The following is a 288,358-nucleotide window of genomic DNA, read 5'->3' as shown; positions in this document are numbered from 1 at the left end:
ACTGTCCAATCACAGTCTACCTAATACAGCTCAATGAGATGTCTTTGTATGTCAGGTTCTCTGGGCAATTGCTGCCTCTTGAGATCAACTGGATTGAGTTAATGAAAGCAGGAAGTAACATTACCTATTGTCTGCTTGAAAGCCAATGGGGAGTAACCAGGTTAATATTTTTTTTTTTTCAAGTTATCTTTCTGTTGAAAATAGGACACCATCTTTAAACATAAAATTTTTCATAAAGCTTAAGTTGTTTAGGGGTATGGAGTGTCCCTTTAACTGTAAGGTGACCTTAGGCAGCGGCCTAGGGCCCGGGGATTAGACAGGAGCTTTGAGACATGAATTAGCTTGGCCCCATTCACCATTTCGATGTGAAGAATGGAGGGGAGCCCCAAACCAGTAAACTGCCTAGAGCCTTGATCCTTTTCTGCCAGTCAATGTTGCTGTATATTAACCTGACACTGCAGTGGTTAATTTATATCCAATGCCAATCTGGTATCCACGGCATGGCTTGTAGATTAAATTAAATGACTCTTTTTAAAGTAAGTGAAATACTTTTAGTTATTCAATTGTCCAAAAGTGAAAGTTTTGTTTTGCCATAACTTAAATATTTAAAATATTTTACTTAACAAGCTAACAAAATGAAAGTAAAATAGACAATGAAGAGGAATGGCATGCGGTGATTGCCATGTCAAAGTTACATAAAGATAAATAGTTTATAGCATTCTGGTTTGGCAAGTTTCGTATGAATGATACGAACTATGTGCAGAGTTTATAACATAATATATATTTTTATTTGTTTTCTTTGCTTTTGTTACCACACTTGGAAACTACCAAGAATCCAAATGACCCAGCACATGGTTAAAATTTTATTAGCAATCAGACCTCACCTAGCTAGCTTATTTTGTCACTTACCCATTCTAATTAATTAATGATTTTCATGTCTGTCGTTTTTACACGTGAACCTCCAGCCTTGTTTCTCAGGCAGATGTGTATACTCTAGCATTCAATATACTGCAGTAGTCTCCTGCAAAGGACACCTAACCCACACACATACTAAACTACTGCGCATTTACTCTCCGCTAATGTTAAATGTTTTAATGAGCTTGTTAATACTTAAAAAAAAACTGTGCACACACTCATGCCATTGTTAAACCTGTATGACTATATAAGTACGCTGTTGTGGCGTTTGTGAATGACATGTACCTACCTGCACAACAAAAATAAAGAATTTAAAAAAAAAAAAAAAAATTATTAGCAAAGACAAGAATTGTGAAAAGCTGAACTTAAATAATAGCTTGATGCGACGGACCGCCTGGCACCCCGACTGGGTGCCTCCGCCAATCACTGCTTAGAAGTATAGTATACTTTCTCTGAATACTTCCAAGCACTCCACCAGAGACACCATCAACACCGTAGTCCCACTTCCGGCATTACAGGTTGGCTGGGGTCTCGCTGTCCTCCACCCACCCTGGACCCAAGACCAGGATCCAGCTTCCAGTGGGGGAACCTCTCCTACTCCAGAGAGTGTAGCAGGCTGCTCTTACAAAAGCAAGTGATCCCTGTTTTATCCTGGGGGCGGGGGCGTCGCGGAGGGGGTGGGGGGCGGGGGCGTGGGGGGGACAGAGGTGGGCGTGCACTGCAGCAGACCGAGTGGAACGGACTATGGCAGTTAAAATAACTTCCCTGAACGTTAAGGGGCTTAACTCCCCAACCAAACGGAGACTATTATTTAGAGAAATTAAGAGAATGAGGACAGACATAGCTTTTATTCAAGAAACGCATCTCCCCCGACAGGCTAAATTTAAACTTAAAGACCACACATATAGCTCGACCCATGAAGCCAGGGCTTTATGCAAACGCAATGGAGTGGCGATCCTGATACGGAATAGCTGCCCCCTCAAGGTAGTAGCCACTGAATCCGACACGGAGGGTCGGTATGTGATAGTCTCAGGCACCTTGCTTTCCCATCAGGTCCATTTAGTTAATGTATACGCTCCAAACCGCCCAGAGGCAGCCTTCTGGGAGTCAATACAGTCCAAATTACAGACACTACCTCGTGGGATGATCATTGTAGGGGGGGACATGAACGCGACACCTTGTCCAGCAGTGGACAGGAAGACAGACGGTGGCATGCATAGGTCACAGGGCAGGGGGAGCCAGGACAAACTGTTACAAACTTTCATTGCGGGCTCGGGGTTGGTAGACGCGTGGAGAGCGCATCATCCAAGCACAAAAGATTACACCTTCTTTTCGGCCCCGCATGGATCCTACTCCAGGATCGATATGTTCCTGGTCAATACCGGGTGCCTACCGAGGATACTCGGCACGGACATTGGGACTATCTCCTGGTCGGATCATGCCGACATCTCACTAACCCTGGGGAGGCTATGCGAAGCGACCCCGTGGACGTGGCGTCTCAACACTTCTTTGCTGAAAGACCCGGATATAGCAAGCCAGATTAGGGCAGAGCTCGAACAATTTTTCGAGACCAACACAACCCCAGATGTGACACTAGCCACCGTGTGGGCGGCCCATAAAACGGTGATAAGAGGCACACTCATCAAAGTAGCGACAGCTAGAAAGAAATTGAAATTTCAGAAGCTGGAGGGCCTCCTGATAGACCTTAAGAGGGCGGAACAACAAAACCAGGGTAACCCGACGGAGCGCACCGCAGAGCGCTTGCGAGAGGTAAGGTTGGCAATACGCCAGCTGCTCCTTGACGACACGGCTAGATCCCTTACGTGGTCCAGGAGGAACTTCTACGAACATGCGAACAAAATGGATACCCTATTAGCCAGGGTCCTGAAACCTAGGCACCGCGGGGGACACATTACGTCCATAAAACACAAAGATGGCTCGACTAAAACTTGTCCACGGGATATCGCAGAGGTCTTCACGGACTATTATAAATCTCTGTACAATCACTCCCCGGGTTCCGAGATGCGGGAGGCTGGGGACGAGGCTCGGACGCGGCGATTCCTGGCAGACTTAGGACTGCCCAAACTAGATCAGGCAGGGGCAGACGTACTAGCGGCAGAAATCACAAATGAGGAGGTAGCGCAAGCTATAGCCGCCCTAAAGGGGAAGAAAGCTCCGGGACCTGACGGGTTCGACGGAAGCTACTATAAGGAATTCCGTGAGGAGCTGACCCCTCGCTTAACGGCTCTTTTCAACGAATTTAGATCGGGAGGCGATCCAGATATGTCACTAGCGACCATTGTCCTAATACCGAAGCCGGACAAGGACCCGGGCCTCCCGAGTAGCTATAGGCCGATTTCCCTTATTAACCACGACATGAAGATTTTAGCAAAAATTCAAGCGACGAGACTAAACCCCTATTTGACCACTTTGGTGGACGCGGATCAAGTGGGATTTGTGCAAAACAGACAATTGTTCGAGAACACCCGCAGGAACATTGACATCATTTGGAAGCAGAAAGTTACACGCACTAAGACTATGCTAGTATCTTTGGACGCTGAAAAAGCGTTTGACAGGGTCACATGGACGTACCTATTCACACTACTATCTCATATTGGTTTCCCTGATCATGCGATGACCCTGATCAAAGCCATGTATAGCAATGCGCGAGCGCAAGTAAAAATCTCTGGAGCCCCGCTGACCCCTTTCAGGCTATATAATGGCACCAGACAGGGCTGCCCCTTGTCCCCGCTCCTATTTGTACTCTCCTTGGAGCCGTTGCTCCAGGCCCTCAGGAAACACCCGGACATTCAGGGGGTTCGAGTGGGGGGCAGGGAATTCATAGTATCGGCATATGCGGATGATGTGCTCTTGACGCTCACTGACCCCATCCACTCGCTGCGGGCCTTGCAAGGGGTCCTAAAGGACTTCGGAGCTGTGTCAGGCTACAAAGCCAACATGTCCAAGTCTAGCGCCCTTCCTATTGCGATCTCAGAAGTAGAGTTGGCTGCTCTTCAGAGGGAACACCACATACACATAGAGCGACAGACGATTAAATATCTAGGCATTAAATTGACAGCAGACCCGGACCATCTACTGCAACAAAACTACACACCACTCATAAAACAACTCATTAGGGAACTGGAGGCATGGAATGAAAAGCCTATATCTTGGATAGGGAGAATACATGCAGTCAAAATGAATATACTACCTAGGATTCTATTCCTTTTTCAATCTCTGCCCATACATCTCTCCAAGTCGCACCTTGCGCCCCTGCAGCAGGCGATAGGGAATTTCGTGTGGCAAAATAAACGTCACAGAATCTCGAGACTCACCCTATATAGGCCAAAGAATAGAGGAGGCCTGGGTCTACCTAACTTATATGGATACTACTTGGCGACACAATTGTCGCAGATAGTTTTATGGCACTCTCCGCCTGGAGAAAGGAAATGGGTAGACCTGGAGTCGCTGATGGTGGGGGCAGATATACCGCAGCTACTAATTTGGGTTCCCAAAGATAAAAGACCAATTGTTAGGGCCACATGCCCAGCTATATTGAATTCTATGCACATATGGGATAGGACCCAGCTGAGGTATGGCCTAGCGTCTGCCCCGTCTCCGTTGATGCCTTATTTGCGAAATAGGGCATTCCCCCCGGGTATGTCGGCAAGGAACTTTAGGAATCTAGAACGCATAGGCCTGCAGCGCATTCACCAATTAGTGCAGGGCTCAGAAGTGATATCATTTAGCGACCTACAACAAAGGGGTCACCTCACACCTGCAGATTTCTTCAGATACCTTCAAGTAAGGGATTTCGTAAGACTCCCATGGGTCCGAGCTGCGGCCCAAACACCCATGACTTTTTTTGAAAGAATCTGCCTTCGAGACCATATGCCTACGGGTCTGATAACCCAGTTGTACGCTCACCTCTGCTCTGTGTCCACTGTAGAGGGCGACATGGCCTATATCGACCAGTGGGAGAGGGACTTAGGGGAGCACCTAGAGGGGGTGGAATGGCAGGAGATCTGGGAAGCCAATCATAGATCTTCTGTGTGCGTAACGATGCAGGAGCAAGCAGTTAAGACGCTGTTTCGTTGGTATACAACCCCGGTTAAGCTATGCCACATGAGGAAGTGTCCTACAGACTTCTGCTGGAGGGGTTGCGGGATGAAAGGGACCTATATCCACATGTGGTGGGAATGCCCCCTGATGGTACGCTTTTGGCAACAGGTTAGAGATATGATGGCCCAGGTATTTTCCAGACCCCCTCCCTGGGACCCGTGGCTATACCTGCTCAGTCGAACGGTAGAAGGGTGGACGAGACGTGAACAAAAACTCATTCATAAATTTACACTGGCAGCTAGGAGAGCAGTGGCGGCTGATTGGCTTAAACAGACCACGCCGGCCATAGCGGGGGTACTTAACAGAATGAGAGAGGTGTACGTGATGGATGACCTGACGGCACGGGTTAGAGGAACGCAGACACAATTCCAAAAAATTTGGGCGCCCTGGGAAAATAGCCCCTGGTGCTAGGACCGGCAGAGGTATCGACAACTGCGATTACTTAGACTGACGACAGTGGGCCCCTAATGGCTCCCGCCCCACCCCGCCCCACGCCCTACCCTTCTACCCTTCTATCTTTGACCTCTCTCTTTCCCCCTTTTCTTTGCTTTTATTTTTATGGTTAGCATATATTTGCCAGAGGCTGCTGGGTGGGATCTACCCGGGAGACGTAGTCACTACTGCTGTGCATGGGCTAGGCCCTATCGGGAGCCCCACTCACCACAGGGGCCTCCTTGCTAGGGGAGGGCACGCGTTACTGCTGCTCTTAGGCCCGTATGCACTAAAGCTGCATGATATGCCCCCAGGGCCGGCCTTAGGCATTTAGACGCCCTGTGCGAAAAATCTTCACAGCGCCCCCCCCCCCCCCCCGTCATCCATGTATGCTGTTATGTTTGTGTTGTCTGTGTATGTAATGGTACGTGTGATGACTGTGTGTGATATGTATGCTATGTGTGATATTTGTAATGGGTATATTAACAGTGTGTGATATGCGTGTATTGGTTGTATGTGACACACACACACACACACAGAGTCAGACGGCCATACACACACAGGAAGACATCCACACACACACAAGCAGACAGTCATACACACACACACAGGCAGACAGTCATACACACATACACACAGACACACAAAGGCAGACAGTCATACACACAGACACACACAGGCAGACAGTCAGTCATACACACAGACACAGACAGTAATACACACAGAGGCAGACAGTAATACACACAGACACACACACACAGTCATACACACAGAGGCAGACAGTCATACACACACACACACACGCAGACAGTCATACACACAGACACACACAGGCAGACAGTCATACACACAGACACACAGAGGCAGACAGTCATACACACAGAGGCAGACAGTCATACACACAGAGGCAGTCATACACAGTCACACACACAGAGGCAGACAGTAATACACACAGACAAACACACAGAGGCAGACAGTAATACACACAGACACACAGTGGCAGACAGTCATATACACACACACACACACGCAGACAGTCATACACACACACACGCAGACAGTCATACACACACACACACACACACAAACACACAGGCAGATAGTCACACACACAGAGGCAGACAGTAATACACACAGACAAACACACAGAGGCAGACAGTAATACACACAGACACACAGTGGCAGACAGTCATATACACACACACACACACACACACACAGACAGTCATACACACACACACACACACACACAGATAGTCATACACACAGAGGCAGACAGTCATACACACAGACACACACACAGAGGCAGACAGTCATACACACAGACACACACAGAGGCAGACAGTCATACACACAGACACACACAGAGGCAGACAGTCATACACACACACAGACACACACAGGCAGACAGTCATACACACACACACACACAGACAGTAACACACACACACACACACACACACACACACATAGGCAGACAGTCATACACACAGGCAGAGAGTCACACTCACCTGACAATCCCACAGTTACCTGTGGAGTTCATTGTGGAGGCAGTGCAGCTCCTGGTGACTGTTTGGTGGGGAAGCAGGGACTCCTTCCTGCTTCCCCTGCAGCAGTTTTCCGGCGCTTTTAGCTCCGCCCCCGCCGCACGGTAAGCTCCGCCCCCGCTGCAAATTTAAAAAAAAAAATAATAATTTTTTTTTTTTTTTTTTTTTTAAATCGGCTGTGCGGCCGCACGGCGCCCCCTGCTCCATGGCGCCCTGTGCGGCCGCACAGCTCGCACACCCCTAAGGCCGGCCCTGTATGCCCCAGACTACATGTAGCGTACTGATTATCTCTGCGAAGTGACAAATGGCTGCTGGCATAACCATCCAGATCTCGGGGGATCACTACGACAGCCTCTGATACGAGAGTGGGTTGTCATTGACCACCTGTATAGCTCATGTTTACAGATGCAGTTAGGTTAAGGCTACCTGTGTATGCTAGGGGAGTCGCCCTTGGCCTGCCGACAAGAATCACTGAACGCATAAATAAATAAAGGGGCTGGTCGGCCAGGAAAGCTCAACTACAGAGGGTCATACACACCCGCTGTCTATGTTTTTTCTTTTCTTAAAATATAAAATTGTGCAATATGTTTTTCTATGCTATGTATATATTGTTTTGATGTTTGCCGCCTACGTCAGCTGTCGTGGCTACGTAAGCCCGTTGTTATGTCATGCACAACTATAAATAAAGAATTTAAAAAAAAAAAACAAAAGCAAGTGATTATAACCCAGAGGAGTATAGTGATATTGTGGTGGAATCTCGGTAAAAATAAATTTAGTAGGCCGAGATTACCACGTGGCATGTGTACGTGCATATGCTGACGTATCGATCAGTTGGTTGCACGAGGCAAGATACGATCAGTAGTGTACGGAGCATGTGCAAGAATACAGGATGTAGTATTCCCCTCCTCCATTGTGCTGGACAAGCCATGCGGTCAAGCAGGAAGTTAATTCTTATTTGTATTGATTGGTTAAGAGAATGTGCGGGTGGAGCTTAATATGGGAGGAGTTATATGCCTATATAAGGAGCCTGCACTATTGTCCGGGGCTCAGAACTTGTGGTATTTTGGTGACGCTAGTCCCTCTGAGTCCCGATCGGTGATCCAATAAAGAATCTCTTCCTTCCTGAAGAAACCTGTGTCCATCTCTCTGTGCTTGGCTTCCGTCAGTTTCTCTGGTATCATTTGGTGCATTGGCCGGGAAGCTCATCGTTCAACGGTAGCTGAGAGGCAGAGGCGTGAGACGGTCTATCTTTGCCCACGTTCTCTACGGCTGCACCCCTGAACTTCTGCGTGGACCTCCCTTCGTCTCGGCGCCACTGGTCTGTTGTCCAGGAGATCATCGGCCTCTACGTGAGAAGTGCTGGGGTGTCCCCGTCGATGAGTGTGAACTCAGGTTTAGGAACGAGGAGGTAAGACAACTGCTGTTTTAGACGGCAGACCCACTAGGGGTATACCGATTGTGCGGTAGGCCCATAAGGGGTTTGAATTGTGTATGGAATCTGCCTCCTCTGTCGGAGGGAAGGAGCGAAGGCGCACCGCTCAATCGAACGCTCTTTAGTAAGACCGTTTGATTTGGTTAGTCAGGCGGGGTTCTGGTGTAAATAGCCCTAGCCGGACACCGGTGTCTTGTCTAGACTAGCGTTCTAGGGTGTATATTTTGTTCGCTAGGTCGGAGGGACCGGGAGACTAAGCGGCGTCTGTGTAAATTCGGTTCGCTAGCTCTCAACCTATCTTGGCTAAGTGGGAAGGCGTGTAAATTTGGAACCCACTAGATTTTTGATAGTAATCGACTAAGAGGCGTCTGTGTAAATTCGGTCCTCTAGCTCGCTATATGTGGTGCTTGGGCAGTGTGGCTAACCAAAACGGATGTAGATAGTTTTAGGTAGTCCATTCAAGGTACTGGCCAATAGTTTAGTTGGGAATTGTAAATGTGTTAAAGATTGTTAGTAAAGTGTATATCTTGTTAGATAGCGCGAGCTCAGCCGTCTAGCGAGAGTGTTAATAGTGTGTTGCTGTATCATAGTGCACGGTACCATAACCCTGTATATTTACTGACACTGTATATAAGTACTAATCACTGTCGTCCATTGCATGTTTAACACCATAACCACTAATAATTGTATTGTGACCTTAAATTGTGCTTTGACCTATGCTTACCGTACTGTAACCGCTATTTGTAAAAGACGATGTTACTGGGGTGTGTTATAGACGGGTAATTCATATATAGAGAATTATAGCGTGGGTGACTGTATAGTTTCGCCAAAGGGCATAATATTGATTATCTAGTGACTGGTGTAACAGCTGTGTGTGTACGGGAATTCCCTGAGTGTTTATTGTGTTATTGTGTACGTTTCACTTGGTAACCGTACCACGTGGTGCTGTTGCCAGAGGAAACGGGTGTGACTGTTGAATAGTACGCGTGCATAGTATTCGTTGTCAACGACGTTCCATTGATAAGTATGGGCGCGTCGGAGTCAACGATTCCGGATCCCTTAGGTTGTATGGTAAAGAATTTTAAAAAGGGATTCAAAACATGTGATTTTGGGGTTACGTTTGGTTACTTTGTGCACTAGGGAGTGGCCTACTTTGGTTGCGGCATGGCCGCCACGTGGTAGTTTGGATCCAACCCTGATACAGCGTGTACACGTGGCTGTGTCAGGTAGGCCTGAACTTTACGGACAGTTTCCATATATTGATTGTTGGAGACAGGCTGTAAACGACTCGCCAAAATGGATTCAGATATGCCACGAGGAGCAATGTCGCCTCATGGTGGCCAGGACTTGTTTGTCCACTAGGACTGTGGTTAGGCCCATTTTGGACACGCCCCCTGAGTCCGAGATCCCTTTGCCGCCCCCTTACTTCCCTACAGGAAGAGGTAACGCGAATGCAGGAAGTTCTATACCCCTCCCCTCATTGCCCTCATCCACTTCCGCTTCCTCCTCTAGTACAGAATCCACCCCCCCTCGTATTGAACCTCCCCTTCCGGAAGCAGAACCAACCCCCGTTAGATCTAAATATCCTGATTTGGCGCCATTTCAAACTTCCGGTCAAGCTTCTTCTAGCTCGGCTGGGAGTATTCTATTTACTAACTTTTCCCAAAATCAAGCTCCCACATCCTCATGCCCTATTTCTCCCCGACTGGAACCCATAACTGACGCCCCTCCACGTAGCCCCATACTAACCCGACAACTGACCGGTACCCAACAATTAAAACATTATCAGATGCCTCTTCGTCTGAATCCCGGGTCAGCCTATATCGATGCCGCAGGTCAAATGGCACATGCTGACCCAGTCTTCGTATATGCCCCGTTCACGACTACCGATCTCTTGAATTGGAAGACCCACAATTCCTCGTACACTGAGAAACCACAAGCTATGACTGATCTGTTCACCTCGATAGTTCAGACACATAACCCGACATGGGCTGATTGCCAGCACTTATTAATGACTTTGTTTAATAATGAGGAAAGGACAAGGATTAATCAAGCGGCCATTAAAGCGCTAGAGGATAGAGCCCGTGCTTTGAATCAAGCCAATCCGGCAGCATGGGCCGCAACACATTACCCTAATACCGATCCCGACTGGAATGTAAATGGCGCAGATATGGTTCAACTCAGAGCCTATAGAGACGCTATAATTGCTGGCATGAAAGCCGGAGGGAAGAAAGCTATTAACATGTCGAAGACAGTTGAGGTGATTCAGAAAAGTGATGAAGCGCCCAGTGTCTTTTATGACCGATTATTGGAGGCATACCGCTTGTATACCCCCTTTAATCCGGAAGACGCAGATAATTCCCGAATGGTGAACTCCGCCTTTGTCAGCCAAGCTTACGGAGATATTAAGCGCAAGCTACAGAAGTTAGAAGGGTTTGCAGGTATGTCTATCACCCAACTAATGGAGGTAGCGAATAAAGTATATATGAACAGGGAAACAGAGACAAAGAAAGAGGAAGAGCGCAAGATGCGTAGAAAGGCAGATATGCTAGCGGTAGCGATCGCAGGCGTAGATAGACGGGGCCCAGATAGAGGCGATAGTAAGTGGAATGAGGAACCTCTGAGTAGACATCAGTGCGCATACTGTAGAGAAGAAGGGCATTGGAGAAGTGAGTGTCCGCGAAGAGAACAGTATGAGAGAGACAGACCTAGGACAGGTTACGGAAACTTTAGAGGCAGAGCGAGAGGTAGAGGAGGCCCCGGAGGGAGCAATGGTAATAGAGGGAGTAATGGGAACAGAGGAAGTGTAAGGGAAGATAGGTACTATCCAGCAGCGCAAAGGTCCCGCGATAGAGAAGGTAGGGACTTTGTAGGATTGGCTGACACGGTCATGGAGGACTATTGATACCGACCGGGCTCCATCCCCCTTGGTCGAGCGGAGCCTATGGTCGATGTATCAATAGGGGGAAAAAGGAGTGCGTTCATGATCGACACTGGTGCTGAACATTCGGTGGTGACTGACCTAGTTGCTCCTCCATCTGGAAGAACTATTACTGTAATAGGAGCAACTGGAAGAAGTGCTGCAAAACCGGTTCTTAAAAGTCGACTCTGTACATTGGGAGGCCACGTAGTAAAACATCAATTCCTTTATATGCCTGAATGTCCAGTCCAATTGCTGGGACGTGATATGCTATCTAAGTTACAAGCGCAGATTACGTTCCTACCAAATGGAACAACATCCTTAAAGTTTAATGGACCTTCAGGTATTATGACATTATCCGTACCAAAGGAAGAAGAGTGGCGACTTTATACAGCGTTGACTAGCCAAAACCCTAGGAGTAATGAGTCATTATTCAACATACCAGGAGTTTGGGCAGAGAACAACCCACCAGGACTGGCCCGCAATATTCCACCTATTAAAATCGAACTAAAACTTGGGGTTTATCCAGTGAGCCTAAGACAATATCACATCCCGCAGAAGGCTAAGAAGAACATCCAATCTTATCTGGATAAGTTCATACGGTATGGTATCCTAAAATTCTGTACTTCCCCCTGGAACACCCCATTGCTGCCTGTTCAAAAGCCCGGTACAGATGAGTATCGACCTGTGCAGGACTTGAGAGCAGTCAATGATGCGGTTGTTAGTATTGTGCCCAATCCGTATAACCTGCTTGCTTTAATTCCGGGCGGGGCTACCCAAGGGTTTAAAAATTCACCTACCCTATTTGGTTCAGCTCTAAGTCAAGATTTATTGGATTTCGAGTCCATCCCAGGAGAGTGTGTATTGTTACAATATGTAGATGACTTGTTGATAGCAGCAGTTACAAAGGAAATATGTCAGCAAGCGACGCACGATCTACTACACATTCTCTGGAAGGCAGGATACAAGGTGTCTAGAAAGAAGACTCAGTTGTGTTTGCCAACTGTCAAATATCTGGGATTCCATATCTCTGAAGGTCAAAGAATTATGGGGCCAGAGAGAAAAGAAGCTGTGTGCCAAATACCGATACCCAAGAATAGAAGACAAGTGCGAGAATTCTTGGGGGCAGCAGGCTTCTGTAGGATATGGATTCCCAGCTACGCGATACTGGCAAAACCTCTGTATGCAGCTATCAAAGGTACAGAGCACGACCCCTTCTTATGGACTCAAGAACAGCAAACGGCATTTGAAGATGTGAAGAAGGCTTTGATGAGTGCCCCAGCATTAGGTCTACCTGATCACACACGACCATTCTACCTGTATGTACATGAGCAAAGAAGAATGGCTGTGGGAGTATTGACACAGTACTTGGGATCATGGCAAAGACCTGTCGCCTACATGTCTAAGCAACTGGACGCAGTGGCCAGCGGACTTCCACCTTGTCTAAGAGCCGTAGCTGCAGCCGCCCTGCTAGTAGCTGAAGCCGATAAACTCACTCTGGGTCAAGAACTTTATGTACGAGTCCCACATGCAGTACAGACGTTGTTGGATTACAAAGGAAATCATTGGTTTAGTAACAGCCGTATGACCAAGTATCAAGCAATGTTGTGTGAAAACCCAAGAGTGCATTTAGAGACTGTAAACACCTTAAATCCAGCTACCCTTTTGCCACAACCTACTGAAAGTCAACATGATTGTTTGGAAGTAATGGATGAAGTATTTTCAAGTAGACCCGATCTTCGTGATTTTCCCATCCAGAACCCCGATGTTCAATATTACACCGACGGCAGTAGTTATGTGAAAGAAGGGATCCGCTATGCAGGATATGCAGTAACAACAATAGACAAGGTGATAGAAGCTCGGCCACTGGCAAAAGGAACATCAGCACAAAAGGCAGAATTGATAGCACTGACACGAGCGTTACAACATCTACACGGACTCCAAGTATGCGTTTTTAACCACTCATGCCCACGGAGCTTTGTATAAAGAAAGAGGACTATTGAATTCAGAAGGCAAAGAAATCAAGTATGCAGCTGAAATCCTACAACTATTGGAAGCAGTGTGGGAGCCGAGAGAAGTCGGTATTATACATTGTCGAGCGCATCTGAGAGGAGATGGTGATGTAACCAAAGGAAATCGGATGGCAGACAGTACAGCTAAGCGTGCCGCTGAATCGGGAAGACAGGAGTATGTGGGGCATATAGCTGCTCTTATACCAACTCCACTGTCTCAATGGACTCCAGTTTATACAGCTCAAGAAGAGGAGTGGTTAAAGACTGAACCTGGAAAGTATTTGGAGAACAAATGGTATCAGTTAGAAGATGGAAGAATAGTCATTCCAGCATCACTAGCGGTAGAAATTGTCCAAAACTATCACAACGGGACACATTCTGGGAGAGACAGCACAGAAGAATCTCTCAGAAAACATTTCTACATACCAAGATTGTCCAACTTGACTCAGGCCATTGTACGAAGATGTGTAACGTGTGCTAAAATAATAATGCAAGGCAAGGACCAGTAAAGCCACCAGGAGTCCAGTTTATGGGGGGACTCCCCATGTCCGATTTACAAATTGACTATACAGTGATGCCTAAATCGGGTGGACATCGCTACCTGCTGGTGGTTGTGTGTACCTATTCAGGCTGGGTAGAAGCATGTCCTACTCGTACAGAGAAAGCAGGAGAAGTTGTGAGATTCCTGCTACGAGAAATAATACCCCGATATGGAGTACCCTGCTCTATAGGATCGGACAATGGTCCAGCTTTTGTTCATCAGTGCCTACAACAACTGACTCATATGCTTGGTATAAAGTGCAGGCTTCATACGACATATAGACCCCAGAGTTCTGGTAAGGTAGAGAGAATGAATAGAACTATTAAAAATCAGTTGGCTAAAATGTGTCAGGAAACCCAACTTAAGTGGAACGTTCTCTTGCCCATAGCTCTATTGCGAATCCGCAGTACACCTACCAGAAGGATGGGCCTCTCTCCTTTTGAAATCATGTATGGGCGACCACCTCCCGTACTTGGTAACTTAAGGGGGGACTTGAGTCAGTTGGGAGAAGGAATTACCCGGCAGCAGGTTGTAGAGTTGGGTAAGACTATGGAGGAGGTACAGAAATGGGTACAAGATAGATTACCTGTGAATATTTATCCCCCAGTTCATAGTTACCACCCAGGAGACCAAGTGTGGATTAAAGAGTGGAATAATGTACCGTTAGGGCCCAAGTGGAGAGGTCCTTATGTTGTTCTTTTGTCTACCCCGACAGCGATAAAAGTAGCCGAAGTGACTCCGTGGATACATCACTCCAGGGTTAAACCAGCAGCAGTCGATTCTTGGCAAGTTACAGCAGATCCAGAGAATCCCTGCAAGATCCGGTTAAAGCGCACGACTCAGTCGGAGTGACGAGGAACCTTGTGGATTACAAATTTTATTGTTTCAGAGATTTGGTAAGTGAGTGAGAAGGCCATAATAAAGCCTGTCCGCTCACCGACGTATAGTATATAAGCCAGGAAAAGTCTCGAAGGGACCCCTGTGAAGACGAGCAGAACTCCATTCCCTGCAGCCCTTACATCCTGGAAGCTGAGGTGCCTTCGCACGGACGAAGACTGAGGATGACGACGAAAGATGTGTTCTTTTTTTTTTTTTTTTTTTTATTTCTAAACTCAGGACAAAATTTAAATTCTTTTTTTTAATGGTGCATGGTAAGATTACTTGCATTACAATGACTACGATGTTGTTACATACAGAAAGGAAAACGGGTTAGTGGTTCGTCATTTGAGTCTGCACACATTTTTAACTTTTTCAAACAGGTTACGTTACTGGTGTGGTCCCTAGTGTAGGGTTGTGCACCCATGTTGTTTGCCTAGCTGCGTGTAGGTTCAGTTATGTTACGTGCCCTAGCTCATCTCTTGGTTATTCTGGCCTAATGCATGTTCGTGATGAGCGGGGTAGGTGCTGTAGTCTAGTCTGGATCTTGTCTGGTTACCACGGGTTGCTATGTGATGTGTGTTGTGGTGTTGTGGTACGCGTTGGTAGACACCCTTAACCAAGGGGGCGGCGGGGGAGGGGAAGGGTGAGTGTTGTATTCTGCGTGTCCCTGCTGAGGCTAAGTGTGGGCTGGTGGGCCCGGTAGCCTTCTAAGAGGTATAAACCGACATAAACAAGTGTATGAACGGGAAAACAAAACAAATACGAAGAAAAAATGAAAAATTGCACACAATACAGTCGCATAAAACAGTTGCAAATCAAGAGTCCGTTAAGACCTATCGGACCATGTCCGTGGTGTAGGCGGCTGAGTTCCCATTAATCCGGCTATGGGGTACAGGTTTTCGTCAGGGAGTTGTGTGTGAACTCCCCGAGGGTCGAGGTGTAAAGGAGGACGCCGTGGCAGGATCCCCCATCTGAGACGTGCCTCCCGTATTCCTGTGTGTCTCTGTGAGTCCTAGCGTAGCTAGTATGGCAGGTATGTCCGTCTCCGACGTGACCTTGTAGGTGTTGTCATGGTGCGTGAATGTCAGGACCCTGGGTGCCCCCCAGCGATACTGTACTCCTGCTGTCCTCAGGCGGCTGGTTAGTGTGTGCATTGTTCTCCTCCATTGTAGGGTTGCCCTTGTCAGGTCCTGGAAAAAAAGTAATTGGGCATTTTCAAAGTTCAAGGGTGTCTTGCCTTTTACTGCCGTTAGTATGGCTATTTTATCTTGCGTCGTGGTGCAGCAGATGATGACGTCTCTTGCTCCCGTGGGAGGCGAGTTGGGCCCAGGTGGTAGGCGGTAAGTGCTCTGTAGGGTGAGTTTTCGGGCAGCTTGGGGTGGCAATATCGTGTTCAGGAGCCTCCTGATGTAGTGAGGTATTTCGGCTTGGGGGATTGTAGCGGGTACCCCTCGGAGTTTGATATGGGTGCGGCGTAGGTGGTCCCCCTGGGCGGATATCTGCGCTGCCAGCGCTTGTTGGGTCATTTGTAGGTCATGTAAGGATTTTTGTAGGTGGGACATGTCACCCGTGATTTGTGCTACGTTCTCCTCCAGTGAAGTTACCCTGGTTGTATTTTGCCGTACCTCTGTTTTTATGGTGCTTATGTCCGCGGTGATGAAATCCTGGAGTGCCTGCATCCATATTTGGAGGTCCTGTTTCGTGGCCAGGGTGTGTTCCCCAGATTCCGTGGCGGATTCCTGAAGGGTTGGGAGTGTGACCCGTTGTGTCCCTTCTGTTGTGGCCGCCTGTGATAGGGGTGGAGGTACAGGCTGCATCTTAGGTGTTGGTGCTGCCTGTGGCTGGTCAGTGGGTTGAGGCTGCGTCGCTGGATCAGAGGTAGTCCGTGGTGAGGATGACAGCGTGGGCCGTGTTAGTGCAGTGGAGGGCTCTTCCGCCGCCATTTTAGGTGGAGCCTTGCGTTGCAGCAGTTCTCCGATGCCGGGTTGTTCTGCTGGGGAGTTCTGCCGGCCTTTCTGAGAGCGGCGTGACATTGTTGTGGAAGTGTCCGCGGGTATCGCAGGGTTCTCCCTTTCCCCTCTTGGCTCGTTATATCCCCAGATGCCGTCTAGGTAAGTCTCCAGGGTGTGGAGTGTGGGCTGGCGGTAGGCCTGAGTTTTGCGTTTGGCCTTACCGGTTCTCGAGGGCTGGAAGAAGGGCATCAGCTTGTTCCGCTCGGTGCCCTGGATCAATCGGTGTTGTTTTCAGGTTGTTTTTTCAGCGTGTTTTCGCCTTTTTTGCCGGTTAGAGTGAGTTTTCAGCGGGAGCTAGCAGAATGTGCGTCTTGTCGGGATCAGTCCCTGGCTCTGCCCCCCGAAAGATGTGTTCTTAATAATGTTTTTATATGTGTATTTTTATATTCAGGAAGGTAGAGGTACCGACACTCCTAGCTGTGAGGTATGCATTAAGACTACAAGAACAGGTAACCATATTTCCCAAACTCTAATTTGGCATTCACAATACGAGTGTAAAGGAGATGTATCAAGATGTAGATACCTAAATATAGAATATAGTGTGTGCCATTTAGGAGTAGGAGAACCTAAGTGCTTCAGTCCGGAGTATCAACCTCGTACAATTTGGTTGACTCTCAGGAATGGAGATCCTCAGGGGACCCTAATTAATAAGACGGTATTAGAATCCGTACATTCTTCGGGTGTTCTGCTATTTGATGCGTGTAAGGCGATATCAAGTGGTAGAAAGCCGTGGAATGTATGTGGGGATCTTAGATGGGAGAGGACGTATGGGTCTAACGATAAATATATTTGTCCCAGTAGTAAAAATAAATATGTGAGTCCTAGATGCCCAAATAGAGATTATAACTTTTGCCCATATTGGTCTTGTGTGGGGTGGGCAACTTGGGGACAGACAGTAGACAAGGACATGATTGTGACTAAGTTGCCTACCAGCCCATATTGTAAGTCTATGGAATGCAATCCAGTCCATATACTTATAAATAACCCCGACAAGTTCTTAGATAAATATGGTAATTTATTTGGGTTTCAAATATATGGGACGGGTTTAGATCCTGGGACAGTATTGTTTATAGGGATAGAGACTGATACGGTATCCTCCCAGACTCATCAAGTATACCATTCCTTTTATGAAGAGATGAGCATAGATAATAAGATCCCCCATAATGCTAAAAACCTGTTTATTGATTTAGCCGAGATTATTGCCGGTAGTCTTAATGTTACCAACTGCTATGTGTGTGGAGGTACTAACATGGGAGACCAATGGCCTTGGGAAGCAAAGGAGGTAATGTCCGGTTCTGAGGCAGTTGACCAATTAATATCTACACAAGCCGATTATCATATGAGTGTTAGAGGTAAATCTGAGTGGAGATTAAAGACCTCCATCATAGGTTATGTTTGCATAGCAAGGAAAGGAATGATGTATAATACTTCTGTAGGAGAATTAACTTGTCTAGGGCAAAAAGCTTATGATGATGATACAAAGAATACAACTTGGTGGTCGGCTTCAAATGTCTCAGAACCATCTAACCCGTTTGCTAGATACGCCAATTTAAAGGATGTGTGGTTTGACCTATCCATCACATCTACCTGGAGAGCCCCAGCAAATTTGTACTGGATCTGTGGTAAGAAAGCCTATTCGGAGTTGCCACAGGACTGGGAAGGGGCATGTGTGTTGGGTATGCTCAAACCATCCTTCTTCTTGTTACCTATTGAAACAGGTGAGACTTTAGGTGTTAGAGTGTATGATGTGAATCATAGGAAGAAAAGGGGACCCATAGAGATAGGCGCCTGGGAAGATAATGAATGGCCTCCCCAGCGTATTATAGATTATTATGGGCCAGCCACGTGGGCAGAGGACGGTACATTTGGTTATAGAACCCCTATTTATATGCTCAACCGTATTATAAGATTACAGGCGGTGGTTGAGATCATTACTAACGAGACATCACAAGCGCTCAATCTTCTAGCGAAGCATAATACCAGGATGAGGACAGCAGTATACCAAAATAGATTAGCCTTGGATTACCTTTTGGCAGTAGAGGGAGGTGTATGTGGGAAGTTTAACCTGAGTAACTGCTGTCTTCAAATAGATGACGAAGGGCAAGCAATAGCTGAGCTTACTAGCCATATGGTTAAACTAGCGCATGTGCCTACTCAGGTATGGAAAGGGTATAATCCAAGCAGTTGGTTTGGTAGCTGGTATGAGTGGTTTGGAGGGCTTAAGGCAGTGGTAGGTGGAGTCCTACTGATTTTAATGTTGTGTCTACTCCTGCCGTGTCTTATACCCTTAGTAGTTAGGTCTGTGCAAAGCCTGATAGAAAATATAGCAGAGAGGAAGGCTGCTGCACAGATAATGGCAATTTATAAATATAAGGCTCTAGATCAGGGAGAACCAATGCAGGAAAATGAGTGTTGAAGATTCACATCATAAGATAAGTCTGGTCTGGTCCAAGGTAACTTGCGGTGTATGCAAACTAAGGTTAAGTGATGCCTCAAGTAATTGTGAAATATCAAGAGGCATCAAAGGGGGGAATGTGGTGGAATCTCGGTAAAAATAAATTTAGTAGGCCGAGATTACCACGTGGCATGTGTACGTGCATATGCTGACGTATCGATCAGTTGGTTGCACGAGGCAAGATACGATCAGTAGTGTACGGAGCATGTGCAAGAATACAGGATATAGTATTCCCCTCCTCCATTGTGCTGGACAAGCCATGCGGTCAAACAGGAAGTTAATTCTTATTTGTGTTGATTGGTTAAGAGAATGTGCGGGTGGAGCTTAATATGGGAGGAGTTATATGCCTATATAAGGAGCCTGCACTATTGTCCGGGGCTCAGAACTTGTGGTATTTTGGTGACGCTAGTCCCTCTGAGTCCCGATCGGTGATCCAATAAAGAATCTCTTCCTTCCTGAAGAAACCTGTGTCCATCTCTCTGTGCTTGGCTTCCGTCAGTTTCTCCGGTATCAATATAGCAATCCCAATCCCATATAAAGCCAGTTGTGGCTGCCAATAAATGGACCTGAGAGTAGACTACAGGGCCAGGGGGTAGTTGTTTTTACTGTAGTCTACTCTCAGGTCCAGGAGGTCAATTTATTGGCAGTTGTGGCTGCCAATAAATGGACCCTGTGTACCTGAGAGTAGACTACAGTAAAAACAACCATACAATGGCATTGGCTCTTAGGTCCAGGACACTCCCATATACAAATACGATAATCCCTCCTCTGTGCCTGGGAGATAATTGAATCAGGAACTGTACTAATCTAATCCAATTATCTGCAAGCGCAGAAAAACATACTCTTTAACAGAACCCTGAAAGTACCCCCGAAACCCGTGGAAACCCCACAAAAGTTACATCCCCTGATAGCCCCGATCTGGGTGACCAACATATCCAAAAATCACCCAGATCGGTTCAGGAATTTCCTGGAAGTCATAGTTTTAACCAACCACACGCATGATCCGATGCCCAAAACAGTTCCATGAAATCAGTGTGCAACTTCGGTAGTCTTTTACAGGTTTCCCTGCAGGGCCCATAGTCTGTGGGCAGGAGCTGGCAAGCAAGCTCCTCCAGGAGCTCGTGGCAAACTCATGTGGGAAGGGGAGTTTGTCACACTTGACTTTCCTATTTGACAAATTTAGGTCTAAAATATTTAATTCCTATGCCAATTCTCCATAATGTCAGAATCAGTAAGAAACCTAAATTAATTTAGTCGGAACTGAATCGTGAACCATGTGTTGACTCATATTTCGCTCTAAACATTTGTAGTTTAGAATTTAAGGGGCAGACCCCTATGTTTTTTGGACTTGTTATTGCTGCTTAATGTTTCACAGAATCTATGGAATTCCATGACCATCATTTTCCCCTTCCCAATAGATTTTTTTTTTTTTTATTAGAAAAAAAAAAAGAATTCTGCAATCTTAACATATTAACATTATATCCAGGAGGATTCCATGACCTGTAACATGTTTTCATATGATAGTTTGAGATATCCTAGGGTATTTGACACTTTTGGAAATAATATCAAAGGCACATTTATTACATGCAATATGAATTAAGGGGAAAGGTGAACTCACAATTATGATCAACAGATATCTCTCTATGTGAATGAAAAAAAAGTACTAAAATAAAAACCATGATCACAGAGCAGCTGGTAGTACATGCTTGTGTTATCCAAAGTGAATCTTTTCTTAAGAACAATAGTCTCTTCCTGGGGCTTCCCATTCACACCCACTATTATAGAAAGCATCATTCTTCTCTCCGAGAGTTGGAAAACTCATGGTGACTGGGTAAGTGATGTAATCAGAATAATAATCCACAATGAGAAGTATCCCTTGACATGCAACCTTTTGGTTTGCGTGCCTGAATATCCATGACGTTTACCTTAGTTCATCCTATACACCTGTATTGCATTGTTAGACATGTACACCTGACAGCAGATTAATATCAGGTAACATATTTAAAAAAACAATGAAAGAAGCCTCTCAATGTCATTTGGATCTCACTACCCATTCCACTTTTTTTGCTTTTTTATTGGATAGCAATTTAGATGCAATAGTAATTGTCCTATTTTTTTACATTAAACTTCGTACGTCATATGTTTTTCGACTGGCAAGGTTTGGATCATGCATACAAAAGTATAAAATAGAAAACAGAGAAGACTGTGTGATTAAAAGGAACATTTTGGAGTAATAGTAACTTGTATAAAGAGTTTGCCTACAGACACCGAGAATGATCCAGTTCATACACTCAGATAGAAGACTGGGATATATGCAGGGCCGGACTGCGAGATTACCATTGTAAAGCGCTGCGGAATTTGACGGCGCTCTATAAATCATTTAATAATAATAATAATTACCCGGTAGGCCGCCTGCCCAGGGGGCCGCTGTGTGCTGCGATCAGCCTGCGCTCCTGCGGGCCAATCGCATGCTTTTGCGACCAGCCACGGCCGCAAGAGCATAGATGAGCTGTAGTACAGTGTATTAAATTGTGGGGAGGGGGTCAGTGTTTTGAATAGGGAGGAGGAAGGGCAGCGAATTAAATTGTGGGGAGGGGGGCAGTGTACTTAATAGGGAGTAGGGGGACAGTGTATTAAATTGTGGGGAGGGAGGACAGTGTATTGAATAGGGAGGAGGAAGGGCAGTGTATTAAATTGTGGGGAGGGGGGCAGTGTACTTAATAGGGAGTAGGGGGACAGTGTATTAAATTGTGGGGAGGGAGGACAGTGTATTGAATAGGGAGGAGGGAGGGCAGTGTATTAAATTGTGGGGAGGGGGGCAGTGTACTTAATAGGGAGTAGGGGGACAGTGTATTAAATTGTGGGGAGGGAGGACAGTGTATTGAATAGGGAGGAGGGAGGGTAGTGTATTAAATTGTGGGGATGGGCAGTGTATTGAATAGGGAGGTTAGTGTATTGAATTGTGAGGATGGGAGGGCAGTGTATTAAATCGTGGGGGGACAGTGTATTGAATTGTAAGGAGGGGGGCAGTGTGTTAAATTGTGAGGAGGGGGGCAGTGTGTTAAATTGTAAGGAGGGGGCAGTGTGTTAAATTGTGAGGAGGGGGGCAGTGTACTTAATAGGGAGTAGGGGGACAGTGTATTAAATTGTGGGGAGGGAGGACAGTGTATTGAATAGGGAGGAGGAAGGGCAGTGTATTAAATTGTGGGGAGGGGGGCAGTGTACTTAATAGGGAGTAGGGGGACAGTGTATTAAATTGTGGGGAGGGAGGACAGTGTATTGAATAGGGAGGAGGGAGGGCAGTGTATTAAATTGTGGGGAGGGGGGCAGTGTACTTAATAGGGAGTAGGGGGACAGTGTATTAAATTGTGGGGAGGGAGGACAGTGTATTGAATAGGGAGGAGGGAGGGTAGTGTATTAAATTGTGGGGATGGGCAGTGTATTGAATAGGGAGGTTAGTGTATTGAATTGTGAGGATGGGAGGGCAGTGTATTAAATCGTGGGGGGACAGTGTATTGAATTGTAAGGAGGGGGGCAGTGTGTTAAATTGTGAGGAGGGGGGCAGTGTGTTAAATTGTAAGGAGGGGGCAGTGTGTTAAATTGTGAGGAGGGGGGCAGTGTACTTAATAGGGAGTAGGGGGACAGTGTATTAAATTGTGGGGAGGGAGGACAGTGTATTGAATAGGGAGGAGGAAGGGCAGTGTATTAAATTGTGGGGAGGGGGGCAGTGTACTTAATAGGGAGTAGGGGGACAGTGTATTAAATTGTGGGGAGGGAGGACAGTGTATTGAATAGGGAGGAGGGAGGGCAGTGTATTAAATTGTGGGGAGGGGGGCAGTGTACTTAATAGGGAGTAGGGGGACAGTGTATTAAATTGTGGGGAGGGAGGACAGTGTATTGAATAGGGAGGAGGGAGGGTAGTGTATTAAATTGTGGGGATGGGCAGTGTATTGAATAGGGAGGTTAGTGTATTGAATTGTGAGGATGGGAGGGCAGTGTATTAAATCGTGGGGGGACAGTGTATTGAATTGTAAGGAGGGGGGCAGTGTGTTAAATTGTGAGGAGGGGGGCAGTGTGTTAAATTGTAAGGAGGGGGCAGTGTGTTAAATTGTAAGGAGGGGGCAGTGTGTTAAATTGTGAGGAGGGGGGCAGTGTATTGAATTGTGAGGAGGGGGGCAGTGTATTGAATTGTGAGGAGGGGGGCAGTGTATTGAATTGTGAGGAGGGGGGCAGTGTGTTAAATTGTAAGGAGGGGGGCAGTGTGTTAAATTGTGAGGAGGGGGGCAGTGTATTAAATCGTGGGGGGGCAGTGTATTGAATTGTAAGGAGGGGGGCAGTGTGTTAAATTGTGAGGAGGGGGGCAGTGTATTGAATTGTGAGGAGGGGGCAGTGTGTTAAATTGTGAGGAGGGGGGCAGTGTATTAAATTGTGAGGAGGGGGGCAGTGTATTGAATTGTGAGGAGGGGGGCAGTGTGTTAAATTGTGAGGAGGGGGGCAGTGTATTACATTGTGAGGAGGGGGCAGTGTATTGAATTGTGAGGAGGGGGGCAGTGTGTTAAATTGTAAGGAGGGGGCAGTGTGTTAAATTGTGAGGAGGGGGGCAGTGTATTGAATTGTGAGGAGGGGGGCAGTGTGTTAAATTGTAAGGAGGGGGGCAGTGTGTTAAATTGTGAGGAGGGGGGCAGTGTATTAAATCGTGGGGGGGGCAGTGTATTGAATTGTGAGGAGGGGGGCAGTGTATTAAATCGTGGGGGGACAGTGTATTAAATTGGGGGAGGGGAACAGTATTAAATTGTATGCTGTCGGGCTGGTATGCAGTTATTTCCAGGGCTAGCAAGATAAATAGGAAAATAAATAATATAGTTCACACCTTCCGTTCCTTTTGTCTCCTACTATCAATGTTTGCTAATAAATAAAGAATACGGAAGATTACGAAAGTATAAGAGACCTAAGGGAAAGGAGGAGAAGGAGATATTTATGATGACAAGAGTACCAATGCCCTAACTATATAAGCAACAGCTAAAATTGCACATGGCAGGTACACGTCTGAAATATAGAAAGAAAAAAACATAATAATTCCTGCCAGTCAATTCGTTTCAGAGATGCCCTTATCCTATTAAAGCATGATATTCTCATGCTTTGTGCTGCCTGTGGATTAGGTTCCCCTTATTGGCTGATGTTAGAGGAGGAGAAGCCAGACCTTCACGCTAGAATCAGGTAAATTATTGGTTATTTAACCCTTCATGGCTGGTGGGGGAGAGGGTTTGGCGGGGGCAGCAATATAGTGTTAGGAATTGCATAGTTGAAAGCCCATATAACGTTGTTGTTTTTTTTGAGAAAATGTCAAATGATACCATGGTCACTATTTCCTTAGTGCTGCCTAATTCGAATGTTTGAAAATAAGTTACATGCTAGTTGGCACTTCTACTGATTGAGACATGAAAAAACTGTTTCTTTTAACGGTACTACTCGTCCTTCTGCCCCAATCAACTTCTGGATAATTAAAATCTCCAATTATTTACAAATTACCCAGTTGTGCAGCCTTATAAAGTTAAAGGAACACTATAGGGTCAGGAACACAAACATGCATTCCTGACCCTATAGCGTTAAAACTACCATTTAGGTGGATTGCTTCCCCCCCCCCTTAGCCCCCTTAGAAGGAGTTAAAACTCACCTTATTTCAAGTGGCGCGTGTCTGCAGGAACCCCAAACCCTCCTTCCTACACCAAGACACATTGACTTCCCTAATCTCCTGCTGCAGCCTAGGTAATATCTCAGAAAATACCATTTTGAATGTCCTCTTCTTAAACTAAATATGTCAGGAATACAAACATGTATTTCTGACACTAAAGTGCTAGATACATGCTTTATCTCCCCAGCCTCCCTCTCTGTGGAGATATAAGGTATTACACTTACCTTTTCTCCACCGCTGCACTGATCTCACAGTGGCTGACCCTGCCTCCATGGTTGAGATCATGAATCTTGATAACCTCAGCCAATTTAATGCTTTCCCATTGTAAAGCATTGGCAGGCTATTGCGCATGCGCGGCAAAACACAGCGCTGCGCCAATCAGCATATCCTGAATCTCTTGAATCACTGCATTTCTATGTGGAACATTCAGAGCCTCCATGCAGCAACTCTTTTCTCTAAAACTCAGTGTTTACAATGCTAAGACTGCAGGGAAATGCAAAAGACACCAGAACCACTACATTAAACTCAGTGGCGGAACTACTATGGTCTCCAGGGGGCCCGCCCGCCCTGCGGTCCCCTGCAACCGCGATGTCCGCTGGCCTGGCTATGTAACGCAGTATAATCGCCGGGCCGCATTGAAGGGGCCCATCAGGTGGCCCATGCTGTCAGGGTCTCCAGGTGGCAATGAATTCCCAGGGGGCCTGGTTGCGCTGTTAAAGCGCCGCAGCTCTGACCGGGCCCCCTGGGAATTCATTGCCATGTGATGATGTCAGAAGCTGGGAGGAAATGACTGCCCTGAGAGGAGGAAGGAGAAGAGGGCTTCAGAGTAGGAACTCTGACTCCCATCAGGCTGAGCCACTGGATCCCAGGGAAAGTCACCCTCCTGCACCTAAACGCTAGGAAACAGGATGGTGACTAAAACATTTTGTATGTGTGTCTGTTTGTATGTGTGTGTTTGTATGTATGTGTGTGTGTTTGTGAATGTTTGTATGTATGAAAGTTTTTCTGTATGTGTGTGTATGTATGCCTGTATGTCTGTCTGTGTCTGTATGTATGTGTGTGTGTATGTCTGTCTTTCTGTGTGTCTGTATGTATGTGTCTGTGTGTGTGTATGTGTATGTATGTCTGTGTGTGTATTTGTGTGTGTATGTTTGTATGTGTCTGCATGTATGTGTGTATGTCTGTATATATGTGTGCCTGTATGTGTGTGTCTGTGTGTATGTGTGTGACTCTGTATACGTGTATCAATGTGTGTGTCTGCATGCGTATCTGTTTGTTTGGATGTGTGAGAGGGAATGTATGGGGGGTGGCGGGGTTAGAAGTATGGGGGGCCCCAGGGCAATTGTCGCATTGGGGCCCCATGGTTTCTAGTTACGCCTCTGCTTAAGCTGTAGTTGTTCTGGTTACTATAGTGTCCCTTTAAGTTTGCTCAGCACAAACTACAACTCAAAGAGGTAAATCCTGAATCCTCATTGGACATCTACTCTATCCATAAGCTTTTAATATATTGTCACAAATCTGGAGCCATACCAATTCATACCAGCAATGAGTAGCTGTGATAGTCAGACAGCCGTCAGCTGACACTCTCACCCAATCACTGGCACCCATCACCGTTAAGGTTGATTAAGAAGTATTAGGCTGAGCAGCAGAGGTTCCAGGTTCATAGTTTAATACTGAATGGAGGGATGGCATCAGGGGCCTCCATGCACTATAACCAGGTCAATGAGATAAACTGTCGCTTTAAACATTTATCTAAAGCCGATAAAAAAAAATAAAAAAAATATTCACCTCCACCCACTTTATATTTACCTGGATTACTGTGTAACTACAGACCCAGAGTGACCTTTTGCCTAATTTATATGAATTCAAATCAAAAATCTATTGGATGTGGTAATTTCCCCTTTAACAACAGATACAACGCATGTAGACCTGTGTTGATTTCACAATAACTTTGCATTAATATTTATTACGGATTTTATCATTAATATTTTGTATTTTAATACGCAAAACACAACAGTTCTATAAACGTAACTCAATCCAGGTCCATTATCACAGCTGTAAAGGGATTTTGTATCCCTGATCATTGACGTAGCTTTCCTTCCTCTGATTTACCTGGTGCAAATGTCTAATGTGTTCATGGGCCAGGGAAACTTACCGGTATCTCTACATAAGAAAGGCTGTAACAATGTGTGCTACTTTCTTAACAGTTTTCTAACTTTCGGTAGACCAGTTGTAACATGTACCAACATCGCCACCTACTGTCTATTGTAAGTAATGCTTTGTGATGTATTGTGCATTGCAACCCTCCTATAGTTTCGGGGTCTTTTTGCAGTGTCTCACTGCTGGTTAAACTGGGCATTAAGGCACTATGCCCGATTCTAAAAATATGAGTCCAAATCAATATCGCTATAATATACACCTAGCGTAAAGTATAAAAGTATACAATGCTTACTGATGCTCCAAAGGTAATGCAATAGCATTTAGTAATGTCTGAATTTAGCTTTTCTGATAATGAATTCTGAATGCAATGATTCCCCAGATTTCACCATGGATTCTGTCTGCCAATAGCTGTATACAGCACTGTTCACCAAACACTAAGGATTGACTTCCAATATTGTCAGTAAATATGTGTCATAACATGTTATTATTAAGGGCTAATAAATATTTGGGACTACAAAATACAGACGGCTTTCCAACCTTTTCATTTTACGGCCTACTACTTCTAACATTCACTTTTACAATTTGCATATTAGCAATACGTGTATAATGATCTGAATTGCACTCTTTTTAAGTTGTCACCATAGCAACCACAACAGGGCAGTAAAAAAGGCTCACTCTGTGCTTGTACAATTCATCTTTGATTGGCCTTAGCAGGATAGACAGGGGTTAGTAGCAGTGTAAACTGTCTATATTTAGCTGAGATTTTGTGCATATCTGGTGATGGCCCCGTCGGTTCAATTTGAAGCATTTATTTTTTAAATTAATTTGTTTTCTGTGAACACACTTGCTTGTTACTGATATTGATACCGGAGAAACTGACGGAAGCCAAGCACAGAGAGATGGACACAGGTTTCTTCAGGAAGGAAGAGATTCTTTATTGGATCACCGATCGGGACTCAGAGGGACTAGCGTCACCAAAATACAGCAAAGTCTGAGTACTGAATACATAGAGTACATTCCTTATATAGCACTGTAGCTCCTCCCACAATTAACTACACCCACACATACCCTTAACCTATTTAATAAATAGAGTCTAAACTCATCCATCCGGTCTAACCACGTGGCTCATCTGATACAAAGGAGAGGGACGCGTAATTCCAGTTCTTACATTCCTGCACCTGGTCAGTACAGTGATAACAGTATCTTAGCTACGTGTAATTAACTAACTGATACTACAAACACATATACATACATATGCCTTGTGGCAATCTTAGCCTGCTAAACTTGTATTTTACTGGAATTACATCACATTCCCCCCTTTGATGCCTCTGATATTTCACAATTACTTGAGGCATCACTTAACCTTGGTTTGCATATACCTCAGGTTACCATGAACCAGACCAGACTTATCTTATGATGTGAATCTTTTAACACTCATCTTCCTGCATTGGTTCTCCTTGATCTAGAGCCTTATACTTATATATCGCCATTATCTGTGCAGCAGCCTTCCTCTCTGCTATACTTCCTATCAGGCTTTGCACAGACCTAACTACTAAGGGTATAAGACACGGTAGGAGTAGACACAACAGTAAAATCAGTAGGACTCCACCTACCACTGCCTTAAGCCCTCCAAACCACTCATACCAGCTACCAAACCAACTACTTGGATTGTACCCTTTCCATACCTGAGTAGGCACATGCACTAGTTTAACCATATGGCTAGTAAGCTCAGCTATTGCTTGCCCTTCGTCATCTATTTGAAGACAGCAATTGCTCAGGTTAAACTTCCCACATACACCTCCCTCTACTGCCAAAAGGTAATCCAAGGCTAATCTATTTTGGTACACTGCTGTCCTCATCCTGGTATTATGCTTCGCTAGAAGATTGAGTGCTTGTGAGGTCTCATTAGTAATAATCTCAACCACCGCCTGTAATCTTATAATACGGTTGAGCATATAAATTGGGGTTCTATAACCAAAGGTACCATCTTCTGCCCACGTGGCTGGCCCATAATAATCTATGATACGCTGGGGAGGCCATTCATTATCTTCCCAGGTGCCTATCTCTAAGGGTCCCCTTTTCTTCCTATGATTCACATCATACACTTTAACACCTAAAGTCTCACCTGTTTCAATCGGTAACAAGAAGAAGGATGGTTTGAGCATACCCAACACACATGCCCCTTCCCAGTCCTGTGGCAACTCCGAATAGGCTTTCTTACCACAGATCCAGTACAAATTTGCTGGGGCTCTCCAGGTAGATGTGATGGATAAATCAAACCACACATCCTTTAAACTGGCATATCTAGCAAACGGGTTAGATGGTTCTGAGACATTTGAAGCCGACCACCAAGTTGTATTTTTAGTATCATCATCATAAGCTTTTTGCCCTAGACAAGTTAATTCTCCTACAGAAGTATTATACATTATTCCTTTCCTTGCTATGCAAACATAACCTATGATGGAGGTCTTTAATCTCCACTCAGATTTACCTCTAACACTCAAATGATAATCGGCTTGTGTAGATATTAGTTGGTCAACTGCCTCAGAACCGGACATTACCTCCTTTGCTTCCCAAGGCCATTGGTCTCCCATGTTAGTACCTCCACACACATAGCAGTTGGTAACATTAAGACTACCGGCAATACTTTCAGCTAGGTCAATGAACAAGTTTTTTAGCGTTATGGGGGATCTTATTATCTATACTCATCTCTTCATAAAAGGAATGGTATACTTGATGAGTCTGGGAGGATACCGTATCAGTCTCTATTCCTATAAACAATAATGTCCCAGGATCTAAACCCGTCCCGTATATCTGAAACCCAAATAAATTTCCATACTTATCTAGGAACTTGTCGGGGTTATTAATAAGTATATGGACTGGGTTGCATTCCATAGACTTACAATAAGGGCTAGTCGGCAACTTAGTCACTATCATGTCTTTATCTACTGTCTGTCCCCAAGTCGCCCACCCCACACAAGACCAATATGGACAAAAGTTATAGTCTTTATTTGGGCATCTAGGACTCACATATTTATTTTTACTACTGGGACAAATATATTTATCATTAGACCCATACGTCCTCTCCCATCTAAGATCCCCACATACATTCCACGGTTTTCTACCACTTGATATCGCCTTACATGCATCAAATAGCAGAACACCCGAAGAATATACGGATTCTAACACCGTCTTATTAATTAGGGTCCCCTGAGGATCTCCATTCCTGAGAGTCAACCAAATTGTACGAGGTTGATACTCTGGACTGAAGCACTTAGGTTCTCCTACTCCTAAATGGCACACACTATAGTCTATATTTAGGTATCTACATCTTGATACCTCTCCTTTACATTCGTATTGTGAATGCCAAATTAGGGTTTGGGAAATATGGTTACCTGTTCTCATAGTCTTAATGCATACCTCACAGCTAGGAGTGTCGGTACCTCTACCTTCCTGAATATAAAAACACATATAAATAAACACAATCAAAAGCACATCTTTCGCCGTCATCCTCAGTCTTCGTCCGTGCGATGGAACCTCAGCTTCCAGGATGTGAGGGCTGCAGGGAATGGAGTTCTGCTCGTCTTCACAGGTGTCCCTTCGAGACTTTCCTGGCTTATACACTATGTGTTGGTAAGCGGACAGGCTTTATTATGGCCTTCTCACTCACACCTGTAACAATAAAATTTGTAATCCACAATAATTCCTCGTTACTCCGACTGAGTAGTGCGTTTCAACCGGATCTTGCAGGGATTCTCTGGATCTGCTGTAATTTGACAAGAATCGACTGCTGCTGGTTTAACCCTGGAGTGATGTATCCACGGAGTTACTTCGGCTACTTTTATCGCTGTAGGGGTAGACAAAAGAACAACATAAGGACCTCTCCACTTGGGCCCTAACGGTACATTATTCCACTCTTTAATCCACACTTGGTCTCCTGGATGATAACTATGAACAGGGGGATAAATATTCACAGGTAATCTATCTTGTACCCATTTCTGTACCTCCTCCATAGTCTTACCCAACTCTACAACCTGCTGCCGGGTAATTCCTTCTCCCAACTGACTCAAATCCCCCCTTAAGTTACCAAGTACGGGAGGTGGTCGCCCATACATGATTTCAAAAGGAGAGAGGCCCATCCTTCTGGTAGGGGTACTGCGGATTCACAATAAAGCTATGGGTAAGAGAACGTTCCACTTAAGTTGGGTTTCCTGACACATTTTAGCCAACTGGTTCTTTATAGTTCTATTCATTCTCTCTACCTTACCAGAACTCTGGGGTCTATATGCAGTATGAAGCCTCCACTTTATACCAAGCATATGAGTCAGTTGTTGTAGGCACTGATGAACAAAAGCTGGACCATTGTCCGATCCTATAGAACAGGGTAGTCCATATCGGGGTATTATTTCTCGTAGCAGGAATCTTACAACTTCTCCTGCTTTCTCTGTACGAGTAGGACATGCTTCTACCCAGCCTGAATAGGTGCACACAATTACCAACAGGTAACGATGTCCACCCGATTTAGGCATTACTGTAAAGTCTATTTGTAGATCGGACATGGGGAGTCCCCCCATAAACTGGACTCCTGGTGGCTTTACTGGTCCTTGTCTTGCATTATTCTTAGCACACGTTACACATCTGCGTACAATGGCCTGAGTCAAGTTGGACAATCTTGGTATGTAGAAATGTTTCCTGAGAGATTCTTCAGTACTGTCTCTCCCAGAATGTGTCCCGTTGTGATAATTTTGGACAATTTCTACCGCTAGTGATGCTGGTATGACTATTCTTCCATCTTCTAGCTGATACCACTTGTTCTCCAAATACTTTCCCGGTTCAGTCTTTAACCACTCCTCTTCTTGAGCTGTATAAACTGGAGTCCATTGGGACAGTGGAGTTGGTATAAGAGCAGCTATATGCCCCACATACTCCTGTCTTCCTGATTCAGCAGCACGCTTAGCTGCACTATCTGCCATCCGATTTCCCTTGGTTACATCACCATCTCCTCTCAGATGCGCTCGACAATGTATGATACCGACTTCTTTCGGCTCCCACACTGCTTCCAATAGTTGTAGGATTTCAGCTGCGTACTTGATTTCTTTGCCTTCTGAATTCAGTAGTCCTCTTTCTTTATACAAAGCTCCGTGGGCATGAGTGGTTAAAAACGCATACTTAGAGTCCGTATAGATATTTACTCTTAAACCTTCAGCCAATTGTAACGCTCGTGTTAGTGCTATTAATTCTGCCTTTTGTGCTGATGTTCCTTTCGCCAGTGGCCGAGCTTCTATCACCTTGTCTATTGTTGTCACTGCATATCCTGCATAGCGGATCCCTTCTTTCACATAACTACTGCCGTCGGTGTAATATTGAACATCGGGGTTCTGGATGGGAAAATCACGAAGATCTGGTCTACTTGAAAATACTTCATCCATTACTTCCAAACAATCATGTTGACTTTCAGTAGGTTGCGGCAAAAGGGTAGCTGGATTTAAGGTGTTTACAGTCTCTAAATGCACTCTTGGGTTTTCACACAACATTGCTTGATACTTGGTCATACGGCTGTTACTAAACCAATGATTTCCTTTGTAATCCAACAACGTCTGTACTGCATGTGGGACTCGTACATAAAGTTCTTGACCCAGAGTGAGTTTATCGGCTTCAGCTACTAGCAGGGCGGCTGCAGCTACGGCTCTTAGACAAGGTGGAAGTCCGCTGGCCACTGCATCCAGTTGCTTAGACATGTAGGCAACAGGTCTTTGCCATGATCCCAAGTACTGTGTCAATACTCCCACAGCCATTCTTCTTTGCTCGTGTACATATAAGTAGAATGGTCGTGTGTGATCAGGTAGACCTAATGCTGGGGCACTCATCAAAGCCTTCTTCACATCTTCAAATGCCGTTTGCTGTTCTTGGGTCCATAAGAAGGGGTCGTGCTCTGTACCTTTGATGGCTGCGTACAGAGGTTTTGCCAGTATCGCATAGCTGGGAATCCATATCCTACAGAAGCCTGCTGCCCCCAAGAATTCTCGCACTTGTCTTCTATTCTTGGGTATTGGTATTTGGCAGACAGCTTCTTTTCTCTCTGGCCCCATAATCCTTTGACCTTCAGAGATATGGAATCCCAGATACTTGACAGTTGGCAAACACAACTGAGCCTTCTTCCTGGACACCTTGTATCCTGCCTTCCAGAGAATATGTAGTAGATCGTGCGTTGCTTGCTGACATTTTTCTTTTGTAACTGCTGCTATCAACAAGTCATCTACATATTGTAACAATACACATTCTCCTGGGATAGACTCGAAATCCAGTAGATCTTGACTTAGAGCTGAACCAAATAGGGTAGGTGAATTTTTAAACCCTTGGGGCAGTCTTGTCCAAGTCATTTGGCGTTTTGAGCCCGTTACAGCGTTCTCCCATTGGAAAGCGAAAATACATTGGCTTTCTGCGGCAATTCGGAGGCAAAAGAAGGCATCTTTGAGATCTAAGACTGTGAAGTAAGTAGCCCCGCCCGGAATTAAAGCAAGCAGGTTATATGGATTGGGTACAACTGGATGTATGCTAACAACCGCATCATTGACTGCTCTTAAGTCCTGTACAGGTCGATACTCATCTGTACCGGGCTTTTGAACAGGCAGCAATGGGGTGTTCCAGGGGGAAGTACAGAATTTTAGGATACCATACCGTATGAACTTATCCAGATAGGATTGGATGTTCTTCTTAGCCTTCTGCGGAATGTGATATTGTCTTAGGCTCACTGGATAAACCCCATGTTTCAGTTCAATTTTTATTGGTGGAATATTGCGGGCCAGTCCTGGTGGGTTGTTCTCTGCCCAAACTCCTGGTATGTTAAACAATGTCTCATCACTCCTAGGGTTTTGGCTAGTCAACACTGTATAAAGTCGCCACTCTTCTTCCTTTGGTACGGATAAAGTCATAATACCTGAAGGTCCATTAAACTTTAAGGATGTTGTTCCATTTGGTAGGAACGTAATCTGCGCTTGTAATTTTGATAGCATATCACGTCCCAGCAATTGGACTGGACATTCAGGCATATAAAGGAATTGGTGTTTTACTACGTGGCCTCCCAATGTACAGAGTCGACTTTTAAGAACCGGTTTTTCAGCACTTCTTCCAGTTGCTCCTATCACAGTAATAGTCCTTCCAGATGGAGGAGCAACTAGATTAGTCACCACTGAATGTTCAGCACCAGTGTCGATCATGAACGCACTCCTTTTCCCCCCTATTGATACATCGACCATAGGCTCCGCTCGACCAAGGGGGAAGGAGCCCGGTCGGTATCAATAGTCCTCCATGACAGTGTCAGCCAATCCTACAAAGTCCCTACCTTCTCTATCGCGGGACCTTTGCGCTGCTGGAATATACCTGTCTTCCCTAACACTTCCTCTGTTCCCATTACTCCCTCTATAACCATTACTCCCTCCGGGGCCTCCTCTACCTCTCGCTCTACCTCTAAAGTTTCCGTAGCCTGCCCTGGGTTGGTCTCTCTCGTACTGCTCTCTTTGCGGACATTCGTTCCTCCAATGCCCTTCTTCCTTGCAATACGCGCATTGATCCCTACTCAAAGGCTCCCTACTCCATCTATTATTGCCTCTATCTGGGCCCCGTTTATCTACGCCTGCGATCGCTACCGCTAGCATATCAGCCTTTTTACGCATCTTGCGCTCTTCCTCTTTCTTACTTTCTGTATCCCTGTTCATATAGACCTTATTTGCTACCTCCATTAGTTGGGTGATGGACATACCTGCAAACCCTTCTAACTTTTGTAGCTTGCGCTTAATATCTCCGTATGCTTGGCTGACAAAGGCGGAGTTAACCATTCGGGAATTGTCTGCGTCTTCCGGATTAAAGGGGGTATACAAGCGGTATGCCTCCAATAATCGGTCATAAAAGACACTGGGCGCTTTATCGCTTTTCTGGATCACCTCAACTGTCTTCGACATGTTAATGGCTTTCTTTCCTCCGGCTTTCATGCCAGCAATTATAGCGTCTCTATAGGCTCTGAGTTGAACCATATCAGCACCATTTACGTTCCAATCGGGATCGGTGTTGGGATAGTGTGTCGCGGCCCATGCTGCTGGATTGGCTTGGTTCAAAGCACGGGCTCTATCCTCTAATGCTTTAATGGCTGCTTGATTTATTCTTGTCCTTTCCTCATTGTTAAATAAAGTCATTAGTAACTGCTGGCAATCAGCCCATGTCGGATTATGCGTCTGTACTATTGAGGTGAACAGATCAGTCATAGCTTGTGGTTTCTCAGTATACGAGGAATTATGGGTCTTCCAGTTTAAAAGATCGGTTGTGGTAAATGGGACATATACGAAGACTGGGTCAGCGTGTGCCATTTGACCTGCGGCATCGATATAAGCTGACCCGGGATTCAGACGAAGAGGCATCTGATAGTGCTTTAATTGTTGGGCACCAGTCAACTGTCGGGTTTGGATGGGGCTACGTAGAGAGGCGTCAGTCATGGGTTCCGGTCGGGGAGAGATAGGGTATGGGGATGTGGGAGGTCGGTTTTGGGAAAAGGTCGTAAATAAAACACTTCGAGCCGAGCTAGATGAAGCTTGACCGGAAGTCTGAAGTGGCGCCAAATCAGGATATTCGTTTCTAATGGGGGTGGATTCTGGTTCCGGAAGGGGAGATTTAGTACGAGGGGGGGTGGATCCTGTACTGGAGGAGGAAGCGGAAGTGGATGAGGGTAATGAGGGGAGGGGTGCAGGACTTCCTGCGTTTGCGTCACTTCTTCTTAACGGAAAGTAAGGGGGCGGCAAAGGGATCTCGGACTCAGGGGGCGTGTCCAAAATGGGCCTAACACCAGTCCTAGTGGACGAGCAAGTCCTAGCTACCATGAGGCGACACTGCTCCTCGTGGCATGTCTGGAGCCATTTTGGCGAGTCATTTACGGCCTGTCTCCAACAGTCAATATAAGGAAACTGGCCGTAAAGTTCAGGCCTACCCGATACAGCCACGTGTAAGCGCTGTACCAGAGTTGGATCCAAACTGCCACGTGGCGGCCATGCCGCAACCAAAGTAGGCCACTCCCTAGTACACAAAGTGACCAAACGTACAGGAGACATCTTTACCCCAAAATCACAAACTTTGAATCCCTTTTTAAAATTCTTAACCATACATCCTAAGGGATCCGGAATCGTTGACTGCGACGCACCCATACTTAACAATGGAACGTCGTCGACAACGAATACTATACACGCGTACTATTCAACAGTCACACCCGTTTCCTCTGGCAACAGCACCACGTGGTACGGTTACCAAGTGAAACGTACACAATAACAATAAACACTCAGGGAATTCCCGTACACACACAGCTGTTACACCAGTCACTATATAATCAATATTATGCCCTTTGGCGTAACTATACAGTCACCCACGCTATAATTCTCTATATACGAATTACCCGTCTATAACACACCCCAGTAACATCGTCTTTTACAAATAGCGGTTACAGTACGGTTAGCATAGGTCAAAGCACAAGTTAAGGTCACAATACAATTATTAGTGGTTATGGTGTTAAACATGCAATGGACGACAATGATTAGTACTTATTATATAATGTCAGTAAATATACAGGGTTATGGTACCGTGCACTATAATACAGCAACACACTATTAACACTCTCGCTAGATGGCTGAGCTCGCGCTATCTAACAAGATATACACTTTACTAAAACAATCGTTAACACATTTACAATTCCCAACTAAACTATTGGCCAGTACCTTGAATGGACTACCTAAAACTATATACACCCGTTTTGGTTAGCCACACTGCCCAATCACCACATATATAGCGAGCTAGAGAACCGAATTTACACAGGCGCCTCTTAGTCGCACTATCAAAAGTCTAGTGGGTTCCAAATTTACACGCCTTCCCACTTAGCCCAGATAGGATGAGAACTAGCGAACCGAATTTACACAGGCGCCGCTTAGTCTCCCGGTCCCTCCGACCTAGCGAACGTAATATACACCCTAGAACGCTAGTCTAGACAAGACACCGGTGTCCGGCTAGGGCTATTTACACCAGGACCCCGCCTGACTAACCAAATCAAACGGTCTGACTAAAGAGCGTTCGATCGAGCGGTGCGCCTTCGCTCCTTCCCTCCGACAGAGGGGGCAGATACACAGATTCAAAACCCCTTTGGGCCTACCGCACAATCGGTATACCCCTAGTGGGTCCTGCCGTCTAAAACAGCAGTTGTCTTACCTCCTCGTTCCTGAACCTGAGTTCACACTCATCGACGGGGACACCCCAGCACTTCTCACGTAGAGGCCGATGATCTCCTGGACAACAGACCAGTGGCGCCGAGACGAAGGGAGGTCCACGCAGAAGTTCAGGGGTGCAGCCGTAGAGAACGTGGGCAAAGATAGACCGTCTCACGCCTCTGCCTCTCAGCTACCGTTGAACGATGAGCTTCCCGGCCAATGCACCAAATGATACCGGAGAAACTGACGGAAGCCAAGCACAGAGAGATGGACACAGGTTTCTTCAGGAAGGAAGAGATTCTTTATTGGATCACCGATCGGGACTCAGAGGGACTAGCGTCACCAAAATACAGCAAAGTCTGAGTACTGAATACATAGAGTACATTCCTTATATAGCACTGTAGCTCCTCCCACAATTAACTACACCCACACATACCCTTAACCTATTTAATAAATAGAGTCTAAACTCATCCATCCGGTCTAACCACGTGGCTCATCTGATACAAAGGAGAGGGACGCGTAATTCCAGTTCTTACATTCCTGCACCTGGTCAGTACAGTGATAACAGTATCTTAGCTACGTGTAATTAACTAACTGATACTACAAACACATATACATACATATGCCTTGTGGCAATCTTAGCCTGCTAAACTTGTATTTTACTGGAATTACATCACAATATCAATAATAATTAGGGATTATTCTACCCCTAGTGACTGAATAATCTAAATTTTATTAACGACAGGAGGCGAATACTTGCTTATCTTTCTTTACTGAACCTCCCAGCAGCAAAGAAATAGTTAACAATAGTGTAAAAACAATTCAACCAATCAGAGTGTATAGCAGTATTATATGATGTTATCAAACTCCTCCCAAGTCCTCTTTCTTGCTGTAGCCGACGATATCCAAGTATCAACCATGTAAACTATAACTATGAACCGTGACCAATCCAAGGTCCTGATTGTAGTCAATGGTGTCGGGAGCAAGGATTTGGCTTTATTGCTCATGGTAGCTCTGTTTGGAATGGAAATAAACTGGACAAAAAAGATGGTTTGCATCTTTCTCAAAAGGGAACAAATGTTCTCAGTGAGCAGTTCAGAGGTTTTGCTAAGATGTATTTAAACTAGGATGGGGGGGCAAAAGGGTGATAAAACATCAATCCAATTGTCCCCCAAAACAAGGACAGAAGGTGCCTGTAGCAAGTGTGTTAAAAAATGATAAGCTTAGAGTCATGTCTACAAATGCTCGCAGTTTAGGGAATAAGATCCATGAACTTGTGGCAATAATGGCAACTGATAGTGTAGATTTAGTCGCTGTTACTGAGACATGGTATAATGAAAAAAATGACTGGGACATAGCAATACCAGGGTACTCTTTATATAGAAAAGACAGGGAAGGCAAGAAAGGGGGAGGGGTGGCCCTGTATGTGAAGGATAGCATAAAATCTAGCCTAATAAAGGTTAGTGAGACGAACATAGAGTCCATTTGGGTTACGTTAGAATTTGGTAATCACACAGTAGTTCGTGTAGGTGTGATTTATAGGCCCCCAGGACAAATTGAAGAGTTAGATAATCTACTAGTTGAAGAAATAGCTAAAATGACAATGAAGGGGGAAGTTATCATCATGGGTGACTTTAATCTTCCTGGCGTGAATTGGAAAACAAAAATAGCTACTTGTCCCAGGAGCACACATATTCTAAACTCCCTACTGGGATTGTCTCTAAAACAAGTCGTTGAGGAGCCAACTCGTAAAGAGGCCATACTAGATTTAGTGTTAACAAATGGAGATTTGGTATCAGATATTACTGTAGGTGAAAGTTTAGGATCCAGTGATCATCAGTCAGTGTGGTTTAATATAAGAACAGTGACTGAGTCACACCACACAAAAACAAAAGTTTTAGACTTTAGAAAAACAGACTTTTCTAAAATTAGAATATGTGTAAAGGAGTCATTATCAGACTGGAGCAATTTAAATGGAGTCCAAAATAAATGGGATTATTTAAAAGCTGCACTATTGAAGGCAACAGAAAATTGCATTAGGCTTGTCAGTAAAAGCAAAAAATTCAAGAAACCACTGTGGTACTCCGCAAATGTGGCCAAAATAGTAAAAAACAAAAAGTTGGAGGGGCGTGGCTTGACTACTGAAGCGACTGGTCGCATGGCTGAAAAGCTCCAGGCCACTACAACTAAAAACGGCGTTTTTAACCCTTATTATCGGGTTAACCTACCCCCGTGGGGACCCCATAGCATACCGGCACCTAAATGGGGCGAAAAACAAAAAAACTTAAACCGGACAAACCCAGACTGGACTTACAGATCGACGAAATCTGGCGGAAGGCCCAGGGCGCAACTAGCTCCGGAATGGCGTCCATGCATGGAGGATGCTCGGATTTCTACGAGGAAACTTCCGATGAAGCGGAGGAGATGACCCCTCCGGCCCGGCCACATCAGACACCAGATCGGAGACAGCCCCAGCCAACCGCGGTAAAACCTACACCGGTAAGCATGGAGGCAATCAGAGACCTGATGGCGGAACACCATCAAAAAATCTCGGCCGATGTGGCATCGCTCAAGGAGGCCTTGCAGGGCATAGACGGCAGGCTAAGGGTGGTGGACACAACCTTAGAATCCCACGGAGGCCTAATCAAGGATCTGCAGCAGGCTGTTGCAGAGCTTAAACAGCAAAACGAAAAAACTGAGTTGAAACTCGCCACGTTGGAAAATAACCGCCGCCTGAAACATTTGAAGATCAGAGGCGTCAAAGATGATATACCTGATGCTGAACTGCCCCACTTCGCACGCAGGCTCCTCTCAGCACTGCTGACCCCGAAGTCTGCTAAGGCAGTGACGCTGGAAGGCCTATTCCGCATCCCAAAGCCTGCAACAGCCCCGGCCACAGCTACTAAAGATGTGATCCTTCAATTCCAAACCCAGAGGGACAGGACCGCAGTCCAGACAGCTGCCAGAGAACACCCAACTTACCTGTTTGAGGACATGAACCTTGAGTTCTATGCGGATCTCTCTGGGGCCACCCTGGCTTGGAGGAGAGCCCTACGACCATTTACTGCTCACTTGCGCACACACCATGTGAAGTACCGCTGGGGCCCTGCGCACACCCTGCAGGTTAACAAAGGCGAATCCACGCACACCATTAGGTCCCTGCAGGAAGCAAAGTCGGCCCTGAGGCATCTAGGCTTACCCCTGGACATACCTAACTTGTCTAAGCCTCCGACGAGTCTCCAACACCCTTCACGCTGGGCAACTGCTACCGCTCCGGAATTTGTCCCCAGGCGGCCATCGGACCTACCGGCAGACGCGGCCACAACCTGCACTTCAAAGAAGTCTGAAGGTGCCATAACCCAGGGCTCTGGCCCGTACACACGGGAACTCTAACCCGAACAACTACCTGCATTTCCGAGACTCTTATGTTCCCGGTCCTGAAGGTCCAAGTGACTACCTATGGACGACCACTACCAGGGCAATTACCGCCCTATCATATACTTAGCCCCTCAGGACAGTCGGCTATTGGCACCCGATGCTCCCAAACACGACACCCATCACGCTGAGCCACGGATGACATCAGGAATCGGCTTGCAACTCCTTTTATTTTTATTTTTATTTTTACTCTTATTTTTATTATTATACCAGCGCCCGTCCGGGTGAGAGAGCGGGACTTATTAAGTGCATATGTTGTTGTTTTTTTTTTTTTTTTTTTTTTTTTTTTTTTTATATACGCTATATAACTTGCGATGGATATGCTCCCTTATCTTAGTCCTGGCTGTAGAACAGCCTGCCATCACACATCTCACACTACCCCCTGGCTTGGAAAGCCAGAGGTACCGCATGCACTTAGCACTGCAGGCCCAACCCTTACACGCCACAACCTGGCTATTGCTTAGCCCGCCCTATGCTAACGCCTCTCACGGGCTTACTGTAAATATCTCTCACTGCATTACTAGCGTAGCTGACCGATCCCCGGACGTCACAGCCTAGTTAACGTCAGCTTGCTTATGTCATATAAACACACAAAGCCTCTCATGCAGTTGCTCCACTGCCAAAGACCATCCGGCAACACTCACACCTGCCTTACTAACGTGCTTGACATGCCATCTACCCTCTTCCTCACTCTCCCAGACAGGGCACAGCAACACTAGCGTTAACAGCACAACTCACTACCCGGGTTCAGACGCTCCCACCCACCCACACTGTATTTAAGCATTGTGATAGCTGCCCTTAATACTATTATTCTACTATTATTTTACTAATTTTCTCACCCATTACGAGTTGTATATATGCTTTTCTTTAACTTCAGTTTATAACCATTCAACGTTTATGTATTGACTGTTTCCCTCTCAATCTACAAAAAAAAAAACAAAACAAATGCTAGTATTCAATTGCCCTAAGTCTACTTGCTGGTCCTAAACCATAGTACTCAGTTGTGGGCCAATGTTACCGCTCTATGCGACACACTAGGCTTTAGACCACTGGCTCATGCAAGCTTTCCGCCTACTCGCTCTATATCACAGATATGTAAACGGAGCCAATGCAATTTTACTTTTGATTGTATTTTTATTATCTTCATTTTCTGCAACTTAATTGAACAACAGCACTATGCAACTGACTACACAAATTCTTTTACGCAATTGTTCAACACAACTCATATGTGTACCCATAAACGTTGTAAACTCCTCCTTACACTTAAATGTAACCTGTATTCACACACTAACCCTTGACGCAGCATTAGACTTTTATGTATAGATAGCAAAGCGGTGTTATGTAGGGGGGTGAAAATGTTTAACTCTTACCTGTCGTTATGTTTTGCATTGATTCGTTAACAATTTACACTGCTGAGAACAATGCCTAGACACGTCTGCCTAGCCTGATCATCACGCATTTAATAACGTGCTGTTAACGTCATACCATATTTGTGTCAAAATGTGATGTACCTGAATTTTTATATGGCGACGTGACACTGTCGAATGTTTTATAAATCTTTAGCACACTGCTGAAACGGCGGACCCTATTAGACTCTCTCATAAAACTAAAATGTGCGGTATAATTACATGCCACGTTATGTTTCCTCTGTTTGATGTATTACTGCTTGTGACCGCTGTTGTGGCTGAACAAGCTTTTTGTTATACCACGCACAACCAAAATAAAGAATTTAAAAAAAAAAAAAAAAAAAAAAAAAAAAAAAAACAAAAAGTTAGCATTTAGTAATTCTAAAAAAAACCAGAGTGAGGAAGACAGAATGACCTATAAGATTAGGCAGAAAGAGGCTAAGCAAGTTATAAGAGCTTCCAAATCACACACAGAAGAGAAAATATCACAGTCAGTAAAAAAGGGGGACAAAACTTTTTTTAGATACATAAATGAGAAAAGAAAAGTAAAACAAGGATTAGTTAGATTAAAAACAAAAGAAGGAAGGTATGTAGATGAGGATAAAGGTCTAGCTGACTGCCTCAATGAATATTTTTGTTCGGTATTTACAGCTGAAAATGAAGGAAAGGGACCTCTGTTAAAAAAAAGGATAAATGAGTCATTTATTACACGTGAGTTTACAGAGGAAGAGGTTCTATTTCAACTGTCAAAAGTAAAGACAAATAAGTCAATGGGACCTGATGGAATACACCCAAAGCTATTAAAAGAGCTTAGTGGTGTACTAGCAAAACCATTAACAGATTTATTTAACCAATCATTGTTAACAGGAGTAGTCCCAGAAGATTGGAAGTTAGCGAATGTTGTGCCCATTCACAAGCAAGGTAATAGGGAGGAGTCGGGCAACTATAGGCCAGTAAGCCTTACTTCAGTAGTGGGGAAAGTGATGGAAACCATGTTAAAGGATAGGATTGTTGAACATCTAAAAACACATGGATTTCAAGATCAGAGACCACATGGGTTTACTTCAGGGAGATCATGCCAAACTAATCTTATTGATTTTTTTGATTGGGTAACTAAAATTATAGATCAGGGTGGTGCAGTAGACATTGCTTACCTAGATTTCAGTAAGGCTTTTGACACTGTTGCACATAGAAGGCTTATCAATAAACTGCAATCTTTGAGTTTGGATTCCAATATTGTTGAATGGGTAAGGCAGTGGCTGAGTGACAGGCAACAGAGGGTTGTAGTCAATGGAGTATATTCGAAGCTTGGGCTTGTCACCAGTGGGGTACCTCAGGGATCTGTACTTGGACCCATTCTCTTTAATATTTTTATTAGTGATATTGCAGAAGGTCTTGATGGTGTGTCTTTTTGCGGATGATACTAAGATATGTAACAGGGTTGATGTTCCAGGAGGGATAAGCCAAATGGCAAATGATTTAGGTAAACTAGAAAAATGGTCAGAGTTGTGGCAACTGACATTTAATGTGGATAAGTGCAAGATAATGCATCTTGGACGTAAAAACCCAAGGGCAGAGTACAGAATATTTGATAGAGTCCTAACCTCAACATCTGAGGAAAGGGATTTAGGGGTGATTATTTCTGAGGACTTAAAGGTAGGCAGACAATGTAATAGAGCAGCAGGAAATGCTAGCAGAATGCTTGGTTGTATAGGGAGAGGTATTAGCAGTAGAAAGAGGGAAGTGCTCATGCCATTGTACAGAACACTGGTGAGACCTCACTTGGAGTACTGTACACAGTACTGGAGACCATATCTTCAGAAGGATATTGATACCTTAGAGAGAGTTCAAAGAAGGGCTACTAAACTGGTTCATGGATTGCAGGATAAAACTTACCAGGAAAGGTTAAAGGATCTTAACATGTATAGCTTGGTGGAAAGACGAGACAGGGGGGATATGATAGAAACATTTAAATACATAAAGGGAATCAACACAGTAAAGGAGGAGACTATATTTAAAAGAAGAAAAACTACCACAACCAGAGGACATAGTCTAAAATTAGAAGGACAAAGGTTTAAAAATAATATCAGGAAGTATTACTTTACTGAGAGGGTAGTGGATGCATGGAATAGCCTTCCAGCTGAAGTGGTAGAGGTTAACACAGTAAAGGAGTTTAAGCATGCGTGGGATAGGCATAAGGCTATCCTAACTATAAGATAATGCCAGGGACTAATGAAAGTATTTAGAAAACTGGGCAGACTAGATGGGCCGAATGGTTCTTATCTGCCGTCACATTCTATGTTTCTATGTTTCTATGTTTCTATGTTTCTAACCATGTAAACTTTCAACGGGATTGATGAATCCAAATATCACAAGTGTTGGGATTCTTCACACTAAAGGGAAGTAGAGAAAAAAACCATGAGAGTATAGGTTCTCATACTAGTTGAATGCAAGTTTATGGCATGCATACTAGGGACAGCAATTTCAATAGATTTCATCTAAAATGATGTTGAGTATATCAAACTCTTGGTTAGAGTGTTGTGGTGTAAACCTGTGACAGATGATGTGTGAATGTGTCAACTAAAACATTTTTTTTAGTAACTTACCTTAGGGCGGGTATAAATGATAATGAAAAACAAAGAAGGGAGGGAAAATATTCGCCTCCTGTCGTTAATAAAATTTAGATTATTCAGTCACTAGGGTTCGAATAATCCCTAATTTTATGGCAAGACAGGGGGCTTCATATTTGCTGTTTTAACGCTCTTATATGATAGAAGATGCAGCATGTGGCATAGGTTTGGGCTAGTATCCATCTGATCCACCACACAACGGTGGGAGCGGACACCGGTTTGTTGGGTCTGACATAGGAAACGAGAAGGGGTCCTGTAGGGGAACGCAGAGTGGTTGTGGCATCTATATAGTGCCTTTCACAGAGCGCCACGCAAAGCGACTGTCTATTCGGAAAGTAAGGGTAGAATACAGAGAAGGAATTAGTCTTAGTTCGCCTGGTGATGTGAAATTTAACGCCCTCAGGCGAAAAAACTACAGCGTGGAAATCAAATGCTCGAATATCGGAGACCCTACGGAAGGATACCAGACATACCAGACAGGAGTAAGGCCAGTTTGGCAGAGAGTTGACGTTACGTCAAATTCTCATTAGAGGGCCAGGAGTCTAAAAGGGAAAAAACCTGAGTGACGTCCCAGAAATTGGAATATCTTGGAAGAGGGGGTCTGGCTAGCCTGATCCCTCATAAAAGTCTACAAACTGAAGGGTGTTTTCCTACTGATGCATTGTCAATAGGGTTGTGGGCCGCAGAAATAGCGGATCTAAAAACATTAATTGATCTATAGGATTACCACTATATATAATAATTGTTTGTGCCTGCTAAAAACAAGTTAATTTTTATATGCTATTTCATTAGACATATGGCTACCTACTGCTATCAAGCATTCCAATATGCACACTAACTCTTTCTCTAATATCTTATATGTTGGTGCGTTCTATTTAAAACCCATTTCGGGTTTTTAACTACATCCCCCAAGTTCCTCAGCGCTGATCACAGGAGTCCGTTGTCACACTGTTCATATGTGACGCGGACCACGTGACGCGCACAAGCACCGCCCTCCCAGGATGCTTATTGGATATTGAAGAGTGCGATCACCTGGCCCGCGAACTACATCCCCCATAACCCCACGCGGGTCACGTGACACGCTATTACAATATAATAATATAAGATTTCTAAAGCTATAAAGCTTCGTTTTTAATTTTTCTTTTGCCTATTATGTCTGGTACATACCAGACCTCACTCCACTTAAAATTATACTTATTCCTACCAGTATTACAAGTTTTATCTCTCATATGTTTTATGCCTAATTGTGATTGGCTTATGTTAATTGCTGTTATGTTTGGCGCCGTTTTTAAAGTAACAGTGCACCTATATATATTTTATTCTTGCCAGGTTTTAATGTTATTCCATTTTGAAAAAACCTCAGTGGTGAAACGCGTTAATGGATTTTATTATATACTTTTAACAATAAATTACGTTTGGCTTTACATTTGTGCCATTCATATTTTTATTACTACTATTTTATATTCTCCTTTCCTGGCTATTTTATATATCCTAAGGTGGGGATTATACCACCCACGCCATATCTCAAGTGCAGTGTCATCTGCACTTTACACTGTGAGTATATTTACTATTGTTTTGCATCTATACCACATTTTATCTTCGGAGAGCACTATCTGTTGTCTATATATTTCTCTCCCTTCTCCTGAGAATTGGACAGCACCAGACCCAAAGTGGACCAGAATTCCGTGATATCCTACTAGCAGGGATTATACTGCAGAACGTCTATTCCCCTTGAGCTGGTTATAGCTCATGCAAATGTGAGTTCTTTACATTTTATTTTTTACCTACTACGTACCCCACAACCTGCACAATTGGTCCTTTTCCCTTTTATATTTTACATATCACGGGAGGATCCAAAGCATCATAAGAAGAGAGAACACTTTACCAGTGTATCCAGTACAACAAACATTGACATTTATCCTTCGTTTTACTTTTTCACTTTTATTGGGACTTATTTTACTGTATTTTTAGGTCATTTTTGGCGCAGCCTTTTTCTCCTTTTACCTGTACATCCTTCTCCCAGAGGGTTAGAGGGTGACCCTCTGTAAGGTTGCTGCCTTTTATATATTATTAGCGCTAACCTACTCCCCACTTTTTTCATCTATAGGACTTGCCTTGATCAAAGAGAGTAGACAGAAAATTTAGGATGATCATCAGAGGGGCTGAAAAGGGATCGGTATTCCTTTACAAACACCAGCTGACCCATGTCCGCCATGCAGCGAGGTAAGCTCGTCTAGTGCCTGGGGCCCAGGAGTCCCATAGGCAGGGCCGGACTGGCCCACCGGGATACCGGGAAATTTCCCGGTGGGCCGCGGCATCTGGGGGCTGCGCTGGTATGTGCCACCGGGTGGCCGATCCGGTGGCACACTCAGAGGGGGGCACTCCTAATTCTGAGGGCTGAAGGGGGAGGGAGCATATCTCTACCATGCTCCCTCGCGGTTCCCACAATCCCCAGCAGCATCCGTGCTGGGGATTGTGGGAACCGCGAGGGAGCATGGTAGAGATATGCTCCCACCCCCTTCAGCCCATAGCATTAACAGTGCCGCCGGACCGGCGAGGCTGCCATCCGGCCCGGCGGCTCCAGCCTGGAACGCGGCCGGCCCCCTGACTCCTCTCAGGTGGGTGGGGGGGAAGGAGCTCATGCAACTGCTGAGAATCTAATTGCTGCTCTAAACAGTGCCTGCTTAACGGAACTTGCTGAAAATCTCACAAATGTTGCTGAAAATGGTACATAAAAACCTGAATAGAGAGAGAGACGGGGGGGTGAAAAGAGAGAGAGACAGGGGGGTGAATAGAGAGAGAGAGACAGAGGGGGGGTGAATAGAGAGAGAGAGACAGAGGGGGGGTAAATAGAGAGAGAGACAGAGGGGGGTGAATAGAGACAGAGAGACAGAGGGGGGGTGAATAGAGACAGAGAGACATAGGGGGGTGAATAGAGACAGAGGGGGGGTGAATAGAGAGAGAGACAGAGGGGGGGTGAATAGAGAGAGAGACACAGAGGGGGGGTAAATAGAGAGAGAGAGACAGGGGGGGTGAATAGAGACAGACGGGGGGCTGAATAGAGAGAGACAGGGGGGGTGAATAGAGAGAGACAGGGGGCTGAATAGAGAGAGACAGGGGGGTGAATAGAGAGAGACGGGGGGTGAATAGAGAGAGACGGGGGGTGAATAGAGAGAGACGGGGGGTGAATAGAGAGAGACAGGGGGGGTGAATAGAGAGAGACAGGGGGAGGGAGAGTGCCACAGGGAAAGGAGGGAGGGAGAGTGCCACAGGGAAAGGAGGGAGAAAGAGACAGAGGGGGGAGAGTGAGACACAAGGGGAGAAAGAGGGCTGCATAGAGAGAGACAGTGCCACAGGGAAAGGGGGGAGAAAGAGACAGAGGGGGGAGAGTGAGACACAGGGGGATAAAGAGGGGTGAATAGAGAGAGACAGAGGGGGAGGGAGAGTGCCACAGGGAAACTCTAGCCCTGGAGCTACGGGCTAGAGTTCACTCTCACCACTGCGACCACCAGGGATTCCTGGTGGTCCAAGTGGTGAGAGTGAACTCTAGCCCCATACAAACACTTCCCACACACACCATACACATTCACACACTGCCCCCCATACACACACACAGACCCCCATACACACATTGCCCTACACACACAGCCACCCATACACACATTGCCCCACGCACCCTACACACTGAACCTTTCACACACATTGCACCCCTCACACATTGCACCACTGCTCCTATACCCTACTACAGCCCCATATCCCAGCAGACCCCAGGTAAGTTGTCAAACTGTAGTTAAACGGTTTGAATACTTACTCTGGGAGCGGGTCCCGGCACTCCCGGCACCATACCCACTACACAGAGCAGTAGTGGTTATTGTGCATGGATTATTTCTTTAAATAATCTATAGGTGCCCCTCCTGAGATCAGGCTCTGGATCCGCCACTGATTTTATATATATATATATATATATATATATTTATGTCTATTATATTTACACATATATTAATGTACATTTATATATGCATAATACACTAAGAAATGTCATTGATATGTACAATATGTAATAAGCAGATATTGGCCCAGTCTTGTTGCTAGGTACATACTCCAGCACAATAACATATTTAAAGTGAAGAGTGCACCCACAGGACCTCAAAATAAACAAGATAACGTCATTTTTTACAGTTGTGCCCTACATACATTCACCATTTCAGTCCCATTACCAAGCTTTTCTAACTCTGTATCTGCACACTATGCTGGCGCGACCAGGGCCATCTATAATATGATTAGGACCCTGGGCAATGCATTTTCTTGGGCCCCCTGGGCCCTGCCCCTCCTATCCCTCCCCCCAATTACGCCCAATGCGCAATCACACTAACAGACGTACTGGCACATACAGACACAGACAGACATTAAAACATTCACAGATACACACTGACACACAAATATATACTGACAGACATACTGACACACACACACAGACATACATACACACACAGACACATACACTGGCAGACATACTGTCACATATACTGACACATACACTGACAGACGTATTGACACACACACAGGCATACTGACACACACACAGGCATACTGACATACACATAGACAGACGTACTTGCACATACACACAGACAGACATTAAAACATTCACAGATACATACTGACACACACATACACTGGCACACAAATATATACTGGCAGACATACTGACACACACACAGACATACATACACACACAGGCACATACACTGACAGATATACTGACACACACACACAGACATACATACACACACACAGACATACATACACACACACACAGACACATACACTGACAGATGTATTGACACACACACAGACAGACAGACATACACACACAGACACATACACTGACAGATATACTGACACACAGACACATACAGACAGACATACACACACAGACACATACACTGACAGATATACTGACACACACACAGACACATACACTGACAGAAGTATTGACACACACACACAGGCATACTGACATACACATAGACAGACATACTGACACACACAGGCCTACTGACATACACACACACATACATACATACACAGACAGACATACTGAGACACACAGACATACTTACACACAAGCATACATTTAGCCACCCTCCAGGTTCTTACCTTTTCCTGGAGGGTGGTTTCCCTGGGGTCCAGTGGCAGGCTGAGGCAGATGGGAGTTCTCATCTGGAACTCCCCTCCGTGCCATTCTCCTCCCGCGCGCCTGTGCTCTCCGTCGGGAGGAAGTGACGTCACTTCCTCCCAGCCGGTACAGGAAGGGGCCCGGTCGCGCTGTTCAAGCGTCACAGCGCCAGACCGGGCCCCTGCTCACACATGCTCTCCGGGTGGCCCTTAGTGCATGAGCCACCCGGGGAGCCTCCTCAGCGTGTGCAGCCGCACCGCCGGGTCCAAGGGGGGCTGCGCAAATTGCGGGGCCCACGGGGCAGCTGCTCTGGGCCCCCCAGGAGCAACTGGGCCCGGGGCAGCTGCCCCGTTTGCCCCGCGTTAAAGACGGCCCTGGGCGCGATGCATTATGGGGCTGGTAAATAATTTTTTTCCAGGGCTGCTTTTAATTCCCAGTCCGGCCCTGCCCATAGGAGGGCCTGAGCTGTCTCCGAAAGTCCCGAGACCTTCCAGGATCCCCTCAAACGGTCCAAGCTACAAGCTGGAGCCGCCCTTGAAGGGCGAGTGGGTAACAGTGCCCTGCTGGATTCTTGAGGATGTCAGGGGAATCGAGGTAGTAGAATTGGACAATTCACAGACAGTTCTAGCAGGGTTGGAAACCAAGTCTGGGCTCTCCATAGCGGAGTGACAATAACTATCTTCACTACTAGGGCTTTGACCCGGTAAAGGGGGCGCTGGATCATGGAGAGAGACAGGGGGCTGAATAGAGAGAGACAGGGGGGTGAATAGAGAGAGACGGGGGGGTGAATAGAGAGAGACGGGGGGTGAATAGAGAGAGACGGGGGGTGAATAGAGAGAGACAGGGGGGGTGAATAGAGAGAGACAGGGGGGGTGAATAGAGAGAGACAGGGGGAGGGAGAGTGCCACAGGGAAAGGAGGGAGGGAGAGTGCCACAGGGAAAGGAGGGAGAAAGAGACAGAGGGGGGAGAGTGAGACACAAGGGGAGAAAGAGGGCTGCATAGAGAGAGACAGTGCCACAGGGAAAGGGGGGAGAAAGAGACAGAGGGGGGAGAGTGAGACACAGGGGGATAAAGAGGGGTGAATAGAGAGAGACAGAGGGGGAGGGAGAGTGCCACAGGGAAACTCTAGCCCTGGAGCTACGGGCTAGAGTTCACTCTCACCACTGCGACCACCAGGGATTCCTGGTGGTCCAAGTGGTGAGAGTGAACTCTAGCCCCATACAAACACTTCCCACACACACCATACACATTCACACACTGCCCCCCATACACACACACAGACCCCCATACACACATTGCCCTACACACACAGCCACCCATACACACATTGCCCCACGCACCCTACACACTGAACCTTTCACACACATTGCACCCCTCACACATTGCACCACTGCTCCTATACCCTACTACAGCCCCATATCCCAGCAGACCCCAGGTAAGTTGTCAAACTGTAGTTAAACGGTTTGAATACTTACTCTGGGAGCGGGTCCCGGCACTCCCGGCACCATACCCACTACACAGAGCAGTAGTGGTTATTGTGCATGGATTATTTCTTTAAATAATCTATAGGTGCCCCTCCTGAGATCAGGCTCTGGATCCGCCACTGATTTTATATATATATATATATATAATTATGTCTATTATATTTACACATATATTAATGTACATTTATATATGCATAATACACTAAGAAATGTCATTGATATGTACAATATGTAATAAGCAGATATTGGCCCAGTCTTGTTGCTAGGTACATACTCCAGCACAATAACATATTTAAAGTGAAGAGTGCACCCACAGGACCTCAAAATAAACAAGATAACGTCATTTTTTACAGTTGTGCCCTACATACATTCACCATTTCAGTCCCATTACCAAGCTTTTCTAACTCTGTATCTGCACACTATGCTGGCGCGACCAGGGCCGTCTATAATATGATTAGGACCCTGGGCAATGCATTTTCTTGGGCCCCCTGGGCCCTGCCCCTCCTATCCCTCCCCCCAATTACGCCCAATGCGCAATCACACTAACAGACGTACTGGCACATACAGACACAGACAGACATTAAAACATTCACAGATACACACTGACACACAAATATATACTGACAGACATACTGACACACACACACAGACATACATACACACACAGACACATACACTGGCAGACATACTGTCACATATACTGGCACATACACTGACAGACGTATTGACACACACACAGGCATACTGACACACACACAGGCATACTGACACACACACAGGCATACTGACATACACATAGACAGACGTACTTGCACATACACACAGACAGACATTAAAACATTCACAGATACATACTGACACACACATACACTGGCACACAAATATATACTGGCAGACATACTGACACACACACAGACATACATACACACACAGGCACATACACTGACAGATATACTGACACACACACACAGACATACATACACACACACAGACATACATACACACACACACAGACACATACACTGACAGATGTATTGACACACACACAGACAGACAGACATACACACACAGACACATACACTGACAGATATACTGACACACAGACACATACAGACAGACATACACACACAGACACATACACTGACAGATATACTGACACACACACAGACACATACACTGACAGAAGTATTGACACACACACACAGGCATACTGACATACACATAGACAGACATACTGACACACACAGGCCTACTGACATACACACACACATACATACATACACAGACAGACATACTGAGACACACAGACATACTTACACACAAGCATACATTTAGCCACCCTCCAGGTTCTTACCTTTTCCTGGAGGGTGGTTTCCCTGGGGTCCAGTGGCAGGCTGAGGCAGATGGGAGTTCTCATCTGGAACTCCCCTCCGTGCCATTCTCCTCCCGCGCGCCTGTGCTCTCCGTCGGGAGGAAGTGACGTCACTTCCTCCCAGCCGGTACAGGAAGGGGCCCGGTCGCGCTGTTCAAGCGTCACAGCGCCAGACCGGGCCCCTGCTCACACATGCTCTCCGGGTGGCCCTTAGTACATGAGCCACCCGGGGAGCCTCCTCAGCGTGTGCAGCCGCACCGCCGGGTCCAAGGGGGGCTGCGCAAATTGCGGGGCCCACGGGGCAGCTGCTCTGGGCCCCCCAGGAGCAACTGGGCCCGGGGCAGCTGCCCCGTTTGCCCCGCGTTAAAGACGGCCCTGGGCGCGATGCATTATGGGGCTGGTAAATAATTTTTTTCCAGGGCTGCTTTTAATTCCCAGTCCGGCCCTGCCCATAGGAGGGCCTGAGCTGTCTCCGAAAGTCCCGAGACCTTCCAGGATCCCCTCAAACGGTCCAAGCTACAAGCTGGAGCCGCCCTTGAAGGGCGAGTGGGTAACAGTGCCCTGCTGGATTCTTGAGGATGTCAGGGGAATCGAGGTAGTAGAATTGGACAATTCACAGACAGTTCTAGCAGGGTTGGAAACCAAGTCTGGGCTCTCCATAGCGGAGTGACAATAACTATCTTCACTACTAGGGCTTTGACCCGGTAAAGGGGGCGCTGGATCATGGAGAAAGGCGGGAACGCATAAGCTCCTGTTTTCGGCCAAGGGTGTAGGAAGGCATCGACTGCCCAGGACTGGGGACCAGCTGAAAAAGGCCTCTGTCTGGCGATTCAGCCGAGACGCAAACAGGTCCAGTGTGAGGGGCCCGCGAAGACAATGAATTTGATAGAACCAGCGGGGATCCAATGGCCAGTAGCTTACGTCCCTCCAATGACGAGAGAACCAATCTGCAACTAGGTTGTCCGTGCCCAGAAGATATTCCGCTCTGATGGATAAATTCCGCTCTAGGCAGAATTGTTAGAGTTCCTTGGATCGGGAACCTCCTAACCGATTCACATAACGCACTGAAGAGACGTTGTCCATGCGCAGTACTAGTGAACAATTGAAACAATCTTTTGTGAAACTGTGAATTGCAAAAGATCCTGTAATCAATTCTAGGCAATTGATGTGCAGTGCTTGTTCGGAGGGGGGCCATAGTCCCCCGGTGGACCTTTCGGCGCCCCACCCCAAGAGACTGGCATCGGATTCCAGAATGAAGTCTGGTTGTGAGCCGAAAATGGCTTTGCCATTCCAGGCTTCCATGTTGTGAAGCCACCAGTGAAGTTCTATACGGACTTAGTCTGTTAGGTAGATCAGTTGGTCGTAGGAGGTGGACCGGTTTAGATAGTAAGTCTTGAGCTGTTGCATGGCTCTGTAATGTTGGGGTCCCGGATAAATGGCTTGGATAGAGGCAGACAGTAGGCCTATGGTATGAGCCAGATCGCATAGGCGAATCTGGTGGGCTGATAGCAATTTGTGAATGTCTTTCTTTATAGCCTTGACCTTTGTAGAAGGTAGCTGTAAAATCGCCTGTACGGAGTCTATTAGGAATCCAGGTTCGATTTCTGAAAGTTGATTACAAAACCTAGGTTTTGTAATAAGGCCGTCGTCATGTCAGTGTGTTGACGTAAAAGGTCTGGATCTTGAGCCATTATAAGGATGTTGTCCAAATATACAATGGAACGAATTCCCTGTGATCGTAGTAGCACCATCACTGGTTTCATCAGCTTTGTGAAACACCATGGTGCGGAACAAAGACCAAACGGGAGGCATGAGAACTGCCAAATTTCCTCTTGTCAGAAGAATTGAAGAATAGCCCGATGGTTGCGTGCGACAGGGACAGTGACAGGGCTCGAGTCCTGCAGGAACGCGTGGGAACGGCGTTCCTACACTTTTTTCACAGGAGGAACGCCGTTCCCCCTGCAGGCACTCAGGGGGTGGCAAAAAATGACTCCCCCAAATGCCCTGTGTTCCCTCTGTCATGGGGGGGCCACCTGATGGACCCCCCGGCGGACGGCTCTCTCCCTGTCACACGCGGCGAAGGAGCTGTGTCCTCTCTGCTCCCTCTCGCCGCGTGCCGTTTTCTGATGCAGGGAGCCGGAATATGACGTCATATTCCGGCTCCATGCATCAGCAGACAACCCACGCGGCGAGAGGGAGCAGAGAGGACACAGCTCCATCGCCGCGTGTGACAGGGAGAGAGCCGCCCGCCGGGGGGGTGGGGGGGGCCTCTCTCCCTGAGCACCAACACCACTTTAGTCCACTATAATGGTTATCATGCCAAAAGTGTCCTAACACCTTCCAAGGGTAACTTGTCAGCAGTTTGAGAACTCGCCCCCCCATGACAGATTTCCTCAAAGGTAGGGAGGCTGGGTGGGCAATGTTAATTTTAATAATATTAATAATTTGTATATATGTATGTCTGTGTGTGTCTGTTAGTGTATGTGTTTATGTCTGTTAGTGTGTGTGTGTGTGTATGTCTGTTAGTGTGTGTGTATGTCTGTTAGTGTGTGTGTGTGTGTATGTATGTATGTGTATGTCTGTTAGTGTATGTGTGTGTATGTCTGTTAGTGTGTATGTGTGTGTATGTCTGTTAGTGTGTATGTCTGTTAGTGTGTATGTGTGTGTCTGTTAGTGTATGTGTGTGTGTGTGTGTATGTCTGTTAGTCTATGTATGTGTGTGTATTTCTGTTAGTTTATGTCTGTTAGTGTATGTGTGTGGTTGTGTCAGTGTGTGTGTATGAGTGTACTTACGTCTGTTAACGTATGTACGTGTGTGTATGTGCTTCTGTTAGTGTATGCATGTATGAGTGTATGTGCTTCTGTTAGTGTATGCACGTGTGTGTGTGCTTCTGTTAGTGTATGTTTGCGTGTATGTACTTTTCTTAGTGTATGTTTGTAAGTGTCTGTCAAATCAGTGAGAGTCTGTCATTTAGTGTGTGTGTGACTATTAGTGTGTGTCTGTCAGTGTGTTTGTGTGTGTCTCTCTGTCAATGAATGAGCGTGTGTCAGTGAATGTGTGCGTGTCAAATCAGTGACGTCTGTGTGTTTGTCATTAAGTGTGTGTGTTACTGTCAGTGTGTATCTGCCAGTGTGGGTGTCTGTCAGAGAGTGTGCTTAAAGGGACACTATAGGCACCCAGACAACTTCAGCTCATTGAAGTGGTCTGGGTGCTGTGTCCCAGTCCCCTTAAACCTGCAAGTGTAATTATTGCTGTTTCTCAGAAACTGCAATAATTACCTTGAGGGGTAACTCCACCTCTACTGGCTGTCTACCAGACAGCCACTAGAGGGACTTTCGGGTGGTTAGGTGACCAAAAGTCGCCTAACTGATGCTGGACGTCCCCACCCTGTGCATGAGGACATCCAGCATCTGCTAATTACCCATAGGATTTTAACCCCTTCAGTGTTGAGTGGGGGAGGGGGGCACTATAGGGAATTATAGTGCCAGGAAAACAGCTTTGTTTTCCTGGCACTATAGTATTTCTTTAAAAGGAGCAGGAAAAGGTGGAGTCTAAAGAGGATGGGGTGGGTTCTTAATCAGGAAGCGGTGCGCCCTTGACAGGAAGGGGTGGTAAATTTAGGTTAGGGGGGTGCTCAGGTATAGTCATGCCTAGGGCAGCACAAAATTAAAATACACCACTGTGTGAGTGTCTGAGTATGTGTGTGCGTCTGTGAGTGTATGTGTGTGCACGCGTTTATATATGCATACAAGTGTTTTTTTTGGGGGGTTTTTTGCGGGGGGGTCGAAAATAGTTTGGGCGGGGCGAGTGACAGTTAATTTTTGGGACTTGGCAGGAGCCTTGCCCGCAGACACACTATTCCCTTTCCAAGGGCGCTTACGTGTGACTTCCTGATCTGAGGGCTGAGAGTCCTCTAAGTCAGAGAGTAAATGTGCGGTGGGATTTACTTCACCAGGAGTCTTTTCATGGAAGGCTGCTAACGCCTTGGGGATGGATTTGGTAATGGTTAAAACCAGCCAAGCTTTAAGTTCCTGAGAGATTGCGGGCTCAGTATTGTCAGACATTTTAGTTAGGACTGTATTAGTAATTCTGATAAATAGTCGTAAGACAAGAATGTTAAATGGGGTTCACCCAATTGTGCTTAGTAAAATTTCTAAGTGGGGGGTCACCCAAATAAGCATAGTTTAATATATAAGGGCGGCACACAATATATAATGGGGTAGACCACTAAATTATATAAGTGTATTGTACCACTGTAACAATAAGAAGTGGGGTTCACCACTCAGTTTTTTTTGTTTTTGTTTTTTTAGTCAGACTTTTATGAGTATGTCTGTAAAATATGTAATAAAGTGTGGGGTCACTTTAAATAATTTATTAATATATTGTATTATTTGCAAAGGTGAGGATCACTCACTTGTAGTAATGGTGTTGAGACACATGTCATAAATTGATTAGAAAGTGAATAAAAGGTGGGGGTCACCTACAACAACATTCAATGAATCAAGTGACAAAGAAAAAGCTGGGGGTCACCCACAAGGCCCTCCTTTATTTAATAATGATAAGATACAGCAGGTATTTTCCTGTCAAGAAAAACAAATAGGTACAATGAATAATTTGGAAAAATGTGGTAGCACTTTAAGGGTGCTATGAGCAACAAGTAAATAAGATACTTAACGGATCCGATGTGAGGTGAAGCGATCACCCATAAATAACAAGGTAAACCGCGATTTAAGATGGCCGCCAGCAAAAGGGCGGGAGGAAGCGCATCAGGTAGTTGCAGACGCGAGAAGGCGGGAACCGAGAAAGGGCGGGAAATCGAGCCGCGGACTCCTGGAAATTGGAGTCCGTGGCACCGATATGAAAAACTGAAGGGTGAGCCGCGGTCTCTCAGAATCGAGAGGAAACCGCGGCCACAAATGTAATAAAATAGCGGAGGCAAACCCCGACGATTTTTAAAGGGGAGCAATGGAGATAAAGTTGAAAAACTGTTCAGAGACATAAATAAACCAACATGTTAGGTATAATTATATGTAGTAAGGGTATTGTGTACTGATAATAAATTGTGTAAGAAACTAGTGAGAATGAATGTTTGATAAACAAAACATTACCACAGAAAATTATTTAAAAATGTTAATAGAGATATGGGTGCTATAAAATTTAACAAATTAATGAGAATTTTTTTTCAAATAATGCATTAAAGGCAAAAACCATAAGGCGATATAATTGGAGCAGTCTCACCTGGGAGGCAAGCAGCAAAGAAAAGAGGACTTAGGAGGAGTTTGATGACATCATATAATACTGTTATACAATCTGATTGGTTGAATTGTTTTTACACTATTGTTAACTATTTATTTGCTGCTGGGAGGTTCAGTAAAGAAAGATAAGCAAATATGAAGCCTCCTGTCTTGCCATAAATTTTTTATTAACTTAATGTAGTAGTTTTGGTGCATAGACCATGTCCCTTTACTCAGACAATGCGGTTTCTGAAAAATGGCAATATTTACATTTGTCCAAGAACATACACAGTAATGGTGTGTTAGTGAATGCGTGTATATGTACCAGTGATTGTGTCTGAGTTTGTGTTTGTGGGACATTTAATCCAGGCATGCACTACCGCAGCCAATATCTGTCACCAGGGCCATCCTTTGCGGTGTGTGAGCTGTGCGGCCGTACTGGGCGCCATGGTAACAGGGTCGCCTTGGAAGTCGACACAGCTTGCAGTAGCAGAGTGGGGATGCTATCACTGCCCTGTCTCCGTGACGTCACTCTATGTATAGCACTGCTTCTGGTATTTTAACACTCCCCCAAGCTGCAGAGGAAAGAGAGGGGCAGGAAAGCCTACACCACTGCTTCTGCAGCAACAAGCAAGTCCCGGTGAGGTGCGTATGGTCAAATACAACTTTATTAATATCCATTGCACTTTCTTAAAAGTGCTGGGCTGGTCACGGCTTTACTTTTCCTGCCTCTGAAACAGTGAGACAGTGAGACATATATATGAATATATATATATGATATAAGTACTTTTATATACACATACACACATCATTAATAAAAGTGGATTTTAATATTAAAATACACTTAGAATGATGTTAATTATATATATACAGTCAGGTCCATAAATATTGGGACATCGACACAATTCTAATCTTTTTGGCTCTATACACCACCACCACAATGGATTTGAAATGAAATGATGTGCTTTAACTGCAGACTTTCAGCTTTAATTTGAGGGTATTTACATCCAAATCAGGTGAACGGTGTAGGAATTACAACAGTTTGTATATGTGCCTCCCACTTTTCAAGGGACCAAAAGTAATGGGACAATTGGCTGCTCAGCTGTTCCATGGCCAGGTGTGTGTTATTCCCTCATTATCCCATTTACAAGGAGCAGATAAAAGGTCCAGAGTTCATTTCAAGTGTGCTATTTGCATTTGGAATCTGTTGCTGTCAACTCTCAATATGAGATCCAAAGAGCTGTCACTATCAGCATTATAGCCATCATTAGGCTGAAAAAACAAAACAAACCCATCAGAGAGATAGCAAAAACATTAGGTGTGGCCAAATCAACTGTTTGGAACATCCTTAAAAAGAAAGAACGCACCGGTGAGCTCAGCAACACCAAAAGACCCAGAAGACTACGGAAAACAACTGTGGTGGATGACCGAAGAATTCTTTCCCTGGTGAAGAACACACCCTTCACAACAATTGGCCAGATCAAGAACACTCTCCAGGAGGTAAGTGTATGAGTGTCAAAGTCAACAATCAAGAGAAGACTTCACCAGAGTGAATACAGAGGGTTCACCACAAGATGTAAACCATTGGTGAGCCTTAAAAACAGAAGGCCAGATTAGAGTTTGCCAAACAACATCTAAAAAGAGTATGGAGAAGGAAAGGAACTGCTCATGATCCAAAGCATACCACCTCATCCGTGAAGCATGGTGGTGGTAGTGTCATGGCGTGGGCATGTATGGCTGCCAATGGAACTGGTTCTCTTGTATTTATTGATGATGTGACTGCTGACAAAAGCAGCAGGATGAATTCTGAAGTGTTTCAGGCAATATTACCTGCTCATATTCAGCCAAATGCTTCAGAACTCATTGACGGCGCTTCACAGTGCAGATGGACAATGACCCGAAGCATACTGCAAAAGCAACCAAAGAGTTTTTTAAGGGAAAGAAGTGGAATGTTATGCAATGGCCAAGTCAATCACATGACCTGAATCCGATTGAGCATGCATTTCACTTGATGAAGACAAAACCTCAAGGGAAAATGACCCAAGAACAAGCAGGAACTGAAGACAGTTGCAGTAGAGGCCTGGCAGAGCATCACCAGGGATGAAACCCAGCGTCTGGTGATGTCTATGCGTTCCAGACTTCAGGCTGTAATTAACTGCAAAGGATTTGCAGCCAAGTATTAAAAAGTGAAAGTTTGATTTATTAATGTTAATCTGTCCCATTACTTTTGGTCCCTCAAAAAGTGGGAGGCACATATACAAACTGTTGTAATTCCTAAACCGTTCACCTGATTTTAATGTAAATACACTCAAATTAAAGCTGAAAGTCTGCAGTTAAAGCACATCTTTTGCTCCATTTCAAACCCATTGTGTTGGTGTATAGAGCCAAAAAGATTAGAATTGTGTTGATGTCCCAATATTTATTGACCTGACTGTATATACATTTTTAAAATCATAATTATATATATATATATAAAATAAAAATAAACATTAAATAAAATGAAAGAAAATGTAAAACATTAAAAAAATGTTATATACCAGTTTTATTTTGTTCTTACTGTATTTTTTATTATTAATATGCATATATATTAAATTCAAAATACAGTTAGAATGACTTTATCAATACATATATGTATCTATATATAGCTATATATAAAAAATAATTAACAAATATATATACATATATATACACACACACACACAAACATATATATATACATATATATTTAAATTCTACAAATACATTTATATAATATTTTTACATAATTAAGTCATTTTATTAATTACAATTACAATCTGAGGGACCAGCCCGACAACCCAGGCAGAAAGTCCAGAGAATTTGGCTCGCAAGCCCTATATTTAACCCTGTAACTTTCCAAGACATCATAAAACCTGTACATGTTTTCGCTAAACACAAATATTAGCGTTTAAAAAAAGTAAAACATATCACAACGATGATATCGTCAGTAAAAATGCATTTTTTTGCATTTTTCACACAGAAACTGTACTTCCACTGACGATATAATTGTCATGCTCCGTTTTACTATTTTTAAACACTAATATTTGTGTTCGGCGAAGTCTCCCGAGTAGCTTTTACTGGCTGTCTCAGAGACCCTGACATCTCAAACTATTACTGGGACCCCTGACATCTCAAGCTATTACTGGCTGTCTCAGAGACCCCTGACATCTAAAGCTATTACTGGCTGTCTCAGAGACCCCTGACATCTCAAACTATTACTGGCTGTGTCTGAGATCCCTGACATCTCAAGCTATTACTGGCTGTCTCAGAGACCCCTGACATCTCAAACTATTACTGGCTGTCTCAGAGACCCCTGACATCTCAAGCTATTACTGGAAGTCTCAGTGGCATGTACCTTAAAACCTCGAGGTCTCTGTGATATGAGAAAATATTATAGTGTGCTTGCAAACCAATGGTGCAGGTATAAGGGTCATCCTCAGAGACCTCACAATAAATACTTAGAAAATCAATACAATACCGCACTGCACATATTGTATTTGCAGATAAAAAATGAATCAATAATTTTGTTTATTGATATAATATTGCCACAAAGGTCAGGTCAGAAGGTGTAGAAACAAAAACATATGAGCATGAAAAACTGACCATCAAAAGACAAGGTGTCAAAAATCCAAAGTGCCTAATGCTCAACATACCACTGTGTGTGTAAGTACATAAAGTACATTTAGAAGGTACAACAAACAAAAAGAATCACCCTAATATAATACACACAAAGATTTATAACCCGATACATCTCCTAAAATGGACAAACTAGAGTTTCATAAGTTATAGTGGAAAAACTCTATACTGTAATAGGACGTACACAGTATGGGAATGCAAAAACGGTTCAATTCATAGTTGTAATTGATGTATTCCAAGAATATTTTATAAAAAAATATATATTTTTTTTTTTAAATGAAAAGATTTATGTAAATTAAGAAAAAAATTTAACATTTTTTAAAAATGAAAAAAAAATTGAAAAGAAAAAATCATAAGTAGAAAAAAGTGTATATATGCACAAAAAAATGAGGAACAATTGATGTAAGTCACTGGTAGATCTTAGGAAAAATCTCAACAAATCTCTGGTAGTAAGAATGAGACGCTTGTCCAATTATATAACCCTTCGCTAGTATAGACTTCTGTATGAAGGTCCAAGATCAACTCTCATCGGGTTGTAGCACCTCTGGCAGGCAGACTTCATGTACTAATGTCCCTTCTAGCGGTCAGGAGGTCCGTCCAAGTAGCAAGGAGGTATCAGGTGAATCCAGGGCTGCGAGAGACGACTACAACGGACCACTGCCACCTCAACAATTGTGTAATAACATCACCAGGTTTTTTGCATATACTTCATTTTAAACAAAACTATTTCCTTTCAATACTTGATGAAAGAGTTGTTTTATTAAAAAAAATAGTTTTGAGTTGCCGTTAACAGTCCTCCTTTAAGCTAGTTACGAGATTCTCTTTGTGGTCACTCTAAAGAGCCCAATACAGCACAAATCCAGAGTGAAAGGGAATAGTGACAGACATTCCTGCTCATTATTTCAGATGACATTACTGAAAGAGCTGTATTCTTAAAGGGACACTGTAGTCACCAGAACAACTATAGCCTATTGCATTTGTTCTGGTGAGTAGAATTATTCCCTTCAGTCTTTTTGCTGTAAACACAGTCTTTTTATTACAGCTTAGTGATAACTCCACTGGCTACTCCTCAGATGGCTGCTAGAGGTGCTTCCTGGGGCAGTGCTGCACAGTGTGACTGACATTTACTGTCTCCATCTTCTGCATGGAGACGCTTAACTTTCCTCATAGAGAGGAATTGATTCAATTAATATCTATGAGGAGTTGTTGATTGGCCAGATTGTGATTGGCTTGTGCTGGCTCTGCCCCTGATCTGCCTCCTTGACAGTCTCAGCCAATCCTATTGGAAATAAATGTGATTAGTTCAGAGAATCACTTCTGGTATAGTGTTCCTTTAATTCTTATATGTGCATATGCAATAGCAGGACTATTGTCAAAAATGCAAAGTGAATTTCACATTTTAGGCCAAAGTAGTCAAATTGGTAAAATTCTTAAATGTCAAATGTTTTCAATATGGCTACTTTGGTCAAAACAAAAAACATATTTTTCTTATGCACCATAAAATAAATTTTCTATAGTTTAAGTGGCAGCACTGACCAACAAGCAGTCATCCAGAGTTGGACAAGAGGCCTAAAATCAAATAAAAAGTGGATGCCACCTTTGTAGCTCCTATTACGCGCCCTTATAAAGAGGGGGTAACATAACAATTTATTTTTTTCTTAACAAAAGCAGAGCAGCACCTCTAACCAGTGGGATGTAGCAGGTCAGACCGGAGCATTTGGGAGCGAACTAGACATGTGCAATTCGTTTCGGTCCAAATGTGAATTTGGACGAATATCGTGCAATTCGGACATTTGGATTGCCAAATTGCCAAAGTCCCAAATTTCGGAAGTGCCAAACCGAACCGAATTGGTAAAGTCCCTAATTGCCAAAGTCCCGAAGTGCTGAACCAAACCGAATGGCTGAAGTGCCGAATTTTGGAAGTGCCCAAGTGGTTCGGATTTCTGAAACGGTAATAAGAGGACAAGAAAAAATTGTGAATTTTATGATATAAACACTTCGAATTTCTTAGCTGCATTGATATTAAACCAGTATTGTTTATTACATAATACCACCATAATAATACAGTAATAAATCTGTATATTGGGGGGAAAACCTGTGTGCTTATAATAATGGCATGTAGACGTAGAACAAATGGAGGTTTGCTGTTTGATGCAATTTCCAATGATGACCACTAGATGTCAATCTCCACTAGGAAAGAGAATTTTGATGGAAGAAAGGGCAATTGAATGGTTTGGAAAGGTGGTTGATGGTGGTTTGAAATGAAATTAAAGATTAGTCTAAGCACCATAACCCCTACAGTATAAACTTCCACTTCCGCCAAGGGATGCTGTAGTGATACCGGAGAAACTGACGGAAGCCAAGCACAGAGAGATGGACACAGGTTTCTTCAGGAAGGAAGAGATTCTTTATTGGATCACCGATCGGGACTCAGAGGGACTAGCGTCACCAAAATACCACAAGTTCTGAGCCCCGGACAATAGTGCAGGCTCCTTATATAGGCATATAACTCCTCCCATATTAAGCTCCACCCGCACATTCTCTTAACCAATCAACACAAATAAGAATTAACTTCCTGTTTGACCGCATGGCTTGTCCAGCACAATGGAGGAGGGGAATACTATATCCTGTATTCTTGCACATGCTCCGTACACTACTGATCGTATCTTGCCTCGTGCAACCAACTGATCGATACGTCAGCATATGCACGTACACATGCCACGTGGTAATCTCGGCCTACTAAATTTATTTTTACCGAGATTCCACCACATTCCCCCCTTTGATGCCTCTTGATATTTTACAATTACTTGAGGCATCACTTAACCTTAGTTTTGCTTACACCGCAAGTTACCTTGAACCAGACCAGACTTATCTTATGATGTGAATCTTCAACATTCATCTTCCTGCATTGGTTCTCCTTGATCTAGAGCCTTATACCTATATATCGCCATTATCTGTGCAGCAGCCTTCCTCTCTGCTATATTTTCTACCAGGCTTTGCACAGACCTAACTACTAAGGGTATAAGACACGGCAGGAGTAGACACAACATTAAAATCAGTAGGACTCCACCTACTACTGCCGTAAGCCCTCCAAACCACTCATACCAGCTACCAAACCAACTACTTGGATTATACCCTTTCCATACCTGAGTAGGCACATGCGCTAGTTTAACCATATGGCTAGTAAGCTCAGCTATTGCTTGCCCTTCGTCATCTATTTGAAGACAGCAATTGCTCAGGTTAAACTTCCCACATACACCTCCCTCTACTGCCAAAAGGTAATCCAAGGCTAATCTATTTTGGTAGACTGCTGTCCTCATCCTGGTGTTATGCTTCGCTAGAAGATTGAGCGCTTGTGATGTTTCGTTAGTGATAATCTCAACCACCGCCTGTAATCTTATAATGCGGTTGAGCATATAAATAGGGGTTCTATAACCAAAGGTACCATCTTCTGCCCACGTGGCTGGCCCATAATAATCTATGATACGCTGGGGAGGCCATTCATTATCTTCCCAGGTGCCTATCTCTAAGGGTCCCCTTTTCTTCCTATGATTCACATCATACACTTTAACACCTAAAGTCTCACCTGTTTCAATAGGTAACAAGAAGAAGGATGGTTTGAGCATACCCAACACACATGCCCCTTCCCAGTCCTGTGGCAACTCCGAATAGGCTTTCTTACCACAGATCCAGTACAAATTTGCTGGCGCTCTCCAGGTAGATGTGATAGATAGATCAAACCACACATCCTTTAAATTGGCGTATCTAGCAAACGGGTTAGATGGTTCTGAGACATTTGAAGCCGACCACCAAGTTGTATTTTTAGTATCATCATCATAAGCTTTTTGCCCTAGACAAGTTAATTCTCCTACAGAAGTATTATACATTATTCCTTTCCTTGCTATGCAAACATAACCTATGATGGAGGTCTTTAATCTCCACTCAGATTTACCTCTAACACTCAAATGATAATCGGCTTGTGTAGATATTAGTTGGTCAACTGCCTCAGAACCGGACATTACCTCCTTTGCTTCCCAAGGCCATTGGTCTCCCATGTTAGTACCTCCACACACATAGCAGTTGGTAACATTAAGACTACCGGCAATACTTTCGGCTAAATCTATGAACAGGTTTTTAGCGTTATGGGGGATCTTATTATCTATACTCATCTCTTCATAAAAGGAATGGTATACTTGATGAGTTTGGGAGGATACCGTATCAGTCTCTATCCCTATAAACAATAATGTCCCAGGATCTAAACCCGTCCCGTATATCTGAAACCCAAATAAATTGCCATATTTGTCTAAGAACTTATCGGGGTTATTTATAAGTATATGGATGGGATTACATTCCATAGACTTACAATATGGGCTAGTCGGCAACTTAGTCACTATCATGTCTTTATCTACTGTCTGTCCCCAAGTCGCCCACCCCACACAAGACCAATATGGGCAAAAGTTATAGTCTTTATTTGGGCATCTAGGACTCACATATTTATTTTTACTACTGGGACAAATATATTTATCGTTAGATCCATACGTCCTCTCCCATCTAAGATCCCCACATACATTCCACGGCTTTCTACCACTTGATATCGCCTTACATGCATCAAATAGCAGAACACCCGAAGAATATACGGATTCTAACACCGTCTTATTAATTAGGGTCCCCTGAGGATCTCCATTCCTGAGAGTCAACCAAATTGTACGAGGTTGATACTCTGGACTGAAGCACTTAGGTTCTCCTACTCCTAAATGGCACACACTATAGTCTATATTTAGGTATCTACATCTTGATACCTCTCCTTTACATTCGTACTGTGAATGCCAAATTAGGGTTTGGGAAATATGGTTACCTGTTCTCGTAGTCTTAATGCATACCTCACAGCTAGGAGTGTCGGTACCTCTACCTTCCTGAATATAAAAACACATGTAAATAAACACAATCAAAAGCACATCTTTCGCCGTCATCCTCAGTCTTCGTCCGTGCGATGGAACCTCAGCTTCCAGGATGTGAGGGCTGCAGGGAATGGAGTTCTGCTCGTCTTCACAGGTGTCCCTTCGAGACTTTCCTGGCTTATACACTATGTGTTGGTAAGCGGACAGGCTTTATTATGGCCTTCTCACTCACACCTGTAACAATAAAATTTGTAATCCACACGATTCCTCGTTACTCCGACTGAGTAGTGCGTTTCAACCGGATCTTGCAGGGATTCTCTGGATCTGCTGTAACTTGCCAAGAATCGACTGCTGCTGGTTTAACCCTGGAGTGATGTATCCACGGAGTCACTTCGGCCACTTTAATCGCTGTAGGGGTAGACAAAAGAACAACATAAGGACCTCTCCACTTGGGCCCTAACGGTACATTATTCCACTCTTTAATCCACACTTGGTCTCCTGGATGATAACTATGAACAGGGGGATATATATTCACAGGTAATCTATCTTGTACCCATTTCTGTACCTCCTCCATAGTCTTACCCAACTCTACAACCTGCTGCCGGGTAATTCCTTCTCCCAACTGACTCAAATCCCCCCTTAAGTTACCAAGTACGGGAGGTGGTCGCCCATACATAATCTCAAAAGGAGAGAGGCCCATCCTTCTGGTAGGGGTACTGCGGATTCGCAATAAAGCTATGGGTAAGAGAACGTTCCACTTAAGTTGGGTTTCCTGACACATTTTAGCCAACTGGTTCTTAATAGTTCTATTCATTCTCTCTACCTTACCAGAACTCTGGGGTCTATATGCAGTATGAAGCCTCCACTTTATACCAAGCATATGAGTCAGTTGTTGTAGGCACTGGTGAACAAAAGCTGGACCATTGTCCGATCCTATAGAACAGGGTAGTCCATATCGGGGTATTATTTCTCGTAGCAGGAATCTCACAACTTCTCCTGCTTTCTCTGTACGAGTAGGACATGCTTCTACCCAGCCTGAATAGGTGCACACAATTACCAACAGGTAACAATGTCCACCCGATTTAGGCATCACTGTAAAGTCTATTTGTAGATCGGACATGGGGAGTCCCCCCATAAACTGGACTCCTGGTGGCTTTACTGGTCCTTGTCTTGCATTATTCTTAGCACACGTTACACATCTGCGTACAATGGCCTGAGTCAAGTTGGACAATCTTGGTATGTAGAAATGTTTCCTGAGAGATTCTTCTGTACTGTCTCTCCCAGAATGTGTCCCGTTATGATAGTTCTGGACAATTTCTACTGCTAGTGATGTTGGTATGACTATTCTTCCATCTTCTAGCTGATACCACTTGTTCTCCAAATACTTTCCCGGTTCAGTCTTTAACCACTCCTCTTCTTGAGCTGTATAAACTGGAGTCCATTGGGACAGTGGGGTTGGTATTAGAGCAGCTATATGCCCCACATACTCCTGTCTTCCTGATTCAGCAGCACGCTTAGCTGCACTATCTGCCATCCGATTTCCTTTGGTTACATCACCATCTCCTCTCAGATGCGCTCGACAATGTATAATACCGACTTCTTTCGGCTCCCACACTGCTTCCAATAGTTGTAGGATTTCAGCTGCGTACTTGATTTCTTTGCCTTCTGAATTCAGTAGTCCTCTTTCTTTATACAAAGCTCCGTGGGCATGAGTGGTTAAAAACGCATACTTAGAGTCCGTATAGATATTTACTCTTAAACCTTCAGCCAATTGTAACGCTCGTGTTAGTGCTATCAATTCTGCCTTTTGTGCTGATGTTCCTTTCGCCAGTGGCCGAGCTTCTATCACCTTGTCTATTGTTGTTACTGCATATCCTGCATAGCGGATCCCTTCTTTCACATAACTACTGCCGTCGGTGTAATATTGAACATCGGGGTTCTGGATGGGAAAATCACGAAGATCTGGTCTACTTGAAAATACTTCATCCATTACTTCCAAACAATCATGTTGACTTTCAGTAGGTTGTGGCAAAAGGGTAGCTGGATTTAAGGTGTTTACAGTCTCTAAATGCACTCTTGGGTTTTCACACAACATGCTTGATACTTGGTCATACGGCTGTTACTAAACCAATGATTTCCTTTGTAATCCAACAACGTCTGTACTGCATGTGGGACTCGTACATAAAGTTCTTGACCCAGAGTGAGTTTATCGGCTTCAGCTACTAGCAGGGCGGCTGCAGCTACGGCTCTTAGACAAGGTGGAAGTCCGCTGGCCACTGCATCCAATTGTTTAGACATGTAGGCAACAGGTCTTTGCCATGATCCCAAGTACTGTGTCAATACTCCCACAGCCATTCTTCTTTGCTCGTGTACATATAAGTAGAATGGTCGTGTGTGATCAGGTAGACCTAATGCTGGGGCACTCATCAAAGCCTTCTTCACATCTTCAAATGCCGTTTGCTGTTCTTGGGTCCATAAGAAGGGGTCGTGCTCTGTACCTTTGATAGCTGCGTACAGAGGTTTTGCTAGTATCGCATAGCTGGGAATCCATATCCTACAGAAGCCTGCTGCCCCCAAGAATTCTCGCACTTGTCTTCTATTCTTGGGTATTGGTATTTGGCAGACAGCCTCTTTTCTCTCTGGCCCCATAATTCTTTGACCTTCAGAGATATGGAATCCCAGATACTTGACAGTTGGCAAACACAACTGAGCCTTCTTTCTAGACACCTTGTATCCTGCCTTCCAGAGAATGTGTAGTAGATCGTGCGTTGCTTGCTGACATTTTTCTTTTGTAACTGCTGCTATCAACAAGTCATCTACATACTGTAACAATACACACTCTCCTGGGATGGACTCGAAATCCAGTAGATCTTGACTTAGAGCTGAACCAAATAGGGTAGGTGAATTTTTAAACCCTTGGGGCAGTCTTGTCCAAGTCATTTGGCGTTTTGAGCCCGTTACAGCGTTCTCCCATTGGAAAGCGAAAATACATTGACTTTCTGCGGCAATTCGGAGGCAAAAGAAGGCATCTTTGAGGTCTAAGACTGTGAAGTAAGTAGCCCCGCCCGGAATTAAAGCAAGCAGGTTATATGGATTGGGTACAACTGGATGTATACTAACAACCGCATCATTGACTGCTCTCAAGTCCTGCACAGGTCGATACTCATCTGTACCGGGCTTTTGAACAGGCAGCAATGGGGTGTTCCAGGGGGAAGTACAGAATTTTAGGATACCATACCGTATGAACTTATCCAGATAGGATTGAATGTTCTTCTTAGCCTTCTGCGGGATGTGGTATTGTCTTAGGCTTACTGGATAAACCCCAAGTTTTAGTTCAATTTTTATAGGTGGAATATTGCGGGCCAGTCCTGGTGGGTTGTTCTCTGCCCAAACTCCTGGTATGTTGAATAATGTCTCATCACTCCTAGGGTTTTGGCTAGTCAACACTGTATAAAGTCGCCACTCTTCTTCCTTTGGTACGGATAAAGTCATAATACCTGAAGGTCCATTAAACTTTAAAGATGTTGTTCCATTTGGTAGGAACGTAATCTGCGCTTGTAATTTTGACAGCATATCACGTCCCAGCAATTGGACTGGACATTCAGGCATATAAAGGAATTGGTGTTTTACTACGTGGCCTCCCAATGTACAGAGTCGACTTTTAAGAACCGGTTTTTCAGCACTTCTTCCAGTTGCTCCTATCACAGTAATAGTCCTTCCAGATGGAGGAGCAACTAGATTAGTCACCACTGAATGTTCAGCACCAGTGTCGATCATGAACGCACTCCTTTTTCCCCCTATTGATACATCGACCATAGGCTCCGCTCGACCAAGGGGGATGGAGCCCGGTCGGTATCAATAGTCCTCCATGACCGTGTCAGCCAATCCTACGAAGTCCCTGCCTTCTCTATCGCGGGACCTTTGCGCTGCTGGAATATACCTGTGTGGCGAAACCAACCTCGCCACTGGGCCCTGGAGAAGCCTGTTTGCTAGCCTCCTACCTACTGACTATGGCCCCTGGGTTATTTGGGGCATATTGTACTGTATATTGCTGCTACTGGCCCTTTTAACAGCATCTATGGACATATTGGGACTTTTGGGACTACTGTCCCTTTAAGACTGTGAAGCATATTCGAGTGTACTGCCTGTAATATTATATATGTATTTATAGATGTGTTAAGTGTATCCTGGGTGATTTGTATGCAACATTCATCTGATTGTTCGGTAGAATCACTACATTCAGTATATTGAGTGAAACTACCGAACAACCAGACCACCCAGGAATGAGTGTGCCTCCAATTACCGTTTGCAACAATGTTGCAAACAGGTAATTGGCAATCAGTGCAGTGTGGTCTTTGTCCTCTGGGTGGCCGCCATTCGGGAAACAAACACGTGGCGGCGGCCATCTTAAACTACCGAACAGCGGTGTTTTGCCATCGAGTGTCTGGAACTAAAATCGGACACTTGACTAGGCAAACACCGCTGAGACCTCCATACTTCCAGAAATTCGTATGGAAACTACCGAATGACCCGCCGTTCGGTAGAAAGAGCCCCATAAACAAGGGAATTCATTCAAACCCTCTCCAGGCTCTATAACACAGGCAATTCGCCTGTTTTCATTCCCTTGTTTGTGACCGACCGCAGGGCCAAAATGCATGGAACTGTTTTCGGATACTTTACCCATGCGGTCGGTCAAATCTTTGGAACCCCATATCTCACGAACCATTCATCCGAATTACTTGAATTTTGGATATGTTGTCCCCCTGAATAAGGGCTATCCAGCGATGCTGGATTTAAAGGTGTACCCCCGGGTTTTGGGGTACATCCAGAACTTGGCTGAAAAAGTGTACCGGATAATTGAGTTTAATGTTATCTGAGGGGAGGGGATGTGTGGGCTGAACCATGTATGTGATTGGTTATTTTATGCCTCCCCCTGGGTGTGGCCTGTATGTGGATTAGTGTAATAAAAGCCAGGCTGGATGAGCCAGTCCAGAGTTCCTGTTTTACCCTCAAAGTGATGTGTCGTCTCATTATTGGGGGGAAGGATTAATGGCATGCTGTTCCAGTTGACTGCTAGGAGTACAAGCCTATTCGTATGGTTCCTATTCAATGGTCTACAGCATTCATATGCTTGGGAGAATTTAAAGGATTCTCGGATTCGGTGACTGTGGTGTCTGCCAGAGTGCTTGGAGTCCTCAGGAAGCGCTAGGGGCATCCATTAACGGAGGTACCAAGTCGGGGTGCCAGGTGATCCGTTACATTGGTGGCAAGCGGTGGGATGGCGTCCTAGTGCGAGGTAAAGCAGCTCGGAGACACAGTACGTTTGGATTTACAAATTGAGGGCAACGCTAGCAGTCGTGCAGCGCCCCTGGGAGCAGACTAGTATGGAAGGTTCTGGCTCTGGAGATGATTGGCTGGCCGAGGTGAGGCAGCGAGTGGCCGAGTATGGGGATGATATACCCATGGAGACACGCCGGGTGATCTGGAACCAGGTCATGGCTGAGCGAAACACAAGGCTGGACCGAGAATTCCAGTTGGCGAAAGAGAGGAAGTATGCTCAGCAGCAGGAGCGTTACAGCAGCCGAGTAGAGGCTGCATCCGAGGAGGTTAGCCGTCTTTCCCTGAGGCGGCGGGAGGAACCCGAAGTGGGGGTCCTCATAGACTGGCCCTGTGAGGAACCACAACAGGCAGGTAGAGATGGGACCAAGGTCTCTCCACCGGGCCCACCGGGATGCTGGGCAGCCGGCCCAGATCCCCAGCAGCAGCCAGAGTTGCCAGGTGGGGAAGCAGGTGGCCCTTACTCACAAATGTTGAGGGGCCTCACGGATTGGTCCTGGGAAGACCCACAGATGGCAGGTGGAGATGGGACTGCGGTCTCTCTACCGGCCCTACAGGGATGCTGGGCAGTCGGCCCAGATCCCCAGCGGCAGTGTGCGTTACAGGGAGCTGAAAGTGCCGTTCTTGCTCCCCAGCGGCAGTCTACGGTGCAGGGAGAGGAGCCTGTTATCCCCTCTCCCCAGCGGTTGAAGGTGTGTAAGGGAGAGGAGTTTGTTACCCCCTCTCCCCACCGACAACCTAACCCACCAAGGGGAGACAGTAAACCCCTCACCAGCGCAGATGGGACCGTGGTCTCTGTGCCCAAGTTACAGGGAGCTGAAGGGGCCATCCTTGCTCCCCAGCGGCAGGTTACAGTTCAGAGAGAGGAGCTTGTTACACCCTCTCTCCAGCGGCAGCCTAACCCACCAAGGGGAGACCGTAAGCCCCACACCAGCGCAGATGGGACCGTGGTCTCTGCGCCCAAGTTACAGGGAGCTGAAGGGGCCGTCCTCCCTCCCCAGCGGCAGTGTGATTTGTTGGGAATTGGGAGCCCAGTCTCCATTCCCCAGCGGCAGTGTGAATTGCAGGGAATTGGGAGCCCAGTCTCCATTCCCCAGCGGCAGGCTGAGTTACAGGGGGCAGAGGTAGTTGGTCCTATCCCCCAGCAGCAGAGTGATATGCCGGGAATGCAGTGTGAAGTGCAGGGAGAGGAGAGCAGCGTCCTCCCTCCCCAGCGGAAGGCTGAGTTACAGGGGGCAGAGGTAGTTGGTCCTACCCCCCAGCAGCAGCGTGATTTTTTGGGAATAGAGAGCCCAGTCTCTATTCCCCAGCAGCAGGACACTGAATTGGGAGGAGAGACAGTCGGTCTCCCTCCACAAAGACTGAAAGTAGGCATGGGAGAGGAGATTGTTACCACCTCTCCCCAGCGGCGGATCATCAATGGGCAGAGTGTTCTAATGGGAGAGGAGCTGGTTACCACCTCTCCCCAGCGGCAGCTTAATGTACCAGGGGGAGACTGTAAGCCCCACACCTGTGCAGATGGGACCGTGGTCTCTGCACTTCCAGCACAGGGGGTAGGGACGGTCGGTCCTGCCCCCCCACAACAGGGCTGTTTGGCCAAAGGGGAGACAGTCTGTCTCCAGCAGCAGAGCTGTGTAACTAAAGGGGAGACAGTCGGTCTCCAGCAGCAGAGCTGCGCAGCTAAAGGGGAGACAGTCGGTCTCCAGCAACCAGGCTCCAACCAGACTACTCCTGTAGTAGTGCTGGCACCAGGGCAGAGTACCGCTGGTCTCTGCCCACTCAGCAACCCACCAAAACAGCCTACCAGTCCCCCACACAGCCGGGGTGAGGCACCTGGACCTGGACAAGTTTTTCCATTACTCAGGTGTAGTAACCATTTATTGTGGGTGGGCTGTACTGCTGTTTCTGTTTTGTGGGTGGGCTGCTGGACTAACAAGGGCACTGACCGGCAAGAGGTCAGGTACCCTGTTAGTCTGTTTGGAAAAGGGGAGAAATGTGGCGAAACCAACCTCGCCACTGGGCCCTGGAGAAGCCTGTTTGCTAGCCTCCTACCTACTGACTATGGCCCCTGGGTTATTTGGGGCATATTGTACTGTATATTGCTGCTACTGGCCCTTTTAACAGCATCTATGGACATATTGGGACTTTTGGGACTACTGTCCCTTTAAGACTGTGAAGCATATTCGAGTGTACTGCCTGTAATATTATATATGTATTTATAGATGTGTTAAGTGTATCCTGGGTGATTTGTATGCAACATTCATCTGATTGTTCGGTAGAATCACTACATTCAGTATATTGAGTGAAACTACCGAACAACCAGACCACCCAGGAATGAGTGTGCCTCCAATTACCGTTTGCAACAATGTTGCAAACAGGTAATTGGCAATCAGTGCAGTGTGGTCTTTGTCCTCTGGGTGGCCGCCATTCGGGAAACAAACACGTGGCGGCGGCCATCTTAAACTACCGAACAGCGGTGTTTTGCCATCGAGTGTCTGGAACTAAAATCGGACACTTGACTAGGCAAACACCGCTGAGACCTCCATACTTCCAGAAATTCGTATGGAAACTACCGAATGACCCGCCGTTCGGTAGAAAGAGCCCCATAAACAAGGGAATTCATTCAAACCCTCTCCAGGCTCTATAACACAGGCAATTCGCCTGTTTTCATTCCCTTGTTTGTGACCGACCGCAGGGCCAAAATGCATGGAACTGTTTTCGGATACTTTACCCATGCGGTCGGTCAAATCTTTGGAACCCCATATCTCACGAACCATTCATCCGAATTACTTGAATTTTGGATATGTTGTCCCCCTGAATAAGGGCTATCCAGCGATGCTGGATTTAAAGGTGTACCCCCGGGTTTTGGGGTACATCCAGAACTTGGCTGAAAAAGTGTACCGGATAATTGAGTTTAATGTTATCTGAGGGGAGGGGATGTGTGGGCTGAACCATGTATGTGATTGGTTATTTTATGCCTCCCCCTGGGTGTGGCCTGTATGTGGATTAGTGTAATAAAAGCCAGGCTGGATGAGCCAGTCCAGAGTTCCTGTTTTACCCTCAAAGTGATGTGTCGTCTCATTATTGGGGGGAAGGATTAATGGCATGCTGTTCCAGTTGACTGCTAGGAGTACAAGCCTATTCGTATGGTTCCTATTCAATGGTCTACAGCATTCATATGCTTGGGAGAATTTAAAGGATTCTCGGATTCGGTGACTGTGGTGTCTGCCAGAGTGCTTGGAGTCCTCAGGAAGCGCTAGGAGCATCCATTAACGGAGGTACCAAGTCGGGGTGCCAGGTGATCCGTTACAACCTGTCTTCCCTAACACTTCCTCTGTTCCCATTACTCCCTCTATAACCATTACTCCCTCCGGGGCCTCCTCTACCTCTCGCTCTGCCTCTAAAGTTTCCGTAGCCTGCCCTGGGTTGGTCTCTCTCGTACTGCTCTCTTTGCGGACATTCGTTCCTCCAATGCCCTTCTTCCTTGCAATACGCGCACTGATCCCTACTCAAAGGCTCCCTACTCCATCTATTATTGCCTCTATCTGGGCCCCGTTTATCTACGCCTGCGATCGCTACCGCTAGCATATCAGCCTTTTTACGCATCTTGCGCTCTTCCTCTTTCTTACTTTCTGTATCCCTGTTCATATAGACCTTATTTGCTACCTCCATTAGTTGGGTGATGGACATACCTGCAAACCCTTCTAACTTTTGTAGCTTGCGCTTAATATCTCCGTATGCTTGGCTGACAAAGGCGGAGTTAACCATTCGGGAATTATCTGCGTCTTCCGGATTAAAGGGGGTATACAAGCGGTATGCCTCCAATAATCGGTCATAAAAGACACTGGGCGCTTCATCGCTTTTCTGGATCACCTCAACTGTCTTCGACATGTTAATGGCTTTCTTTCCTCCTGCTTTCATGCCAGCAATTATAGCGTCTCTATAGGCTCTGAGTTGAACCATGTCAGCACCATTTACGTTCCAATCGGGATCAGTGTTGGGATAATGTGTTGCGGCCCATGCTGCTGGATTGGCTTGGTTTAAAGTACGGGCTTTATCTTCTAATGCTTTAATGGCTGCTTGATTTATTCTTGTCCTTTCCTCATTGTTAAATAAAGTCATTAGTAACTGCTGGCAATCAGCCCATGTCGGATTATGCGTCTGTACTATTGAGGTGAACAGATCAGTCATAGCTTGTGGTTTCTCAGTATACGAGGAATTATGGGTCTTCCAGTTTAAAAGGTCGGTTGTGGTAAATGGGACATATACGAAGACTGGGTCAGCGTGTGCCATTTGACCTGCGGCATCGATATAAGCTGACCCAGGATTCAGACGAAGAGGCATCTGATAGTGCTTTAATTGTTGGGCACCAGTCAACTGTCGGGTTTGGATGGGGCTACGTAGAGAGGCGTCAGTCATGGGTTCCGGTCGGGGAGAGATAGGGTATGGGGATGTGGGAGGTTGGTTTTGGGAAAAGGTTGTAAATAAAACACTTCGGGTCGAGCTAGATGAAGCTTGACCGGAAGTCTGAAGTGGCGCCAAATCAGGATATTCGTTTCTAATGGGGGTGGGTTCTGGTTCCGGAAGGGGAGATTTAGTACGAGGGGGGGTGGATCCTGTACTGGAGGAGGAAGCGGAAGTGGATGAGGGTAATGAGGGGAGGGGTGCAGGACTTCCTGCGTTTGCGTCACTTCCTCTTAACGGAAAGTAAGGGGGCGGCAAAGGGATCTCGGACTCAGGGGGCGTGTCCAAAATGGGCCTAACACCAGTCCTAGTGGACGAACAAGTCCTAGCTACCATGAGGCGACACTGCTCCTCGTGGCATGTCTGGAGCCATTTTGGCGAGTCATTTACGGCCTGTCTCCAACAGTCAATATAAGGAAACTGGCCGTAAAGTTCAGGCCTACCTGATACAGCCACGTGTAAGCGCTGTACCAGAGTTGGATCCAAACTGCCACGTGGCGGCCATGCCGCAACCAAAGTAGGCCACTCCCTAGTGCACAAAGTAACTAAACGTACAGGAGACATCTTAACCCCAAAATCACAAGTTTTAAATCCCTTTTTAAAATTCTTCACCATACAACCTAAGGGATCCGGAATCGTTGACTGCGACGCACCCATACTTAACAATGGAACGTCGTCGACAACGAATACTATACACGCGTACTTATTCAACAGTCACACCCGTTTCCTCTGGCAACAGCACCACGTGGTACAGTTACCAAGTGAAACGTACACAATAACAATAAACACTCAGGGAATTCCCGTACACACACAGCTGTTACACCAGTCACTATATAATCAATATTATGCCCTTTGGCGTAACTATACAGTCACCCACGCTATAATTCTCTATATACGAATTACCCGTCTATAACACACCCCAGTAACATCGTCTTTTACAAATAGCGGTTACAGTACGGTTAGCATAGGTCAAAGCACAAGTTAAGGTCACAATACAATTATTAGTGGTTATGGTGTTAAAACATGCAATTGACGACAATGATTAGTACTTATATACAGTGTCAGTAAATATACAGGGTTATGGTACCGTGCACTATAATACAGCAACACACTATTAACACTCTCGCTAGACGGCTGAGCTCGCGCTATCTAACAAGATATACACTTTACTAAACAATCGTTAACACATTTACAATTCCCAACTAAACTATTGGCCAGTACCTTGAATGGACTACCTAAAACTATATACACCCGTTTTGGTTAGCCACACTGCCCAATCACCACATATATAGCGAGCTAGAGGACCGAATTTACACAGACGCCTCTTAGTCGCACTATCAAAAGTCTAGTGGGTTCCAAATTTACACGCCTTCCCACTTAGCCCAGATAGGATGAGAACTAGCGAACCGAATTTACACAGGCGCCGCTTAGTCTCCCGGTCTCTCCGACCTAGCGAACAAAATGTACACCCTAGAACGCTAGTCTAGACAAGACACCGGTGTCCGGCTAGGGCTATTTACACCAGAGCCCCGCCTGACTAACAGAATCAAACGGTCTGACTAAAGAGCGTTCGATCGAGCGGTGCGCCTTCGCTCCTTCCCTCCGACAGAGGGGGCAGATACACAGATTCAAAACCCCTTTGGGCCTACCGCACAATCGGTATACCCCTAGTGGGTCCTGCCGTCTAAAACAGCAGTTGTCTTACCTCCTCGTTCCTGAACCTGAGTTCACACTCATCGACGGGGACACCCCAGCACTTCTCACGTAGAGGCCGATGATCTCCTGGACAACGGCCCAGTGGCGCCGAGACGAAGGGAGGTCCACGCAGAAGTTCAGGGGTGCAGCCGTAGAGAACGTGGGCAAAGATAGACCGTCTCACGCCTCTGCCTCTCAGCTACCGTTGAACGATGAGCTTCCCGGCCAATGCACCAAATGATACCGGAGAAACTGACGGAAGCCAAGCACAGAGAGATGGACACAGGTTTCTTCAGGAAGGAAGAGATTCTTTATTGGATCACCGATCGGGACTCAGAGGGACTAGTGTCACCAAAATACCACAAGTTCTGAGCCCCGGACAATAGTGCAGGCTCCTTATATAGGCATATAACTCCTCCCATATTAAGCTCCACCCGCACATTCTCTTAACCAATCAACACAAATAAGAATTAACTTCCTGTTTGACCGCATGGCTTGTCCAGCACAATGGAGGAGGGGAATACTATATCCTGTATTCTTGCACATGCTCCGTACACTACTGATCGTATCTTGCCTCGTGCAACCAACTGATCGATACGTCAGCATATGCACGTACACATGCCACGTGGTAATCTCGGCCTACTAAATTTATTTTTACCGAGATTCCACCACAGTAGTGCTTATGGTGCTTAGAGCATCTCACAAAATGTGCAAAGGGATTGGATATCCAAAAAAAATGTATACATTAAAAAAAACCTGTAAAAATCCTGTGCTTTGTATAAGGCACAGTGTGTAAACATCTCTCCTGTGATGTGTATACGGTACAGCATGTGATCATCTCTCCTGTGCTGTGTATAAGGCACAGCGTGTAAACATCTCTCCTGTGCTGTGTATAAGGCACAGCGTGTAAACATCTCTCCTGTGCTGTGTATAAGGCACAGTGTGTAAACATCTCTCCTGTGCTGTGTATAAGGCACAGTGTGTAAACATCTCTCCTGTGTTGTGTATAAGGTACAGTGTGTAAACATCTCTCCTGTGCTGTGTATAAGGCACAGTGTGTAAACATCTCTCCTGTGCTGTGTATAAGGCACAGTGTGTAAACATCTCTCCTGTGCTGTGTATAAGGCACAGTGTGTAAACATCTCTCCTGTGTTGTGTATAAGGTACAGTGTGTAAACATCTCTCCTGTGTTGTGTATATGGTACAGCGTGTAAACATCTCTCCTGTGCTGTGTATAAGGTACAATGTGTCAAAATCTCTCCTGTGTTGTGTATAAGGTACAGCGTGTGAATGTCTCTCCCGTGCTGTGTATAAGGTACAGTGTGTAAACATCTCTCCCGTAATGTGTATAAGGTACAGTGTGTGAACATCTCTCCCGTGCTGTGTATAAGGCACAGTGTGTAAACATCTCTCCTGTGCTGTGTATAAGGCACAGTGTGTAAACATATCTTGTGCTGTGTATAAGGTACAGTGTGTAAACATCTCTCCTGTGTTGTGTATAAGGCACAGTGTGTAAGCATCTCTCCTGTACTGTGTATAAGGTACAGTATGTAAACATATTTGTGTGAATATCTCCTGTGTTGTGTATAAGGTACAGTATGTAAACATGTCTCCTGTGTTGTGTATAAGATACAGCGTGTAAACATCTCTCCTGTGCTGTGTGTAAGGGACAGCGTGTAAACAGCTCTCCTGTGTTGTGTATAAGGTACAGTAAGTAAACATATCTCCTGTGCTGTGTATAAGGTACAGTGTGTGAACATCTCTCCTGTGCTGTGTATAAGGTACAGCTTGTAAACATCTCTCCTTTTCTATGTATAAGGCTCACTGTGCAAACATCTCTCCTGTGCTGTGTATAAGGCACAATGTGTAAACATCTCTCCTATGCTGTGTGTAAGGCACAGTGTGTAAATATCTCTACTCAGCTGTGTATAAGGTACAGTGTGTGAATATCTCTCCTGTGCTGTGTATAAGGTACAGTATGTAAACATCTCTCATGTGCTGTGTATAAGGTACAGAGTTAAAGGAGACCCATAGGGTCAGGAACAGAAACATGTATTCCTGACTTTACAGTGTAAAAACCACCAACTAGCCCCCCTCTTGCCTAACTAAATATAGTAAAATCTTACTTGTATTCAAGTCAGTAGCTGCTGTGCTGTGTATAAGGCTCACTGTGTAAACATCTCTTCTGTGCGGTGTATAAGGTATAGTGTGTAAACATCTCTCCTGTGCTGTGTATAAGGCACATTGTATACACATCTCTATTGTGCTGTGTATAAGGTACATTGTGTGAATATCTATCATGTGATGTGTATAAGGTACAGTGTGTGAACATCTCTCCTGTGCTGTGTATAAGATACAGTGTGTAAACATCTCTCCTATGTTGTGTGTAAGGTACAGTGCGTAAACATTTCTCCTGTACTGTGTATGGGGCCATAGGGTCAGGAACAGAAACATGTATTCCTGACTTTACAGTGTAAAAACCACCAACTAGAGCCCCTCTTGCCTAACTAAATATAGTAAAATCTTACTTGTATTCAAGTCAGTAGCTGCTATGCTGTGTATAAGGCTCACTGTGTAAACATCTCTCCTGTGTTGTGTATAAGGCACAGTGTGTAAACATATCTCATGTGCTGTGTATAAGGTACAGTGTGTAAACATCTCTCCTGTGCTGTGTATAAGGCACATTGTATATACATCTCTATTGTGCTGTGTATAAGGTACATTGTGTGAATATCTATCATGTGCTGTGTATAAGGTACAGTGTGTGAACATCTCTCCTGTGCTGTGTATAAGATACAGTGTGTAAACATCTCTCCTATGTTGTGTGTAAGGTACTGTGCGTAAACATTTCTCTTATACTGTGTATAAGGTACATGTGTAAACCAACTCTCCTGTGCTGTGTATGACACATTGTATACACATCTCTTTTGTGCTGTGTATAAGATGCAGTGTGTAAACATCTCTCCTGTACTGTGTATAAGGTACAATGTGTAAACAACTCTCCTATGCAGTGTATACGATGCATTGTGTAAACTTCTCTCCTATACTGTGCATAAGATACAGTGTGTAAGCATTAGAGATGTCGCGAACATAATTTTTTTTCCGTTCGCGAACGGCGAACGTGAATTTCCACAAATGTTCGCGAATGGGCGAACCGCCATAGACTTCAATGGGCAGGCGAATTTTAAAACCCACAGGGACTCTTTCTGGCCACAATAGTGATGAAAAAGTTGTTTCAAGGGGACTAACACATGGACTGTGGCATGCCGGAGGGGGATCCATGGCAAAACTCCCATGGAATATTACATAGTTGATGCAGAGTCTGGTTTTAATCCATAAAGGGCATAAATCACCTAACATTCCTAAATAGTTTGGAATAACGTGCTTTAAAACATCAGGTATGATGTTGTATCGATCAGGTAGTGTAAGGGTTACGCCCGCTTCACAGTGACAGACCAAACTCCCCGTTTAACGCACAGCAAACACCACAAACTGTTGTCAGAGGCAGACACACCAAAAAAATGCCACACTGCTGAGCTCTGCAATGACGGCATTCTGGTAGTGGCAACAGCATGCGTTGATTGGCGTGCTGTCTGGCTGACCCCGGGTGCCGATGCATGCTGTCTGACTGTGCCACTAGCTCCTTGCGACGACCTCCCCCTGCTTCCAACTTGTCTCCTCCTCCTCTCTGTCTCCCCATCTGAACTTTCCCCCTGTTCTTCTTCTCTTCGGGCACCCACGTGACATCCACGGACGCATCGTCATCATCAACCGCTTCACTTGTATTTGACAACTCAGCAAAGGAAGCAGCAGCGGGTACAACATCATCATCATCACACCGTACGTCCATGTGTGTAATGCTGCCTGACTGAGACATATCCATGTTATCTACATCTTCTGCCAATAATGGTTGCGCATCACTCATTTCTTCCAACTGATGTGTAAATAACTCCTCTGACAGATCAAGTGAAGCGGCTGTGGTGCTAGTGTTGGTGGTGGCAGCAGGCGGGTGAGTGGTAACTTGAGAGGTGCCCGAAGCTAAGCTGGAGGAGGATGGTGCGTCAAGGTTCCGAGCGGAAGCTGTAGAAGATTGGGTGTCCTGTGTTAGCCAGTCAACTATGTCCTCAGAACTTTTCGAGTTCAGGGTACGTGGCCTCTGAACACTGGGCATTATTCTAGGGCCAAAGGGAATCACAGCACCACGACCACGACGGGCCCTGCGGGGTGGCCTGCCTCTGCCTGTCATTTTTTTTTTGATTAGTGGTACTATGCGTGCAAGCTACTGTGACAACAGATATGAGTGGCACTGTGCACTGGCAGAAGTTGACAGAGTAGACGCTGTAGGCCTGACACACACGCTTGCAGACAGCTAACTGCTATTCAATCTATTTCAGTCAAAATTGTTTAAATGTACACTACTGTTACACCAGATATGAGTTGCACTGGTGTGACACTGTGCCCTGGCAGGCCCTGAAACGCACACGTGTGAAGGAAACTGACTGCTATTATTTCACAGTCAAATTTCTAGTTTTTTTTTTTTAATGTACACTACTGTTACACCAGATATGAGTTGCACTGGTGTGACACAGTGCCCTGGCAGGCCCTGACACGCACACGTGTGAAGGAAACTGACTGCTATTATATTACAGTCAAATATAATTTATTTTTAAATGCAAGCTATTGTGACACCAGATATGAGTGGTGGCACTGGGCAAGTGGGCACAGTATACGCTATGAGCCTGACACACACGCTGGCAGGCAGGCAACTGCAGTTATATTACACAGGAAAAAAAAAAAGAAGCAGACTGATGTTCTAGCCCTAAAAAGGGCTTTTTGGGGTGCTGTCCTTACAGCAGAGATCAAATGAGTCCTTCAGGACTGTAGTGAACACTGAATACACTAGCCTAGCTATCGATTTCCCGATTAAATCAGCAGCAGCTACACTGTCCCTCCTCTCACTAAGAATGCAGCTTCCGGGGGGCAGGGCCTAGCTGTCATGGAGGAAAGACGCACTTTGTGTGAGCTCCCTCAATATCTCACTTTAACCCCTTAAGTACACATGACATGTGTGACATGTCATTATTCCCTTTTATTCCAGAAGTTTGGTCCTTAAGGGGTTAAGCAGCTATCAACAAGCGAATTTCACCCCAGAAGGGGATGACCCAGCAATGTTGCTCCTACCTGACCGACCCGACATGCTTAATAGTGGTCAGCAACTCGACAGAGTCTTACTTACCTCCGCGTGGCAAGTGTGGCCTGGTGTTCACTGGGCGGGAGAGGTGGCCGATCTCCCGATCCTGGGATGCCCAGGAGCAGCTACTACCCGGCAGGAGCTCTGTTACCCCCCCTCGGACCGGTGGGGGTTATCCTGGTCTGCCCCTGAGAGGCTGTCTGGAGCTAATGGACGCACAGAGCACAGCCGCCCAGGCTGACATACTCATCTGCGACTCTCCCAATATGGCGGCAGCCACGTGTCCTCCTGGTACCAGCAAAGCATGGCAGGATATTGAGTCTAAGCTGGACAGACTCTTTAATCAATTTTGGAAGCAAATAACAAGCAGGAAGCCCCGACAAGCTCCACCACAGCCCCAACAAGCTCCACCACAGCTAAGCGAAGCAGTCCCCATTAAAATCCACCAACGCAAAAGGCGTCGAAGACGGGACCGGAGGCACAAACAGAAATGCAGAGCCTGCCCCACGTCAAGCACTCGCCTCCACCTTAAGCCACTACAATCCCGCACCGGACATGAAGCACCACCGGGACAGATCCGACCACCCGACAAAACAAGCTTCCACCACCTCAAGCTGCGAACCCGGCACTCAGCCAGAGACTTGCCTTTGTTGTTCCAGGTATCAAGGACTCCCAGGGTCTGCACCTGGCGCCCAGAAGGGATCGGATGAGCACAAGCAGTAAACAGCAGCCTGCCAAGCATGTCCCACTAGAGCCGATCCTCCACACCATGCCTTTGATCACATGAACTGCTCTCTGCACATTAACTAATCGTAAAGTAGCAAGCGTTTAAACATGTCATTATTTCACCTCCTAAAGAGTTTGTCGTAGTTCCTTACATGCATTTACCTTAACCGTTCATGTATTATGTTATTCACTAGTCTCATCTCATGGGGCGACTCACACTTGATTTATAACTAGTGGTGGAGCTGCTGATATAAATACACAGTTGATAACGTGCAAGCTACACCCTAAACATGACAGCCATCTTTCACAACAATGTACTGCTATATACTCATACCCTCAGTGCAACTAACCATGATATACACACGTTCAGCCTAGCATGCTCAAATATAACACACTTCTGTCTAAAAAAAAAAAAAAAAATGCAGCTTCCGAATGAATCTAAAATGGATGCTGTCCAGGAGGTGGGAGGGTCTGGGAGGGAGGGTCTGCTGCTGATTGGCTGGAATGTGTCTGCTGACTGTGAGGTACAGGGTCAAAGTTTACTCAATGATGACGAATAGGGGGCGGCCCGAACATCGCATATGTTCGCCATCCGTGGCGAACGCAAACAAGCTATGTTCGCCGGGAACTATTCACCAGCGAACTATTCGGGACATCTCTAGTAAGCATGTCCCAGTGTTCTGTATAAAGCACAGTGCATGATACAGGTCCCCCAGTTTAAGTATAAGACACAATGTGTATAATACAGGTCCCACCGGTTGTGTATAGTACAGGTCCACTGGTTATTATTATTATTATTATGTTATTATTATTTATATAGTGCCAACAAATTCCACAGCGCTTTACAGTGGGTGGCAGAACAGACATGTAGTTGTAACCAGACAAGTTGGACACACAGGAACAGAGGGGTTGAGGGCCCTGCTCAATGAGCTTACATGCTAGAGGGAGTGGGGTAAAGTGACACAAAAGGTAAGGATAGTACTAGACTAATGATAGTTGCAAGAGGAATCAGTCGGGAGCTATTAACAGTTTTATTGATACGCTTTTATAAAGAAGTGGGTTTTTAATGATTTTTTGAAGGAGTGGAGACTGGGTGAGAATCTAACGGAGGAGGGAAGTGAATTCCACAGGAACCTGCAGCTCTGGAGAAGTCTTGAAGGCAAGCATCAGAGGTGGGAGTACGGACAGAAGATAGACGTAAGTCTTCAGCAAAGCGTAAGGGCCTAGACGGGACATACTTGTGTATTAGTGTGGATAGATAGGTGGAAGCTGCATTATGTAGAGATTTGAAAGCAAGAACCAGAATTTTAAATTGAGCCCTATATCTTACAGGAAGCCAATGTACGGACTGACAGAAGGGTGAGGCGTAGGGGTTGCGGGCGAATAGGAAGATGAGCCTCGCTGCCGCATTCATTATGGACTGTAATGGTGTAAGTTGGGAGCACGTAAGACCACTGAGAAGTGGATTACAGTAGTCAAGGCGAGAAAGGACAATGGAATGGACCAGCACCTTAATCTCATCTGGCGTCAAGTAGGGTCGGATGCGCACTATATTTTTGAGATGGAAACAACAGGATTTGGCAATAGACTGAGCATGAGGCGTGAAGGAGAGGTCGGAGTCACAGAGAACACCTGGGCAGCGAGTCGGCGTGGTGGAGCTGATGGTAGCACCGTTGACTTGGAGGGAGACAGACACAGGAGTAGCAACACTTGAGGGAGGAAAGCCTAGAATTTCAGTTTGTGTCAAGTTGAGTTTAAGGAAGTGGGCAGCCATCCAGTTAGAAACAGCAGAGAGGCAGTCAGAGACACTAGTCAAGAGGGACGGGGAGAGATCAGGAGAGGACAGGTAGATTTGTGTGTCATCCGCATAGAAATGATATTGGAAGCCAAAGGAGCTAATGAGTTTACCAATGGAGGCAGTATAGATAGAGAACAGCAGGGGACCAAGGACTGAACCTTGGGGGACACCAACAGAGAGGAGTTGGGGAGAAGAAGCAGAGCCAGAGAAAGAAACACTGAAAGAGCGCTGGGAGAGGTAGGAGGAGCACCAGGAGAGAGCAATATCTTGTAGACCGATATTGCGGAGGATGAGAAGAAGCTGTTGATGACCAACAGTGTCAAAGGCCGCAGACAGGTCAAGGAGAATTAGGATAGAGTAGTGACTATGAGTAGATCATTGGATACTTTGGTCAGTGCCATTTCCACAGAGTGCTTAGCAGTTGTGTATAATATTTGTCTACCGTGCTGTGTATAAAAAGGCCCCCTGGGTGTGTATAATATTTGTCCCCCTGGTTGTGTATAACACAGGTCTCCATGGTTGTGTATAATATTTGTCTCCAAAGCTGTGTACAATACAGGTCTCCCTGGTTGTGTATAATACAGGTCCCCCTGCTTGTGTATACTATTTGTCTCCCATGCTGTGTATAATACAGGTCCCCCTGGTTGTGTATAATATTTGTCCCCCTGGTTGTGTATAACACAGGTCTCCATGGTTGTGTATAATATTTGTCTCCCAAGCTGTGTATAATATGTGACCCCCTGGTTGTGTATGATATTTGTCTCCCATGCTGTGTATAATACATGCCCCCCTGGTTGTGTATAATACAGGTCCCCCTGATTGTGTATACTATTTGTCTCCCATGCTGTGTATAATACAGGTCCCCCTGGTTGTGTATAATATTTGTCCCCCTGGTTGTGTATAATACAGGTCCCCCTGGTTGTGTATGATATTTGTCTCTCATGCTGTGTATAATACAGGTCCCCCGGTTGTGTATGATATCCTATAGAATGTAAGCTAATTTGAGCAAAGTCCTCTCCAACCTCTCGTTCCTGTAAGTTCTTTGTAATTGTCCTATTTATAGTTATATCCCCGCCTCCCATAATATTGTAAAGCACTACGGAATCTGTTGGCGCTATATAAATAGCGATAACAATAATAATATTTGTCTCCAATGCTGTGTATGATATTTGTCTCCCTGGTTGTGTAGTATAATACAGGAGGTCCCCCTGGTTGTGTATGATATTTGTCCAACTGGTTGTGTATGATATTTGTCCCCCAGGTTGTGTATAATATTTGTCCCCCTGGCTGTGTATGATATTTGTCCCTCTGGTTGTGTATGATATCTGTCCCCCTGGTTGTGTATGATATCTGTCCCCCTGGTTGTGTATGATATTTGTCCCCCAGGTTGCGTATGATATTTGTCCCCCAGGTTGTGTATAATATTTGTCCCCCTGGTTGTGTATGATATTTGTCCCCCAGGTTGTGTATAATATTTGTCCCCCTGGCTGTGTATGATATTTGTCCCTCTGGTTGTGTATGATATTTGTCCCCCTGGTTGTGTATGATATCTGTCCCCCTGGTTGTGTATGATATTTGTCCCCCAGGTTGTGTATGATATTTGTCCCCCAGGTTGTGTATGATATTTGTCCCCCAGGTTGTGTATAATATTTGTCCCCCTGGTTGTGTATGATATTTGTCCCCCTGGCTGTGTATAACACAGGAGGTCCCCCCGGTTGTGTATGATATTTGTCTCCGTGGCTGTGTTTGATATCTGTTCCCCAGGTTGTGTATGATATTTGTCTCCTTGGCTGTGTATAATACAGGAGGTCCCCCTGGTTGTGTATGGTATTTGTCTCCCTGGTTGTGTATAATACAGGTCCCCCTGGTTGTGTATGATATCTGTCCTCCTGGTTGTGTATGATATTTGTCCCCCAGGTTGTGTATAATATTTGTCTCCCAGGTTGTATATGATATTTGTCCCCCAGGTTGTGTATAATATTGGTCCCCCTGGTTGTGTATGATATTTGTCCCCCTGGCTGTGTATAATACAGGAGGTCCCCCTGGTTGTGTATGATATTTGTCTCCCTGGTTGTGTATGATATTTGTCCCACTGGCTGTGTATAATACAGTAGGTCCCCCTGGTTGTGTATGATATCTGTCCCCCTGGTTGTGTATATCTGTCCCCCTGGTTGTGTATGATATTTGTCTCCCTGGTTGTGTATAATGCAGGAGGTCTCCCAGGTTGTGTATATTTGTCTCCCTCATTGTGTATGACATCTGTCCCCCAGGTTGTGTATGATATTTGTCCCCCTGGTTGTGTATGATATTTGTCTCCCTGGTTGTGTATAATAATTGTCCCCCAGGTTGTGTATGATATCTGTCCCCCTGGTTGTGTCTGATATTTGTCCCTCTGGTTGTGTATGATATTTGTCCCCCTGGCTGTGTATAATACAGGAGGTCCCCCTGGTTGTGTATGATATCTGTCCCCCTTGTTGTGTATGATATTTGTCTCCCTGGTTGTGTATAATATTTGTCCCCCAGGTTGTGTATGATATCTGTCCCCCTGGTTGTGTATGATATCTGTCCCCCTGGTTGTGTATGATATCTGTCCCCCTTGTTGTGTATGATATTTGTCTCCCTGGTTGTGTATAATATTTGTCCCCCAGGTTGTGTATGATATCTGTCCCCCTTGTTGTGTATGATATTTGTCTCCCTGGTTGTGTATACTATTTGTCTCCCAGGTTGTGTATGATATCTGTCCCCCTGGTTGTGTATGATATGTGTCTCCCTGGTTGTGTATAATACAGGAGGTCTCCCAGGTTGTGTATGATATATGTCCCCCTGCTTGTGTATTATATTTGTCTCCCTGGTTGTGTATATTTGTCTCCCTGGTTGTGTATGATATATGTCCCCCTGGTTGTGTATGATATATGTCCCCCTGCTTGTGTATTATATTTGTCTCCCTGGTTGTGTATATTTGTCTCCCTGGTTGTGTATGATATCTGTCCCCCTGGTTGTGTATGATATTTGTCTCCCATGTTGTGTATGATATTTGTCTCCCAGGTTGTGTATGATATTTGTCTCCCTGGTTGTGTATGATATTTGTCCCCCAGGTTGTGTATGATATTTGTCCCCCTTGTTGTGTATGATATTTGTCCCCCAGGTTGTGTATGATATTTGTCCCCCTGGTTGTGTGTGATATTTGTCTCCCAGGTTGTGTATGATATTTGTCCCCCTGGTTGTGTATGATATTTGTCTCCCAGGTTGTGTATGATATTTGTCCCCAAGGTTGTGTATGATATTTGTCTCCCTGGTTGTGTATGATATTTGTCCCCCAGGTTGTGTATGATATTTGTCCCCCTGGTTGTGTATGATATTTGTCCCCCAGGTTGTGTATGATATTTGTCTCCCAGGTTGTGTATGATATTTGTCCCCCTGGTTGTGTATGATATTTGTCCCCCTGGTTGTGTATGATATTTGTCTCCCAGGTTGTGTATGATATTTGTCCCCAAGGTTGTGTATGATATTTGTAGCCCTGGTTGTGTATGATATTTGTCCCCCAGGTTGTGTATTATATCTGTCCTCCTAGTTGTGTATGATATTTGTCCCCCAGGTTGTGTATGATATTTGTCTCCCAGGTTGTGTATGATATCGGTCTCCATGGCTGTGTATAATACAGGAGGTCCCCCAGGTTGTGTATGATATCTGTCCCCCAGGTTGTGTATGATATTTGTCTCCCAGGTTGTGTTTGATATCTGTCCCCCAGGTTGTGTATTATATCTGTCCTCCTAGTTGTGTATGATATTTGTCCCCCAGGTTGTGTATGAGATTTGTCCCCCTGGTTGTGTATGATATTTGTCCCCCAGGTTGTGTATGATATCTGTCCCCCTGGTTGTGTTTGATATTTGTCCCTCAGGTTGTGTATGATATCTGTCCCCCTGGTTGTGTATGATATTTGTCCCCCAGGTTGTGTATGATATCTGTCCTCCTGGTTGTGTATGACATTTGTCCCCCAGGTTGTGTATGATATCTGTCTCCCAGGTTGTGTATGATATCTGTCTCCCAGGTTGTGTATGATATTTGTCCCCCAGGTTGTGCATGATATTTGTCCCCCAGGTTGTGTATGATATTTGTCCCCCAGGTTGTGTATGATATTTGTCCCCTGGTTGTGTATGATATTTGTCTCCCTGGTTGTGTATGATATTTGTCCTTAAGGTTGTGTATGATATTTGTCCCCCTGGTTGTGTATGATATTTGTCCCCTGGTTGTGTATGATATATGTCCCCCAGGTTGTATATGATATTTGCCCCCAGGTTGTGTATGATATTTGTCCCCTGGTTGTGTATGATATTTGTCTCCCTGGTTGTGTATGATATTTGTCCCCAGGTTGTGTATGATATTTGTCCCCCAGGTTGCGTATGATATTTGTCCCCTGGTTGCGTATGATATTTGTCCCCCAGGTTGTGTATGATATTTGTCCCCCAGGTTGTGTATGATATTTGTCCCCTGGTTGTGTATGATATTTGTCTCCCTGGTTGTGTATGATATTTGTCCTTAAGGTTGTGTATGATATTTGTCCCCCTGGTTGTGTATGATATTTGTCCCCTGGTTGTGTATGATATATGTCCCCCAGGTTGTATATGATATTTGCCCCCAGGTTGTGTATGATATTTGTCCCCTGGTTGTGTATGATATTTGTCTCCCTGGTTGTGTATGATATTTGTCCCCAGGTTGTGTATGATATTTGTCCCCCAGGTTGCGTATGATATTTGCCCCCAGGTTGCGTATGATATTTGTCCCCTGGTTGCGTATGATATTTGTCCCCTGGTTGTGCATGATATTTGTCCCCTGGTTGCGTATGATATTTGTCCCCCGGGCTGTGCATGATATTTGTCCCCTGGTTGTGTATGATATTTGTCCCCAGGTTGTGTATGATATTTGTCCCCTGGTTGCGTATGATATTTGTCCCCTGGTTGCGTATGATATTTGTCCCCCGGGCTGTGCATGATATTTGTCCCCTGGTTGTGTATGATATTTGTCCCCAGGTTGTGTATGATATTTGTCCCCTGGTTGTGCATATTTGTCCCCTGGTTGTGTATGATATTTGTCCCCTGATTGTGCATGATATTTGTCTCCCATGCTGTTTATCTGACACCCTCCTCCCTTTCCTGGGAGTGTCATGGCGGCTCCTCCTTTTCCTTTATTCTGACATCTGGGGCCGTTGCGGTTCGGACAGCCCGGGCCTGACATCGCCGTCACTCAGCCTGCACACCGGTCACCCAGCGCTGCGATATCTCTGTACATCGCGCTGCCCCGGAGCCGCTCTCCCACAGCCCCGGCCAGGCCTGACAGCAGCCGGTACCAGTACCGGGGACGGTCCCCGAGCATCCCGAACCCAGGTAACCGGGGGGACCGTGTGATACCGGGCCTGCCCACAGTGTGCACCCTGCTGTACGGTGCCATGACAGAGCCCAGTGATAATGGAGGGGCTGGGCTGTGTATGGCACCCTGCCAGGGGCTGACTGTCACTTTATCATTATTATCAATATTATTATTATTATTATTACAATGACATTCCCTCTATCAGCCAGTCTGTAGTAATAATAATAATATACCATCAATAATGAACACTCATTGCATGAGAGGTTAATAATATAATCAGGGCATGAAAATATTACTGGATTGTTTTCCTTTAATGAGAAAAGGGAGCTGCTTTATCATCATTTTTACATGTCCAGCTTCTTCTACAACAGTGAACTAATAATAATAATATTACCTTGAATTTTAGTGGTATTTAGAATTTTTACATTTTTTTTTTAGATTTGCCTGCAAGGTTTTTGATTGCATTAATGCACCATAACAGAATAGGAACAGGTTTCTTAATCACTGTTTATGCTCATCAAACCAACGATCGCTCGTACTGGCACCCCCAAGTACCATAACCACTAGAATTTAACCCCTTTACGCTGCGAATTGTGGGCTTTAACGCCGTAGTGTAGTTTTATAAAGAGGCTATTGTCACGGTTCCATGTTGGTTTTTACAGAATATGATGGGAAATGTAGTTCAGAACATATGTGTACAACGCAGTGGGATCTGCTGGCGCTTTCTAAATAATATGTGGTACCAAAATCATCCCGCAGAGCACAAAAACAAGGGTAGGTGCCAGAAGATATACAGTATTTGCCCACCACTCCGGTACTGCACCTGCCCTGTGCCCTTCATCACAACAATAACAGACGTTCTTCCTGGGTGGCAAAAGCTGAAGCGTTGTGTGATCAATGTATACTGCACTCACACTAACCTAATAATGGACTGACTGCACTTACACTAACCTAATAATGGACTGACTGCACTCACACTAACCTAATAATGGACTGACTGCACTCACACTAACCTAATAATGGACTGACTGCACTCACACTAACCTAATAATGGACTGACTGCACTCACACTAACCTAATAATGGACTGACTGCACTCACACTAACCTAATAATGGACTGACTGCACTCACACTAACCTAATAATGGACTGACTGCACTCACACTAACCTAATAATGGACTGACTGCACTCACACTAACCTAATAATGGACTGACTGCACTCACACTAACCTAATAATGGACTGACTGCACTCACTCTAACCTAATAATGGACTGACTCTGACTGCACTCACACTAACGTAATAACGAACTGACTGCACTCACACTAACGTAATAACGAACTGACTGCACTCACACTAACGTAATAACGGACTGACTGCACTCACACTAACCTAATAATGGACTGACTCTGACTGCACTCACACTAACCTAATAACGGACTGACTGCACTCACACTAACCTAATAACGGACTGACTCTGACTGCACTCACACAAACCTAATAACGGACTGACTGCACTCACACTAACCTTATAACGGACTGACTCTGACTGCACTCACACTAACCTAATAATGGACTGACTCTGACTGCACTAACCTAATAACGGACTGACTCTGACTGCACTCACACTAACCTAATAACGGACTGATTGCACTCACACTAACCTAATAACGGACTGATTGCACTCACACTAACCTAATAATGGACTGACTGCACTCACAATAACCTAATAACGGACTGACTCTGACTGCACTCACACTAACCTAATAACGGACTGATTGCACTCACACTAACCTAATAACGGACTGATTGCACTCACACTAACCTAATAATGGACTGATTGCACTCACAATAACCTAATAATGGACTGACTCTGACTGCACTCACACTAACCTAATAACGGAGTCTGACTGCAGTCAAGGCCACCTATGTTCCTGTTACTGTCACCCACGGCCCTCCTGTTACTGTCACCCTCCTGGTAATGCTAATACGATATCTGATCCTGGTTTAATTGCCTATACTCTGGAAATTCTTGCTTAAACCTTGTAAGTTCCTTCCACGTCACTGGGCACAAGATGGTAAGTGATTCTGTGTTAGAAGACTGCCACTCTAGATCCCTGCTGCTGTCTGCCGAAGAGTGGCAGCCAGCGTTGGGTACTGCCAGCCTCCTGAGACTTTGCATTGCAGCAGCAGCAGCAGGGAGATCAGCAATGGGCAGGTATAGTATCTCTGGGCAGACACTAGCCATCACGCCTGGACTCCAAGCCTGGCTATTCTCTCTGACATGTACTGTTTATTGTCACAGTTACTGCTCAGAGGACACAGTTACTGCTCAGAGGTTACTGTTCAAACACGGCACACGTTCTGCACATCATATATAATCTATATAATAATAATAATAATAGGACATGGAATATAATTAATATTTACAGTACAACACAAAATCAGGCCACCCATACCCAGGCACACCCAAATTGATTTTTTTCCCTCACTGTTTCCCCATGTAGATTTATAACTGCTCATTATCTGATTTTATAACGGAGCAAAAGAGCATGAATGTCGAAAAAGCAAAAAGTTATTATTTTGTAACCTATTTTAGATTTTTAAGTAAAAAAAATTACAGGTGATTCTTAAAAAGAAATACATTTTTAGGTTTGCGAAAGCATTAAATAATATTGTAATAAATTAATGTGCTGCGCATGCTTCGGATATAATAGTGCTAATCATGAAGTCAGAAAATGACAAAAATCAGACAACGGAAGTCGCTCGCGTTCTGCCACCCGGAAGTATCTTAGTTTACAATGTTTACAAACATTCTGAAAGCGCATATAGACAAAGTGCTAGATAGCTGTAGAAAGAAAATATATATATATATATATATATATATATATATATATATATATATATATATATATATATTGCTGGGCGTTTAACAGACCATTATCTATGTCAACATATGTTTAACTATAATACAAGTTTATTTATTTAAAATTTTTTTTTTTTTTTTAAATTCTTTATTTTTCAAAGTGCAGAGCTGATTACACAAGGCAAAATTGGTGAATGACATAACAAGTGTTATACCGTACTCGCAAAAGACAATATATGCTGCCCTTTTTCTTTTTTCTTTTTTTTAATAGAAAAGGTAACAAGGGGTTGGGTAACGTTATTATCAAGAGAAGCATATAACAGGACATTACTTATAAACTGACAGGTATTATCTGATATGCACATATAAGGTACGAGGTTCTAGTACATGCTTAATTGTCTGAGTTAGTGATATTGGCGTTAAGTACAAGCTGGGTCTCTCGCTCTCGATTTGCATGTAAAGCTGGCTGCACATATCGGCCACATAGTAGGTTGCACGTGTTTGGCACTACAGGAGTATGCAGGGATGTTAATTAAGGGCTTTGTGCCCATAAGGGGCATCCAGGCGGTACCAGCTAGATTAGAGCCCTAGGGTGGGGTGTGATGGAAAAGCAACTATGCACACAGCAAGGACAAATGCTGGACTCTCAGAAATGGGAAGTGGGCGAATGGGGGGGGGGGGGGGGGTGCGAGGGCAAGAGGCTTGCTTCATATGGGCCTAGAAGCCTTGGGAAAGTGGTGCCCTATGTTGAGGGGGATCACCTACTTATGCACATCGGTCTCTACATCCCACCCTGTGGTATGATTAAGTAAGCGTTAACCTCTACATCTATTGCAATTCGTTGGTTCTCTAAACAATTACTATTGTTATCTAGCTATATAGCATGAGAGTCCTGAGTACTTATGAGTGTTTTAGAGGCTGCTTAGTAGGGTCGTCTGCCGCCCGGTGTTTGGTGTCCGAGATTGTCCCCAACACAGTCCTCCCCGTTCAACCGATGCCTACTCTGGAGGCTTGCCAGGTGTGCTGGGAGTAGAGGTAGAGAGAGCCGCTCTGCAGGGTTCCAGGTCCGACTGACCGTGAGGATGTTCTCCACTCGTGTCTCGGTATTGGGTCTGGCTTGCCTGTGGAGACACCGGGCCGGATGCCCGCGGTAGAGTCCTTTTTTCGGGGCCCGTTGTGTATTCCTCGATGCTGTTCTAGGACTGTGTTTGATGGGGTGCAGGCTCCTCTCGGAGCTAGCGTCGCCCAGTTGCTGTGAGGTGTGTTTCGTTAGGGTCCGCTTGTGCTCGTGTGAGGTGCTGAGCACTTCAGGGCGCCTGCGCTTGTGCCTGCTTACTGTGAGTCGCTTGCAAAGGCGCCATCTTCGCGCTCTCTTTGCTTTGCAGGAGGTGTCGTGATGTTGGGAGCGTGTGGACAGCAGCAGCGTTGCATATTCTTTTGGGGCTTGTGTCATGGCCTGCCGTTCTTTAAGTCTCCTCCCAGAAGGCTTCAACTATAGCATTTAGCCGTGCCAGGGCGTCTTGCCCCTTTGCTGCGTCCGGTGTTGCCGTGACTATTGCTGCCATATTCGGGTTTGCTAGTTCCATCTGAAGTTGCTGTCCTGCAACCCGGGTGGGCTCTCTCGGGACCGGGATATCCCCCGCTGGTCCATAGGGGGGGGAACGGAGGATCAAAGACACGTTTTCAGCCGTAGCGGGCTGCAGGGGAGCGGCCGTCTCCCCCGCGCTGCCCATGCTTGTAGGCCGCAGGTGACTCATCCTTGAGTTTTGCCCGTTGGGCTGCTTGTTTAATGTCTTCATGTGCCCCTCAGTCTCCCCTCTCCCTTAGTGACACTTTGGGGTTGGTTCAGCGCTGTTCGTGGCAGTTATACCGCAGTTTTTGTCTGTTTAGAGCAGTAGCAGCTCTTCCCTGCAGCCGCTCAGTTTAGCGGTCAGGCCCCATCCCCAAAAGTTTATTTCTTATGACAGATCTGTCAGCAGACCTGTCATCTGAGTGTCACAAGATGGCATGAATGCAGATATTTTTTATTAGCATTTACATAGTCAACATATATTGCAGCTCTTTATGATTATAGAAATGGGATATAAAGAAGGCCCTGTTCAAACGGAATTACAATCTGAGGATATGAGGTCGGTGTGTATATGTATTTTTACGTGACTGGTGAGGAGGTCTGACTGGGATTTGAACCTGGTCTATATAACCCTTTACCGGTGTTAGTTTGTGCCTCCATAACAATCTGTTCTTTAAGCATCCTCTTCCAAATTGGAATTTCAATTACTTTCGCAAGACTGGAAGGAGCAGCCAAACCTATAAAAAAATGTTATTTTTTTCTTTTTTTAAATTCAATTTTGGTAAAGGGTCTACGGGCACAATATTGTGATGACAAATTTGTAAAGCAACAGGACCTGAAAGGGATTGTCTAGGTAAAATGTTGCCATACGTATATTTATGGGGTGATATTCTAGCATTTTGCTCTATAGTCCTCTGGCTTCCTCTGCTGGAGAAGGTTGGTTGTAATGGGACCTAGATAGGTTGACTAGCCAGCTAAAATGGCTGGTGTTTTAATTGGAAATGGTGACAGTAGATGGCAGAGCAGACGTGTATCTTGTGAGATTAAGTTGGTTGAGTGTTCCAGAAGTATGTTTTTTTTTTGTTTTGTTTGTGTGTGTGTGTGTGTTTTAAATATTCATTTTTTATTTTTTTTTCTTAAATGACACTGCCACTCACAAATAATGTGGCTCATCATTCAGATTCTGGAATAATACATCCAAAGGGACATTAAAGGGGAGAAGCAAACCAATCCCCATTGCTAGCAACGGCTGCGTAAACAGACAAAACCTGACTCTGGGAGATCTGCTTTTTGTCAACCTCAGGCTTGTCCGTTAGACAAGGCAGTCACTGTTTTGTCTTATAAATCTTTTGGGTTTTTAATGATTTATCATTCCGAAATGCTCAGAAATAATATTGTGGTTACAGCCACTTAAATGTAATTTAATTGTCTTGGTGAAATTGCTGGCAAATCTGTAATTTAAAAGAGAAATCACTCCCTGATCACTTAATGTTTCAGTGATGCCCAAATATCCATAGGTGGCATGCATGCATTAAATTGCCCATATGGATTTTCACACTATAAAACCCGGTTACCTCCGCTGTGCATTGTTGTTTGCTAGGAGAGAAGGGATATTATGTACATTTAAACATTTTTTTTTTAAATTGCAGAATCTAATACATAACTTTTAAGTAGGTGTCATATTGTGCATAAATATCATATGTGACATTTGTGTTTTAAATGAACACTATCTAAGCTCCAAAACCGCTATATCATAACTTAGTGGTTCTAGTGCAGAGATGCTGACTCTTTTCACTGGTACTGTAAAACAGGACTTGACAAATTTGCTTGGAATCTAGGAACCAGCTAAAAAGGTAGCAGCCATGTTTATTTTTTCTTCTTTTTTCTTTTTTTCCCCCCGAAAACGAACAGTTTTATTTTCAACGACAAAAAACTATTCTTAAAGGGACACTATGGTCATCAGAACGACTACAGCATAATATAGTGGATCTGGCATGTATAACCTGTCCCTACTGGCTTTTCAGTGTAAACACTGCCTTTCAGAGATGCAGTGCTGTAAAACATTGAGGTTTCTTGTCACCACTATCTTAATCTGGCCGATCCCTTTCATCTGCTAACAGCCTGTGTAAGTGTTGTACTCTCTGGGATTGCGCAAGAGTACAACACTGAAGTCTATGGTGGATCGTTCGAGTATTCCTACAGCCATTGCAAGTGTGTCAAGCATAAGTAATATACAGTAGTCCCTGTCTTAGTATATCTTTGGACTGTGTTCGAATTTCAATGAATTTCCAGCGCAGCCAATGTGAGGTACATCGGCACTGGATTCAGGTAAGTGTTTGGATTCAGTGATGTGGGATGGGGGAGGGAGGGGGCCACTCCAAGAGCCTATACTGCCAGGAAAACTGGTTTGTTTTCCTGGCACTAGAGAATCCCTTTCATAAAACTATGGTTATACTACCTTTGCATTGTGTGCCCTAGCTGTGCCTGGACTGAATTGAATTGTGATGTCCTTGGAAAATCTGTAACATTTTAAAAATGAATGTAATAGAGCGCTGTGTATCTTTGCTAGAGAACTTTGGTTAATTTAAAATAATACTTATAGTGCCAAGAATACAAAGCTAGCTGTATTCTTGGCACTATAGCTCCCCCTGGTGAATAGAAGGTTAAAATCTCTGTATTTTACTTACCTGATCTAATGCGCATACTGTGCGTGCATGAGACCTCCCCATAGGAAAGCATTGAATCACTGGAGGCAGAATTAGTGCTGCAATGTAAACCATGTTTAACATTGCAACAATAAATGCAAAAGGGACACTGCACCCAGACCACTTCAATGAGCTGAAATAGTCTGGGTGCCTATAGTGTCCCTTTTAAAGGACCACTCTAGTGCCAGGAAAGCATACTCGTTTTCCTGGCACTAGAGTGCCCTGAGGGTGCCCCCACCCTCAGGGACCCCCTCCCGCCCGGCTCTGGAAAGGGGAAAAGGGTTAAAACTTACCTTTTTCCAGCGCTGGGCGGGGAGCTCTCCTCCTCCTCTCCGCCTCCGTTCCTCCCCGTTGGCTGAATGCGCACGCGCGGCAAGAGCTGCGCGCGCATTCAGCCGGTCGCATAGGAAAGCATTCATAATGCTTTCCTATGGACGCTTGCGTGCTCTCACTGTGATTTTCACAGTGAGAATCACGCAAGCGCCTCTAGCGGCTGTCAGTGAGACAGCCACTAGAGGAAAAAGGGGAAGGCTTAACTAATTGATAAACATAGCAGTTTCTCTGAAACTGCTATGTTTATAAAAAAATTAGTTAACCCTAGCTGGACCTGGCACCCAGACCACTTCATTAAGCTGAAGTGGTCTGGGTGCCTAGAGTGGTCCTTTAATGCAGTTGGAAGTGGACAGAAAAAAAGCACTTGGGAGTTTAGTAACTAAACTTTTATGGTAGATTGACCAGAGAACTGCGAAGATATAAATTAATTTCTAGTTAATGCCTTACCGTTCCAGATATAGTGTATAAACTGAAAACAAGTTATATTAGGTAAGATCTCTTTATTAAAGAGATACACCATACGTCCTCTGGTGTCATCCCATGGTAGTCTGTCAGCTGACACGGCCAATGAATAATGTCTGGGGTTGCACAAAATTGACATTGGTAATGTAACCTCCGCTTTAGCATATCCATGCAGACCAGAAAGACCACAGCCAACAGAACCAGGTAGAAACAGTTTGACCGTTTACCATGGGACTGCTCCGGGGAACTTGGCACCATAACAAGCTGTATTAGTTATGGTACCCTGAATGCCGCTTTTATTTTTATTGCTGCAATAACAGCATGCCATGCTTCCAGATCAACAGTTTAATTTATTATTTAAAATAAAATAAACATGAGCGAGAACCATCTCTTCTCTACATATTACATCAATAAAATAAAACCTTTTAAACCCACTGTGATGGTTCTTTTTAATGTTTTATTAAAGAGCAATCAATGTAACAATCCAGCCACAGCCAAGGTACACATGGCATTGCAGATGCAGATGCATTGGTTGTATTTCTCCTCTTCTACATACTGTGTCCAATGACTGAAAAGGGCAGAGCTTATAACCATGATTGACAGGGGACCAATATGGAGGCACTTGGTTCCAGAATGCTCTGCATGGAGGCCCTGAATGTTCCCCAGAGAGATGCATTGATTGGCACATTGTGGCATTTTGATTTCCTATGGGAAAGCATTGGCTGATATCATAAAACGTGATTTTCTTAGACATGGAGGCGGCGAGACTGGCACGGCGTGGAAAAAATGGCATGTTATCAGAGGGGAGCTGCTTGTCGAAACAGACAAACACACACAGAGATTATTATTTTTAATTTATTTCCACCCAGCCTCCCTTCCGTTGGGAGAGCTCTAGTGGATCCTTTTTTTCTGGGTTCCAGCGTGGCTGCTGTGTTCCTGCTCTTCTTGCAACTATTTAGAATCAATTGACATAAACCTGCAGCTTTTGCATCAGTTGTGAGCCATTCAGTTTAAATAGGTGTAAGTTGTTATGGCTGTGGGACTGTTTCTTTTAATGTGAAGTGATTTGGGTACTTAGACTGTTCCTTTTAATGTTATGAGTAAACTTTATACATTTATAGCTAGGCATCCTCTTGCTGAGAAATAGCAGATCCACTTTGTTTGCAGAATGCAAATAATGGTCCCCTGCTTTGTGAAAAACTGTTATGAGTTCATGCAAATCCCTTCTCAACCACTGTGTGTGTGTGTTCAGCTATTTCTTACATTTTAAAACTGCACATTAACGGTTTTAAGATCTAGAAATAGCACATGAATGTCATCTTCTCTGATCATTAATTAATCATCTCCTGACATATCATACTAGCAATCTGGAACAAAGCACTTCTAGATGCAATGGATCAGAACAGAGAAAAGGGCGTTGCTCACAGGGTAGATCAATTCCTTCTGTCTTTTCCTGTCTTAGAAAGTGGACATTTTGAACAAGACTATAACTTTGATGATCTGATTGCAGCAATTATGTCCTGTAAATAAATTCCATAGTTGCTAATGCTGACCTTTATGGGAAAAGACATTTTAACTACCACCTGGACTGAATGTGCGTGCACACTGAACTGCGGTGGGGAAGGCACCCCTTGTGCTGTTTTGCAATAAGCCCTTCCTGTCGGTCTCGAACACCTGCTTAGCTCTCCCTAAAGTCAAATAACCTATTGATCATTAATGATGTCAGCTAAAACTCTGTTTGTGCTCTGTCTTTTATATTTCTCTTCTCTCAGCTTTTCTCCCTACGTCTCTCAGAATCAGAAGTTATTCTCTTCCTAATCACATGCTGCCTATATCTGATATCCCATACTTTTATTTATATCAAACTCTAGATTTCTTCTGGCACTTTCTAGGTACCTTTCAAACATTCAGTAAGAATTAGAATTCTCAAAAATAGTACATTAGGCCGATATCCTGGTTTGGAACCTTGGGCACCTTCAAGCATACTCCACACAGGTTGACTTTGTCAATGCACTATGCCTTATAGAGTGTTTTTTTTGTAATTTATTTTTTATTTTGTTTTTCGCATGTTGCTTATGCTGTTATACAAACATTTGATATGTCACGAAGGCTGTACTTCCTGACATAGCCCAGATTGTCTACCTGTACGTTGCTACAAAACATTTGCAGACATTCCATGTCAATCATTTTTGCAATTCTTTAACTATACCCACTAACATGGGCTGATAATATTGTTATTATAGAAAGAGGGCAATGTGCAAGTTACAGACCCATCTGCTTAATATTCTGTGACATTAGATTTTTGCCAAAATACTATATTCTCGTTTGAAACCCTATCTCCCAGACTTAATTCAAGATAAAAAATTTAAATTTTCTTCTTTTTTAAATATTTTTTTTATTTTTCTTTATAAGCACCGCATCCATTCCCCTTCTCACACGGGTTTAGACATAGGCATGCCTCTCGGCTTTTGTTTATTAACCTTCTTAGGGTCCCTACAAACTTAGTGTATTTAAAACTGTAACAGCAGTGAGCATTAGTCATAGACTGGATCAGCCTTTATGTGGAACAGGAAAGCATGGAGGCTTCTGTTCGGAGTATAAATTCGAATGTGTATTAAAAGATAGAAAAAGTGCTATATTCTCATTCTGTGGCCAGTAAACATTTCAATTGTCCTTCTATATCTGATGAACAAGTGAAGGTTTACTGGGTCACCGGACATATCTTTGTAATGTTTGGGGGAGGCAAAAGTGGGGATCAGGGTTGGGCACCGACTTTGTTCACGGGGCACAGCTACTGGACTTTATGATGGACAACTTAATGATGTATGGATCATCAAGGACACTGGTGTCCTTGTACACTTTGCCTATCCATTGTGGGGAACTTAATCAATTTTCTTTAACATTTTGCTAGGAGTGAAGGGAGCCCAAGTTTATCACGGTCCTGAAAATCCACTTTATATTTAAATGTTGGACATGTAAGAGAATATGCAACGGTATAATGATTATTTGTTTTAAATGAAGAATTTTAAATGATCAAAATTCTAATGATCTTTGGACAATATAGGATGTTTGGTGTGTTCTTATATGCATGCATCACTTTATTCAAAAGTAGTAATAAATATATTTTTGCACATGTATTACCGTATAAGTCGACCCGAATATAAGCCGAGGCCCCTAATTTTACCACAAAAAACTGGGAAAACATATTGATTTGAGTATAAGCCTAGGGTGGGAAATGCAGCAGCTACTGGTAAATTTCTAAATAAAATTAGATCCCAATAAAATTACACTAAATATTTATTTACAGTGTGTGTATATAATGAATGCAGTGTGTGTCTAGAATGCAGTGTGTGTTTGTGTGAATGCAGTGTGTGTGTGTTTGTGTAGTGTGTGTAAACTGGGTGAGGGGAGGGCATTTTTATTATTTAATTTTTTTAATTTTAATATTATGATTATTATATTTTATTATTACATTTTAATATTATTTTAATATTGTTATTATTTTATTTTAATATTTGTATTTTTTTTACTTAATTGGTTTTTGTTCCCCCTCCCTGCTTGTTGCATGGCCAGGGAGGGGGGCTATGTTAATCCCTGGTGGTCCAGTGGATGGGCTGTGCAGTGGGGGGCTGGCAGAGAGCTGTTACTTATCTTTCCTGCAGCTCCTGACAGCTCCCTTCACCTTCGTGCAGCTCCTCCGTTCCGCTTACAGTGTAAGTCTCGCGGTCTGCGTGCCGCGCAGAGCGTTGCCATGGGCTCTGACGGCCGCGGGTGTCGCGAGACTTACACTGTAAGCAGAACGGAGCTGACAGGGGAGCTGCACGGAGGTGAAGGGAGCTGACAGGAGCTGCAGGAAAGGTAAGTAACAGCTCTCTGCCAGCCCCCAACAGGACCGCCGGGCTTGTAATGAGCCCGGCGGTCCTGGTCTGTATTATGGCAATGTAAGTTGCCACAATACAGACATTGACTCGAGTATAAGCCGAGTGGGGGGTTTTCAGCACAAAAAATGTGCCGAAAAACTCGGCTTATACTCGAGTATATAGGGTGTGGCGAAACCAGCTTCGCCACTGTGAACTGGAGAGGCCTGGTTGCTAGCCTCCTGCCCTGCGACTACGGCCCCTGGACATATTGCTCTATAAAAACTATATTTGGGCATGTAATAATTTATATTACTGATACTGAGCCTTTAAGGGCCATCCGTGAACTTATTTGGACTTTGGTGATACTGTACCTTTAAGACTGTGGAACATGGTACTTTAACCCTGCCTTTAATATCCTGTCGGTATTTCTAGGTTGAGTTAACCTGGGATATAGATATGCAGTATTCATCTGATTGTTCGGTAGAATCACTCCATTCAGTATATTGAGTGAAACTACCGAACAACCAGACCACCCAGGAATAAGTGTGCCTCTAATTACCGGTTGCAACAATGTTGCAAACAGGTAATTGGCAATCTATGCAATGTATTCTGTGTCCTCTGGGTGGCCGCCATTCGGGAGCCGAACACGTGGCGGCGGCCATCTTAAACTACCGAACAGCGGTGTTTTGCCGTCGAGTGTCTGGAACTGAAATCGGACACTCGACTAGGCAAGCACCGCTGAGACCTCCAGACTTCCAGGATTTCGTGGGGAAACTACCGAACGGACCGCCGTTCGGTAGAAAGAAACGTACGAACTTGGGGATTCATGCGAATCCCCCTTAGTCTCTATAACCCAAGTAATTCGCCTGTTTCTATTCCCTTTTCTGTGACCGACCGCAGGGCCAAAATGCATGGAACTGTTTTCGGATACTTTGCCCATGCGGTCGGTCAAATCTTTGGAAACCCATATCTCCCGAACCATTCATCCGAATGACTTGAATTTTGAGTATGTTGTCCCCCTGAATAAGGGCTATCCAGCGATGCTGGATTTAAAGGTGTACCCCCTGTATTTGGGGTACATCCAGGAATTGGGAAAAAGGGTGTACGGTATAATTATGTTAAGTGTTAATCTAAGGGGAGGAAATGTGTGGGAGGTACATCCCTGTGATTGGTTAATTTCATCCTCCCCCTGGGAGTGTCCTGTATGTACTTGTTTGTAATAAAAGCCAGACTGGGTGTCCCAGTCCAGAGTTCCTGTTTTACCCTCAAAGTGATGTGTCGTCTCATTATTGGGGGGAAGGATTTATTGCATGCTGTTCCAGTTGACTGCTAGGAGTACAAGCCTATTCGTATGGTTCCTATTCAATGGTCTACAGCATTCATATGCTTGGGAGAATTTAAAGGTTTCTCTGATTCGGTGTTCGTGTGTCTCCAGTCGGGAGAATGGTGTTTGCAGTAGCTGCCTGTGCATCTGGAAAGGGGATTATCGCCTAAACTGGGTTTTATCCTCTTGTAAGTGAAACGGTCCGTTACATAGGGTATACTTGCAGAAATAGAACGTAAAGTGGCTTTTCTGCACTCGACTAGCTGCTGTGGGAATAGTTTAAGATATCTTAAGCCTAGCAAGGTACATAAATCACACAGTACTCCATATCATACTCTTGGACAATATCATTGTATTATTGTACATTTTGAGAGTTTGTAATTAAAGTGATCCATGATCTTTGGGTAAACAGTTTGGAATATTATGGATGCATCACTTTATTTCAAGCTAACCACACCGGCAGAGGTAAAAATAAAAAAATAATTTATAATTTTTCTTGATCAGGGAGTTGGAGAGTTAAATTGTTTTAGCAATTGCTCGCCCAGCTGTTTATGGTCTGTTAGAGCTTTCTGGAGTTTGCAGTCTGTGCTTCCTACTGCCAGACACAAATGTTGCACAAAACAGGTATTGCCAGCCAGGAAAAGCGTATTCCAGCTGGCTGATTGACAGCCAAACACAAAGGGGAGAGAAGAGTTTCATTTCTGTAATGAAACGTTTTTAAGAAATGATACAGGGTCTTTGCTCCATAACCATTTCAGTAAGATGAAGTGATTCTGGTGCTTAGAGTAACTCTCTTTAATGGCATGAATTCATACGTCTAAATGAGTCTTGTAGATGAGCAAAAAAGGAGGAAAATGTGCAAATTGTATTATATTTTGAATTTTTTTGTCATTACTTTTAACTCCTTGTAAACAACCCAGACACAGGATTGGGAGGTGGGGGGACTTGGAGCATGATAATGATAAATTATGATAATGATACATAAAAAATGTTTGCAGCAAAAATTCTAAACACTTGTTAGATCATTCATTTCATTTAATTTTGATGCATCTACGGCTGATTTAATTATGAAAACTGAAATGTGGGCATGATTTCCATGTCGCCCCACCGCAGTATACCTGATTGGAGAGATTGTTGGGGTGAATTGCGTTGCCGAGGTAACTTAAAACCATATTTACCTCCTCAGGGCTCCCGTGCTTAGGCAGGCCTTGTTAATGTTGTACAGACACTAACTGGGCTGTAATTTGCATAGTCTTTTCATGGGAGCGGCTTTATATATACAGGGTTATTCACTAATGTGAGAAATCATTTTCAAGTTCAAAATAGCCAAACTGGAAAAAATCTTTGTCAGCTAGGCTTTCGCTTTGGCTATTTTGAACTTTAACATTGGTGGTAAATAACCCTGATTGACCCCCATTGTGTTTTTTGTTGTGACAGGTTTTTTTCGTTATGGGTGTGGCACTGCAGTTAGACAGGAGCCTAAATCAGCACCAGTATCATCAGTGAGTTACAACGCTGAAACACTTTCAGAAAAAAAAACACTTTTTCATTCAGCAAAATAAAGCGGACTATGTAATGTTTCTTTAGGAAATGCTGATGTTCTGCTTGCTTTCATTTTGTCATGTATTTCAGCTATTGATTCATTAATGCAGGAGAAATAAACTTATGTACAATAAGGTGTAAAAAGAATGGGATTTATTTTGTGTGTGTGTGTGTGTGTGTGTGTGTGTGTGTATATATATATATATATATATATATAAATAGTTACATAGTTACATAGTTAGATAGCTGAAAAGAGACTTGCGTCCATCAAGTTCAGCCTTCCTCACATTTGTTTTTTGCTGTTGATCCAAAAGGCAAAAAAAAAAAAAAAAAAAAACCCAGTTTGAAGCACAATTTTGCAACAAGCTAGGACAAAAAAATAATTAATTAATACATTGCTAAACACAAATACACACACACCAGTCAAGCCATAAGACTTGCTTTTTGCCACAGAAATCTCACTTTAATAGTGCTCTCACTACTGCACCACATTTTTGCCTCATAATTCCACTTTATACATGGATTCCTTGGAGTATGTGTCTGCTGTGTACAACATGGACAGCTGTTTCGTTGTTAAAGGATCCTATAGGGTCAGGAACACAAACATGTATTCCTGACCCCATAGTGTTAACACCACCATCTAGCCCCTCTTGGACCCCTCATAACTCCGTAAATATAGCAAAATCTTACTGTATTCAAGCCTGAAGCTGTAACTCTGCATGCTGTTTGACTCAGAAAAACAAGCAGTCTGCTGACATCATCAGAAGTGTAGCCTGATCCAATCACAGTGCTTCCCCATAGGATTGGCTGAGACTGATAATGAGGCAGATCAGGGGCAGAGCCAGCATGATTCAAACACAGCCGTGGCCAATCAGCATCTCCTCATAGAGATAAATTGAATCAATGAATCTCTATGAGGAAAGTTCAGTGTCTGCATGCAGAGGGAGGATATACTGAATGTTTGGATGCATTTTAGGCAGCCATGACCCAGGAAGGATCTCAACAGCCATCTAAGGAGTGGCCAGTGAAGTTATCACTAGGCTGTAATGTAAACACTGCATTTTCTCTGAAAAGACAGTGTTTACAGCAAAAAGCCTGAAGGGGATGATTCTACTCACCAGAACAAATTCAATAAGCTGCAGTTGTTCTGGTGACTATAGGGTCCCTTTAAAGGGACCCTATAGTCACCAGAACAACTACAGCTTAATGCTGGTCTATTTTGGGTCCTAGATCCCTGGTGCACTAATGGGTGTTTGGGATCCATTAAGCTCCAGCATTCTTGTCTGCTCCCCCCCCCCCTCCCCCCCCCAGAAGGTCCCCAGTGTACTCTGGCACCAGGAGTTCCCTGACATCGACCCACTGTGATGAATCCCAACAGTTATCACTGTAGCAATATCAATTATCTTCAATACTGGGTGAACTCATTGGTTGTGGAGACTTATTTGACACGCTCCGTCAACTAATTCTGCCCAAACATGGGAGAAATCTCTAACCTCCTAAACTTCAGTGGGTATAGTACAAAGAATGATTACCCACCATGCCTTCAGCATATTATCGCCATCCAAAGATAAATGTGCTAGCTTTAGGCGCTGGGAAACCCACGATTGTCATTCCACTCAAAACCCTTCTAACACAGAGGAGACCGCAACAAAAGTTTGTTACTATTGGCTGTAGTGGTTATGGTGCCAAGTGTTCCTTTAAATTAGTGTTTTTCTTCAACTGGTTTATTCACTCTTTTTCAGTGAAGCTGATCATTATTGGATTCACTTTTTCATGTTTGAAAATGATAAGCCGGCTGAGGGTTTGTTATTGATTAGCACTTGCTTATCACTATATTTCGTATTGGTTCTTATGTTGTCTCGCTTCTCTCTCTACTGACCTACCCTGCTGGTTCTGCTGTATGTAGCAATAAGTTATTAATGACTTTTCCAGATGATGAAATGCCTCATATTTGGCTCCTGCCCAGTGTTTCAAGGTCACTTGGTTCATGATACTCAGAAAGGGAGACTTGCTATCTGTAGGGATTGAATGTAAACCTATTAACAGCTCGTATGCCTGCAGCTGTAGGACACACACTAAAATATGAATTTGTTACACGTTGCATGGCTTTGACGCGGATTTTCTCTAGGAGTCAGTTCATTATGGCTTATCTGTAGAAATCTGTAAATAGCATGAAGTTTGGCATGAGCTAGATACTGGTGCTAACAAAATCATTGCGTATCAAACGAACAAATCAAACGAAGAAAAAAAGAGAGAAATAAAATACATGCCCCCGCCCTCCCCCCGTCTTTTTATTGTCTATACAGATAATTTTCTTGGGTTCTATATGTGTGGCATCCTATGTGTAAAAATGACCTGTTGGCTATCAAGACATTAAAGGATCACAATAGGGTCAGGAACACAAACATGTATTCCTGACCCTATCGTGATAAACCCATTATTTAGGTGGCTTGCTCCCCTATAAAAGTTTAAAAATCACCTTATTTCTAGCGCCGCGTGGGTCAGCCGGCACAGGCTCCGCCCCCTCTGTGACATCATCGAAATGGCCGATTTTTTGCCAATCCTTGGCATTGGATTGGCTAAAATTGGCATGGAGCGGGGGCGAACACCGTTTTGGCCAATCAGAACCTCCTCATAGAGATGCATTGAATCTATGAGGAAAATTCTGCTTCTCCATGCAGAGCGTGAGGACGTTGATCGGCAGGGCTGCCTACTGTGCAGCCCTGAGCCAGGAAGCCCCTCCAGTGACCATCTAAGGAGTGGCCTCTTGGAGGTGTCCCTAGGGGCAATGTAAACACTGCCTTTTCTCTAAAAAGGCAGTGTTTACATGGAAATGCCTGAAGGGAGCCATTATACTCACCAGAACAACTACATTAAGCTGTGGTTGTTCTGGTGACTAAAGTGTCCCTTTTAAGCATTAAATGCATTAAATTCTATATGCAACCTTTCTTTTTATTGCCGAATTGTTTTTTAGTACATGATTGTTCACCCCGGCATTTTGTATTGCTTTTCTATATATATATATAATTTTTTTTTTAAATCACATATCCAGTCAAAATTAAATCTAGCCCATTTTGTACCAGATATTTAAAGAGACACACTCCAGGAGCAATAACGGCTTAATTGGATTGGTGCCTGAATTGTTCCTTTCAAACAACTTTATTGGCCAAAACTCATTAATTACTGTTATCTGATTCGTGTCATAATTAAAAAGAAAATAATAAAAAATAAACATTTAAAGGGTAAGCATCTCTTCTCTGGAAATTGTACCCTTAAATAAAACATTGAAAGTTATCAATAACTTGCATTAACATTTTTTTTTCGTGTCATGCATTGTTTTCAAGATTTAGCGATTGATATCCAGTTCAGTCCTGGCACAAGAAGAGAACATATTGTTGTGCGTGTCTGTCCTGACCCATAACCTATTTACCATTGCTGAACCTGAGGAACCTTGTTCCGGTTTACTGTTTACTGAGCCAGTTTACCATACCTGCCTTTCTAGAACTCTGGCTTATATCCTAACTTTGACCTTGTCCTCCTATACTGACCTCAGACTTGTCGAGCTGTAACTTGTTCAGCTTTGTATACAGTCAGTCCCCTGGTGGGGACGAAACATTGCCGGGTCCCTTTGATGGTGACTGAATTAAGCATCCTTAGGATTTCTGGTGTGGTGGTTATTTCATTTTTGTATTTGATGTACAATGACATCATTGTTTTGGGAAAAGATCAAGGCCAACACATACCACACGTGGGGCATGTGAGTGCCGCATCTGACACCAGTTTGCTGACATGACTACTTCTGCAACATTTATCCACTTCCTGCCTCCTTAACACTTCACTAAAAAACAGTAGTCGCTCTGCAGAGAATCAAAAATATATCTTGGTTAGTTCAGAGAATTGTTTTGTTTTCAAAGTATTTATGGTTTTGCTCCAAACGTTGAGATACCCTTGGCCTTCCTAAACCCATATTAGCATTGCTGACTCTGCATTCTTGATCGGGGACTGACTGCTTATTATGGGCTTTTTATACCAATATCAATGCCTTACTGGTTTCTTAACCATGAGAAGGAATTCTGTAAGGATAATTGTGGCTCCAATACATAATACACCACTGTCCCCAAATGTGTTTGTTTAATTCTAGGGCAGATGATACGTGCTATGTGTGGGTCAGGAGGGAGTTATTATTAGGGGACAGTGTTGGTGCCTACTCCTTCTGCTTGCCCACCTCCTTTTCAGATAAGTTTGTATTGAAAATACAGCATATTACATCACAGTCCAGTTCAGACAAAGGAAAACAAATGTGGAGGAGAAATGGAAACATGGTTTTCTATCTTCACTTCTATATGGGTTTTTTTATGCTGACTTAAAGATACAAAGAACAGAGCTTATAAGCGTGACTGACAGGGAGGCTCGGCTCATATCTCTGTCCGCCACGCCTCCCCCCCTTTGTCAATCCCTACATTGGTTTCTCATAAGATATAGGGCTCAATTTAAGATCCTGGTACTTGCTTACAAATCTCTACACAATGCTGCTCCGACCTACTTATCCTCCCTATTACACCAATATGTCCCATCTAGGCCCCTACGCTCTGCCGGAGACCTACATCTAACCTCTGTTTCTTACTCCTACTTCTGATGCTCGCCTTAAAGACTACTCTAGGGCTGCACCGTTCCTATGGAATGCCCTTCCCCTCTCTGTTAGCCTCTCACCCAGTCTCCACTCCTTCAAAAAATCTTTGAAAACTTACTTCTTTAGGAAAGGATTTCGATTAACCTGTGAACAGCTTTCTCTCCCCACACCCTGATTCCTCTCCTGAAACTGTCATCAAAACAAAACACTAAGCCCTCAATGAATATTATCCCAACAACCTACTTTTCTACCCTACCCTTACCTTCTGTGTCACATTACCCCACTCCCTCTAGCATGTAAGCTCATTGAGCGGGCCCTCAATCTCTCTGTTCCTGTGCGTCCAACTCGAGTGGTTACAAATACGTGTCTGTTAGTCCACCCATTGTACAGCGCTACGGAACTTGTTGGTGCTTTAATAATAATAATAATGGAAGCCTTTTGACAAATATTTACCAACCTCTGGCTTGTCCATAACAGTGTTAATTTTAGCGACAAATTTCAATTTAGTTTGTCATAGACTTTTGACTAAAAAGCCATTTTAGTTTTAGTCGTATTTTAGTGAATTGTTTTAGTCGACTAAAAGGTGATAAAATTGTTATTTGACAAAATGAACACTGGTCCATAAGACAAGCTAGTCTCTTCTGAAATCATTGGTTAGTCAGATTATATCTTTGTAAAATACTAAGTAGTGACAGAGCAGCTTTAACACCATCTTCGTTAAAAACAATGTGCTCAAATAGTGAGAAGGAAAAAAAGATTAAAATGATCAAGTTCTACAAAAAATAAAGCAGAGTAAACCGATACATTTAAACAAGGTTCCTGACTGCTGCATTTGTCGTTAATTGATTCCCCAGAGATGAAACCTGCTCACTAGATTGTGGTTTGTAGAGGGCGATGTTGCAATGTAATTGCAATATATATTTCACGCACAGCTTTAGGAGATCTATGAATAGACTTGGTTGAATTTTACTAAATGTATTTTGCTGAACCAATACCGGGGCTGAACACTAGCCAGAAATAAATGTAACCTGTAACTCTACAACAGGTGGAATAGTATACAATGTATACTCTCTCAGGTTACCTATTTAGCAAACAAAAAACGTAGCTAAATGCTTTTACCATTCCTATATCTCCAATTTAATTCAGGTAACCTAATACAAAGTACATTCCTACATTCTCCGATCCAAAGCTAAACGAGGGACACTATGTATATATAGACGAAGCTCCAAAATGCAAGCACAAATAATCATCTGCTCTCTGTCCATCTCTGTCTCTGTTTGCTCAGGATGAATAACACACAATCTCGCTAACCTAAAAGCTTGCCCTACAAGCCTGTACAATGTTCTTTGTCAATCTGCCTGTCCTAAACATATTGATGATATGTTGGGAGATGGAAACACCCTTCCTCAAGTCATGGTTGCACCCTACTGCTGCCTATATGGGTGGCGTTGGCACATCTATGGTGGCCGGTTGGCCGATCTATGGTCAAACATTTTTATTGCGACGTATTGGGAGTAACTTTTTATATTTTGGAATGTCCTTTAGTCATATTCACCTCCTGGTCTTGCCTGTATAGTGAACATTTACAAAAAACTTTTTTGCATGCAATTTTTGCACAGTAAAAAAAGGTTTTGTTTTGCAATAGGATGTTTTAAATATCACCAATTGTGATTATTATTAATTATATCACCTTTGGTCTTAAAGACACAGTGCGCTCTTTTTTAATGAATTAGCGTTTATATAGCGCCAGCATGTTCCACAGCACTTTAGAGTAAAAAAAAATGGGGAATTTTGACAATTAATTTACATACGGAATGTAACAAGAGACAAGAGGTGAATAAGGCCTTGCACACATGAGATTACAATTATAGTAACAAAGGTTGTGCATACCCCCAAGTCTGGATTATTTATTAAATAAATGTATAAAGATTCTTTCCTTGACTTTTAATTTCTTTTAATTTCATGTACTCTCATCTTAAGATCATAATTCTTATTACATCATAAAATTACTAATGTTCCTATGGAATGTTTACTTTTCTTCACTTTATTTGTATAATTCCTCGTGAGTATGGCAAAATAAGAACATTTCCATCTATTTGCTTAGATATCTTTTTAAAAATAAAAAAGGACAAGTGGTATAAACTATTATGATTAATATTTTAAAAAGTGATGCTGGGTGAAGTCTGCTTGTGAGTGAATGAAGTGTAATTGAAATCTATGTTGGGTTCATTCAGTTACTTTGTTTTACACTAAAGATCCATTGGGATTTTAACCGAAGCGGATTATAACATAGTCGTGCTATAATCACCTACCCTCGGTGTGAATTGTAATTTCTGGATTGCTTAGAATTTTAATTGTGTAGTTGTAGGGTCTCCATTTTGATATTGATTGACTTTAAGGCAATTGGATTGTCTGTATTCAGTTTTTTCAATTTTTTTCTAAATATCTTTTGTAAAAAAAAAATTCTTTTATTGAAAGATTTCCAAGTTTGACCATTGTGCGACACATAGATTGCCAAATTATAGAAAAAATAAATAAATCTTTAAACCAAATATGAAAGTCATACAAACTGGAACAAGAAAACAACATTTAAAAATCTGTCGACTCAGGGCATTCAGCTTTTTAATTGAATAAACATGTTGGTGTATCCTCACTCTAAATGTTTTTAGTTTTTTTTGTTTGTTTTTTTCCTCGTACTGTGATCCCCAATTTCATTTTATCACATAGACCAAATGCATGGAATTACAGATAAGGAAAGAATCCCCGTACATTTATAAAATGTAAGAATCTAGATTTTGGGTCTGTACAAAACAGGGTGAAAGATTGCAACTTTCCGTTTTTTGGGTTTTTGTTTTATTAACAAAGCGGTCCAAAAAAACATAAAGAATTTGACATTTCTGTGGTCAGGTAATACTATTATTTTAGAGAAGCGATTACTTCTAAGTAATCAGTATTCTTCAGCACATTGATCAATAAAAATATAATATTCTGGAGACATGATGAACGATACTTATTGTTCTCATGTTTCAAGAAGCATTTAGTAATTATTTATTTAAGCAGACTGTTGCTTTATTCACAGGAAACCGAAAGTGAAATAGATTGACTGTGAATAATTTTTCAGGATAATTTTTCATTGTGTATGTGCTGTGCTGTTATTATTATTATTATTGCCATTTATATAGTGCCAACAGATTCTGTAGCGCCCGTTGGATGTAACTATAAATAGGACAATTCCAAGAAAACTTACAGGAAAAATAGGTTGAAGAGGACCCTGCTCAAACGAGCTTACAGTCTATAGGAAGTGACATATAAAGCAGTGGTGTTAAGAAAGGCTCTGGGTTCTGTGTGTAGTATTCCGAAGATTCCGTTATATTTTTATTGCTGAGCCAGCGCTGTGCTGCGTAACTTTTGAGGCCCGATGGGTTATTTGAGGAGAGCTCTGATAAGCACAAGCCGTGTCCTGTAGTATGGACCAGTTCCAGTTTATGTATGATGTCGCTGGGTGTTTTCGCAATCTGCCGTTCTAGTTGAAATCCTAATAACAAAGTCTCTGTGCATTGTACTGCATACCTTGCACGTTTTCCTGTTCTTTATCAGGATATAAATCATTATACTAGGTCTCTTGTCATATTGCACAGAGTTGCATATATAGAGTAAATAAATCACAGTGCTTTAGGTCAAAGGTTTTAATAGATACAGTTGTCACTGATATACACAGTCATTGTGTGTGTGTGTGTATGTCAGTCATCATGTCACAAGTGTATCTTAGAGAAAAGCAAGCAAACTCCATGTCACAGGATCAGTGTAATAGCACTGAAAATATCTGATTGTATGCAAACCAAAAAAGAGAGACTAGATAAAGCCTAAGACGTCACACTTTTAGCTTGTCAGCATGGGAGGGGAGTTGTGATATACAAAGTGCTTTTTGTTATGTCAAAAGTGGAATTTGCCAGCACTGCCTTTGTGTTTTACACAATTTGAGCTGGGCCCTCTCCGACCATTGTACAGAATGTGTTGCACACTATGTAAATAGTAATTATAATGTATGGATACTTGCTTTTTCTCACTGTGCTAAATGATGACAAAGACAGTATAAAGTCCAGGGGTAGGCAACCTTCAGAACTCCAGACGTTGTGCACTAGTTATCCCAGAATGCTCTTAAAGGCATAATGCTCCCATCTGGAGGGCCGAAGGTATAGACTATAGTGTACTTAATCCAGCAGTTCTAAAGGAGGGTTTGTTTTTTTTTTTTTATTATAATTTTTCCCAATCACTGCAGATACAACACATACACTAATATTGAGGTTTAACATACAAATGGGTCGTCAAATGTACGAAGGTTCCTTTTGTTTGTGTTATACCATTTTAGAATGATTTGACTTCTTACCTGGGGTCTGTTAGGTGCCGTTCTCTACCTCCACTACCTCTGATAGAGAGCCAAACGCTCTTCCTTAGGAGCTTTCATTAGCTGTCGTCCGCAAAGCCCTGCAGTGCACTGCCAGCTGATTGCTCTCAGCCAATAAGTATATCCCTGCACCATTGCGATTAGTTCAGGTTGTCTGTTAGAAGTAATGGAGGCAAGCAGCGGGCCTGGCAAACCCCAGGTAAGATGCAGACTGTCATAACATGGTTTGACTGTTTAATATAGGGGATGCTTGTACACTCTTAGCACCAAAACCATCACAGTTGATTGTAGTGGTTATGGTACATTGAGTTTTCTTTTAATAGGTTACACCAAGGACTATGACCGCTTCTGTGATTTGAAGTGGTCATGGTGCCAGGAGTCTGTATGTGCACACACAGAGTTTAATTCCTCTGCTGCCAAAAGTACAACATCATTGGGCGTAATTTAAAAAAAAAAAAAGAATTTTTTTTTAAAAAAATTTTTTTGGTGTCATTAGCCGGGCTGGTTAATGTCAATTCTGTGTATATTCCTACTCACAGATTTGCATTAATTAGCAGGAAGCTGAGGCAAATGAATGGCCAGCGGGACGCTCTGCCATAGTACTACTGGCATCATAACTAATACAGTTGTAATGCTTAAATTAACCTTTTTAAATAAGTTAACACATTACTCTGAGATCAGTTGCATATTATTTGGTGGCAAAATGTCATGTAACTGGTTCCAATACATTTTTTAAACTATTTTTCAACCTACATGTGACAAGCTATTCCTGGATTTTGTATTGTGTATGTTTAATTTATACTGGAAGAATGTAAAGTTATCCAGAAACCTCCGCTCCAAGAGCCAAAAACAGCTCTAGAATCTGGTGTGCTTATTTGGCCCATTAAAGCACCAGTTCTGGCACCATACTTCTCACAGTGCACTGTAGTGGTTATTGTGCTTATATATAAATGGAATGCCCTACTTATTAATGTGACCGGACCGTATAGATTTGCAAACCCAAGCTAATCTGAAAATTCTACACTTTACTACATTATTTAGGGCCCAAATGTGTGATGACAACATGACATATTATTAGTCCCCAGATTAGGATGAACATACCATACAAAACAAGTATTACAAATATATTGTGTGTCTAATCCCCCTCTCTTTCATTCATTACTGAGAAAGGAGGTGACCAGGACGTAGAGAGAGAATTAAGACCAGCAAATTAATGGGAGCACACCAAGGGGGGAAAGATGGCAAAACACACCATTCTCACTCGTTAAAGTTGCCATATTTACCATCATTTTATGGACACACATAACATTGTATTATGGTAGCATTCATTCTGCCCATCAACCTGTAAAGGTAGTAGTTTGTGAATGCACATTGTTAGCTAATATTAGTGGTTTCCTTTCTCAGAAGTCCATGTTGACAAAAAATGTGTTTAAACATAATATTGACTGGTTCATTTTTCTTCAGCCCTTTTTTAACCTGTTATCCTTTAGATCTACTATCTACATCCGAATATTGACTCCGAAATATGTGTTTTTAATTTTTTTATAATGCTTGTTTTCTGTAATCGTCTGTTGGATCTATTAAGTAAATGATTTATTTATCTTCCCTGTTTTATAGGCAAAAACACCTCATGCACAGGCAGACTTTTCTGACAATTCCAAACATGACATTTACAACACGTCTGATCCATGGCTGTTGCTGAGTGTTGGGGTGTAGCCACAAGCATTGCAGTGTGGGAGGTAAGGATATATACCCGTTGCTCTGCCTGCACTAAGAATTCAATATTCAATGTTCTAATGGAAAAGCTAAAGCCTCGTTATTGTTTTAATTGTAAATGCAGGCTGTATTGGGGAAAGCAGTTATAGTGATTTAAAGGGATATGCTAGATACAGAGGGACTGGGTAATTTAAGTGCTTGGATTGACCAAGTTTTTTCATATTGCATCATTTATCTTTAAAATAGACCGTAATTTGTTATTTAGGGTCAGTGAATTTAGGGTCAGTGTTGGTACAGGTTCTTGACAATATCATTTTTTTAAATTTGTTTTTTATCGAAAGGAGCTTTAAAGTAAATACAAAAATTGCCTACTTTCATGTTTTGATCACCATGGTAATGTCCGCTGGTATGAATCACTATTGTACCACCTTCAGCTGCTTCTATGTAAATTTGCAGTGTTGCCATGGAAACATACCAATTCACAAAGCAATATTGCATGAACTTGAGCTGTCCGAGAGATATATAATGATTCACATTTTAAGAAAGGCAAATCCCATCTTGATCTCCAAGTTATTTAAGGGATTTAATTTTTGTGATTTAAGGGTAGGTATACACATCATTTGTACATTGTGCTCTCAAAATCGTCAGCAATTCTATAGATTCTCAGCAATTCGTCAGCAATTCTATGTGTTTTCTGTGCTCACTTATTTTATTCTGTGCTCTTTCCAGGAGGACACATGGCAGTAGAGTAAACCAAGATGGCTGGCATGATGCCCCCTGTGAAATTGAAGTGGCTGGAGCACCTGAATAGCTCCTGGATCACAGAGGACAGCGAGTCCATTGCCACACGGGAAGGAGTTTCTGTACTGTATGCCAAGTTAGTCAGCAACAAAGAGGTGGTGCCACTACCCCAGCAGGTTCTATGCCTCAAAGGACCTCAGCTGCCAGACTTTGAACGGGAGTCCTTGTCGTGTGATGAGCAGGACCACTATCTGGATGCTCTTCTCAGTAGCCAGCTGGCCCTGGCCAAAGTGGTGTGCTCGGACTCGCCCTTCGCCGGTGCTCTGAGAAAGCGGTTGCTGGTTCTGCAGAGGGTTTTCTATGCACTTTCCAATAAATATCATGACAAAGGCAAAGTAAAGCAGCAGCAGCACTCCCCCGAGAACAGCTCGGGCTCTGCGGATACCCTGTCAATTAGTGAGCGACCCCGATCTAGCACAGATGCCCTCATTGAAATGGGTGTGAGGACTGGCCTGAGCCTACTCTTCGCCTTATTAAGACAGAGCTGGATGTTGCCAACTGTTGGGCCCGGTCTAAGCCTCTGCAATGATGTCATCCGAACAGCCATTGATGTTGTTAATTCTCTCCCCCCTCTGTCCCTAGCCAATGAGAGCAAAATTCCTCCCATGGGCCTTGACTGTCTTGCACAGGTCACTTCTTTCCTTAAAGGGGTGACTGTCCCAAATTCAGGTGCGGACACCCTGGGCCGACGTCTGGCCTCTGAACTTCTCCTAGGTCTGGCTTCTCAGCGTGGCTCACTCCGTTATCTCTTGGAGTGGATTGAGATGGCTTTGGCGGCTTCTGCTCTGGTTAGTGAGACCGATAAGAACAAGGCCCTGACGTCACAGGAGGGAATGATCAGCTGTGACTGCTTCATGAGCATCCTTCAGCAGATGAGACGGTCTTTGGTAAGTACACATGTTTGCTTGAAGAAAAATAAATTATTACAGAGACATTTCCAGAGTATATGGCACACTTTTTTCAAATGACTACTCTGAGCGTGCAGACACAGTGGGCACATAAGTCTTGCAAACAAAAAAGTAGTAAAGGTGCAGCAGTCATCATTGAAACCAAGGTAAAGTCCATGCTGAGAATAGATGATGCATTTAAATGCTAAACTTTTATATGCCTCCTACTGATAACATAAAGGCAAACTGCAAGCCAGGTTCCTCCCTCACAAGATAGAAGCTGCACCCAGTGAGGGATGTCTCAAATCGGCCATGGGGTCTGATCTTTAAATGAACTATGGTATAGCGAAGATTTTTAGAGTGTGTAGTTCATTTATGGCAGCAGTTACAGCCATCAGATCTAATGAATGAAACTGCTGAATAAGCTCATAGTAGTCCTAAAGCTCTAAACCTGTTGACAGCCTCACGATTTTGTGAATTGTGCCATGCACAGCTTGGGCTGTCTCAGCTCAATAGCGTATATATGCCTTTCAAGTATTTGTATAACCACAGGAAGCCGTGTAGATTCCTCTTTTGAGTTCACAGTGGAAAAGGAGAGCTTATACCTGCAGAGATTTGTGCAAATCACTGCATTTGTAAGCACCTGTGCAATGAAATAAGTGGGGTGGCGGAGGATTCCATGCACTATATATAAACTATGCATAAAGCACAGCCTATGATTATTTACATGTCCCTTTAAGACGTAACACCTCAGATTTTCTGAATGTGTTTGTAACTGGTGTGTAGAAGTTTAAGCAAATGATTGATTTCTGTACTAACACACTTCCTATTACATGTGTAGCCAAGTGAGATTTATGAGTTTAAATTTAGTACATTGCAGCCTATATTTCAGGTTAATAAATAAACAAACCATTTTTTGGTTCATCCACACATATTTGTTGGTTCAATGAGTTAATAAACATTTTGCAAATATTTATATATAACCTGAAGGTTCAAGGTTAGCAATCCAGTGGGTCATCTTAGGCTTCCATATATTTGCACATATGTCCCCAGTTTATTTTAACATAATAGTACAATTATTCAACAGAGTCCTTTTTATAATTCTTCTACAAGGGACCTAATGTGCTGTATAAGTGTAACATAATATTTTGTTATTATTACACATGGTACTATGTATTTTAGTTTATGTATACATAAACTACATTTAAATTTACATTCTGAACCCAAGTTGCAAACAGACTCTGTAGGTTTTAAGGTTTAGTGCAAAATGTATTTTAAAATGGGCTTATTTTAAGTGGGACTCTGAAACAGAACAGTCCTGAGTCTTTTGCTATCAATGTGCATGTCTGTTGCTCTGAAGATTGGTCTAATTTTCAAATTCTTTCTCAAGCGGCAACTAATCTGAAGCTGTCTACCCCATTGTAAATAAACACGTGTAGATTGTAATACTGGTAAATAACTTTATTCAACTCTAATTGTACAATCATAAATTATCATAGCAAAGTGCAAGGCATGCACAAGGTGAACACTCCAGTGTGATGGTTATACTAATAAAATTCCATTCAAAGCCAATAAACTATACTAAAATAAAGAGAACTTATAAAGGGCTAACGGTTAGATCTTGTGCGAGAGGAGTTTTAAATCAGTGAGTTGGTGATGGGATGGTAAACACAAGTGAGGCTGATTTACGGGAATGAAAAAGGATCCATCTGAAGGTTTTCAGGCATACAATGGGAGTGGATGGAGGCTGCAAGGCCTGGAGAATGGTTTGAGGATGTAAAATGTCTTCTGAATAAAAATGAGTGAGGAATATGACAATTTGGGGGTAAAATATATGACTTGAAGGAAAGAAGACTTAACTACTGTTGAGGAGAGCATTCAAAATAGAAAGGAAAAAGAGAGTGGTGTGCAACTTGTGAACACTGGTGAGAGTTTAGCGTTTTTTTTGGTGCGGGAAGGCTTATGTGAGGTGTGGAGACGAAACAGACGTAAGTTGTGTAAAAGTATAGCTGGAGTAAGGTTTTGGATAGAGACTAAGGCGTTTCAAATAAGGCCAAGATAAGAGTTGGAGAACCATGATACATACAACGGCAGGTAGATTTGTGTGGACAGAAATGCAAGTTCTAGACCACCCAAGTGCAGTATGTGAAGAATATGCAAAAGGATAATTACTTCCCTTCGTATGGTAAGGTATAGCAAAAGGATTCCTCTTAATCCTCAAAATACACAGAAACAAAGCAAGATATACCTATACCTAAAAAATACAAAAGAAAATACGCTCATAGGGGATTAACGTTGATATAATAAAATGCCCCTTATTTATATATCACACTCACAAGATTGAGGTTGTTTTCAAGCCCATCAAAATTATGTAGATTCTCTTGGATCCCTCGTTGTTAAAGGAATGGATATTACATGCAAGAGATGAAAGATGACATAGTGTAACACTGTTTTGAAAAAGTATAAATTGGCTTTAATGGTTGCACTTACAGCATAAAAGGTGTAAAAAGGCCCATCAATACAAATCTGTCGTCCAGACAATGCAGGGAACGAAATCCTTGTAGAGATCTCAGCCAGATAGACAAATATAAAATCAAATAAAATTAAATAAAAGTTCAAATAACTCTACGCGTTTCGTCTGTCTTAGCAGACTTCCTCAGGAGTGATGAAGTGCTTCCTCAGGAGTGATGAAGTGCTCCTGAGGAAGTCTGCTAAGACAGACGAAACGCGTAGAGTTATTTGAACTTTTATTTAATTTTATTTGATTTTATATTTGTCTATCTGGCTGAGATCTCTACAAGGATTTCGTTCCCTGCATTGTCTGGACGACAGATTTGTATTGATGGGCCTTTTTACACCTTTTATGCTGTAAGTGCAACCATTAAAGCCAATTTATACTTTTTCAAAACAGTGTTACACTATGTCATCTTTCATCTCTTGCATGTAATATCCATTCCTTTAACAACGAGGGATCCAAGAGAATCTACATAATTTTGATGGGCTTGAAAACAACCTCAATCTTGTGAGTGTGATATATAAATAAGGGGCATTTTATTATATCAACGTTAATCCCCTATGAGCGTATTTTCTTTTGTATTTTTTAGGTATAGGTATATCTTGCTTTGTTTCTGTAGATTTGTGTGGACGTATGTCATTTTCCATGCGCCATACCCTTTCCCTGCCATGCTATTGATATTTATTTGAAGGGGCCGCCTGCTCTCTAATGGTACATTACATTGTCCCTTGGATGTTCTTTCTTCACTGTATTTATTCTGAACAGTCTCTATTACTGTTTGATGTAAAGCATATGATAACCAGGGTTTATATCTGTGAAACATAATTGAACATTTTAGAACGGATTTGTCTTTTTGCACCGTGCACAAGTAATAATGTGGTGTAAGTATTAAGTGTGTAAAGGGCCAACCTCTGCCGCACAACCTCCGTCTACAGCCAAATGGAACCCTTCCCAATTATAGATACTGTTTAATTCCTTTATCCAGTTTGACCAGTCTCATTCAGCCTAGGCTACAGGTAAACCACTCACACAGGTGCATTCGGCAGTGATTGCATGCAGAGTTGTGTGAGCTTTGTTGTGGTGTTAGAAGTATCTAATTCTCACACCCGGTCCTGGATCCCACAGTCTAAAATGTATCCTGTTCATGCATTGTCAAAATAACAAAACTATCCAAATAAATTTAACATTTCCTTTAGCATTGTGTTTTATGTAAACCGTGAAACCTCTCTAACATCCATCCTCTACTGCTGCTTCTTGAGAATCATATCTTTAATTGGTCACTATTTGCACACATTCTTTTAAACAAAGCGGGTCTGTTTAAGCATTGCAGAGATTGTTTGTTTTAATAGCATACTACCCTAATGGACTGCTATTCTTTTTAAACATACCTACTGCTCACAAACCGTTTCTCGGGATTCATCTAGTGAATATAAGCAAGAACTCTTTTAACCAGGATTTCTATTCGAGTTCTCTTTTTGTGATTTTAAAGCCAGACACACAAACGTTAATAGACTGTGGTGTAGGTACAATAAACCCTCTTTTAGCAGGATTCTGTAAAAAGAAGCTTTATGTGTATAGTTAGTGTCCAAGTGGTAAGTATCTCGAACTGATATACTTTACCTGTTTAGTTAATTTAAGAAATGAGTGGTAATATTGTGTGTGTGTGTGTGTGTGTGTGTGTGTGTGTTTTTTTTTTTTCTATTGACCAATCTATCCTTCCCCCGATGCTTCCTTTGTAGGGTTCTTCAGCAGACCGTAGCCAGTGGAGAGAACCCACCAGGACATCTGATGGCTTGTGCTCTCTGTACGAGGCCGCTCTGTGCCTGTTTGAGGAGGTAAGACTTGTCTGTGTCTACCAGAACATGGTTTGTATGTTTCAAATGTAATCGTTGCCAGTATGTACTCAAAGCAAGAAACGAGAAAAACAGGTGTTGTTCACAAAACATCATGTGCATATACACCAAATACTACTGGCTTCCATCTAACACCTTCAAATGTAGATAATCTGTGAGATGTAATAAAGATTTTTCCGTTTATACACACCTCTTTCTTGCTCTCATCTTTATCTTCCTTTGTAATTATTCATTTTTTTCATAATTTTCCATGTATCTTAAAGTACCATTTTAACCAAAAACACACACACACATATATAATAAAAAAAATGTGTGTGCTGTGTCTTCATATCTTTTTAAATAATGAAAGATTTAGCTTGCCTCCCACCTTAAGTATGGTAATGATATTTTTAAAATTAGCAATTTTTCGCTATGCAGCTATTGAACTTCAGTTCCCACGATTCTCCTCCAGCCTAAATGCTATTTTTGTAACTCACTTGAATTATGAGGTTTTGTTCATCAATAGCCGGGCTACCACAGGTTACTAGATTAAGGCTATCAAGTTAGTATTTCATAAAATGTGAGTTAACTCATAATGCCAAATATTGCATTTCTGATTAACAACAAAGTCGAGGTTTGTATTTTATTGACCTGGAACATCACCTTGCACCAGATAAAAAAAAAATGTCTGCTGAGGTGACCTTCTAGGTTAAAGAAGCAGTATAGGGTCAGGAACACAAACATGTATTCCTGACCCTATAGGGTTAAAACCACCATCTAGCCCCCCTGGTCCTCTCATGCCTCCCTAAAAATAGCAAAATCCTACTTGTATTCAAGTCTGGAGCTGCTAGCTCTGGCTTTGTTTCCTTTAGACTTGCCTGCTGACATCAGCAGAAGTGGTAGCCTGATCCAATCACAATGCTTCCCCATAGGATTGGCTGAGACTGGCAGATCAGGGGCAGAGCCAGCACAATTAAAACCCAGCCTTGGCCAATCAGCATCTCCTCGATGAATTGAATGAATGAATCTCTATGAGGAAAGTTCAGTGTCTGCATGCAGAGGGAGGAGATACTGAATGTTTGGTTGCATTTTAGGCAGCCATGACCCAGGAAGGATCTCTAACAGCCATCTGAGGAGTGCCCAGTGAAGTTATCACTAGGCTGTAATGTAAACACTGCATTTTCTCTGAAAAGACAGTGTTTACAGCAAAAGGCCTGAAAATAATGATTCTACTCACCAGAACAAACACAATAAGGTGTTGTTGTTCTGGTGACTTTAACAGATTCCCTAAACACTCTCTCACCGGTTGTCTTTTAAATGCCCAGTTACTATATGTTTTGCTTTTCAGGTGTGCCAGATGGCTTCAGACTATTCCAGAACCTGTGCCAGTCCCGATAGCATCCAGACTGGTGAGAGTCCGGTCGTGTCCGAAACCTGCGAAGTATATGTTTGGGGAAGCAACAGTAGCCATCAGCTAGTGGAAGGAACCCAAGAGAAAATCTTACAGCCCAAGGTGGCTCCCTGTTTCTCTGATGCACAAACCGTAAGTGTCTTTCAACATCCAATCCACATGTTTCACGGTCTCCTAATAACTGGTTTTCACTTTGTCAGTAGGTCTTCTATTCAACCATGTTTGAACACTTTTCTGTTAGGTTTCTGCATCTTAAAAGTTCTGAGTGTATTTGCATCTAATCTTTTTGTAGATTGAAGCTGGACAGTACTGCACTTTTGTCATATCCACGGATGGCTCTGTGAGGGCTTGTGGAAAAGGCAGCTATGGGAGGCTGGGACTAGGAGACTCCAACAATCAGTCTACATTGAAAAAGCTAACCTTTGAGCCACACCGCTCTATCAAGAAAGTATCGTCCTCCAAAGGGTCTGATGGACACACACTAGCGTTTACCACTGAAGGAGAAGTCTTCAGCTGGGGTGATGGTGACTATGGAAAATTGGGCCATGGAAACAGCTCTACACAGAAATACCCAAAGCTTATACAGGGGACACTGCAAGGAAAGGTAAGTGGCCTCTTTCTGGCCTAATGGCATGTTGTTTTTTGGTAACCTCTGTAATTGCATGGTAGCATTATATAAAGAAGTGGGGGTTTTGTCCCTTATATTACCACAATATATTTACACACTGTTGATGCTGTTTGATCAATTTAGACACACAGGTCAATAGAATGGACCTTTCTAAACACTATTACTTAATCAATGATGTAAGCACAGTCCGTGCCAGACTGCAACAAAAATTTAGCCCGGGCAAAACGCAGCTCTTAGCCAATCAGCATCTCCTCGTAAAAATGCATTGAATTAATGCATCTCTTTGAGGCCCGTTCAGTGCCTCCATGCAGGGCGTGGAGATTCTGAAAGCAGGTGCTGCGCACTGTGCCGCACATCTCCAGGAAGTACCTCTAGTGGCTGTCTGCCACGAGATGTGTTCCTAGGCCGTAGTGTAAACTCTGCCTTTTCTCTGAAAAGGCAGTATTTACATTATAATGCCTCAAGGGACATGTTGTTATAGGCACTAGAACAACTACATTAAGCTGTAGTTGTTCTGGTGACTGTAGTGTCCCTTTAAAGGATCTGCCTTTAGAACAGTTCCTGATGTTATATGTTTAATTGAATTATGAGGTTTCTAACATTCTATTTTTAATGAAATGATCTGTTAAAATAATTCCTTCCTGAGTTGATTTATATGTGCACCTTGTCACTGATACAATGTATACTACAATAAAATCCTTCCTGTTGTGTCTCACATTGATTTTCCTGTCTTCCTCTCACCTGTCAGGTTGTGGTTTGTGTGTCGGCTGGTTACAGACATAGTGCTGCGGTAACAGAAGATGGGGAGCTGTATACGTGGGGAGAAGGAGACTTTGGAAGACTTGGTAATACAGCCTGTTTCATATGTGCACTACAGCAATGTTTTAATTACTGGTCACAGATTTAACTTCCCTGTGAGCCAAGTAACTGAGAGCTACAAGGTTTAGAGACCGCCATAGCACTAGCCAATATGTTATATCGTCATGTATGCAAGCAGTAGGATATGGAATGGCATTTTTCAAATTTGCAATTCACTGCATTGACTTAACTACCAGAGTTAAAAATCAATCAGAGTTGATACATTCTCTTCCAGTAATCTTCATTGGATATCACTATCCAGAGCCTATAACAAAGCTTTTATTATTTTTTTTTTCCTTCTTTCTAATTTAAGAAAATAATGTATATTTTAAAGATGTATTTACATTTTTGCAAGGATGTTGAATACCGGAGGAGGAAATGTTCCAATATTCAAAGGGTGAATCATTGAAAAGACTGATATTACTTGCAGAATATGAGTTGACTATTGATGTTACAGATCCCTAGCTTTTATGGAAACTCTGTGTCCGGTGATGTTTTTTCATCTTTTGGCTGCCTTTTGGCTTTTCACATTCTAACCTATTCAGCGCATAACTCTAGGTTTAAAGAATAAAGGCTGCTTAATTTCATGCCTATTTTATCTTTAGGCCACGGAGACAGCAATAGTCGGAACATCCCAACTCTGGTAAAAGATATCAGTAATGTTGGGGAAGTGTCTTGTGGTAGCTCCCACACCATAGCTTTGTCCAAAGATGGAAGAACTGTCTGGTCCTTTGGAGGAGGGGATAACGGTATGTACACCACACTCCTTTCTCTGATGTAAAACACTAACCTGTCCAGAATACTAGGGTGATGCTTTAATGACCTCTGTTCGGGTACTGACCAAGCCAAGTATTTCTGTGCATGCTTATATTTCTGGGGTATATTTTACAGAGCTTTATGAATGTACCTCCTCCTAACTACTAAGAAAATATTTTGTTCTTAAAACAAACACTCCACTGCAAATGCCACCACTTCCGTTCGCTCAGGGAATCTAATGGAAGCAGGAAGTAAACCTTCCTGGCTGTTTTATAAAAGGGCCTTTTAAATTGGATACTACTCTACCATAAAGAACTCCAAGAAGGAAAAGTGCTTTATGGGTGGGAAGTCTTAAACATGACCAATCTGGCTCCTGCACTTCACAAACCTTTTTCAGTTCCTGCCTTAAATGTTTATCTTTGATTAGATCTTTAATGGGTGGGCAACTGTTGCTAAATCCTTGCTTGATTAAAACAGTCCTCTTAGTAAGCTGGCTTAGTGTGGCTGAACCCAGAGAGTTGCATTGGTCCACATGTTTTCGTAGACCCCTTCCAAACCAGAAAGAGACATCCAGTTAGGAGCATGGTCTTCTGGTCTAGCTGGTCTTTTTTTCTTATCCAATAAATCTGTCTATAAGAGGTTTATGGGATAAGTAGTTTATCCCTAAAGAGTACTTCCACTCATTTTAGAATGTTACTATCCGTTAAACATAGCTAGTTCAGCTGTAGCCAAAACCCCTGCTTGGGTCACTCTCCAAAAAGTTGAGAACTCTCCAGGAGGACAGAATTAACACCCTAAAGCTGTTCTTGGCTGCCTGACTGACAGCTCTGAGGTGCAAGCATAGAGCCGAAGCAATTTTTAACAAATTGCTGTAGTTCGAAGTGACTCTCAGAACTAAAAGGTGGCAAAGGGAGCTCTAAGCACCATTAACTTTGCAAAACCACAAGACTGCTTTGGTGCTTAGAGGTTACCCTTCAGTTATCTCCTATACAAGATTATATAATTAAAGAGACATTCAGGCTAGTGTTGGCATATTTATAGACAATGCATTAAAATATACAGAAACAAATTAGAAAGGCACTCCTATTCTGATTCATTCATTAGCAGCAAATCACTGTTCTTTTCAATAAGTTTTCAACTAATCAGGAATTGTCTTGGGATGTGAGGGTTAGGAAGTGGGCTTATAGATCAAAACCAGTATTTAAAGGCGACGTAAAGACTATGAGTAAGAAAAACAAAAATCACTTGTAGGTGAGTACCTGGATGGTCTATTTAACACACTTTTTACATTTGTATTTATATATTTGTCTTTTGTGTTCTCAGGAAAGTTGGGACATGGTGACACTAACAGAGTATACAAGCCAAAGGTGGTGGAAGCACTTCAGGGAATGTTTACAAGGAAAGTGTGTGCGGGAAGTCAATCATCACTAGCCCTGACATCGACTGGACAGGTACGTGAAAGGAGAAGTATATCATTTATATCTTAACACCTTTTATTGTCTAATTTTTTTTGTTTGTTTCATGTTCTGTCTTTTTCATGCCTGTGTTGCTTGCACAGTGTTAAAAACCCCAAACCCATCCTAACGTTCGAATCCATATGCAAAATGTTTCTTTTTTTGTTGTTGTTTTTTTATATATATATATATATATATATATACCGCTTGTGTTTAGGTCTATGCTTGGGGATGCGGAGCATGCCTGGGATGTGGATCTTCAGAAGCCACAGCTCTGCGACCTAAACTTATCGAAGAACTGGCTGCCACTAGAATAGTTGACATTTCTATTGGAGACAGCCACTGCCTTGCTCTATCTCACGGTATGCATGTTTACTTTCAGAATACAGTGCAATTTCATATTACAAATTACTGTCTTTTGTTTTTTGTCTTTTTCTTTAAATAAAATGTATTGAAAAAAGGGGAGATCACTTATATTCAAGCATTACTAACATTAATACGCAGGTGTATAATAAGAGTATTATAATATACGTAATCACAAATCTTTATGTTAAATATTATTTCCATACGGTTGTTTAATAATGGAAAACTTCAAGCGCTTACATCTACAAATCTCTCTCGGTTGTACTCTTATCTCCTCCTCCCTCAGCCCCCCCCCCGCCTTTTTTTTTTGTTAAACATTTTGCCACGCATCAAATTATGCAGTGGGAAAAAAATAAAACGTGAATATGAAACTCCTAACTGGCAGAGAATTGAGCAGTGAGACTGCAGGGGCATTATCTATACACCAAACCTGCTTTATTAAGATAAAGTTGTTTTGGTGACTATAGTGTCCCTTTAACTGTCCAACATAATGTGTCACAAAAATGCATTAATGACTCTTACTATAATAAATATTTGAAGTTACTATAATTCATATATTATGGGAGCCTCACAGGGACATTTCAAACAACATAATCACTATGGCTTACCTAATATTTCCCGAAGCAGGCCCACTATTTGTGTTCAAAGAAATCCAACTATGGTATTGGCAGGATAAGGAATGGGCTTAGGGTGCTGAGGAATACCATTATTTGCACCAAACTACATGAAAACGGACCAAAAAAAGGGGATGACATAATATTCTCGGTCTACTATAACCACTGCAATGAGATGAAGTGGTTATTGTTCTTGGAGTGTCCCTTTACCAACATGCCAGTGTAAGCTTTTTAATACATTCATATTCAAATAGAAGATAAAGCAAACACAAAAGCCATTACGCAAGCACATGGATCTTTTTGGATATATATGTGCTGTTCTGGCATCTGTTGACTTTTTTTTCTGTAGTGAAATTACATGCAGACCATTGCTCACTATCAGTCTTTGCTCCTGCGTGCCTTGCCTCCCAAAGGCTTGATTGCAGGTTTTATTCGTGTGCACTTTTAATCTTGTGCACCTGCCACTGTAAAAGTGAATCAATATAATCAACTACGTACAGGCAAGTGCAAACCTCTTATCTATGACCATAAGCTGAGCTTTGACATTCAAAGTGAGTACACGCATATAGGCTCCTGCTGCTGCAAATATGATGACCAGGGCGCAGATGGCGATTTTCCATGCAATATTTCCTAACTATTTGTAAAGTAGAAGAGCCCTTAAAGGTAAAAAAAAAAAAAAAAGTGACTAACTCACACGTTGCACGGATGCCAAGTGGACACATACTGACTTTTCACATCATTGCTGTTTTTTTTTTTAAATCACTGTGTATTTTTATTTAATTATTTTAATCATCAAAGGGTATTCTTTTGCTTTTGCAAGTGTTCACCATTAAGAAACTGAACGTTAAAATGTACAGAAATATTCTGAGATTGAAGGTCTTCTGGCTGTGTGCCTGCTACTTCCATGCTCTGTCGCACAGGGAATCTATACTGCTTCCAGACTCTGTAGCACAGAGCGTCTGTTGCTTCCAGACTCTCTAGCACGGGGCGCCTGCTGCTTCCAGACTCTCTAGCACGGGGCGCCTGCTGCTTCCAGACTCTCTAGCACGGGGCGCCTGCTTCTTCCAGACTCTCTAGCACGGGCGCCTGCTTCTTCCAGACTCTCTAGCACGGGGCGCCTGCTGCTTCCAGACTCTAGCACGGGGCGCCTGCCTGCTTCCAGACTCTCTAGCACGGGGCGCCTGCCTCTTCCAGACTCTCTAGCACGGGGCGCCTGCCGCTTCCAGACTCTCTAGCACGGGGCGCCTGATGCTTCCAGACTCTCTAGCACGGGGCGCCTGCTGCTTCCAGACTCTCTAGCACGGGGCGCCTGCTGCTTCCAGACTCTCTAGCACGGGGCGCCTGCTGCTTCCAGACTCTCTAGCACGGGGCGCCTGCTGCTTCCAGACTCTCTAGCACGGGGCGCCTGCTGCTTCCAGACTCTCTAGCACGGGGCGCCTGCTTCTTCCAGACTCTCTAGCACGGGCGCCTGCTTCTTCCAGACTCTCTAGCACGGGGCGCCTGCTGCTTCCAGACTCTAGCACGGGGCGCCTGCCTGCTTCCAGACTCTCTAGCACGGGGCGCCTGCCGCTTCCAGACTCTCTAGCACGGGGCGCCTGCCGCTTCCAGACTCTCTAGCACGGGGCGCCTGATGCTTCCAGACTCTCTAGCACGGGGCGCCTGCTGCTTCCAGACTCTCTAGCACGGGGCGCCTGCTGCTTCCAGACTCTCTAGCACGGGGCGCCTGCTGCTTCCAGACTCTCTAGCACGGGGCGCCTGCTGCTTCCAGACTCTCTAGCATGGGGTGCCTGCTTCAAGCTATTTATAGGGATAATTTTGATAGAACTGTCCAATTATCTCAAGAGTTCCTGCCGTCAGAAACTGATGTTTTTTTCTTTTGCAGTTACTTCCAGTTGCAGTTACGTCTCATTTGAAGACCATAAATTGTAATCGTACATTTAACAGAATGTATTGCATCAGCCAGACATGAAGTCTAAAATTAGCTAGAATGTGTGTAATGCTGCAGATAATGATATCTGTGGCTTTCCCCTTGGTATTGTGTTTATTGTAAAGAGCAGAAGCTATTGCTACAAACTATATTTTATTTTTAAAATAGTTATTTTTTATTACATTGTTTGGATTTTAGAATTGTTTTGCTGCTTGAACTATCCTAGTGTGTTGTTATTTGTGTCTCCTTTAGATAATGAGGTTTATGCATGGGGGAACAACTCAATGGGCCAGTGTGGGCAAGGCAATTCAACTGGCCCCATCACCAAGCCAAAGAAAGTGAGTGGGCTAGACGGAGTAGCTATACAGCAGATCTCGGCAGGAACCTCGCACAGCCTGGCATGGACAGCCCTTCCCAGGGACAGGTAAAGGGTAACATTTTCTACCTGAAAAAGGTGAAAATTTGGAATTGTCTTGTTGGTAAAGTGACAGCAGTACGACTGTTTCCTAAGAGTGCACCAGAATAACTCACAAATAGAATCCTTTCTATAAACGCAATTAAACATATACGGTAATTAACACAGATAGGTAATCTTCTGGTGAATTGAGAACTTAATGGCAACCTTTAGGCAAAAGTACTGATTTAGAAACATTCTCTAACTCCGCTGTAGTGCTAGCTTGGCTTTTTTGACCTGAAATTTTTTGGGGTAAATTGAGTAAATTGCATTTATTTGATGCTGGACGTCCTCACGGACCTCCAACGTCGAGAAAGATCCCCATGGGAAAGCATTGAGTAATGCTTTCCTATGGGTAGGTTTGAATGCGCGCGCACTCCTCTCTCCGCGCATGCGCATTCTGCTCCACTCGGGAGCCGACGTCGATGGAGGAGGAGAGGTCACCGGCGCTAAATTAAGGCAAGCAAATAAATGATTAACCATTTATTCGCCGCGGAACAGGGCCCTAGTCACCTTTTTAGGGCTCTGTAGCGTTAGGAATACATATTTTTATTCCTAATGCTATAGTGTTCATTTAATATATTTTATTTCGTACATGATGATTCGCAGATACTTTTGTAATACTATTCTTCAGAGTAAATCCATGGTTCTCCAGACCTCAATCGCGAATGGCATTATTACTTCCCATCATGATAACTAGGGCATGGCACTCTAAGGCATCAAATGGTTTCACGACCATCTGCAATATATATATATATATATATATATATCAATATAATGTGTGTTTAGTGTAAGTTGTTAACACTTTCTTCTTCTTCTAGACAAGTTGTTGCGTGGCATCGGCCTTACTGCGTTGATTTAGAAGAGAGTACCTTCTTCCACCTGCGCTCTTTTCTTGAGAGATACTGCGAGAAAATAAACAGTGATGTACCACCCTTACCCTTTCCATCCTCCAGGTAGATCTAGAGTGACTGTATTTTTATATATATATATATATATATATATATATATATATATATATATCAGTTTGTACTCCAAATTTCTTTGTATGTAATCATTTATCTTTGGGCACAGTAAATGTGTGGTTTCATATGTTAAGTGGCTTAAGGTCTGTGTATCTCGGTCTGTGTCTTGTTTTAAAGGGGCACTTCAGAAAACCACACATGTTAGGATTTGTTGTACTGTTTTTTTGTAATACTGTGTGTTTGTAGGTGACTTTCTTCATCATATTTTAACCTTTTGTATCTGAGCCATTTTACATTCAAGTATTAAAGCCATTTTGGCTTTTGCACTAATTCCATGTAAATAATAGTATAATTGTTGTTGTTTTTTTTGTTTTTTTTTTCTATGAGTCGCGCAAGCAATGATATGTGGTTTATTTAACAAATTACAGTTTCTTACAGTTTGCATTACACTGATTGGGCCTTTTTAGTTCGCTGAGTTTACTGCTCCAGCCTTGGACTGGATAAAGGAGTGCTTATGGTCATCAATATTTAAGGCCTTTGTGTTCGCATCAATATAACAAGATTACATTACTTAATTAGTTTATATATGATAAGAATAATGCTCCCATGGTTGTAAAAGGCTTTTTAAAATGATTATTATTGATTATGCAACTTAGTCCCTTATTTCGAAGCAGCCACTACACTTCCGGTTGAGATAACCCACCGCAGAACATTTTGCTTGCTTTGTTTAAGATAACTTTGCGCATGTTTTGTTTATTACGGTCACCATGATAATAACTCTGTGACCAGTCAGCGTAAATCTGAGCAGGACCTGCTATCTGATGAGCACACGTCTAGTTCAATGGGTTGGACAGTGATCTTGCAGTCATTGACCTGCATATATTCCCCTACAGGTGTAATTCTGTGTCATTTGTTTTGAAAGGAGTGAACATAGGGGACAAAGTAATACTCAATGGACATATCAGATGAATGATTCCAGAAGTTTAATCTCTGCATAGATAGTATAGCTCATTGTAGTGGCTATTGTGCTATTATTTCATCAGTTTTAAAGAGGCCAATTTATTCCACCCTCCTAAGTGGAACTAGCAACATTTTGACTTCTTTAGGCTTAACAAACACATTTTCAGCTTGAAGAACTGGCAAGGTTGATGGAACTTAAATGTCACTTGTAAACTGAGGGTCTTGTAGCTCCCATTTTTGTTCCTGATTATGGAGGGCCGAGAGCAGGGTCTTGGTTTTTTTAATCCATGGTGAGGTGCTGTGTTTTTTGTTTCCCTTATCGGATTTTTATGGTGTATAGATCTATGGATACCACCTTCCAGATTAGTCAAACTACTTTAGAAGGATTTGTCAAAGACACAAGACTCTCCATTGCACACATAGTTTGTCCTGTCTTTGGCTGCTCTGATAATGCAGAAACGAAGCTTTCACTTAATCAAGTGTGAATCTGTCCATCCTAAACCGCAGTCATAGGCTGAGAGCACAGAGCCACCCGCAAGCATTGTTAAAATATAGGACATGTTTGGCAATTACTGCCATCTGCCAATCCATTGCTTCTCTATGAGTACACCCAGCGTCTGGCACATACATAGTTTGCATGCTGTCACCAGATGTGAAATAGATTCAGTTATTAAATCTATTTCAGTTCCAAAGACCTAGTGGCTGTCTAACCACTACTAGAGAGGTAAGAATTGCAAAACCGTGCCATTTCTCAGAAAGTGACCTGTTTTTACTTGCAAGCCTGCAGGGAGGCGTCGTATTTTGTACTAACGTTTGAGGCCGTCCGGACAATCCCAGTCATACACTGCACATGTTCATTGTTTCAGAGAGCACCACAGTTTCCTAAAACTCTGCTTGAAGATGCTGTCCAACCATTTGGCATTGGCTTTGGCTGGTGGAGTTGCCACAAGCATTCTGGGCCGTCAAGCAGGACCACTCCGCAATCTGCTCTTCCGGCTCATGGATGCCAGTGTGCCAGATGAAATTCAAGAGGTGAGGCCTCCGTAGTATTACTGTATCATTGAACTTACAAATTGCATATCTGAATTTTCTTCTTCACGGTCTTTATTCTGTAACATTCTAAAGGTTTGAACCAGGTCAGCCGATCTCCAGGCTCGGGCAATCTGAGACCCTGTTGTAGCATCATACTGGTGTCCCGTCCCTCCTTTCTCCGTTTGGCCAGTGGGTGTAACCCCGGTCTACACCTTGGAAGCCCCTCAGCGGAATTAAGCTTTTTAGTATAATCTAAAAAGATAAATGTGAATAAGAAAAAACATCTTCAGAGTAAAATACAGTATAAAGATGACTTTCATAATCCTAAATTAATTGGAGTTTAACAAACAAACAGAAAAGTTACCTGCACACCATCCTAAATCCCTATGCACATTTAAATAACGGGAGGTTATTGGCATTGACCCATAAGGTGTAAGCTGACTTGTACTGGTTCTGATGTGTACTATAGTTATGGCTGCTGCCCAGGAGTAGTGGGAGTTTGAGCGCCATTGTCCTACTCTATTTCCTGCAATCCTGGAGGTCTACTTACAATCGTTATATTCACAGGTTGTCATTGAGACTCTCTCAGTTGGAGCCACGATGCTGCTACCACCTCTCCGGGAGAGAATGGAATTGTTACACTCGCTCCTACCACAAGGACCCGACAGATGGGAAAGTCTTTCCAAAGGCCAGGTAGGGATGCAATGAATGTCCAGGTTCACAAGTTATTCTAGTCCAGCGATCTTGAACTCCAACCTCGATACCTGTGACACACTATATATTTTTTGGCTGATTTGTCAGATTGCACTGTTAATTGTTACATTACATACTCATTAGAGGTGTCCTGGAACACTATTTTGACCTTCAAGGAAAACATTAAAAAACTAGTAATATGTTAAAGTGTGTGAATTCAAATCACTGAAGTGGTCATGGTGCTTGGAGTGATCCTTTAAATATTAAGCAAGGGAAGTCTTAAATAACCCTGCATAACCACCGCTGGATAGGTTGCGGTGTGTGTGTGGCTTTGATTTGTATGTAATTATTGCATAATTAATCCATTGGTTCCTTACCTAGCCCTGACGTCACAGCAGCTGTTCAGGTATTTTCTGTATCCTCTTTGGAATAGAGTTAGTAAATACCTAAATCCTGTCTATGTGCCTTTAAGGGTGGGAAAGGGAACCACTGATTTTACCTACCCATTGCATCTAATGTAAAAGTGGAAAGCGTGTATCTTTTATTTCTTGCCCTTTGTATTGTACAGAGAATGCAGCTAGACATCATACTGACCAGCTTGCAGGACCACACACACGTGGCTTCATTGCTGGGGTACAGCTCTCCTTCTGACACCTCTGATGTCTCCTCTCTACCACTTTCATACGGTGCAACGTCCGACCCGAACTACATTTCACAGGGAAGCCACCCAGATACCCACTTGGCGGAAATCCTGATGAAAACACTCTTGCGAAACTTGGGCTTCTATACAGTAAGTTAATTTCTATATGGGACCTTAACTCTAACGTGGAACTGCAGAATTAAAAAGATTGGATCATGATTGATTGATTGCAGTACACACATCTAACATGAAAATCATTTCTAAACCAAGTGCAACCACTTGGATGTGTAAACAATCTTTAGAATGAAGTGCTTAAAATGTGCAAACACACTCCACAATAAAATAAATCAAAAGCAAATAGCAGTGCATAAACGTACACCACTATGTGAGGAAAAAATAAATAATATAAACCAATACTTAAAAAAAGGTAGGTTCAGACCAGATTTATCCATTCATTGAATCCTTCTCGCTCTGTTTTATTATAGCACAAAGCCATTTTAAAGTTCATATGTACCAGAAGGAGATTATCAATAATCTGTATTTAATGCACTATTTAATATTTCTACCATTAAAATAATACAGCTTTAGTGAAAAAAGTTCTACAATGATTTTATCCATTTTTGCTTACTGAAGGATTGGGGCAGAGAAAATCCTGTATTTTTTCATTGGAGCGTAGTTACCAGCTTCAGCGGGAGGATACGTAGATATTTTCTGTCCTCATCCTCTTCAGTCTACCACTTTCAGCAACAAACCAGTTGCCACTCCACCCCGTTCACTTCGGTCAGCCAGAAAATCCCTCCTGTCAGTGACAAGAATAAAGACCGACTCAGGTTCCAGGGCATTTAGCCACGCTGCCCCTACCTTCTGGAACTCTTTACCGTGCACAATAAGACAGGGACCGTCCTTACAGACTTTAAAAAAAAAAAAAAACACCACTCCCATCAGGCATTCAGTCCGCTCATCTGACCTTCAAAAACTCCTAACTTTTATGTATTTGTTTGTATATTTGTAAAGTGCTTTGAGTCTCAAAGGAACAAAAGCGCTACAAAAATCGCAAATTATCATATGCAATATTTCTCCCCTATTGTCATGAAGCAAGCAATTTGGGCACCGCTTTGCTCTGTTTTTTGTGTTTTTTATTCACCTACTTATAGTGATTTCTACCAGTGATGAAGCTTGTACAAAGTACTTTATTTACATACACAAAAAAGCACATTTACTGCAATCCAAACACCCATTATTTAGTTTCAAACACACCAGTCCATGACACTTCCTTAATAAGGGAGGCATTAAAGAGATGGAGAAATTTGAGTATTAAGCTGACTGGATGGTGTGGAAAAGATTATGATGAAAATGGGAAATGTTAAAGTGGTATTAGGGGGAGAAAAGCAAGTAAAATGTAGCAAGCCCTGAGATATTGGGCCAAAAAAGGAAAGTCTTCCAGAAAGATAAGATTATGTCGAGACCAGCTCTGCAACACAGTTTTGAAATAGTTTTAATGTATGCAATTCTAACAGTTTGGTTTTTATTTTGCCAGTTTATGGATGTTGTTAATTAGGAATGCTATCAAATCAGAAGGCAGTTTTTAATGTATGGGGTGGTCTTCTCACAGTACATATGGACAAGGGAAATCATTACCGTAAATCCTCATTCATTCTATCAAAAATAATCACCGACTCCTGTCGCACATGTTTGCTCTTTATTTTTCTGCCTTTATGAATCGTAAAACTGAAAAAAATGTCAAAACAAAAGCCGATGATAAAGTAGGACATTCGGAATGGTTTAAAAGTTGCAGCTGAGACGAGCCAGGCAGCCCCCCGTGTTATCACGTTCTGTGTCACTGGAAATATTTCTTACCGTTCTTTCCAGGATCAAGCGTTCGGCGAACTAGAGAAAAACAGCGACAAGCTAATTATGGGCGCATCATCGTCTGAAAACACCCAGCCAGCCCATCTCCACGAACTGCTGTGCTCTCTGCAGAAGCAACTGCTGGCATATTGCCACACGAACAATATCAGTGAGGTATGTAGCCATTAGGAGTGATCACAAGTTACTATAAGGAGGAACATACTCCGCTATAAGTATTGTGAGCAGTAATAGCACAATTAGATATAGAATTTGTAGGCGAAAGCTAAAATCATGACAAACTAACATTCGACTTCTATTCGACATTTAGTAAATAAGTATCTTTTCTTTTTTTTCTTTTTCTTACCATTTCTTGACCTGCTGCAAATCACTAGGCAAACGTCAACAGCATGATCCCTGCCCAAACCAGGAAGTGGTATTTCCTATCAGGAATCACTCATTCTGGTGTATGTGTCTGAGTGTATCTAATATCTAATTATATGACCTGATTTGTGCAATTCTCTGTTTTAATCAATTGTGGGCAATGTGACCGGGACAGGGGCCTCCTTACTGTTATGAGTACTCCGCTAACCTGTGAGCATGCAGAAGTCAATGTGTTCTAGGCTGATCAATGTGACATGCTTCCTTTTATTATTGAATCCAGAAAAAAAAAGAGAGGTCCAGGCACTGCAAAGCTCAGCAAGGCACATCGATTGGAACCAAGTAATGTTCTGACCCTACAGTAGATCTTTGAAAAAGACCCATTGTAGAGTTGAAACGTTGCTGTGTACTTGATTCCAATAAATGTGCCTTGCAGAGCTTTGTGGTGCCTGGAAATGTCTTTTCCTGGATTCAATACAATGTGAGGATTGTGATAGCCCCTGGTTTGGTTGCACCCAATTATTTTTGCTCTAAATATTGTTGATATGCATGTTTCCTATAAGGGGCTGGATTTGACTCAATTTGGCCATGATGAGTCTTGGTCCATGCTCCTAAGTGCATTCTGGCACAGCCGAGTTGGTGTTCATTCTGGCTACTTTTTAAACCCAAGAGAAGGGAAATTAGTAGTTTTATGATCAGATAACTTTGACCTGACTAGTTATTAACTTTCCTGATCTCTATTATCATTTTGGCCTCTGCTTGTTTCTGTATAGTACGACCTATATTTGAGAGGTGACTTCCTTTATAGCCTGACCCTTGCTCCTCAACCCTTAAAGTGAGTATAAGTAGATATATAGTCGCACTTCTGGGCAAAATGCACCCAAACACCAGAAACCAAAACTTGAGTATTTAAAAGACCAAAGGAAGGGAATAAAGTTATTTTCTTTTACAGTTTTTTGATTACCATCTTGCCGTCACATCATTATTTGCCATAGTGCATGAATTTTGTGACCGTGATTGCTCTCTTCTATTTCAGAACTCTAGCAGTGTCGCTCTGCTCCACAAACACCTTCAGCTTCTTCTGCCCCATGCCACAGACATCTATTCCCGATCTGCCACATTGCTAAAGGAAAGCCCGTGGAACGGGAGCGTGGGAGAGAAACTCCGTGGTATGTTACACTCTGAACATTCTTCTATAATATCTTCTGCAGACCTCTACCAAGATTATAATGTCAATCTGCTCCTTAATTGCTCTCTGCACATCTTCACAAAAACGTTCATTTCCTATTGGCTGAGCACTAATGATCAAGTAGTTCAAATCGCAAGATACTACCTGCACATCCACAAGTACACGATAAATGTTTTACTTTTTATTAAGCATGTTTATTTACCAAACTGGGGATTGCATATGTCAGCCAAGCAGGAATATTTTTCATTTTTTTTTTGTGTCTATTTTGGCTTAAAAGTTTTGATTTGTTAGTAAATGTCTAGTTGAACTATTACCCCTGTGCAGGTGTACTTACCGTGCCCTCGTTACTTTCCCTATTAATAAGCTTGCTAACAATGCGCATACAGAATGTAAAGTAAGATTTAAAATGAGTTCCCTTTCTGTATCAGTAAATAAGTAACTATTGATTCTACAGGCCTGAAAAGCAGATGTTGTATCTATCTACTACAGAGGAATGAATTCAGTGTATATAGCTAAGGCATTGACGGTGTTGGTATCTCTTAATGACAGCCATGTTTTCTCTTTGCAGATGTCATCTATGTTTCTGCAGCTGGTAGTATGCTGTGCCAGCTTATTAATGCCCTGCTGTTGCTACCCGTCTCGATAGCCAGGCCTCTTCTCAGTTACCTGTTAGACCTGCTCCCACCCCTGGATCGCCTCAACAGACTCCTACCTGCAGCTGCTCTGTTAGAAGATCAAGAGTTACAGTGGCCCCTACACGGTGAGGACTCTTCTCTGCAGTGTGTACTGTATCTGAGAATAATGTGTTGTTAGTTTGTTTGTTTTTCATAGGTTTTTTGTTTGTTTGTGTTTTCTTTGTTATATACAATCTAGAAAGTGTCACACATTTTTGACACTTATTAGTATGTCTTGATGCAGAGGTGGTCAATTGATTACTCACCACATGCTGTAGAGCCATGCAATAATCAGGACCACCAGAAGGGGGAGGTGCAGGCATTACACCCACTCAAGCTGTGGAACCAGCTGGGTAAATGGGACGTAACTGAGCACTCTGTCCAGCAGCACTGGGAGGATGTAATGTTAGGTCACTTCCTCCCAGCTCACATGCTATGGGTGAAGAGAAGCAGACAGCCTCTACTATTAACATGGAACCTTCCCTCCAGAACTGATGTATGTATTTCAAAGTGTATGGGTGTGCTTGGTATTGAGGGAGGGTATAGTGAATCTGGGGTAATCTATATCTGTGCTTTTTTTTTTTTTTTTTTTTTTTTTTTTTACTTGGAGTATGTATTAGTGAATGCCTGTTTGTGAATGTATATTTTTTTTTCCGTGTATGTTTCTGGTAATGTTTGTGTGTACCCTTATTTGGGAAAGAATGACAAGGTGGCTGCCAGTGCTTTTGTAATGGGCCTCAACATGCCATGATGCTTTTATCTTATGTATTTTGTATTTTTGCTTCGCTTGATAAACCCTGACAATAAGGCAGAGTGCTGCTGTCAAGCTTTGTCAAGTCCCCAGCAGTCTGAGGGGGAAAAAAGTATTTGACAAAGGCGTTCAGCTGAAACGCTGGGGGTCTCTTATTTTGGTTTCCTCTCACTCAAACTTTTTTTTTTTTTCTTTTTTTCATTAATTCCTGGGTTGAACTGTTTTGTTCCCCCCCTTTTTTCATTTAAGTGATATATGTATTTATAAAATATTTTACCAGAAAGAATACATTGAGATTTCTCTAGATTTCAAGTATGTCCTGGGTGCACGTTTGATGATTGCATATTTTGCTGCAGGTTTTTATTTTATTGTGTTATCTTTGCCTCTTTGTGCTGTTTTCCCTTGTTTCTGTGACCCATGTATACATTGTTGCTGTTAAGGATATCCAGTAAGAGTGTATGATCTCTATGTGTAGGTATTGTCTTTGTTTGTAATCATTCAATAAATATTATATTGTTTTTATTGGTTGTGCTCATTAGTTTGTTATTGGGTAAAGTTTCAGACTCTGTAGGGAGTGGATTTGTTGAGTGAGCACCCTGCTCCTTATTAACTTTTCTGGTCCAATTCAAGCTTGTTCAAGTTGTTGGCTTTGCAGTGTGCCCTCCTTATTACTTTATAGGTGGCAGTCGACAGACTGGCATTGGGTGCAGGAGGGCCCTGATTTTTGTTGTGTTGCTCAAATACAGTTTGATAGTAATCAGATGAATTGCACGGAGTTACCATAACCATTACAAAATGCTGTAGTACTTATAGTGCTGTCCCTTTAAGATTGATTTGGCTAATGTGCAGCATAATATGCAGATGAGTATAGACTGTATTGAAAAGTTATAGGAAGTCTTTGATAATTGCATAATAGCTCCTCCTACTATGCAAAACAATCTGCGGATTTTAGTTGGCTTTTTATTTTTTTATCTATGACAACTCACATTGATCTTTAGGGCTCCTGCATATAAAGATAATGCAATGGGGGGGGGGGGGGGGGATTCATTAACAAAGTTTACATATTGTGCTATTACATGGATGAAAGCTTTTCGATGTGAACCGTAGAGACTCTTAATGATGAATGAGAAATGTAATCCCATCAATCATTTGAGCTATTTCATAATCTCTAGCACTTCTAAATAATCCAACAGGCCTGTAAAATGGCAGTAAATGGAATTACGGAAATAGCAGTTTACAAACAATAACATGAATTTGGCTGAAAATCTTGCATTGCTCGGTGTTCCTGTTTATTTTGAGTTTTAAATTCATTCTCCTAATGTCAGCATAAATGGTGGCATGAAGTCATCTGTGATGGTTGAATGTGCACTTTAATTTGATATTTTCTTGAGCCAGTTCCGAATGGGCCATCATGGATCCCTGGGAGAATGTACAATTCAGCTCCCCAGCAATAAGACTTTGGAATTTAAAATTGTCATTGACCATCAGTGATAACCGAGCTTTGGCACCATGCCTGCTTCCAAATATGCTCATTCCATGTCATACCTAATTAACCTGGCTATGTACCCAAACTTTGTTTTTGGACACTATATTTTCTTTCCATCCACTATGGATTGGAGTTACTCTTGCCGTCTTCATGGTATTGTAAAATGTCCATAGGCAGTTATGACCTGGTGGTGCTCAACCGTTTCAGCTCTCTTAAAAGTGTGGTATTAAATCCAGAGTGGCATGGAGCAGGGTGAGCTTACTGCATCCATTCCCCTGAATTTGCCATGGTATTTGATAGTATTGATTTTGTGAACTTCAGATCAGATATAGGTGATCAGCTATTCGATAGGTTTCAAACATCAACCTGACAGGGTATAATTTGTGTCCATTGCCATAGTGTCTCCAGCGCATTCAAAGTTGTGGAGGTTCAAATGGATCAATAGTGTTCCTTCTGTTCTTCATTTTTATGAGTGACCTTTTCTAGTTTGTGCGAAACATGACATTTTCACAATTCAGGCGATATCATAGCCCATCTCGAAAAGTACGTCCAGCTTCTTACAACTTGGGGCTGTGTTACAAGATCATTTCTCAGAGGTTGAAATATAAAATGCTGAAAATGAGCTTCTAGAAAAATACTGGCTAAACAGTTGCAATGCTATTTGTGTAAAAAAAACAAAAAAAAATCAAAAAGCTTTCAAACCACCCATAGGAAAGCATTACTCAATTCTTTCCTATGGACGTTAGCGTCATCTAAGTGTGATTTTCACACTGAGAATCGCGCAAGCGCCTCTAGTGGCTGTCAGGGAGCCACTAGAGGCTGGATTAACCCTCTGAAACTGCTATGTTTTCAGCTGCAAGGTTAAAACATGGGGGACCTGGCACCCAGACCACTTCATTGAGCTGAAGTGGTCTGGGTGCCTATAGTGGTCCTTGAATCCCCAACCATGCTGTGTGCAGTATTAAAACCAGCCTAGAACTTCCCATAAGAAAGCAGATTGTGCAGCAAATGTCAAGCTTTGCTATAGATTATGGAGATGTAATATATTCATCTGCACTTGTTGTCTCATGTTAAAACAGTACTAATCATCATGATATCTTGAAACTACTGAACTGGCTAACTCTTTAATCCAGACATACTATTCACCTTACTCTTCTGTTTCGTGTCCACGTCTTTGGAAAACTTTTACACTACATGAGCTGTATACTCATTACTCTTGCCTTTCCATTCCTCTCATGATCTTGTGCAGGTCAGGGATGAGACTGAAAGTGGGGTTAACTTCAGGGTCTTTATTTGGGATCTTAGACATTATAGTAAGAACAGGATATCCTATAATTGAAGTTATAGGAAAGATCGCTAGTAAACCGAACCGAATAACTGGAATTACAGGGAGGTAACTAGACTATGAAGTAAAGGGTTTAGACAATAAGGCCAAAGTGGAAATGAGGTAAACCTATAAAAGAAGTTCTAGGTAGGAGATTGAAGATAAAGCTATAAGAGAAATTTATAGATCCGAATCTTGAGGGGAAAACCGGATTTAGGCAATATGCCCCAGAACAGGATATAAAGAAACAGGGAAACCTGTAAGAGAGAGAGGTAAAGCAAGAGGATGAAAACCTATTAATGAGAAAATAAGGTACAGGAAAACAAATGACTAAACAGAACTAGACAGAAATATAAAGATTACGTGATTTCGATTTTTAGTTGTCCAGTTTCTTTGGATTAGAGGTTGTACTGCAGTAACAGGTCTTTTATGATAGGTGCCAATATTATCTGGAATGTTTGTAAATCCAATGTAGGAGTAACGTAGGCAGCCACAAAGTAATACTAAATGAAAGTCCAGTGTAGAATTAAGCAGGTTGGAAGTCAATCAGGAATGGAGAGTTGTTCAGGCTGGTATGGAGCAGGTTGGTCAATAAAGCAGGTTATGGAGCCAGTAAGGTAAGTCCACAGGTTTTAACACAGGAGCCAGGATATGAAGTCTTTCAGGCCATCATCAACTTTAATGTCGAGGCCATAAGTTGAGGGTGTAACCTTTTGTAGTCCAGGTAGGTCTGGATGAGATGAAGATCTCTGTGCTAGTGGTTAGGGAGGCCACTAGTGGCAAATACAATTGTATTTTGTCTCTTATTGTATGTGTAACCATGTATTTTTACCGTATCAATAAATATTTTTATGTAAATCTTTATTTTAGGATTTTTTTTTTGCATTTTAGGTGTTTGTTTTTGCAGCCCCATGGAGGTGCTAGTAAAATCTAGCAATAGCCACCCGCTAACCTGACCCAATAACCAAGTCTAGATAATTATTTAATTATGTCACTGACCTAGTTTTGTGGTGCACTTACAAAACCTTTTTTTTTGTCTTCAGGTGCATCATTACAATTTCCTTAATTGTTTGAACTTGAGTTAAGTGTCATACTGTGCTGTAAAATGTTGTAGGATACTTTGTCATCCTTAAAAAGTGTTTCTTTTTTTTTTTTTTACTAGGAGGACCAGACCACGTTGACCCTTCAGGGGTTCTTCTGCCTGCACCAGCGCAGTCATGGGTTTGGCTCGTAGATTTGGAGAGGACGGTTACCCTGTTGATTGGTTGCTGCTTAGGGGGCATGCTGCAGGGATCCCCCATATCTCCAGAAGAACAGGACACAAACTATTGGTTAAAAACACCTCTGTTTGGAAATGGTATTGAAATGGATGTTCCTCAACTGGGTGAGTTGAACTGAGCAGAGCATATTGATTAGATGCAGTGATTCCTAAATCACACATAATTATTTACATGATACAAATTGAGTTACAGCGCACACTTAAAAATACACTAATGATCTTATCAGGTTACTTAAAATCTCCTATCTAACAAAACCAATATGGGGATTCAGTTCCACCATATGGCCATATTGTGTTAAGTCCACCACTACTTCACAGCACCCCAGTATTGGTGGGTCTTACACGAATTCCAAATGTGGGACACAAATTAAATAGTGCTATTGCTAAATAAGCTAACGTGTGTCTAACATAATGATACAGGTTGTCTGAAAATTCTGGAATCAGCGTGATGGTTGCAATAATATTACAAAATGTGTTAATTTACATGTTATAAGATACCAGATACTTCAGCCACCCATGTGTACATTACTATAATAAATTCATACTTGACAGTGATGCTTGCATTAAAATATGAAACTTATTTTACATTTAAAACCTTTTTATTTGTGAAGCAAACTTTGTCCAAGGAGTGATTTGCTTTTTATGCCCTATTCTTATACAAGTCATGTATGTTTGATTTTAATGGTTTGATTCTATATGTTTCCTGAAACTCCGTACTGACTTGTTGTTTCAATATTGTGAAATTCAAATTGCTAATAAAAGTGGAACTGTAGTAAGAGGTACCTCTTTGACTCCAATGTAAAGACGTTGGTTTCAGAAGAATACCTTACCTTGAAGCTCTGTTTTAAAATATATATTTGAAATTTAATTAACAGAGCACTAACTTTTAATGCACCTTTTTAATGTGTTTGTTGGTTTATTTATTTGCATTGTTTTTTTGTCTTTTTTTTCTTTCTACAGACAAGTGTATGAGTGCTCTTCTTGAAGTGGCCCTTTCTGGTAATGAGGAGCAGAAGACCTTTGATTACAAGCTGAGACCTGATGTGTCCATTCTGGTCGATTTGGCCGTGGGATCAACCAAAGAGCCAGCACGCAGTCTGTGGATCACTATGCAGGATTATGCAATTAGCAAAGGTATAAGAACTGCATATCGGATGGCTTCGCTCTGTGTCGTAAACATATATGAGAATTTTCCTTACGAATGTGCAGTGTGGACACTGTTCAAGACGATGACTTTCTAACTCGACACTTTCCTTTTCCATTGCAGACTGGGACAGTGCCACCATAAGTAATGAATCTCTGTTGGACACAGTTTCTCGCTTTGTCCTCGCAGCCCTACTAAAACACACTGATCTGCTATCCCAGGCCTGCGGAGAGAGTAGGTAAGTGTCAAAAAATTTATTTGGCAAAACTTTTAACAAAAAGGAAATGATTGGAAAAGCAAATAATATGTATAGCCTATATAAATTTAAATCCAGATCTGGTCCCTTTGTTACTGTAAAAGTGACTGATTAAGTGTTGTGAATTGATACCCTTGTATTATTCTTCAGGTATCAGCCGGGGAAGGCACTGGCTGAGGTTTTCCGCAGTGTATACAAGGTGCGGAGCCGCCTTTTGGCTTGCAAGAACATGGAGCTGATCCAGACTCGTTCCTCATCTAGAGAGAGATGGGTATGCTTGAAAATCTTTTTATCATGCTTATAATGTAAAAAAAAAAAAAAAATGTTTCAGATTTTCATTGATTTTCTAGTAGGATTTTCGAGATAATGTTCTTAAATACAGTCCACCTTTGATTTTTGTTTTAAACATTTTGTTTTGTTGTCTTCAAAAATGGTGACCTAGCTTTTGACTGTAATATTTTAGGTGTCTGAAAACCAGGAGTCTGCTGATCTGGACTCCCAGGAGAACTGCTTCACTAGAACCATAGATGAGGAAGCTGAATTGGAAGAGCAAGCCGAAAGGGAAAGGGAAGAGGGACATCCGGAGCAGGAAGAGGAAGAAGAGGAGCGGGACCATGAGCATCTAACAGCTGGCAGTGAGTATCAGTCAGTGTTGCAGTAGGGAGTTCCTTATTGCTGTTTTTTTATGAAGGTATCAATCGTAGACTTTGAAGTAGAAGGGCCCCGAGGCATGGAGCAGTTGGAGTCCTGTGCAGGTTTATATTTATTTAAAGGAAAAATTACATCATTTTGCCATTTCATGACAAAAATAAAATCCGGTTTTGTAATAGACACGGAGGCTAGTATTGTTCACCAATAGCAGTAAAGAAAATACACAAATAGAAAAAAGTAAACCTATAGAGTGACCCCAGCCAATCCCCATTCAGGTCCTTGTATAACAATAACCACCACTCCAATTACTTTTACTCTTTCTTTGACAACGAACAAATACACCAATATCAACAGAAACCATAAAACCAGGCTGGCCTCACCAGTGCAGGACACAGGATCCAAATTGTAAGATTTACGCAGGGATAGCTCTAATACATTTCAGAAATAACTGGAATACGACATCCACCAAATAGAAGATTCTCCATACAAAGACGCAAGACAACGTAAGTAAGCACGGAATGTAGGAGGGGTCATCATGGAATCACGCTGAAACAGGACCCCTCATACATCGGTGAATGAAATCGGGAAAAAAAGCAAAACTGCTGATCCATCATGCAAGTCCCTAAAAAGCAGCTCATATAAGTATTGATAAATCATGAAACAATAAATCACAAACCAGCATATTAAACCATAGTAGAAATACACAACACACATCCCTGATGTACCTACCATAGCGACCTACAAACCCAAAATTGGGAGGAAAGAACAACCCTATGCAAACCGCAAAAACCATTAGGGAGGGACAATATTCGCCTCCATGTCTTTTATAAAATCATGACTATTTCTGCACGAAATACTAAATCATGTAATTTTATGGCAAGACATGGAGGTTCAAATTGCAAGTTCAAAGCTGTGCAATCATAGAAACCTAGAATGTGACGACAGATAAGAACCATTCGGCCCATCTAGTCTGCCCAATTTTCTAAATACTTTCATTAGTCCCTGGCCTTATCTTATAGTTAGGATAGCCTTATGCCTATCCCACGCATGCTTAAACTCCTTTACTGTGTTAACCTCTACCACTTCAGCTGGAAGGCTATTCCATGCATCCACTACCCTCTCAGTAAAATAATACTTCCTGATATTATTTTTAAACCTTTACCCCTCTAATTTAAGACCATGTCCTCTTGTTGTGGTAGTTTTTCTTCTTTTAAATATAGTCTCCTGACTACACTTGTTTATGTTGTTGTGGCAATGCAGTCATCGTTGTACCTATCTGCACAACAAAAATAAAGAATTCAAAAATAAAAAAAATTAAAAGCATTCAGGGATATATTTTTTTATTTGTTGGGTAATTGCCTCTAGATCCAAGGAGAGATCTGACTGCCATTCTGGGGTCAAGAAAGATTTTTTTCTTAGTTTGTTGCATAATTGGAAAGTGCGTCAAACGTCAAACTGGGTTTTTTGCCTTCTTTTGAATCAAAAACAAAAAACAAGTATGGAAAAGGCTGTGTAACGTACTTAACACAGTTGAAGATGTACAGCGACATTATTTTATGTAAGTAGTTTGTGGAAGAATCCACATGATTGGAACAGTGGCCTTCTGTTAATAGTCTATTTTGTCAGACATTATTGGACTTGAGTTGGTACTAGGTTACATTTTTAATTTGACTTTGAAAAGCTATGGTGGATGTAGTTGTAATACAGTTCTTCAGTGTCTTCATTAAATCTAGTCACATGACATTCCATGCACACTCGGATAAATGCATACATACGGTGGGAGTGTTTGGTGCCACCTTGTGCCTCCTGGAGGCACTACAAGTTTCAGTGAAAGGGATAGTTTTGGCACCATAACAACTTTATCTAAATTAAGTTGTTATGGTGCCAGGAGGACCCCGGGCGCACTCTTATCACAAGGGATTAAACCGTTCTCAAACGGTTTAACCACAACGTTTTAAGAAAAAAAAACAACAAATGTGGATAACGTGGTGCTTCTATTTGTAGTGTTTCTTTCGGTGAAGCTGCTGAATATAATCTGTGGGTACTCCAAAATCCCACTGTACCATATACCAAACCACCAAACCAATAGCTCTGTGTTTAGTTGGTGTGTCCACCTTCCAAAACATTTGTTAGAGTGCAGTGCTCTAAAAGTATATAAATCAGATCTTACCCCTCAATATTAATTGGGGTTATACATGCAAGTAAATAAGATAAAACATTTGTGCAGTTAGTGAAAACAAACTCACATTGTTTTAGAGCTCTAAAAAATTTGAGTTTGTTTCCACTCACTGCACAAATTGCACTTTATATTGATGTACAAAGGGTTTGGAAGTTGGATACACCAACTAAACACTGAGCTATCGTGATGGTGGTTTTAACCCCAAAGTTGCCTCCAATGCCGATATCAATGCCCCTAGGCGGCATCCAGCTATGTTTCCGAATATATCCATAAGCATATAGCCACAAGTTTGACATGCTTGCTCTTTGGTATGTTAGAAATCTTACGGTCTATCTTAACTTTTTATTGTGTTTTTTTTTAAGAATTTTACTATACCTGCCCGGGAAAGAGTCAAAGTGAGCATTACTGCAAACGGATATTGGATTTACTTAGAACCTCAGAGGCCAGGAAAACAAGACTCCAACTGCTTTATCATGTCTCTCCTTAGCAATGTTGACAGTCTCCTGTCCTAAGCTCCCCTTTCCTGTCTCTCTTGTGTTACACATTACAGAAATATTTCAATGTTTCCTATCAGCCCGCGAGGTGGCGCGCAGTCGGGAGCGGGACAGGATGAGCCTGGGCTCAGAAGTAGGCTCCGGACCCGGGGCTCGTGGAGAGGAGCAGCATCAGCAACTTGTGCAGGGAAGGAGGGACAGTGGGCACCCGACTGAGGGACAGGACTTGTACACTGCAGCCTGTAACTCTGTGATTCATCGCTGTGCCCTCCTCCTGCTCGGGGTCAGTCCAGTAATCGATCATCTAGAGAAGCCAATGGAGGAAGGGCAACAGCAATCACCACCAGGGAGCTCCAGTGAGGCCTCCGCTGCTATGACAAGGTATCAGTCCCGCTATAAACATCAACGTGTCAGAACACCGCATCAACGTTTTAATCCAATCAAGGAAGCAAGAATGTTCTAACAAAAACTAATATCTATTACTAATGTACTCGACAGGAGTGAAAGTCTAACTGCAGAGAGGAGATCAGTTCACACACACCCTAACTACAGGCTCATCAAATCCAGGAGTGAATCCGACCTCTCCCAACCAGAATCAGACGAGGAAGGTTATACGCTGGTATGTTATTAATACTGAATCTTTCTTAGTTGCGAAGTAGGACACACAAATGATGGCAACTTATGGTAGCTTGTGTCTGTGTAAGAAGCAGCAGTAATGTACATTCTCTCGAGACAGGGCACAAAAAGGAATATATTGTGTTTCACTGCTTTTAATGACTCGTGTGACATCCCTAAAATATTCTTGCATCGGGACTGCAAAGATTATAGTTTAGCAAAGCTTTTAATGTTAAATGACTGGCACATCAGCAGAGTATGGGTTCTGTTTCACAATTATGTTGCACACTTCTAAACGGTTTCTTAATTTTTGGTGTAAAAAAAAGAAAAGAAATATAAAATGTATCTAATTATATATCGGTCTGTAAAAAGTCCCACTTTGGCCACTACAGTTGTTATGCACAGATCTCTAATGTACTGATTCTAATGTCATACCTAAAGCTGATCATGTGCCTTGAGAAAGACCCCAACCTTTTATTTGAAATTGACAGAATTTCTGCTTTCATCTCTAAGCCCAAATAAAGACTATCATATAACCATATGTAACATAGTATTACCCTCCTCCCCCAAGGCTTATTCCATTTCAGTAGGCTTATGGCTTGAGAGTTTCTGACTCACCTGTGGTTTTAAAGGTTCATATAAAAAATAAAAATAAACTAAATGAAGTTTTATTGACCGTTGCTGTATTTCTACTTTCATCTCTAATGGGAACCAAGAACAGGGTCTCTTAGTAATCATAATAATTGATTATGAATTGAAAGCATTCAGAGAAGAAATTAAACAATGGTTCTGTTTATCCTCCTCATTTGTGATGTTTATCCTGACTTTGCCTTGTCTGAACTCGATTAGGATGTTGTTTGATAGATCTTCAGTATAAAACAGAGCATCTCCTTTTAAGAAAGGTTAACGCAAGTTCTAGATCACTTTCAATGTTTTATTTAGAGACCGTGTTTAGTAACAGTTCCTCTTTAAATTCAGTACTGTACGAGTGCCTGTCACAATGTTCAGTTATTTTGATTTAGGCCTTGATTGATCCCCTAACATTGTAGCATTTCTAATTCTCATATTTCATTGTGTCACCTTCTTTATCAGAGCGGCCGACAAAATACAGACTCTGACCTAGCGTCCTACAGGAAGCGAGGTACGCAAAGCCATGTGTAGCATGTTTACTGTATGGAAATAGTTTTTATCTTTAAATGCATTACAACCTCTTACTGGTTCACTAGTTATGAAAGTGTCTGGGTGTCTTGAGATGGAAATGAAAGACACGCAGAACGTTAATAACCAGGTTCTTGATACTAAATTAACAGGGACTTGATTTTGCCACATTATGCATAGCACTTCCTAATCAGATCAAAACTACATTTTGTCTTTAAACATCGTGGCTCCCTTAGCTGTATGTCTGAAAATTCTTGTTTTCTCTTCTGATTTCTGACTGGTAGTCCACTTGCCCCCCATTGGCCTGTTGAGCCCCAGGAAAAAGAAGACCGCCAAGCAAGTACCTAATGGCATGTTCCCCTTCTCTCCTTGTCTTTATGCAGCATTCCCCAGCTGGCTCTTGCCTTCATTTTAAATGCCATTCATTGTATGAGCTCACTGTGCTTTTGGACTGCAACGTAGGGGCACCCATTGTATCATACACTCCATATGCAACCAAACCCATCCAGTGATGGAATGGTTAAGGCCATTTGTCTCCTGGTAATTAAGCTGCTGCCCTCTTCATGGGAGATGGCTATATATTGTTTATTGGGATTCTTCAGACATTAAAGAAAACTAAAGTCATGCTTCATATGTTCATTTGGCACTGCCCCAGGTTATTCTGGCAAATCTGGTAAAATCGTTTCTCCTCCCCAATTGATTTATTTAGGGTTATATGTGTAGATAAAGTCCAACTCTGCCTATATGCGGAGTTCTGCAGCTGCCTGGATTCTAGCTATATGTGAAGCATCAAAGTTCTTTGACCAATAATGCCTTTTCTTTCAGGCTCGCAATTGGAACCCCCTGCCAGCGACTCTTGGGCTCGTTTAAAGCACAGCCGAGAATGGCTGTGTGGCTTTGAGACCGATGTGGAGAATGGGAAAACGCTTGGAGTTCACACACTTATTGAGAACGCACTCAGTTTTGTCAGTGGAGATGTGGGTAGCTCCCCTGGGTTCAAAGAGCCTGAAGAAGGCATGTCTACCTCTCCCCAAGCCTGTATTATTGCTATGGAACAGCATCAGCTTCGTGCAGAGGTATTCTTCACCTGCATCCTATTGTAGTCCCTTAAAGGCAAATGTCAATGCCTGTATGGAAAAATAAAATCACTGCTTAATAGATCTACCCTCAACTAAAACATGCATGCATTTAACCATTCATTGTGGTTATATCTAAGAACAGCTTGCAAAAACTGCAGTTAGCTTGTCTGCAACCTTTGCAAGCCCTCCCCTACTTATCCTTCCCAGACTTTCTGTGGCTGTCCAATCACAGACTTCCCAATGCAGCTCAACGATAAGTCGGGTGCTCTTGGCAGCTGCCTGCCTCTTGAGTTTAGCTCCACTGACAATCAGGAAGTAACATGACATATCGTCTGAGTGACAGAGGGGTGTCACAAGGTTAATTTATAAAAGTGCCAATTTTTATTGAAATCTGCAAAAAAGAGGACATACCCATAACACATCAAGCATTTCAGAAAGCTGAAGTGCTTTGGGGGTCTGGAGCTAGTGCCCAGAGTTCCTCAAATATACTGCTAACACTGGCCATTGTAGTAAAGATCTTGTAATTTGTGTTTTAATGAAGAATGTTACTCTTGCTCAATATTAAAAATGTTGTCAAAAAGTGATTTACTAAAAGAACAAATAACTTTGTTTTTGATTATCTTAGCACACTGTAAGACCTATATAAAGGGATCCAGGTCCAATAGACAAGGGCAGCCTAGGGCAGCTTGCAAGATTTGTTAATTCCATCTGGTCCCAACCTTTTCCACTTACTGAAAAAGCTCACAATCTATATTTACCTGATATTTTACATATTCAGCATTTTAGGCTAGGTGTTTAGCCTCTAAACTGCGAGTTATGGAGAATTGACAAGAGAATTGCAAATATCAAGCCAAAATACCTGAGCTGTAGAAATTCCGTCCTCAGCTATTTTTCCAGCTTGATTATTCAGGCCTAACATTTGTAGTTCTTGGGTCAATTCTCCACAATCCCCAGATTTTTGAATAAACACCTATGTCTCCAAAGCAGCGTCCTTGTAATGTACAGTGTTGGCTTCCTTCATTAGCATTTCAGCATTTTAACCCTTTGAGTGAGTGAAAGTGGTGTTAACCTATCCTTTTTTTCCCCTCTTGTTAGCTGCGATTGGAAGCCTTGCACCAGATTCTCGTGCTGTTGTGTGGAATGGAGGAAAAGGGAAATACGCAAAATCTGGGCAGCCGCCAACCTACCGCATCCTTCCAGTCTTCCTCGCTGCTCACTTCAGTCAGGCTCCAGTTCCTGGCCGGCTGCTTTGGCCTTGGCACAGTTGGTCAGGCTGGTACAAAAGGGGAGAGCGTCCATCTACATCACTATCAGGTAAAAGCTTTCTGCATGGAAAATAATGCGACTTGAGACAGACCGGTACGTAAATATGAACATATATTAGTTTAGAGTCTTGAAAATACAACGTTCTCATCGATTGAGCTTTCCTAGTAATAATTGTGCCATCCAGTGTTAAAGACACTCGTCCACATTAAAGGGAGAATTGTCAGGAATTTAAAATTTAACGCTAAAACGGACAAACACCTTTCAAGCTACACTGACCGCTTTGTTTGCCCTTTCCTTTATTATACTCCGAAAATAAAGCGATAATAGTTTAAGGCTTCCTTTCAGCGTGCAACAATGAAACATATTTATATTTAAAACTGAGGAAAAAAATTCCCTCTGCTTCTGTATTACTTGTAGTTCTATTTTTACAATCGGTTAACTATAACTAACAAATATTCTCACATACCCTATACCTTTAATATTTGGTGGTGATGGTGGTAGTACAGCCATCAATTCCAGGTCCTTTCTTGAAGCTAGACAATTTGGAATATTATTATTTATAAAGCGCCAACAGATTCCGTAGCCCTGTACAATGGGTGGACTAACACACACACACACGTATTTGTAACCAGACAAGTTGGGCACACAGGAACAGAGGGGTTGAGGGCCGTGCCCAATGAGCTTACATGCTAAAATATTGAATTCTTGCTGAAAGAATGGACTATTGTATCCTTGTTGAGAGAGTTGATGGAGTATCAATTGTAGGCATAATTATCACAACATCCATGCTTGGGTAAAAAAAAAAAACTCTGTGTGTCCATTGAATAAACGGCACATGAACCATTTGTTTTTACTTGCAGGATGGTATTCGAGCATCGAAGCGAAGCATTCAGACGGAGATCCAAAAGGCTGTGCACAAAATCTACCAGCAGCTTTCTGCCACGCTAGACAGAGCTCTGCAGGCCAACAAACACCATGTGGGTGAGTAAACCTTCACGGGTTTTTACCGTGTTCCTCCTTTGTCCTGCCAGAACCTGGATCTTTTCATGCAGCCACCTAGTCTGTGAAAGCCAGAGCGTCATCTGCTTTCCAAGGAGCATACATGTAAAATATAATGTGTGTTTTTTTTTTTTTTGCCTGTATTTGTAACCTTTAAATTGAGACTTTTCTGTCTTTTTTTTGTTTTTTCCAGAAGCTCAACAGCGACTCCTGCTTGTGACTGTCTTTGCTCTCAGTGTGCGATACCAACCAGTGGATGTCTCTCTTGCAATCTCCACCGGCCTGCTAAGTGTTCTTTCCCAGCTGTGCGGAACAGACACCATGCTGGGGCAGCCTCTTCAGCTGCTGCCCAAATCTGGGGTCTCACAGCTAGGCACCGCTCTGAAAGTAGCCAGCACTAGGCTGCTCCAGATACTTGCAATAACTACAGGGTGAGCATCGGCATCCGCGATATATATACACTGTGATGTTGATGTAAAAATGATTTGACCCAGCCATTTATGACCGTGTTATGAAAAATGGGCTGACAAATTGAGATCTATTCAGTCTTATTCTTATTTATTTAATTTCTTAGTATATTCATTTCTTACTTATTGCAATAAAGATCTAAAGGGACTCTAAGGTGTAAATAATTATCTTTGGATTTTTTTGTGTAACTTAGAAGAGATGGACTTGTGTGTGTGTGTGTGTGGGGGGGGGGGGGGGGGTTGGGGGGGAAGGGGAGGTTAAACTGGAGCTTAAAATGCTATGTGCCCATTTACCTGATAGGACGTATGCTGATAAGCTGAGTCCCAAAGTGGTCCAGACTCTGCTAGATCTTCTCTGCAGCCAGCTGAAGAACCTTCTGTCTCAGGCTGGGGTAATGCTTATGGCTTCCTTTGACGATGAAGTAGAAGAAAAAAAGGCAGAACTGATGGAAGAAATTGAAAAGAAGGATTTCAGAGGTAAAAGTATAATCCAACCTGTCTTATATCATACCATCAACATCCTATACCAGGGGTAGGCAACCTTTTAGCAGCACTGTGCCGATATAGGATTGCGATGTCCCGTAGCGTGCCGGTCCTATTTTTTTAAAATTGAGGTCTGTATGCTGCCGTATTCTGCTTGTGTTATTTATATTGTAATTGCTTTGTATCTTTGAATTTGTGCGTATATGAGCTATTATATTGTATAGGTTCAGGAGTAGTTTGTGGTATCGTGTATGATACCTATGAATGTGGGCTGTGTATGATGGCTGCTTGTGGAATTGTGTGTGTGGATGGATATGTCACACTGTGTGTTTGGTAGTGTGTGTATGTGTGGGGGCTGTTTGGGGTATTGCATGTGAGAGGCTGCATGTGGGGTTGTGTGCATGTATGTGGATTGTTATCGGGTTACGTTTGTGCGGATTGTGTGTGTGTTTGTTTGTGGGCTGTTCGCATTATTTGTATGAGGGGAGGCTTATTCTGCAGCTCTGTGTATATCTAGCAGTGTGGGTGGCTTCCCTGGGTTCCAGTGGGGACCAGGCTGGCCAGGTACAGGTGAAGGGCAGGAGCTGCAATATCTGCTGTGGGCTGCTCTACTACAGTGTGGATTCCCATTCACAAGTGCTGGGAGGAAGTGATCTGAGGTCACTTCTTCTACGTGCTGCAATGCATAAATTGAGGATTGTCCTTCACCACCTTTTCGTATTAGCAGATATCTGAAGTTTCACTGGGACTCCTGATAGGCCAGGGCCTGTTTAGCTCTAGCAGCCATGAGTGCCTTGCAAAGACACTTTGAGTGCCGTGCATGGCACATGTGCCGTAGGTTGCCTACCCCTGTCCTATGCGCATGTTCTTATTCAAGATTATTTAAAAAAAATAGAGGAGCTAAGCTGGCTTGTACATTTAAAATATCAACTTTAAATAGTTTTGTCTGAAATCTCTTGAATAAATCGACTTATTTCTGACATCCCAGTTGTGAGGCAGAAGTTTTGGGAGAAAAAAACAAAACTTTGCATCCTTACAAAGAACAGTTCGTTAAAAAGATGCCTCTAAGGTTAGAGAAGTTTCAGGGTTAAGAATTGGGCATTGTTGGCCATTTAGGGCTACTCAAAGGCAGGGGTTCCCAACCCAGTCCTCAAGTACTCCCAACCAGTCCAGGATTTCGGGATTACCCTGTTGTGTCCAAAGTGTTTTTTTTTTTTCTGTTTCTTTCTAAAAACACCTTAAACTCAACTAAGTAATCACTAAATCTTGGGTACTTGAGTTCTGGGTTGGGAACCCCTGCTCTAAGGTATTAAGGTAAATGTTAGAGATTAGGGAGACATTGGTTTAGGGTTAGTGCTATGGGGTAGGATTGGTGTAGCATTAGAGCAGGGGTTCTCAACCCAGTCCTCAGGACCCCCTATCAGTCCAGGATTTGGGGATTACCTGGGTGTGTCTAAGGTGTTTAGAAAAAGGGAATAAAAACACCTTAGACTCTAAGGTGTGTTTTTTTTTCCCTCTAAACACTTTAGACACAGCCAATTAATCCCTAAACCCTGGACTGGTAGGGGGTCCTTGAGGACAAGGTTGAGAACCCCTGCATTAGAGGGATGTCTGGCTAAGAGTATTAGAAGTTACTTTCAACTGCACCTTGCAAGCAGGCATTCTAAAGAAGTTAGGCTCATCTAACCTAATACTAAGTCTCTCTGAAGCTAGAGTGTGGGGGTACACTGCTGTGTTTACTTTGAATTCCATGGCTGTTCAATGCTCCAATTTACTTCCCTAATACTATCCTTACCTTTTGTGTTACTTTACCCGACTCCGTCTAGCATGTAAGCTCATTGAGCAGGGCCCTCTAAACCCGTACGTCAAACTTGTCTGGTTACAATTACATGTTTGTTAGTCCACCAATTGTAAAGCACTATGGAATTTGTTGGCGCTATATAAAAATAATAATGATCACAGTGTTGTTATAAAATGGACTAAAGTGTTATGTGTTTTTGGCTAATGCTTTTAAAATTGAAACGCATACTGATATGCAATAGGGAAAAAAAAAGGTGTAAAATGGGAAATTCCAGGAAAGATTAGAGGTCCACAAAAATAAGTGTTTCATTGACAAATTAAGGATTAATACTCGCCGAAATCAAAATTAAAAAATTCTGTAAATCAAACTTCTAGGGGACAGTCTAACCATTCTGTAAAGATGCACTATTGGTTTCCCTTTTTTAAGAGTAACATATAAGCTACATGTCTCTTCTCGTAATGGCCACACAAATTATTGGAAGACAGAGTTATTTACTAAATAGGAATTGAACACAGGAACACAATTTAGAGAATGTTTACGGTTTGTCTATTGTGGTCTAAAATGTGAAATTCAGTTTAATTTCATTTTGAAATCCTTGTAATTCTAACACTAGTGAATAATCCTGACTGTGTCATGATTGGGGAGGGGAGGCTCTTTCACAAGAAACTTCTAATGATCTGTTTTCATATCTACTTTATCCATGTGCACCTCATTACATAAGTGTAGAAAATGACACCTACTGCCATGTTTACTGTAAACAAAATGCCATGGACAGTTCTTTCTGAGTTACCTAAATGTTGCCCCAGTGTAATGAAAGCTTTCTTCTGTAGCTACACTCAGGAAACAGCGCACAGCCGAGCTTCACCTGGGGGACTTCCTGGTCTTCCTGCGAAGAGTAGTGTCTTCCAAAGCTATCCAGTCCAAAATGGCATCTCCTAAATGGACGGAGGTTCTGCTGAACATTGCGTCCCAGAAGTGCAGTTCCGGTAAGACAATTCTTGCGGGTCTCAATGAGTCTTTTTAAATTCAAAATTGTGCAGTGCACTTGTGGATTTTAGCATGTCAGCATCTCCTGATATCTGTGAATAGTTAAACAGAAAAAACAGAATAGCAACATTTAGTTCAAAGTAGACATGGTAAAATTCACAAACTCCACTGTTTGGCTATAGGGGATATTTAGTCAATAAAACTTACCAGGAAAGGTTAAAGGATCTTAACATGTATAGCTTGGAGGAAAGACGAGACAGGGGGGATATGATAGAAACATTTAAATACATAAAGGGAATCAACACAGTAAAGGAGGAGACTATATTTAAAAGAAGAAAAACTACCACAACAAGAGGACATAGTCTTAAATTAGAGGGGCAAAGGTTTAAAAATATCAGGAAGTATTACTTTACTGAGAGGGTAGTGGATGCATGGAATAGCCTTCCAGCTGAAGTGGTAGAGGTTAACACAGTAAAGGAGTTTAAGCATGCGTGGGATAGGCATAAGGCTATCCTAACTATAAGATAAGGCCAGGGACTAATGAAAGTATTTAGAAAACTGGGCAGACTAGATGGGCCGAATGGTTCTTAACTGCCGTCACATTCTATGTTTCTATATTTAATAAATCGCCAAATGTCCTTTAGTGACCAATATTTAACTGACCTTTGCTTTTTGCTACGTCGGTTTAAGGCATTTAAAGGGACACACCAAGCAGCATAACACATCATTGCATAGATTTCTGATGCAAGAAGTCTGTCTCTGTGTCCTTGCACATAGTTGCTTAGAACTTCAGCAATTAGCAAAACTCACTGCATCTATAAGCATCCCCATTTCAGATGGCAGAGATGTAACCCATACTCCCTCTTTTGTCCCATAGAAATCCCTACCTCACCTTGCAGGATGTGATGAACTCAAGCACAGGCTGTGCACATGCGCCAATGATAACTTGCGTGAACTCTGTACAACGTGCTGTTCCCAGGACTGTGAACTGAGCGGTCATTAAATTGATAACAGCAGCAGTATGACTGCTTTCAGCTTATTCAGCAGCTCCACTCATCCTATATCATGAATGGAACTACTGCTATAGGCTCAACCACATATCCCATAATCCCGCTATAGTTGCGATCTTTTATGCTAAAGTAATGCTTACCCCTCCTTGTCATCTTGGTCAGTCCAAACCGAAAAGCTTCAGGAGCAGCCCCAGCCTTGTCTATTCATAGAGTCAATCTGTACATTGTCAGTGTTCGACTAGTTCTTCCTGCTGCTAGAGTGAAGGACGTTATATTTTATTTTAAATTCCCCTCCCTTTTATATAAATGCCTCACTAATACAATTCTAAATAAGCCTCTAGGTAGTTAGCTGTTACTTAATGAGCATAATAAGGTATATTGCATTAATTGCAATTGTAATGTAATGAACACGCTCTTGGCTCTCTTATTGAGTGAAGCCACACAAACAAACCTTTGAAGAAAGATTTTGATGTTTAACTTGGTATCACGCTACGGAATATGTTGGGACCATATAACTAAACTAATCATGATAAACGTGTGTGTTTGCCAATGCTGCTTTTTTGTGCAGGTGTTCCACTGGTGGGAAACCTTAGGACAAGACTTCTGGCTCTGCACGTACTGGAAGCTGTGCTGCCTGCTTGTGAATCCAGTGTGGAAGATGACCAGATGGCCCAGGTATGACGAGCAACAGAAAAGAGTACTTTCAATGTTTGTTTATGTGCAAAGGGGGTCATCATCCTATAAAAATATACAAACTTTGCATTTAGTCCACCTCATTGTCATAATTTGTACTTGTGTTCTTTACCAATATTGAACAAACATTGTGAACTAAAAAACAAGCTGTATTCTTTGGTTCTTAGAATAGTGTATAGCAGCACCCTGTGCATAGCACCAGCAATTTATTCTCAAGCAACAGACTGTGAATAGGACATTGTAGTCCATATATCTTATTGTAGGGGGTTATGGTGCAAGAACGCTTTGGATACAGTTCCACTATTGTTTGTCAAATGATTTTTAAGAGGTTTGAAAAACACTGTGCCTCTCTTGCACCCAAAATCTGGTGCATCTGCTGCCAACAAGATAATAGAGAATTATCTTTTGGAAATAATTAGACAATTCTTGCATAGGTGTTACTTCAAAATAAAATCTGTTTCTCAATTAGAAATATCCACATGTGCACAGATCAGCAACATTATTAAAACAACTGACAGTTGATGTGAATAACATTGATTATATTGTTACAATGACACCTGTCAAGGGGTGGGATGTATAAGGCAGCAAGTAAACGCCTACCAGATACCCTGATCTCCCATTGAGCATCTGTGAGATGTGCTGGAACAGATCCAATCCATGGATACCCCTACTTGCAGACTTAAAGGGACTCTCCAGTGCCAGGAAAACAAACCCGTTTTCCTGGCACTGCAGGATCCTGCAGTGCCCCCCTCCCTCCCGCCCGCCCATTCCATGTCTCTGAAGGGGTTAAAACCCCCTCAGCTACTTACCTTGAATCCAGCGCCGATGTCCCTTGGCGCTGGGTCAGGCTCCGCCCACGCTCCTCCCCCGCTGACATCAGCCAGCAGGAGAGACCTAAGGCGCATCAATGGTCGCGCGAGCATTAGACCTCCCCATAGGAAAGCATTATTCAATGCTTTCCTATGGGGAAAATCTGACGCTGGAGGTCCATGAGGACGTCCAGTGTCCGATAACGGATCAAAAGTCTGTTATGAATCCAGAAGCGCCCCCAGTGACTGTCTGATAGAAAGCCACAGAGGGCAGACTTAGAGCTGCAATAGGGCACAGCACCCAGACCACTTCAGTGAACTGAAGTGGTCTGGGTGCCTGGAGTGTCCCTTTAAAGGACCTGCTGCTAATGTCTTGGTGCCAGATACCACAGGGATTTTTCAGAGGTATTGTAGAGTCCATGCCTTGGTGCATCAGAGCTGTTTTGACAGCACGAGGAAAACCTACGTGATATTGTGGCTGATCGGTGTATTTAATGAATAGATCCTGACTGTAAATAGTTGTGGTTTTGAAATGTTCTTTTGTTTGAAGACAGGCGATTTCTGTTCAGACTGTCTAGCATTCCTTCTTCCACTCTACACAAAGAAATAGTTTCTGTTTATTAATGTAAACTGAAACTAATCTATATTTGTACTTAATGTGTGTTTATTATCTCTGTCTATAATTATATATATTTTTTTATATTGAGCAACTTATATTCAATTATATTTATTTTCATATCAGAAAATATGTCAAAAGGGTTAGTATGGGGAATTTAAAAAAAAAAAAATGCAGAGATTAGGTTTGCAAGGATATGAAGTGAAGCAGACTGGGTAGGCTTTGTTGTTGTATAAAAAGAGACGAAATGGCTATTGAACTACAATGTTTATATTCCACAATTACTCTGTTTGTGCTATTTCAGTTCCAGTAGTATACACAAGTACAGAGACAGTAGTTACCATCTGTTATTATGGTATGTGAATGGATAGAATATGGCACAACACCTTAATCTTGGTGGGATTTCTGTTTTCAGTCCTGGCATGTTCACAAATAGGCTATGAATGTTTTTTCCCCATTCTTTTTTTATTATTCATCCTGCAGGTAGTGGAACGGCTGCTTTCCCTTCTCTCAGATTGTATGTGGGAAGCCCCCATTGCTCAGGCGAAACACACAGTCCAGGTCAAGGAGAGGGAGCAAGAGACCAAGCTGCAGGTACCTAGTCGTGTTCTACTTTATAAACCTCCTAGATAAATATCTGGTTACAGGATGTCGGGAACATTCACATTGGTTCCTTTCTTCTTCAGAAGCAAGGTGAGGTGGAGGATGAGGAGGAGGATCTTCCCATACAAGAAGTCTCCTTTGACCCAGAGAAAGCCCAGTGCTGCCTTGTAGAGAATGGACAGATTCTCACCCATGGGAGTGGTGGTAAAGGATACGGACTGGCATCTACAGGCGTGACCTCAGGCTGCTACCAGTGGAAGGTATGCGGACATTTCAGTTAGGCCTAAAAAATTCCAGGCCCATTTTATTGGGAATTTTTTTTAAAGGGACTCTCCAGGCAGCAGTTTTTACTCACCTGGTTCCAGCGCTGGGAGCCTCGTGAAGCCGCGCCCCCTATATCGTCAAAATGACGAAATAGGTGGGCGCAAGTAGGGAGCAATCAGACTCTTCCATTTGGAAGCGTCATTGCTCACTTGTGCGCATGTGCGGCCTCGCCGCACATGCGCACATACTTCAGAGGGCGGCATTCATGCCGCCCTCTGAAGTCCTGAGTGCACTACCGACTGACAGCTCAGCTCGCGGTCTTTGCCCGCCCCCCTCCTCTGCTGACAGGCTGGAGAGAGAAGGCGCGCACACAGTGCCTTCTCTTTCCTGCACACGTCTGACGTGTACAGGGCCTTTTTAGGTGACGGCCACTGGAGGTATTCCTATCAATCAATGTAAACACTGTATTTTCTCTGAAAATACAGTGTTTACATTAGATTGCCTGCAGGGAGCTATAGTTCATACCTGAACAACTACATTAAGCTGTAGTTGTTCAGGTGACTATAGTGTCCCTTTAAATATCTAGCTGATCTGACACTAGTTATAGGAGCCTCCGTATGTTCTGTAGGTGAATCATTATTGCCTTTTAATGCACGTCATTCCTTAAATAATTGTTGGATAGACAGACTTGTGGGAAACAGACTCTAATAAAAATGTCGGGATTACTAGTTTCCATAATGTATGTCTTCAGAAATCAAGAAGCTATTAAACAACAGAAAGGGTTATTTTTGATGGCAGGAGTATAATAATGATTAGTTATTTTTTTTTTTTTTTTTAAAGAGTGGAGATGAAATGCATTTTAAGAGAACTAAAATTATTAGGAGTTAAATCACTTTGTTTATACAGCCCTAGTCACACCTTCTTACACGTGACTCACAGCCTTCCTCAACACTTCCTATAAAGAAAACTCTAATGTTTACATTTCCTTTATTGCAGATTCTGTTTAATTTAGCATTTTTAGATTTATGTTCACTTTACAGAGCAGGATGATAACTTCTAAAGTAAGTCAACATCAGATTGAAACCGAAACCTTTTTTTTAAATGCTGGCTGTCAGTCACAGACAGGGGAGGTGTGGCTAGGGCTGCATAAGCAGAATCAAAAGGGATTTAGCTCCTAAATGGCAGAGAATTGCAGTAAGACCTGCATTGTTTCCAGTGCTGAGACACCAATGCTATAGCCGTCCGCTCCGCCGCCTTCTTTTTTCACAATCTTGCTGACATCTTCTGCGTTCTTGCCCAGTCCAATGTTTCTCATATGTGCGTGCTTGCGTGCGTAACTAATTGCCATGCTCGTCTAATCAAATGCATTTGATTGAAGAACACAGTCTGACAGTTATTGCAGCGGAAGGCAGCTACTAGAGGCCTATTAAACTCTGCAAAGACAACATTGCGGTTTCTACAAAACAATAATGTTTTACATTGCCGGGTTAAAATGGTGGGCACTGCACTCACACCACTTCATGGAGATAAAATGGTCCTGGTGCCTTTAGTTTAACAACGGTTACAGTGAGATATAAAAAGAGAAACGGACATTTAGGAACCAGTGGGAAGTTGAAACTTTGCACTGACTTTTCGTGTGCTGCTTTTTTCTCTGTTGGCCATTTGTGGTAGGTTGCACCAGATTTTTTTTGTTTGTTTGTTTGTTTTTAAACTTATTTGCCGATTTTTTTTTTTTTTTTTTATCAATCTAATGTCTCCAGTTAGAGTGCTGGTATGGCACTTGTCCTTCATGGATTTCAGATCCAACAAGATAGGCTGAACAGTGTGTTGTTCGACACGTTGTTATAAAAAGGGATTTCTGGTTACGCCCTGGAAACTTATTTGTTGTCTTTTGAACTTGCAGTTTTATATTGTGAAGGAAAACCGAGGAAATGAGGGCACGTGCGTAGGTGTTTCTCGCTGGCCTGTCCACGACTTCAACCACCGCACCACTTCAGACATGTGGCTCTATCGAGCCTACAGTGGAAACCTCTATCACAACGGAGAACAGACACTAACTCTGCCCAGCTTTACACAGGGAGATTTTATCACCTGTGTCTTGGACATGGAGGCACGGACAGTGTCTTTTGGCAAGAATGGGGAGGTGAGTTCAAACGCTGTATTGTATAATAACTAGCTTACGGTATACAGAATGGAAATGTCGAACATAAATAATCTTAAGTGTATTTAGCAAGAATTCCAGTTAAATAATTAAAAGGTTAATTCTTCCAACTTCTCTCTTTTGCTGCAAGCTGATGTTTCTGTAAAGGTTATCTGATAGAAAGCTGTGAGAGACCTTGTACAAACTGTATGTAGAGTAGTGAATTTTCACTAACTGTAGGAAGGGTTCTCTGCACCATAATCACTGCAACTCAGTGTTAATAGTTATGGTGCAAAGAGAATGAATATAGGGTTTGTCCAACCGGATAGGCTGAGATCACATGGCAGGATATGTTTGTTTTTGTTCTTGTTATTGTGGAGCACAAATATATTCTCTTTCTCTCTCTCTCTCTATATATATATATATATTTTTTTTTTTTTTTAATGTATCATCAATGATTGATGATTGCAAAGTAGCTAATTTGAAAATATTCTCCAATATAGCTATAGTTATAGCTCGGCTGTGCCACCTGAGTTTTACCATCCAGTTTTAAATGTACTACATTTCATTGTTCCCGCTGTGTGACTCAACATTAGCCGTGCCAAATCATAACCGCAATTGTCGGCAGTGATAGGCAAAGGGAGCTCAATGGACATTCCTAGCTAATCCGTGCCACTCATTGCTGCTCAGGTTCATTCGAAGTTAAATCTTTCAAAAACTACAATCGCATAAAGCCATAGGAGATACGTGTGTACATAATGAAACTAACCATTTGATTCCATGTTACAGGAGCCAAAGTTAGCATTTGAAGATCTAGATGCTGCGGAGTTGTACCCATGTGTGATGTTTTACAGCAGCAACCCAGGAGAAAAGGTAACTGCAGATTAATCTACATGCCCCCTGGCTGTGCTGGTACTTTCATTGGTCAGTTAAGTGTCCAACAGGAGAGGCTGTTGAAATATAATCTCCTGTAACAGATAGTATTTGTCCATTCACTTGGAAGCTGGTGCTGGGAAATGTCATTATCGTACATGGGTCTATTCACTAGACCAGGGGTAGGCAACCTACGGCACTAGTGCCATGCACGGCACTCGAGGTGTCTTTCCACGGCACTCAAGGCTGCTAGAGCCAAACAGCGTCTGGCCTATCAGGAGTCTCAGTGAAACTTCAGAGATCTGCTAATACAAAGAGGTAGTGAAGGACAATCCTCAATTTATGCATTGCAGCGCGTAGAGGAAGTGATCTCAGATCACTTCCTCCCAGCACTTGTGAATGGAAATCCACACTGTAGTAGAGCAGCCCACAGCTGATGTTGCAGCTCCTGTCCTTGACCTGTACCTGCCCAGGCTGGTCCCCACTGGAACCCAGGGAAGCCACCCACACTGCTAGATAAACACAGACCTGCAGAATAAGCCTCCCCTCATACAAATAATACGAACAGCCCACACACAAACATACACACAATCCCCACAAACGCAACTCCACTAACAATCTACATACATGCACACAATTCCACATGCAGCCTCTCACATGCAAAACCCCAAACAGCCCCCATCCACTACCTAACACACAATGTGACATATCCACCCACACACAATTCCACAAGCAGCCCTCATACACAGCCCACATCATATGTATCATACACGATACCATAAACTACTAATGAACATATACAATATAATAGCTCATATACGCACAAATACAACGATACAAACCAATTACAGTATAAATAACAAGCAGAAAACGGCAGCACACACACCTCAATTTAAAAAAATAGGGCCGGCAGGGCCGTTTGAAGGAATTTGGGGGCCCCAAGCAAAATGAACATGGAGGCGCTCATCATCTCCCCTTCTCCTCAGCCCCTTCCCTGTGTTCTCCTCATCTCCCCTTCTCCTCACCCCCCCTCCCTGTGTTCTCCTCATCTCCCCTTCTCCTCACCCCCCCTCCCTGTGTTCTCCTCATCTCCCCTTCTCCTCACCCCCCTCCCTGTGTTCTCCTCATCTCCCCTTCTCCACCCCCCTCCCTGTGTTCTCCTCATCTATCCTTCTCCTCACCCCCCCTGTGTTCTCCTCATCTATCCTTCTCCTCACCCCCCCCTGTGTTCTCCTCATCTCCCCTTCTCCTCACCCCCTCCATGTGTTCTCCTCATCTCCCCTTCTCCTCACCTCCCCCCTCCCTGTGTTCTCCTAATCTCCTCACCCCCCTGTATTCTTCTTACCCCTCCCCCTCCCTGTGTTCTACCTACTCCTTCCCCCCTCCCTATGTTCTTCTTACTACTCTCCCACCCCCGTGTCCTTCTTACTCCTCTCCCACCCTCCCTGTGTACTTCTTATTCCCCTCCCCCTGTGTGCTTCTTACTCCCCTCCCCTGTGTCCTTTTTACTCCCCTCCCCTGTGTCCTTTTTACTCCCCTCCCCTGTGTCCTTTTTACTCCCCTCCCCAGTGTCCTTTTTACTCCCCTCCCCTGTGTCCTTTTTACTCCCCTCCCCTGTGTCCTTTTTACTCCCCTCCCCTGTGTCCTTTTTACTCCCCTCCCCTGCGTCCTTTTTACTCCCCTCCCCCGTATACTTTTTACTCCCCTCCCCCGTATCCTTTTTACTCCCCTCCCCCCGTATCCTTTTTACTCCCCTCCCCCCGTATCCTTCTTACTCCCCTCCCCCCGTATCCTTCTTACTCCCCCTCCCTATGTTCTTCTCACCTCCCCTTCCCTGTAGCGTGGCCAAGCTCAGGGTGCACTTCCTGTCAGTCCGGCCGGGAACAGGAAACTGAATCTTCTGTACCGTGTGGTACCCGGCCGGCCTGACAGGGAAGGGGAGGTGACGAGAGAGGCAGTGCTGCAGCCGCCTGAGGCTCTCTATAGAGCACTCAGGCAGATGAAGCCTTATAGGAAGCGCCGGCCCTGCTTGGGGGCCCAGGCCAGCTCGTGGCCCCAAGCAATTGCTTGGTTAGCTTGCCTGGTAGCGACGGGCCTGAGGATCGGCACGCTACGGGACATCACAATCCTATATCGGCACAGTGCTGCTAAAAGGTTGCCTACCCCTGCACTAGACCAAGAATAATTTTGGTGGAATTTTAGATCTAAAACATCCAGTAGCTCCACCGCTACTGGTTAAGCAGACTTGCCCCTCCCCTAACACAAAGCAAATGTAGAGGCCCAAATTCTACTTACATGCTCCCTACTGAGGGACATGCGAGGGCCTGCACCACTCTTATCAATGGCCAACAGTCATAACAACCACATTCCTTTACCCAATAGTTCAAGTGCTCAAGCTGAGCCTACAGCCTAAACATAGGCGTGCGCAGCCTTTTGCATTAGGGTGTGCAACCCTAAAGCACAAGAACACGCCGCATATATATATATGTATGTATGTATGTATATATATATATATATATATATATACACACATATAAAAATAATGAAATAAGGTTTGCACTCACGGTCTTTCAAGTTAAAAGGTTTCTTCTTTATTCCAAAAGTTTAAGCTGAACTGATCCTGATGAAAGCCACGGACGATGGCTGAAACGTTGATGACAAATTTCATGTTTTAAACTTTTGGAATTAAGAAGAAACCTTTTAACTTTAAAGACTGTGAGTGCAAGCCTTATTTCATTATTTTTATAATATTTGGCTATGGCTTTATTGCACCCGGCAATGTTTTGCATTTGAAAGTGTGTGTGCAGGGTACCAGAGGAAGCTATATACACATATATACACACACACACACATACACTGCTGTGTGTGTGTGCTGTGTGAGGGTGCTGTTAGTGTGATGTATGTGTGCTGGTAGTGTGCTATGTGGGTGAGGGTGTTTGTGTGTGTGTGTGCGCGCTTGTGAGGGTGCAGTTAATGCTGTGGGGTGTGTGTGTTGGTGTTGTATGTGTGTGGATGCTATATGTGTGTGGGTGCTGTATGTGTGTGGGTGCTGTATGTGTGTAGGTGCTGTGTGTGTGTGTGTGTGCTGTATGTGTGCAGGTGCTGTGTGTGTGTGTGTTTGGGTGCTTTGTATGTGTGTAGGTGCGCTGTATGTGTGTAGGTGCTGTGTGTGTGTGCTGTATGTGTGTAGGTGCTGTGTATGTGTGTGGGTGCTGTATGTATGTAGGTGCTGTATGTGTGTGGGTGATTGTCGGGGTGGAGGTGGGGGTACATTACTTAATATCCCCCCTCCCTTCTTACTTTATGTAGGGATGGGGGATTCTTGTTCCTTGCTGCTTTCCCTGGTGGTCCAGTGGAGGTGGGGGCAGATTAGTTAATATCCCCCCTCCCTTCTTACCTTATGCCAGGGAGGAGGGATCTTTCCTTGCTGCTTTCCCTGGTGGTACAGTGGTGAGTGAACTCTAGCCCCGCAGGGCTAGAGTTTACTCACGCGAAATCTGAGCGTTGCCGCGGCAACGCTCAGATCTCGCGAGGGAAACCCGGCGGAGCTGCTGGCAAGTGCTCCCCGGGTCCTCTCCTGCCTCCCTCCCTGCATGTGGGTCGATGGGGAGGGAGGCTGAGAGCAGAGCCGGCGCTCGGATAGCGCCGGCTCTGCATGGACCGACAGGGGGGATCCTGAGATATCCCCTGCCGGTCTCAATCCAGAGGCGTGCTGTGGGGATTAGGGTGTGCCCAGGCACACCTGGCACACCCCGTGCGCACGCCTATGAGCCTAAATATCCCGAAGCAGAGCACATAATGCTATCTACTAGCCCCTCAGGGAAGCCACACGCCTTACCGGTCACTAGCACGAGGGTGAAATGCAGGGCTTTATCTATTAAAAACCGGGTGACAAAGTTTCTGTGCAAGTTCAACTGTTATATGATGACTGACTCAAATGTATTTCATACATGTTATTTCACCTTTGTTTCGCACATACTGTACTAAGTGTTTAATTCTCGCATACCCACAAAAATAAAGAATTACAAAAAACATCCAGTAGCTATAACCCACCTCTGTCAATTTTCTTTTACTAGTCACATGACCCACGCACTGGAATCTACAGTGTGTAATAGTGTATGCTCTAAGCAAATGGGTGGGATTTAATTGAATATGCACAGATTAACCACCTATTGGTCAACTGACATGGGGATTTCTTGTGTAATTCACTGACTGACCCAGTTAATGTAACCTATCCTGAGATGTCATGGGGTATTTAAATTGCATCTATACTCTTGATCGCTTCCTCCTGAAGAGATACGCTATAAGCGATACACATGTCGGGGCTGTCTAGAGTTAGTTTAGCATGATTTGTTTTCTTCTTGATTCTAAATTTATTTTATTTACAATATCACTCTCTCTTGTCTGTTAACAGTCTGGTTTTCCTCTATTCACTTTGAATTCATAACAGAATTCACTGTAGTAAATAACCCTCTAAATAATGCCTGCAGTGATAATTACCTTGTTTTTGTAGGAAAGTGAGTATAGAAATGAGTAGCTGAGTGCATGTTTTGAAGATGTTTCACCCTTCCTCCTTTTCCAGGTAAAGATCTGTGACATGCAGATGAGGGGGACTCCTAGAGATCTGCTACCCGGGGATCCAATCTGCAGCCCGGTAGCGACCGTTTTAGCTGAATCTTGTGTGCAGCTCCTAAGAGTTCTTCACCGCACTGATCGCTGGACTCACTGCATTAACAAAAAGATGATGGAGCGTCTGCACAAAATTAAAAGTTGCTTGCGTGAAGCTGGTGGCAAGCTAAAGAAGAGCCGCTCTGTGCAGAGCAGAGAAGAACACGAGGTCCGAGAGGAAAGGGAGGAGGAAAGAGGGAAGCATGGGAGACATGGTTTGTCCGAGCTTGGGGAAGCCCAACTGAAGACACTCTGTGTGGAGGTGTGGCCGGTTCTAGCAGTCATCGGAGGAGTGGATACTGGACTCCGCGTGGGAGGGCGCTGCGTACACAAGCAGACCGGTCGGCATGCCACCTTGTTGGGGGTGGTGAAGGAAGGCAGCACTTCTGCCAAAGTACAGTGGGATGAGGCCGAGATCACAATCAGGTATGGGCTGTTCTATGGCCACAGGTTTACGTTAACATTTCAAAGAATTAAAAAAAAGTAAACCATTTCAACCTGCAGAGAAGTTTTGGTTTAACATTCCCACTATAGGACTCTAGTTTTAAGAATCCACATCCATCCATCTGTAAGCCCAAGCTTATTTATATTAGAGACACAATAGTCAGTTATTCCTTTTTTTTTTTCTTCTTTTGTTCAAAAACCTCAAAACCCATAAAGGTGAACTATCCCTTAAAAAAAAAAAAAAAAAAAAAACTTATTTTTAGCGTACATTCCACAATGCCATACCTCACCAAGCACAGTGATCGAAAATACTTTATATTTAAAGTTACACAGCTTTCAAATTCACCCCGTATAGCTGCTTTTCATCACTGGAATTTAAAAAAAATAAAATAAAAGTAATCATTTATTACTTTTTGAAATAACATCGCAATATAGTTCAGTCCAGGCAAAGCCAAGGCACACATTGCAGATAAGATAAAAAAAAAAATAGAGATACTTCCTGGAAAGTGACCATTCTCATTTAAATCACATTTAACACAAATCTTAGAAGTAAAATTTTCATCTGGGAATATTTCAAGCCAAGTAACTTATGTTATAGGTTCCTAAATCAATATATCAATGTATATATCTGTACAAGGAAACATGCTGAGCGAGTGAACGCATAAAAAGATGTGGTTGATAACCCCAGTAATTTGGGTCATATGTTGTCTAAATTTTCCCATGTTCCCTTGAATTTCTTTATTCACTTTCTCATTATCTGAGCTCCTATCTCTTTCTTTTTTTTTCTAATTATTTCTTCATTGTTTTGTGTTCAGTATTTTATTTTATGCATGGCTGCCAATGTTTCTAATATGTATGCAGGGAAATTTTGTGTTACGCATACCCTCAACTAAATCAAAACCATATCATAGCAGAGGACGAAGAAAGAAACGGTGTGTAAACACACAGCTTCCAGCAATCCCATATAATTAAGCTTGGAACCACACCACTCACATTCAGTATCTATCCATCACCACACTGGGATGGCAAATAGTCTGTATCAAGCAATCTATTACAGAAAACTGGGGTTATGGGTGGGAGTTAGACATAGGGTAAGGTGTTACGCTCCCCCATACTTATTTTACATACCAATACTCCTGCACATACATATAACCATTTACCTTGCAACAGGGTCTTTATTTAATACCGATTTAGGAACAAAGACACATATGCACTCACATACAATCACACAGTTGCCTATAAACGTAGACATGCAATCACACCTCCACATGCATACATAGACACAATCATAACACATACTTACACAGTGACACACATACGTATATGGACACAGTCACACACATGCATATACAAGCTAAAGATACGGCAGCACAAAAATGGACACACATGCATATATATATATATATATAAGCTGGAGCCACGGTATCATACACACATGCATACATAGGCTAGAATCACGGCATCACACACTGACACACACACATACATATATGAACTACGTCTACACACACACACAGGCTGGAATCACTGCATTACACACGCACACACATGCATATATAGACCGGAGTCACAGTTTTGAGGAAGCAGGGAAGCTGCACATCTGCTTGCACAGCTTCCTTCCTTTTCCTGTGTGACAAAATGAACAGGCAGCGAGCACTACGTATCACTAGAGGCAATGCAGCAAATCACCATGGGCAGGCGCCAGATCAGTTTACAGAGACTGTCAATTTCAGGTGTCCTGTACTTTGCAAATTATCATGAAGGTGACCTTCCCATGTTGGGTGCTGCAGGCTGGTTGAAGCTAAAAGTAGATCTACTTAACCAGAGCTCTCCCTCGTGAGCACAGTCATCCTCTTTCTTCACCCTCTTGCTAGTGACGGTTGTGGGAATGAACAAAAGTTGAGAGTGGAAGCTCTGTGTGTTTTCAGCTTGGCCATTGTACATAAGAAAAAGTGGTCCCTGCCTTGTCTTATATTTTTTTATTTCATTAATATGCCAACAGTCAGTGTGAGTATTTCATAAAGAGTTTATCTGTAGAAAAAAATCTGGCTGTTTGGTATCTGCTTTCCATTGAGATGTTATAAATCTGCATCTATCGGATGGTTATAAATCACTTTATTTCTGCACTGTGTTGTATTCACCTGTTAGTAGCTGTTCTTACTGCTGTCATGTCGACTTTGCTCTGCCTGTCTTCATCACTAAGCTGCATGCTTTACTAAGCCACCTTACTACTATTCACCAAGCCATTCTTTGTTTAGCACCCGATGCTTTATTCTCACTATGGAAAAAAAGAATCTGTCTTGGACAGAGCGTTTCTTAGAAATCGTGTTTCAACAATTCTCCCAGAATGCTTTGCTGGATATGCAAATGAGCACGAACTCGTCATATTTAATATCTGCAAGCACCCTTCGTGATGGATTTCTGTTTGAAATGCGTCTTTTAAAGCCAAAACCTTTGGCTTGTGTAACACAAGGACCAAACCGAAACCAAACTGTTACAATGTGGTCTTTTTGGGACTCGTCAGCATGGCACAGTCACGGAGGAGCATGTGCAGGATACTGTCTAAAACAGGATGCTTGTGTGTTAATGTGCATATCCTACAGGACATTCTAAACTAATGGTGGAAACATGATTGCTCACAAATGCTGTACCCATGACAAACTGTTCTTAAAGATTGAGTGGGAGTAAGAATCACTGCTGAGAATATGAGAAAAATTTGTTTCAAATATAAAGCACAGATGTAAATAAATCAGAAGAGCTTTAAAGCCATATTGGGCAGTTGTTAATTATGTTACCTGTCACCATTCTTTTCACTTCATTTATGTTTCATGTTTTTATACTATTGGTCACAATTTCTGACGCACTGTATCACAAATAAATTCCTGATATACATTAGAGTTTTGGCAGCTGTGCATTTAACCTACATTACTTCCTGCATTCTCCTCTTGTCTGTCCCTCACTTGCCTCTTCCTGTGTCGTTCTGATTTTCTTCTCAACCAAAGCTTCCCAACTTTTTGGTCGCCTAGTGACACCCCTCTTTACAACTTGGAGCCTTGTGACCCACCTCCCTTTGATGTGGCTCGTTTCCGCGGGCTGACGGCCTCAACACTGCTTGACCTCACATACCTGACAGGGATCCATGAAGATCCAAGCAAAGCTAGCGCTAAACGACACGAGAAGAAGCACCGTCACGAGTCTGAAGAGAAAGGGGATGCAGAACAGAGAGGAGAACCAGAGATCACCACTGACTCAAGGACACAGGAAGAGGGAAAACCACCCAGCAGTGCAACCTCTAAATCCGAAAGTGAAACACTTGGGCTTCCGGGAGAAACCTCCATGGTTGACTCTCAGCATCATTCTACAGATGGAAAACGGAAGAGCCATGATCACATCCCCCGAGCTCACGATGTAGCCCAGTCTGAGATTAGAGCTGTACAAATATCATACATCAACTTGGGTGCCATGAAATCTCTGGGCGCACTGCTCAGTTGCAGCAAATATGCAGAACTTCTGCTTATCCCCAAAGTTCTGGCTGAGAATGGTCACAACTCGGATTGTGCCAGCTCCCCTGTGGTCCATGAGGATGTGGAGGTGAGGGCAGCCTTGCAATTTCTTATGCGTCACATGGTGAAAAGAGCTGTCATGCGCTCACCCATAAAGAGAGCCCTTGGACTGGCTGATCTAGAAAGGGCACAAGCCATGATTTACAAGCTGGTCATCCACGGCTTACTTGAAGAGCAGTACGGAGGCCGAATACGACAAGGTATGAAATCTTCCTTACTAGAACTGATTTGTCTTTTTTTTTATTTTTCTTTAAATTTGTTTGAATTATTTAGGAATTATTTCAAATCAAGAACAAGAAAAATTAAATACACAATATACAATAGATATATTCACTGTGTGCATTATAGGAATAAACCTAGTGATACCATAGTGACTACATCACTTATTGTTTGTAATACCACAATGTACTAGACATCATTTGTAACTACTATTTATCTAATAGTGGGACTAAAGTTTTCCATATAGCACACCAACTGAAAACACTAGGCCAAGTGTTTCACATGAAAGTCTTTGTTTAATTTCTTTTATATTGATGAATGTTTTCGATTGGGTAATTTTGACATGCAATATTGGCTTACTGTATATTTGTCCAACAGACCTAGAACCGCAAGCAGAAGAGACTGACCATGGTCAACAAGCTCAAACCCCAGTCACCACAAGCCCCTCGGCTTCCAGTACCACCTCGTTCATGAGCAGCTCCCTGGAAGATACCACCACAGCCACCACTCCTGTTACCGACACAGAGACTGTGCCAGCATCAGAGTCCCCTGGAGTAATGCCTCTTAGCTTGCTAAGGTATACAGCTTTATGCATTTTAAATTACACAAAGGAATAGCAAAATAAATTGTCTAGAATTGTTTGTCTTCGGAGTGCTTGGATGAAGCAAAACTCTTCTCCTTACTTGCCACCTAGCTAAAGATTGTTGTAGGCCACAAACACCGCTTCATGGCATTGATGTTAACTGATGGTAGTGGCCTGTTTTAGTGTGGCCCTGCTACACTGCAAAAAGTATTTAGGAATGGTTTGAGGAACATGACAAAGAGTTCAATGTGTTCCCTTGCTTCCAAATTGACCACATTTTAATCCAGTTGAGCATCTGTGGGATGTGCTGGAACAATAAATCCGATCCATGGATGCCCCACCTCGTAACTTGCTGGACCTAAAGGATCTGCTGTTAATGTCTTGGTGCCAGATACTACAGAACACGTTCAGAGGTGTAAATACACAGCAACAGATGTTCTACACCTTGACATACAAATATACATTGATGTAATGATTGGATAGTTTCTGTGAAACATTTTATTCCATGTATTCTGCACTCTTTATATTTATTCCCTTAGGCAAATGTTTTCGAGTTACCCAACCACTACAGTGTTACCGACTCGCCGTGCCCAGACCCCTCCCATCACGTCTCTGCCCACATCACCCACAGACGAAGTGGGCAGACGGCAGAGCTTGACATCCCCCGACTCCCAGCCATCGAGACACTCTAATCGTACAGGTGGGCTCTATGTTTATTATTTTACGGTGTGTTAATTATGTGAACGTATTTGTTTTAAATCTGAGTTTGACTTCCTATTTAAATTACAGTATCACAGAGATAGAAGCCATGAACTACCGTATATACTCAAGTATAAGCAGAGGTTTTCGGCACATTTTGTATGCTGAAAAAGCCCCCCTCGGCTTATACTCGAGTCAGGGTCTGTATTATGACTTACATTGCCATAATACAGACCAGGACCGCCGGGCTCATTACAAGCTAGGCGGTCCTGGGGGGCCCAGCAGCAAGCTGTTACTTACCATCCAGCAGCTCCGTTCATCTCCCAGTGTAAATCTCGCGAAACCCGCGGCCGTCAGAGCGTGGCAACGCGTCACGCAGACCGCGAGATTTACACTGAGAGATGAACGGAGCTGCTGGGAGGTAAGTAACAGCTTGCTGCCGCCCCCCCACCCACTGCACTGCTAATGCCACTGGACCACCAGGGAATGACCCAGCCACCCTCCCTGGCCAAAAAAAATAATAAAAATATTGAAATACACAACACACACACACTCTCTGCATCATATACACACTCTCTGCATTCACAGAAACACACACACACACACACACACACACACTCTGCATTATATACACACACATACTACACAAACACACACTGCATTCATTATATACACACACTACACACACTCTGCATTCATTATATACACACACTGTAAATAAATATTCAATTAATTTAATTTTTTTAGGATCTAATTTTATTTAGAAATGTACCAGTAGCTGCTGCATTTCCCACCCTAGGCTTATACTTGAGTCAATAAGCCTTCCCAGTTTTTTTGGGTAAAATTAGGTGCCTCGGCTTATATTCGGGTCGGCTATTACTCTATTATATACGGTATTTTATAAAATAAAGCAGAAGCAAATGTTATATATGACTGCCATCTGTGAGACCAGTAGTTCTTAATCTTCAACAGGGCCCAAAATTCTGTATGTGGCATTAGCATAGGACCTCATTCCCTAATTGTGCATTTAGCTTGGCAACCCATTTTTTTTTTTGTTTTACTTTGGTTCTCTAGAATTTATTTCAGCATTTATTATATTGCAACGTATCGGAGAGTTGTCCATTGTACTGGGAGAAGCGACAATGCTACAATGTACAACTTATTGTGGGCCTCTGCCTGGGATCTGATTAATGATGTGGTTTTTTTTTTTCCAACTACTAGGGGCTCACTAAAATAGCACTAAATAATAAAATAAAGCAAATATTTTACATACAGCTGCTGCACAAGAGTTTCATAGGATGACAATGTGTAAATGCCCTTTGCAGCATTTTTAATGTTATTTCTAATGGGGATCGACCGATACCGATAATCTGTGAACTTTCAGGCCGATAGCCGATAACTTACCAATATACATCTGTACATTTACCGTTTAAAAAAAAAAACATAACAATTTCTACACAAATCTACTGTTAACTGAATGTTTATTTTTTTGCAAATCTTTTTTTTCTTTTTTCATAAGTGGTAAATGCACAAAATATACATGCCAGTCTGATTTTTTTTTTTTAAAGAATATTTAGTGTTCCTCTCCTTTCCCCTCCCCTCCCTTCCCTGCCTCTTAGTGTACCTCTCCCCTTCCTTCCCTGTCCCTTAGTGTACCTCTCTCCTCCCTGTCCCTTAGTGTACCTCTCTCCTCCCTGTCCCTTAGTGTACCTCTCTCCTCCCTGTCCCTTAGTGTACCTCTCTCCTCCCTGTCCCTAGTGTACCTCTCTCCTCCCTGTCCCTTAGTGTACCTCTCTCCTCCCCTCCCTTCCCTGTCCCTTTGTAGTCCTCTCCCCCTCTCCACTCAGTGAGCACTTCCTGTCAGGCCCTAAATGCGCGGAGCCACCGCTGCCTCTCACATTATCGGTATCACTAGTGGCCGGTACTACATTTGCCAAAATCCATGTCGGCCGAACCGATAATCGGTCTATCCCTAATTTCTAATGCTGTGCAACAAAAGACTATCCTACTTAGTATCTGACCTTGTAAAAGCACTTTGACGACAAGCCGTGGCTTTCCACTTTACCCATAGACCAGCCCCTCCTCAGCCATAGATAATATTGAATAGATATTTTTTCATGAACAACATAAATTCCTCTCCAGACCACTGATTGGCTGGGAGTCCTGGGGCTAGTTCTAGGGAGCTCACTGGACTAAAGATTTAAAGCACAGAAAATGTAATTGGCTTAACATTGTTATGAAGGTGAGATGATTTGCTTGGACACTTCACTAAGCAAGCCTACCCTCCTTAAGGAAGCTGACAATTGAGCCTCATTGCTAGCACATTGGCATCACAGAAAACTGGGATCAGGCACTATGTTCCTGTATTCTCCAGCAAGCAGGAGATGTGTTTACTGGAAGAGAGAGAGAGAGAGGGCGCGCATGTGCATTGTGGCGGCTTCTCCTGGTCTTCCTGGTCATTCAGTTGACAGCATGGACTTCTATGTCTTTAATTATGGAACATGTTTTTAAATATCTTTATCTTAAAATATGTGTATTTGCTAGTTTGTTTTGTACCATAGTTTAGATAAAATGTCCTTCCTTTTTAAACCTAACCTGTGTGTGCCATGACTTGTACCCTTTAAGCCACTCATGTGTTATAGACTTTGTGCATCTTATTTCAGCTTTATCAGACCCCAGCAGCCGGCTCTCCACTTCTCCCCCTCCTCCCGCAGTGGTTGTTCCTCTTCTGGAAATGGGATTCTCAATCAGACAGATTAAGAAAGCAATGGAAGCCACAGGTATGTGTTGCCCTTACAGCTAGTGTGTGACGGAATCCTTTCTAAATTTGTGAACAAAACGTTATTTACAGATCACTTTTATGACATCCTGAAACATTAAGAGTTATATGTAGCCAGCTGTTTAGCCTTTATAGCAAGTGTACTTTTTCTTCAGGGCTACCACTATGTTGAAAACCATTCTACACATTTTTTTTTATTTTTTTTTAATCATTCTTCTTCCTTTTTATTTTATTCCTAATTTAATTGTATTATTTTTTAAATTGTGAACACATTCTGCAATGGTGCCCTTCTTATCAGGTTGGAAATTTACTAAATTCTCTGCCCTTTCTGGTCTGCACTGATATGCTAACGTGGAAGTTCATACGTCTGCATTAGCAATATCAGTTTGGTGTAACCTTTGATATTATTCATAGCCTAACAACGTATAGCAGGCTCGATTGCAGAGCCAGGTCAATTTCACATTTTACTGTGGGAAAACGCTATGAGACTCCCGGCATCTTAACCAGTACGCCAAGCTTTAGTGATTTATGGTGCCTAAAGCTTTCCTCCATATTCACTGATGTCCTACTATAAGCTATTGTAGACCCAAACAGATGTTTAGTAAGGGTTGGCAGGAGTCTCAGGGAACACAATGTCCAGATATTGCCAAAGTCCCGTGTCTGGATTATACAATCCATGTTTTTTGCCCCTGATTTGTTTGCCCATAGGGATAACATAGAGCCATTTGACATCCTGGAGGGTAGTGGTAAAACCCACTATAGTATAAAAAGTTAAAGGGACACTATAGTCACCTGAACAACTTTAGCTTAATGAAGCAGTTTTGGTGTATAGAACATGCCCCTGCAGCCTCACTGCTCAATCCTCTGCCATTTAGGAGTTAAATCCCTTTGTTTATGAACCCTAGTCACACCTCCCTGCATGTGACTTGCACAGCCTTCCATAAACACTTCCTGTAAAGAGCGCCCTATTTATTTTTTCTTTATTGCAAGTTCTGTTTAATTAAGATTTTCTTATCCCCTGCTATGTTAGCAGGGGATTTAGAGATTAGCAGTTCAATTTAGAGATTGAGATACAATTATAAGTGATTTAACTCCTAAATGGTAGTGAATTGAGCAGTGAAATTGCAGGGGAATGATCTATACACTAAAACGACTTTATTTAGCTAAAGTAATTTAGGTGACTATAGTGTTCCTTTTGATTGGCTGACCACTAACTATTTTTACTCCTTTGTTACATTTTTTCCCATTATAATGTCTAAATTGCAATATCTTTCTACACACAATATAAAGTATCTGTTTCCACATTTGTTTTACTAAAAAGAGGAAAACAGATAAAGGTTTTAATTGTTTACGGTCCAATATTTTGACTAGTTTGGCTAAATTTGTTATTGTTTATGTCCTAACTACAGCAGGATGTCAAAATTACCCCTTACTGGAGCTGTACATTTCCTCCATTAGACATCGCGTTAGTGTCCCATTGCAGTACTGATTAGTAATCATTACAAAAAATGCATTTTCTTTTAAAGCTAGTCAGTGATGTTGAACTCTCTTTTTAAAAAAAAAACAGACCCCTCTTAATATCATAATTATACAACAACAACAAAAACCAACCACTTGACAGATTCTGTACATTTATATTATTTGATGAAGAAATCTTAACATAGATATAATCGTTAAATGTAACTATAAATAACACATTTCAGACCCCTATCTTTCCCCTTCCGTAGCTCTCCTCACCCCTTTCCTGTGTTAGTGTTTTCCCTGAACGTCCCTCCTCATCTTTCCACTTTCTCTCCAATGGTCCTCTCTCCTCTCCTGATTTTCTATTACCTGCTCTCCTTCTATCCAATGTCTGTTGTATCCAACATCTCTCTCCCTGTATGGTCCCTCAATATGTGTATTCAGAGCTAAATCTCTCTTTCTTTCTGTCTATGTCTGCTGTCATTCTCCAACTTCTTGTATCCACTCTCTTCTCAATCTGCCCATGTGTGGTAACAAACTGGTTAAAGTAACATTCTCTTAATTCTCTATCTGTGTTGCTTTTAGGTGCTAGAGAGGCAGACCCCCAGAACATTACTGTATTGGCCATGTGGATGATAGAGCATCCAGATGATGAGGAGCGATATTCTGGCAGGACCCCTGATCAGTGCCAGAGTGGCCCTATCACAGGATCCAGTTGCAAATCCAGTGATGTGGCTTATACGGGAGACATTTCATCCTCTGATGCCCCAGCAGAAATAGATGAATGCTTTTGTGAAAGGTATTACATTTAAATTGATTGCCAGGTTTGGTGACAGAATCATATTAACATATTAACATACAGATTGACTTTCACTCCATCTTGAAACATTCTATCCAAGCTAACACGTTAAACCCTGATTTTGGTCTTTGTTTGGCAGGAAATATTAAACTCAGAACAGATAGTGTGGGTTGAGTAATATAATCCATTTTTTAACATGGTTACCTTTTAATGTTTTTTTTTGATTTTGCAAATATCTCACATCAGACTCGATGAACATTTTTGAAAAGAATGGCTTAGAATATTTCTGTTTCTTTTAGCCCCGACAGTATGGAACAGTCTGAGAATGCAGGAGCCAGCAGCGGGCAGCAGGCACGGGGCAGGTCCACCGTCACAAGGAGGCAGAAGTTTGACCTGGCTGCGAGGACACTTTTGGCACGAGCTGGTATGAAATTCAACATTTTCGTTTTGCTACTTAGTATCAGCACCATTAATTCCTCCCAATAATTAATGGATCTATAGCAATATATAAACATGTGAAGGTAATCACACCCTCATACACAAGTATGTCCCGTCGAGACCCCTGCGCTCATTCCAAGACCTACGCCTATCCTCTGCCTCTGACGCTCGCCTTCAAGACTTCTCTAGGGCTGCACTTATTCTGTGGAACTCCCTTCCTTCCTCAATCAGACTTTCACCCAGCCTCCACTCCTTCAAAAAATCTTTGAAAACTCACTTCTTTGTTAAAGCGTATCAATTAAACTGTCAGCAGGCTTCTCATCCCCCACCCCATGACTCCTTTCCTGCAACTGTCAAAAATGACCTACCAAGCACTCAATAAACCCTTCTCTAACAAACTATTTAATTCCCCTACTTTAACCCTTTGTGTCACTATACCCCACTCCCTCTAGCATGTAAGCTCATTGAGCAGGGCCCTCAACCCCCTCTGTTCCTGTACGTCCAGTGGTCTGATCTCAATTATGTGTCTGTTAGTCCACCCATTGTACAGCGCTACGGAATTTGTTGGCGCTATATAAATAATAAAATAATAATAATCTACAAGAAATGCTAAGATTGCTCTGCCCTCCCTGCTACATATGGGGCACTGCAAGGTTATGCTGCAGGGCAGTCCAATACTTGTGCTTTGCCTCCTATCCTGCTGTATGTCACTGTCGTGCCTCCTAATATTATTGCCAGTATAAGTAAGGCATTCACTTAGGACTCCACATAGCTCCTGTGCTTTTTAATTTATGAGCCATTTAAAGGGAAAGTTTAGGTTTAAAAAAAATGTTTTTAATGCACTTGAACAAGGTAGTTACATATAGAAACATTTATATTTATTAGGAAAATCATTTTTGAAAAACAAACTTGCTAAAATGATATCTCTTCGGGAGCTGATCTGAACCACCTTTTTGTGTTCAACTCTAACTACCTTCTTTATGCTGGGCATTGCCCGATCTAATGCTCTCATAGACCAGCATTGTGAACACAATAAACACACTGGAGAGTGTAAAGCATACATGAAAATAGATATTGGTAAAAAAAAAAAAAAAAAAGATATAATTAGTAAATTCAATACTGGATATTTTACAAATTAATCAAATAAAATCCCAGTGTTGTTTCCAAGGATAACCCTCGCCAGAGGAAAGTCTGACCATCCTTTGGTTTGCTTGAATTTCGTATGTGGTGGAGCAGAACAGGTTGCCCTGTTGGGTGTGCCTTGAGGATAGAGTAACACGGTTCTGCTTTAGATGTCTGCCTTGTACAGAGAGAGGAACACACACTGCTGATTCTATATGTTTGATTAAAGGGACACTATAGTCACCAGAACAACTGCAGCTTATTGAATTTGTTCTGGTGAGTAGAATCATTACCTTCAGGCTTTTTGCTGTAAACACTGTCTTTTCAGAGAAAATGCAGTGTTTACATTGCAGCCTAGTGATAACTTCACTGGCCACTCCTTAGATGGCTGTTCGAGATCCTTCCTGGGTCATGGCTGCCTAAAATGCATCCACACATTCAGTATCTCCTCCCTCTGCATGCAGACACTGAACTTTCCTCATAGAGATTCATTGAATCAATTCATCTCTATGAGGAGATGCTGATTGGCCAGGGCTGTGTTTGAATCATGCTGGCTCTGCCCCTGATCTGCCTCTTTGTCAGTCTCAGCCAATCCTATGGGGAAGTATTGTGATTGGATCAGGCTACCACTTCTAATGATGTCAGCACACTGCTTGTTTTTCTGAGGCAAACAGCATGCAGAGTTACAGCTTCAGGCTTGAATATAGTAAGATTTTGCTATATTTATGGAGGCATGAGGGGCACAGGGGGGGTCTAGGTGGTGGTTTTAACACTACAGGGTCAGGAATACATGTTTGTTTTCCGGACCCTATAGTGATCCTTTAATTTTATCTGAATCTGTAATAGGCCATGTATCGCTCCTTTTCTCATGCATTGACTCGTTCTATTTTCCTAGCTGGATTGTACCGCACTGTTCAGGCTCACCGCAGCCAGGGCAGAAGAGAAGGAGTCTCTTTGCAGCAGGAACCCGGAGCTCTATATGACCTCAATCTCGATGAAGAGCTGGAAATTGACCTGGATGACGAGGCAATGGAGGCAATGTTTGGACAGGATCTAGCCAGCGATAATGATATTCTGGGAATGTGGATCCCAGAGGTACTGGACTGGCCAACATGGGTGTGTGCCTGCGGCTGATGCTGCTCCCATCTCTGTTCTAATCCCTCAAACCTTGTCCCTTAACTTGCATGGGATGTAAAGCTTCACTGCATGCAGATCTCCGCTTCAGATTCTTACTAGGAGTGCCATAGTCCATCATTAATGGTCTGTATCTTCAGCCTGGCCACATTACAGAGAGTGAGCAATTTGCATTGGCAATTAATCTACCTGCCTCTCTTACTGCAAATATTTGTGTCTTTAGAACCCTGCCTGAAACCCCTTGTGAGTGTCAGTCACTGTATCATGGGGCACTTTATAAATGAAATGATAGTTCTGTGTCAGGTCACTGGTAGCAAATATCATTTTTTTTTTTTTTTTTACTCTAGTACAATGAAGTGCAGCATTTGATATATGCTGGAAAGCAACTTAGAGCTTTACGTGACTAGATGTTTGGATAATAGATCTATATCTATAATGTAGATTCTGTAAAATATTTTTTTTCATACAGCTTTCTGCTGCCCGTGGTATTACATTGTAAAATAAAAACATGATGGCCCTTTAAATCGAACTGACACAACTGGGAAAAAAAAGCTGTTTTCAGCCAAATTCATATCACTGTACAAGAGCAGGAAAAGTACAGATGCAACTCGTGGCATGCTTGCACAACTATGCTTATCAGCCATATTGATTGGCGATCTGAATGCAGTACAGAGTGTGTGTATTTGGCATTGAGTGCTCTCTCTGTGGGCATGCAGTGAATGTCAGTCTTCAGTATGAATTGTGCCCTGCACTCATTCACTGTGTGCTTATTTTTGCTAAAAGGAAAATTTGAGGAAGTACAAGAAAGAAATATTCTTTAACTTTTTCCAATCTCCATTGTTTCTGGAGTTTTTTAATATAATATTTGTTTTTGTTGCATTTAAAAACTAGTCTCGGTATTCATGAAGACTTTCTTTTTCCCCACATGAATTCTGATGGTTGTATATTTTAACAGAAGCGCTATGTAATACCCCGTTAAAATGCACGTTTGCTTGTGTCCTCTGCTTGCTGCCTTGACCATACTCCTCATCAGCCCGAATCTTTTTCAGCACGTGTGTGAGACAGACGACCGGGAGGAGGTGGTGATTTGCGAGCTCTGTGAGGCCAGTGTGCTCAGCTTTAACCAACACATGAAGCGGTACCATCCAGGCTGCGGTCATAGTGCCAATCGCCAGGGTTATCGCAGCAATGGCTCATACGTGGACGGCTGGTTTGGAGGGGAGTGCGGCAGTGGAAACCCATATTATCTGCTCTGTGGGAGCTGCCGGGAAAAGTACCTGAGCTTGAAGAGCAAACGCAAGGCATCGGCCTCAGAGAAGTGAGAACAAACCAATAAAATAGCCTTAATAAGTAGCCTTGCAGTCAGCATTGTGTCTGTTTCTCTCTCTATTAAACCATGCAGCGAGCATTGCCGGTTTAATAACCCGCACAATAAGCATTGCCGGTTTAATAACCCGCACAATAAGCATTGCCGGTTTATTAACCCGCACAATAAGCATTGCTGGTTTATTAACCCGCACAATAAGCATTGCCGGTTTAATAACCCGCACAATAAGCATTGCCGGTTTAATAACCCGCACAATAAGCATTGCCGGTTTATTAACCCGCACAATAAGCATTGCCGGTTTATTAACCCGCACAATAAGCATTGCCGGTTTAATAACCCGCACAATAAGCATTGCCGGTTTATTAACCCGCACAATAAGCATTGCCGGTTTAATAACCCGCACAATAAGCATTGCCGGTTTAATAACCCGCACAATAAGCATTGCCGGTTTAATAACCCGCACAATAAGCATTGCCGGTTTACTAACCCGCACAATAAGCATTGCCGGTTTTGTTTTCTTTGGTTTTTGAAGCCAAACACCATGCAATATGCGTTACTTGTGTATTAAGCTATGCTGTTGGCATTGTCTGTTTATAACGCAACCATGGAACATGAGTTTTCTTTGTTTTTTTAAACAAAAAGTGTTCCCCCATATTGAAATGTTGTCTGTTTATTATGTCATTCAATAAATAAACTTTCCGATTGAATCCCCTGTAACATAATATAACATTGCCCACCTCTTAAAGGGTTAGTGTAATAAATGTAGTTTTGGGAACCTTAAATATACTATACTATAGGACTATATAATTTCCTGTTTATCAAAGCCTGTACAATTAATAAAGTGTTTTTTTGTTTGTTTTTTTTTATCCCGCCATGTCAGGTACAAAGGACATGCTCCAGACTTGATTGGGAAACAAGACAGCGTTTATGAAGGTATTAGGTCTCAAGGCTGTTTGGTGAAGCATACATTGTTTTAACCTGTTAATTTGAAAAGGTATATTTAAAAGTAGCTGCCATTTGTAAGTAATCTTTAATCTGTGATTATTGATTCATTACACAGAAGACTGGGACATGTTGGATGTTGATGAAGATGAGAAGCTGACTGGAGAAGAGGAGTTTGAGATTCTCGCCGGACCTCTTGGCCTTAATGACCGCAGAATAGTACCAGAGCCAGTCCAATTCCCCGACAGTGATCCCCTTGGTGCTTCTGTAGCCATGGTGACCGCTACCAACAGCATGGAAGAAACACTTATGCAAATAGGTACACAGGATGTGATTGCAATCTCATTAATAAATAACCAATAGGTTACAGTTTTTATAACCATTTATTTTCCAACAGCAGTAATAAATGTTATTATATATTTTAATTGTTCTTGTATTATCTGTGTGTGGTACAATCATTAGCATTCCTTGATTTTTCTTGCCTTTGGTTGCTATGAGTTTTTCTGTTCTAAGACTGTCAACATATTTTAAGTGTATACAAGAGGCAAGGACAAGTGAATATATTGAGCTGTGTACCTTTTAGGTATTAAGAAGTGTCCAGTACCTCATTATATTATTTCACAGCATCATGATGATTAGAAAAGTTTTTATACATGGTCTATGTTGCTTTTTAATGATATATTGTTGTTGTAGTCAGACATTTCTTGAACCCAAGAGCGAAATACCATATGTCTCTGCTTCTAACGCAGATAGCGTGTGATTTTTTTAAAATTTATTTTTCACTTTAAATAAGCTGGTATGCGTAAATTATGTATTACAAATTACAAAATCAAGGCTGAAAGAGTATCATAGTTTATCGTCCATACTAAGGGCAAAACATTCTAAACAATAAAGGTTTTTGAGATAAGGTCTGAGATTTATGCCATCTCTATCATTACATCTGAAAATGCATTACCGGATTACAGCCATATGTTCAATTGGCTACCATGTGATATCTCAAACTTCCGTGTTTGCTGTGAATCAATATAATTTGCCTTTCTTTCTTAAACCAATTGCTGCGATTGGTTCCAGTGCAACCGATAGTCCTCAAATCAGGTTTTGCATTTTAAATTCCTTGGTGTGTTTTAGAAGCTATTCGGTTTTCTTGCCTAATATTTTTGTCACTTTTTGTTTTGGCCAGGCTGCCAGGGTACCTTGGAGAAAAGCTCTTCAGGAAGGGTAACGCTGGGAGAGCAAGCCGCTGCCTTGGTGAACCCACATGATCGCGTGATGGCATTACGAAGGGTGATTGCTGCCGCCCAAGTTCTCTTGGCCCGTACCATGGTGATGCGGGCACTTTCACTGCTATCGGTCAGGTCTGTACTCGTTTTTCCACTTACAAAAATGAAATGCACACACCCATGGCTCTATCCTGCTTATCACCTGGTTTCAAGGGAAACGTTGCCACACATAGTTTTAATGGTTCAATAAAATACCTAAACCTAAAATTATTGGTGGATTGCTGAGGATTACTGCTTTCATCTCTATTGGGGATAGAGAACCTGGTCTCCATCATATCTAGTGCCTGCACCTAAAGGGGAACTGTCAGTTTCCAGGCTTTGTTTAATATTTAACAAATATGTATTTAGAAAGTGTGAAAAATGTAAATTACATGTAGAAATCCAAACCCCTTTGTTCTGCTCCCTCTTAATCATTATTATTGGCATTTAGCGCCAACAAATTCCGTAGCGCTTTCCAATATTATTGGAGGGAGAGATTTAACAATAAATGAGACCATTACAAAAACATACAGGAACAATACGATGAAGAGGATCCTTTTCAAACGAAGCATTGTTGCAATCTCTGTCCTTTGAATCTGGCAGTCAGAATAGAGAAAGCATATAGAGAAGAGGAGAAATTAAACAGTGTTTCTATTCCGTCTCTGTATTTGCAATGTTTGTCCTGGCCTTGATATCAATTTAAAACAAATCCTCATCTCATGAAAAAAATTAATACAAGTTATATGTCCAATTATGTAAATTTTGTCAGTTTCCTTTTTAATATGAACATTATTTTTTGAGATACAAGATTTAAATCTATTCAGTCGTATTTTAGTCATTTGCGATATGTCCCTGAGAAACCGTAACCAATATAACTAGATTTCACGGGATAATCTGTTGTTATTGCCATCTTTACATGTAAATACCTAATGTAAAACTATTTTCAGATCAATAATAAAATGTGGTGTTCTATCTACAGTGGTTCTAGCTGCAGCCTAGCAGCAGGCTTGGAGTCTTTGGGTCTAACCGACATCCGAACTCTAGTGCGTCTCATGTGTTTGGCTGCTGCTGGCAGAGCCGGTCTTTCCACCAGCCCTTCTACCACGATGTCCATTTCAGTCGACCGCTCTCGTGGTCTGCACAGCAAGACCAGCAAGCCCATCTCTTGCCTGGCGTATCTGAGCACAGCTGTGGGCTGCCTAGCTTCCAGCACCCCTAGTGCTGCCAGGCTCCTTGTCCAGCTCTGCACCCAGGTAGGACATGTTCTACATCTTTAACTTAATTTAAACAAACATGCCAGAGTAAGTTTTACCTCCCAGTTTCGTTATGCTTTGTTATATGCAGTGTGTATTCAAGTACAATATTTATGTATGTGTTTGTATGTACAGTATATAATGTCATGTATACTGTTTTAGGTGTCTTTTTGAACTCCACACATTCCTGAGTGTTCGGCTATGTGCTCGGTGTAGCCTGACTGGCAAGATGAAAGTAATATAATAGGACACTCCAGGCTGGAGATGATCTCTCGTCCCTATTTTTTTTTTTTTTCTGATTTTGCAAATTTGCTGCAAGTTTGCAGCTTTTCCAGAAATCAGGAAGTGTCTGAAATTTGAGTTACCCCATAAAATACTGCACACCATGGGTTTAAGGGATATGCATGTCAACACTGAGCAACAGATTCATTCACAGAAATGCTTTATTAAAATCGGGTTACATCATGTCTCATGTTTGCTATTTTTGATGAATAGACGTGTTAATTACTGTTAATTACTGCAGCTGTAAAAAACACAATGCAAAGTGCCAGAAACATGGGAGCACCTCGCACCATAACCATCTAGATTCTGTAGGTTAGAATGTTTAGTGTGTTCCTTTATATCCCCATGTTTGAGTTTACAGAAAGCTTAAAGTGATATCCCCATTATTTGTACAGCTGATAAATTCCATTTATATTCTATGTCATCCCCACAGAACTTGATATCAGCAGCTACAGGTGTGAATCTGACTACTGTGGATGATCCGATTCAGAGAAAATTCCTCCCCAGTTTCCTGCGCGGGATCGCTGAAGAAAGAAAACTGATCACCTCCCCCAACTTTGTCGTGACACAAGCACTGGTGGCTCTTCTGGCTGACAAGGGAGCTAAACTGAGGCCGAATTATGACAAGGCAGAAATGGAGAAGCGAGGTAGGAGGTGCAAGACACGTCTGGTAGTTTCGATTTTCCTCCCTGCCTTTCCCTTCACCCTTCCCCATTATTAATACCCTTTTCCCCATACAAAATAATTGGAGGCACTGTACTGCACATGTTTGTGGAGGACCCATTAATTTTTATGGATAACAAGAGCGGAACAATGACAAAAAAAAATAAGCCTGGCAATTTTTTTTACTGGCTGCACTTCCCCAATTAGTTCGGGCCATCAGGGTATATAGCTGCCAGTTGCTTTATCTCTTCCTCCTCTGCTGTTGTCCTACAGGGCTGGGGTCTTGATGGCCACGATCTATAGGAGGTATAGAATTCTCTTCTGCTTCCTGTAAGGGTTTTTGAGGAGTCAGCCGCTGAGTTCTATTTATGATTTATTAGACTAGGGAGCTCTGCTGATCTTTCCAGAGTGACTGACGAGCATGTACAGTAGAAAACGTGCATTTCTTTGCTCAACACCTCATCTCTAATTATTTGACATTAATGTTCGCATCGGGCAGTAGAGAAGACTGAAAGTAGCAGACCTTTGCTAGCAGGCAAATGAATCACGGTTACTTACTCAAGGACCGTCTTCAGTTTGAATGCTAGAGAATTAATTCCCCGCACTGTCCCACTAAACTTTGACTTATTGAAACCAGGGATTTTTTTTTCGCCCTGTTCAACCATGACCTTATCAGAAATATTTATCAATTAGACCAGATGGAGATTGAACTTCGTTGAGTATAATTTACCATGTAAACGTTATTTGTTGCAGTTGGTTTTCACATTAAGGTGACACGGTCATCTCACGTGTGGCTTGTATCACCACTTGCGTGTCTTCAGCTCCAGCTAGGTGAAGACATTTGGAGTGATATTATGTTTGTCCACTTACGCATGTTCGAGATTAAAAGATACTGATATAGGGAAGATTCTCCATAGAACGAACATCTCGTGTGCAATAAAATTTATAGGCAACTAAACACATCAAAAGTAGACACCTGATCCCACGGACTGTCTTGACTGGCAGCTGAGGGAAATGACAAGATAAGGCAGGTGGAAGATAGTTAAAGCTCTGACTTGCAACAAATGTGGTCAAATAGTGTCTTGTAGAAAAGCCAAAGAAGTTCCTACAATGTGGTATATTTTGATGGGGTTTTTTTTTTTTTTTTTATGTTCTATGAATCTTTATTAAAGGTTCTGTGAAGTGCCAGTGCCTCGTTAAAAGATGATGTAGCCGGGTTTATTAATTAAACATGATTTAGTTATTAAACCTTAATTCAGGCTAAAATTGTTAAGGCTGATGCCGAGCTGGAGAATATTAACAAATCAACTATTTTAGCTTCAGTCTTGCCATTCAGATGTAACTGGTTACTCTAAGCACCAAAACAACATTAACTTAATGATGGGAAAAAGAGAGATTTCATGCGCTTGCTTTTAGTATCTGTAGCAGCTCAAACTTCCCGAACCAGAGTCTCTTCCTTCTGGTCGTGGATGAGAATAAATAAGAGAATGACTGGAAGCAGTGCTTACAACTGAAGTCCTTAGTTCCAATGGAGCAATATGAAAAATAGAAGGGACAAAACCCAAATATAGTGTAGTATTTTAGGGTATCAAATATACCAAATAAAAAAGATTGCACTTTCACTTTTCTGGAGCTCGAGATCAGCTCTAGATCACGGCGCCTGGACGGTACAATCCCCGTCTGTGGATATGTAAATGGTCCTGATCCTATATTAGGAGGTGTCTTTTTAGGCCATTTGTTGGCGTTGTAAGGTCAGCAGCGGTAATAGCGTTACTCACGTTCGATGTATTCTGGTATGCCAGTAGATAGTGCTCCAGTAATATAAGAAAAAAAATATAAAAACAAAATATAGTGCTCTCTGTAATGTTAAAATAATAAATAAATAAATAAATGGAGATGTACTCGTAAAGTAAGGGCAAATAAGTATTGTTCAGTCCTAAACAACATAGGTGGCATGTTCCCCACCAAGGAATATGGAAGCTTTCAGGTAAAATCCTCAAGGATGCAGATAAGAAAAAAAATGGTTTTATTAATAAACAAAATGAGAACATCATAAAGTAGCCTAAAATATTAATAGCACACTAACACACTATATGGGTGAAACGGGTTAGCGTGTTACTATATTTGGGTTTTGTCCCTTCTATTTTTCTATAAGGACTTCAGCTCTAAACACTGCTTCCTGTGGTTCTCTTATTTATTAGCTTAATGATGTATAGATTATTCCCCTGCAGTCTCACTTCTCAATGTTCTGCTATCCAGCAGCCTAAGCCACACATCACGGTTTTGCAGGCTATTAACAGAGCATGTGATGAGAAATTCTAAATTAAACACATGGTACAATAGGGGAAGCTAACCAACATGTAGCCACTGCGATTCAGAGGTATTGAGGAGGTGTGGCCAGGGCTATATAAACAAAGATATTTAACTCATAAATGGCTGAAAATGGAGTCCCCCATTGGCATGATCTATACACCAAAACCACTTCATTAAGCTAAAGTTGTTTTGGTGCTTGGCATCCCTTCAATTGATAAAGTCTAGAATTTAGTGAAAAACCATATCAGACATGGATGACTATACTATAGCAATATGTATGTTTGAAAGAAGAATTTATGTAAATACTTAACAGATATTTATCAAAGTGTCCCTGGAACCGTTACGTCAAATTTTCTGCGCTTTTTTTTAATTATTATTAAATCTGTGAGATTTGTCCATCTTTTATATATTTGTTTTGTGCTCTGTCCAGTAGTGGAATTTTTCCCTTCAATGTAATTTTGATGATCTTCTGAAATGGTCATTTCTGCAAAGACTGGCAGAATTTACTTCAGATATCAGTCACTTTTCAGATAAATGTGATCAAAACAATGTAATCACTTTTCAGAACAGTTTAATAAATACCCCCCTTGGCCTATATCATTAATTATAACCTTACACAGGTCCCCTGGAACTGGCCAATGCACTTGCTGCCTGCTGCCTCTCTTCACGGCTATCTTCCCAGCACCGACAGTGGGCTGCGCAGCAGCTAGTGCGCACTCTGGCAGCCCACGACCGTGACAACCAAAGCAGCCCCCAGACTCTCGCAGACATAGCCGGCGACCTAAGAAAATGTTCATTTAGCAAGCTGGAGGCGCACCAGAACCGGGTGAGTAACGCAGCACTTCCATCTTTTACTGTTATTTGTTTTGCATTTCCTTCCCTTCATCACCCTCTATATTTTAACAGTTTAAATAGGGCACGTGGCTCTTCTTAGATGAATTGTTTGTTGTGTTTTTACTTGTACTTTTTTGTTAAATTGTTTAGATTTTATTTTTTGTAAGAAACCGGTTGATGAAAAGGTTAACGTGGGCATTTTTATTATTCTGTTAAAATTTTAGTTTTTTTCCCTTTTCAACACAGGCGGTTTCTAATATGTGTAAGCCCACCTGGCCCAAAAGTATAATCTTGTGGCTGCTGAAATGTTTTCGGCTTGGTTTGCACTTTGTTCTTAATTCTCTTAGGGCTTTGCATTAAAGTACCTTGCTTCTACCAACTGGTGAGATTTTCTTCTTGAACATTTAGTATTTTACATTTTGGGCTTTGCTAGCCACTTGAAACACTGCTTAAAGTTCTCTTGTTTCATTAGCCCAGCTCCCCCTCTCTCCTTCAACTGTCCGCTTCTCTTAGCTGCTTATTTCAACACATGCATCTTATCCATCAATCCCTCCTCCCCTCTGACATTCCGTTATTGCTCTTCTGTGTCTTTACCCCTTCCTCATAGATAGTAAGCTCCTCTGAGCCTTCTTCACCTCTTGTCTTGTTCATATTTCAAATGTCATATATATTTTGCCAGTGTGATAGAATTTATCTTGATTCCAAGGCTCAAGCTTACAGGTGTCATATAATGATATCCTGTATTAAAATTGGCTAACTTGGAATTAGGAAATGCTTGATGCTTGAACAACACTTAAGACCATATATGTCTAAGTCCCGGGAGCAGAGAGTCCCCACCTAAGATGTCTCTACTCTAATCTTTTTGTTCTCTCTTACCTTGAAACTTATTTGTTATGTGTACATGGCGCTCATCCCTATGTCTTATCTGTATTCCCTTGCTATTTTTGTTCTAAGAGTATTTGCACGTAAGCACTTACTTTTTAATGTATAAAGCTGATGAATAAAACGTCAGAGGCTTATTTTGAATACCAACAGGTGTCTGGTGTCTAATTCTCGCTTCTCCAAGTGCACTTGTAACAACAATTTGGGTTTCCTCTGAATATAACAAAGATCAACATTCTGATCCACAACACCAGTTATCCCCATTCCATAATTGTAAAGTGCTACGGAATATGTTGTCGCTATATAAATAATAGTGATTTTGCTGCCCTGGCCCCTTTTCATATCAGCCAATCAGGTAGTAGTGGTTATGGTACTTGGATTCATCCTTTAATTCTAGCCTTGTTGGAGTAGCTACAGACCTGTTAAAGAATATATATACGTTAATGCACAATATGTGGCTAGATCTTTAGGCAGCCATGTAATAATATCTGTAGAAATAATATTTGCATTGGGGTTTTTTTTTATTTATTTTTATTTTAAGTATGCTTTATTTAACTAAATTCTTGGTGTCCCTGAATAAACACAATCCTGATTTTTACTTTGTATTTATTTGTTTGTTTGCAGGTGATCTCCTCTGTGTGGAGTAATAAGAAGGGGTCATTAGCTACAAGTGGGAGTGATGGGACCGTTCGTGTCTGGAATGTGTCCAAAAACCAGTATTCGCTGCAGCAAACCTGTGTCTTCCACAAAACGTGAGTGTAGCTTCCAACTCTAAACTCCTCCACTTTGATTTTGCTTGATCGTATAATATCAGCCAATATTGGATAGTTCAAATATTGCAGAATCTAAAGTAATACCAAGCGTAACACTTTGTAAACAAGGCCAGTTTGATTGTCCATTTACTAACGAAGCACACTTATTTAATGAGGGACATATGGTTTAATGGTGGATGTTGTGATCCGTTATTGGTAGTGTATTGTATTTATCTCTGTTGTAATAGTAATTGAAGCACAAAAGAGGGCTATGGTACTAGCTACACTAGACATTGTATACTTCATAGAAAAACAAGTTACCTGCGCTCTCTCCTTAATCCCTATGTATTTTTAAACAAATGGAGTTTTTTTAGTTACCTCCAATAGCCATGAGAGGATGAGCCCACCTGCCAACGTCAAGGCAGACCCCCCTAGGTGGGTCCTAACTCTAACCATTCACCTTGCCTCCTTGAACCTCTGGCAAAAATCTCTACTGAGACAGAAAGGGGTATTTTTTCTTCTACCCCTATACATTATTAACCCTTAATAGGGAACACATGGGATGGGCGGCTGCATTGTAACAAGGCTGAGTGATACAAAAAGTGGATACAAATGCAGAAAGAGAAGTCCTGCGCTCACTCCCATCACTGGGCTGCAATGACTACAGTAAACATCAGCCCCAATATATAGTAAAAAAAAAAAAAAAAGTTACCTGCGCTCTCTCCTTAATCCCTATGTATTTTTAAACAAATGGAGTTTTTTTAGTTACCTCCAATGGCCATGAGAGGATGCACGCTAATAAAATATTTAGCTATTTTCAAGAGAATCATTTTGTTAAAACTTTTTTAGTATAGGTCATTTTTCACTTCAGTGTAGGTATTTTTTATTATTTTTTTTTAAGCAATTTATTATGTCAAAATATTTATATATATATATTTAAATTTATATTTTATAACGCACTTTACATACAGTACCTTTTCACATCGCACCATTGTTATATCTTATTTACTGCAATTTTTCTTAATATGGCTGCTAATCAATAGGCCGCCATATGATTACTTATGAGTGCGCCCCTTTAATTCACTGTTTACCCGGTCACATGACTGTTTGACACCTTTTTATACATTGTTACTTGTGCAGCTTGACAAAGACCTAGATCAGAGTTGGGCAACATTCAGCACACCAGATGTTGTGGACTACATCTCCCAAAAGACTCTTAGAGCAATGATGCTGGTAACGCATTAGGAAGATGTAGCCTACAGGATTGCCGAAGGTTGCCTACCCCTGACCTAGATGTAGGTTGAAATGTTGCATACTTGGGAACTCCTTTAACGGGGGCGTTTTGCACTACTGCCACCTGCTGGACCATCTTTCCTTATAATCTGCATTTCTATGCTGTAAACCAAGCCTAGAAGTACACTTTGCTGCAAATCCCCTCCTACTACATAACCTGTTGGAATGTGAGCTCAGATTTAAAACGTAATCATAGTGAAGTTTGGAAACCAGCGTGATTAACGCTAATATTTTTTTTTTTTTTATTTTTTTTTTTAATATTCCTAAAGAGAGGAACTTCTGTCTCTCCAATAAATCAGTCAATCCGTCAGGATGGCTTGCATGCATTTCTTTGCATCATTAGAAGTACTTACTGTATGGTATTGCATCGTGGGTGCTCATTAAAGTATCTCTTGTTTAAAGCCGGTATTATGGCCGCATATTTCAGCCATGCAGTGGCCTGCAACAAGATGTTTCTTTTCACTAGAGTATTTAGTAATACCAGAGGCAGTGTGGTCATCTATGGCACACTTGCCAGGACTGGATTTCCACTTGCCCATACCTAGTGGGCCAGTGGAACTTTTGAACCCTGATATAGAGCTCTGCAAACTGCCTACTACTTGTGTTTTGGTGTGCATTAATGATTAACCCTTTGAAGGGACACATAACACTGTAACATTGTGTGCAGTTTTCATATATGTCTGCAATAAAAAAAACTATTCCTATTCATTATAGAGCTTAAACATCACTGCATCTAAAATAACCCCCACCCCCAGCTTCACTAAAGTTGTGCACATGTGAAGCCACCAGTACATTCCTTCCTCCACCAACCTCGGGCAGCATGAGTGTAACTTTCATCTCTTGCTAAAAGGTGGTGAATTTATTTTCACCTTCAGTATTTACTAACTGGATGGGTGGACTTATTCACTAACTCATGGGTGGACTTAGAAAAGCCGCTCCATGCAAGAACCTATTTGCCTAGTCAGTTGTGAGTGGTTGACTGCCTAATGAAATCTCCCGTTACTTTGAATGTGATAACATGAGTAATATTCTTCTACTAACCGTTGCACTCTGTCTCAGCGAGGGAGGAGCAGAAGAAGCCGATCACAGCCTATCTTCAGTCTGCTGGAGTTCCAGTGGGAAGTATCTGGCAGGAGCCCTGGAGAAGATTGTGAACATATGGCAAGTCAATGGTAATAGAAAATAGCCCGCTCGTTATGTGTGGCATTCTGTGTAGACTAAATAGCATTTAATGCATGCATGAACAAACACTGGGTGACTGTTCGATTTTAGATTGCTAGAATCACAAAGTTAAACGGCATCTTCTACTGCTAATGAAAGTCTCATCCGAGAAGCCACCGTTTTCATACAAGCTGTTCATAGTCATCAGCTTTGGCCAAGAGTAAGTAACGTTTAGGATCCAACTTAGCCACGCTGAGACTTTAACAGGCACTGGTCCTCTTAAACTTCACTGGCAACAATTATTTTCCCTGTAGAAAGACATCACATTGCAGACCACTCATATGCAGATGTTCAATAAAACAAACATAACCAGCTGATATTCCGATCAGAGACCATAGTAAGGAAAGAGACTTTATCAGCGGCATCTCCTATTGCAATTCTTTGGCGGTATAGATACCTACCAGTGGATATAATTTTAGATGAGCTTTTGTCTGAGTGCCGCTTCGTTAATTTGGCAGTATAACATCAGAAAATAGATTTCATGTGCTTTTGTCTCCTTTTACCAGTTATTTAACAAATTCTTGTAATACATTAAAAATAGACACGACCCTTGGTGAATCCTATAGTTGCACATATTTGATCATTATAATTTATTGTCTGAGAATTGAAAAATCTGACCATAAGTATTTGTTATGATTCAGTTAGGCTAACTATGTATTTATTTGGTTTGAAATTTGGCTCTCATGTTCCTGGTTCTCTCTTCTTTAGGAGGGAAAGGTCTTGTGGATGCTCAGCCTCACTGGGTATCAGCACTTGCATGGGCAGACGAGGATCCTGGAGGAACGTGGACAAGTGAATCTCCAGAGTGTTTATTGGTGGGACGTACGGATGGATCTCTGGCTCTGATCGAGGTTATCGATGCCTCAAGCATGCACCAAGTGGAACTGGAGCACTGTTACAGGAAGGAGGAAGGTTTGTTGCAAATTTCCGGTTTGTTTGTTTGTTTTTTTTGCCTTTGTTTTTTGCCAGAAACTGGTAGACCCCTGTATGTCTTACAGTCGCATTTGGAAGAAAGTGTTGGAATTGTACAATCTAATTAAAGCAGCTCTATTGGCCGCTATATTATTTAACTAAGAAGAAATCATGCAAGCCAATTACTCAGACTGGCTTCGTCTCTTCTTTCTTTTAGCTTAGATCACCTTAGTAAAATTGAGTTATTTGTGGCCAGAGATTAACAACTCAAGTTGTCTCATGTGAGGTAGCTCCGTTAGTTCGAACACTAACCTTCATAGCTGTTGACCAATCAGAGTCCCAGATTCATGTCTCCGCAGAATGAGAAATGTTGACAGTATGCACCAAGTGTTTATTAGCAAAAACTGTTGCTCTATAATTCAATGTTATTATTGTCTTATGTCGCTTTCCTCTTAAAGATTCAGTGGTAACGTAGTCTACAAAATGTTATTTATCTATTTTTGCAGTAGCTGTTACTTGCATCGCCTGGTTTAGAGAAGATAGTTACTTTGCAGTTGGATACGCGGATGGAAAGTTATTATTTGGAAAGAAGGAGGAGAAAGGAGGAATAGTTCTTATTGATGCACACAAGGTAAGGTGCCAAGACATTCTCAGAAACAGCATAACATACGTCTCACAATAGGGAAAGTCATAAGTCAAATGCTTTAGTATTAGTTATCATGAAGTAGTTTTAATTAGCACAGTTCTGGTCTTTGTAACATGTCATGCCTCACTGTAGTATTCTAACCTTAATGTGGCACTCCACAACCCTAAATACAAAATAAGTCGATCACTGTTTAGTACATATATCCCCGATGAAAACATTCATGCATTTATTTATACGTTTTTTTAATTGCAGGTACGTCTAAAAACAGTTTGCAAAAACTGCAGATCTCGTCTGCTGGTTTTGTAAGCCCTCCTCTTCCAACCCCGCCCAGACTTTCTGTGACTGTCCAATCACAGACTTCCCAATGCAGCTCAATAAGAAGTGTTTGCAAGGCAGGTGTTCTGGGCAATGGCTGCCTCTTGAGTTTAGCTTTACTGAGCTAACCAAACCAGGAAGTAACAGGACATATTGTCTGATTGACACCCAGGGAGTGTAACCATGTTAATTTACAGAAGTGATAATTTCTATTGAAATCTACACTTTTTGTAAAGTGAAAAAAAGGGGACATAAAGTTTGAAGTGCTTTAGGTGTCTGGAATATCCCTTTTAAACATAATAAGGAAATGTTGGGAAGAAGTTGCTTCAGACTTTAGTTCTACAAACACGCTAAGACGGAATCTGTCTGCACACACATCACAGTGTTACAATAATTGAAGCTAGTGACTTATAAGGGTTCGAAAGGCCTCTCAAATTCTCCTTGTTCTTCCAGTGACTGAATGCAAGGAATTAGTGAAGGATAGACTAGCAGTAGCCACAAAGGTTTCACTCTGGTTTCATCAAACCATACGTGTACATGTACCCCCTAGTCTTTACCATAACCCTCAAGACCAAGTGATTAAGAATACCCAGTTTTTAGTCTTTACACTGGAATAGACTGGGGCAGTTTATATTATTATTGGGGCAGCTTATATGATTATTTGGGGCTTTTGTTTTCCTTTTATTCTATATATTTTTTAGTTTTAGTTTTTATTCCTCCCCTTGTGGCCAGTGAACACTGGGCATTATTGTTCTTAAAACGGGGATAATTTATAAGTGTGATGCGTTGACAGTTTGTTTGTTTTTTTTCTTGTTTTTTTTTTTAGGACATGTTTGTAAGTTTGAAATGGGATCCAATGGGTTCAATCCTCTTGACCTGTGCCAAAGAAGACACCGTAAAGCTTTGGGGGAATACATGTGGGACCTGGAACGTCCTCTACTGCCTCACTCACCCATCCTATGTAAATGCTATAGCTTGGTGTGGGTTGCCTGGCAAAGGAGAAAATCCACAGCTTATGCTAGCAACGTGAGTCATTTACACAAGAGCGTAATGCATAGAAATATACTTACATCATGCCAGGATTGTGATTCAAATCTTCATTTTCTTTGGAGAAATGCGTGTTTTTTTTTCTATTTCTAGAACGATTGTAGCAATGTTCTTATTGCATTGTGATGAAAGGTGTTTGTTTTATTATTATTTATTTTACTACTCAAAATGTAATCTGATTTACATCCTGTTGCAGAGGGTGTCAGAATGGTTTAGTGTGTGTTTGGACAGTCCCATACACTCAGTCAGAAGAATTTCAGTCCAGACCAGCTGAACCCGATGAGTGGAGAGAGATGTCCGCCAGCAAGGTGAGTGAGTGGCTTTGTCCAAAATATAGTCGCACTGTGATCTTAAATGTATGAAAGACTGAGACTGGAATTGGCTTTGATGGGTTAACAGATTCATATACATTACATGACCACTACTGGTGTTATGGTACTTTTTGAAAGTAAACCAAAATGTTCAAAGTCTATCTGTTCCTGTCCAAATCAATAAAATTAAATTGCGTATATACGCTGAAGTAATTAAGTCTGACACACGAGGTTCAGGTTAAAATAACTTCGAGAAAGTTTATTGGCAAGTGAAGTAAAAGCGGGCGCGCAGGCCCTTTTAAGAGGCATTTTGCGTCATCATTGATTATTAGAATATCAGCAAATAAACATCATCAATTGGATTAATTGTTAAGTGACGGAGTTAGTGTCTTACCTATTGGTTAGTAAAATTAAGAGGTTAGTCCCGTGCCCACCCATCAGAGGTGGGATTATTCTGGACACGGGTGGGGGACAAGGGGGTCCTAAGCGTCATTTTACACGGTCAGTGATATCAGGCTTTATGTCCAGGTGCAAGGTCTCTTATGAATAGAACATTTCATTACTACTGTGTTCTGTGGCCTTCAAACTGTACTATCTTACAAGCTCTTAAGGAGTAGCCAGCAAGTCTTAAGGAGTAGCCGGCACCTCTTGGTACTTGTCCTTGAAGGAAACACGGTCTTTGTCTACTGTATTAATTGGGTTGAGAAGTTCAGTCACGTAATGTAGTTTTAAAATGAACAAGTTAAGTCATGAGGACAAAATGGAGGATTTGAAGAAGTCAGGTTAGGAGGACAAAATGGAGGATTGTCACAATATAAGGTTAAAATGGAGTTAGTACAATAATTCAATACAAGTACAATAATAATTTTTAATAATTCCACATCAGTCCCCCCTATGAAATGTTAGATTCTAAGAGATAAAACTTTATTATATTAGTATCAGAAGACGTGTTAACCCAAAGGCACAGAAACCCCGTGGCCGCTAGCTAGATGTTAATGCAAAGTGCAAGGCTGTCCCTAGATCTGACCCTAATAGGCTAACCATCCGTCAGTATGGCTCTCGAACGCTTCACACCCAAGGGTATCCCATGGCAGCTAACCCACCACTTCTCCACATGGGGCCTTTACCATTCACTGACAGATGCTGTCCCTAATCTAGTCCCTTCCTAGAATTCCTGCACTTTATCAACAAAGGGGATAAGTTGCAGCGGCAGACAGGGTGAGTTGATGTCTTGAAATTCTTGGTCATCAACTTCGAGATGGGTAAAAGCGGGTGCCGCTTGGTCAACAGTCTTCATGAGGGATTTTCTCAGACATGGGAGGACACAACAAAAGAGAAGAGCAAAAATAAAAAGAAAAATTAGTATAGCCATACCAATCTGCATTAAAGCCTTTTGCCATCCTGTCATCCAACCAAACCATCTTTCCCAGGGATCTTTTATCCCAGAATTCCTTTTTAACTCTTCAGACAGGTCATTTAATTTTTCTATAGCTAGTGTGACTTTACCATTAGGGCCTGTGTTTTCTGGGATGTAGGTACAACATGTCATAGTGTCGGGCAAAATCTTACAAACCCCTCCTTTTTCGGCTAAGATCATATCTAGGGCCATCCTATTCTGAAAAGTCATTTGGGATGTGGCCTGTAACTGTTCGGCCAATCCCTGGAGGGCGTCTCTGGTGTAATTGACAAAACGCTGTTGATTATAATAAATGTAATTTATCCAATTTAGATTCTTGTTTGCGGTAACTATGGTAAAAATTGATTCAAATCCTGCAGCAACTTCATCCCTAGCTTTAAACTCATTGGGCACCCCCCTGGGCACTCCAATGGCATCAATATATACATGAGGATCAAAACTTCCTTTCACTGGGGCGTCACGTTTAACCTTAGTGTGGCTGAACTCATGGGTGTTGAGGTGTGTGTCAGAAATAATATGTATAGGCATAATGGCCTTAGTCAAAGTACACTCTCCCCACCATTCTGTGTCCATTCTGGATCTTAGCTGTAAATCCCCACACAACCAATAAATGTCTCCTAGTGACCTAGTGTGATGTTGCAGCAAACGTACAGGGACAGTTCTGTATGTAGCACAATAGCCTTTGGAAAAGTTACCTACAAATTTACCAATACCATCGTACATGGCATAGCAAGTGTAATTACCTTTATATACGGTAATACCATCAGGGGGTTTGACGTCTTTGGCTAGAAGAGGATACTCCTTTGTCCATGCAATACATATGGACCTGTTAAAATTATAGTGATAGGCAAAAAGGCTTAAAACACATTCTTCTATATCTACGGGTAGGATTAAAGGTACGGTACCCAGGTGAGGCCGGGCACCTCCACACACATAACATGCGGTTCTATTATGCTTATTAGCATTATATTTCATCCATTCTAACCATAAATTTACATCATTAAAACCTGTTTCAGCGGCCATGGTATCTTCAAAAGTGGGGTTAGCAATGGCCATCATGTCCTGAAAGGTCTGGATATGGGGTTTTAATGGGTTAGGGACCATATGGGTGGCCCCTTGCCACTCAGAAGAGTTGCACATATCTTTGAGGTAGAAATGCCCTAATTTCTGGTAGGAACCCTTTTTCCAGTACATTCCCATCACATACTGGTCTGCATCTGTTGGGCTTGGGCGCTCAATGTTAAGGATTAATTTCATTGGTGTGCTCCCCCCAGGCTTTCTCAAAGTCATTCTCTGGAGAAGCGATCTACCATGATCATCTACTTTAGCTACGGCACTTTTTGGTTTGTAACCCCAGGCAGGCCCGGCATTCCATCCCGCCGCCCCCCAGTGATCACAATTGTGCCCCCATTGTTTGTCAACTACACAAACATATGGGTCTTTCGAATGAGGGATATCTCTATAGATGCTCTGGATTTGTGGTGTGGGAAATGGGCATTCTACAATATCACAGTAGTCAAAGGTATAAGTAGCCACCTGGGTGCATGATGAATTATACCAGAAGGTGTACCCACTAATGTCTTTGGTAATGGCTACTTGCTGGGCCTTCATAAGGCTAATTAAGGAGAAGATGTACCAGAGATACATGTTTGTGCGATATTCGCTTCCTCTGGGGCAGGAGATTTCTTGCAGTGGGAAGCGTGGATCCAATTTGGCCTACCGGCCAATTTGACGGAGGTTGCGGTAATCAGGAGAACTTGGAATGGACCGTCAAATCTTGGTTCCAGGGTATTTTTCCGCACAAACTTCTTGACCAGGACCCAATCTCCGGGAAGTAGGTTATGGGAACCTGTATCCAATTCGGGATCTGGAATTGAAGAGAAAACTTGGGCATGTATTTTGTTTAGGACATTTGCAAGTTCAGTTACATAGTCTACTAAAATATCTGATTGGAGTTGCAACTGCTGCGGATAATAACAACCTAGTCTGGGTGCTGTCCCAAATAGAACCTCATATGGGGACAGTGAATGCTTCCCTCTAGGTGTGTGCCTAACACTAAATAGAGCTATTGGTAGGCTTTCTGGCCAGGGCATCTTTGTTTCTTGTGACATTTTTAACATTCTAGTTTTTAGGGTGCCATTCATGCGCTCCACTTTACCACTACTTTGTGGGTGGTAAGGGGTGTGGAAGGCTAGAGTCACCCCTAGAGCAGTCCAAATTTCTTTAGTCACAGTTGCTGTAAAGGCTGGGCCTTGATCACTCTCAATAACTTCTGGGAGTCCGAATCTACATACAATATCTGTAAGTAGGCGCTTTGCGGTTGTTTTTGCAGTGATATTGGCCACTGGGTAGGCTTCTGGCCAGCCTGAGAACATGTCCACTATTACTAGTGCATATTCATGGGGCCCACTCTTGGGCATTTGGATGTGGTCAATTTGAATCCGCTGGAAGGGGTACATGGGCTTTGCCAGGTGTTTCGCAGGTACTTTAACTGGTCTTCCTGGATTGCATTTTGCACAAATGACACAGGCCTTGCAGAAGCTATTGATCAATGTTGTGATTCCAGGTGCTTCATAATACTTCTGTATGAGGGCGGCCATCAATTCTTTTGACAGGTGTGCAGGCCCATGTGCCCATTGGACAACTGCTGGATACAAATTTCTGGGAAGACAAAATTTGAAGTTGTTGTAATATATTCCGTCCTTTTGGACAGCTCCTTTCTTTTTCCATTTCTGGACTTCTTCAGGAGTGACTGCAGCTTGCTGTTCTTGTAAAATTCGCAAATCAGTAGGAAGAGTTTGCAGGGCAAAAATAGGGACTTCTTCTTTTTGTCCAGACACTTCTTCATCCACTTCCTGCAAATCCCTGGCCGCTAACTTAGCAGCCTGATCAGCCAAATGGTTGCCCTTTGCTTCATCTGTATCCAATTTCCCATGGGCCTTTACTTTCAAAACGGCCACTTCTTTGGGGAGTAGGAGGGCATCCATTAGCTCCTTGATTGCAGTGCTGTGTTTGACTGGTGTACCGGCGGTGGTAAGAAATCCTCTAGTCTTCCAAATTAGGCCGAAGTCATGTGCCACGCCTAGAGCATATCTTGAATCTGTATAGATGTTGGCACGTTTTCCTTCGGAAATTTTGCAGGCTGAAGTCAGAGCCTGTAATTCAGCTTCTTGTGCAGACATTGCTGGTGGTAAGGATGATGATTTAATAACTTCATCTGTTGTGGTTACGGCATATCCTGTATGATATGTTCCTCCTTCATCGGCATATCTCGATCCGTCCACAAACAGGGTAAAATCCGGATCTGGTAATGGGTTCTCATGCACAGTTGGTAAGTGCACTGTTTCCATTTTCATCTGTTCAAAACAGTCATGAGGTGTTTCTGGGTCATAATCATTCTTTATGACCAGATCTTGAAATTCCTTTTCCAGGAAATGGCGTGGCCATGCTTCTAGAAGGTCAGTTGTTGGGTATTTGACAATACCATTTTCCTGTAGCTGTTCTTCATTCATGGTGGCCCATAGTTTTGCCATGGGCCCAAGATCATTCCATGACCTTGTCTTCAACTTGGTAACAGGAATATGTGGGATAGCAGTATCCCAATGACGGTAAAGGTAGTTAAGTTGTTGAGGTAGCTGGATCAAGACCATACTATTGCCGTCAGAGTCACAATAGAAGTCTTGTGCAGTAAGCTTTACATCGGTCCGGTGGTAAAGCTCATCTTCATAGCAAGGTTCAGGGGTAATGTTTGGTTTGTACCACGTGGTGCAGAAGGCGTGATCTGGGCCTTCACAGAGAGGTTTTTCACCTTCATAAAATGTCAAATGTGGATGCATGACTTTCTTGATACATCCACAGAGCAGGTGAATGTAGGTTTCATCCGTGATAAATCCATAGTAGATACCCCCCTCAGGGAGTGGAAGAAGAGTGGACGGATTAAGCACCTGACATCTTTGGATGGAAATGTTGTCAGGCAAAAGAAGATGACACTGTAAGCGCAGGTGTCTGGCTGGAGACACGTGCTTGAGCTGGACTTGGTTGATGATGGCAGAGATGTCATGAGGGGCCAAAACAACCAGAGGGTGGCCAAGGACCAGGTCTGAGGTCTTCTCTATGAGTTCTCTCGCAGCAAAAACAGCCCTGAGACAGGAAGGGGTCCCTCTGGCCACAATGTCCAGTTGACATGAGAAATATCCAATAGGCCTCTGGCGGCCTCTTAAGTCATTAGTTTGGGTGAGCACTCCTGTTGCGTGGCCTTGTCTTTCAGAGACAAACAATTTGAAAGTTTTGGAGTAGTCAGGGAGGCCCAAGGCAGGAGCAGAAGCAATGGCTCGTTTGAGAGCATTAAAATTGTCCATAGCTTCTTTAGTTAAACAGAAAGGGTCAGACTTAAGTGCGTCATAGAGAGGTTGCATGAGCAGAGAGGCTTCTGGGATCCATGCTCTGCAGTAGGAAATGAGGCCTAGGAAGGCATGAAGAGACTTAGAAGTCCTTGGAGGCGGAATATCCAGCACAGCTCTTACTCGGTCCCGAGTAAGATGTCTGGTACCCTGAGATAGGCAGTGTCCAAGGAAAATTACTGAAGGTTGGCAGAACTGTAGCTTGATGAGCGAAGCTTTGCATCCTTGTTCTGCCAAATAACAAAGCAGACTAATTGAGCACTCTTCGGTAGTGGGTATGTCATCTCCACAGAGCAGCAAATCATCCACATACTGGAGCAGAACAACTTCTGGGTGCTCGGCTTGCCATGGGTCAAGGATGGTGGCCATGGCCTTTGCAAATTGACTTGGTGAATTTTGTGCCCCTTGGGGCATGACAGTCCAGGTATACTGTTGCATCTCATGAGTGAAAGCAAACAGATATTGGCAGGATGGGTCCAGTGGGACACTGAAAAAAGCATTTGCTAGGTCAATAACTGTGAAGAATTTTGCAGATGGTGGGACTCCAGAGAGCAGAGTATGAGGATTTGGTACAAGAGGGGTGTCCAGGACTGTAGCTTCATTAACAGCACGGAGATCCTGAACCATCCTGTACTTCTCTGGCTCACCCTTCGGAGTTTTCTTTTTCACAGGAAATAACGGGGTGTTGCATTCAGATTTACATTTGACAAGGGCACCCTTCTCCAAGAGTGCCTTAATGTGGACAGAAATTGCAGCAGACTGTGCTGGTTTTAATGGATATTGTGGTTTTCTTGGTAATTTAGCTCCTGAAATAAGCTTTACCACCACAGGGGGAACATTTAGGTGACCTATGTCCTCTGGGCCTGAGGACCATAATTCTGCTGTCTCCTCACGGGGCTTTTCTAAATGCAGCATCAGAGGCAAAGAGCATAGGGCTGAAGTGTCTGATACAGACAGAGGTGTAAACATTTCTACCTGCCCATCCGGGGTAAAGGTGATGGATGCTTGCAGGCGTGAGAGAACATCAGCACCTAACAGGTTAATTGGGCATGTGGAGGATACTACAAAGCGAGCGAGCAGGCTAGAACCAACTCGTAGTGGAGTTGTTAGAGGGCTATGTCTCGGTTGGCCATCCACTCCAACACAAGAGACATCAATATTTGACAGAAAAGATGGGTCTGGCAAGTCTTGTTCTCGTAGAACACTACGGGCTGCACCTGTGTCAACTAGAAATGTGGTGGGGTGGCCTTCAATGGGCAAAGTCACTGTGGCAAGTGGCCCCCCCTTATCCCCTGTAGACACTGCCATTACAGGGGTTACAGACACAGGCTTGCCAGTTTCCTATTCATCGGGTTCCTCAACTATTGGGACCCCTTTTTCGGTCTTAGTGACCGGGGCAGGTCTGGATGGCTTTCTTATCTCTCTTTTGGGTTCCGGGCAATCACTTTTAAAATGACCTTTAGCTTTGCAATTAAAGCAGAAGCTATCCTCTGGTCTGGTGCCCCTGGGAACAGGGATACTGCGTGATACCATAAGAGGAGCAGAGCTTGGCCTTTTGGGGGTCTGGGCAGATTCTAGGCCCCTAGCGACTAAAAGCAGGGTATCCAGGGGAACAACCTTATATTCAGGGCGTGCAGCAATAATTCCCTTGCGTATAGAGTCTTTAACGCCTTGGACAAACGCACCTGACAGCATTTGTGAATGAATTTTGTCAGTAAGATCAAACCCCAAATCCGTGAACATTTGATACAGTCTTGCATGAAACTTTTCCACTGATTCTCCTTTTTCTTGGACAACATCAGTAAGGCCAGCAGCCTGATCTGCAAGTTTGTCCTTAGCCCATTCTCTTAATTGGGTGCAAAAGGTTACCCCGGAGGGGTAATCAACATCACTGGAAAGCAGATCTGTACTGAGGTGACGGGCCATACTTGGCCAATAGGCATCCCCTGCTTTAATAGCACAAATGCTGAGTAGATCACGCCATGCGGCGGAATAAGTCTTTTGAATTTGAACTATCCCTCGGTAAAAAGGCATAGGCTGTTTTTCTGGGTCGGGGAGCGATTTCATTAATGCGCTAGCTTGAGTGGGGTTAAAGGCAACATATTTAGAAGGGGCCTGTTCTCCCCGACCCTTGTGGCCAAAAGGGTCATCGATAGAACGGTGAGTTGGGGCTCCCGCGGCAAGCTCCGATGAGACATGGGACACCCTGTCCATCTCGTCATCATCGAATTCTATGATATTGGCTCTTTTGCGTGGTGCAGGGCCCGAATGAGGTGAAAGGATCGGTGGTTGGGAACGAGCCCCAGATGCAGGGGTGGCTAGTGAGTCATAACCTGGGGATAGGTAGTCACCGGGGATTACCGGCATTAGGGCCGAACTGGGGGCCGCCATATTGGTGGCCGGAGAAGGTGCTACATTAGGGTTAAGGGAAGAAGCGGCGGCCATGTTGGAAGAGGGCACATCCGGGGCAGACTGTGTCGGACTGGGCATGACCGGGACCTGGGGAGTGGCTTGGGGAAGGGGTAGTGGATATCCGGGATAGGGCAGAGTCATGGGATACGGGAAGGGGTAGGGCCAGGCTGGGGAGGGGAAGGAGGTGGGGTATTGGACTGGGGTGGAGATGGGAGGGGGAGGAGTCGGGGCGAGGGTGGAAGAGGTGGTTAGTTGGGCGGATGAGGAGGGGAGGGGGTCATGAACGGAGAGGGAGCGTAGGGAAGGAATGGCAGATGAAATGTTAGGGGGAGGTACAGCAGGTAGCGTAGGGATGGACGAGGATGATGGGAATGTTAGGGACGGGGAGGGGGAAAAGAAAGATCCATCAGAATTCAGGACCGGGCAAACAGGGGAGGTGGCGGGATGAGTGTTAGGAGGATTGGGAGCGGGGAACATAGTCAGCTGGCTATCACCTACTGCTGACTGAACCTTGGGGATAGACGTCCCCTGGGCGCCACTTTGGGGCGCTGGCTGAGGGTAGACCCCAGCAACGCAATTCTGATGATACACAAACAATTTCACACCCTTGTGATTTATTTCTTCCTCAACCCAACCTTCTAGCTGAATAGCCTTCGCTACTCTGTACCATGCTTCAGCAGTCTTTAATAAACCATTATCTGTAAGCTTGCCTTTCATTTCTGCCAGTAACTTACGCCAACTTTCTGGTTGCAATCTTCCACCCGTTGGTACAGTAATTTTACATACTTTTGCAATCTTTACAACACCTTTAACCATCTCCTCACCCTCTCTGTTTTCTACCAAATCACATGCTAACCAGCCCTTATTGGGCTTGCTTAAATCCTGCCCCATAATCCCTTTACCCCTATACCAGCGTCCTAGATATAGGGAGAGAGAAGGAAAACGGAACAAGAACGTCTACAATGCTCGACTGCCACCCGAGAACCGTAAAACTTTCTCAGGTGCGTCTTCCCAAAACGTAGACTAGTCACTGAATCCGCCTACCCGGGGTGGTAGACACGGATTGGAGCGAGGTGAGAAGTGTGTGACCAATCACTTCTCCTTCGAGAGGAATGGGAGTGGATAGTATAATAATATAGGAAGTACAGAAAAGATGAAAGGCAAGGAAAATCCTTAGAGACAGACACAGGAGTTCATGAGACTCCTATTAAACAAACAAGACAACAATACAGTTGAAATACAGTGCATGCATCACAATTCAAATGAAATCAACAATAATTCCTTTCCTTTACTCGTGTGCTTACTCCAAAGTCACCTCCCTCAATCCCGTAGTATCTTACTACCAACGGCCAAGGATAACAGCTAACACCGGTCCGAAATCCATATGCCTCCCTCGTCACAGCAGCCCACTCGTAGTGTCTGCGCTACCCTCACTCTTGTAGTGCCCCCATAAAGACCCACTTTATAAGTCCCACTACTCCGTGGTGATGAAGACAGCAATGCCTGCCCGAATTCACACACCACAAAATAAAAATTGGAATGGCTCCAGCTCAGCGCTCAAAGCTGGAGGGTACCACCACTCTGCAAGCAGAGTAACGTGCACAGAGAAGCTAGCTAGGCTATCAAAGTGGCACAAGAAGGATCCCCAGGAAACTATGATTCTACACAATCTCCACAGATCCAACACACCTCTTTTTCCCTACAGCCCCAGCCACGAGGCTCCTAAAAGAGTTAAACAGGAAAAGATGACCCCCAGGAACACATCCACAGGTCAACCCCCCTTTTTCCCTACAACCACAGCACCGTGGTTCCTAAAAGGGGTAAAACAGGCAACAGAAGACCTAGGCAAATCCCCTCAGGTCCACCCCCCTTTATCCCAAAAGAGGTAAAATACAAACAGATAAACAGACAAACCGAAGACCCAGGCAAGTCCCCTCAGGTCCACCCCCCTTTATCCCAAAAAGGGGAAAACAAGCAAGACAGAACCCCAGGCAAATCCCCTGCAGGTCCACCCCCCCTTTATCTCAAAATGGGGAAACAGGCAAACAATTCAAACACACCCAGGCAACAGATAGACTAAAATGCAGGTAAACAAGTGAGTAACGAGACACCGGGCAAGATATTACCTGTCTTTGATGTCCTCCCGGGAAGCAGTCACAGACACGTGGACGGGTCAATCAAAGGGGCCGGAACGTACCGGTGGCTCTGCAGAAGTCTCTACCGTGTATCTGGAGGTGATCAGTCTCCCTTCCTTCCCCCTGGATTCCTCCGTCCACCCTTGTCTTCCTTAGGACGGCTCACCGGCCGGACATAGCCCGGTGCCCCACGTTGGGCGCCAAGTTGTTATGGTACTTTTTGAAAGTAAACCAAAATGTTCAAAGTCTATCTGTTCCTGTCCAAATCAATAAAATTAAATTGCGTATATACGCTGAAGTAATTAAGTCTGACACACGAGGTTCAGGTTAAAATAACTTCGAGAAAGTTTATTGGCAAGTGAAGTAAAAGCGGGCGCGCAGGCCCTTTTAAGAGGCATTTTGCGTCATCATTGATTATTAGAATATCAGCAAATAAACATCATCAATTGGATTAATTGTTAAGTGACGGAGTTAGTGTCTTACCTATTGGTTAGTAAAATTAAGAGGTTAGTCCCGTGCCCACCCATCAGAGGTGGGATTATTCTGGACACGGGTGGGGGACAAGGGGGTCCTAAGCGTCATTTTACACGGTCAGTGATATCAGGCTTTATGTCCAGGTGCAAGGTCTCTTATGAATAGAACATTTCATTACTACTGTGTTCTGTGGCCTTCAAACTGTACTATCTTACAAGCTCTTAAGGAGTAGCCAGCAAGTCTTAAGGAGTAGCCGGCACCTCTTGGTACTTGTCCTTGAAGGAAACACGGTCTTTGTCTACTGTATTAATTGGGTTGAGAAGTTCAGTCACGTAATGTAGTTTTAAAATGAACAAGTTAAGTCATGAGGACAAAATGGAGGATTTGAAGAAGTCAGGTTAGGAGGACAAAATGGAGGATTGTCACAATATAAGGTTAAAATGGAGTTAGTACAATAATTCAATACAAGTACAATAATAATTTTTAATAATTCCACATCACTGGGCTTATACGATTATATGTGTCTTGCCCTGTAATAGCCCATCAGATGAGAGCAACTAAAATCAGCTCGGCACCATTTAGGAAATACACCGAAAATTCTAAATTTAAAGTTTTCCATTTTACACAACCTTATAATTCTTACCAGAGAACGGTTTCTCTGATTATTGCTGGTGATTTTAATGTCTAGTTTTATTTCACTTTATCCTTTTGTTTATTTCCCATGTACACAGTGACCTACAGCATTTATAAAGCATGCCGCAGTCTCTGAAGTTCTCTTGGTTTCAGATCATTGTGTTCTGAGCTACAGATTTCCAGTGATTAATCATTGCATTTTTATTTATTTTTTTTGTCTCCAGGAATTTTGCAGGAAAGCAGAGGACGCACGTTGCGTATACAAGCTCCGCGGTCACATTACCCCAGTACGCACCGTGGCTTTCAGCCCTGATGGTTTAGCACTGGTTTCTGGAGGGCTTGGAGGTCTGATGAACATTTGGTCCTTAAGGGTATGAACACAGTTGTTGAACCATTCTTGAGTGAGTAGTAATAGGGCAGGTACAGAGATACAGCTGGGATCCACCCATATAGCAGCCATCTCTTGGGTCAACATGGAGTGGATGCTATGATACAGCTACAATCTACCATAGAGCATGTCATTCAACCACAGTGGTTCTTTATGGTAGACTTCCTGATTGTTTTAGTGTGTAAAATTTCCTGGTCAGTACTTTTTCATGCAATGTCTACTGAATTCATATATAGATGTTCAGAAGACATTGCATGAAAAGTGCTGGCCAAGATACTTGGTGATATGCCTTTAATCTTTTTCAGTTTGTGAGTGCATTCATGGTAGCTCTTAGATGTTTTATTTAGATCTGTTGCTCTATGAGATGTTTTGCTGTTGTTTTTTAGGATCACTCCTGCTGTAGGAGTCCTAAAGCTGCCTGCGGCTTATCAATTATCAAAACTTAGACAACCGTGAAAATATTGAGGCATTTCTTTATATTTATCATTGAGAATGGCTTTAGCAGGGACGAAAATATTTAAAGATACATTTAAGATCCCACCTGTTTAGAAAGCACCTCTTGACGTCCAGTTCTGTCTCTCAGGATGGCTGTGTCCTGCAATCTGTCGTTACTGGTTCTGGAGCTGTTACAACCACGGTTTGGATTCCTGAGGTCGGGATTGCTGCATGTTCCAACCGATCAAAGGTAACTACGCCTCTAGCCAATTGTCCCATGCCTTAAGTCTTTGGTGCTCGCACGCTCTATATACAGTGTTGGCTCTCTCTGTATTGTGACCAGCTAGCCAGGGCTCTATATACAGTGTTAGTTCTCTGTATTGTGACCAGTTAACCGGGGCTCTATATACAGTGTTAGTTCTCTGTATTGTGACCAGTTAACCGGGGCTCTATATACAGTGTTAGCTCTCTCTGTATTGTGACCAGTTAGCCCAGGGCTCTATATACAGTGTTAGCTCTCTGTATTGTGACCAGTTAGCCAGGGCTCTATATACAGTGTTAGCTCTCTGTATTGTGACCAGTTAGCCAGGGCTCTATATACAGTGTTAGCTCTCTCTGTATTGTGACCAGTTAGCCAGGGCTCTATATACAGTGTTAGCTCTCTCTGTATTGTGACCAGTTAGTCGGGGCTCTATATACAGTGTTAGCTCTCTCTGTATTGTGACCAGTTAGCCGGGGCTCTATATACAGTGTTAGCTCTCTCTGTATTGTGACCAGTTAACTGGGGCTCTATATACAGTGTTGGCTCTCTCTGTATTGTGACCAGTTAGCCGGGGCTCTATATACAGTGTTGGCTCTCTCTGTATTGTGACCAGTTAGCCGGGGCTCTATATACAGTGTTAGCTCTCTGTATTGTGACCAGTTAGCCAGGGCTCTATATACAGTGTTAGCTCTCTCTGTATTGTGACCAGTTAGCCAGGGCTCAATATACAGTGTTAGCTCTCTGTATTGTGACCAGTTAGCCAGGGCTCTATATACAGTGTTAGCTCTCTCTGTATTGTGACCAGTTAGCCGGGGCTCTATATACAGTGTTAGCTCTCTCTGTATTGTGACCAGTTAACTGGGGCTCTATATACAGTGTTAGCTCTCTGTATTGTGACCAGTTAACTGGGGCTCTATATACAGTGTTGGCTCTCTCTGTATTGTGACCAGTTAGCCGGGGCTCTATATACAGTGTTGGCTCTCTCTGTATTGTGACCAGTTAGCCGGGGCTCTATATACAGTGTTGGCTCTCTCTGTATTGTGACCAGTTAGCCGGGGCTCTATATACAGTGTTAGCTCTCTGTATTGTGACCAGTTAGCCAGGGCTCTATATACAGTGTTAGCTCTCTCTGTATTGTGACCAGTTAGCCAGGGCTCTATATACAGTGTTAGCTGTCTCTGTATTGTGACCAGTTAACCGGGGCTCTATATACAGTGTTAGCTGTCTCTGTATTGTGACCAGGTAGCCCAGGGCTCTAAATACAGTGTTAGCTCTCTCTGTATTGTGATAGCTAGAGCTTTATATACAATGTCAGCTTGTTCTTTATTATGAACAGTTAACAAAGCTCTATATGCAGTGTTCGGCTAACTCTCTCTGTATTGCAATCTGCAAAGTGTGGGATTACATTCCAATCTATTGTTTGATAATTCTCAACAAATTAACGACCTCTGATATGCAATGCAGCAGTGATCACAGACCAGCCTTTCCGATACTTCTCAACAACACTTTTACCAATATCTGTGAAACGATTCATGTTGTATAGCATGTTTTACTTACTGTAAAATAGTCTGTGAATTTTGGGTTCTGGCTGAAAGTCAGAATATTATTTTGAACGGTTATCGGTGCTGGATCGTAATTTACTCCATAGTGTTTTACTGATACTCAGACTTGCTATTTGCTTTGACAGGATGTACTGGTAGTGAACTGCACTGCAGAATGGATTTCGTCCAATCACATCTTGGCCACATGCCGAACAGCACTGAGACAGCAAGGAATTGTGGGATTGAACATGGCACCATGCATGCAGACATTCCTGGAGCGACTTCCTGTCATGCTTCAGGAGCAGTATGCATACGAGAAGGTGATCCCAATTATAAACTCATTTCATTATTCATTTTTTTTCTTTTTCATAAATTTATTCGCAGAAGTTGTTGGGAATTTAAAGTGAATTTCAAATTTCAGCCCAGAATAGATTAACTGATATCACAATTGACTTTAGTTTTGTTTCTCCTTTGTAAAGCCTAAAGAATCAGTGGTTTTATTTTAATTTGTGGGTTTATGTAAAAGGCACTCCAGGCACCATAGCAACATAATTGGAATGAAATTGTTATGGTGCAAAGAGGTCCCATGCGAGTTCCTACACTAGCCATTAGATATGCTGATATCAGCCAAGAATCTCCAGTGAGACAGGAAGGGGTATTTTATAAACCCTTTCACATTTAACCCTTTATAGGGCTTCTACACATACAATAAACTTTGCTGGTATCAGACAAAGTGTAAACATCTCTAATGAGACAGGAAGGGGTATTTTATAAACCCAGGTAACGTTCTCTTTGTTTTTTAATAAACAGTTTGAGCCAATAGTCTTCAGTCCAGTGACCGTCTGCTATGCCCATCCACTTCCTTCTCCTTTTTAAATGTTCCCTCAAGTCTCATTCTGACTCTGTGTATTTAAACATTCTTTCTCTTGTCATCACAGCCGCATGTAGTGTGTGGGGATCAACTGGTGCACAGTCCGTACATGCAATGCCTGGCATCACTGGCTGTTGGACTGACCTTGGAACATCTCCTGTGCAGCCCACCCATCCCTCCTCACCACCGTACAGTGCCTGCAGACCCTGCTTCCTGGAACCCAGCAGAGTGGGCTTGGCTGGAGTGTTTCTCCACCACCATTAAAGCTGCAGAAGCTCTTGCCAGGGGTGCACAGTTCCCAGAATCCTTCAGTGTCCCTGACCTGGAACCAGTCCCAGAGGAGGAAATGATGTTGTTAATGGTATGACGGTTTTAAAACAACCCCTGCAGTTCTTAGCCTGCACCACTTACCTCTTTCTTTAAATGAAATTGCTGTATCTTGCTGTCATCCCAGTAATTAATATTAAGTTATCTTTTTGATACTTTTTACCTAAATGCTTCTTTTTATCGTGAGAAATTTAGTAATTGTATTCTTCTCTCTGGCAGAATAACAGCAAATGGATCAATGGTACAGATGAACAAATTATGTCCTGGGCCACATCTCGGCCAGAGGTGGGTGCATCCAGCTGTAATGTCAAAAAGATTTATAGTCTGTATGTAGGCTCACAGCTATATGTAGTTTACATTTTATTAAGGCAGCTTGTGCTAAAGCATCTACAAACAGATAAGAGTCATAGTGAATGCTTGCTGATGTACATCTGGTTACAAAACCCAAATAAAACATTACTGTTTAAAGGGGCAATCTAAACATTATAACCATAACAGCCCATTGCAGTAGTTATGGGAGCCATCACCCATCTCTAGCGCTCTCAACCTTTCATTGTCATCCAGGTTGGACGGATTCATAATGACAATGCAGAAGTGTGGTTTCTTTACCATCGCTGCGGCTGCAGAGGGATATGGCGGTCAAATGTTTTTAGCAAACCACTCAAAACATTGTGACCAGGGGCTGTGGATTTAGAATCATAGCTCAATAACCACTAAAATGAGTTGTTGTGGTTATGGTGCCTAGAGTATCCCTTTAAATATGGCAAAATGTTGAACCGTTTATCATACAATCTGGCTGCAGGCTGTGGCATTAAATCACTAAGGCACACACCCTATTGAGATCAACATCTTTTATTAGACTGCAAACCCCCATGTGGCTCCTCACAACATGTGTGATTTCACAGCACAGCATCTTTAAGTGTTGTGTTACTCCTAGCTGCCTGTGCCAGAGGGCTATGTGCTGCACTCTCTGCATGTCTGAACTGGCAAATGCCCGTTTCTGGTGTACCAATGTGTGAAATTGTGCCTATTTTTGGAGGAACGTGGTAAACCATATGACCTACTGAACTTGTCATCTTGATAAAGCTTTGTGTTACAAAGTGGGAAGCGTCCAAAATGTAAACTGTATTAAACTGTGCAAGATACAAAATAATTTTGGTTTATTATCGCACTTTGCATTGAATGTAGTATTACATTGTTCCACCTAGCCCTATTTTTGTCAATTGGCAGGATTGGCATCTCGGCGGCAAGTGTGATGTGTATCTATGGGGAGCTGGGCGACACGGGCAATTGGCAGAGGCTGGTAGGAACGTAATGATACCATCCGCAGCAGCATCCTTCTCACAGGCACAGCAGGTAGAATATGTTGGGGGCATGATAGTTTGTGTGGGGTAACAAGTATTAAATAAGGAACGAATGTGTCAAGATCTTAGTATAACTTAGAAAATGTGTCCTCTATTTTATTGTCTTGCTATAGCTTCCAACCACATTGGTTTCTGATTTTGACCTTTCAAGCAAATATATTATTTACCTTTAGTTGTTATTTCCAGGTGATATGTGGGCAGAACTGCACTTTCGTCATCCAGGCTAATGGCACCGTTTTAGCCTGTGGAGAAGGAAGCTATGGTCGTCTTGGACAGGGAAACTCTGATGATCTCCACGTATTGACGGTCATATCTGCACTGCAAGGTGACCAATTGCTGATGCTTTATTTATATGGCTGTGCTAGGTAGAAAGCAGCTCACACTGTATTTAAACAGTCTGATGTATTTTACCACTTGCTCAAGCACCCTAAACCCTAAATATAAGAAAGCAGAGGTATGCAAGTGTTTGGGATTAACAAACTCTCTTATATTTCCTGACCACCATTCTCCACCTCCATTATAAATCAGAACGTTCATGGACTAACCCTGTGCGTACTCATTGCATTGCTGCTTATCTCCCCTCTATCTCAGGATTCGTGGTGACACAGCTGGTAACGTCCTGCGGCTCAGATGGGCATTCCATGGCACTAACAGAAAGCGGAGAAGTGTTCAGCTGGGGTGATGGAGATTATGGCAAATTGGGACATGGTAATAGCGACCGGCAAAGGCGTCCAAGGCAAATCGAAGCTTTACAAGGAGAGGAGGTGGTGCAGGTACATTGTCTCTTATGATAAGCCTTCAATATAACCTGAAGCCAGGAATTGGTATTGCTTGCTTCAGCCACATATTAAATCAGTGCAAACATGAAGAGTCAAAAGCGGTGTAGTCAGGCTTTATAAATTCTCCTTATATATTTATACATATTCACATTACTGTACAGAAACATGCAATGCCTGACTCACTCCCCAGATTCGTTAATGTTTGCAGTTTCCCATATTGTTACATTTCTCCATAACTCCAGCTAATTCTCCTAGCGCTCATTTATCTCTCCTTCCTTCTTCATATCCATATGTCAGTCCTTACACAGTCATACATATATATATATTCCTCCATCCTTAGCCCCATATATCTCTCCCTCCATAATCTTTGTTTCTTTTCCCTCTTTGGAAACCCCCATGTATCACCCACCATTTCCCACCACATAAACCTACATCCCCTGGATGACTAAATTCTATTTCCTCCCCTAAAGGTGCCTAAGGGTTATCCTGTGCTATTATTGGTTTTATGGAGTGGGAGCTGCATTGGTCTCGGAGTATATCTGTCTCTCTCTGTGACCGAGAGCATGGGTTATAATGTAATATTCCATGTCTTCCTGAGCTGCTCTGTGCATCACCATACTGTGAGCGGTGCGGCTTCCTGGGGAGTACACCAGTCAGTGTGGGCATGCATTACTGGTCTGGCTCACTCCCAGGCAGCAGTACATTTTATGATAAAAAATTCAAGCTGCCAAACCTGTGCACTAGAGTATGCCTGAATTCACCTGGCCAGCTATCCCCAGGTATTCCTTGATCCCCCATGTTTATACCCCATCCTGCTGGTTTAAAGCTTTGTTGTCTTAACATTTTGCCGCTGTTACTTCTCTTCCTGAGATGTAGGTCTTCACCCTCTGAATCTATAACCACTCTGCTTTCTTCCCAGATGTCCTGCGGGTTCAAACACTCGGCGGTAGTGACAGCAGACGGAAAGATGTTTTCTTTTGGAAATGGAGATTATGGGCGTCTGGGTTTGGGGAACACATCAAATAAGAAACTTCCAGAGCGAGTGACTGCTGTAGAGGGATTCCATATTGGGCAGGTACACCATATTATGGCCATCTCATATTATACACAGAGGATAAGCCATCCTCATCAGGAATACCCATGTGCATTTTACTCATGTCATGAAATGGGTATTTGTTAATATAAAACATGTCATATGGAAAACATTGGATGGTCGTTTTCTTTAATGATATTAGAAAAACACCGATTATTTTACAGAAGTCATCCAGGTGTTATACCCTTGAAGAGTTTGCTTTACAAATAAATGCACTGTGATCATGCAGACAATGCCGCAGTATTTTGAGACACTGGTAGTAGATGTGCAAACAATGGTTTGTGTGGATTTTATGTAGTTTACTTGTTAAATGGCGTGAGCTGCTCGCTTCACTGCAAAAGTGTAATCATATTAGCGCCATCTCCCAGCGTGACCATGTTCTAATTCAAAGACTTCTTGACTCCTCAGACAGATGGCATTACTGTGGAAAAAAATCTAGAGAGCTGTTTTATGAAAAAAATAAATCTTTCTGGTAATAGTGTACATCCATGGCTCAATGTCTCCATGGTGAGACAGATATGGAATTGTGCATCGATAATGTGTGATTCTTCTCGCGGCCGACCCCTGTGATCTGCTTACACAATACGGGAGCGATGGAGAAAGTCTCGTAACCAGTGAGGATGCCACCCTTGATTGAAGGCTATTTGATACTTTGCAATGGCTGCCTTGCTTATTCAAATGATTAGCAAATGCAAGATGTTTTTCATTTGTTTAGTAAATAAAATAATAAGATAAAGGATTTCGAGAGGCCCAGAAAAGTTTGTAGCATTTTCTAATTGGCAAAAGATCAATATTTATTCTAAGTTGTTTCCAGTCTTAAATTGTGGTTTCCAATTTAGAAACACTAGTGGTGTTGCAGTACCCTCCCATGTGCTCATATCTATCATTTCATTACAGGTGGCTTGTGGACTTAACCATACACTGGCTGTTTCGTCTGATGGCATGATCGTTTGGGCCTTTGGAGATGGGGATTATGGCAAACTTGGTTTGGGAAATTCCACAGCCAAATCCTCCCCGCAGGTGTGTAAACTGTATGTATGTATATTATTATTTTTTGTGTGTGTGTGTGTATGAAATAATCAATAAAGCAGAAAATGTGCAAAATAGCTCAATACAGGCAGATTTGACCGTATATGTTCTCTGCTTTTAATGATTCAGCATTTTTAAGTTTTGGGTGGGAGGGGAGAGGGAGACGACTTGAGATTATTAATATCGTATTCCATTGCCAAGTTGAAACATCACGGACCCATTTTCCTCATTTCCAGAAAGTGGACATTCTGTGTGGGATTGGCATTAAGAAGGTAGCATGCGGGACACAGTTTTCAGTGGCTCTTACGAAAGATGGACATGTGTACACATTCGGCCAAGGTGAGACTTTAAAGTTTAATTTTGCTAAAATAATATTTGTTATACTTTTTACTATAGTAATAAATACATTGGAACAATGCAATTGGTTAAAAGATTCGGCCAATCACCTTAGCGTTTTGTTGGGGCACAGTTGTGGTTGCAGTAGAGCCTGATATGTATGTTACCTCACGCAGTTCTCCATTACAGTCCAAGTAGGGCTCCCCCGAAGCAGGGGTCTGCAAGTTATGGTACGTGGAGTTCCATGGCACACCAAACAAATGGGTCCTGGGTGGGGATAGGAGGATCTCCCCATTGTGCCCAGAACACACTTATGTAGCTTCAGGGAGCCAGTGGTCTGCACCTCCCTTGAGATCAAGCGTGCCTGTTTCACTAGGAGCATTACCGTGGCAACGCTCTGACTCACTGAGAGGCATCCAGAGCAGAGGGGAGAGCTATAAGTGGTCTGCACACACCACACACAAGCTGCTTCACTCGCTAAACTACTAGACTTGTAAAATCTCTGGTCTGCTCTGGGGATTCTCTTACAGGCCTCTTGCTCATTTTGTCTGCTGTGGACACTTTTAGTACAAGCCCTGGTTCACATCTGCCCTTTGTTCCAGCTATTTATTTGCTTTGTTTTCATTTTGTGCAGTGTATGCATCTGAAGACAAAACATACAAACTTGTTTCTGCTGACAGTTGTCTGTTTATATACTGAAAAGTACTGTAATAGGGTTTCCCATGAACATCATGAAATGGTTTGTCAATAGACTGGGGTTTTCACTTTTAAATTACTTTGTGTTGGGTGTTTGCAGTGTTTTCTTTTGTTCACTTGATAATGTTCAGATGCAATAGCCAATGTTTCTCTTACCACAGACCGTTTAATTGGTTTGCCTGAAGGACGAGCGAGAAATCACAACCGCCCTCAACTGGTACCAGGTCTACTAGGTATCTTCATTGAGGATATTGCAGTGGGAGCTGAGCACACCCTGGCTCTCTCATCAGCTGGAGAAGTGTATGCTTGGGGCAGCAATTCCGAGGGACAAGTGAGTACATGTATTAAATGATTAAACAGGAGACAGACGTGTGTTTGGATGGATGGGTAAGGGTTGTATGTCCATTATATTCTTCATGACTGCTGTGGCCACAAGACTGACCGAGCTTGAAGAGATGAATCTATAGAAAAAAATGCTGTAATTTAATGGAATAAGATGGTTACTATCATTTTGACTTCTGCCAAAAATCAAAAATGTTTTAACACAGCTTGGACTTGGTCACACCAACCACGTCCGTGAACCCACTCTTACCACGGCGCTCCAAGGAAAGAACATCCGTCAAATATCTGCAGGACGTTGCCATAGTGCTGCATGGACAGCACCTCCTGTACAGCCTCGTGCACCAGGTAACATTGATATATTATCATAGCTGACATCTGAAACGGACAATTCTTAGGAATACTACATTCCAAGAAACAGAGTGAATGGCTTAAAGGGACATTCTTTTGCCCAAATACAAACAAAAAAAATAGTCATCAATATTTAGTAAATATACCCCCAATGAAAACATGCATGCATTTAATTATGCATTTTTTATCATTCAGGGATCCATCTCAAAGCAGCTTGCAGAAGCTGCAGGTCTCTTGTCTGCAGCCGTTACGAGCCCTCCCCTTCTAACCCCGCCCAGACTTTCTGTGACTGTCCAATCACAGACTTCCCAATGCAACTTAATTAGAAGTCTTTGCAAGGCAGGTGCTCTGGGCATTTGCTGTCTATTGAGTTTAGCTGCACTGAGCTAACCAAACCAGGAAGTAACCGGACCGGTTGTCTGATTGACAGCCATGGGGTGTACAAGGTTAATTTATAAAATATTTCAAGTTTCGATTGATATCTGCACTTTTTGTTACATGAAAAAATACTCTTCACACATAAACGCATGTAAAACAAGACGTAACCATGTAAAGCAAGATTTAAATGAACACTCAAGACTTTTTGACATGATGTTTTTGTCTTTTTTTTTTATTCAAAACTTGTCCCCTGCATCAGAGATTTTCAAATTAAATGTAAACATATGGGCCTCTCAATTTAAAGTATGTATGAAGCATTGCCTAAAAAATTTTTTTTTTAATACATAAATAGAACTGTTTGTCCTCCTTGACTTGCCTTCAAGTATACCTGACCTTACTGATGGCTCATTTAAACTGTGTACTTCCAGGTGTTGCAGTTCCATTACAGCTGGGTCTTCCAGATGTTGTCCCACCCCAGTACAGCTCATTGAAGGACATCTGCACTCACACTGTCAGAGCTAGGCTACGGCTTCTCTACCATTTTTCCGACCTTATGTACTCATCCTGGAGGCTGCTGAACCTCAGTCCCAACAACCAGGTATCAAAAGTATGTGATAGTCCTTTGACCATTTCTCGGAGTTCAATCTGCTGAGAACTGGTCCTACCTTCTCATTTGTTACCCTCCATTTTATGTTCTCCTCTAGTCACCCCCTCCTTTTACCTCTACCCGCTATAGATTTATTTTTAGTTATTTCTAAGCACTGTAACCACTTAGCCTGGCACTCACTGCCTATTCATGCAATTCCTAACTATCTTAGTGGCTGCGAAAGGGGCAAACTTTGGGTATCTGTAGAGCCCCCTTCATTGTCAAGCCACATAACATATATTGACATAAACTAGAGGGACTGTACCAAAACAGGCTTTGCACTATAACCACTATAATGAGCTGTAGTGTATATTGTTCGTAATGCCCTATTATTATTATTATTATTATTATTATTATTATCATAATTATTATTAGAAGATGTCTTTTTAGTATATATTTATGATTTGGAAATGACATATTTTCTTTGTATTTTCCTTACAGAGCAGTACATCTCATTACAATGCAGGAACATGGGGCATTGTTCAGGGCCAGCTCCGGCCGTTACTGGCCCCCAGAGTCTATACGCTCCCCATGGTACGATCCATTGGAAAAACCATGGTTCAGGGAAAAAATTACGGACCTCAGATAACTGTCAAAAGGATCTCAACCAGGTATGGATTAAATCTGAATATCTCTAGTAATATTTAAATGGGCGCTCTCACTGTCCCTTGTTTTAATAACAGACTTTTAAAGAATGGATTGATATAAACAGATTGTCTTCTCGTCACACTCGTGAAGTTTCCATCCTAACCATATACACATGTTCATTTCATCCTACCTGCACCACATTATTTGGTTCAGAGTGATTGGGGAGGGTCTTTGAGCCTTGGCATTGGCATTATCAATGGGGCAATCAATAGCTGCCAGAAAGCCCTTTATATCAAACCAGTGACTTCTTGGCAGTTTTACGGCTGCTGCGAACTGCACTGATTATGTGCCCCTTTTAAGGTATAACTGTTTCGTTGTTACAAATCCGGGCTACTGAACAGGTAGTTATTTTATAGACTGGCAAGTATGCCACCAGCATACATCTTAGTTTTATGAGGTGTGAACAAGAGGAACAGAAATCCAATATTATTATATGTGTATTTATGGCTTGCTGATATATGGAAAGGCTGGGCCTGTAGTCGTGGAAAGGTATATTCCAGACTACATATACACAGGCTGCCCCTTCTTCTGGGCTAAGACTGTCTGGTTTAGCCCACTCCCTTCATCGAGCCATTTAAATTTGTGGACGCTCTTTTTACACTCCTACCTGAACGTCGGTTTCGGCACACCACAACAGACTTGCGCACTACCAACATAAATTGACTTATTGTCCCCGAACAAGCGTAGTGATGATTGTCAAGCGTAGGAAAATATATATATATATATATAATGAGATATTAATATGCAACATGCTTTTATAAATATTTTAACCTGTTAACTAAAAAACAAATGCTAGAAAGTAGAGGTTTTAGACGTTAATGATCAATTATTGCTAATTACAGAATGCATAGATCGCAAATTAAATAAAGGGGGGTTACCAACTTTGTGACTGCTGTTCAGGAGCAAGAAAAGCAAAAACATTATATGGTCATTCAAGATGGCTCTACGAGTCTGAATAGGTCACTATCTTACTAGCTATGGATCAAGTGTGATCCCCTCTCTCCCAACCTTCATAGAATGTTCCTAATATTTCTTATGTCCCTCTCCTTCCAGGGGCAGGAAGTGTAAACCCATCTTTGTGCAGATTGCTCGCCAGGTAGTGAAACTAAATGCCTCTGACTTGCGGCTCCCGTCCCGGGCCTGGAAAGTAAAGCTTGTTGGAGAGGGAGCAGATGATGCTGGAGGGGTGTTTGATGATACCATCACTGAAATGTGCCAGGTGAGCAATATACAGAGTACCTCACATTGGTTTAGTAGTACACTAAGCTTTGAAGGACTACACCAGAACTTGTCTTAACTTTCTTTCAGTGTCAAATGTGAGCAGGATATTACTTTGCTGCAGAAGGATTTGGATAGATTGGGGGACTGGGCACTCAAATGGCAGATGAAATTTAATGTAAAAAATGTAAAGTTATGCACTTCGGGGTCAAGAATGCACAAGCAACTTACACCCTAAATGGTAGATAACAACACTCCAGCAGGATTTGGGAATTGTTATAGACAACAAATTAGGCAGCAATATGCAATGTCAATCTGCAGTTGCTAAAGCCAGTAAGATATTGTCATGTATGAATTGGGGCATAAATTCTCTGGACGAAAATATAATTTTGCCTCTTTATAAATCGCTGGTAAGATCACACCTTGAATATGCTGTGCAATTTTGGGCACCTGTTCTAAAGAAGGATATCATGGCACTAGAAAAAGTGCAGAGACGAGCTACAAAATTGATAAAAGAATGGAGCAGAAAAGGTTAAAAAATGTAAATCTCTTTAGTTTGGAAAAACGGTGCCTCAGAGGGGATATGATAACATTATACAAATATATTTGGGGCCAGTACAAACCGTTATCGGGAAATCTATTTATAAGCAGGGCTATACATAGGGCACAAGGTCACACGTTTAGGCTGGAAGAAGGAAATAAGAACTCTAAGGATTTGGAATTCTCTGCCTGCAGAGATGGTTTTATCAGAGTCCATACAGATGTCTAAACAGCAATTGGATAAATACCTGCCAAAAACACAACATACAGGGATATAATTTCTAATTAGTGGGGTAATAACTGCTTGATCCAAGGAGATATCTGACTGCTATTTTGGGGTCAAGAAGGAATTTTTTCCTAGTTTGTGGCAAAATTGGAAGCGCTTCAGACTAGGTTTTTTGCCTTTTTTTGGATCAACAGCAAAAACATATGTGAGGAAGGCTGAACTTGATGGACACAAGTCCCTTTTCAGCTCTGTAACTATGTAACTGTCATTCCATCACATTAGTATTTTGAGAGAAACAATTGGCATGTTTCTGCCTCTTACTAAAATAAATGTTACAGTTTTATTGTATGTGTAGCTCCATTAAAGTGGCTCTATCACCTCAAACTTGCATTTATCTTATTGTTTCCTCTTCTAGTTCTATTGAAAACTTAAGACAAAATAAAGACTATTTTGTCATATGTATTTTTTTCCTACACTTGACAATCATGACCAAAGGGTGGAGCTGAAGGGTCATCGGTTGACCGAGGAAGTGGAGTGATGATTGTCAAGCGTAGGAAAAATACATAGATCTCACGGCAGGGATCTCTATTTCTTTTGTATTGGGTTCTCTATACTGTACTGTCTATTTTCCAAAATTGTACAGTGCTGCGGTATATGTTGGCACATTATAAATGCCTGTAGCAATAATAACCGGCAGTGGCTAAAAACTTTCAGCCAATCCTGTTGCTCCCATGGTTTTTAATGGTGCTATGCATATGCCGTAAACCCCTGGCTGAATATCATTTCTGTAGGCTCTTCTCTGTGCTCTGTGATGAGAGTTCTGTGATTTAAGGAAGCAGCTTGCGTCCTCCCATCTAAAATCTAGATATAGTCCAGGCACCTGATCTGCAAGATTTGAATATGTCGGGATCAGTATGGTTTCCAGATAAGGCAGTGCAGGGAAGGAGTATGTAAGCTCTCCCCTTACCAAAACTATGCTTGCACATAAAACCATATATATTGTGCTGGTTGTTCGTAGAATGTGAAGCCTTCTTGAAATCCATCCCCTGCTGTTTTCAATGCGTTTTTTCATACCGTTTGATAATATTTTCTGTTGTCTTTCCCCAGGAACTGGAAACAGGAATAGTCGATCTCCTTATTCCATCGCCAAATGCAACGGCAGAAGTAGGATATAATCGGGATAGGTAAGTAGATTCGCTAGAGCTTTACTGAAGTCCCTTACTTAGGCCAAGTTTGTTGGGGAGCTGTCTGCTTCCACCATTAAGGACATGCCCCATGTTTATTATGCTGCCAAAATTGGTTCTGTTTGTTTCCTGTTATTTTGGCGCCGCATTAAAGGATCACTGTAAGGATTGTGCTGGATTTTTTATTTTTTGTTTCTTTACTTTAGTCTCAATAGTGTTTTGCCTGATCAATAGACAGTAACCTTAAAAGTCTCGTTGTTGAAATAAACATTTCATAATTAATGCGGCGGCGAGGCTCCTCTTCCTGTCCAATACCTCATTCCTCTGTCAGTCCCTACATTGGCTTCCAGTTAGATCTAGGACTCAATTTAAAATTCTGGTTATTGCTTTCAAATCTCTAGATAATGCTGCTCACACCTACCTATCCTCCCTAATACACAAATATGTCCAGTCAAGGCCCCTACCCGCTAACGAAGACCATCGTCTATCCTCTGTGCGTACTCCCACCTCTGATGCTCACATTCAAGACTTCTCTAGGGCTGCACCGTACCTGTGGAACTCCCTTCCCTTCTCCGTTAGACTTTCACCCAGTCTTCACTCCTTCAAAAAATCATTAAAAACTCACTTTTTCACAAAAGCATGTCAATTAAACTGTTAATGGCTCCAGAAAACCCCTCACTAAGTCTTCATTGAATACTATTCTACCAATCTACTTCCCTAATACTTCCCTTAGTCTTTGTGTGTCACATTACCCCACTCCCTCTAGCATGTAAGCTTATTGAGCAGGGCCCTCAACCCCTCTGTTTCTGTGCGTCAAACTTGTCTAGTTACAAATGCATGTTTGTTAGTCCACCTACTGTAAAGCTCTGCGGAATTTGGCGCTATATAAATATAATAATAGTAATAATTTTAATAATGGGGGGGTGGGGGGAATTTCAAACTATTTGTTTGTAATAAGGTTCTAAAATCAGATTGCTTGTCTTTCTGTATTTCTTATCAAACACCATATCTATTACTGCTATCCTTGTATTAAAAATGTAACGGGGGACTAAAAAATTGCCCTTGCGCTTGAGTTAACATGTTTCTGCTTTACTGAAATGGCCTTTTTTTGACGGTCCAATCACAGCTTAGTAAATACACCCCTTCTGTATGAACAATTGCTTTGATTGTTGTAGTTTGTATATTGGTTTTCACACTGAGAAAGTATAGATGTTACAGATACTCGGCGTTACTGCTTTCAATAACCCATGTTTGATTAGAATTTTCTGTGCTAGAATCTCTTCTCTGAATGAAACTCTTACTTGCTGTCTCTAAATGTTTGGGTTACCTCATGAGGATTGAATTATGTTGCTTCTTTGTAGGTTCCTATTTAATCCTTCAGCGGGGCTTGATGAGCACCTCATGCAGTTTAAGTTTCTGGGCATCCTAATGGGTGTAGCCATCCGTACCAAGAAGCCCCTGGACCTGCACTTGGCCCCAATGGTGTGGAAGCAGCTGTGCTGTATCCCACTAATGCTGGAGGACCTAGAGGAAGTGGATCTGCTCTACGTGCAGACACTTAATAGCATTCTTCACATTGAAGACAGTGACATCACCGAGGAGAACTTCCATGAGGTAAAGCTCAACAGATCTACTGGTAGAATGTAGTGACACTTTGACAGAATCACTGTCTACTAGAACCCTACACCTGGCTATAGGAACTTTGCAAGGCACACACATGTCAAATACTTTGAGGGCAACATCATGATATCCATACTGTAGTGTGCGATTAAACAATTTTATATATTGTGGTTAGTTACAATGTATCATTAGATCATTATCATCAGTGTTGATCACAATCACCAGAAGCGTTGCAAGGTCGTAAAAAGGCCAGGGCATTTAGCTCAAGGGTATATTTTATGGACCATCCCTCAAATATTAATTTAAGCCAGTCTCAGAATCCTACCCAATACAATCCCCTTTAACCTATGTAGGTAAAGGATTCAGGACAAATGACATTTTGACTTAGTTTAGATTTTTCTACCATGTCCTTCAAATTGTAAACTACCTTATGCTATTATATTGTACTTTATCACATTGTTTCTGTTCTTTATTTAAGATGATTCCCCTCGATTCCTTTGTGGGTCAGAGTGCTGATGGGAAAATGGTTCCCATTATCCCTGGAGGAAACAGCATCCCACTGACCTTTTCCAACCGCAAGGAATATGTGGACAGAGCGATAGATTACAGACTACATGAGATGGACCGGCAGGTGAGAATGTTATTAAAGGGCCACCCGGCAGTCTCTTACTGCACTCTGCAGGTCATATTCCAATGTTTGCAATGGGTGGACATCATTCTTTGAGTTTGATATGGTGGAACTCGTATGTGAGATGGAAAACAGAAGACATTTTGATTAAAAAGTAGGTTATGAACAAAACGTAAACCTACAAGGAAAGGGAAAGTATAGATGATGATTAGATCCAAGGCGGTGCCACATTAAATATATTCTGACTTTTCACACATCTGTAGGGGATTTAAAGACCGTTATGGGATCTCTGTGGTATGAATGATGGTTTGAAACAGGTGAAGAGAACAAGCTTCTCACTAAACAGATCTAATGGAGACCAGTGTCCTGGCAAAAGTACACAGAATCCTGCATTACTTACCATGTTGGTTCTAGAATTCTTATGATCTCTGAGAGAGCCACCATTGGTTTCCCAATTATATGAATATGCAATAGGACTCTGAGCAACATACAGATTCAATGTTTTCACATTTAACAGTTACTTGGGGCTATGTTTGTCCTAAATTAATATGTATGTCTTGAGAGAAAATGGTGATGACTAAAATTAACTCATCACTGGTAGCATTTTAAATTTCTTGCATAAATACATCTTTTTGAGATATAACATAGAGTTGTGTTCAGTTGTGAATGCCAGGAGTAACAAATCGCAATCTAGTCAAAGGGCAAAGTGATGTAGAAGCTAAAAAGAAAAAAAAGAAATTAAAAAAAATGATCATTGATGAGAAACCTGTTGAGGTGCCAAATCTAATGTATATTTGATGCACTCTTAGGTAGCAGCAGTACGAGAAGGTATGTCGTGGATTGTCCCTGTTCCCCTCCTCTCTCTTCTTACTGCCCGGCATCTAGAGCAGATGGTGTGTGGGATGCCGGAGATCTCAGTGGATGTCCTGAAGAAGGTAGTACGATACCGGGAAGTGGATGAGCAACACCAACTGGTGCAGTGGTTCTGGCAGACACTGGATGAATTCTCTAATGAAGAGAGAGTCCTGTTCATGAGGTTTGTCTCTGGCAGATCCCGGCTTCCAGCCAACACTGCAGACATCTCCCAGCGCTTCCAGATAATGAAGGTTGATAGGGTAAGGCGATAACTTGCATATTGCTAGCTGTCAGTGTTGGGTTTACACAGGTGGGAAATGTTTAGGTGAAACTAGAGGTTTGGGGTTTTTATTGCCACTTTGCAATTGCCTAGCAGTTTATTCACTAAACTTCAAATTGTGTCATAATGAAATCTTAAAGGAACACTATAGTCACCAAAACAACTGAATAAAGCAGTTTTTGTGTCTAGATCATGCCCCTTGCAGTCTCACTGCTCAATTATCTGCCATTTAGGAGTTATATTACTATGTTTATACAGCCCTAGTCACACCGCCCTGCATTTGACTTACACAGCCTTCCTAAACACTTCCTGTAAAGAGAGATCTAATGTCTAAACTTCCTTTATTGCACATTCTGTTTAATCACATACAGGAGGCTCCTGCAGGGTCTAGAAGGCCCTGGAGATAAGACATTCTAAATTAAGGTTAAATTTGTAGATCAGGAGATAAAAACTTTAAAAGCAAGTTAATACCTGATTGAAAATGAATCCATGTTTTTTGCAGACTGTGTGAGCCACTGCCAGGGGAGGTGTGACTAGGGGTGCATTGACAGAAACAAAAGTTATTTAAAAGTATTAAGTTGTTATGGTACCAGGAGGCCCTCTTACCTCAAGGGTTAAACCGTTCGAACGGTTTAACCCCAATGTTGCCTCCAGCAGTGATGTCCACTGCTAAAATCGGCAAGGGGGCAGGGGCCAAACACAGTTTTTGGCCAATTAGCACATCCTCATAGAGATGCATTGAATCAATGCTTCTCTGAGGAAAATTCAGCGTCCCCATGCAGAGCGTTGAGACGCTGAACGGCACTGCTGCCTACTATGCAGCACTGACCCAGGAAGCCCCTCCAGTGGCCATCTGAGTGGTGGCCACTTGGAGGTGTCCCTAGGAGCAATGTAAACACTGCCTTTTCTCTGAAAAGGCAGTGTTTGCATGAAAATGCCTGAAAGCAATGATTATACTCACCACAACAACTACATTAAGCTGTAGTTGTTATGGTGACTATAGTGTAAAATGCATAAAAATAAAAAATCTGACATTCCAAGTCTGTACTGATGCCAGATAATTCAGAGAGTTTTTAGAGACTGAAGACTGAATATATTTTTTTCTTTCCCACTTGTATGACTGATATAATGGTGCAATTTCTGTGGTTTGTTTCTGCTGTAATGAAGGTTCAATATAACATCTTTTTCCCTGTATCTTTCCTAACAGCCTCACGACAGTCTGCCTACCTCACAGACCTGTTTCTTTCAACTACGGCTCCCACCGTACTCCAGCCAGCCAGTGATGGCCGAACGTCTGCGCTATGCAATCAACAACTGCCGATCCATTGACATGGACAATTACATGTTGTCCCGCAATGTGGACAATGCAGAAGGATCAGACACAGACTACTGACCCCCTACCTAGCCTCCAACGTCATATCCGGTCTCCCACTTTCAAGCAGTGAAGTGGTTAGGAGAATAACAGGCATTTCATAGATCCACAGTATCGTTTTCTTTTACCAAAAAAAAGTATTTAATTTTCCCCCTATTTTGTGAAATCTACCACATCGAAATCGTCTCTCATGCAGCATCAATTGTTGCATGGAGGGCAGATTTTTTTTTTTTTTGGTCTGTTTTTTTTATTTTTTATTTTTTTGAGAGAGACAGGGCAAATGGCCGTGGAGCTGGCACGGTTGTCCAGTGTACCCGGTCTGTGTACTTGAATTGTTGTATATTGGTGCACTTATTGTTCACCCTAAGAGAACCGTTTTACATGAATATTCCTATTTATTTTGTTTTAATTGAGAAATTGCCTGTGCAGGATTAGTTATGCAGAAAAAAAAATTAATTAAATATACTGAAGGCACCTGCTTCTGTATGTGTCTGATTTATTTGTGTGTAAGAAACCGTCCGGTAACAGAGTGAGGTAAGTGCGTCTGAGTTATCAAACTAGAATCAGGGGTCTAATTAAAGGACCACTCCACACCCATACAGTGTGAGTGAGGAGTATCCGATTTAAAAGGCACTTGATAAAAAGGATCTAACGAGGAGAAAAGACGAGACAGGGGGGATATGATAGAAACATTTAAATACATAAAGGGAATCAACACAGTAAAGCAGGAGACTATATTTAAAATAAGAAAAACTACCACAACAAGAGGACATAGTCTTAAATTAGTGGGGCAAAGGTTTAAAAATATCAGGAAGTATTACTTTACTGAGAGGGTAGTGGATGCATGGAATAGCCTTCCAGCTGAAGTGGTAGAGGTTAACACAGTAAAGGAGTTTAAGCATGCGTGGAATATAAGGCTATCCTAACTATAAGATAAGGCCAGGGACTAATGAAAGTATTTAGAAAACTGGGCAGACTAGATGGGCCGAATGGTTCTTATCTGCCGTCACATTCTATGTTTCTATGAGAAGTCATAACTTTTGTTATTTAATAATGAAATACCCCCTGGCTGTCAAACAGCCATGAAGATTTGTTTCCTTTAGCTCCCCTGAGCTAACAGAAGTGGCAAGTGCATTCTATTTGAGCGTGCATGCCTCCTCCGCATTCCTGCTCAGACATTATATCACACCAGCTTTCTTTCTGAATGCAGGTGCACAGAAGGTGGGATAGCTTCAGAAGCTCTTCCAGGAAAAAGGGGGAGGGCTTGCAAAGGTTGCAGTTCATAAGAGCTGCAGCTTTTGCAATCTCTTTTAAGATATACCCTCAATGAATACATGCACGAAACTTTATTTTATATATATATATATATATATATATATATATTTAATAATTAGCTCTGTGGAGTGTTCCATTAATTTGGTTGGTGGGTTATCCATCAAAATATAGAACATTTATCCAAAGTAAACTAAATCTAGACAGCTTAAAGTTTTTGAAGGAGAGAACCACTGCCAGTAAGATTTGTATAATAAGATATGTAGAATGACATCACGCAGGAACGCTCATTTTTAAATAGAAATTATTTTATTTAGCTATAAAAAGTCAAAAAGTTGCACATTAGAAATATCAATTGTCATGTATTTTCCTGTAAATCTTTTACCATTATAATAAAAGATAATAATTATATTTCCTGTTATCGTAGAATGAGTTTGCGGGGAATCCTCTGAAGAATTGGCTCAGGGGTTCTGTCCGCAATCATATCTGCGCTTCTAATAGCCTGCACGACAAGGCGAGGACATCTCTCCTGCACTTGGCACAGCCCGCTCTGCGTTACATTTCGACAAAAGTTAACGTGGAGAATATGGAGGCGAACTGCAAAAGGGGGGATCGCGGCCAATGTCCGATCACTCATTCCAGAGCAGTTTTCCAGTTTGAGGCTACGCAGCTGGGGACAGCTAGATAGTATCTTGATGAGGACTTCATCGGTCACGTGAGCACAGCCAGACAGTGTCAGTGAACGTAGATTTGGGCACCTAGGAGAAAGGAACAGAGATTTCCAAGTCTAAACGCACAGGTCACATATCAATGAAGCAAATGTAAAAATGAATTGACCGATTAAACACTAGGATAATTCTAATGTCCAATAAAGCAATGCTTGGACGTTAATGGCAGTAGCAATAGATTAATTGTTTAGTCAAGATTCTCCTAATTAAACTGCGCAACATGGATTGTCAGGCCAAATGTTTCCAAGTCAGTATTTTATACAGCCCCCTCCCTGTGTCTGACAAACATGAGAAGATCTCCCCTATATTCCAACTATTTTAACTATTATCTAGGAGGGATATTATGGCCTCATATTTGCTATTCCCTCAATAATTCTGAACAACCATTTTTTCTCATTAAACTAAGGATTGCATTGAAAAGACAAGGGGCTTTCTATCTCAGAGCCCCCCTTACCTGTGTGCTATTCTCAATGCATGTCGGACATTGCCAGTTACCAAAACACACTGACCACTGACACAAATCTTTAAACGCGCTGCCTCTAAGCACTCACTAGCCAAACACGGGTTTATTAAACTAGGATCTGTGCTAAATTGTGAGCCAAAATCATTTGCGTTTGTCTTAGGATTAGGTCTAGGGTTTTTTTCTTTCTAAACAATGAACTGCAAACTTTAGCCTAAAAGTTGGAAAACTAGCAGAACTGATTATTATTTTTACAATGCAGCTATTTGAAATTAATTTTGGAATGCAAACTTCAATACTATTTAAAGAATAAACTGACAAATCTGCTTTCACCTCTGTGACAGATTAGTTACCAGACATCCCCAGATGTGTTTGTATTGGGATGTTATGTTAGTTTCACCATGTAGAAAGACGAACAGCCCCAGTGAAATAATTCTTCTCTGCCAACTTCTCCAAACTACAAACATAGAACGCGTTTGGACTTATCCAGTTCGGTTTATCAAATACAGTAACTGAATATTAATATATCAAGGTTAATTACTAAAGTGCAAATACTTCCAGTCTTTGCTCGTAGTATTTATTAGACTTGTGCACAAATTAAATTCCTGATAATCTTCGTTTGCACGAACAAATCCTTCCTGGATTTACGTGTGGAGTCAGACTTATCCATTCGTTCGCACATAGACATAAATTTTATTTATTCGAAAATAAAAAAATGAAACGTGTGCACAATGTCTGAATTTAAAAATCCAACATCCAAATGGATATGATTGTTTAATAGACTCCAGCCACATTGACTAACAATATTGTGTTAGAGGGTAATAATTCCCTAACCTTCATTTGACATGTCATAGGTGAGGGCATATCTATTGCGTTGACAACCAGCAGGCAAATAGCACAGATCCTAATAGACTTTCCTGCTTCCAAGTAAGATACAGTATAGATTGAGTGCAAATCTTATTTTAGTTTCAAATCTGCTATTCCCATATGCAAATCCTATGCAGACATTGGATTATACTGTAATAGATGTGCTAAATCAGTGCAAATCACCTTTATAAAATCTCTGAATTGCGATTCTGGAGGAAAGCTCATTATTTTTAACATCTTGATGGAATTCACAGTTCAGTTAATAACCCTGTAGGTGTTTTAATTAACCATTCCTACTTCTATAGAGGGACATCCTGACGCTTTATAACTGAAGAATTGGTTTCTCCAGCAGCCTGAACATAATTGGAGATTTAGAACTATAATTATAAAAGCGCGGTGTGATCAGAAAAGGAAGGCAAACGTATTAAATGGACACCACAGGCACCCAGACCACTTCAGCTCATTGAGGTGGTCTTGGTGCAGTGTCCCAGATCCCTTAACCCGGCAGTGATAATTATTTCAGTTTTTAATAAGCTGCAATAATTACCTTTTGAAGGTTAATTCCACCTCTAGTGGTTGTCTACCAGACAGCCCCTAGAGGAATTTCTGGGTCGTTAGTTGACTTCTGGTTGCCAAACTGATGTTGGACATTCTCACACTATGCATTGGGGACATCCAGCATCATCCAAAATCTACAGGAAAGCATTATACATGCTTTCCTTTGTGGAAGTACTAATGCGAGCACAGCCATCGCCGCGCATGCACATTACATCGCATTATACATGCTTTCCTTTGTGGAAGTACTAATGCGAGCACAGCCATCGCCGCGCATGCACATTACATCGCATTATACATGCTTTCCTTTGTGGAAGTACTAATGCGAGCACAGCCATCGGCGCGCATGCACATTACATCGCATTATACATGCTTTCCTTTGTGGAAGTACTAATGCGAGCACAGCCATCGCCACGCATGCACATTAGGTCTCCCCTGCCGGGAATCGACGTGAGAATATCCCACTGGAAATCATTACAATTTTACAACTGTACCCTAATCTTCTAATCAGCACAATGTTATAAAGATCTCTTACTAAGTTTACATTTTAGATTGATAATATTTACATTGAATTTCCAGCACTTGAAAATCCCTGTATTTACACATGCGTGTGTATATGTATATATAATCTATTGTGTTGCTGAGCACCTGGTAGCAAACATTTTATACATTTTTGGAGTTGGAGTGCAACAAGGTTTGTAAGATTTTCATTAAAGCTTTACGTATATTATAAAATCTGAGGGGCTCCGATAACTTGCACTTACCTGTCCGAGACCTTTAACAGAAAGTCACTCACTATGTTCTGGTGCTGGCTGCACATAGATTTCTGCAAGCTAGTTTTATCCCAGTCCTCAATGTTGCAAATTTTCACCCGGCTGGAATACCAACAAACTGATAAATACTTCAGAGCCGGGCCTAAAATATAATTCTTCTTCGCAAGTTCTGCCAGGGAGCTGAAACTTAACAAGGGCCACAGCAAAGGATCCTGGAAAACCAGCATTAAGTCACGGCATGTCTGAGATAGTCGTAGTCGACTGTCTTTGTCCAGAAAGGAAAATAAATGCAGAAGGCACTCGCGATTCAGTCGTGTTATATGCATGTTGAAAAATCTTTTTATATTTTTCTCATTCGAAGACGTTTGATGAGTGGCACGTAGAGCAAGTTTTTGGTTTTAACTGCGCTACAGTTGTTGGTTTTAAAACACCCAAATAGTTAAAAAAAAAAAAAGTGTTTTTTTGTTTTGTTTTGTTTTTTAAACAAAAAACACCATGCAATTCTGGTTCTTTAAAGTCTTCCAATTATAAATAAAATGAATGATCTGTACTTATTTAGCAAATCGTAAATCCTCCGAACATTCACCAGCGATGTTAGCCTGGAGAAGTGGCTGCTATGTTAGACTTTCCCAATGATATCTCCCAGACATTGTACCTATCTGTGCAGCTCTAGATATAAGGCCTGGACATTTATGGAAGGAACTTGTGTCCGAGCAGCTGCCAAAGAAGTTATATATAGAGTCAGAGTGGATGGGATTCAGGTTACTGATAAGTTTTTAGTTTGAGTTTGGGTGAATCTGTGCAACTCAAATTCATTCAGAATTCCTGTTCTAGAACATTGAGTTTAACTTTGGAATGAATTAAAATGTGAATAATAATCTTATGTATTGATGCTTCGTTTTATTTTTTTTGCTTGACTAATCTGAAGTTCAGCCATAATGTGACTGAAGACACATGGTAAGGAACAGATGGCTGTTCATAAAAGCTGCCTGCCTCCTCCAACACATGCATGCACCTGTCTGGATCACTTGGAGGTAACCGGGCCATTACGCAGAAAAAAAGAAACTATAGAAGGAAGGGATCATACGGAGCAATAGGAAGGGTGATATGGAATGGTTGCTTACCGAAATATGGATGGTAAGGGATCCAGAGAGAATGTCAAAACACCTGGAAATATAGTGGACTTGGATTTTGTCCAATTTGGCTACTTTAGTATGCTTTGATTCCTGACAATTTTTACATTGGTGAATAACCCTGTAGGTGTACAAATAAAGGATTGGATGAAACCCGGCCAGGAGTTAATAAATAACCATGTAAGTATTCTTAATAAACTGTGAATTCTCAGGAAATGAATGAGCAGTGATTGGCAAGTTTTAGGTGCAGAATTTTAGAATCAAATACACTCTCCAACTCAACTAAAATACACATTAGGGGGTAGGGGTGCGCATTTACGATCAAATCTGCCTTTATTGAGGCATTTATTTAAAAATGGAACTAGGATGGAACAGGAAAGAAAAAAAATGTGTAGATTCCAATTTATAAAGGATGGAAGAAACTGTGACCATGAAAAGGTTTGTCTTGGAAGTCACTCCGTGATCTTTCATAAATTCTAGGAAGAGAAGGTATTTTAGATCCCAAAAAATAAACAGAAAAAAAATCAAATTCTTTAAAACCTGGGATCCACGAAATGTATAATATGTATGGTGGCCCTGGTGCACAGTAAAAGGAGATGAACTACTGCACTGTCAGCTAAAGATTTATCAGAATTTGGAGAACCTAAACATTCCAACCCCAGAGCACAGCGTCCCGACACCCACTGCAGGAATAGATAGATTTCCTGTGAAATTGATCATTTCCCACGTGGATGATAATTCAGCAAGGCTTTCTAAATATGGTAAAATGCTGCCATCTCTCTCTCTATAGATTATATATATATATATTCATGGAAAATAAATCTGGTGTGATCCAATAACTCATTATGACCATGTGAGTGCAATACGACTTAAATTCTCCTAGTGGAAGAAGAATTCTCTACACCTTATCCTTAGGTGGAGATAAAATGCCATATTACAGAACCATCAGAACTTGCTGATATCACATAGGCTAGTATTACACAGTTACATTTAGCATACCTCCCAAAGTGTCAAATGGACTTCGAGGGACACTATAGGGAAAAGGGAGGACATGGGTACAGAATTGATAAATCGAGGACTGGGCTGGGTGATGATGCCCAGCAGAGGGGTTAATTTCCATAAGTTTCTTAGAGTCCAGGTACAATGACCACTTCAAAGCACTGAAATGGTCCTGGTGTTTAGAGTAACCCTTTTGTTTGCTAAACACATAACTAAATAGAACATCTTGCTCCAATAATCCAATTTCCAAATATTACATTAAAACCTCTGCAGGACATCCGTAATGATAGATATACAATGCATAGATTATTACTATTAATGTGTATCTTAACAGAATACTTTGCATTAGAATTGTGATTAAATAAAACTTGCTCATTTTCACAGTTTAATGCCCACATAACGTATATTTATGATTTTAGACTAATGGTACACTATAGCGTTAGGAATATAAACATGTATTGCTAGTGTCCTTTCTCTATATTTCGAATCAGTGTTCCCCACTTTTGACCTGTAAAAATAATTGAGAAAAACATGGTTTTACTTACCTTTTTTTCTAGTGCCGAGAATCACTTGGTGCTGGCGCCTGATCCTCCTCCTGCAAAGTCATCAAAGAGGCGTCACTTCCACAATTCTTGCCCAATCTAATGCTCTCCCTAGAGGAGCATTGGGAACGAGATGTGTGTGCGCCCCAAGTCCAGCGCGTCCAATCAAAATGGCCTTTTGCAGTGGCTGTCAGAAAAGGCGTGTTTAACCCATCAATGGAAACATTGCTGGTTAGTAGATACAGCAATGCATTTAGATTGAAGAGCTAATACTACAGGGCCATCACACCCTCTCAATGAAGGGGTCTGGCTGGTCATTTAACTCCAGTAGTTTATAACAAAGAGTTCTGTAAGATATTATACTTGTTACATTCATGTCTTGATATATATCTGACATAATGCAGAGTAAGTTACAGCACACACTATGCAACCTAATAGTTATGTGTGCTGTAACAATCTGTATTGTGCATGAATGTTAGTCACTACAGCAGCACCATTCCTGCAGAAGGCACGTTCCGGTGTGCCCCCAATCCTTTTTGTTTTTGATATATATTTTGCCGTTACAGATTCATTAACATAGCCTTATTCAGCACATCCCAAAACCTAAATTAAAACAAACTATATTATTAGTAAGATAAAGGTACTCCATTTAATTGGAACCATTTTTTTTTTTTTTAAGAGGACTAAATAACTAATAAATATCTCCCAACTTTGCTGCTGGGGAAATTGGGGCTGGTGTTGCCAGTAACACAACTTGCATCAAGCACGCCAAGGCTCACAGACAATCTCCCGGCCACCCCACGACATCAGGGACCAGGGCTCTCTGAATCATACTAGTGCCCGCTGCACAACACTAGCGTCTAATGATGTGCTTGCGCTGTACTACCAGATGACTGTTCCCTGGGGTCCCTGGGTGTTTGACACCAGGGAACAAAATTGGACATCGGAACAGGACCCTGAAATAGAGACAGTCACAGGAAGGGGGGCATCTCATTAGGCCTAGCAACACCAGCAACCAAGTGGATATTTACAAGACATGTGCAATTAGTTTCGGTCCGAATTTGAATTCGACCGAATTTCAGAATTGCCGATCTGAACCGAATTTCGTAAGTGCTTCGGATTTCTGAAAGTGGCAAAACAGGAGAAGGAAGTAATATTAAGGGAATGATGACAGGAATCTAACCCTACCCATAACATTCCTCTAACCCTACTAGGGGTAGGACTAGGGGTATGGGGTAGGGTTATGGAATTGCCGAAGTCTTGAATTCCCGAAGTTCGGAAGTGCCGAACCAATTTTTTTGCCCATGCACATCCCTAATATTTACTGCTCCCAAAATAACCCCAATGCAAAGCATTTTCTGGCATTATTTATAGTTTACAAACACATATTTACAAGGCATAAAAACTAGTAGACAATCTCCAAACCATAACGGTCACTTACCTCACTCTGTGAAAGAGTCCTGTTTATTTATTTAAAGCAAAGGTGCTGAAAGTCAATTTTCCGGGTGGAAATCTATGTTGGCACCACCTCGCTGAATTTTAACCTTTACACCCTCTCATCACTTTGTGTATTTCTACTGACCTTTTGTGTCTATTAACCCTCCCTATTTTGTCCTCCACATGCACACACAGTAATATACATGCATACATATATATGCAAATATACATGCACTCACATACACACAATAACACACACATATACCTAGACACAGTCTCACATCTAGATGCAAAGAGGCAGATACACGCAGACCAGGTGCGGATCCAAAATTTAACCTCGGCAGGGGCACTGGTAGATTATTTAAAGTAGCAATCCTGGCACAATAACCACTACAGCGCTCTGTAGTGATTACGGTGCCCGGAGTGCCCTCTCAGAATAAGTAGCCAAGATCCAGTGTTGCCATGGTAACCACAGCAACACTCCAAGCTCGCAAGAGGAGAATCCGGCAGAGCTGCAGGCTAGAGATCCCGGGTCCTCTCCCTCCCCAGCCGGCCACAGTACAAATGTGGTGTTTTTTCTGCCCGTATCCTACCCTTACAAATGCAGCAGACAACACTTGGAGTCTCTATTGGCACATACCTTTTACATCCTGTAGGGGGAACACTTTTCATATGCTACCAAATGAGGGATGGATCACATCAAGGTGAACCGACTCCAAACATATTTAGTCCCTACAGCCCTGTCATATCATTTATAGAGAAGGGTTTATTTACCATGCTACAGGCCAATGCAGCGGGAAAACAAACTGCCAAATGTAAAGCAATATAGATTACATGAACTCTAAAAATGACAATCTCTGCTCTAGCCACGGTCTATTTTAATATTTTTTTGTGACTGTTTTACTACTATACCTGTTAAATTTGCAATATTTGTTGCCAACAGCTGTAGTGTTTTATTAGTTAAGATATTAAATCTCAAACAGCTGAGCTGGAAACTACACTGTTGTCAGCCATTGGGAGTTCCTACTAATTGGTTTTGGATCAATAAAATGTATAACGTAGGTTAATGAAGGGATTGTGAGTGTCTGTGAACCAAAGAAATTAGCCAGATTGTAAGCATCACAATGGTAGATCACATCAGGTATATAATACTTACATTTATAATTAAATCCACTAGATTTCCAATAGCGTAGTATATAAAAGAGCTGCATTGGGGTTTCCATATCCCAGTCCTTTTTAATAACTTTCTGAGAAACAGCAATGTTTACATTCACCAGACAGTGACATAGGGATGACAGAAAAACATTGACACACAATTAAGTCTTCCCATAGAGAAGCACGTCTCTACGGGAAGAATCCTATTGGATTCGTGAGGCGATTGCGGTGCATGCGCAGTATTACTCTCAATGTTTCTGTAGGAATGTTGTCACAAGAAAAAGAGGCATCAGTCACAGTAAAAACAAGAGCCCAGAACTCTCTACGATCATAAATACATATTTGTATTTATAACATTTGAGTGTCCCTTTAAATGAGGATCAACACTGGATCGTGGTGAAATTGTGTTTGTTTTTTTAACATTTACCTGGGTAATCAAGGAGTTAATTAGACAAACGCTGACAGACACGGCTTCATGATGCACAGAATCAATTGAACTTTATTTTTTCCCTACAAACTATACAAATATCACATAACGGAAGAAGATACTCCAGTCCTGTGAGACGGATGCTCATATAGATAGGAATACTGTGTAACGGGTCTGACGTTGGGAGTAAGGCAGCTGTGTCTTCCATATACTGCAGCTGGTACAGCATGGTATGCATGTATTATGAGCTACACGTTTTATTTTTTTAAAGTAATCATTTTCTTATGGTGCTAATTAAATCAATACACACAGAACAAAGCTTTTCTTGAGCCAGTAACAAAGACAATTTGGCCTGGGACCATTTTGTGGATGTGCACTGTGGCCTTGAGGTTAGAGTTTGCCAAGATCGTGTTTGGTTTTTCGTTTTAGAAAGAAGTAGACAGTGTCTGCTAGAATACATACATATACGTGACGTGTAACAAGTAAGTAAACTGCCGTTTGTTTGGTCAAAGTAGCCAAGGGAGGGGGAAGTAATTGCTTTCAAGAACTTTCCTCTGATATATTCTGAATTTCTGGTGTAGTGATGAAATGCCCTGGCTATGCTTGTGTATGGGCAGTCATGTTTGCAAGCTCCACCAATGTTCAAACATCCCCTTTATAAGACACGGACTGCCCTACATATCCTGCCATTTATATAAAAGGGGGGGGGGGGGGGGGGAGAGGAGTTTAAAAGAGAAGAAAACACATACAAACAGATTGCCAGGACACCATAAAATAAAAGCCAGTAACTTAAAATGACACACACAGAAAGGCATGACAATGTTTTCTATATGTTAAGCAGCAAATCCATACTGTGTATGTGTTGAGGTTCTCATGGTGCAATTCAAAACAAATCCTGGTACCATCAAAACATGCAGCACTTCAATATGCGGGCAGTGAAAGGGGTTACCTGTGGCAGGATCAGATATTGAACAATTTGAGAATTGCTAAGCTAGAAAAACTTATGCTTATCTCAAAATACGGACTTCAGTGAGACCAAATACGAAAAAAATTTCATTCAGCTGTTGTGGCATTTCATCCCCGTGCCTGACTCAGCATCATGAGTGGATCCATTCCAGATTATGGGTTTGTTCTTACACAACTTCCCTTATATGGCTCAAGGTTTCAGGAATGTCCAGGTCGCTCGTGGACAGGCAAATCTGCCAAGCCTAGCTTGTTGAGCTGAATTTTATACATAAAAATTGATACTACCATATGAGCCACTCACGGGGTGCAATATTGTTTCTAAATTAAGTTTAACTATGCATTGTGTTCCTAATTTGTGCAAAAAGTCATCCATCGCCGTGTTTGAGATTCTTCCACAAACAGACTTTGAAACAAGTTCACTAAATTTACTCCATATTTCACCAGTGACATTCATCTTACGCTACCATTTCTCACCTCTTACCCTGGGGGCATGGTGAGAGGCATGTCTAGAAAATAGAAGCACATATCAATATAACTAAATTATAAAAATAAATAGGTTTGAATCCTACTAATCAAGTGGGCACTGGCTATTATCAAGCCCATACTTTACTGGTTTGCCTTACATTCTGAAATGCACCAGAGCCAATTACCCCTTGTCACTTGCTCCATTACAGAATGTTTTTCCTACCCAGACAGATCTAGATACCCTCACCTTTGCAGACCGAGTGCAGTAAAGAGAATGCAATGGCCTACTAGAATTGGAGTGCTTGTGAACAATCACATTATAAAATATGTTTCATCTGATTTCACAGCGTTAGGTGTAGGTGATGCAAAGAGGCACTTCTTACCCAAAAAGTGCTAGAGTGGCCAATGTGTTGGTCACCCCCTCTGGCTCTCAGAGCTGTAATAAATTTTGCGGATAATAGGGAATCATGCCAATGTGTTTATGGAACCAATGGCAATAATGCTCTACTGCCCTGGCTACAACTCCTCAAAATTATTCCCAGTGATCAATTTAAGGCAGGTCATAAAAATCAAAAACGTTTCCTGAATTTTGTCGAAGATGTGCCTATTTAATAGGCTCCAAGCTTGAAGTTGAAGGTCTATCACAGATGACGTAACTTTTGAATGGATGCTCATTCAAACACTGGCAATATTAACACCCACAAGGTGTCCTTACACTTAAAAAGAAAAATGGGCTTACAAGATGAAAGTGGCACTAGAAGTCTATTTAGCCACTAATTAGATGCATCCCCTCTGGTGCATTATCTAATAGTTTGAGCCTACTGTTAACATTAATACAGTTACCAGACAGGCGAGACTTCTCTCTCTCTATCCATTTCATATAAGACCTTGCACCAGAGGAATTGCAAATGTCATACTATGCTCACAATGAATGTGAAAGTGCAAAAATTAAAAAGGATGGGGTGTTTTAATCAAGTATGAGCAGAGGGTTGAGAGATCCGCTCTCAAAGGGCAAGATAAAAGATGGTGGGTGAGAGGAGAGGCTTTTAGAGTTTTTCAGGGACGACCAAAAGTGGACGTTCCACGTAAAACAGAATATATGCCTTCGCTTTTGCCACGGTCTCCTCTTCCGTCAGAGTCACAGTACTGTCATTGAAGTGAAACCAGCGACCTTCATGAGTTGCATACGCAGTGTAGTGTCCAGACCCAACACTAAAAGGAGAGGGAAACAGAGGGAGATGATCAATAAACATGATGTAAAAGCAAAGCCTTGCAGAGATAATTACTTTTACTCATTCTTCCTCCATAGGCAGTGCATAGTGAGTATACGAGTAGTCTACAATAATTGTGCTTGTGGAATGGCAGTGAAGCCAGGAGAGGCTCTGGAAGCTCAAGGACCAGTGTCAGTGGTGTTCCGCACAGTGGCATATAGCTAGGATTCCACCTATTACAGGTACCCAATGCTGTCACAAATTCTGCTTCACTACAGTGCGAGTAAGCCGGTAGTGACAGAGCCAACAGGATAGGCAGGCTTGGCTGACAGGAGTGTTTCTTTCTAATGTGGGCAGAGCAAACCTAGGAGAGAAGATCGTGCTCTCCCACAACTCTTAAATTTAGTGCATCTCAGAGATATGGCTCCGTTTTTAATGTGGAGCATGTAGTAAAACCTAAAAGACATCACAATTTACGTATGTTGTTGCGTTTTTATTAGAAGCTCAGGTTATGTATAAGAGTTTACAACACCACTTCCTAGAAGTGCAAACGATAATGTGGAAATCAAAAAGCTGCAGCAATCAGACAAGCTGAATATAAAAATATATTAACACCGTCTGATGACTTCGCAACTTGCAGTTTTTCGGTGTGGGGCTATAACATTAATGATCCTTTGCCAGCTTTAATTTCGTACACATTTCTTATTACAAAATGATAACACCCGATTTTGAAGTGTGTATTTTTAATCCCACGCTGCAAACACCTGTCAGCTTTAAAAATTATCTGCAAAATGAACACACTCACCCGGAGCCATGATGAACCACAACAGCTGCAAGATCATACAGGCAGCTCTCTGGACCAATATTTTCTGGCTGAGGAAGAAACCACACACACAAGCGGTTTTAAGTTAAGAGGGAGTGGGAGGGGGGAGGAAGCAGAACAATTAAACACAAAATAAACAAAAGTCACAGAAAAGAAAGTCTATTAAAACTATGAACCACTTGGCTGTCAATGGCAAGTCTTTGATACCAGCGCACTTAATCTTTCTCACACGTGCTTGCATCCAAGAATATTAAAACCCATCATCTGAAAAAGGACATCAGGAGAGCCCCAGGTTTGTGCAAAATTATACTTGCACAAATACTTATTCTCTAGATTTAGTAAATATGCGTCCCGGAGGTTAAAACAAAATAATAATAGTTAAGTGTAGAAATCTACACATCTATCCCGGAACTGGACACCGCCATTTTGGCCTTCCTGTCAATCACCGTTCTAAAAGGTTTCTTTTTGTTTAAGTGCTTTCTCTACTTTGCATAATGTGCCCTAGCTCATTTGATGGCTTTAAGGGTACTTTAAACGCATAAAATTCTGGGATATAGAATATATATATATTAGCATTGTGATGGCGATTCCCAGCCATAACAAACACAAACTGTATATTGTTGTCAGGTTACAGTTAAAAAAGGACACTGAAGGCGCCATGTCGTATTTATCAAATTGAATTGGTTATAGTAACTGGAGTCATGTCCATTCAGCATTAAGTAGTTTTTTATATTTTAATGTTAAATGAGAGTCTGCAGCAGCGTTCAGCCTATCACAGCACCCATTGTAGTTATGAATGGGTATGGCTGGAAGGAAGTGCGTCGTCTCTGCCAATTCACTCCTCCACTGAGGGTCAGACTTTGGACAGCCAGGAGCATTTAAGTTCATGTTAAACACTAAAAATTGTTTAACTTTCTTTTTTTTAACAAACTAAACTTTGGTATCAAAAAAACACAACACACTAATATGTTTGTATTGTGGGTAGTGTATATACTATTTTCCAGGGAAGGTGTTACCAAACAACCAAAAAACAAGTTTGCTGAAACAAAAAAAAAACAAAAAAAAAAAAAAAAAGGGCAGTAGTCCAGCAGCAAAAGGGTGTTAAACTTGAGATATTTTGGAGTCTCTTAAATATCGGTTGTATTGGATTTCAACTTCCCAACCAGTGTGCATGAGGAGGTGGAGAATTCTAAAGATTATTATTAATAACAAAGATTCCAGGTTTAAGTGCCTAAATGTTCCCCAACTCATTTGTGTACCCTTTGTACTAACACAGATCATGAATGGATGAAATACACAGAAGAATCTAAACATGTTTTATGCTCGTTGACCAGTAGTATACATGGTGGCCTAAGATTTCCGAAGAGACTGTAGGATTTAAGATGAATGATATAGATCAAAACAGTGTGTTTGTTACCTCCAACAAGAAGCACTTCATGTCCAACCCACGCAAAGGAAACTCTACATAGGTGTCCACCTTATTCCTTAAGTAAGCAGTCCAATGGAACCTTTTTAAGTGTAAGCAAAGCACCTGTAATCAGATAGGAATACGTTAATATAAATGATACTTTTCTACTTAATATACAGAGAGTAGCGTTTCAGTGCAAACAGTAAAGGTATTCAAGAATGCTTGGAATGTGCACAAAGCTCTCCTGGGTTTCGTAGGGCAGACCAGACCAGTTTGTTCTGAGCTGAAGTGACTTTATATTTCTGTGTGAGTGTGTTGTAAGACATTAAAAAAAGTTATTGGCCCATTACCTTTGGTAATTTCTGGATCCAGAATTTTTTGGTGGATTTTTGTTTCTTTTTGCACTTCAGGCACATATAGAGCTCTGTCTCGTCCAACTCTTCCAGGTCTGTGAAGCTGCGGAGACAGTCTGAAAGAGAGAAATTCATTAAGTAATTCTGGCTCATAGCAGTCTGAAAGTTTTATTAAATAAGCACAAAATTATACTACATGAGCACATAGAACAAAGACAAAGGTGTTGTTTCTCCCCTCCCCCATCACCGTATGCAATTTCAAACACATATACCCACAACAAATTACCTTCCCTGAAACCACACACAAATTTATTTAAAAAAAAAAAAGCCAACCACAGAGTGGACAGTAAAAATCTAGCTAGACAAATCCCTGGTTCGGCTGTGGGAATGTACAAATCCTCTGCAGTTTATTTATTTTGGGTGATAGATTAGGTACTGTGACAGACCACCTGGTCACTTAGGACTTGTACATGGCTCCCAACCACCACCTCCCCCTAAAATAACTATAATCTCCCACATTTTCCCCCCTCCAGCACTATATCAAGTGGTCCCAGAGACATCAGTGGCTAGAAGGGGGATTTGCAGAGGCGCCTGACTGGGAGCAACCAACAGTCTCAAGGAACTCCAAATCAGATCGCAGAGACCCAGGTATCAAAGTGTGACATTTACATAACCCTCGACTAATGACTAGGGGTGGGCTATTTTCATTTGGGAGCAGATAACCAAGGGGAAAAAGGAGTCCTTGGCAGCGACACTCTGGTCCACTGCGACTAGGCCGTCACAGGTACGCTGCAAACCCATAAACCAATTAGTGAGGTTACTCTATGAAATTAATAGCATTAAAACCCTTGCCTGTTTTGCCCAATCATCATTTTGTTCCAGCTCCACTACTTGCTTCAATGGAGGACTCAAACTTTAAAGACACTAAAGGTGTGACGAAATGCCTTCATTGAGTGCCATGCCTACATATGGATACTGTAAAAAGACTCAGTTCATGTGTTTTCCCGTTCGGGAACGTTCATACGAACGGAACCCCATTAGTCTCCTGAACGGGGATCACCCCAGTGCCCCATTAGAACGTTCCCACCAATTAATCAGAATGTTCGCACTTGTAACATAAGTGCAAAACTGCAACATAGTGTGAAACCGCAAGGGAAGTAATTAATGAGGGCTCCCCTGGTAGGCCACCATTTCGTATAAACGAACGCCAACCAGGGGAAGCATTCGTGGCCTGAAAGGAGCCGCTTCCCTTGCAGGTTTCAGCACCTGAGCCGCACAAACAACGACGGGTCGGGGTACATGCCGCGGTGGGGACACTTCTAGGGAGACTGGCTAGTTTGGTGGGCTTTTCTGTGCCTGGGAGACCAAAGGTCAACTACTTTTCCTGCGCTTTGGCTCCAAGCCACAGAGGCTCCTGGGATTAAGAAGCCCCCTGTTTTGTGAGAGAGACCCCTCATCTGGGGGCGGGCTTTCCTTACTTGGGAGACAAAGGGACAACGACCTATTTTCCCGCCTTTGGCATAAATGCTTGGTGCTACCCCCCCATACACATGTATGGGAGGTCAATTTTCTGACAAGTGTTTAGCTACTTCCTTTTTTATCAAGAGAGCAGGAACAAAGAAGAAAGTAGGACACATTGCATGATAAGGAATGGAGGTCAATATACTCCTTTTCTTCATGTGGTGCAAAATAAAACACAAGGAAAAATAAAACGGAAAAGGATTCCACACTAATCAATATATTACTTTCCCACCAGCAATAGACTGTGGCATTACTAAGTGCTGCCGTAGGCATGGCTGGAAAAACAGCCATGTCCTCGGAGGACTCAGTTAGTGAGCGGGGATCTCTCCCTTCTCCTTCCCCCTTTTTCAGTCCCTCGTCTGCTTGTCTTCCCCCACCTTTCTAAGTTAGCTCTTCCCTACTTACTGCACATACACAGATGGACTACTATGTCTGTAGTGGCTCTTCCGAGTAACAGGCCATGGCAGCGCTTATTCACGTAGCACTGCCTTGGCCTTTGCTTAGAAAAAAGACTGTTTTAAAGCAGTGATCAGAATATTTTTTTTTTTTTTTTTTAATATTACGGTTCCAAGTCTCTGTCACACATTTTCTTCCATAACTGCACATGGGATTTTTTTCTTTAAACTACAATCTTAACAAAATAAAATTTAAGTCAGGGAACGGTTCAATTCGTACCTCGGAGTGTGCAGATTGGTCCATTATCTTGGTTCTTACAACGCTTGTTACGGAATTGACTTGGAATATCTAAAGAGAGATCTATTAAAAGAAAGGAGAGATCAGGATCATACACGTCACAGCAATATTTTAGGAAAAGTGTTACTTATTATGTCGACGGGATTTAGTAGACAATAGACAAACATTTGGTCTAAAATGGCTCAAGTTAATTTCTGAAGGAGCACTAGTAAGGTCTGCCAATTCTTGAAAGGAACAAATACGATCAAGCCTAGTGAAGACACAATGAGGTTTGATACAAAATTTAAACAAAGTATGTACACAATATCCACTCCCTCAGGTTCAGAGTAACTAATTGTCCCTGTCAGTATGGTTGTGAGTTTTAAAAGAAGTGAACATTGAAAATGTCTCCAGTGAAGTCCCATTTCCGCATTTATTAGCTTTCTGGTCACTTTGGGCAGTTCACAAGAGTATTTTGTCAGAATATATGTGTAGTCCACCATTTACTCAAAGGCCTGATTGTTCAAATGGCATAGAATGTTTAACCTAGGTAAAGTATAAATCCCTACATAGTGTCTTAAAGTACACTATATTCATCAGAACCACTATAGCCTATTGTTGTTCCTGCAGGTATTTTTTAATGTAAACACTGCTTTTTCAGAAAAAAAGGCTTACATTGCTGATTAGTAACACCTCTAATGGTCGTCACTCAGGCGGTCACTAAAGACTCTTCCTATCTCTGCATGGAAACGCTGAATGCTGCGGACAGAAATACATTCATTCAATGAATCTCTATGAGGAGATGCTGATTGACCCAGTGCAGCATTTATCGCACATGCACAATAGCTTCCCAAAGCCTTCCTATGGGATAACATTGGATTGGCTGAGATCATTAAGATTAAAGGACCACTATAGTGCCAGGAAAACTAGTATGTTTTCCCCCACCCTCAGGGTCCCACTCCCGTGGCGCTGAAGAGGGAGGAAGGGGTCAATCCCTTACCTTTTTTCCAGCGCCGGGCTCCCTAGGCGCTTGGACTCTCCTCCCTCTTCTGACGTCCATTTATAAACATAGCAGTTTCTCTGAAACTGCTATGTTTATAGAAAAAAGGGTTAAACCTAGATGCACCTGGCACCCAGACCACTTCATTGAGCTGAAGTGGTCTGGGTGCCCATAGTGGTCCTATAAACGATTACCTCGGCAACCATTTTTCAGTTTGTTTGCCTACTTTCAGTTTTCAAAGCTAGAACAAGAAACAGACTGCGTACTATATACTGACTAAGACCTAACTTCTCAACACTTTCTAAAGAGATCCTCTGTAAGAAGTAGGAAACAACTGGACGGAGTATAAAAAAAACAAAAACAAAAAAAATAGTTTTAAGTGCATAGAACTAAAAATAATAAATGAAATAACTAATAAATGAAAACACCAAACAATGTGTTGCCAATAAGCAAAATAAACAATAATGCAGTTTTGAGACATTATACAATAGCTTTATACAGTTAGTCCATTTCCATTACCGACAGGATTTATAGTTATGAGCCCATTCACCCTTGGAAATACTTACTATATTTATATACATACACACACTTTGATATTGGTTTGCCATTTTGTGCATTAGGTTGGATTGTTCTAGAGTTTTTAGAAGTCAATGTCCTATTGATTCTTGGGATTTGTACTAGTCGTGGGTGGAGTCCAGTTTAGTTCTAGTGTTTTCCACCTGGCACTAAGCTCTGCACTATTTTAGTCCACAGTGCGTAGTATATACTATATTTTAATTGCAATGTGTATTTGTTCTTCAGTAGGATCGTGTGCTAACAAAACACCTCCATTAACTTGACGTTAATGGAAGTGTGAGCAGAACAAACACCAAATAGTTTAGTTTATTTTTTGGAAGAGTGTTTTCAGGTCCTTTAGAACGCTATGCATTAACCATGAAGTGTTGTTAGCTCTTCTTCAACAGCACTGTGATTGGCAAAACTAGAGTGTTTCCATAGAGTATAAAGTCCTCTACACCTGATCCGATATGGGTAAATGTGATGTTGTAATGTATTTAAACAGTGAGACTGTGATTGAGTCCATATAGCTAACTGCTCACCAACCGTCAACATGACGATAAATATCAGATGAGAGACTAGTTTTTATTAGTTGCCAGTGCAAACATTAAGTACATAAAACTATTACCCAATCAAGCTAAAAGGAAATATTTGCATAAGCCACATTTTACTAAAATTGATTTATTAGACTCATTTTCCATCGAAACAAGTGCTCGATATCTGACTTTGCAGCTAGATCTTGTTAGAAAGTTGAAGGGACACTCCATTGAACATGTTTTTTTTTTTACAATGTTCCAGATATGTTCGCAAAGAAAACATGCATGTCATTTTTTTACTGCACATTTTCTTTGCAAGTCATTCTTTTTTTTCCCTCCACCATCCAAGGAATGCTCCAATCATAGGGATCTGTGTTGGAGCCACGAGAGTGCATGTGCGTAGTTTGGCGGTAGGCAGGCACACACGAACACAGTGCACTTGCCGCTTCTGTTAGCTCTGTGCAGCCAATGCAAGAGGAAAGCCTCAAATTACAAAAAGTTACTAAAGTGCTATTTTCTATTGAAATTAGCACTTATTTTAAACTTCCAAGAGGACAGACTCCGAGCTGAGGTGCTTTATGCGTGTGGGGTGTGCTTTTAATTGACGCTGAGATGTTACAGATATACTACAGTAAGTGAGAAAGAAACCATACCTAGGAATGGATCAAATTTTCTGGATTCTGTTCCACATATTAGGCAGTTTACTTCATTCTGAAGAACACCACCAAACACAGACGTCACCACTGTTGATGCACCATTTCTAGGATAGAAAATGATGGAGTTACAATGTTGTCACTAATAAAATAAATTGAAGGGAGCTAATGACTAAGATAAATGTATTAATACCCTTGGTTACTCACATACAACACTTGCTGCTTGTTGACTGACTGGTGTTTGCCGGTGACTTGATTGCTTGGGAAGACCCATCAAGCTCCCCTTGCAGTTCTAAATGGAGATGGTCCAAGAGATAGCGCATGAACTCATGGGCGTCTTGCTGCTGATAACCCCTGAAAAAGATACAGGTTAGCGCTTTAGAAACAAAATAGTATATGAAACGGCCTACCAGCCAGCCTACTCATGCAAACTCTACTTTAAGAAGAGAATCACTAGCTTTGGTGACTTTCAGTAAACATCCAATATGTTCGCAACACTTTGCTTTTGGGATCAACCCAGCATCAACAGACTTGAATAATGTGATCATGAAGTTAATTTTCATGTTTTTCTGGTTTATTTTTTCTTCCTAGAAAAGCTTTATAGAGATACAGTACATCAGACTAGGGACAAAAATAAAATGTATATATATATATATATATATATATATATATATATATATATATATATATATATATATATATAATCACATAGGAGATATACATATTTGCTAGATGAAGAAAAAAATGAGCGAGAAAAAATAAAATAAAAAAAAACTTTCCTTTAACGTCACATCATTCTTTAGAACTATTTGTACAGTAAACATTCTGGCTTTTAATGGCGTTCCCATGCAACTTAGAATACCCTATCTAACAAAATCTAGACTGAACACACTCTAAACACTGCTCTTTACAAGGGAAATTCCACCATAACATCCACAGTACATTTCTGTTTGTCACATGTTTATATTCATTATTGAAGGCATGTAGCCCAGAAAAAAAAACACCTATATGCCTTTGTCATCAAAATACATTAAAACAAATATATCATTGGGGGTGACAAAGTGCTCCAGAAACAGCAAATGAACAGCGTTGTCAAGGATTCTATAGTACATGCTGACTAATGCAAGGGAAGGAGTGAAATCGAATAAGGGTTATAAAAAAAATAAATAAATAATAAAAAATAATGAAAAAAAACACGAAACAAAAACCACAAAATCTTTGTGAGGTTTTCATTTCATAAAAGTGGTTTAAAATTTACTTTGTGCCAAGGAAAGATGCTGTACCACAGGAGCACTACATTACATACATTTAGGATAGTACTTTTTTTAAGATGAGATCACAAGATTTTTTAGATGAGATCACAAGACTATACTCAAAGGAATAATAAAAATGCATGTAATCCAATTACCTGAAGTTTGGCATGATCTTCCATACCACATAAAATAAGGATTCTGGACTGAATGCCGTCTGGCTGCCTTGCCACAATGCACATAATGTCTTCCTGAACTCTTCAACCAAAGACCTACAAAAAGGAAAAAAACAAACATGCAGATACTCAGTGTACCACACCAAAAAAAAAAAAAATACATGTCACTCAGCCTGAATCTAGAACACTTACCAGCATTCACATCTTGTTCCTGATTGCTCATTCAGTGACTTTTTAAAATATTTCTAACTGCTTTTCAAAAAAGAATGAAAATGTTGGAAAAATTTCAAAGACACAAAACAACCACTTAGGAAGAAGTTACAGGTGGTGTATTTGCAATGAGTTTTAATTGTAAACTGTCCAAATATCAGATAACGGACCACTGAAAATAACTTTGTTATCAGTGAGCTTTAGGAACAGAAAATATAGCCATAACAGCAACATTTAAAAAAAATAAAGACGCTATGATTTAATTGCCAAATTTGAGAAGTACCAGTCTCTAATTTAGTTTTCTTTTCAGTATTTTTCAGTGGATGCTTTATTTAGGTTTTTTTAATCTTGACTCCCTGTACTGGCAAAAGATACAGTTACCTGCACTACTTCTCTCTTCCTATAAATCTGGGGAGACAGTGTAGCCAGACTGTATTTTCATATTTAGAAGCAGTGTGAGTGAATAGATTACCCACACGATGTAGAAGTCAAGGTCTGTTTTATGGGTTTATTAGTTAACAATATACATCCTGCTAAAGCAATCACCAGAAAATAGATTTATTAAAACGATATACTCCCCTACCAAGGAAGGCAGGTCTTTGCAGAGGACATCCTTCTGCCTTTATTTAATCCACAAGAAGGTTTAACTCCAGCTCTCAACTGTCCTTGATGTTTCTCTCTTTATCTAGGGATTTCATGTACCATTACTTTACAGCTGTAGTACTTACTATGTTTCAACATACCAAACATCACTGTCAAGCTAAATAAGTGGTTACAAGTACTAAATTCCCTTACTTTTAAAAATGATCAGCAGAGAAAATAAGGCTCGCCAGGGATTTAAACATTCCTCATCTTACATTCTATGTTTTGGGAAGATGCCAGTGAAAGGGGCACTGTAAGCCCCTTTGTGAATGGTTTGACACCCACCTGGCTGCGATGGGCACCAGGGAGCCTCCCAGTCTGCATTGAAGAATTCCTGCTTTAGCATATCATTACAGACTTGGTGAACTGCAGGGCTCCCAACAAAGACAGGTAAATGGAAAACCATTTGTTAACGACAGCAGACTGTGAGACAGTACCAGGGGCCTCCTAGCAACACAACCACTTCGGAGTGCTGTAATGGTTAGTATAATTAGAGTATCCATTTAGTAAGAAAAAGGGGGGTGGGGGGGGGGGGGGGGGGGGTTGTCCCTAAACTTTAAATCACTCCAAACATCCCATTTTGAGGGCTGAGAAACTTCTGTGCAAAGTGGATTGCTTTTGCTCCATAAAAACACAAGATAGAACTGGTATAGAAAATAATGCCACAGTTGTATTCTGTTTCTTAGAGCCCAATGTTGTATGTGATGCTATAATCAAAGCATAAAATAAAAAATAAAAAACACAAGACTGCTGTACCAGTGATCTTCGAAATAACTTATTTTTTATACGTTGACCTTTTTATAAGTTGCATTTGTGTACAATTCATTATTTTGCTTCTTTATGAGATTAATAGTTTGGCAATTCTATCACTTGCCACTAGGAATGGACGGGGTGGGTTAAAATGGAAATAACTTTTCAGCTATAACATTTCTTGGAATATTGGTTTGAATGTCTTATATCAGTTTACTTTCTTTTAGTTTAACTTTATTTTACACATTCATGCCTCAGCCCAATGATACAGAGGAAGGCAAAAAAAAAAATATTGCTTCACAAGCAAAAATTCCTTTCTGAGCCTGAAAAACAGATGGGTTTCACAGCCCTGTACCAAGGGCATTAAATTAGTCAGCTGGGGGCAATTATTTTTATCATTTATCCATTTCTCATTCATATGAGAATTTAGGGTAGTGAATGGGCTGGGGGATTGGTCAGTGACAAGCCAACTCTCTAGCCAGACTAAACCCCTCGTAAAGGCTTTATTGTGATAATGTTATGGGGCCTGTAGTCCCTGGGCACCTTCTTAATATACGGAGTTTATCCATTTTTGAACAGTTTAATCATACCATTTTGCCCCCGTCACCCACCTGCACTGATCTGATCTGTAAGGTTTGCGTGGGCACTGGTGACAGGTAGGCTGAGAGAGTCAGCTGACCTTCTTAGCCTATCACTGCATATCCATTGTAGGTAACAGTACTTAATTCAGTATTCCGATACTATATGTAGTTTCAGGGCTCCTGGTATTGAACACCCACAGTTTTAAACTAGCTCAGAAGTCCACCTAGTACTGGTATCTGGACCTTACATTACCGAATTAGTACCGTCCTCACATAGAGCACAAGATGAAACACATCTCCACGTTGGTAAGCCATACCATGATTTAATAAATACTTTTTTTTTCTGCCATTCTAGTAAAGCGTTTATAGCAGTGACTATATTCAAAAGAGAGTCTTACAAATGTAAAGGTTAGAATAGTTCAACTGGAAACATAGCTGATTAGAGAATTTTTCCAGTTTGGCGATTTTTGGACCTTAAAATTTGTATTCTTTAGCGAATAGTCACGTGGTCACTCAGTTGTATGCAATACCTGCCTACTTCCAAGTTAATTAACAGCTCCCCAGCACTCAATGTAGGACTTTGGATGAAGCAGGCCAAAACACAGATATAAATACACAGTCAACCCAAACTGTACCTCACCAAGAGGAGAATTTATCAATATCGGATGAGAGCAAGCTGTTATTACCAAACAGTAACAGCTTGTCTGTAGGTGGATGAGCAGATTCTCAAACAGTTTTATTGCTCATTAAAAAAAAATCCCAGCTTCATTAAGATATTTTCTTTTTAATAATACATTAGCTAATTTGCAAGCAAGGCTTAGATAATAAGTCCAATTGATCTATTTAACTTTTATGCTAAAAAGACACCTTTAAAAAAAAAAAAACAAAAAAAAAAAAAACACGGGGCTGTTTGCAGCTAAATCAGACATACTTCTACCAGAAACTCAGCCAGATTTACTGGGTAAGACACAGCTGGTAAAAAAAAAAAAAAATGTAATTAAAATTGAAAGATTAAAAATAAATAAAATAAAAGTCTAAAAAAAAATAAAATGAAATAATCTGAAACTTCAAGAAAGTTTCAAACTCACACGTTAACTTCCCCTTGACTACGCGTGTGATAGATCCGGCGTCCGGCGGTTTTACCATTCCGAAGTTCCACTGCCGGCAATTCCTTGAAGTAGCAGCAGAACTGCTCGATGTTGCTGCAAGAGGAAAACATCATATAAGAGATGACAATTTATACTGGGTAGATTGAGCAGTCTATTAGAAAGAGTATGTTGATGGGGGAACTCTACCAGGCACATGTTCGTCATAATGCTAAAGAATGTGGCACGTATTTGGAATCAGATGCTCATGTTGGTATAGATTAACTGGAGAAAAATAAGTTTAAAATAGAGTAGACAAATTGAAAGCCACAAATCTCTGCGCAGAAATTCCAATGACAAAGCAAACAGTCTATATCAATATGCTTAGCTCTATCTATCCCCAATATCTCTACCTGAGTGACTGAAGAATTGCATTCATGAAGCAGGTATTCCCCAGATTGCGGAGGCCAGTAGCACACAGAGCTGTGGTGCTGCCCTATAAAAATGGAACAAAAAAGTGGTATGAGGTTTTTTCCAGGTGGTTTCAAACTTCCTGGAAAATTAACATGACATCTAAAAGACATAGAAACATAGAATGTGACGGCAGATAAGAACCATTCGGCCCATCTAGTCTGCCCAGTTTTCTAAATACTTTCATTAGTCCCTGGCATTATCTTATAGTTAGGATAGCCTTATGCCTATCCCACGCATGCTTAAACTCCTTTACTGCGTTAACCTCTACCACTTCAGCTGGAAGGCTATTCCATGCATCCACTACCCTCTCAGTAAAGTAATACTTACTGATATTATTTTTAAACCTTTGCCCCTCTAATTTAAGACTATGTCCTCTTGTTGTGGTAGTTTTTCTTCTTTTAAATATAGTCTCCTCCTTTACTGTGTTGATTCCCTTTGTGTATTTAAATGTTTCTATAATATCTCCCCTGTCTCGTCTTTCCACCAAGCTATACATGTTAAGATCCTTTAACCTTTCCTGGTAAGTTTTATCCTGCAATCCATGAACCAGTTTAGTAGCCCTTCTTTGAACTCTCTCTAAGGTATCAATATCCTTCTGAAGATACGGTCTCCAGTACTGTGTACAGTACTCCAAGTGAGGTCTCATCTGTGTTCTGTACAATGGCATGAGCACTTCCCTCTTTCTACTGCTAATACCTCTCCCTATACAACCAAGCATTCTGCTAGCATTTCTTGCTGCTCTATTACATTGTCTGCCTACCTTTAAGTCCTCAGAAATAATCATCCCTAAATCCCTTTCCTCAGATGTTGAGGTTAGGACTCTATCAAATATTCTGTACTCTGCCCTTGGGTTTTTACGTCCAAGATGCATTATCTTGCACTTATCCACATTAAATGTCAGTTGCCACAACTCTGACCATTTTTCTAGTTTACCTAAATCATTAGCCATTTGGCTTATCCCTCCTGGAACATCAACCCTGTAACATATCTTAGTATCATCCGCAAAAAGACACATACACAAAACAAGTACACAGACACAGCAGAAAGTTACTCTGCACTAATAGTGCAAAGATACAGCTATATAGGATTATTTTCAGTGTTCATTGACTGCAAGACAAGGATAATGAAAGCAGGGCATCTTTAATTTCACTTGCACAGTGGAGAAGATAAAAGATACCTGTTAAACTGGTGCAGAATTCTGGGTTTAGTTTAATCTCTTAAGGACCAACGTCCAATCAATTAAAGTTAACAAAATCACTGAGATCGGTGAATTCTATTGTGATTTACTTTGTAGTCGAGTGACTTTGGGTTTTCATGTCACTGGCCACTGCATATAATAATGATGTAGTTGGTACTGTTTATTATAGCTGGAGGGGTCTTTGAGGTGGGGATGGGAGACATTTTTCACAGTTTGGCTACTTTAGCCTTAAATTTGACATTTTAATTCACAACAAGTTTCACTTTAGTAAATAACCCTGAAAGTATTTTTCAAGACTTGATAAAGACGCAGTTGTGTCAAAACAATCCTAGGACAGATGCAAGGAAAGATACAAAGACATATTTTAAAGCATTGCTGTTGGGACTTCATATTTAAATGTTACCAAGGTTTGGTGAACTAACTGGGCATCAGATAGTAAAGAGATCTCCCATGTGTTGGAAGAATGTTTTAACAATTTCACAATGCAATCCCTACAAAAGCTTGGCAGAGTGCCTATGATACCCACTGGAACCCCGAATAAGTTACAAATCTTGGTACTTGTTAATTATACTGTTGCTACTGGCTTCTATGGCAAGAGAGGGCAAGAAAAAATGCTCTTTAATTAAAATTGAGCTTATGTGTCTGCTGCTACATTTATGGTTAGGGTGCCTTTACAGAGAGCTTAAACCACCTTAACGTAAAAAGGTAGTGGTGGGGTATAACCTAATTAGATTCGTGGGAAAAAAGTGGAGCAGAATATACCTAAACGTTATTCAACTATCAATGTAAATATTGCCATTTGTTTAAAGTGTTAAAGGATGATAAAATGCCTAATGACAAAGCCCCTCTTATATAAAAAAAAAGCACAAAGTTTTTCCACAAACCCTTTATAGCCAGCTTACAGGAAAGCAATGCATTATAGCTTATTATTATGTTTGGACTATCAGATGGTGGGATTTAGTAAATGAATACTTACATTCACTTTAAGCAGTTTCTTATTATGTGCAGAGTTTTCCAAGAATTTTCTTTTCCTGTGCCTTTCCACTGTGAAAGCAGAGCTACCGAGAGAGAGATGGATACAATAACCAGCCAGCAGGCAACCTACAGGTACTAATGAAAAAATATAAATATTTCTGTATATTTCTGTTTATAAAGTATTGCTTTAAATGAAGAAAAAAATAATAATTCTTAAAAACTGGACTCAACATACTGATAAAACACAAACACATTCTGGTATTCTTTATTCACTGCACTTTGCAAACAATATGATGGCTAAGGGAGTACCTGTTTTTGCCAACTTAAACTTTGCACAGAAAACACTCAGAGCATTGGTTCATTGGTGAAATGAAAGAAGAAGAATAAAAAAAAAAAAAAAAGAGAAAAAGAGAGGAAAAGAAGAAGTGAACAAAACTTATTTGGGTCGCACATTTGTGTTTCACTCCTAATTAAATACGAGTTTGAGTATAATTAATTTAGAACCAACTTTATAAAATCAAGAACAGACAAACTGCACGCGTTCCTGCAATACTTACTTTTCCAAGTTCTGCAAATGCTCTCGGACCTTCTGGACCAAACACAACTTCGTATCGTTTACTACAAAGTCATCACATCGATAACTGCACAACAGAGATAGAAAGGAGATATTTAGATCAGACATGTACATTCCACAGACATAGCTGCAGGATCCCACACTATAGGGCTTGCATTTTATAAACTGTGATGGGACCAACAATCAAGAGATGGAAACAACTACTCACCAATATGTGCTGTAGCTGCTGCAGTCCATACATACAGTGTGTTGTGTTCTCTCTGGTTCTGGCTTTTCCTGCCGTTTGTGACTAGCGGTCTGAGATTGGGAATCCTCGTAATGCTTCTTGGCATGTCCATTCACATATCTGTTGGTAGCAATGCATACCAGAATAGATGAAAGGAGATCACTATGCAGTAAGAGGTAGAGGCAGAAAATCTGCCTGCACGGATTCAATAAGCAGTAACAACAGTATAACAGTGCAGCATAAAAACTCCCACTGTAGTTCCTCCAGTGTATATCCAAACAAGAAAAAAAAAAAGAAATGGCGCTACCATATTTATTGGAAGGACAAAATCTAAGTTGCAAACGTTTAGAGCGATTGCCCTTTATCAATGCTAGCTTTATCAACGTTTGCAACTTATATTTTGTCCTTCCAATAAATATGGTAGCACCCAGGTGTGCATTTTAAATACCAGTTGCGCATTACTCCAATCACGCAAACACTCTCCATGAGAATCTGATTACTGTTTAAGAAATTATCAACTCTTTCTTACCGAAATATGACTTTGTAACACATTTTGAAATCAAAACATCTTTTATTTAGGGCTATTTTGCATAATTTTTTTTTTTTTACTTATTCCACAAACAGGAGAATTTAAAAATACCAAGAAGAACCTGTTAAGTAGATACACCTCACATGAAAACATTAATGCATTTAATTGTGCATTTTTTCATTGGGAGTATAGGCTTGCAAATGCTGTAGATCTCGTCTGCAGCCTACACTTTCTCCCAACTGACTTTCTGTGTTTGTCCAATTACAGACTTCCCAATGCAGCTCAATGAGCATTCTTTGAAAGGCGCACGTGCTGAGCAATTAATTTAGAAAAGTCTGCACTTTTTATTAACTATGGGGGGGGGGACACAGCTTTAGGGGTCCACAGTGTCCGTTTAATGTATTTTCAATAAATAGAGGGCTGTATTAAAAGCAATGGTAATATTCAGGGTGAATCGCCAACACATGACTCTAAATATTACAGAGTACAGTCCCCTTACCACTGAGAAAACAATACTTTAATCTTAAACAGTGTTGTCCAATCTAAAGCCTGTAATGATGTTGTTCACTAAAGTGTGTGTTCTCAGCAATTCTAACTGAATTTAATTTTATCCGGCAAAACAGCCAAATATTACCGATTTGTGAGATTGTTTCACTAATATGGTGTACATTTGAAATGCTGTTTGGATACCTAATAAAATTTTAAATACATTTTGAGTAACCATGTAAATATAATGTCAAGGTCCTAAACATGCTGGATCCAAATTCTATGTCCCTAAATAACACGTGGGAATGCCATAACGCTATTAAAAGACATTTCCGTTCCATGAAATTCTGTAAAAGTGAAAGAATACCACCATATGTTTGTAGTCCCTGCTGTATTGGTCATCATACAACGATTGAAAAGATATCCTCTGAGTGGTCCGTGCACTGTGAAACACAAGTCCACCTACTGGTTAAGTGGGTGTGTTTAATCAGGCTCCTTGTTGTTATATCCAGAGGGGAAAATGGCACAACCTATTTTCCTTTTTATTCTCCTTGTGGTTACCAGCTACCAAATCGCATTCATTAGGCTCACATGCGATTTCCTACTGACCTAGGTAATTGAACAGGCTAAAGAAATATACACGGACAGAGTGGATCTTATCCATCCAACAGTAGAAGGTGTAGTGCCAAACAGGAATATCTGACATCACAGCAATAAATAAATAAATACATAAAAATCCATAAATAAACCCATGTAGAATAAAATGATGAAGGGATTAAAACCCAGGAGTACTTGCCTCCACAGAGATCAAATAAAACAATATCCATTCAGATAGTGTTTGTTTGACTACAAATGGTTTTGTCTAGTCTCCCATCAAGTGCGTATTTCCTGAAGCAAGCAGGACTTTAAACAGGGAAAATATTTAACCCAGCAGTCAGAGACTGGCATGCTCTCTCGCATACAGGGTTACTTATTGACCAAGTCTATATAAAAGGACTGATTACATCAGGAAGTCCTCTAGCAATATGTACATGACATTGACAACACTAAAGCACTAAAAGCAATGGATAGTGAAGAAAACCACTGGTCTCTTTTAAAGAGAAACACTAGAGAGTTTAAATTTAAAAGCAAAATTAGATATTTATTACTCCAAATAAGCATCCATGCATAGTTTTATGCAACCTTAGGTTTTCCATTTGTATATTAGAAGTGACACTATAGTCACCAGACCAACTACAGATTAATCTGCAATGTCTATAGCCTGACCATCTTCAAAAAGGCTAACAAGGTATTTGCCTTGGGTGGCACTTTCAGCAGGCGGCAAAAAAATGCCGCTCCACCGAAGCGCCCTGGTAGATGCCTGGTTAGCCTCTTTCAAAGAAGGTCCAGGAGCTGGCCCTCACCATCTCAGGATCCCGCTGAGGCAGGGGGTTACTAATATTGCGGGCGGGCGGCTAGGGAGAGCTGCCCTCTGAGCTCTTCCAACTCAGTTCCCTACCCTCGGACTGTAGGGATGTTATGACCCATTGAAACTTCATTTACTAAGAAGAGGGTGAGCGACTACTGGCTTCTGGCAGATTCTTTTTTCTTCTAGTAAACCTATAGCACTCATAACTATATACTATAGTATAAATTATGGTGAGCAGGGCCTAGAGTTAAACACCAGGATGGAGAAATTATTTTGTCCCCCCCACCCCCCTGTGGGAGTGGTTACTAACCCCTCCCCTTCACAAATGTCTATCTATAAGCCCCACCCCTATTGTAATCAGATACACTCACTGACAGTCACAAACACTCTCACACTGACAGACACACAATCTCATGGATTTGAAACACACTCACAATCATTGATTTGAAACACTCACTGCAGACACACACTCACTGAGAGACACACTGGCACACACTCAATGACAGACACACATCGTCACTGATTTTAAACACACTCACTTACCAAGCAAGCCAAATATATTGGCTGTATTGTGGTGGGATAGGGGCTGTAGTGTGAGGGGGAAAGGAGCTGTATTGCATTGCACGTTAAAAAGTGCTTTAGTGTTTTGGGATAGGAGCAGTATTGTGGGGATGGGGACAGGGGCCATATTGTAGGGGACTGGCTCTTTAGTGTGGGGGATTAAGCACAGTATTGTGGGGAATTGGGGTTTAAGTGGGTGGATGGCAACAGTATAATTTTTTTTTGTATTACAGCTTACCTTTATGAGAACTGGAGTGGATCCACAACCTGGGGTTTAGTGTGGGCTGCCAGTCCACTGTGCTCTTCGGAGGGAACTTTGATCCATATGAGCATTGCCTGTGTAGCTCCCTTGTGCGTCCTGCAGTGGTGATTGGGCTGGAGTGACGTCACCTTCCAGCTCCCGACACTTCTACAGAAAGCACAAGGTAGCTATACGGGCAATGCTCATATGGATCGGCGAGTGGTGGAAAGCAGGCAGGCTGACACTTGGCGCCGGTCAGCATATTTCACGTAGCTACTCGTTGCCAAGAAAAAGGACACACAGTGCTGCTCTAGGGAGAGGCTGAGGAGACACTCAGCTAGTGCAGTAGCACAGGAACAGGTGGGCCTTATTGGCATCTCATTTGCCCCACCCACCATTGCCTCAAAGGGTGCCTGAGGTGGCCAACCTCCTAGGCACCCTGTAATAGGCCCACTCTTCGCGGCGCTCCCCACCTTCTGGTGCTTGGCCGATGTGCAACCCGTGCACCCATCCAGGATTGGCCCTGAGGGTGTGTGAGGATTTACGGACCAGATAACATTCAAAAATATAAAAATGAAAAACAGTTTATACTTGTTTTTGGTACTGAAGTTAAAAGAACTTTGTAGATGACAGATCCCCTTTAGGGAACATTTTCAATTAGTACACAATACATAAGTCTGCCATAAAATTGGACAAAACAGAACATGTTTTTGAAAATTGTGCAGAACTCACCTTCCACAGTGCACACTGGAACAAGTTAGACAGACCCATGGGCTTTTGTTTGAGCGACACACTGTAAAAAAGATATCAAATTAGAAATACATAAATCATATACATAGTTACATAGCTGAAAAGAGACTTGCGTCCATCAAGTTCAGCCTTCCTCACATATGCTTTTGCTGTTGATCCAAAAGAAGGCAAAAAACCCAGTCTGAAGCGCTTCCAATTTTGCAACAAACTAGGAAAAAATGTCTTCTTGACCCCAAAATAGCAGCCAGATGTCTCCTTGGATCAAGCAGCTATTACCCCACTAATTAGAAATTGTATCCCTGTATGTTATGTTTTTGCAAGTATTTATCCAATTGCAACTTAAACATCTGTATAGACTCTGACAAAACCACCTCTTCCGGCAATGAATTCCATATCCTTATTGCTCTTACTGTAAAACAACCTTTTCTTTGCCTTAGATGAAATCTCCTTTCTTCAAGCCTAAATGTGTGACCTCGTGTCCTATGTATAGCCCTGTTTATGAATAGATTTCCAGATAATGGTTTGTACTGGCCCCGAATATATTTGTATAATGTTATCATATCCCCTCTAAGGCGCGGTTTTTCCAAACTGAAGAGATTTACATTTTTTAACCTTTCTTCATAACTAAAATGCTCCATTCCTTTTATCAATTTTGTAGCTCGTCTCTGCACTTTTTCTAGTGCCATGATATCCTTCCTTAGAACAGGTGCCCAAAATTGCACAGCATATTCAAGGTGTGGTCTTACCAGCGATTTATAAAGAGGCAAAATTATATTTTCATCTCGAGAATTTATGCCCCTATTTATACATGACAAAACCTTACTGGCCTTAGCAACGGCAGATTGACATTGCATATTGCTACCTAATTTGTTGTCTATAACAATTCCCAAATCCTTCTCGTGTGTGGTTATCCCTAGTTCACTACCATTTAGGGTGTAAATTGCTTGTGCATTCTTAACCCCGAACTGCATAACTTTGCATTTTTCTACGTTAAATTCCATCTGCCATTTTAGTGCCCAGTCCCCCAATCTATCCAAATCCCTCTGCAGCAAGGCAATATCCTGCTCACATTTTATTACTTTACAAAGTTTTGTGTCATCTGCAAACACTGATACATGGCTTTCAATGCCCATTTCAAGATCATTTATAAATATGTTAAATAGAAGTGGTCCCAAAACAGAACCCTGAGGGACACCACTTACCACTTTTGTCCAGCTTGAAAATTTACCATTTATGACAACTCGCTGTACTCTATCCTTAAGCCAATGTTCTACCCAAGAACAAGAATATTCATCTAGACCAATTTCTTTTAGTTTGAAGACTAACCTATTGTGAGGAACCGTATCAAATGCCTTGGCAAAATCCAAGTAGATCACATCCACTGCAACACCCTGATCTATATTTCTACTTACTTCTTCGTAGAATGCAAGGTAAGGTATGAAGGTAAAAATGTAGCAATGACCATCAGTGAACTGGATACTGGTTAGAAGACTGCATCAACACCTTTATACAAAGAAACATTTATGTCTGACTCGGTTTAAGGGGACTTTTTTAATTTTGGGTTTCTCTTTATTTGCAATGCGTTGGTCTCCCCTTCCCCCCTCCGCCCCCCCCCCCCCCATATGTGCACTGAAATAAAAAAGAAATAAATATTTCTCCAGAGACAAGTCTTCCTCAGCACTGCCACCCACTCCTCCAGACGTGACATCATCCTCAAGGTGTGCCATGCCTCAAGCATAATGGTCAAATTCAATGCACCTCAGAGGAGCCTGGCACTTGCCCTGATCCACCAATGAGTCTCTTGTCATAGAGAATGAATGCAATGATTCTCTATGACTAGCTATGACGGACTGTGTATGCACGTGTGACATTAAGGTATGACTGGGTATGTAACTGTTGCGGCTTACCTATCCAGAGTGCTTAGAGGTATGGCTTGAAGTTGTGCTTCCAACCCTTCTTACTATTAAAATAAAACATTCAGTGAGCAAATTTAGGGAGGTGGGGGTGGGTGAAATTGGGGGATAAGCACTAAGATTGTTGCCACTATAACAACTTCAAAAGGTTCCTGGCACTGGAGAGTCCCTTTAAGAGCTTCAACACAGACCTCAGTGGTATACAATTCATAGTACATGCATTCCATACCCACGATAACGGTTCACATGTGTGCATTAACTCCATGTGTACATTCTTAGAGCCTGTAGACCAAGAGCAGAATTACTGGATGCCAATAAAAACCACCAGTTTAAGGCGCGTCCACAGCTTTCTAACTATAAGATGACCCAAGGCCGAGGGATTAGTCCGGGGCCCCAGCAGCAACCATGAACATGTTTGGCCCCACTAACCGTCTTCATAATAATTGTGAAGGGGGCCCCAAAGTGGTACCTATCGAGAGCCACAAAGTGTGGTCTTCACAAGATATCACTAGTTTAAGAAAAATAAATAAACACACACACACCCACCAAAACAAGAATAAAATAAAAAAAAAAGTAGCATAACAAGCACTAGTGTAATGTGTCTATTGTGGGTAAATTTAGCATTTTTGTTTTGTTCACAAATTAGAAAAGAACACTTTTAAAAATGGTCATTACTACTGTCTAAACATACAAGACTGTCAAATTATTTAATAGAGTCCAGATTAATCCTTTACGTGCAAAAAAAAAAAAACCCACAAAGCTTCAAGATCTATTTCCACCATAGCAACACCAATTGCTGGAAACTTTCAGATGTACAAGTTTATCTAAGGTTTCTATGAAGATGCGGGAGCTGTACAGCAGGTAATAAATTGCCATTAACTCCAGAAATGACTGAAACAAGGATATAATCATTTCCTGCAGCAGAGTTTGCCTTCCCAAACATTACTGTAACCTTGTAACTCCGAGTGAATGCTGTTCTGGAAAGCCTGCTTCAATAAAGAATGTGAGATTTATTTGGTGCCAAAATCAGATTACAAACTCACTGTGCAAGTGCCCTTAAGGCATGAAACACAAAGGGTTTGGTTTTTTGCCCAATTTATTTGTGATACTGCATATCTCCCAACACTTCAAATAGACAAAGAGAGACACTTTAAAGGAACACTATAGTGTCGTGAACACAAACATGTATTCCTGACACTATATGACAGGAATCGAGGTTTAGCTGCCCTGCCACCCTGTCTGTCGAGATGAAAGGGTTAAAACGTACTCTTTCTTCCTGGCTGAGATCATTAATCTTGATAGGGAAATCATTGGGAGGCTATTGCGGAAAAACACCACACTGCCCAACCAGCATTTAATCATAGAGATGCATTGAATCAATGCATCATTAAGAAGAAACATTCAGCAACTTCATGCCGAGCATGCAGCACTGAGATAGGAAGCACCTCTAGTGGCCGTCTGAGTGACTGCCGATAGATGTGTTACTAGTCAGCAATGTAAACACTGCCTTATCTCTGAAAAACTGCAGGGACATGCTATAGACACCAGAACAACTACATTAAGCTGTAGTAATTTAGATGACTATAGTGTCCCTTTAATTTTAGCGGATGTGGTTCTGAGAAGTTTTAGGTGACTTACTAGCAGCAACAACTAAAATGTCGGGCACGCAGACTGCATACAGAGCAAGCCTCATGAGGTTTGATGGAGCAGAGGCTGTTGGGTAAGTATTGGTGAGTTTAGGTTAGCAGCAGAGCGCACTGAGGGTTAGGTGCAGGGCAGCACACGCTATTAGCAGAGCGGGAAGGTCGCGATCAGGGCAAGAGCCCTGATTGGTAGATCGCAGCACGAGATAAGCAGCGGCGGGAAAATGATGAGTATAAATTTAAAGGCGCCAAATTATTTACCTCAGCTTGTGTCAGACAACTATCAAGGTTGGCCGTTTTAAATATAACTGAGCTGCTGCTCCCACCCACCCTTCTTGTTGTGACCTTATTATGGGATATAAGTCACCCTCCTGGGAATCACAGGAGGATGGATTTGGTTTATAAAATTGGTTTTATAATATATATTTATGGCTCCTGGCTTTGGTGGGGGGCGGAGCCTTGGAAAGTTGGAAAGCTTTAATGGTTAATATTTCGGTTTGGTTTTAAAATTATGGTTTTATGTTTAAAGTGGAATTATGAGATCCGTAATAAAGGTTCACGGCCATTCTCCGAGGTGCAATATTGAAGTATTGAATGAACAAGTTGGATAAAAGAAGGTGTCTTGTGTTTATTTATATTATGTATCATTAAGAATGCAACATTCAAACCTCGTGTAATTTAGAACAAGTACAATGTATTTACACAGATTATTTGCTAAACACATTTATTGTAGTTTAAATACACGTAGCTAGGAATATTCATTTAGAATTTACAATTCCTATCTCTAGTTAGCCCATGTACCATAGCTGTACTTTATACTATATTATATATATACACATACATACATACCCACACACTATATAAATATATAGCTATTACACATATGTATACACACACATTTACAGAAATGTTTCCTCACATAAAAAGAAAACACAAAACAATGAAGAAGAAAAACGTGTTTGTAGAACACTCATGCTAAAATATGTAAATGCAGCTATTCACTGCAGGAAAACCACGTATAAGGGAATCCAGCACTATAGCTCTGTGTGAAGGGTTAAAACAAATATATGTATAAGGAAAAGGGCCACTAGGAGTAGAAGTCAGGAACTAGCTTCCAAGTGACCTCGCCCAAGGAAATCAGGATTCAGGAACCACAATCACTGCAGTCAGAGTGGCTTCTTTCAACAATAAGAGCACAATCACATGTAGACAAGCCCCTCCTTTCTTCAGCCCTGGCCCACCACCCTGGGATTACCGAAGACTACAATCAGAGAGATTATTTATAAAATTTAGGAAACTAAATCCGAAAAGCGTACCCGAGTGGAAAATACCCAGACTGTGACTTAACCAGATCAACTCATTTAGCCCCAATTCGGCCATTCTAATGTAACTCTCTCAAATTTAGTGAGCAGCCCTCTGAGACAAACCCCAGGATTCAAGTTACAGATCAATATGCTCCAGTGAAAACAAAATGCATGTGAAGGGAGGACAATAGAATTGCACAGTGCTAGTCCGTCACCTTCCGTCTAATTATATCCAACTTCATTTAGCCTGGAAGGTTTTCAGAGCCGAGTCGTTTTCGCCTTTTGTTTATTTGGGGGTTTATTCACCAAATGATGAATTGTAAACTGAACTGTTCAATTCAGTAGACAATAGCTTCCCATCTCAGCTCATCGCAGACAATGATAAAGGGGAGGAGGGGAGAAGGGGGGAAAGACAAAATATACACACACACACACAAAACTGCTCCCACACTGAGAATAAAAGGGGAATTTGCCCAGCAGATAATGTGGCTTGAAATAACCTGATTTTATTAAATTTAGTATAAAATATAGAATGGTGAACGGTGTATTACAAGGAAAAAAACATGCCACCGAGGGGTGCTGGAGAGATCAGGAACCACAAAGTGTCCATGAGTCTGGAAGTGGCATAGTTCTCCTGTAGATACACATACACACAGGCTTATTCGCCAAACACTAAACTGTGCTTTAAAAGCCAGGCTGTGACAATAGCTAAATTTGAGAATTTTCCAAGACTTGCTTTTGGCCTGAAAACAAGCGCATCCTCAGTGTATTTTTTTTTTTTTTTTTAATAAATAATTTTTAGTTTTATGAATAAACCGACAGCTATACAAACTTACGCATCCTTCTTACTGCTGCACTGGGACATACATCACCCAGGCTGCCTGAGACTGATGGGAGTCACAATCCATGTGTGTGGTCATTAAATTCTGTACTCTTCCCTTTTTTAAAGTCATGCAATACAAAATCTATCTGTGCCAAATTAGTTTTAAACACATAAATAAAGAATTAAGTCACCTGACGCATGAACAAAATAACTGCAGACTGGTTTCTCATTGCACACCGTTTAGAGTAGACATTTTAAACGTCAAAGTGTAGACTATATTGTTACTGTGTTCCCAGAACGAGATTTGATTTGATTTTCAACACATTAAATTCTATCCCAGCAGCAAGAGACACATTCAAATATCCCCGACATCAACTATATGAAATAGACTACTAGACCATCACAAAAGTAGGTTTACATACTGCCCTTCCTCTGCCAATCCACATCAAACAGGGTTACTAAAAGAGTTTTGTTTATTTACATTTTTCATACTGTTATAAGTCCAGTCCATTCACAAGAGACATTGAACACCGAGTTTGTCTATGTATGTATGTACGTACAATAGCAACCTTGGTTAGATGGATAGATGGATAGATCAAACCAGGGTTGCAATTGTAGGACTGGTCAAGAATGTTGTCCACACTATTGTTGTAGCAGGCTTATGCAATGTATGATCATATACTGTAACTAAACCCCCATTATTTTAGCATAGGTGAGGTGTATTAAAAAAAATTAAAAATAACTTACATTGTGTAAGACTTTCAATTGCTGTTTACTGAATGAGTGAGTGTGCTTGATCTTGCATGAATATTGTATACATGTGTGTAAAAAAATATAAGTAATGTAAACAAAGGAGTTTTGCTCACATTATTGGATAACACAAGCAGAGTGCAGAGCATGCTGTACACATCCTATTGCCATATAATGGAACAGAGAAGCCTCACATGGAAGTGGAAGTGCAACAGGGGCTCTCCACCTGTCTTAGAACTACAATTCCCAGAATGCTTTGCACCCAAGCTGGCTCAGCATCACAGGAGTTGTAGCTCTGACATACTATGGCCTCACTCTGTGCATTCTATTCCCGGATGCTGTGCATTGTAGTGTTCCTGCATGCTGTGCATTGTGTTCCTGGATGCTGTGTTGCTGTGCAGGCTCTGGCAGGTCATTATAATGTTATAGTTTGAATCTTACAAGCTGAGAGCTGCTATAACTGTCTCTTATTATTCAGTATTTATGGTGGCTGTAGAAACGTACAGTGTATTATAATCCTGCATGCTGTGCATTGTATTCCTGGATGCTGTGCATTGCATTCCTGGATGCTGTGCATTGCATTCCTGGATACATACAGTGTATTATAATCCTGGATGCTGTGCATTGTATTCCTGGATACATACAGTGTATTATAATCCCACCAATGACTATGTGTGATCTATTCTGCCCGTGCTGATTATTATTATCCGGCTCCCCGAGCTGCACAATGCTATCCTGTCCCCCTCTCTCTCTCTCTCTCTCTCTCTCGGACTAGGCCGGAGCCGGGGACTTTCCTGGGAACCGCAGCCAGGCGGCGCTGCTTCCCGCCCCCCCTCCACGGACAGTGAGACGGAGCGGGCGGGGGGAGGGGCCTCACTCACCGCTGCAGCACCACGATGAAGGGCAGCCGCTGGGCAGCGCGGCGGAGTCCGGGCCGATGCACACACTGGCCGTGAGATGCGGGCACTCCATGGCGGGGCGGAGGGACACAAAGGGGGGGGGGCGCACGCGATACTCTCAGCCGGGACTATTTGCTGCATGGCAATGGAAACTTCAGGGCGGGGCCGCGTGACGTCACGGGCTGCCGGTATCCCGCCGCCCACTGCGTCCCCTTCACTGTCTCCATGGTGACCGTTAACTCTGAGTTGGCTGCACTCCAGCCATGTTGTTACAGTGTAGGTAGAGTATCACAAAGTACCCCTGGCAGTACTGATTACAAAACACACTTTAATTTTATATTTTATTGCTCTGACCAGTGAGGGATCCAGAGCCTGACCTCGGAGGGGCACTTGCAGATTATTTAGAGAAATAGACCAGACACAATACCCACTACAGCTCAGTGTAGTGGTTATGGTGCCAGTAGTGCCGGGACCCCCTCCCAGAGTAAGTAGTCAAACCGTTTAAGAACAGTTTGACAACTTACCTCAGGTCTGCTGGGAAATGGGGCTGTAGTAGGGTATAGGAGCAGAGGTGCAGTGTGTGTGTGTTTGTGTAAGAAGGACTGTGTGTACAGTGTGTGTGTGTGTGTGTGTGCGGGGCCTGACTGTGATGGCGGCTGGACGCCTTTTCAGAGAGCTCCGGGCAAAATATTGATTTCAAACCACTTGTTCCCGGCGCTCTTTCTGGGTCAGGCTGTGAAGCCTGAATGTCCAGTGATAATTGACTGGCTTTGTGCGGTCAGTGGCAGCCGTCCAGACTAAGCCCTCGGCGTTTGCTGGAGTGAGGCCTAGCGAGCAGTGTGGAGGGGAGAGTCGGCCGCTCTCCCTGCCAGGCTCAAACGGGCCGTTGTCCAACTTTTGATGGTGGTCCCCACCTGGTCCCCACCCTGGAGGCTCACTCACATCACCAGGGCTGTGCGATCCTGCCTCAAACAGCGAGGATACCCCACATGGCATATCCAACATGGCGGATGCTGCAGGCCCCAAGCCTGACTATGGAGGTGTGATGTCCAGAAGGCTGTCCTTCCTGGACAAACTTATTGCCGACTTTTTGGGGACGCTGTCCCTCCGACCACCTGCACGTGCCCTACAACCCTCGCAGGATCATCCACCTAAACCTGCTCCCCGCCAGCCTCAAACTCTGCATGGCACAAAGAGAGCGCGAAAATGGCGGAGAAGACCAGGTCGGCAGAGCACAAGAGGCGGGAGGTGCAAGCCTGCATCAGGAAGGGGTGCCTATAGAGCCAGCAGCTGGAGTGTCAAGAAGGATGCAACAGGGAGAGGAGGGCAGAGGATACCGAAAAAGCAACCAAAGCATATGAATGCTGCATCAAGCTTGTCTGGCTCAGTATGCCAACTCATCCTATTACCTGGTACTGCACCCTGCCCATGATGGGCATAGGCTGAATGCCCAGGGCACCACGCACAGCCAGGAGACATCCTCCCTTCTTAACCTACTTGTATACTATGGTTGACATTTCTGTTGTACGTGTTACTTTTCTGCTGACCTTGCATCATTTGTCCCAAAAACCCTAATACTAGCACTTGCCACTAAAGCCACCCAGGGTGGCATACTTTGCTTGTGAATTAACCTCGTCATATAATTTACTTTATTCACTTATCACCTGTGCATCTATACAGAGTGACTTTAGTCTTATAACAAGCGCAGGGTTCCTGACATTTAATGTTCTACTTGTTTTTACAACTCCTGAATATACTTACGTGTATTTAACTGTACGTGTATATAAATATATATATAATAAACAATACACAAGATCCAGCGCACTCTCCTATCTACTAAACAGCAACTTCAAAATTGACAGATTTTATTAGTTTGTAAAAGTTTTTTTTAAAAACACCTAATCTAGGCAAAAAAATAATGGGGATTTAGTTACATTATATGATCATACATTGCATAAGCCTGCCACAACGTCAATGTACCCCATCTTTGGCAGGTCCTACTCTCACAGTCTAATGTCTGCTCTTATGAGATTAACCACTTACTTGGGAAAAAATGCCATCTGAGGCTCTCTGCAGTACAAGACTAAATAGGGACCTGAGATGAGGCACCTGTAACAGGGAGGGGTGCAAAACCAAGGAGTTGGCTAGACTCCCAAATATATATAGGAAACATGGGGGGATGGTTGCACTCACCTAAACATGCTTAAATGGGGATTTAGTTACATTATATGATCATACATTGCATAAGCCTGCCACAACGTCAATGTACCCCATCTTTGGCAGGTCCTACTCTCACAGTCTAATGTTTTGCACCCCTCCCTGTTACAGGTGCCTCATCTCAGGTCCCTATTTAGTCTTGTACTGCAGAGAGCCTCAGATGGAATTTTTTCCCAAGTAAGTGGTTAATCTCATAAGAGCAGACATTAGACTGTGAGAGTAGGACCTGCCAAAGATGGGGTACATTGACGTTGTGGCAGACTTATGCAATGTATGATCATATAATGTAACTAAATCCCCATTATTTTTTTGCCTAGATTAGGTGTTTTTAAAAAAAAAACTTTTACAAACTAATAAAATCTGTCAATTTTGAAGTTGCTGTTTAGTAGATAGGAGAGTGCGCTGGATCTTGTGTATTGTTTATTGTATATTATGGCCCCCAGCAGCACCCCATTTAAGCATGTTTAGGTGAGTGCAACCATCCCCCCATGTTTCCTAAATATATATATATATATACCGTATTTATTCGAGTATAACGCGCACACGTGTATAACGCGCACCCCTAATTTTCGATTAAAAATCGGTATAAAATTTTATACCGATTTTTTATCTAAAATTAGGGTGCTTGTTATACTCGAATAAATATTCGAGTGGGTGCTCCGATAATACCGACCGCCGGGCTCATTACAAGCCCGGCGGTCCTGGGGGGGCGGGCAGCAAGCGTTTACTCACCTCCGTGCAGCTCCTCCGGCTTCCCAGTGTAAATCTCGCGAGACCCGCGGCCAGAGCTGGCCGCGGGTCTCGCGAGATTTACACTGGGAAGCTGGAGGAGCTGCACGGAGGTGAGCAAACGCTTGCTGCCCGCCCCCCCCCAGGACCGCCGGGCTTGTAATGAGCCCGGCGGTCCTGGGAGGTATAATCGGAGCACCCACTCGAATATTTATTCGAGTATAACGCGCACCCCTAATTTTAAATTAAAAATCGGTATAAAATTTTGCGCGTTATACTCGAATTAATACGGTATATAGTTTCAAACACGCAATGATTCCGTAGCGCTTTACAATATTATGAGAGGGGATTTAACTATAAATTGGACAATTACAAAATAAACTTACGGGAACAATGGGTTGAAGAGGACCCTGCTCAATCGAGCTTACATTCTATAGGAGGTGGGGTGTAAAGACTAGTGGAGAGTCTGATGGCGGTAGGCAGGCTATTCCATAGGAAGGGAGCCGCCCGCGAGAAGTCCTGCTAGGACTAGACTGGATTACTCTGATTGTTAGCAAGCCTACGTGTATTTTTCTATACTCTTGTTAAAAAAAAAAAGTGCAGCATACTACAATTATTCAAAGTGATATGTTGATAATCCATCTTATGTCATGTGACATTGCTCAAACGTGTATTTAAATCTGCACTCAAAAATAAAGAATAAAAAAAAATGCATGTCTATCTATTTAGCAAATATGCTGCTGCGTTTCGGTAAGTTATTTATTTATTTATTATTTATTAAAAATTCTTAAGAAAACGCAGTCTTATTACCCATAGGGTCTCGATGCGCATACCAGCAGTAAAAACAGACAAAACAATATCCAGCAAACAACAGCATTATAATCACATGCATTTGAACCAGGTTAAAAATTTCATGTCATCCCATACGCCTGAGCAAATAAAACTGTTTTTAAGCTCCGGCGGAACTTCAGTAGATCATTCTCAAGTCTTAATGTCAGAGGCAGGGAGTTCCAAAATTGCGCTCCCTGAACATCACTCGTTCTCCCTCCGCACTTTTTCTTTTTAAAATTTGGAATCTTCAATAAGGCTAAATCAGCCGATCTCAAGGATCGACTGGGAGCATAGCGTGTGAATTTATCCTTCAGATAGTCTGGTCCCATCCCATGGATTGCCTTATATACCAAACAACCATTTTTAAACAGAACTCGTTCACGAACGGGCAGCCAGTGCAAGGCTCTTAATGATGGAGTGATATGGTCATTGCGGGCCACACCCGTAAGTAGCCTTGCAGCTGCGTTCTGTATCAACTGTAGCTTGTGTATGATGTTCTGAGGCAGTCCAAGGTACAGAACATTGCAGTAGTCCAATCGACTACCGATGATGGCGTTGACCACCGAGATTTGATCGGAGGGGGTAATGAATCTAAAAATAGACCTCAGAAGCCTCAGGTGGTAGTGGCAAGAGCTTACCACCTGATTAATCTGGGGCTTCAGTGTCAACCTGGAGTCGAAAATGACTCCCAGATCTCTGACCTTGGTGGCAGGACTCGGAGATGGAGAAAACGAGTCCGGCCATGAGGGAAAGATACTATTCACCTCCTGGTTACTGAAGATGATGCATTCAGTTTTGGAGCCATTAAATTTTAGATAATTGGCTCCCATCCACGACTGGATATCCTGTAAGCAGGAAGAAAGATTGATTTGATCCTCCTTTTTCTTGGCCAGGCGAAAGTACAACTGGGTATCGTCGGCATAGATATGATAGGGAAGCATGTGGCGGCGGATGATATGGGTCAGTGGCCTCATATAGATGTTAAACAGGATTGGAGATAAAGCCGAACCCTGGGGGACTCCACACGTCAGGGAGATGTTAGAGGAGTAAAATGTCCCCAATTTTACCCTTTGAACCCTGTCGTGGAGAAACGAGGTCACCCAAGCCAGCGCCCTGTCCTCCACACCAGCCACAGTAAGTAGCCTCTCTGTCAATCTATCATGATCGATAGTATCGAAGGCCGCCGATAAATCCAGGAGTACCAGGGCAATTTCCTCCCCTCTGTCCAAGGCCCACAGGAGATCGTCGTGGACTTTAACCAGGGCAGTTTCTGTCCCTCTACCAGGTCGAAATCCCGATTGGAAGTCATCCAGAATGTGATTAGATTCCAGGTGAGGCTGAATTTGCCATACCGCCGCTCTCTCGATGATCTTGGCCAAAAAAAGCAAGGTGGAAATAGGTCGATTGTTGCTCAACTCGGAGCGTGGCACAGTTGGTGTCTTCAGCAGAGGGATAACCACAGCCTGCTTCAGAATGCCAGGAACAACTCCGGTGGCAAATGACATACTAACAATGTCTGCAATATAGGGGGCCAAAGCATCAGCAGCATCCTTCACCAGCTGAGCAGTGCAGGGATCCAGCGATGAGGACGATGCCCTGAGAGACTTGAGGATGATCAAAATCTCAGATGTACTGACGGGTTTAAAATTCGAGAACATCGAGCCATCATAGGGTGTAAAAGTTTCTGCATCAGGTTCCACCACTATGTTGCTCCTAATTAGATCAATTTTTTGTTTAAAAAAGTGAGAAAGGGATTCACAAAACTTTTGAGATGTTTCTTCTTGAGGAAGCGAACAGTTAGGATTTGCTAAGAGGTTTGTTGTGCGAAAAAGCTCTGCCGCTGAGTTTTTCGCTTTTGTAATCTTATCTGTGAAATATTGTTTTTTCGTATTTTTAATACTAGATTTATATAATTTTAAAGATTTTAAATATTCCAATTTAAGGTCGGTATTGTAATCTTTTTTCCACCGTTTTTCAGCTGCTCGACATCGCCATTTCATCTCTCTGGTCACCTGATTAAACCAGGGAAGGTTTTTATCTACTTGTCTTACTAGGCAAGTTTTTTTCAAGGGGGCTAGAAGTTCTATTGATTCTACAATCACTGAATTAAACAGTAAGATTTTCTCTTCTACTGTGTGGGAATCATGAAATTTAATAGGGTCCATTTTGCTGGAAAAAGTTGTGCTAAAAAGAGGTCCGGTGACTTTGGAAATATCTCGAAACCATGAACAGATATTATTTCTTTTTGGGATGTGGGGGATTTTCTTCATTTCAACACCTACTGCCTCAAACTTGATCAAATTATGATCACTCCAGGCCGTGGGTTGAGGAGTGGCAGTCGAGCAAATCAACCCATTGTGGAAAATCCAATCTAGTGTATGTCCGGTTCTATGTGTAGGGCCGGATACTGCTTGGTTATACCCTATGGTTTTAGCATAGAGTATTAAACTCTGGGCATGAGAGTCCATAGGAGAATCAGCCCATAAGTTAAAGTCTCCCAAAATGATGGAGGAGGTAAACTTAAGACTTATAGTAGTTAACAGTTCAGATATCTCCTCCATAAAGACGGGGGTACTAGTATTAGGCGGGTGATAAATAAGAGCTAGACCTGCCGTTTCCCTCTCAGTGCGCTGCCATAGGAGAGAGAGATATTCAAATGTGGTGAAGGATGTCACCTCCATCTCAATTTCACTGATTTTAAGATGTTCTTTAAAAATAATCGCAATCCCCCCGCCTCTTCTTGTGGCCCGATTACACATAAGTATGTGATATCCAGGGGGGGGCAGTTCATCAAGACGAGGTGGGGTTGAGGGAGAAAACCATGTTTCTGTTAAAAACAAAAAATCAAGGTTGTTATCCTTAATTACAATATTGATGGCCTCAGTGTTCTTAATTGCTGAGCGGGCATTCAATAGAGCACCCTTAAAAGACGGGCCATGATTACTCTTTAGAGTATTATTAGTATTGCTAAGGTTGCTAGCCAAATTAAGAATAGTTTTAATCTGGGAGCTTCCATAGTGAGATAATATTTTATTTTTCTTTAATTTGAGGGCAGTACGAATATCTATTGGGCCATTAGTATTTAAAGCCTTCAAATCAGAGGCAGAGTAATTCAAGTTACTCATGTTGCTACAAGGTTTCAACAACTGAGGCACAATCTGCAGATTATATATAACAATAACAGATAACGACCAGGTTTACCAATTGTCAAAAATATGCGATCTTAACTTTTAGCAAAAATGATCAATAGCAAAAAATGTGTGGAGTAACACTTACAGTTGAAGACAGGCTAAAATTACCAAAATAAAAATAAAAATAACAGCCTTAAAAAATAAATAGATAAACAATAAGAAAATAAGAATAGGGGGGAAAATTAATAAAAACAAATAAGAGGTAATTAAATTGTCGTTGGTCCGCCCGTCCCGCCCGTCCGGGGCACAGACGGTCACAGACGGGCTTCCCTCTGGCGCGCCTCTGGCGCGCCGCCGGAGTGCCGCCTGCGCCCGCTGCGCTCTGCGCAGCGCACGGCGGCAAATAAGGGGATACCAAGCCCCTCCTCCTGGTAACAGGGTTGGCTCCGCCCACAGTGGTGCTGTCAATCAAGATGGCCACCAAGTGGAAAAATAGGTGGTTTATGAAAATATAAGCAGTGATGCCCGCGGTCTTCCCCGCCTGGGCAGAGTGCAAGTTCAAAGTGCAAAATGATGATGAAAGTGCTGAGGTGCAGTGGTCACGGCCACGTTTGAAAAGCTGGAGCTGGAGCTATTGTTCATGCGCAGCGCGCGGCGGCAAATAAGGGGATACCAAGCCCCTCCTCCTGGTAACAGGGTTGGCTCCGCCCACAGTGGTGCTGTCAATCAAGATGGCCACCAAGTGGAAAAATAGGTGGTTTATGAAAATATAAGCAGTGATGCCCGCGGTCTTCCCCGCCTGGGCAGAGTGCAAGTTCAAAGTGCAAAATGATGATGAAAGTGCTGAGGTGCAGTGGTCACGGCCACGTTTGAAAAGCTGGAGCTGGAGCTATTGTTCATGCGCAGCGCGCGGCGGCAAATAAGGGGATACCAAGCCCCTCCTCCTGGTAACAGGGTTGGCTCCGCCCACAGTGGTGCTGTCAATCAAGATGGCCACCAAGTGGAAAAATAGGTGGTTTATGAAAATATAAGCAGTGATGCCCGCGGTCTTCCCCGCCTGGGCAGAGTGCAAGTTCAAAGTGCAAAATGATGATGAAAGTGCTGAGGTGCAGTGGTCACGGCCACGTTTGAAAAGCTGGAGCTGGAGCTATTGTTCATGCGCAGCGCGCGGCGGCAAATAAGGGGATACCAAGCCCCTCCTCCTGGTAACAGGGTTGGCTCCGCCCACAGTGGTGCTGTCAATCAAGATGGCCACCAAGTGGAAAAATAGGTGGTTTATGAAAATATAAGCAGTGATGCCCGCGGTCTTCCCCGCCTGGGCAGAGTGCAAGTTCAAAGTGCAAAATGATGATGAAAGTGCTGAGGTGCAGTGGTCACGGCCACGTTTGAAAAGCTGGAGCTGGAGCTATTGTTCATGCGCAGCGCGCGGCGGCAAATAAGGGGATACCAAGCCCCTCCTCCTGGTAACAGGGTTGGCTCCGCCCACAGTGGTGCTGTCAATCAAGATGGCCACCAAGTGGAAAAATAGGTGGTTTATGAAAATATAAGCAGTGATGCCCGCGGTCTTCCCCGCCTGGGCAGAGTGCAAGTTCAAAGTGCAAAATGATGATGAAAGTGCTGAGGTGCAGTGGTCACGGCCACGTTTGAAAAGCTGGAGCTAGTAAGTGACTAACATGTCAACATACACAAACTCTCTCTCTCTCTCTCTTAAAATAACTAATATGACTAATATTGTGTACCCCTTATGCTGCCGAAACAGCTCTTATGGGTCGAGCCATGGACACCTTAAGGCCTCTGAACGTGTCTTGTATCTGGCACCAAGACATTACCAGAAGATTGATCCTTTAAGTCCTGTAAGTTGCGAAAAGGGGCATCCATGGATCGGATTTCGTGTTCCAGTACACGCCACAGTCGCTCAGTTGGATTGACGTGGGGTATTTGAAGACCAAGGAAACAACTTGAACTCTTTGCCATGTTCCTCAAACAATTGTAGAACAATTTGTGCAATATGGCAGAGTACATTATTCTGCTGAAAGAGAGACCACTGCCATCAGGGGACACCGTGGCCTTGAAGGGGTGTATGTGGTCTGCAACAATCTCTACGTAAATGGTATGTGTCATTGTAACAGCTACATGAATGGATTATCAGCAGAACATTGCCCAGAGCATAACACTGCCTTTGCTAGCCTGCTTTCCTCCCATAATGCATCCTGTTGCCATCTCTTCTTCAGGAAAACAATGCACACGCACCTGGCCATCCACCTGAGCCATAAGAAAATATGATTAATCAGGCCAGGCAACCTTCTTGCACTGCTCCATGGTCCAGTTCTGACGCTTACATCCCCAAGGAAGACGCTTTCTACCATTCATTGGGTAGAAGGGGAAGATAATGTCATTGTAGAAAGACACTTGTTTCTAGAACCACTTGAAAGGGTTAAATTCTGTTAAGATGATTCATAAAGTTACAACCTTGTACATTGCAAGGACGTCACATAGCCTAGCTTTGCACCCGCCTTTAAGAAGACCGCCTTGTTATTAAGGGTTGGGTCCCTTAGAAAAGCTTAGGAACACCGAATGGCTGCATGTCTATATCATGCTCCTTGCGTGAGACCTTATATGCTATGTTTACCTATTTGTCAATACTTTATTGGTAATTAATGAAACCCCCCTAGTCTTCCCCTTTATTGCATTTTGCCTTGTAAGTTTTGTTCTGTTTAATAAACTTTGGACATTCTTTGAATTGACTTTTCTGTGTGGTCTACATCACGGAGTGTCCTTAGTGAGATCTGGATAGAACTTTAAATCCATGGCATTAGAGTTCTGGTGATCCCCAAAGAGAAGTTCCAACATCCAACACCACATAAATAGGGGCCCAGGTGAGGTAGGGACTTTATTAGGGCTTCTATGTAGACCTACTGGCACTTTATATGGGGGAGTGCCACTATTAGTGAAGCGGACTGGGCATCCTCCTGGCTCTCTCAAAAGCACTGTAGTGGGTGGGCACACTCAAGCCAACTAATCCATGTTTTTTCCACAATACACCACATATCAGGTGTGAAATATTGAGGAGCGGGGGCCTTCTTGGTTTTAAAATAACGTTCTTACAGCGGTTTAACACTAAAGAGAACTTTTTAATTTTAAATAGGAACACGTTATTTTTAAAGTTTAGGGTCACGTTAAAACATTACTGGCCTGTAACATAGACTGTTATAATTACACTAAGGATTATGGGATGTGCACAAGGCGCACAATAAAAAACGTGGCCTTAGGGATTTTCAGAAGATGAGTTACAGTCTGTGTTAAGTGTTTCTCTGAGTCATCAGGTTCCTGAGGTCAGCTGAAAAATGCACCAGGTTTCCAGGCTGGAGACATGAGCCGGCAGAAAGTGTACATTATAATTATTCCCATTTTTATAGCGGCAACAGATTCCGTAGTGCTTTACAATAATATGAGGGGCGGGGCAGGGGGGGCGGGGGGAAGGCTTTAACTATAAATAGGACAGTTACAAGAAAACTTACAGGAACGATTGGTTGAAGAGGACCCTGCTCAAACAAGCATACAGTCTATAGGAGGTGGGGTATAAAACACATTAGGACAGGAAATAGCAATCAAATAAGGTGGGAGTGAAGCAGAACTGGAGGAGAGAGTAGAGTGCCGCCCTTTAGGGGAGAGCAAGAGACAGGTATGTGAGGTAGAGGTTACTCTGGGAGGCCATAAGCTTTCCTAAAGAGATGGATTTTAAGGCACTTCTGAAACGATTGAAGACTAGGGGAGAGTCTGATGGCGGTAGGCAGGCTTTTCCATAGGAAGGGAACCACCCGCGAGAAGTCCTGCAAGCGTGAGTTGGCCGTATGGGTGCGAGCAGCGGACAGGAGAAGGTCATGGGCAGAGCGGAGAGACCGTGAAGGGGCATACCTATGGGTCTGTGAAGAGATATGAGGGGCTAGAATTGGTCAATGCTTTATAGGTATGGGTTAGCACTTTGAATTGACGCCTATAGGATACAGGAAGCCAATGTAAGGACTGACAGAGGGGTGAGGTGTGAGAGGACCGACTAGTGAGGAAAATCAGTCTGGCAGCATCATTCATTACAGACTGTAGCGGGGCAACACGGCTTTTGGGAAGACCAATTAGGAGAGGGTTACAATAATCCATTTGGGAAATTACTAGAGCATGGACAAGCTCCTTGGTAGCATCTTGCGTAAGAAAGGGGCAGATGCGGGCTATGTTTTTAAGATGGAATCTACAGGATTTGGCAACATACTGGATGTGAGACTCAAAGGTCAGGCCAGAATCAAATATGACGCCAAGATAGCGCGCTTGCAAGGATGGACTTATGTGGGTACCACCAACTTGAAGGTAGATCGAAAGAGGAGGTTTAGTACTAGGAGAAGGATAGACAAGGAGCTCAGTTTTAGAGAAATTGAGTTTCAGAAAGCGGTAACACATCCAGTCCAAGATGAAAGAAAGGCAAGCAGAATATATCTGGATCTCATCAGCGTACAGGTGGTAGTGGAACCCAAATGAGGTAATAAGTTTGCCAAGAGAGGCAGTATAAAGAGAAAATAGAAGGGGACCAAAGACAGAGCCTTGGGAGACTCCAACTGAGACAGGACAAAACGATGAGGTATCATTAGAAAAGGAGGCACTGAATGAGCGCTGGGAGAGATAAGATACACGAGAGGACAGAGTCACAGAGACCGAGTTTAAGAGTTTGAAGAAGGAGAGCATGATCAACGGTGTCAAAGGCAGCAGAGAGGTCAAGAAGAATAAGTATGGAGTAGTGGCCTTTGGATTTAGCTGTGATTAGGTCGTTAGTAACTTTGACAAGAGCAGTCTCAGGAGAGTGGAGAGGGCTGAAGCCAGATTGAAAAAGGTCAAGGAGAGAGTTGGAATTGAGGAAGTGAGACATACGAGTAAAGAAGCTTTGAGGCAAAAGGGAGCAGGGATATGGGACGATAGTTAGAGGGGGAGGACGGGTCAAGAGATGTTTTTTTCAGGATAGGTACTACAGTGGCTGTTTAAGGTCAGCACTGCAGGGACAATGCCAGAAGAGAGAGAGCAGCTGAAGATGTGTTAAGGAAGGCACAAGACAAGGGGAGAGAGATCTGATAAGTCGAGATGGGACAGGATCAAGCAGGCAAGTGGTGGAGTGAAAGGAAAGGAGAAGAGCAGCCACCTCTTGTTCAGTAGCCGGGAAGAAAGTCTGAAGGGTAGGAAAGACATGATCTACTGTGTGGTTAGAAAGAGAACGGCAAGGTGTTGAGAATTCTTTCCTTAGCTGTTCAATCTTGTTGGTAAATTAGCATGCAAAGTTATCGGTTGTAAGGTTAGTTTGGGGGGTGGCCACAGCAGGGCGGAAAAGAAAATTAAAGGTGTCAAAGAGACACCTGGGATTGCGGGAGCATGAACTAATGAGAGAGGAAAAGTATGACTGTTTGGCAAGGGCAAAGGCTGCGCTGTATGAACACAATATGAATCTATAATGGAGAAAGTCTGACTAGATGCGAGACTTCCTCCAGGACCGAATGACATAATTTATTACTGTAGATTTCAATGAGTAACCAGCACAGCCTGTAGGCTTCATACCATGACTACTCACACAAGAAATTACATGACAATTAATACCCTTATTAAAATAATAATATTTTTAACTTTGTTTTTTTTTAAAATTCTTTATTTAAGAACAGGCACATATAGATGTGCAAACAGTAGAATAAAATTCACGATATAATGTCCCCATATTTTCAGTAACACCATAACAACATTTCAAACAAGATGACCTAGAGATCCACAATGTACTGTAATAGAGTACATATACATAACCTGACTGGTGTATTCAATAATTCACTGATCAGCCACAACATACAATTGATTATAGCATTACAATGGTACCTGTCAAATGGTGGGATATATTGGACAGCAAGTGAACAGTCAGTTCTTGAATTTCGTGTGTTGGAAGTAGCAAGAATGCCCAAGCGAAAAGATCTGAGTGACTTTGACAAGGGCCAAAGAGTGATGGCTAGACAACTGGGTCAGAGCATCTCCAAAACGGCAAGCCTTGTGGGGTGTTCACACTATGGAGGAGTTAGTACCTACTAAAAGTGGCTCAAGGAAGGACATCCAGAGCCGAAGGCTAGCCCGCCTGGTCCGATCACTCAGAAGAGCTACTGTAGCTCAAACTTCTGAAATGCTGGCCATGATATAAAGGTGTCAGAACACACAGTGCATCACAGTTGCTGCTGTGCGGCTACGTAGCCACAGACTGGTCAGAGTGCCCATAACTACCCCTGTCCATCACTGAAAGTGCCTTCAATGAGTATGTGAGCATAATAACTGTAACAATGGAGCAACGGAAGAAGGTTGTCTAGTCTGATGAATTATGTTTTCCTTAGAAATCAGGGGGATGGCCGGGTGCATGAGCATTGTTTACCTGGGGAACACATGCCATCAGGATACACTATGGGAACAAGGCAGACCAATGGAGACATTGGGCATTCATGTGGATGTTACTTTGGCATGTACCACCTACCTAGAGATTGTTTCTGCCCACATACACCCTTCATGGCCATAATGTTCTTGATGGCTGTGGCCTGTTTCAGCAGGATAATGCACCCTGCCACACTGCAACAATTGTTCAGGAATGATTTGAGGATGGAGTGCAAGGCGTTGCCTTAGTCTCAAAATTCCCCAGATCACAATCGGATTGAGCATCTGTGGGATGTGCTGGAGGACAAAATCCCATCCATGGAGGCCCACCTCGCAACCTGCAGGACTTAAAGGATCTGCTGTGAATGTCTTGGTGCCAGATACCACAGGATATGTTTATAGGTCTTGTGGAGTTCATGTCTCGTCACATCAGAGCTGTTTTGGCAGCACAATGGGGCCAGGCAGGTGGTTTTAAGGTTATAGCTGATCATTTTACATGGATTGTCTAGGTGCCTGTGAAACTCGACGCTCAATCAAGGAGATCCAGAGACCTACAGTGTACAGTAATAGAGTGCATATAAGAGTACATAACTCGAAAGGTTCTTTTAGGAATATATGGAGATAAAGAAGTAATAAGGTACAATAAAAACACCTAAATAAACTAAAAAGCATATATTAATGACATAACTAAACAAAATAAGAAAAGTAATAAGAAAAAAACAAGAAAAGAAAAAAAGACCTACCGTGTGACCAGAGACAGTCAACTTTCTCCACCTAACCCTTGAGCTCCCCCTATGGGGCTTATGCCATTTCAAATTTTACCTTTCTCATCTTTTAAGAAGCCAAAGATACAAAAAAAAAAGTTTTGTCACAAGTACTCAGGGTTTAGAGTTCATTTTAATTTAGAGAAACGCACCCTATAAATTAATCATTGTGTTGTCATGGGTTACCATGGATTAAAATCTAAATTTCAGGGTGATTCTGGTCTCTCTCTCTCTCCCACAATGTGTGTATATAAGGAAGTAAAACACCTTTGTACAGTAGTTTTTGTGTTTATTATTGTTTTCAGCCACTTTCCCATGTATTAATTCTGTACACTGTTTTTATACTCCATATCTATTGTTTATATGTACTATATTGATGAATTTGTAATAGACTGTTACTGTATCTAAGCCACAGCCCTGTGCATGGATTAAATGTGTATACATATCAAATGCTTATTATTAATCTGTTTCTCATTTGACATGAAGCTTATTTTTTATTTAATATTATAGCTATGCAGTTAGTGTTTGTGGGCTATTGTTAGCCACAAGGGGGGGGGGGGGGGGGGGGGGGGGGCTTTCTAACATTTTGCAACCTAATCAAGTTATTACAAACTGTACTGGATTTGATACCTCTACTTATACTAATCATTGGATCACTGTGGATTACCTCCTTAGCAGTATCCTTTTGATAACTAAGAACCTACTTAGCTCATTGGAAAGTTTAGTCTTGAATGGGAGAGACATCGCAGAAAAGTGAGCTAAAATCTACACCTTTGGAGGTATATAGCAATTATACATGCATTTTCACTTGGACTACATATGACAGCAAGTGATCCAGCTCATCCACTGGATCCAATTATTCCTTAAAGGACAATAGTGTTAGCAATACAAATTTGTAGTGCCCTTTGGCCCCCACCCTCCCTTGCACCCCCCACCCTCTAGCACTGACATGGTAAAAAAAAACCTTTTAACGCTTACCAATTCCAGCACCAATGTCTCTTGGCGCTGGTTCAGCGTTCCGCCTCCTCCCACGTCATCTAATGTTTATGCACGGTGAGCGCGTTAGGCCCTTCCAGGGCTGTATTTACCACAAGGCAAACAAGGCATATGCCTAGGGCGGCACTTTCAGGTGGGGCGGCAAAAAATGCCACCCCAGCACCCAGGCTAATGCCTTGTTTGCCTTGTGTCCTGGTGGGCCCAAGAGCTGGCTGGCTGGCTGGCTACATTAGCCACCCCTCCCCCCATGGTGTTAAACTACTAATATTCTATCTGGGTGGTAAGGGAGCACTATCCTCCGCTCTTCTTGCTCCCTTGCGCTCCCTTCTGTGATGCCAGGAGCCAGAATATGATGTCACTCTGGCACTGGCATCACTAAGCGGTGCAGAGGGAGCTGAGCAACAAAGGCTCAGTTCCCTCTCCGCCTCCATTGAGATGCCCCAGCAGAGCCAGCCCAGCCAGCAGCCCCAGCAAAGCCAGCAACCCAAGCAGAGCCTGCCCAACCAGCAGTCCCATTAGAGCCAGCAGCCCCAACAGAGCCAGCCTAGTCAGCAGGAGCCAACAAGGAGCCTGCCGAGCAAGCCCAGCAGTTGTCAGGGACAGCATCCACTCCAGCTCTCCCAAAGGTAGGGAGGCTGGGTGGATGTAATTTTTAATCATTTGTGAGTGTAATGAGTGTATGAGAACATGTGTGTGTGTGTCTGTCAATGAATGTGTGTGGATGCCTGTCAGTAAATGTGTGTGTGTGCCTGTCAGTGAGTATGAGTGTCATTGTGAATGTCTGTCAGTGAGTGTGTGTGTGTGGGTTTGTGTGTGTATGTTTGTGAATGAGTGCATGTAGCTGTCAGTGTGTGTCTGAGTGAGGGAATGTGTGTGTGTCTGTCAGAGTGTGTCAAATCAGTGAGGATGTGTGTGACTGTTTGTGTCAGTGTGTGTCTGTCAGTGTATGTGTATCTGAGAGTATGCATCTGTCAGTGAGTGGGTGTGTCAGTGTGTGTCTCAATGAAAGTGTGTGTTGGTTAAACAGTGTGTGTGCCAATGACTGTGTATCTGTCAGTGAATGTATGTCAGTGCATGTATCAATGAGGGCGTGTGTCTGTCCAAAAAGTGGCCCTGATATAAATTGGTGAGGCAAATTTAGATTAGGGGGTGCCCGAATTTAGTTGTGCCTAGGGCACAACTGGAGCTGAATGTCTTAATGCACAGGACGTCCAGCATCTGTTAGGCGACCTAAAGACTCGTAAAATCCTGGAGGCTCCTCTAGTGGCTGTCTGGTAGACATCCACTAGCGGCAGTCTTAGTGCTGCAATGTAAACTCTCAAAAACTGCAATGTTTTACATCGCAGGAGTTTGGGGAACAGGGACACTGCACCCAGACCACTTCAATGAGCTGAAGTGGTCTGGGTGCCTATAGTGTCCCTTTAACTACTTACTTTCCAGCATGGCTATATGTATAGCCCAGTCCTAAGTGTCATCATTTTGCATTAAAAGTGGCAGAGGATTGACTAGTTCATTAAAGAATTTACCCAGTTGTCAGTGCCAATTTTTGTATGAGCAGCTCTGTTGCTCTGAAATATATCAGCGCCACCATAATGTTTACATGTTAGACATTGAGAAGAACCCAGTGATTTATTTATGTTTGACATAAGAATATTTCTTAGTAGATAATGGTGTACTTTTGCAACGTTTTACTGTAATTTTTTTCATGTTATCGCTAAGTTATCAGTGCTGACCTCCAAGAACTACAAACAGACTTAGTTTACTGACAAAACAAGACCTTGTGTACGGCAAAATATATTGGCATTGATTACAATGTCTCAAGGTGATACAAAATGCTGGTAGTTTGTGACATGCAGTCTAACCCTTCATCTTTTATGTTTATGTCAATATTTCATGTTACAATCCCTTATCTCATATCATAGATTGAGATTCCCTCCAGATATCCAAGATACATGCTTAGAATATTGGTATTCACAATTACCTGTATCCATTTAGTTAAAAAAAAAAAAAAAAATTCCCCTTTACAATAAGTAAACAATGCTAAAAGATTTGAAAATAGCAATCCTGGGTATTTTCACTAAATAGTTAAGGGTGGTTAACTGAAAGTCACATTGTAAAGTTCTGTTTAAAATAGACAAGCTACACGGGGAATCTCGACCTTATACACTATGCTCACGACAACAAAAAACATTGATACCCCTGTAGGATACACAAGCAAATGGGAAAGGGACACGGAGACAACTTTCAGCAGTCACCACACAGGAATGGGACAAAATATTCACTCTGACGCACAAATGTTCTATCAGCTCAAAATACCAGGAACGGAGCTACAAACTGCTCTCACAATGGTACAGGACGCCAGACATCTTACACCACATGCACACAGAGATCCCAGACACATGCTGGCGATGCAGCTCGGAGGTGGGAACAAATATCCACATATGGTGGTCGTGCCCCTCCATGACCCCCTTCTGGGAAATGATCCACGTCAAAAATCAATGAAATCACAGGCACCGAAATTGCCCTCCATCCTCTAACTATGCTCCTTTACCACACTACTCAAGCGCTGAAAACATAGGAAATCACTGACCCTCCTGCTCCTCAATGCAACAAAGTCCCTTATACCCACTCTTTGGAAGTGACCCTGAGGCGCCCACCCTTCAACAATGGGTTGCAAGGGTGGAAGAAATATTCGCTATGGAAACACTGATAGCTGACCTTCAGGGACACTCAGATAAATGTGCTTTGACCTGGTTTTCCTGGGTGACGTATGTCTCAAACATGGGACGTGGACAACCTAGACGTCCAAGCCCTAACCCCAAAGGGACTTGAGCCGACCACACCTGGAAAGTTGGAGGCCCAAATGGCCTGGCTGCTGGCCGAAGGACGGGGGTACTGTCCTCTTTTACACTCCCTCCCATCACCCTATCTCTTTCCCTTCTACTCCCTTTTTACTCCCCTCTAACCGCTATCCCCTACATATCCATCCCCTACACACCAGAAAAATAAAAAATACATTAGGATTTAGTACATCCCTACTCTCCGGACTAACTTGACACTACGCTGAGATATGTAGAATACTGATCTTTTACTACTTTCTATACTTAAGTACTCACATAAAGGATGCAGTTGACTCGTTAGCTTGACAATAGAAATACAAAGGCGGCCCATAAATAGAACCAAAATACTTGATGCTGCCCGGACTGATACTGCTCCACCCTCATCAAATCCTGGAAAACAATGGCTAGCCAAATCCAAAATACACCACTGCTCATAATACACCCAACAACCCTGCATGCCACAGATTACGCACCAACACTGAT

The 288,358-nt window shown here is 42.4% G+C and overlaps 3 protein-coding genes across 11 annotated transcripts; 1 reads left to right on the top strand and 2 right to left on the bottom strand.

Moving 5' to 3' along the window:
* Positions 1 to 91,045: 91,045 nt before the first annotated feature.
* HERC1 (HECT and RLD domain containing E3 ubiquitin protein ligase family member 1) lies at positions 91,046 to 230,448 on the top strand. Of its 9 annotated transcripts, none has more exons than XM_063449413.1 (79): positions 91,046 to 91,240; positions 116,537 to 116,658; positions 117,365 to 118,323; positions 122,578 to 122,673; positions 124,019 to 124,213; positions 124,374 to 124,685; positions 125,458 to 125,554; positions 126,173 to 126,316; positions 127,647 to 127,774; positions 127,995 to 128,139; positions 130,934 to 131,105; positions 131,957 to 132,091; positions 133,927 to 134,092; positions 134,660 to 134,785; positions 135,354 to 135,575; positions 137,295 to 137,447; positions 138,688 to 138,820; positions 139,409 to 139,600; positions 144,238 to 144,459; positions 145,315 to 145,488; positions 145,622 to 145,736; positions 145,905 to 146,025; positions 146,218 to 146,389; positions 149,159 to 149,459; positions 149,577 to 149,697; positions 150,786 to 150,834; positions 151,677 to 151,927; positions 153,026 to 153,244; positions 154,057 to 154,177; positions 154,389 to 154,626; positions 154,964 to 155,139; positions 157,777 to 157,932; positions 159,512 to 159,618; positions 161,545 to 161,655; positions 161,748 to 161,924; positions 163,832 to 164,071; positions 164,858 to 164,941; positions 169,524 to 170,035; positions 173,056 to 173,816; positions 174,214 to 174,412; positions 174,958 to 175,118; positions 177,781 to 177,897; positions 179,943 to 180,156; positions 180,456 to 180,580; positions 182,612 to 182,832; positions 183,900 to 184,168; positions 185,058 to 185,110; positions 185,238 to 185,438; positions 186,300 to 186,474; positions 187,358 to 187,631; positions 188,347 to 188,560; positions 191,510 to 191,715; positions 193,230 to 193,357; positions 195,710 to 195,822; positions 196,580 to 196,783; positions 197,290 to 197,414; positions 198,571 to 198,770; positions 198,988 to 199,099; positions 210,798 to 210,944; positions 211,545 to 211,646; positions 213,346 to 213,519; positions 214,138 to 214,431; positions 214,617 to 214,682; positions 215,628 to 215,753; positions 215,948 to 216,086; positions 216,353 to 216,534; positions 217,460 to 217,615; positions 218,531 to 218,653; positions 218,899 to 219,001; positions 219,856 to 220,025; positions 220,243 to 220,381; positions 221,191 to 221,369; positions 221,850 to 222,019; positions 223,110 to 223,275; positions 225,148 to 225,224; positions 226,586 to 226,838; positions 227,323 to 227,475; positions 228,282 to 228,587; positions 229,815 to 230,448. In XM_063449413.1, exons 3-79 carry the CDS (start codon positions 117,394 to 117,396, stop codon positions 229,998 to 230,000), a joined length of 14,496 nt encoding a protein of 4,831 aa, XP_063305483.1. In that variant the 5' UTR covers positions 91,046 to 91,240; positions 116,537 to 116,658; positions 117,365 to 117,393; the 3' UTR covers positions 230,001 to 230,448. The 9 variants fall into 9 exon arrangements, with proteins under 9 accessions (XP_063305483.1, XP_063305479.1, XP_063305484.1 ...); XM_063449409.1 differs by having other exon boundaries at positions 149,135 to 149,459; positions 161,751 to 161,924; XM_063449414.1 differs by having other exon boundaries at positions 149,135 to 149,459; positions 173,080 to 173,816.
* A 1,145-nt stretch (positions 230,449 to 231,593) lies between these two features.
* Positions 231,594 to 235,113, bottom strand: FBXL22 (F-box and leucine rich repeat protein 22). Its single transcript, XM_063445908.1, has 2 exons — positions 234,626 to 235,113; positions 231,594 to 232,009 (listed from the first exon to the last, which is right to left on the bottom strand). Exons 1-2 carry the CDS (start codon positions 234,958 to 234,960, stop codon positions 231,670 to 231,672), a joined length of 675 nt encoding a protein of 224 aa, XP_063301978.1. The 5' UTR covers positions 234,961 to 235,113; the 3' UTR covers positions 231,594 to 231,669.
* A 5,259-nt stretch (positions 235,114 to 240,372) lies between these two features.
* On the bottom strand, positions 240,373 to 270,055 carry USP3 (ubiquitin specific peptidase 3). Its single transcript, XM_063449405.1, has 15 exons — positions 269,921 to 270,055; positions 262,589 to 262,649; positions 258,614 to 258,751; positions 258,389 to 258,472; positions 257,833 to 257,914; positions 255,598 to 255,680; positions 255,188 to 255,301; positions 251,899 to 252,012; positions 250,698 to 250,844; positions 250,491 to 250,597; positions 247,750 to 247,830; positions 245,551 to 245,669; positions 245,210 to 245,323; positions 243,775 to 243,842; positions 240,373 to 242,970 (listed from the first exon to the last, which is right to left on the bottom strand). Exons 1-15 carry the CDS (start codon positions 270,009 to 270,011, stop codon positions 242,805 to 242,807), a joined length of 1,569 nt encoding a protein of 522 aa, XP_063305475.1. The 5' UTR covers positions 270,012 to 270,055; the 3' UTR covers positions 240,373 to 242,804.
* Positions 270,056 to 288,358: the final 18,303 nt, after the last annotated feature.

This window comes from Pelobates fuscus, chromosome 3 (genome assembly GCF_036172605.1).
Source record: "Pelobates fuscus isolate aPelFus1 chromosome 3, aPelFus1.pri, whole genome shotgun sequence".
Classification (NCBI taxonomy): domain Eukaryota; kingdom Metazoa; phylum Chordata; class Amphibia; order Anura; family Pelobatidae; genus Pelobates; species Pelobates fuscus.
The sequence above is the reverse complement of the archived record's forward strand: the minus strand, read 5'-3'. Positions and strand labels throughout refer to the sequence as shown.

Coding starts and splice junctions, on each gene's coding strand:
- USP3 (XM_063449405.1), bottom strand. CDS start 270,011: ATGGAGTGCCCGCATCTCACGGCCAGTGTGTGCATCGGCCCGGACTCC. Junction 247,831..250,490: donor AAAATTTGATCCATTCCTAG/GTATGGTTTCTT, acceptor TTCTTTTAATAG/ATCTCTCTTTAGATATTCCA. Junction 245,324..245,550: donor GGATCCAGAAATTACCAAAG/GTAATGGGCCAA, acceptor ATCTGATTACAG/GTGCTTTGCTTACACTTAAA.
- FBXL22 (XM_063445908.1), bottom strand. CDS start 234,960: ATGCATATAACACGACTGAATCGCGAGTGCCTTCTGCATTTATTTTCC. Junction 232,010..234,625: donor CTGTTAAAGGTCTCGGACAG/GTAAGTGCAAGT, acceptor CCTTTCTCCTAG/GTGCCCAAATCTACGTTCAC.
- HERC1 (XM_063449406.1), top strand. CDS start 117,394: ATGGCTGGCATGATGCCCCCTGTGAAATTGAAGTGGCTGGAGCACCTG. Junction 137,448..138,687: donor ACACGAACAATATCAGTGAG/GTATGTAGCCAT, acceptor CTTCTATTTCAG/AACTCTAGCAGTGTCGCTCT. Junction 157,933..159,511: donor GTCCCAGAAGTGCAGTTCCG/GTAAGACAATTC, acceptor TTTTTTGTGCAG/GTGTTCCACTGGTGGGAAAC.